The following is a 252987-nucleotide window of genomic DNA, read 5'->3' on the forward strand; positions in this document are numbered from 1 at the left end:
GGGGAGGCCTCTTCTGGAGTACTGTGTCCAGTTCTGGTCGCTCCATTATAGGAAGAATATTATTCAGCATAAGAAGGTTTAGAAAGGATTTACCAGGATGTTACTGGGACTGGAGGGTTTGAGTTAGAAGGAGAGGCTGGATAGGTTGGACCGTTCTCATTAGAGTATAGGAGGTTAAGGAGTGATCTTTTAGAGGTCTATAAAATCATGATGTGAATGGCAGGTTTCTATTTCCCAGGGTAGGTGATTTCAAGACTAGGGGTCATACTTTTAAGGTGAGAGGAGAAAGATTTTAAAAAGACATGAGGGGCAATTTTCCTACTGAGAGTGGTTAGTGTGTGGAACGAACTTCCTCCATGAACCTTGTTTGCCACTTCTTCAAAAAAACTCAATCAAGTTTCTGAGACATGATTTCCCACACACAAAGCCATGTTGACTATCCCTAATCAGTCCGAGCCTTTTCAAATACATGTAAATTCTATCTCTCAGAATCCCCTCCAATAACTTACCCACCACTGAGGTCATGCTCACCACTCTAAAGTTCTCTGGCTTTTCCTTACAACCTTTCTTAAATAATGGCACCACATTAACCAACCTCCAGCCTTCTGGTACCTCATCCATGGCTCTCAGCCATACAAATATCTCAGCAAGGGGCCCAGCAGTCACTTCCCTAGCTTCCCACAAAGTTCTGAGACACATCTGATCAGGTCCCGAGGATTTATCCACCTTTATTCATTTTAAGATGTCCAGCACTTCCTCTTCTGTAATATGGACACTTTTCAAGATATCACTATATATTTCTCCAAGTTCTCAAGATTCTATCTATCTCAATCTTAAATATTCAAAAGGATTCTGACCCACAGCTCTCTGTGGAAAGGAATTCCAAAGACTCATAACCCTCTGAGAGAAGAAATTCGTCTTCATCTCAGTCTTAAATTGGTGACCCATTATTCTGAGACTATGCCCTCTGGTCCTAGACTTTCCAATGAGGCAAATCATCCTATCTAAAACACATCAAAAATACTCTCTCTTTGACTTTTGCTGTTCACAATTACGCATACCTGGAAACTGTGGTGCCACTCAATTAACCACAACTTTGAGTGTGCCAATAGCAGAGGTGGGACCACATTTCATGCTGTGAAATTGTCCACCTACTACTTCCAAAGCAACTTCTATTTTCAAAGTCCCTTCGAGTAGGTGACAAAGGTGGGTGTAGAGCAGTGGATATTGTTTACATGAATTGTAGTAAGGCTTTCGATAAGGTCCCTCATGGTAGGCTCATCCAGAAGATTAAGATGCATGGGATCCATGATGACTTAGCCACGTGGATTCAAAATTGGATTGCCATTGAATACAGAGATTCGTGATGGAAGGGTGTTTTTCAGGCTAAAGGTCCTGGACTAGTGGTGTTCTGTAGCAATCCGTACTGGGACCTCTGTTGTTGGTGTTATATATATAAATGACTTGGATAAAAATATAAATGAGTAGGTGAGTGAGCTTGCAGGTATTACAAAGGTTGGTGGAGTTGTGCATAGTGTAGAAGGTTGTGAAAGGATATAGCAGGATATAGATCTCTTGCAGATATGGGCAGAGAATTGGCAGGTGGAGTTAATCTGGGTAAGTGTCAGGTGCTGCACTTAAGGAGATCAGCTATTAAGGAAGGTATGCAGTCAATGGCAGGACCCTGAGTAGCATTGTACAAAAGGATCTTGGAGTTCAAGTGCATATCTCCCTGGAAGTGGCCACGCAAGTCGATAGGATGGTAAAGAAGGCATATGGTATGCTTGCCTTTATTGGTCATGGAATTGGATGTTATGTTGAGGTTTATCAGACTTTGGTTAGGTCATGCTTAGAGTATTATGTTCATTTATGGTCGCTACATTACAGGAAGGATGTAGAGGCTTTGGAGAGAGTGCAGAAGAGGTTTACCAGGATGCTGCCTGGATTAGAGGGTATGAGCTATAACAAGAGGCTAGAAAAACTCAGGTTGTTTTCTCTGGAGTGGCAGAAGCTGAGAGGAGACTTGATCGAAGTCTGTAAAGTTATGTGATGCACAGATTGGGTTGATGGTGAGAATCTTTTTCCCAGAGTTGAAATGTCTAATACTAGGGGGCATGCTTTTAAGGTGAAAAGGTCAAAAGAGACATGAGGGACAAGCTTTTTACACAGAGGGTGTTAGGAGTCTGGAACACGCTGCCAGGGGTGGTGGTGGAGTCAAAGACAATAGGGGCATTTAAGGGACTTTTAGATAAGCTCATGAATATGCAAGAAATGTAGGGATATGGACCAAGACAGGCAGAAGGGATTAGTTTAATTTGGTGTCATGTTTGGCACAACATTGTGGGCCGAGGAGCCTGTCCTGTGCTGTATAGGTCTATGTTCTATGTTCTAAAGCAGAGGAGAGGACTGTCTCATGGCCTTATTTGACCACTTGTGGCACTATGGAAGACACGTCTAATGCCTTGCCAAGGGAAAGATGCGAGGAAACGTCAGGGCAAGGATCAGTCACATATCCTGGAATTCAAGTTGTCAGCAGACCTAATCCATTAGAACCAGTAAGCAGCACATTGTTATCAGTTGCACTATAAGAGAGTAGTAATTGACCTCTTAGGCCCAGTTACATTTTCAAAAATCCAAACTAGTGGTGTTTGATTATTGCAGTCATTCCTATAAGTAGCTTGTGATGAAATTTACAACAGCAGAGAAAATTATATCTTGATTGACTGAACTATTTACAATTAATGATTTACCAGTCATTCTGTAGTCACATGACTACACCTTCCAATCAGTTCCTCAACCTTAGCACATGGCATGATATGGATCATTACCCTGGGTCAGCTATGAACACACTGAACTTTTAATTGCAATATGTGTTTTTTTAAAAAAAAGGAGGTACAGCCAAAAGATGACTGCAGATGTAAATTCAGTGGCTCTCTGGAGAGGATAATGTCATAACTGAAGGCATTAAAAGAAGTTTCAATGGGAGAAAAGTACTCCAAACTGAACTGTAAGTTTTTGTGAGTATCTCAGACCGTGAACATAATGAGAGAAAATACAGAAATCTAGGCAAGAGATATGTTTGCAATTTCCACTTTCAAGAGAAGAGAAGGGAACTGTGTGTGCTCGTGGGCTGAGGTAGTCTGTAATAATCTGGGTTTGAGCACTAGCATGTTGCAAAAGTCACAGTCAAAAGAAATCTACTGGTCATCTCTGCATCGCTTCAAGCACTAAGTACTCAATTAGCAAACCCGTTCAAAAGGAAACTGGATAAAAGAACTTTGGCTAACCTGCAGAGCCAAGAAATTTGAAATCGACAGCTCAGCTATCAATGTTTCACCACCTACTCACCATGAACAACCCAGAGAATGACTTGTGTACCGATTGATTTTTTTTTGACTCACCTGTCATTTCTAATCTGGGTGTACGATGTGTTACGTCATTATTTTTTCTCATGTTTATTAACAAGTAAATCCCCATTTCCATTAACTGAAGAAAACTTGGTTAAAATATACATTCATTTGTTCTGGGGGCAAGGTATCCAAAAGGAAAGAAGCTTTTAAATTAAAATCAAAAGAACCGCTGATGCTGTAAATCAGAAACAAACATAGAAATTGCTGGTAAAGAACAGCACGTTTGGCAACATTTGTGAAGAAAAATCATTTAATAGAATTCTGAGGAAGGATCACTTGATCCAAAACTCTGATTTTTCTGCACAGATGCTGCCAGACCTGCAGAGATTTTCCAGTAATTTCTGTATCTTTTAAATTATCCTGGTTGCCACCAGTATTCCCACCAATTTTCTTCCCGATTGCATGAGGTTCTGAAGTTCATGCACAGCAATCAGGTCGGCACACTGACATCTTGGAGGGGGTACATTGGTTGCCACCAACTGAGGGAGGTTATGTCAGTGGAACAGTAGTTAGCACTGCTGCCTCACAGTGCCAGAGACCAGGGTTCAATTCCCGCCTCAGGTGACAGTCGGTGTGGAGTTTGCACATTCTCCCCGTGTCTGTTTGGATTTCCTCTAGGTGCTCCAGTTTACTCCCACAGTACAAAAATGTGCAGGTTAGGTGAATCGGCTATGCGTAGGTGTAGGGGTTGTGGGTCAGTGTGGACTTGTTGGGCCGAAGGGCCTGTTTCCACACTGTAAGTAATCTAATCCAATAGGTAAAGGGAGCCAGTTCATGTCTACTCACCTTGGAGTTTAACAGTTTGGATTATGTTGCTGTTTGATGCTATTAAACAAGGGTGTATGACGACTGCTACTCTTGTGATTTTGAAGTTCCTGTTTGCAATGTTTCCAAGTACATGAGAAAGCAATTAGATTTAATCATTGAAGAGAATTAAATTTTACACTGATCATGAGAACAAGTGATGCCACAGTCAAATGGTGAGAGAAATCAGTTCTTTAGATTATAATAGTTGAAGGAATGAAATAACAGTTCCAGATAATGGAATACAAAACAAATGACTGAAACTATTGATTTAGGATGCACTAATGTTATTCTTTGTAATTGACAAAATTTATTAACTCAGTGAGTTAGGAAATAATGATGTGTTAATTTTGTTGACAAAGGGCTATGTCTAAGATACATATACCAGCAGAAAATAACAAAGGGAATTTTGAATGGCATGTATCTTGTTTTATCTTTTGCTTCAAGCCTGTACTGCCACCTGCCTATTGAAATACAGGTCTGGAGTCTCTCTGAACTGTGGACATCTGCATGGGCATTGTCCCTGATGCTGTAAATAAGGTTGATTGCTTTGTTCTTGATGGTGTCAAGTGTTATGAGCTGTCCAGGGAAGTGAAGAGTATTCAGTTGCATTCCTGACTTGTGCCTGAAGAAGAGTTATATCTGATATGTCAACTTCTCCACCTCATGATGCTGTGTGGCTTGCTATGTTCTTCCAGCCTCTTGCTTATCTATTATTATAAATAGTAGGCAGGCTTTGGGGTGTCAGGAGGTGAGTTGCTTGCCATAGAATTCATGGCATCTCATCGTTTTTTGTAAAAGCAATATTTAAATACCAATCCAATTCAAGTTCTGGTCAATAGCAACAATCATGATGTTGATAGTACGAGATTCAGCAGTGATACTGCCATTGAAAATCAAGGGGGGATGGTTAGGTTCACTTTTAATGAAAATGATCTTCACCTGGTAGTTATATGGTTTGATTATTTCTTTACATAAGCACACAATAGGTTCTCAAATACAGCTGTAATACCTATTTCAACACATACTCATTCTGGACTGGTATCTTCTGTCTTTCAATGTAATAGTCATGGGATGAGTTATTTCATCATGATTTACACAAACTTTATGATACCAAATACTCATATTCAAATTTGGAGTGACGTGAAGAAAATTTGATTTAAATGTTAATGTTAGACTTTGAGAATTCATGTCATTGTTGGAAAGTTGTCATATAGGAAAATTACACAAATTCAAATGAAAAAGAAGAAAAATACACAAAACAAACTAAGATGTATGGAATGAGCTGCCCGAGGATGTGGTGGAGGCTGGTACAATTGCAACATTTAAGAGACATTTGGAAGGGTATATGAATAGGAAGGGTTTGGAGGGATATGGGCCGGGCGCTGGCAGGTGGGACTAGATTGGGTTGGGATATCTGGTCGGCATGGATGGGTTGGACCGAAGGGTCTGTTTCCATGCTAAACATCTCTATGACTCTATGACACGTTTTCAGTTTGGTAAAGGAGGCGTTCATAATGATAATCAAGTAGTGTTTGGACATTTGGGTTATTCTGCCTCAAATGTTGAATAATGACAAAGGTCAATTACCACACTTTTGGGAGTTAGCCAGCATGGCCAATTAAATGATGTAATTCCTGCAGCAAAACCTGCAACCTTGACTGTTGTCCTTTCAGCCAAATGTTACAGAAGGCATTCTAGGTTAGGATGAAAATTAAATCTAGGATGTCTGGTATGTTTAGACAACTGTGACTCTCTGTAACACTTCTGCATACAGGGCTCTTTGGAGAAGCTGAAAATATTTGTGCTATAGAGGAGGTTTCCTATAACATAGAACACAATATTCTGCAAATATCTGGAACACTGGCTTCTTTCATTGATTTTTTTTCACAGATGAAAGGGTTCATTCATTAAAGCCAATTATTTGATCATGGATGCCTTTTGTTAATTATCTTTGATCAATCTATGACTGACTTATTTTGTTTCTGCTTCTAGGAATTTTAAAATGAATCCAATTTTTCAGAGATGGTTGATGGATAATTAACACTTATGATTTGTTTGTGAAACTACTTTCTGATGAAAGATTTCATGCGGTTTGGGAATACAAGCTTTAAGATCGTAGCTGACCTTTGTAATGAGGTGAAGGCATGTCCTATGATGTGTTTCCATCCAATTTTACATATGGCTTCAGAGGATGTAATGTAATATGTCACGTAGCTCAAAGCATAATTACTTGTAATTTGTCACATTGAGGATATATGTGCTGGCATAGAAATAAGCCCAAGTAATGTGTTGTGTCTTTCATAGTATACCGCTGAATGATTTTGGAAAATAGACCTGAGGTTTCATGAGTTGATTACTTTAACTGGACCAGTTTTCAGTGAGATTTAAGCCAAAATAATTTTGCAACATGTCACTAAAAAAAACATAGTTGCTCAGATTCAACAGTATTTTGCAGTTGATGTCAACTAAAATATTTCTGGTGTTAGAATGAATGTTAGTTCTTCTGAGGTGACAAAGATAAAAGTCGTGTGGTGCACTTACATGTGCCTGAAACAACTTATATTAAGACACAGCACCTTGTTCTGTGCAGACGAAAGAGCATATGTATGCACTGTGAGTGTTTCAACTCAACAAAGTAGTGACAGCCAGTGGCTGGTTTATTTCTCAGGGCAATGTCCTGACTTATCAGCGTCAAGTTGCCTGGTTTAAAATGCAACAAAAGCCTGGTGGTTAACTATCAATCAATATTAATAGGTGCATTCTCCAGGGCAATGTCTTTATCAAGTACAGTGCACTAATTAGCCAACAAATTAGCATCGCCTTCTCATGCTGTATAAATGTTGGTTTTCACCTTGAATTTGTATTCTTGTGAAATATTCTGATGAACACAGGATGAATAGTTTCAACAAAATGTGTCTTTCTTCAGCAATACAAAATGAATACAGCTTTGAAAAAAAGATTATTTTGCTTTCTATCCCAAGTAAAATAACAAAATACCAACATCAAACAAACAGAGAGACAGGTATAAAATTTAAAGAAAGGAAAACATTTAGTATAAAAAAGGATATCAAGACTATGAAGTTTGAAATCTTTAGACTCCTTGGAAGTCATAGAGTCATAGAGATGTACAGCATGGAAAAAGACCCTTCGGTCCAACCCGTCCATGCCGACCAGATATCCCAACATAATCTAGTCCCACCTGCCAGCACCCGGCCCGTATCCCTCCAAACCCTTCCTATTCATATACCCATCCAAATGCCTCTTAAATGTTGCAATTGTACCAGCCTCCATCACTTCCACTGGCAGCCCATTCCATACACATACCACCCTCTTTGTGAAAAAGCTGTCCCTTAGGTCTCTTTTATATCTTTCCCCTCTCACCCTAAACCTATGCCCTCTAGTTCTGAACTGCCCAACCCCAGGGAAAAGACTTTGTCGATTTATCCTATCCATGCCCCTCTTGATTTTGTAAACATCTATAAGGTCATCCCTCAGCCTCTGACGCTCCAGGGAAAACAGCCCCAGCCTGTTCAGCTCAAATCCTCCAACCCTGGCAACATCCTTTTCTGAACCCTTTCAAGTTTCACAACATCTTTCTGATAGGAAGGAGACCAGAACTGCATGCAATATTCCAACAGTGGCCTAACCAATGTCCTGTACAGCTGCAACATGACCTCCCAATTCCTGTACACAATACTCTGATCAATAAAGGAAAGCATACCAAATGCCTTCTTTACTATCCTATCTACCTGCGACTTCACTTTCAAGGAGCTATGAACCTGCACTCCAAGGTCTCTTTGTTCAGCAACACTCCCTAGGACCTTGCCATTAAGTGTGTAAGTCCTGCTAAGATTTGCTTTCACAAAATGCAGCACCTCGCATTTATCTGAATTAAACTCCATCTACCACTTCTCAGCCCATTGGCCATCTGGTCAAGATCCTGTTGTAATCTGAGGTAACCTTCTTTGCTGTCCACTACATCTCCACTGTACCTCTTATGCTCGCCTCCAAATCATTTATGTAAATGACAAAACATATGGACCCAGCACCGATCCTTGTGGCACTCCACTGGTCACAGACCTCCAGTCTGAAAAACAACCCTCCACCACCACACCCTCCGTCTTCTACCTTTGAGTTAGTTCTGTATCCAAATGGCTAGTTCTCCCTGTATTCCGTGAGATCTAACCTTGCTAATCAGTCTCCCATGGGAACCTTGTCGAACACCTTACTGAAGTCCATATAGATCACATCTACTGCTCTGCCCTCATCAATGTACTTTGCTACTTCTTCAAAAAGCTCAATCAAGTTTGTGAGACATGATTTCCCACGCACAAAGCCATGTTAACTATCCATTATCAGTCCTTGCCTTTCCAAGTACATGTACATCCTGTCCCTCAGGATTCCCTCCAACAACCTGCTCACCACCAGTGTCAGGCTCACTGGTCTATAGTTCCCTGGCTTGTCCTTACCATCCTTCTTAAACAGTGGCACCACATTAGCCAAGCTCCAGTCTTCCTGCTCCTCACCTGTGACTATCAATGATACAAATATCTCAGCAAGAGGCCCAGCAATCACTTCTCTAGCTTCCCACAGAGTTCTCGGGTACACCTGATCAGGTCCTGGGGATTTATCCACCTTTATGCATTTCAAGACATCCAGCATTTCCTCCTCTGTAATATGGACATTTTGCAAGATGTCACCATCTATTTTCCTACATTCTATATACAGAGAACAAAGAACAAAGAACAAAGAAAATTTATAGCCCAGGAACAGGCCCTTTGGCCCTTCAAGCCTGAGTCGATCCAAATGTACTGTCTACACCTGTCGGTCAATTCCTAAGCATTTGTATCCCTCTGCTCCCCACCTAATCATGCATCTGTCCAGACACATCTTAAATGAATCTACCGTGCCTGCCTCGAACACCTCTCCTGGCAACGCATTCCAAATGTCCACCACCCTCTGTGTGAAGTACTTGCCGCGTGTATCCCCCTTAAACTTTCCACCTCTCACCTTGAAAGCATGACCTCTGGTTATTGAATCCTTCACCCTGGGAAAAAGCTTGTCTCTACACACCTTGTCTACCCTTTCATGATTTTATAAACCTCAATCAGGTCCATTCCTTTTTCACAGTAAATACTGATGCAAAATACTAATTTAGTATCTCCCCCATTTTCTGCAGCTCCACACAAAGGCCGCCTCACTGATCTTTGAAGGGCCAATACTCTCCCTAGTTACCATTCTGTCCATAATGTATTTGTAGTATCAGAGGAACCTTGATTATCCAGCATTTGATTATCTGAATATCGGACTTTCCGGCAAGATCGCAAGATCCCGATGCTTGGCTAAACTATATTATCCAGCAATTGGTTATCCGGAATTCAATTAACTGGACAAAATACTTCCTGGCCATGTCCCTCAGATAATCAAGATTCCTCTGAGTTAGGTGTAACCTGAGACATAATTGTTTAAAAGAATTGTCTAAGGAGCAAAATGTTCAGATATATTGAATGTTTTGTGAATGGGTGTTTCTCTACTTAGCTTTATCACCCAGCACTGTTTTTCTGAAAGGCTGAGAGAAACAGGTAAAGAGAGATATGGTGTTAGGACAGTTGCTTGGTGTTTGGGGGGTGGAGGTGGAGCAGGGTAGGATACAGCAAATCTTTGAGTTTTGTTCTTCAAAATCCACCATCATTCCTTCTGTTCTGCCCAAACATTTATGCATGAAATACTATTCATGTGTGCATTTTTGTGTCTGGCTTCATTTTATTTCCTAAACTGGATAATCTGCAGGTTATTTTCATCCTGATTATATGAAGCTTCAAGAAAGCTATAAATAAAACAGAAGATACAGATCTGAGTGACTGGTTTCAGTTATTTTGATGACATATAAATTTCAGTTCAAACAGGGTTTTGTTTATTGATGGCTCATAAACTACCTCCATCAATGGTCAGGTGATTACTGTGGCTATCTTAATCATTGTCTTTTCCTTTTCTAAAGGTATGTAATCCATAAAAGGTCACCAGGCCCATTATAAGTTGACTCTTCATATAAACCTTAATCAGTTGCACTTCTATATTCTTTCCCCATGAGTCCTTTTATTAGCACACTGAAATTTAACCTGTTTTCAGGAATAAAATCTTCCATTATCCCCACCATCAAAGTCTGTGAGTATGAGGTAGCTCAGAAAACACTACTTTCTCTCTCTGGTTGTTTAAAACAGTCAGTGGTCACTGTTACTTTGGATACAAACTCTGGACAACTATCCTGATTGACAGCTATACATGAGTATATGATAACCATATTTATTGCGATAGTCATAAGTCTTGCAGTTGAGTCCTTTGAGATACCAGGCCAACAAGTTTCCTTAAATGTCTAAGCTTCATACAATGGAAGCATTTGGGGTGAGTTTGGGAAAATCGGTTGGCATGGATAAGTTGAACCAAAGCATGTGTGTCTACGCCGTATGACTATGACTCTATGATATGTCTTCTTTTAATCAAACACAGAAAGTTCTGGAGGCACAGTGGCACAGTAGTTAGCACTGCTGCCTCACAGCGCCAGAGACCCAGGTTCAATTCCCACCTCAGGCGACTGACTGTGTGGAGTTTGTACATTCTCCCTGTGCCTGTGTGGGTTTCCTCCGGGTGCTCCGGTTTCCTCCCACAATCCAAAAATGTGCAGGTTAGGTGAATTGGCCATGCTAAATTGCCCGTAGTGTTAGGTGAAGGGGTAAATGTAGGGGAATAGGTCTGGGTGGGTTGCTCTTCAGAGGGTCGATGTGGACTTGTTGGGCCGAAGGGCCTGTTTCCACACTGTAAGTAACCTAATCTAATCATCAGGTCTGATAGCATCTGTTGGGAGATCACCTTCTGTCACCATCTATCACCATTGCTCCCACCTCCGACTACATATCACACTCCCAGTAACTTTCCCCCTAGCCTCACCCCGCCTCCACATTTATCCATCCACCCCCTCGGCTCACAAGCCTCATTCCGGAGGAAGGGCTTTTGCCCAAAATGTCGATTCTCCTGCTCCTCAGATGCTGCCTGACCTGCTGTGTTTTTCCATCACCACACTGTCGACTCTGTTAGGAGAAAGCAGAATTCATAGAATCATAAATTCTGTACATTCTGGAAGCAGGCCATTGAAGACCATCCCACCTGTAAATATACCCGAGCCCTAGCCCTGCATATCCCATGGCTAATCAGTCAATTTTGAATTATTGTCATGTGTACCTAACTCCAGTGAAAAGCTTTGTTTGTGAGCAGTACAGGCAGATCACACTAACTGAGGACATCCAGATCACAGGGTGAAAAAAACAGGACATGCATGAAGCAAGATCAACATTATTTGAAGTTAGAGAGTCCATTCGGCAGTTGAATAATGGCAGGGAAGAAGCTGTTCTTGAACCACTTGATGCTTCTGTATCTTCTGCCTGACAGAAGAGGTTGTAGGAGAGTTTATTAAGGTGGGAGGGATCTTTGATTTAGCAGCCTTTCCATGTCAATGAGAGGTGTAAATGGAGTCCATGGATGGAAGGTTGGCTTCCATGATGGTCTGGGCTGTGCGCACACAACCTTCTGCCATTTATTACGGTTCTGGGCAGAGCAGTTGCTGTTATGCACCAGGATAGTATGCTTTCTATGGTGGATCTGTAAAAATTGGTGAGGATCCTTATGGACATGCCAAATTTCCTAAACGCCTGAGGAAAAAGAGGCGTTGTTGTGCCTTCTTGACAGTTGCATCTATGTGGGAAGTCCAGGACAGATAGCCGGTTATCATAATTCAAACATGGGACCGCAGAATACTTCCTCCGCAGAATGACATCACCTCCCCAAACATAATTATGTGATGAAGCAAATTAGATAAAGATTCATTCACCAAGAACTCAACACTATCCATATTATTTACTATTCAGGCTGATGTTAGTCATTAATTATTCAACCGTAGTCTCAGGTTAAACCTTGCTGATCTTTGAGGGGCCCTATTTGTGGGCGGCACGGTGGCACAGTGGTTAGCACTGCTGCCTCACAGCGCCAAAGACCCGGGTTCAATTCCCGCCTCAGGCGACTGACTGTGTGGAGTTTGCACATTCTCCCCGTGTCTGCGCGGGTTTCCTCCGGGTGCTCCGGTTTCCTCCCACAGTCCAAAGATGTGCAGGTCAGGTAAATTGGCCATGCAAAATTGCCTGTAGTGTTAGGTAAGGGGTAGATATAGGGGTATGGGTGGGTTGCGCTTCGGCGGGGCGGTGTGGACTTGTTGGGCCGAAGGGCCTGTTTCCACACTGTAAGTAATCTAATCTAATCTAATCTAATCTAATCTAATCTAATCTAAACATAGAATATAGAACATTAGAGCGCAGTATAGGCCCTTTGGCCCTTGATGTTGCGCCGACCTGTGGAACCAATCTGAAGCCCATCTATTCTACACTATTCCATTCTCATCCATATGTTTATCCAATGACCATTTAAATGCTCTTAAAGTTGGCAAGTCTACTACAGTTGCAGGCAGTGCATTCCACACCCCTACTACTTACCGAGTAAAGAAACTACCTCTGACAACTGTCATATATTTATCACCTCTCAATTTAAACTTATGCCCCTTCTGCTAGCCATCACTATCCAAGGAAAAAGGCTCTCACTGTCCACCCTATCTAATCCTCTGATTATCTTGTATGACTCAATTAAGTCACCTCTCAATCTTCTTCTCTATAATGAAAACAGCCTCAAGTCCTTCAGCCTTTCCTCACAAGACCTTCCCTCCATACCAGGCAGCATCCTAGTAAATCTCTGAATCCTCTCCAAGATCTCCACATCCTTCCTACAATGTGGTGACCAGAACTGTATGCAATACTCCAAGTGTGGCCGCACCAGAGTTTTGTACAGCTGCAGCATGGCATCGTGGCTCTGAAACTCAATCCCTCGACTAATAAAAGCTAACAAACTTTATGCCTTCTTAACAACCCTATCAACATTGTTGGCAACTTTGAGGGATTTATGTACATGGATGCCGAGATCTCTCTGCTCTTCTACCCTATCAAGATTCTACCAATAGCCCAGTGCTCTTTATTCTTGTTTCTCCTTCCAAAGTGAATCACCTCACACTTTTCTGCATTAAGCTCCATTTGCCACCTCTCAGCCCAGGTCTGCAGCTTATCTATGTCCCTGTGTAACCTGCAATGTCCTTCAGCACTGTCCACAACTCCACTGACCTCAGTGTCATCCACAAATTTACTGACCCATCCTTCTACACCCTCATCTAGGTCATTTATAAAAATGACAAACAGTAGTGGCCCCAAAACAGATCCTTACAGTACACCACTAGTAACTCCAGGATGAATATTTCCCATCAAACACCACTCTTTGTCTTCTTTCAGCTAGCTAGTTCCTGATCCAAACCACTAAATCACCCTCAATCCCATGCCTTCGTATTTTGTGCAATAGCTGACCATAGACATGGTTATCAAATACCATACTCAAATCCACATACACCACATCAACTGCTTTACCCTCATCCACCTGTTTGGTCACCATCTCAAAGAACTCAATAAGGTTTGTGAGGCACAACTTATCCTTCATAAAACTGTTGACTATCCCTAATCAATTTATTCCTCTATAGATGATTATAAATCCTATCCCTTATAACCTTTTTCTAACACTTTGCCCATAACTGAAGTAACTCACTGGTCTGTAATTCCCAGGGTTGCATCTACTCCCCTTCTTGAACAAGGGGATAACATTTGTTATTCTCCAGTCTTCTGGCACTATTCCTGTAGACAATGATGACATAAAGATCAAAGCCATAGGCTCGGCAATCTCCTCCGTGACTTCCCAGAGAATCCTAGGAATAATCCCATCAAGCCCAGGTGATTTATCTATCTTCACACTTTCCAGAATTGCTAACACCTCCTCGAGAACCTCAATCCCTTCTAGTCTAGTAGCCTGTATCTCAGTATTCTCCTCGACAACATTATCTTTTTCTAGTGTGAATACTGACGAAAAATGTTCATTTAGCGCTTCCTCTATCTCGGACTCCCTGCACAGCTTCCCACTACAATTCTTGATTGGGCCTAATCTTACTCTACTCATTCTTTTATTCCTGACGTACCTGTAGAAAGCTTTAGAGTTTTTCTTGATCCTATCTACCAACGACTTCTCATGGCCCCTACTGGCTCTTCTTAGCTCTGTCTTTACATCTTTCCTGGCTAACCTGTAACTCTCAAGCATCCTAACTGAACCTTCACGTCTCATCCTAAGATAAGCCTTAACAAGAGATTCATCTTGTTTAGTAAACCATGACCCCCTACCCCCCACCCCACCTCGCTCGACCATTTCCTCCCTACCTGACAGGTACATACTCACCAAGGACACGCTGTAGCTGTTCCTTGAATAAGTTCCACATTTCAATTGCTCCCATCCCCTGCAGTTTCATTCCCCATCCTATGCATCCTAAATTTTCCTTAATCACATCACAGTTGCCTTTTCCTCAGCAATACATCTTGCCCTGTGCTATATACTTATCCTTTTCCATTGCTAAAGTCAACATAACCGAATTGTGGTCACGATCACCAAAGTGCACACCTACCTCCAAATCTAACATCTGGCCAGGTTCATTACCCAGTACCAAATCCAATGTGGCCTTGCCCCCTATTGGTTTCTCTAAATACTGTGTCAGGAAACCATCCTGCACACAATGGACAAAACTTGACCTATCTAACTCCTTGAACTATATTCAGTCAATATTTGGAAAATTAAAGTCCCCCATAACAACTACCCTATTACTCTCCCTCCTATCCAGAATTATTTTTGCTATCCTTTCCTCTGCTTCTCTGGAACTATTCGGAGGCCTATGGAAAACTCCAAACAAGGTCACCTCTCCTTTCCTGTTTCTAACCTCAGCCCATACTACCTCAGTAGGCAAGTCCTCAAATATCCTTTCTACTACCGTAATACTGTCCTTGTCTAACAATGCCACACCACCCTCTCTTTTATCACCTTCTCTGTTCTTACTAAAACATCTAAATTCCAGAACCTGCAATAACCATTCCTGTCCCTGTTCTACCCATGTCTTTGAAATGGCCACAACATTGAAGTCCCAAGTACAAACCCATACTGCAAGTCCATCCATCTTATTCCAAATGCTACTGGCATTGAAGTAGACACACTTTAAACCACCGTCCTGTTTGTTGGTGAACTCTTGTGACCTTGAAACCTTATTTCTGACCACACTACTCTCAATCTCCAGGACGCTGGAACTACAGTTTAAGTTCCCAGTCCCCTGCAAATTAGTTTAAACCCTCCCAAAGAGTATTGGCAAATTTCCCCCCCAGGGATGTTGGTACCCCACTAGTTCAGGTCTAGACCATCCTGTTTGTAGAGGTCCCACCTACCCCAGAAAGAGCCCCAATTATCCAGGAATCCAAAACCCTCTCTCCTGCACCATCCCTGTAGCCACGTGTTCAAATCCTCTGTCTCCCTATTCCTCTCCTCACTAGCACATGGCACGGGCAACAAACTAGAGATAACAGCTCTGTTTGTTCTCGCACTAACCTACACCCTAGCTCCCTGAATTTCTGCCTTAAATCCCCATCCTTTTCCTACCTATGTCATTGCTGCCTATGTGGACCATGACTTGGGCTGCTCCCCCTCCCCTTCAAGGATCCTGAAAACACAATCCAAGACATCATGAGGCCTGGCACCTGGGAAGCAACACACCAACCGTGAGTCTCTCTCATTCCCACACAGAACACCCTAGTTATTCCCCCTAAATACTGAGTTCCCAACGACTAATAATCTGCTCATCTCCCCCCTTCCCTTCTGATCAACAGGGACAGACTCTGTGCCAGAGACCTGTACCTCATTGCTTTCCCCTGGTAAGTCTCCCCCCCTCAATAATATCCAAAACAGTATACTTGTTATTGAGGGGAATGGCCACAGGGGATCACTGCCAGCTGGTTTCCTTTCCAACCCCTGACTGTAGCCCATCTGCCTTTTTCTTGTACCTGAGGTCTGACTACCTCCCTGTAACTCTGCTCAATAACCCCCTCCACCTTCGGAATGATCCAAAGTTCATCCGGCTCCAGCTCCAGTTCCCTAATGTGGTTTTCGAGGAGCTGGAGTTGAGTTCACTTCCCACAGATGCAGTCAACAGGGACACTAGTGGTGACTCGTACCTCCCACATTCTGCAGGAGGAACATTCAACTGCCCTAACCACCATCTCCACTGTACTAAATTCCCAGAGAGACTGTAGAAAAATAAAGAATATTTTTTAAAAACTAGTGACCTGACCAATCCGGCGCACAGAACTTTTTTTTTGGTTCGAGGAGGAGGATGGGTGGGAGACACTAAGTTTCCAGCAGGTCCCTGGTCCTCGCTGATGCTCCTCCCACTGCTGCTGCTCCTGGCAAAATGGTAATGATCACAAAACCATTGTTGGAAAATCAATCTGGTTCACTTCTGCCCTTTAGGAAAGACAGGTGCTATTTTTACCTAGTCTGGCCTACATGGGACTCCAGACCTGCAGCAATGTGGTTGATTCTTAACTGCTCTCTGAAATGGTCTAACAACAGACTCAGTCACAACAATTGCTAGAAAGACTCAAAATAAGAATGGGGCCAGATGGACCGCCTAGCATCAACTAAGGCACTCACAACAGCAACACAGCCCTGTTATCTCTGCACAGTCCTTCTTACATCTCGGGGTGAGTGGCAAATTTGGGACAGCTGCCTTACAGACTAGTCAAGCAACAGCCTAACATAGTTATACTCACAGAATCATACTTTGCAGACCATGTCCCAGACACCACAATCACCAACTCTGGATATGTCCTATCCCACCGCCAAGACAGACTCAGCTGAAGTGGTGCCATAGTGGTATACAGTCAGGAGGGAGTTGTCCTAGGAGTCCTCAATATTAACTGTGGACTCCTTGAAATCTCATGCCTTTGGGTTAAACATAGGCAACGAAACTGCCTGCTGATTACCAAGTACAACACCCACCACCTCAGCAGATTAATCAAGACCCTCCATGTTGAATACCACTTCAACAAAACACTGAGGGTACAGAATGTACTGGGGGAATTCAATGTCCACTATCAACAGTGGCTCAGCAGCAGCACTACTGATTGAGTTGGTCAAATCCTAAAGGACATAACTGCTAGACTGGGTCTGTGGCAGGTGGGGAAGGAACCAGGGTCAGGGAAAAACATACTTGACCTCATTCTCACCAATCTGCCTGCCACAGATGCATCTCTCCATGACAGTATCAGTAAAAGTGACCAATGCACAATCCTTGCGGAGATGAAGTCACATCTTGACATTAAGGACATCTTACATTGTGTTGTGTGACACTGTCATTGTGCTAAATGGGATAGACCTATTAACAGACCTAGCAACTCAAGACTGGGCATCCATGAGGTGCTGTAGACCATTGAATAATACTTCAGCACAATCTGCAACTTCTAGTCCTGGAATATCTCCCACTCAACCCCTACCATCAAGAGGGACAATTAGCCTGGTTCAATGAAGAGTGCAGGAGGGATGCCAACAGCAACATCAGGCATACCTAAAAATCAGGTGTCAATCTGGTGAAGCTACAAAGAAGGACAACTTGCATGCCAAGAGCATAAGCAACAAATGATAGACAGCTGTGATTGCACATCCATTGGATCAGATCTAAGCTCTGTAGTACTGCTGCAAGCAGTCATGAATGGTGGTGGAGAACTAAACAACTCACTGGGGGAGGAATCTCCACAAATATCCCCATCATCAATGATGGGAGAGCCCAGCACATCAGTGAAATCAGTAAGACTGAAGCAGTCCTACACACTGAAGCAGTCCATGTCCAAATACAGCAAGTCCTGAACAATAACCAGGCTTGGCTGTAAAGTAGCAAATAACATTCATGCTACAGAAGTGCCAGGCAATAACCATCTCCAAGAACACAGAATCTAACCATCATCCCTTAACATCAATTACATTGCTATCACTGAATTCCCCACTATTAACATCTTAGGAGCTACCATTGACCAGAAACTGAAATGAACTAGCCATACAAACACAGTGGCGACACAAGCAAGGTGATGCTCGGAATCTTGCAGCGAGTAACTCTCCTCCTAACTCCCCAAAGCTTGTCTACAAGGCAGAAGTCAGAAGTGAGATGGAATACTCTGCACTCGACTGGATGGTACAGCTCCAGCAACACTCAAGAAGCCTGACACCATCTGGGCAAAAAAAAGGTGGCCCAGCCAGCAACATCCATATTTCAAGAATGAACAAAAATAATGTTTAACTCTGGTCATTATTTAAAAACCTTTTATGTTGTTTTCTGACTCTGTTAATCGCTATATAAACTGTTTTCATGCTGCTGTAGGCTTTTTTTATGCATAACATAATACAAGTTCAAATGTTCCCACAGTAAACTTTCTCATGCAAAAACAAAAGTGCTGAAATATTCAGTAGTCAGTCAGCATCTGCGGAAAGAATCAATTCCTCCTTCACCTACTGAGTATGTCCAACATCTTACATTTTTATTAGCACCTGCATTGTTTTGCTTTTGTATAATTTCTGATACCACAGGTGTATTATTGAAAACTGATTGTTTGACAACTATCTGAATATTCAATTCTTCTATGCAGATTTTTGTTACTTCAGTCAAGCAATGATAAACCTTCTATAATTAAGATTAAAGCCAAGCAATAAGTAGAGCCAAATCAAATATTGGAAGTGTGTGCATGTAGATGTAAACACTGTGATGGCTCCAATTGCTGGTAAACATTGCTTCCTGAAGAAGGGCTTATGCCCGAAACATCGATTCTCCTGTTCCTTTGATGCTGCCTGACCTGCTGCGCTTTTCCAGCAACACATTTTTCAGCTCTGATCTCCAGCATCTGCAGTCCTCACTTTCTCCAAACATTGCTTGGGCAATGACATTCAATACCTTATACATGATGCTGACTGATGATATCTAGGGTGATATCTAAGATGATTTAGGTGATAACCTGACAGTTTGAATGGTGTAGCTCCTGGTAACACACACTCTTTTTAATCACTTTCCACTGAGCATCACTTTCAGATATATATTCAGTTCTTTTTGAAAGCTCCTATGGAATCTACCTCTCCCACTCTCCCAGGCCACATTCCAAATCCTCACAACTCTCTCAATGAAGACGTTTCTCCTTGTCTCACTGCTGGCTCTCTTGCTGATAATGTTGAAGTTCTGATCGCTAATTACTTACCTACCAACTGGTAAAAACAGAATACCCTTTTCACCCTGTCAACATTGTTCATTACTGTGAACACCTCAGTAAGGTCACCTCTTAATCTTCTCTGCTTCAAGGAGAATAACCCCAAATCCTCAAATCTTTCTTTGTATCTAAAATCCTTCATTTCTGGATTCTAGTAAATCTCCTTCCTTAAATAAGGTGCTCGGAACTGAACACAGTACACCAAATGCACTCTGACCAATGATGTGTAGAGGTATAGCATCACTTCTTCGCTTTTATATTCTATGCCTCTATTTATAAACACATGGTTCCTATAAGCCTTCTTAACAACTGTTTCAAATTGCCTGGCCACCTCCAGAAAACTATGCACATGAATTTTGAGGTCCCTCTACTCCTGTACTCCCCTCATAGATGATCCTTTCGTTTATCAGGACCTGCACATCTTCTCCACATATTCAGGATCGGGTCGAGGGGGATCAGGAAGGACTAAACAATAGGTGAAGATGGTGCCCAGAGAGAGAGAAAGATATTTGAGTAGATAAAGGAGTGAGTAACGTTCAGCCTGGAGAATGAATAGCTGCTCATAGCAACCCTTGTAATGTCAAGGCCTGGCATGTGGCGGTTGCGGTAAGGAAATGAGAGAAAGTGCTCAGGCCATAAAATTATTGACCTCGATATTAAGTCATGAAGGTTACAGGATACCTGAATGGAAATGTGGTGTTGTTCTTCCTGCTTACGCTGAGCTTCATTGGAGCACTGTGGCAAGCCTGAGACAGAGACTTTGAGCATGGAATATGGTGGTGTGTTGAAATGTCAGGCTCAGGATCATTTTTTCAGACAGAACCTAAGTGTTCTGTAAAGCAGTTGGCCAGTCAGCACTTCATTCCTGCAATGTAGAAGAAACCACATTGTGAGCAGCAAATACAGTAGACTAGATTGAGGAAAGAGTGTGGTGCTGGAAAAGCACAGCAGGTCAGGCAGCATCCAGAAGCAGGAGAATCGATGTTTTGGGCATAAGTCCTTCATCCTGATGAAGGGCTTATGCCAAAACATCAGTTCTCCTGCTCCTTGAATGTTGCCTGACCTGTTATACTTTTCCAGCACCACACTCTCAACTCTGATCTCCTGCATCTGCAGTCCTCACTTTCTCCTAGATTTGAGTAAAGTTGCAGGTAATCCCTACTTCATCTGGAAGGTATGTCTGAGGACTTGGACAATGAGGAGGGAGGAAGTAAACAGGTGTTACACCTCCTGTGATTGCAGGGAAAGGTGCCATAGAAATGTGGGGATGCATTGGGAATGGACGAGGAATGGACCAAGATGTTTCGGAGGAAATAGTACCTGTAGAAGGCTGACAAGGGAAGAAAATATGCGTCTGGTGAAGAAATCCCCAGAAATAGAAACAGAGATGTCGAGGAAGGGAAGGGAAGAGTCAGAGATGGACTAAGCGAAGGTGAGAGCAAGGTGGAAATTGGAAGAAAAATTGATTTAAATTATGAAGTTATATATGTACTTGCTTACATACTTACCTGATCCTCTCCCTTAATCTCCATCTTCACATTGGCAGGTCCCACATCATCTGATGATCCAAGAGTTTTGAAAGGCGTCTGAGTGACCCTGCAGCCTTGGGTGCCAATCTGTTGCCTCTAATTGGATGATGAGCCCATCTCTGTCTTTAAAATGCCTTCTGGTCAGTTCTGTGGAAATAGCACCGTGCATATCTAGAGCATACCAATCAGTGTGGGGACATGGAACTACTGGTCCTCACATCGAGCTCCTACCTTAGAATGAGAACTCAGTGTAGAAAACCATCAGATTCATCTCAATGCATCCATAGCGCTGTTTGACCTGAGGCCAGGATTTGATGTATCCAGATCCCAAAGATTGCGGATTGCATCAAGCAGCAGATCCATTTGACTGTTCAGCAATAAACAAGGTATTATTACAATAACGAATGTGCTTAACGATTACAAAACTCACAGTATTGATCTTCAATTGGATAGTTTTTGCTAAATAATCTTGAATAAGTAGAAAAGTACTCCAAATTAAGATTGTCAGTTGAGTTTGCAGTGTAATGAACTTGAGTATACTGGATGCCACATATGATAGTACACAGTGCCATGTTCTTTGCCGACATAAAGAATTCACGTGCAACAAATTAGGTGGCTGGTTTTACAAGGGTTGCATATTGTATTTTTTTAGAGATTGCTCTTCAATTCTGGTGTACTCCAGACAAATTCTGGAGGGTTGGCTACTCTGGATTAAGTGGGCAGACAAACTCTAGGTTGAATGTATTTATGACAATACTGTGCTGAGGTATCAGCTTAGATTTTGTACTCAAGCCTATAGAATACTCTGCAACCCACAAGTTATAAATGCCCTCCATTTTCGATACTAAATTTTCAAACTTTGAAAGAGAAAAGACTAATTAAGAAAGAGCACCATCTGCTGGATAAAGTTATATATGTAAGGAAATCAGAAATTGCTGGACAAACTCAGCAACTCAGTGAAAAGAAGGCTGCGTTAGCATTTCGATCCACTGACCCTTCTTCAAAACTGAATGTAACTGGAAAAATGTTGGTGTATATGTGTATAATTATATATACATATAGCTGAGGATAGGGGAGGGGGGAATCAGGAAGGAGTAAACAATAGGTGAAGATGGTGCCCAGAGAGAGAGAAAGATATTTGAGTAGATAAAGGAGTGGGTAACGTTCAGCCTGGAGAATGAATAGCTGCTCATAGCAACCCTTGTAATGTCAAGGCCTGGCATGTGGTGGTTATGGTAAGGACATAAGAGAAAGTGCTCAGGGCCTAAAATTATTGACCTCCATATTAGGGAGTGAAGGTTGCAGGATACCTGAATGAGATGTTGTTCTTCCAGCTTGCACTGAGCTTCATTGGAGCACTGTGCAAGCCTGAGACAGAGACTTTGAGCATGGAACATGGTGGTGTGTTGAAATGTCAGGCAATCAGAAGCTCAGGATCATTTTTTTCAGACAGAACCTAAGTGTTTCGTAAAGCAGTTGGCCAGTCTGCACTTCATTTCTGCAATGTAGAAGAGACCACATTGTGAGCAGCAAATACATTTGACTAGATTGAGTAAAGTGCAGGTAATCACTACTTCACCTGGAAGGTATGTCTCAGGCCTTGGATGGTGAGGATGGAGGAAGTAACGGGTGTTACACCTCCTGTGATTACAGGGGAAGGTGCCTTAAGGGTGTGGGGAGGCATTGGGAGTGGACGAGGAATGGAGCAAGATGTTTCACAGAGAACAGTACCTGTAGAAGGCTGACAAGGGAATGGAGTATGTGTCTGGGGTGATGAAATCCTGCTGGACATGAAGGGAATGGTGGATAATGATCCTTTAGATGTGGTGATTGGAGGTGAGGACAATGGGGACCCTGTCACAGTTGTGGGAGGGAAGAGAGGGGTAAGGTGTGAAGTGTAGGAGGTGGGTTGGACCCAGCTGAGGGCCCTATCAACAGCAGTGTTGGTGAATCATCAGTAGAGGAAGAAGGTGGACATTTCGGAGGTCCCCTTATCGAAGTTGGCATTATCAGAACAGATGCAACGGAGACAGAGGAACTAGGAAAATGGAATAGAATCCAAGCAGGGTGTGAGGATATATAGCAAAGGTAACTGTGGGAGTTGGAGGGTTTGTAGTAGATATTGATGGACAACTATCACCAGAAATAGAAACAGAGATGTCGAGGAAGAGAAGGGAGGAGCTAGAGATGGACTAAGCGAAGGTGAGAGCAAAGTGGAAATTGGAAGAAAAATTGATGTAAATTATGAAGTTATATATGTACTTGCTTTTTGCTGGTATTACTTTTGTGAATACAAATTGCTGAAAATATGATGTGATAATGCTCAGTACTTATGAGTGTTGGGTCCAATGGTCTAACTCCTAGACTATTAAAACTTAAGTCTTAGCAAAGATACAGGATGAGTTTGAATGAATTTGGATATAATAAGTATGGGACAGAAAAAGTTAGATTATGCGAGACCAAAAAGAGACATAAAGGAAATCTAAGATTTTTTTTAAAAACTCTGAGAATAAATTGTTACCCTCTGGAGTTTCAGCATCCAACCACCTTAGTAAGATAATGAACTGTGTCTTCGGAGTACGTCAGTTAGGGAACGAGCATTATTCATTTTGCCCATGAGAGGCAATAATTTCCACAACAGGCACAGATGAATAACTTTGGGTCTGAGGTTGGCTGATAAACTCGAGAGATGAATTACTACCTCCAGGAATAGAGCTCTTGTTTCATTAATTCTCTTTCTCAGCTGTCATGGATGAGTGTCGTGTCAGTAACATTCATATCAATAATGGCATGAAAGCTTTCTCTTCTCTTTTTTCAAGTCTCGTGGCACATAGGTAGATAAGGCACATGTTTATGCCTGTATCCATAGCTAGCTTTTTGTTGAACAGGTCAGTAAACTTCATCAGAGGAAATAGCTTATGGGGCTGAATCTTACATATTTTTGGACTAAGTGCAAGTTGTGTCGAGGTTTTGGAGGGACCCTCGTCATGACACCAACTGAGACTTCTTGCTGTATCTTACTAATTGCATTTCATTAACTCTGTGCCCATCCCCTACGGTGTTTTACACGTCCAATTCTGGCTCTATCACACCAAGTGATATTCTCAAATCAACTCACCACTCAGCAAATATCGACTTCAAGTACAGCATCCTTTGCCTACGGGCCATCTTTGAAAGGCTGCTGTGCCCTGTTGTCATTATTGACACCCTTACAACACCCTTATGATAGGCAGATATATCCCCAGAGCTGTAATTGCCCCACACCACTGACCAATTTCAGTGGCAGCTCCTAGACATAAATGACCAGTACCTTTGCAGCTCCCCAATTGACAAGATGAGGTTCCTCTAACTGGTGTTGCTGGTTCTATGGTATGATCCCCAGACTGCAGTCTGGCAGATCAGTAGGAGAGGTAGTGGCATTGTGGTATTGCCCTTGCACTAGTAATCCAGAGGAGAAAGTGAGGACTGCAGTTGCTGGAGATCAGAGTCGAGAGTGTGGTGCTGGAAAAGCACAGCAGGTCAGGCAGCATCCAAGGAGCAGGAGAATCGACGTTTCAGGCAAAAGCACATCATCAGGAATCCTGAGACCAGGTCAACGCTACCATAGCAGATGATGAAATTAAATTAATAAATCAGGATTTTTAAAAATTACAATAGTCTGATAGCAATCAGGAAACCATTGTCAATTTTGAGGAAAACCTGTTTAGTTCATTAATCTCCATTAGGGAAGGAAATCTTTCATCCTTACATGTTCTGGCCGACATGTGACTCCAGACCCATGACAATGTGGTTGACTCTTAACTGCCCTCTGAAATGGCCTGGCCAGAAACTCAGTTCAACAGCAATTAGGGATGGGCAATAACTTCTGGCCTCACTGGTGGTGCCAAATCCCCTTAAAATATAAAGGAAAACAAAAATCAAGTTTGTTTCCAACTTGCACCCTTCTCTCATTATCACCTCATCCATTTTTGACCCTTTGCCTATTTTCCTTGCCTTCTCTATCTCCATTTTTGAGAATAGGTTGGCTCCCAATATCCATTACAAACACACTAACTTCCACAGTGACCTTGACTACATTTCCTCACACATTACCTTTTATAAAGAGCTTCATTCCATTCTCTCAGTTTCTCCACAACTGTTTTGAATTGAATTGAATCGAATTGAATCAAATTGAATTGAATTTATTGTCACGTACTGAGGCACAGTTAAAAGTTTTGTCTTGTGAGCAATTCAGGCAGATCACAGAGTTAAATAGCATAGATAAGTAAATAATAGGTAAACAGTGGCAAAACAAAAACAGCTGAATGTTAAGAGTTTGTGAGTCCATTCAGTATTCTAACAACAATAGGGTAAAAGCTGTTTCAAAACCGCCTGGTGTGTGTGTGTGTGTGTGTGTGTGTGTGTGTGTGTGTGTGTGTGTGTGTTCAAGCTTCTGTACCTTCTCCCTGATGGTAAAGGTTGTAGAAAACCATTGCCAGGGTGATGAAGGGCTTTTACCCAAAATGTCTATTTTCCTGCTCCTCGGATGCTGCCTGACCTGCTGTGCTTTTCCAGCACCACTTTGATCTAAACAGTGGCTGCAACAGCAAGTCAGAGACTAGGAATACTGCAGCAAGTAACTCACCTCCTATCCCTAAAGCCTGTCCATCATCTACAACGCATAAGTCAGGCATGATGGACTCCTCCCAATTTGCCTGGATGAGTGCAACTCCAACAACACTCAAGAAGCTTGACACCATCCAGGGGAAAGCAGTCCACTTGTTTGGCACCACGTCCACAGCATTCACTCTCTCCGCCATCGAAGCTCAATGGCAGCAGTGTGTACTACCCACAAGTTGCACTGCACAAGTTCACTAAAAAAATCCTTCGACAACCTCATCCAAACCCACAACCACTTCCATCTAGAAGGACAAGGGCTTCTCCTTCAAGCCAGTCACTGCCCTAATTTGGAAATATATTGCAGTTCCTTCACTGTCACTGGAATTCCCTCCCTAAGGATATTGTGGGTGTTAACCTACAGCGCATGGATTGCAGTGGTTCAAGAAGGCAGCTCACTGCCACCTTCTCATGGGCAACTGAGTAATAAATGCTGGCTAGCCAGCATAGCCCACATCCCACAAATCAATAAAACAAAATTCCATTGCAAGGCTGGAGTAATATCATCTCATTCTCTATTTATGCATTTTTAAGTCTTCTGGACTCAGTATCAAATTCATCAACGGCTTCAAACCATGAACTCTTTATTCCCATATTTCCCTTGCCTCCCCCCTCCCCACCCCACCCCTACCCCCCACCACCTCAATTGTCTGGTTTTCCTTGGTTTTGCTTTCAGCTGATTTGATCTATATTCTGCACTAATGTTGACTAAAACCCCTGAATAGATTTCTCTGGAGTAACGTATGTAGTTTTGGTCTCCCTCCCTAAAAAAAAGGATATACTTGTCATATAGAGAGTGCAGCAGAGGATCACTAGCTGATACCAGGAATGTCAGAAATGCTGTATGATGAGATATTAATTTGAATGGGCCTGTATTTACTAGAGTTAAGAACAATGAACGGGAATCGAATTGAAACATATACATCTGTAACTGGGCTAGATAGACTAACTATAGGGATGATGGCTTGCCTGGTTAGGGAGTCTCAGGATACAGAGTAGACCATGAGGACAGATATTTCTTCACTCAAAGAGTGGTCAAACGGTGGTATGTGCTACCAGAGAAAGCTACGAAGGCTGGGTCGCTGAGCATATTCATGGAAGAGTATTATAAATTTTTAGATATTTAAATTGTCAAGTGGTATGGGGAGGATGTGGAATAATGCACTGAGGTAGAGGATCAGCCATAATCATATTGGATGGTGCGGCAGGCCCAAATGGCCTACATCTGCTCCAAATTTCCATGTTTCTGTGCTTCTAAAATCATTACCACTTCTTTGTCCTTTTCTTCTGTGACATTTATAATTTCTAATGTCTGTCAACCTTCAACCTTCAACCTTTCCCTGACCTTCCCTTCAGTCCCACCTATTCCCACCCATCTCTCTCTAATTTGTAAACCTATCACAAAGCCACTTCTCTCTTCAGTTCTGAAGCCTGGATGATATCATCAGATTGGAGACTCAGGTACTATGAATACTCAGTGGTTGCCAGATATGCATTCCATCTAATATTAATTACAATGACTGACATAGGGTCCTCTCCCATAATCAAGAATGTGGGTGACCGCAGATAGCATCATTTTTTGGGGAACCACACACCTATAAGTTCAGGACTATAGCCAAGGAGTTCCAGATGAAAGTCAGGAACGCTGAGGCTAAAGGCAAGAAATAGGAGAGGAGCTGGTCATTGGAATGTTCAAATCATCCACCATTTACACACACCTTATGGAAAAGATAGCAGAATCTGTGAAGCTTCTACACATTTCAGGAGAGAAAGGTTTATCCTATGCCTGGGCTTCTTAAAGGAATGCTATTACGCTTAATAGAAAACATTAGAGAAATTCAGCAGGACAGAAAAGCAGATTTAACATTGAGACTAAGGACTCTTGGACACAAAATTTAATGGTTTCCTTCTCTGCAAATGCTGCCAGACCTGCTGAGTTTCTTCAGCATTTCATTTTTATTTCAGATTTCCAGCATCCACAGTAGTTTGCTTTTATTTGAACTTTAACATTTAAGGCCGTTAGATCAGAATGGGCCCTCACATGTTCACTTTCCTTCATTGAGCAATACTATTGAGAAAACAGATGCATAACTCATAGCCCATTGTACATTAAATGCTCTCAAAGTCGATGTAGAGGGACAGCAAGTTGTAGGCATGGTGAAGAGACTGTAATGGAGAAATGTGCATAAAGAGTATTGTCATGTCAACTTTGTAGTCCCCACAAGGGAGTGCACACTCTTAAATGACTCATACGTATTTGGTACAAGGACAAATTTAAAGAGAAGAGCCTGATTTGTGATGTAGTGGATCTGCTGTTTTACTGCTAAATTGGTCTAGTGCAAGGTTTGCACAGGCATAGGCTTTCACAGAGCTATGGTCATTGGGTCCAAATTTGAAAGTAGAATTGAAAATTTTATTGAATAAAGTAATGAACACTGAAAAGTAAATCAATTACAATGGTGGAATATGTCAATCAGGTCCTGTAAATAGTACACACCAGCTTTATTTGTGGAGGCAGTGTTTTGTAGATGGTGGATAGGATTTGAGGAGGTGAGTTACTGACCACAGTATTCCTAGCATCTGACCTGCTGTTGTAACCACTGTATTTATGTACTTAGTCCAGTTGAGTTTTTGGTCAACAGCAGTCTCCCGAATGTTGGTATTGGAGGTTTCTGTGATAGTAATGCCATTGAATGTCAAGGGATGATGGTTAGATTATCTCTTACTGGTGATGGTCGTTGTCTGGCATTTGGGTGATGAAAATGTTATTTGCTACTTGTCAGTCCAATCCTGGATATTGTCCAGATCTTCTCCCATTCGAACATGGTCTGCTTCAATATCTGAGGAGTCATAAATGGTGTTGAACATTGTGCAATTATTGGTGAACATCCCCAATAATGACTTTACGATAAAGGGAAGGTCATTAATGAAGCAGCTGAAGACGGTTGGGCCTAAGACACCACCCTAAGGAATTCCTGCAGAGATGTTCTGGAGCTGAGATAATTGACCTCTAATAATCACGATATTCCTGTCATTCCTACATGACAGTTATGACTCCAATCAGCAGAGAGTTTCCCCCTGATTCCTATTGATTCCGGTTTTGCTAGGGCTCCTTGATGCCACGCTCAGTCAAATGCAGCCTCTATATCGGCTGTCACTGTCATCTCATCTCTGGAATTCAGGTCTTTTGTCCAGGTTATAACCAAGGCTGTAATGAAGTCAAGAGTTGAGTGGCCCTAATAAGGCCAATGTATCATTTGCCTCCTTAATTGCTTCATTGTTAAGTGCATGTTAACTTACAATGATTCATAATCAAGGACACATAATCCCTTTGAAGTTTAACATTTTCCAGCCTCTCATAATTTAAGAAACAATCGTATTTCTGTTTTTCATTTCAAAGTGGATAACCTCACATTTTGCCATATTGTATTCCATCTACTAAACATTTGCCCATTCACTTAGCCTCTCGAAATCCTCTTGAAGTGTCTTTGCATCCTATCCACAATTCCCACTCTCACATAGTTTTGTGTCATGTGCAAACTTGGAAATATTACATTAAACCCCTTTTCCAGATCTTTGATATAGATTGTAAATAGTTGGAATTCAAACATTATCTCATTAATCACAGCCTGCTTTACAATTACCCATGTTTGTCCTATTCACTGAGTTACTGTTAACCACTGTATTTCAATCTTACTAATTCTACTATTCTCCTGTGTAGGATCGTGTTGAAAGCCTTCTGAGAATCTAAATGTAACATGTTTACTAACTCCTCCTTATCTATTCTTCTAGTTACATCCTTTCCAAGCTCCAAACATGATTCATCTAAAATGATTCCCTTTCATAAATCCACATTGACTTTGCCCTATTATTATTTTCTCACTATACTTTATTGCCTGATTTAGTACATATTCTATCCATTGTTGTACCCTATTTTCTCTCTCACTCCTTTCTTAGAGAACGGGGCGACAGTTGCCAGTGCCAGTCTCCTGGAATAATTCCAAAGTCTGTCGAACTTTGAAAGGTGAACACATACACTACCTTAATAAAAGCAAAATAGTATGGATACCAGAAGTCTAAAACATAGAAAATGCTCGAGAAACTCAGTAGGTTGGGCAGTATCTATGTAGAGAGAAACAGAGTTAATGTTTGAAGTCCAATATGACCTCCAATATGGAGGGGTTCTTCCTCCAAATAAAAGTCAAATCAGACTCCAAGTATTAACTTAGTTTTGCTCTTCCCATATGCTTGCAGATCTGCTGGGTTTCTCCAGCATTTTGTGTTTATTTCATCTACTCTCTTACCTCTTTCAATACTGTCAGTTTTATTTATTGATTCATTTTTGCGGGATGTAGGCATCACTGGCTGCTCAGCATGTTACTGCCCGTCCCTAGTTGCCCTTGAGAAGGTGGTGGTGAGCTGCCTTTTTGAACCGCTGCACTCCACCTGCTGTGGATTAACCTTCAATGCTGTTAGGAAAGGAATTCCAGGATTTTGACCCAGTGACAGTGAAGGAAAATATTTCCAAATTAGGATGATGAATGGCTTGGAGGGGAACTTGAAGGTGGTGGTGTTCCCATATATCTAGATGGAAGTGGTCATGGTTTTGGAAGGCACTGTCTGAGGATCTTTAATGAATTTCTGCAGTGCATCTTGTAGATTGCATACACTTTTGTCACTGAGCATCTGTGGTAGAGGGAATGGATGCCAATGGATGTGATGCCAATCAAATGGGCTACTTTGTCCTGAAAAGTGTCAAGCTTCTTGAGTGTTGTTGGGGCTGCACACATCCAAGTGAATGGGAAGTATTCCATCATGCTCCCGACTTGTGCCTTGTAGATAGTGGACAGACTTTGGGGAGTCAGGACGTGAGTACTCACTGCTGTATTCCTAGTCTCTGAAGTGCTTTTGTAGCCATTACGTTTATGTGGTGAGTCCAGCTGAGATTCTGATCAATGATAACTCTCAGGATGTTGATAGTAGGGGATTCAGTGATGATAATACTATTGAATAGGTTCTTGTTGTCTAGAGGAATTAAGGGCTACGGGGAGAACGCTGGCAAGTGGAGCTGAAATGCGCATCAGCCATGATTGAATGGCGGAGTGGACTCGATGGGCCGAATGGCTTTACTTCCACTCCTATGTCTTATGGTCTTATGGTCTTATGGAATGTCAAGGGGCAGTGGTTAACTTGTCTCTTGCTGGTGACGGTCATAGCCTGGAATTTGTGTGGCGCAAGTGTTGTTTGCCACTTGTCAGCTCAAGCCTCAATATTGTCCAGATCTTGTTGCATTTGGACATGGACTGCTTCAGCGTCAGGAGTCATGAATGGTACTGAACATTGTGCAATCATCAGCAATCAATCCCACTTCTGACCATACGATGGAGGGAAGGTCATTGATGAAGCAGCTGAAGAAGGTTGGGTCTGGAATACTATCCTGAGGAACTCCTGCAGAGACTGACTGACTTCCAACAACCACAACCATGTTCCTATGTGTCAGGTATGACTCTAACCACTGGAGAGTTTACCCCCTGAAACCACTGATTCCAGTTTTACTGAGGCTCCTTGATGCCACATTCAGTCGAATGCAGCCTGAATATTAAGGGCTATCACTCTCATCTCACCTCTGGAATTCAGCTCTTTTGTCCATGTTTGAAGCAACGTTGTAATAAGGTCAGGGAGCTGAGTGGTCCTGGCAGATCCCAATCTGGGCATGAGTGATCAGGTGCTGCTTGATAGCATAGTGATGACACCTTTCATCACTTCACTAATGATCGAAAGTAGACAGATGGGTCGGTAACTGGTCAGGTTGGATTTGTCCTGCTTTTTATGTACAGGACATACCTGGGCAATTTGCCACATTGTTGGATAGATGCCAGTGTTGTAACTGTACAGGAACAGATTGGTTACGGGGAGCGGCAAGTTCTGGAGCACACGTCTTCAGCAGTTTTGGCAGATTATTGTCACGGCCTTTATACTACCCAGTGCCTCCAACCATTCTTGATACCACGTATTGTGTTTATAATTGAACTTAACAACAGCAAAATAAACATATCCCAGTATTCAGCATACAGTTAAAAAGTTCACGTCGTGTGGGAATTCTGAGGCTAAACAAATCAAATGAGTTGGTGGATTGTGGCTTACAATAAATGGAGCATCTACCCCTATGAAATGCAACATATTCTATCATAGAGTCATAGAGATGGTAAGAGACTCACAGCACAGAAACAGGCCCTTTGCCAGCAATTGGCTCATATCCCTCTAAATCCTTCCTATTCATATATCCATCTAGATGCCTTTTAAATGTTGTAATTGTACCAGCTTCCACCACTTTCTCTGGCAGCTCATCCCATTCATGCACCAACCTCTATGTGGAAACATTGCCCCTTAGGCCACATTTAAACCTTTCCCCTCTCACCCTAAACCTATGCTCACTACTTCTGGATTCCCCCAACCCAGATAAAAGATCTTGTCTATTTATCCTATCCATGCCTCTCGTGATTTTATAAACTTCTATAAGGTCGCGTTTCAGCCTCTGACCGTCCAGGGAAAACAGCCCCAGCCTATTCAGCCTCTCCCTATAGCTCAAACTCTCCAACCCTGGCAACATCCTTGTAAATCTTTTCTGAATCTTTTCAAGTTTCACAACATCCTTCCTATAGGACGGAGACCAAAATTACACACAATATTCCAAAAGTGGCCTAACCAATGTCCTGTACCGCCACAACATGACCTCCCAACTCCTATACTCAATACTCTGACCAATAAAGGGAAGTATACTAAATGCCTTCTTCACTACCCTATCTACCTGCGACTGAACTTTCAAGGAACTATGAAACTGCACCCAAAGGTCTCTTTGTTCAGCAACAATTGCTGCCATATAAGCCAAGAAATTATTATTTTCATAACTATTGTTTGTGACTTTTAATGATTATACTGTAAACTCTTTGATGTACAAATTAACTTCTCTCCAGTGCAAAATGGCCAACATTATAATAATCAAGTCTTAGCTGAAATAATCAGGTTGGGCACCTCTTTAGTACTAAACAGCCTCCTGAGGTTTTGAAGTAGCATATATAAGCACAGCACAGCTGTTTTCTAAGCAATTTTCATTCAGGTATGAATAGCAAATGTCAATGAAGTCCCAGTCCACTTATCTGTATTAAGTAATGGTTGAAGAAATTAAGATCTCTGGCTATAAGGACACAACAGCTCTTCAGCCACAGAAAGAAACCACTGAATGAATCAATCCTGTGTCACAAAAAATTAAAAGAATGTCTGGAAGATAACTAATTTTAAATACACTATCTAAGATAAATCAGGGATATTAATATACATGACAATCACAAATGTTCATTAAAAAAGTATTTGTTAAATTTCTTGGAGGCTATATTCAACAGAATCTAAAAAGGGGCATACGAATTGAGACATGTGATTAATTGTGTGGATTATGATGAAGCAAAGCTCATCCATGCCACATTTGTTCTACTGTTGTTTTGTAAATTTTGTATGGCTGATACCAGTTAATGCTACTTAAGTACTTCTTAAACAGGAGGTATATTGTGACTGGACAAAGCGCTAGCAATTGGAAGCTAATTTGATCTGTAAAGCATTAAATAATGGAAATACATGAGGGAAAGTGGACTTCAATGTCTTTGGATGCTTCAGCTACTTCACCAAGGTTTCTAGTAATATGTACAAGAGACATCCAGTATCCATAAGGGGTCTTCAAAAATGCTCAGAAAGAAAAGAAGTTTGCAGAATACCTGGAGGCAACTTTCAAGTGCCTGGATGTAGTTGCACAAGAAGCTCAATGACCTCACAGAAGTGGTCAAGTGGAGATAATGCATCTCCAAATGCTAAGTTCTACCACCTGCACTAAACTACCAGGCTTAGACAATGCTGTAGGGGATGGATTATAATTGTTAATGATAGTCAACAGCTGCATGACCTTGAATAAGTCCTGTGATGGGTGACTCACATTCCTGAATGGTCCGAAGATGGCACAAAAACTTGTTTTGCTGTACATGCAGCTTGTTACACTGTACAATACGGAGAGCTTAATTCTGAATCATTGGACTTTCCCTCAGAGTGAGATCGTAAACTGTGCCAGGAATGAACCTAAGCCTCCAGACCAGCCCAAAATTGAGGATTCTCTGATGGCAGAAGGGCATGAGACTTACTGTTTTTCTGCTTTCTTTTTCATCTTTAAATTTACTTAATAAATATTCATATTTAAGTAAACTTATGTTGTTGAGTCTTCTCTAAACTACATTCAATCAAATCCAAAGAACTATTTGGGTACACTTTGTGCTTTGATATTTTTAATGATAAGAATGGGATTCAGGAACATGTTTAAGAGAAGGGAAAAACACTGAACTAAAAGTGTGCAATTGTGCACTTTTGTCCCTTGGAGCTCAAGATCTGGAGATGCTTTGAAATCAGTTTGCATTTTAGGAATCCATGGTGATTTAAAAGTGTGGTGTGTGCCTGTTTCAGTGTGGGACATGTATGGTTAATGTAATGTCCTTTTATGAAACCATCAGTGGTTGTGTAAAGCAAAAGATGAAATGTTGATTCAAAAATTTTAATTCCAGAAATTACCATGTTTGGAATTTCTTTTTTGGCCAGAGTGAACTTCCAAATATTATTTTAACACACGAGTGAATCTTTAATTCCAGATGATAAGATTGGCTCATTATAAATGTACTTTGGTGTAAAATTGTCCAAGTGATAGGGACATTGCAATGTTGAAAATGCAACTCTCTGTGGACAAGGAATTTAGAATAGGCAAAGTTAACAAAAGACGTGTGCTTTTCTTAAAGTATAACATATTAATTTCTTCACAGGAGGAGGAGAGACTGGCGACATCATTAAGTGCAAGAGTTTATGTTCCACCCCCTTTTTTTGAATTCGTCTTAGATTAACACGAATTAACCCATTCTGCTTGATGTGAAATGGACGGAGTTTGTTCGTTTTCTTTTAGAAATTGGAGAAACTGAATGCTGAACCTGTTTGCAGACTTTCAACATTGCAACACAGTGATGGATGAGGCACCTCAACTCATCAAAACATTCATCAATAACACATCTCAATAGTTGGAGAACTACTGCGAAAACATTAACTGTATTGAGAATCAGGTATCTCAAAACCAGAGTCGTGGTACACTTAAGCATATCATGACAAAAAATTATATTAAGACTTGAACATTTAAAGAGATTCTGGGAAATAATAAAGTACATGCACACCATCTCAGTGGTTTCAATGCATTAAAATGGTTAGTGACTTTTGAGGGAGTAAGTAGAATATTGAATCTGGACAAATTTACATAGAGATAGATCAAATATCTAGAATGAGTTATCAGATAACTTTAAAAAATATGGATCACCTTAGAGGAAGAACACACAAAGTATGTTTTGCCTGAATCAAACAGAAATGTTTGATTTCTGTTTTAAAATATTATAAAAATATGTTCCATGGACTAGAAATCTCTCCAGAGCTTCGGAATTAGTAGGTGGTAATAGTTCAATTGCAAAATTGGCTGAGATTATGTAATTGAGGGTGGAGACTGGTGGCAGAAGACAAAAAAAATTAAGGTTAAAATGCATTTTAGTGGAAAGGGAGTTTAGATGACAACACTAAACTAATAGCTTTTCTCTTGGTGATGTTTACGTCCTTGTCTTTCCTTTTAAGAGAACTGAATCTGATGATCGAGCCACGACGCAGGCATTAGGGCCATACGTGGAGAGATAAGTAAAACCTCATACATTATTTGATAATATCATATGGGGGTCAAGAATGCGGTCTTGGGATACCGATATAAGTGTGCAAAAGTGAATGTTACCTTGGAGGTAACAAACATGAGGAAATACATGTTTAAAAAATGCACCGAAGAACGGGTCTCAGCGATGTACACTTAGATCGTGAAAGGATCAATGTGACCTTGAACAGCACAAAAAACAGTTTAAACAATAAGATGCTGACACATAATCCATAGAATACTGACTTGAAAACGATGAAAATGCTATTAGTGAAAAGTATGTAAAAAGAATTACAATCAAAATAAAAATTGTGATTGGCTATTATGTCAAAATGTTACAGAAATGAAAGAATATGGATTCTGGGAAGTGTAATAGTAGACTGAGTGAAAGGTCCCATTGAATGACATACGTTACCCCATCTTGAGCAGTTGTATACACTCCTGTGTTTAATCCAGTAGATGAAATTGTAATGTGTTGGAACAGCGTACGTGAAAGAAGACTGAGCTAAGACTCAGATGGTGTGTACTAAGAGAACCTCGGGGAAAATAAAAAGTGGGAAACAGAAACTAAAGATAAAGCCTGATGAACGTTAGAGTTGTAAAGTTTGATACCATTTTTATTGTAGCTCAAAGGAGGTACTTGCATATGGAGGTAGTTAATGACTCAGGTTATTGACTCAGTGTTCTTGTTTTTGGAGACAGTGTACAGTCATGGCAGCGCAGGCGGTGGAATGTTCCTCCTGCAGGATGTTTGAGGTAGGGGTGACCACCGATACTCCTGCCGACTTCGTGTGCAGGAAATGCAGTCAGATCCTGATCCTCACCGAACGAGTTAGGGAACTGGAACTGGAGCTGGATGAGCTGAGGATTATTCGAGAGGCTGAGAGGGTGATCGATAGAAGCTACAGGGACATAGTTACGCCAGAGAACAGAGGTAGCTGGGTAACAGTTAGAGGTGGGAAGGGGAAGAAGCAGGCAGTGCAGGGTTCCCCTGTGGTCGTTCCCCTAAAAAATAAGTATGCAGCTTTGGAAACTGTTGGGGGGGACAGCCTTGCAGGTGTAAGCTGCAGTGAAGGGGTCTGTGGCTCTGAGATTCAGAAGGGAAAGGGGGAGAAGAGGAGAGCGCTAGTTATAGGGGACTCTCTAGTTAGAGGGACGGACAGGCGGTTCTGTGGACATGGGCGAGACTCTCGGATGGTTTGTTGCCTCCCAGGTGCTAGGGTCCGAGACGTCTCGGACCATGTCTTCAGAATCCTTAAGGGGGAGGGTGTGCAGCCAGAAGTCGTGGTACACATTGGCACCAACGACATAGGTAGGAAGAGGGGTGGGGAGGTCATTCAAGAGCTCAAGGAGTTAGGCTGGAAGCTAAAAGCTAGGACAGACAGAGTCGTCATCTCTGGGTTGTTGCCGGTGCCACGTGACAGAGAGGCAAAGAATAGGGAGAGAGTGCAGTTGAACACTTGGCTGCAAGGATGGAGTAGGAGGGAGGGCTTCAGATATTTGGACAATTGGACTGCATTCTGGGGAAGGTGGGACCTGTATAAACAGGACGGGTTGCACCTGAACCAGAAGGGCACCAATATCCTGGGGGGTAGGTTTGCTAGCACTCTTCGGGGGGGTTTAAACTAATTTGGCAGGGGGATGGGATCTGGACTTGTAGTCCAGCAAGTAAGCTAGCTGTGTGTCAGGATGTCCAAGACTGTAGGGAGGCTGTGGAGAAGGTAGCACTGACAGGGACTACTTGCTTACACAGAGATGGGCTCAAGTGCGTATACTTCAATGCAAGGAGTATCAGAAATAAGGTGGGTGAACTTAAGGCGTGGATCGGTACCTGGGACTACGATGTTGTGGCCATCACGGAAACATGGATAGATGAGGGACAGGAATGGCTGTTGGAGGTTCCTGGTTACAGATGTTTCAGTAAGATTAGGGAGGGTGGTAAAAAAGGAGGGGGGGTGGCATTGCTAATTAGAAATGGTATAACGGCTGCAGAAAGGAAGTTTGAGGGGGATCTGCCTCTGGAGGTAGTATGGGCTGAAGTCAGAAATAGGAAAGGTGCCGTCACCTTGTTGGGTGTTTATTATAGGCCCCCCAATAGCAGCAGAGATGTGGAGAAACAGATTGGGAAACAGATTTTGGAAAGGTGCAGAAGCCACAGGGTCGTAGTCATGGGCGACTTCAACTTCCCAAATATTGATTGGAAGCTCTTTAGATCAAGTAGATTGGATGGGGCGGTGTTTGTGCAGTGTGTCCAGGAAGCTTTTCTAACGCAGTATGTAGATTGTCCAACCAGAGGGGAGGCCATATTGGATTTGGTACTCGGTAACGAACCGGGACAAGTGGTGGGCTTGTTAGTGGGTGAACATTTTGGTGATGGCGACCACAATTCTGTGACTTTCACCTTGGTTATGGAGAGAGATAGGTGCGCACAACAAGGAAGTTTTTACAATTGGGGGAAGGGAAATTACGATGCTGTAAGACAGGATTTGAGGAGCATACGTTGGGAGCATAGGCTGTCAGGGAAGGATGTGGTGGAAATGTGGGACTTTTTCAAGGAGCAGATACGACGTGTCCTTGATATGTATGTACCGATCAGGCAGGAAAGAAATGGTCGTGTGAGGGAGCCTTGGTTGACGAGGGAGGTTGAATGTCTAGTAAAGAGGAAGAAGGAGGCTTACATAAGATTGAGGAAACAAGGTTCAGACAGAGCAGTGGAGGGATACAGGATAGCCAGAAGGGACCTGAAGAAAGGGATTAGGAGAGCTAAGAGAGGGCATGAAAAATCCTTGGCGGATAGGATCAAGGATAACCCCAAGGCATTCTATGCGTATGTGAGAAACCTGAGAATGACGAGAACGAGGGTAGGTCCGATCAAGGACAGTGGTGGGAGACTGTGTATTGAGTCGGAAGAGATAGGAGAGGTCTTGAACAAGTACTTCTCTTCAGTATTTACGAACGAGAGGGACCGTATTGTTGAAGAGGAGAGTGTGAAACGGACTGATAAGCTAGAAGAGATACCTGTTAGGAAGGACGATGTGTTGGACATTTTGAACAACTTGAGGATAGACAAGTCCCCCGGGCCTGACGGGATATATCCTAGGATTATGTGGGAAGCAAGAGAGGAAATTGCAGTACCGTTGGCAATGATCTTCTCGTCTTCACTGGCAACTGGGGTGGTACCAGGGGACTGGAGAGTAGCGAATGTTGTGCCCCTGTTCAAAAAAGGGAATAGGGATAACCCCGGGAATTACAGGCCAGTTAGTCTTACTTCTGTGGCAGGCAAAGTAATGGAAAGGGTACTGAGGGATAGGATTTACGAGTATCTGGAAAGACACTGCTTGATTAGGGACAGCCAGCACGGATTTGTGAAGGGTAGGTCTTGCCTTACAAGTCTTATTGAATTCTTCGAGGAGGTGACCAAGCATGTGGATGAGGGTAGAGCAGTGGATGTAGTGTACATGGATTTTAGTAAGGCATTTGATAAGGTTCCCCATGGTAGGCTTATGCGGAAAGTCAGGAGGCATGGGATAGAGGGAAATTTGGCCAATTGGATAGAAAACTGGCTAACCGGTCGAAGTCAGAGAGTGGTGGTAGATGGTAAATATTCAGCATGGAGTCCAGTTACAAGTGGAGTTCCGCAGGGATCAGTTCTGGGTCCTCTGCTGTTTGTAATTTTTATTAATGACTTAGATGAGGGAGTCGAAGGGTGGGTCAGTAAATTTGCAGATGATACAAAGATAGGTGGAGTTGTGGACAGTGAGGAGGGCTGTTGTCGGCTGCAGAGGGACTTAGATATGATGCAGAGCTGGGCTGAGGAGTGGCAGATGGAGTTCAACCCTGCCAAGTGTGAGGTTGTCCATTTTGGAAGAACAAATAAGAATGCGGAATACAGGGTTAATGGTAGGGTTCTTGGTCAGGTGGAGGAACAGAGGGATCTTGGGGTCTATGTACATAGATCTTTGAAGGTTGCCACTCAGGTGGATAGAGTTTGTAAGAAGGCCTATGGAGTATTATCGTTCATTAGCAGAGGGATTGAATTCAAGAGTCGTGAGGTGATGTTGCAGCTGTACAGGACTTTGGTTAGGCCACATTTGGAGTACTGTGTGCAGTTCTGGTCGCCTCACTTTAGGAAAGATGTGGAAGCTTTGGAGAGGGTGCAGAGAAGATTTACCAGGATGTTGCCTGGAATGGAGAGTAGGTCGTACGAGGATAGGTTGAGAGTTCTCGGCCTTTTCTCGTTGGAACGACGAAGGATGAGGGGTGACTTGATAGAGGTTTATAAGATGATCAGAGGAATAGATAGACAGTCAGAAACTTTTTCCCCGGGTACAACAGAGTGTTACAAGGGGACATAAATTTAAGGTGAAGGGTGGAAGGTATAGGGGAGATGTCAGGGGTGGGTTCTTTACCCAGAGAGTGGTGGGGGCATGGAATGCGCTGCCCGAGGGAGTGGTAGAGTCAGATTCATTGGCGACCTTTAAGCGGCATTTGGATAGGTACATGGATGGGTGCTTAATCTAGGATAGAAGTTCGGCACAACATCGTGGGCCGAAGGGCCTGTTCTGTGCTGTATTGTTCTATGTTCTATGTTCTATGTTCTAACTCTCAATGATACAATCATTCATAAAATTGGCAAAGAAGGAAACATTGAAGAAGTATCCTCAAGACGGATACAGATGAAGAAAGCTGGAGAAATTTTGAGTCCATGTGTAATGTCATTTTACTGTTATTGGGTGAGGTGATCTGTGGATAGGGAACTGAAGGATAAAAAAATACAAATTAAGGAACTTGAATCTGGAATATACTGCATTTTACAGAAAATTACATAAATAGATTAACTGAAAAGATGTAAGTGATATTCTGGTCACATCAGTCAGATGGTAGCAGTAATTAACATTAAAGCGCACAAAACAGAATGGAATCGACTAACAGCCAGCTGGTCTGGCTCTCTCTCTCTTTCTGGCACTCCTTCTCTCTTCTCTCTCCCTCTTGCAAGTTCTAAAGGCCCTCACCACGTGATCACCAACAAGCAGCAGGAATGAGATCCTCGACTTCACGACGGTAGCTGGAATAGATTAATGTGACATGGTTGCGTGGCAACTGTAATTAACAATATTACTGAAAGTAGCATATGCATGAACCCCCTAATTCTCTGTGAGCTCCTCTTGATTTTGATCCCATCAGAGGCAGAGGCACATGACGAAACAGGAACTTAATGTTGACATGACTTGCTAATTCTATCACAGCCTTGGCTGTCGATCACTGGAGGGAGATATTTAAGGTGATTCCTGATGAAGGGCTTTTGCCCGAAACGTCGATTTCGCTGCTCGTTGGATGCTGCCTGAACTGCTGTGCTCTTCCAGCACCACTCATCCAGAAGGAGATATTTAAGGGTTGGTCCCCGAAGGCCACTGCAATCATTAACTTGATGATACACCCTATTGTTTTTTTGTGTATTAATGATGGTTATTTTCATTGTAGTTTTAATTTTTTGGTGTAGGTTACAGACACTTATAACAGGTTTTCGCGCGGCTATAGCTGATTTGCATCTGCACCTGCAATTGTAACATGCACTGTCAAATATCGTCGGGGTGGATTGTATAGGATGGGTTACAATTGTTAATCATATTCGATAGCTCCAAGACCTTGAACAAGTCCTGTGATGGGTGACTCACATTGCTGAACGTGCCGAATATGGCACAATCAACTTGTTTGTCTGTACTTGTGGCTCGTTACACTGTACGAGAGAGAGAGAGTGCTTCGTTCTGAATCATTGGACTTCCACTGAGACCGGGATTGTGAATGGTGCCAGGCGCGAACCTTAGCCTCCAGACCAGTCATCGATCGAGGAGTTCCTGATGGGCAGAAGGGCGTGAGACTTATTGTTGTTTTTCCTTTCTTTATCATCTTTTTATTTACTTAAACGTTAAAGTAAATTTATGTTCTCAAGTCTTCTCTTAATTACATTTAACCAAATCCAAAGAACCATTTAGTTACGTTTTATGATCCAAGACAAATGCTCAAATCACTATATTGCTAACATTCAACGACCAATACTCTTCAACAAGCAGATCCAATACTTGACATTCATACGCTCCACAACACCCTCACACTCTTGTTATTGTTTTACCCCTGCACCCATATCTCACAGCTTGTATAAACTGCCAGCTGTTCAACCATGATAGCTACAGCACCCAAACAGATTGATTAACGTTCATTGACACATTTCCTTCTTTCTGTCTGGGTAAAACAGTGCACAATTGGAGTGAACAACAGGAACTAACCAGAGGGAATCAAGCACACTCCACATTGCAGAAAATGTTCACTGCTAATGAGAAAGCTATTGCATAGGCTCTTGTCAGCAGGCAAGCTGAAGACATCAAGATGACAATATCCTTATATCCCACCTTGCTCTCATCTCATGCTTTCTTCTGATTTACCTCCAGCAGATGATTTAACAATACATTTCACACTTTTTCTCTTCGTCATTGCATAACTACACAACAACCTTACACTTTCTTCTTTCAGGAATAAAGAAATACAAATCTGACAGATGACCAACACCAAGAAGACACGGATGATGAGGACAGACTATCATTTAATTTCACATTTGTAGCTCAGATCACATATAATTTAAAGGATAGTACAGGATGGAATGAGTACATGGTGAAATACCAGACATGAGCATCTAGTAATCAGTATGGGAAAAACAAAGTAAGCATTCTGCTCAGAGCTGCTTTGTTGGGGTAGCCTACAGAAGAACACTGATGCTTGGGTTTAGGAAGACTGCGAGGAAGTATGTGGTCAATGTTAAGTAGAAATCCATCATCAATCTGACACACAATATGCAGGCATACATTTCTGCATGGATGTGGTGGCAAATTCATTGACATATTTGTGGACCTAATCATAATGGAGGTTTCTAGCAAGTGATGTCTCAGCTGCAACTGCCATGCAAGAAACTCAAAGAACTTTAGACTGCTACCATGAAAAGCTCACCTGAAGACAATAGTTATGTCGCTGAACCAGTAATACAGATGCTAGGCTATTGTTTCTGGGAGATGGGTTCAAATTCCACCACAAAAATTAATGCAATCTAAATTTAACTAATGAAATCTGGAGTTGAAAGTGAGATTCAGTAATGGAAAACATGACAAGTATTGTCAATTGTTGTAGAAAGGAATTTGACTCTCTAACAGAAACTGCCATCCTTACTTGGTGAGGCCTAAATCTGGCAGCACCATGTGGCTGACCTTTAATTAATAGTTAACAATTTTTAACTACCATCTGAAATGATAGTCATGTCTTCAGTTGCCCAGTCACCAAATTGCAAAAACCTCTCTCTTTATCCACTTTCTTTCTTTAAGAAGCTTCTTAACACATACTTCTTTAAGCAAATATTTAGTCATCTGACCCAATTTCTCCTGATGCAGCTCAGTCTTATACCCTGTTTTATATTACTCCTGTGAAGCATCTTTTGATGTTTAGTTACATAAAAGGTGCTTTATAAGTTCTTGTAGTTAAGATGCAACACTATGATAAAAGGGGAATTGGGTTTGTGGTTACTGGTATCACATTCAGATGACAAAGAGATTGTCGAGGTAGTGTCCTCACTGCCTGTTGTATAATTGTTGGCAGATGAGGTTGTCCAGCATTCAGCAGATAATTATGAATCTTGATATTCACTCTACCACTTTTATTCCTCCAAAATAGTCCAGGTAGTAGATTATCATTTCAACAGACCAGTATTCTGATCAATTAGATTCTCTGTCATAGCAATGATTTCATTATATCCTGTGCATGAGTTAGGCACTGCATTAGGTTGTCACATTCCCAAAGGATTGCCTTTATTGTCAATAATATTACATAGGTTTGCTTTATTGGCCCATATATAGCTGGAATAGCTGACTGCTGCAGAATGAAAGCATCCTATCTGCTGCCAGGATACCAAGCACTGACCTGCATGATTCTTTATGTTTGGCTACACATCAGTTGATGCTGAGGAAATGGTATCTTTTGGTTCCAGCATAGTACAGAGTTAAAAAGCAATGCCTGGAAAACAAAATATGTGCAGTCTATACTTCGGAGAAGCCTGCAATTCTCGTGAAGCTGGGTGCTTACTCTCTGTTTCTTTCTGGCAAGAAATAATGAAATGTGGTTAGCTCTCAGTTCGATTGTTAGTGACCTCACCTGTGCAACAGTACACTGCAAACTATAAGATGCAAATATCTCCAGCTCTAGCTTGGAAGAAGCTAGACTTATCAAAGTTCATTGTCACAGTTGCCTTTGCACCATAGGCAATGCAATAACTTCCTGCTTAGAATTTGCATAAAATGCTGCAGCAGGTAGCAGATTTCAGTGAGATCATCCTTACTTAGGTTCAGACATTGCACATGTTAATCCACATGTTTTAGGTAGGATAATTTCTCTTCCTTTCAGGCATTAGGGAATGCAAGCTTCAATAATTCAAGAGATACCCACACACCTGCCCTTTGTTTCTATCTCAACTCTTGTTGGGTAATTACTATCCCTTCTGACCTTAAATGCTGGAATGCTGTACAGAAGGTCTAAGTTTTATCCCTCTGTGCTCCCATCTCAATGCATTTTGAACATGATATGGCATTGAACTCCTCTGTCACTTTTACCTCTTTTCCAATTTCATTGGACAAAAGTTCTCCCCCCATCCCACAGATTCCTTCACCTACCTTCAATATTCTCCCTCCACCTGAACCCTCCCCCCTGGCCTTTTACCTGCACTCATCTGTCCATTCAGAACTGTTGGTCTCTGTGGGTTCCATCTCGGTCTATCCTTTCACATCTTTTTCCCCTCCATCCCGTCTTCAGCATATATCCCATCTATTATAGTCATAGAATCAGAGAGTCATACAGCGTGGAACTAGACCCTTCAGTCCAACCAGTCCATGCCAAACATGTTCTCAAACTAAACTAGTCCCCGCTGCCTGCCCTTGGCCCATATCCCTCAAACATTTCTTATACATGAAAGTATCCAAATGTCTTTTAAACTTGTATCCACCACTTTCTCTTGCAGTTCATTCCACACATGAACCATGCTTTGTGTAAAAGAAGGAGAAAATGTGGACTGCAGATGCTGGAGATCAGAGCTGAAAATGTGTTGCTGGAAAAGCGCAGCAGGTCAGGCAGCATCCAAGGAACAGGAGAATCGACGTTTCAGGCATCAGCCCTTCTTCAGGAATGAGGAAAGTGTGTCCAGCAGGCTAGGATAAAAGGTAGGCAGGAGGGACTTGGGGGAGGAGCGTTGGGAATGCAATAGGTGGAGGGAGGTCAAGGTGAGGGTTATAGGCCGGAGTGGGGTGGGGGTGGAGAGGTCAGGAAGAAGATTGCAGGTTGGGAAGGCGGTGCTGAGTTCGAGGGATTTGACTGAGACAAGGTGGGGGGAGGGGAAATTAGGAAACTGGAGAAATCTGAGTTCATCCCTTGTGGTTGGAGGGTTCCCAGGTGGAAGATAAGGTGCTCTTCCTCCAACTGTCGTGTTGCCATGGTCTGGCGATGGAGGAGTCCAAGGACCTGCATGTCCTTGGTGGAGTGGGAGGGGGAGTTGAAGTGTTGGGTTGGTTGGTCCGGGTGTCCCAGAGGTGTTCTCTGAAACGTTCCGCAAGTAGGTGGCCTGTCTCCCCAATATAGAGTTCTTGGACTAAGGGGGACATCCACCACCTCCAACCTCATAGTCCCACAGCCCCGCACCACCCGTTTCTACCTCCTGCCCAAAATCCACAAACCTGACTGCCCCGGCCGACCCATTGTCTCAGCCTGCCCTGCCCCACCGAACTCATCTCTGCATACCGCGGCACGGTCCTGTCCCCCTTCGTCCAAGAACTCCCCACCTACGTTCGGGACACCACCCACACCCTCCACCTCCTCCATGATTTTCGCTTCCCCGGTCCCCAACGCCTTATCTTCATCATGGACATCCAGTCCTTGTACACCTCCATCCCCCATCACGAAGGACTTAAAGCCCTCCGCTTCTTCCTTTCCCGCCATACCAACCAGTACCCTTCCACTGACACCCTCCTTCAACTGACTGAACTGGTCCTCACCCTGAACAACTTCTCTTTCCAATCCTCCCACTTCCTCCAAACCAAAGGAGTAGCCATGGGCACCCGCATGGGCCCTAGCTATGCCTGCCTCTTCGTAGGACATGTGGAACAGTCCATCTTCTGCAGCTACACTGGCCCCACCCCCCACCTTTTCCTCCGCTACATCGATGACTGTATCGGTGCTGCCTCGTGCTCCCACGAGGAGGTTGAACAGTTCATCCACTTTACCAACACTTTCCACCCCGACCTCAAATTCACCTGGACCGTCTCAGACTCCTCCCTCCCCTTCCTAGATCTTTCCATTTCCATCTCGGGTGACCGAATCGACACAGACATTTACTATAAACCGACCGACTCCCACAGCTACCTAGACTACACCTCCTCCCACCCTGCCCCCTGTAAAAACGCCATCCCATATTCCCAATTCCTTCGTCTCCACCGCATCTGCTCCCAGGAGGACCAGTTCCAAAACCGTACAACCCAGATGGCCTCCTTCTTCAAGGACCGCAATTTCCCCCCAGACGTAGTCGACGATTCCCTCCACCGCATCTCCTCCACTTCCCGCTTGTCCGCCCTTGAGCCCCGCCCCTCCAACCGCCACCAGGACAGAACCCCACTGGTCCTCACCTACCACCCCACCAACCTCCATGTCCAGCGTATCATCCGCCGTCATTTCTGCCACCTCCAAATGGACCCCATCACCAGGGACATATTTCCCTCCCCTCCCCTATCAGCGTTCCGAAAAGACCACTCCCTCCGTGACTGCCTCGTCAGGTCCACACCCCCCACCAACCCAACCTCCACTCCCGGCACCTTCCCCTGCAACTGCAAGAAATGCAAAACTTGCGCCCACACCACCCCCCTTACTTCCCTCCAAGGCCCCAAGGGACACTTCCATATCTGCCACAAATTCACCTGCACCTCCACAATAGATGCAATATCATCTATTGCATCCGCTGCACCCGATGTGGCCTCCTCTATATTGGGGAGACAGGCCACCTACTTGCGGAACGTTTTAGAGAACACCTCTGGGACACCCAGACCAACCAACCCAACCACCCCGTAGCCCAACACTTCAACTCCCCCTCCCACTCCACCAAGGACATGCAGGTCCTTGGACTCCTCCATCGTCAGACCATGGCAACACGACGGTTGGAGGAAGAGCGCCTTATCTTCCACCTGGGAACCCTCCAACCACAAGGGATGAACTCAGATTTCTCCAGTTTCCTCATTTCCCCACCCCCCACCTTGTCTCAGTCAAATCCCTCGAACTCAGCACCGCCTTCCTAACCTGCAATCTTCTTCCTGACCTCTCCGCCCCCACCCCACTCCGGCCTATCACCCTGACCTTGACCTCCCTCCACCTATCGCATTCCCAACGCCCCTCCCCCAAGTCCCTCCTCCCTACCGTTTATCTTAGCCTGCTGGACACACTTTCCTCATTTCTGAAGAAGGGCTGATGCCCGAAACATTGATTCTCCTGCTCCTTAGATGCTGCCTGACCTGCGCTTTTCCAGCAACACATTTTCAGCTCTGTATAAAAGAAGTTGGCCCTCATGTCCTTTTTACAAGATGATCAGAGGATTAGATAGTGTAGACAGTGAAAGTCTTTTCCCTAGGATGATGACATCAGCTTATAGAAGGGGGCATAGCTATAAACTGAGGGGTGATAGATTTAAGACAGATGTCAGAGGCAGGTTTTTTACTCAGAGCATGGTAAGGGGGTGGAATGCCCTGACTGCCAATGTAGTTAACTCAGCCACATTAGGGAGATTTAAACAATCCTTGGATAAGCACATGGATAATGATGGAATAGTGTAGGAGCATGGGCTTGGATTAGTTCACAGGTTGGTGCAACATCGAAGACTAAAGGGCCTGTTCTGTGCTGTATTGTGTGATGTTCTATGCTTCAAAACCTTTTCCTCTCGCATTGAAAATGTCACTGAATTTTGAACCCCCCCACCTTTGCAATGCAAATTATCTGTGTCCCTCATGATTTTATAAACCTCAATAAGGTCACCCCTCAACCTCCTACTCTCCAGTGAGAAAAGTCCCAGCCTATCCCTCCATTCCCAGCAACATCCTGGTCAATCTTTTCTGAGCCCTCTCCAGGTTAATAATATCCTTCCTGTACCAGTGTGACCAGAACTGCTGTCTCAACTCATATACCAAAGGTCTGAGCAAGGAAGGCAAGTGCATTAAATGCTTTCTTAACAACCCTGCTGAGTTTTTACAGCAGTTTCAGTTTTTTGCAGGCAGCTATCACCTGTTAAGTACCCTTCTCCACAATCTCTTCCTTCCTCTTTGAGCGGTTTGTCCTGCACTGTAGAGTCTCTGACCATGCTCACAGTGATAATGAATAGCCAAGTTATTAGCTACTAGGGCATCCATGTAAAATAGAAAATGCACAGAAGCCTTGAAATGAAGATCCGTAGGCATTTGACGACTACTCCATGTGGACTTTGACTATTTGAAACAACTACACAAAGCATCCATCACTTGTGAAATTAAAACAACAGCCAAAAGCAGTCAAATGTAAATAATCTATAAGCAGTTATGATCTCTTTTAGTAGACAGGGGGATGAGTGTGGATGGATGTGGCATTTTCTTGCTGCTAGATACATGTTACACACTAATGGACAGAATTACCTTCCTGCCTGCAATCTTCCAGTTCGCTGCACACATGCTAACATCTTCATTAAAATGGTGTGCAGTGTGACTCATCACAAAGAATTTATGTTCATCATAGATTCATTTCAGACCACAAATAGCACCCTGAAGTGCCCAAATTTCATGCTTTTTATCCTGAGTTGATTATTCATGAAACATAATGTAAAGAAGCTAACAGTTCAGGCCAAATAACACAACCAGAGATTAAATAATTTTGTGCTAGGGATCTGTGAGAAGTTACATATAGAAAACACATCACACTGAAGTGAATGGATATATTATCACACAAAGACTTTGCAAATCTTTGAAGAATTCCAAAAGGCTGTTTGAAAGGTAACCCAACAAGATAATTTGAGTTTGAAGATGAAAGAGGTCTGTATTTTTATAACGTCTTTTATAACATCAGAGTATCTCAAAGGCTTTTAGAACCAAACATGCACTTGCAAAGTGTGATTACCACTGTAATGTAAGAACCATGATAGGCAATTTGCATAAATCAAGGTCCCAAAAAACAAATGAATAAATGATAAGCTATTTTACATCTAACTTCAAAGTTCACTCATAAATCATTTTCTTCCATGGATATAGCTGACTCAGAGCTGGGATTCTCTTGACTGACAGCTTTTGTGGATCTCTGTCACTGGCTATGTGTGCAGCTTAGTAGCCAAACAAGCACTCACTCCTCATATTAAACATTACTGAAGCGCATGAGCAGAGTGGTGTCCAACTCTGCATCTACAGTATAGGCAGCTGGGAAGATCACATGGTCATTACAACTGTTAAGCAAATAAGGGGTTGCCTAGAGTGACAAAATTTTGAGATGGCAAAAAAACTGCTTTCTTCTCCAATTGAAAATTCAGTATCTGGAGAAGCACTAGAAGCAGCAAAGAAGAGATCTGTGATTAGAGGAGGTGTAACAGCAAGCATGGGAGAGACAGAATCTGTGATTGAAAGAGTTGCTCTCATCTCCTACATTGAATGCTATTCCAATTCCAAGTCTGACCAGTCCCAAGAGATTTGCAGCATATCCTCTCCCACTGCTAAGCTACCAATGGTGAAGGCTGAAGTAAGGACTTCGCTGTTCCGCTCTGAGATCCAGTTGCTGAGGAACCTTGCCTCTGCTGTGCAACAGGCTTGCTGTCAACAACCATGAGAAAGTTCTGGTGTCGAGGATCACCAGGTCCTCACTCTTGGATTGGGCTGCCTCGTCAATGTTGAAGCAACTCTGCAGTGCTTGGGAGTACCTGTATCGCACCTCCACTTGAACAGCATTTTGAATTATCAACTACTGTGTAAGTTATTTGTGACTTGGGTCATTATTCTCAATAATATTTAGATCACAGCTTCGTCTCTTCTTCCCTATTCTGTCAATAATGCTAAAACATTTATGCGTAGTGTTGACATCGGTAGATTGGATTGGAGTCTCCAGAAATTGAAGATCAATCTCCTGGACATTGCTATGTGCAACTCCTGAAAGAAAATCACAGAGACATCTGCTTATTTGTAATTTTTCTTGAAATGTTCATTTTACTAGATATAAAGAACATTGAAAATGAGAAAGAAAGGCTTTCAAGCATCCTCGGATGGTTAATGAGCCTTCTTGTCTTTTAATGGACACAGGAAGCAAGTGTGCTGCATTTTAAGATAATGATGGACAGACAGTAGGGGAAGAGCATAGAATGAAAATCTGCAGGTTAAATTGACAGGGAGAAAGTGAGGACTGCAGATGCTGGAGAGCATAGTCAAAACGTGTGGTGCTGGAAAAGCACAGCAGGTCAGGCAGCATCCAAAGAGCAGGAGAGGCAACGTTTCAGGCATAAGGCCTTCATCAGGAATGTTGGGCGGGAAATGGGGGCTGAGAGATAAATAGGAAGGGGGTGTGTGGCTGGGGGCAAGGTAGCTTGGAAGGCGATAGGTAGATGCAAGTGGGGGGAGATGGTGATAGGTCAGAGCGGAGGATGGAGTGCTTTGGTGGGAATGAAGATAGACAGGTGGGACAGTTCAAGAGGGAAGTGCCGAGTTGGAGGGTAGGATCTGGGTTGAGGTGGGGGCAGGGGGAGATAAGAAAACTGGTGAAATTGACACTGATACTGTGTAGTTGGAGAATCCCAAGGCAGAAGATAAGGTGTTCTTCCTCCAGGTGTAGGGTAACTAGGATTTGGTGGTGGAGGAGGCCCAGGACTTGCATGTCCTTGGCGAGGTGGGAGGGGGAGTTGAACTGGTCAGCCATAGGGCAGTGGGGTTGTTTGGTGCGTATGTCCCAGAGATGTTCCCTGAAATGTTCCACAAGTTGGCACCCTGTCTCCCCAATGTAGAGAAGACCACATGGAGAGCAACAGACACAGTGGATGATGTATTTGGATGTCCAGGAAAATCTCTGCCCAATGTGGAAGGATCCTTTACGGTCTTGGATGGAGGTGAGGGGGTTAGGTGTGGACACAGGCTTTGTGGTGGCAAGGTGCCAGGAGTAGAGGGTGGGTTGGTGGGGGAGCACGGACTTAATGAGGGAATCATGGAGGGAATGATCTCTGTTGAATGCTGATAAGGATGGGGAGGAAAATATATCTCTAGTGGTGGGGTCTGACTGTAGGTGGTGGAAATGGCGGAGAATGATGTGTTGTATGTGGAGATTGTTGGGGTGGAAGGTGAGGACTTGGGGGGTTCCATCCTTGTTTCAGTTGGAGGAGTGGGATTCAAGGGCAGAGGTGTGGGAAGTGGAGGAGATGCACTGGAGGGCATTGTTGACCACGTAGGAGGGGAAATTGCAGTTGTTGAAGGAGCAGGCCATCTAGGATGTTCTGGAGTGGAATTGCTCGTCCTGGGAGCAGATATGGCAGAGGAGAGGAATTGGGAATAAGGGATAGTGTCTTTACAGGAGCAGGGGTGGGAGCAGGCGTAGTCCAGGTACTTGTGGGAGTCTATAGGTTTGAAGTAGATATCAGTGTTGAGCCAGTCACCAGAAATGGAGATGGAGAGGTTCAGGAAGGAGAGAGAGGTGTCCAAGAGATGATCCAGGTGAACTTGAGGTCAGGGTGGAAGGTGTGCGTGAAGTTGATGAACTGTTCCACCTCCTCATTGGAGCACAAGTTGGTGCCAATACAGTCATCAATGTAAAGGAGGAAAAGGTGGAGAATGGTGCCGGCGTAACTACGGAAGATGGACTGTTCCACATGTCTGACGAAGAGGCAGGCATAACTGGGGCCCATGTGGATGCCCATGGCTACGCCTTTGGTCTGAAGGAAGTGGGAGGATACAAATGAGAAGTTGTTGAAGGTGAGGTTAAATTGACAACCTTATTTATGAGAGAGTAAAATTAAAGCCATTATCCATAATGGTGTATTAAGACTGCAACAAACACAGAAAATGCTGGAGAAGCTCAACAGGTCTGGCAGCATCTTTGGTGAAAGAAACAGAGTTAAAATTTCAAGTCCCATATCAAAATACTTTTGATAGAGGCTCAGATCTGTTGAGTTGCTCCAACATTTTCTGTGCCTGTTTCAGATTTCCAGCATCCATAGTATTTTGCTTTTAATTGTATTAAAACTGCATTTACAGTCTACTGTTTCCAGCTGAGAGGATCTTTATACTGGGATTTAGCAGTACCAGCATAAAATAAAAGTGCCTTGAAAATGAACTTAATTTGAAATGAAGTTTAATAACTTATTTCATTAATATTGCCTGTTCTCTATCCATTGCATTGCTGGTCAGTGTGTGGCTTGTTTCATAGAATCCTTCCAGAGAAAGACATTGTTTTTAAATGCAAATACAGTATGTTTTTTTATGTTAGTAAAGGAATTTCATATTTCTCCATGTGTATGTGTGCTTGTTTGTTAATGCTAGGTCTCTCGTAAGTAAACAGACAGGCCATGTGGAATCATGGGGCCTAGTAACTAAGGCTGCAGGTTTGCCTTGTGTGCCTAAGGTACTTGCACCAGATCTGAGAAGACTGGCAAATCATTCTGATATTTTTTGGAAACCAAAGTGAGATTGAAGCACTATATATGAATTGCAGAGTACTGCTATTTCAGGGCTCAGGATACTATTGAACCACAAAACATGGAATACATAATAAGTACAGATGAGAGTGGGAGCAAGAGGCAAAATTCTAAATGGAATGATGGGCTTTAAAATAAACAAATATTGTACTTACTCAAAGGCATCAAGTATTAGTGCCTGACGCATCAATCTTCCCTGTTGGACTGTTGTTCTTTCAACTGATTCTTCATCATCACTGTCAGACTCTTGGTCTACCATAGATTCTTCATTCTGTTCTTCCTCCATTGTGAGGCCTCTTTGGAGAGCAAAATTGTGCAAAATACAACAGGCAATGATCATTCTTGAGACCTTGTGGGGACTGTACTGTAAGGCACCCCTTGAACGATCTAGGCATCGAAAGCGCTGCTTCAGAATCCCAATTGTACGTTCAACAGTAATCCTGGTTTTTGAATGTGCTTCATTGTACCTATGCTCTGCTTCTGTTCTTGGATGTCTCAAAGGGGTCATCAGCCAAGGTTGGACCGGGTATTCTTTGTCACCCAGCAGCCAACCTTCCAGGCTTCCTTCTCCTTCAAATAATGCTGGCACTGAGGATTGTCTTAAAATAAATGCACTATGTAAGCTTCCTGGGAAGTGGGCATTAACTTGCATAATTCTGTGCTGATGATCACTAACCAACTGCACATTAATGGAGTAAAAGCCTTTATGATTCATATAGGCCATTGCATCATGCACAGGTGCCCGAATAGCAACACACATACAATCAATGACACCCTGTACTCTTGGAAAGCCAGCAACCCTGTAGAAATGTGTTGCCCTTTGCTGTTGATGTTGTTCATCTATAGGAAAAGAAATGAAATTCTCAGCCCTGGAGAATAACGCATGTGTAACTTCTGTGATGGATCTGTGTACAGCAAACTGACTGACACTGCAAATGTTACCAGTGCTTGCCTGAAATGACCCGACAGCATAGAAGTTCAGGGCTGTAGTGACTTTCACAGCCACTGGCAGTGCTGTACTGATAGTAGATTGAGTTTGCAGATCCTCATTCAATAGATGACATAATTCTGTCACAGCCTCCCGGCTAAGCCTGAGCTGCTGAAGACACTGTTCCTCAGTCATTCCCAAGTAGCTTTGCCTGGGACGATACACCCGGTGTGTTGGGTATCGGCGGGATCTAACTGTTCGTCGTCTGTGCCATCTTACATCACGAGCTGCCCTCTCTTGTTCTTCCTGGTCCTCCTCTACCAAGTGCAATGCAAGCGAAGCACTAAATCCAATTCCCATTGTCTTCAAAACAAAGGGTTCTCTCTGAACTTTCACTGATCAATTCCAACTGAAGAGTTAGTGGCAATAGCTAATACTACACTAGCCATAAATTATCATTCCGAAAACACAGCTTATGCAAAATAGCCACATGGAAAATGATACTGTTTTGAATTTAAACAACAATTATGGCAGTATTAACAAGTTCAATAAGATCATGAAAACAACTCAATAATATAATACCAATTGAAACATCCCTGCCAGGAATAATCTTTTAGCACATCCTTTTGCCAGGGAAGATATAACATAACTCCTTCTTGCTACCAACACTTCAATAGAGCGACCAGTAGGGTCAACAATAATCTGCAGGCTATAATATTATTGTAATTTGCAATGTTAATGTTTCTTTATACATTTATAATTAAATTCTTGTATGTCTAATTCTGTACGGAAATTTCTAATAGGAGACATCAATAAAGCTTGAAATTGAACCTTGACTTTTCAAAACTTTGGCAGATCTACAAATCTACTATTTTACAGTCCTATCCAATTAATTTTGGTGCACTTATGTATTGGCCATAACTGTGTGAATATTTGAATTTGCAAAATGCCACTTCACGTGAGATCAACTTATATTGTCATTATTTTCTAAAAAAGTACTTAAATGCTATTGAGTTCCATCCCAGGTCAGTAAGATGAGAAATGCAGTTAACTCCACTTTGAAAGGGCTTTATTCCTTGTCGATTATGCATCCAGGTAATCAGGGTACTTAAATAGTGCCAGATCTCTCCAAAGAACCAAAGGGATGATCCTGAGTACAGCACTCCAAAACATCTTGCTTCAACCAGATGGGGTCTATACTTCATTTGAATTCAGGAATCCATATTGGATATTGATACCATATATCATACAGGCTGCCATTGATGTTACTGGTAATCCTGTCAGAAGAGTAAAACAAGACAAATGAAGAGGGAACTGAATATAGCACATATCTCTATTACACTGTGGTAACTCAATATTATTACAATGATGTGGCTCTTCCTTGCCTTGTCTGTAATTACAAGGCTGAAATAAAATCTTTTAAAGAGTTTCCTTCTCATTAAGAAGGTCTCAGCCAGTCCACAATCAACAATCTGCTCTGAAAACAGCTGTGAAAATTTAACCCTTGCTGCTCAGTAGGTCCACATTATTCTAAAATAATTAACAACATTCTAAATAAAATTATCCACAACATTCTAAAGAAAAATAAATAAGTAAATTGCCCACTTTTCAAAAGTTAATGGCTCCTTTAAAATGTTCCACGATACTGATTTGCATCCTTGCTCAAACCTAATCTGGGGCGAACGTGAGGCCGCAGATGCAGGAGATTAGAGTCGAGAGTGTGGTGCTGGAAAAGCACAGCAGGTCAGGCAGCATGTGAGGAGCAGGAAAATTGACATTTAGGGCAAAAGCCTTCCTGATGAAGGGCCTTTGCCCAAAATGTTGATTTTCCATGCTCCTCGGATGCTGCCTGACCTGTTGTGCTTTTCCATCACCACAAACCTGAGCCAAACCCTACCTATTTAAAAGGCTTTGTTGGAATTCGTTCATTTGTCTTCAAAAGATATTGTTCACACACAGACTAAAAAGCAAGTTTGAAAACATTATCTTACAAACCTTCAGTAGTGACAAAGTACAGAGTTCCCAGCTGGTCTGGAGTCAATCAATTAGTCCAATGAGTGCTCAGATTATTTGACCAGATTGAAAATTAGCCTAAAATTCAACTCTAGTGGAAAAAATGAAAACAATCTTAATTGTTCCTTACATTGAATCCAACAGGTGTGTATTAATCTGCATCAGACTGATTAGCTTTGGTGATTTATGAATTGAAAATTGTCTTCAGGCCATTCCCAACCCATTGCTGGAACAAGTTCATCAAAAAGCTTAAAGGCTATTACTTAAAGACAAGCTGATTTCCCACTCATCTACCTTCAAACAGATTTCAAAAAATTTGGCATGTTCAGCAGATATCAGGATACTGACATGTCAATCAAGAGTACTATTTGCAAAGCACACACAATCTGATTCTTGCACCTATGATGATTAAAAATCAAAACTCTTGGTGACTGAATTAAATATCACATTGAAACGTGATACACTTTATACTTAAATGCAGACAATTAATCAGTGCAATGTTGACTATGAACCTTTTTATTTTGTCAGTTTGAATTTATATATTCCAAAAACCCTACAAATATCACTCAGGAGTTAGTGCCAGAGGAGGACAAAGGCCCTTCAGAGCAGGTTGCTAGTTCAGCTTCTATTGTTACTCATTAGGAACAAAAGCACAAGCAATTCTCATGCTGCTCAGAAGGCTGAGAGCTGAGAAATGTAAATCAAAGTTCTGAAGTATTGCAAATTACCTCTAAAGCTGTGAAAGCATATTTTCAGAATAAATCATTTGAGCAAAAGCCTTTCACCTGGGCAAAATAACAACTGTCAAATCTTAGAAGGCTTTCCAGGTTAAACCAACAAGCGAGGATAGGACAGATAGAGAATAATTTGGAAAATGTGTGGTCATACACTTTGGTAGAACATTAAAAAAATGTGATACTAGTGATAAACTATATGATGTTGTGGCCATAACGGAGACGTGGGTTTCACAGGGGCAGGAATGGTTACTTGATGTCCCAGGGTTTAGAACATTTAAAAAGAACAGGGAGGGTGGAAAAAGAGGAGGGGGTGTAGCATTGCTAATCAGAGAGTGCATCACAGCTAGGAACAGAAAGGGAACAGCCACCTCACTGGGGGTTTTCTAGAGACCTCCTAATAACAGAAGAGAGATTGAAGAACTCATAGGCCAGCAGATTTTGGAAAAGTGCAGATGTAGCAGGGTTTTTGTTATGGGTGATTTCAACTTTCCCAATATCGAATGGAATCTCCTTAATGCAGATGCTTTGGATGAAGCCATTTTTGTCAGGTGTGTTCAGGAGGGTTTCCTTACTCAGTATGTAGATAGGCCGATGACGGGAGAGGCCATTTTGGATTTGGTGCTCGGCAATGAGGCATGACAGGTGTCAGATCTCACGGTGGGAGAACACTTTGGTGACAGCGATCACAACTGCCTCACATTTACCATAGCCTTGAAGAGGGCAAGGAGCAGTTACCAAGGGAAGATATTTAATTCGGGAAAAGGAAATTATGACGCTGTCAGACAGTAGTTGGGAAGTACAGACTGGGAGCAATTGTTCCACAGAAAGGGCACAACAGACATCTGGAGACTATTTGAGGTACAGTTGTTGCAAGTGATGCACAAATTTGTTCCTCCGAAACAGGTAAGAAAGGGTAAGATTAATGAGCCTTGGATGCCGAGAACAGAGGAGCTTCTCGTCAAAAGGAAGAAGGCAGTTTATGTAAGGTGGAGGAAGCAAGGATCTAGCACCATTTTAGAGGATTACAGGCTTGATAGAAAGGAGCTCAGAAATGGACTGAGGAGAGCCAGGAGGGGACATGAAAAAGGCTGGGCAAGAAGGATTAGGGAGAACCCAAATGCATTTTACTCATATGTGAGGAATAAGAGAATGATCAGGGAGAAGGTAGGGGCGATCAGGGATAGTGGAGGGAACTTGTGCATGAAGTCGGAGCAGATAGGGGAAACCCTAAATGAGTTTTTTGCTTCCGTTTTCACTAAGGAAAGGGACTTTGTTGTGAATGAAAACTTTGAGGAGCTGGGATACAGGCTTGACCACATCAAGATTGATGAAGTTGATGTGCTGGAAATTTTGGAAAATTTTAAGATTGGTAAGTCCCCAGGGCCAGACCAGATTTATCCTAGGCTGCTCAGGGAAGCAAGAAAGGAGGTTGCTAAGCCACTGGCAAAGATCTTTGCCTCCTCATTTTTCATGAGAGTCATACCAGGGGTTTGGAATGTTGATCCTCTTTTCAAGAAGGTTAATAGGGAAATCCCTGGCAATTACAGACCAGTCAGTCTTACATTTGTGGTCAGCAAAATTTTGGAAAAAGTTCTGAGGAATAGGATTTATGACTATTTGATCATAACGTGATTAAAGACAGTCAGCATGGCTTTGTGAGGGGCAGGTCATGCCTCACAAATCTTATTGAGTTCTTTGAGGAGGTGAAAAGACAAGTTGACGAAGGTCGTGCAGTGGATGTGGTGTATATGGACTTCAGCAAGGCATTTGATAAGGTTCCCCATGGTAGGCTCATTCATAAAGTCAGGAAGTATGGGATACAGGAAGATTTGGCTATCTGGATTCAGAATTGGTTGGCTGATAGAAGGCAGAGAGTGGTTGTAGATGGAAAGTATTCTTCCTGAAGGTTAGAGTTGAGTGGGGTCCTGCAGAGCTCTATTCTTGTGCCTCTGCTCTTTGTAGTTTTTATAAATGACTTGGATGAGGAGGTTGAGGGGTGGGTTAGTAAATTTGCAGATGACACAAAGGTTGGAGGTGCCGTTGATTGTATTGAGGCTTATTGCAGGCTGCAGCGTGACATAGACAGGATGCAGGGCTGGACTAAGAAATGGCAGATGGAGGTCAACCTGGATAAATGCGAAGTGATGCATTTTGGAAGGTCGAACCCGAATGCTGAATATAGGATTAATGACATGATTCTTGTCAGCGTGGAGGAACAGAGGGATCTTGATGTTCAAGTACATAGATCCCTCAAAGTTGCCACCCAAATGGATAGGATTGTTAAGAAAGCATATGGTGTTTTGGCTTTCATGAATAGGGGGATCGAGTTAAAGAGCTGAGAGATTTTGCTACAGCTCTACAAAGGATGCTTGCCTTATGTCGAGAGGTTGACTAAGTTCAGACTTTTCTTTCTGGAGAGAAGGAGGAGGAGAGGTGAACTGATCAAGGTAAACAAGATAATAAGAGGCATGGATAGAGTCAATAGCCAGAGGCTTTTCCCCAGAGCAGGATTGACTGGCACGAGGGGTCATAATTTTAAGATATTAGGAGGAAGGTATAGAGGGGATGTCAGAGGAAGGTTCTTTATGCAGAGAGTTGTGAATACTTGGAATGCATTGCCAGCAGTGGTGGTGAAAGCAGAGTTATTAGGGACATTTAAGCGACTGCTGGACATGCACATGGATAGCAGTGAATAGAAGGGTGTGTAGGTTAGGTTTTTTATTTTACATTAGGATTAATTCTTGGCACAACATTGTGGGCCAAAGGGCCTGTTCTGTGCTGTACCTTTCTATGTTCTATGTTCTATAATTTGTTGGTGTGCATAGGATTTTGATGTTCTTGTATGTGAAACACAGAACGTTAATGAACAGGTACAGCAATCAATTAGGAAAGAAAATGGCATGTTAACTTTGAAAGCCTTAGAGAAGGTGCAAGACAGATTGACTGGATTGGTTCCTGGGGCCAGAGGATTAAACAGAGAAAAAAACAGCATGATCTTCAGTGTAAATCTTTAATAAGACAACTTACTGGATGCCTTTTGGAAATCTATATACACTGTATACTATTATATCTACTGGTTATCCTTTTTGCTTGTTACACTCTGAAACAATGATAATAAATTTGTCAAACACAATTTTCTTCTAAACACCAAGTTGACTCTTTTTGACTGTGTTTTGATTTTCTAAACATCCTGGGTACACATAATGGGCTCTAGCATTTTCCCAATGACAGATGTTAGCCCAACTGGCCTACAATTTCCTGCTTTTTATCTCACATCATTCTTAAATACTGGTTATATTTGTCATCTTTGAAGCTATTGAGACCTTCCCAGAATCAAGAAAGGTTTGGAAGATTACATTCCAATTTACCCACTATTTCTGTCGGTTTTCAGAGCTGTGGACTTATCAGCCTTACAGCCTATTGGTTTCGAGTGTGAGCAAATGCTTTAAGATCTTCCCTCCCTTTGGTCCACTACTTTTCTCCCATTACTGAGATGGATTTTGAGTCGTCTAATATGAGAAAAAATACAAAGTACTTGCTCAAAGTCTTTGCTATTTCTTTGCTTCCAAGTCTCACTATTATTTTCTTATTTATGTATCTATAGAAGGTTTTAATGTCTACTTTTAGAATTCTTGCTAATTTTCTAGCATTCTTCAATTTTTCCATCTTTTGTTTTAGTCACTCTCTATTTCTTTATAAAACTTTTCCAAGTTTCTTCCCTCCTATTAACCTTTGTAGAATTGTTCATCTTTTCTTTCAATTGGATATCATCCTTCACATAATTAGTTAGATAGTGTATGCTTCTTTTTCAGTCTTTCTTTCTCAACAGAATATATCTTTGTTGAGAGATATGAAATATTTCCTTAACTGTTTGCCATTGCTTCTCTACCATTCTTACCTTTTAATCTATTACTGATTAAAATCTACTTCAATATCTCTGTTTTCATGGCCTTATAATTGCCTAATAATCAGGAGGTAAGTGATTTATTTTGTAGAGAAACAAGTCACTCAAGGAGACAAAGTCTGAAGAGTAGTAGTGCAGTTTAACAATCAGGGCAGAAGAAAAGACTGATGAGTGGTTTACCATCAGTAAAAGAAAGCTCCAAAGCAGACCATGGAAGACAACTTGTTGCAATCCATGTTAATAAATAGTGTGCTCTGTTAGCAGTTTATTTAAAGATCTCCTGAACCGACAGAACTCACCAAGATATCAGCAAGCAAATGCAGAAATTTGTCAGAAAGAAACTAAGTATAGTTGTGCCAGCTGAAGTAGAAACTTTAAAATGCAAACAGTGCAGCTCTTCATTGGTGTTGGACTATTTGCAAGGTTATTGTTAAGAATAAAAGAGCCAAGTCTTTATTTCTGGTATTTATAATAAATTTTTTCAACTAGTTTTTAGATGGTATGGGGCAGTTAATATTTTTCTTTCCCTTTATAATAAACATTGATGTTCCTTGTTCGAATTATACTTGCCACCTTTTTAAATTGTAAATCTGACATATGGGAAGGTTTTAGAAAAGAGAACCAAGAACCTAATAAGAAAAAGAAGAATAGAATATGAATGTAATTTTACAAAAACATAACAATGGACTGTAAAAGCTTCTATAGTTATACAAAGAAGATATGGCTGGCTAAGATAAATTTGGGCCCATTAAATACAGAGGTCAGCAGAATTTATAATTGGGAACAGAGGATTGACAAAGAAGCAAATTGATTACTTTGTATCTGTTTCATTGAGGAAGATACAAAATCTCAAAGAATTAGAGATCCAAATAACTAGGGAATATGAAGAATTGAAGGAAATCAGTGTTTTTAAGAAGGTTGTAATGGGAAATACATGGGGCTGGAAGTTGCTAAGTTCCTGGGACCTGACGTCTACTTCCTAGAATATTGAGGAATAGCTATAGAAACAGTCTATGCATTAGGTAATCATCCGTCAAAATTCCATAGAATTTGCAATAATTCATGCAGATTGGAATGTTGCAAATGTTACCCCACTATTAAAGAATGTAGCAGGAAAATAAAAGGAATAACAAATCCTTTAGCCTTAAATCAATATTAGGAAAATTGCTAAAATCTATCATAAAGGGCATGATAAATGAACATTTGGACAAAAACATCTGATTGTGCATAGTCAGCATGGATTTGTGAATGAAAAATTGTGTTTGACAAACTTGAAGTGTTTTTGAGCGTTTTTCAAACAAAGTTGTTAAAGGAGAGTTGATAGATGCAGAATACTTGAATGTTCAGAAGGCTTCTGAAAATGACCCCCACAGAACGTCTGTTAGCAAAGTTACAAAGCACATGGTATAGAACGTAATGTACTGACATGGATTAATGATTGGCTAACTGGAAACCAAAAGTATAAATAAATAAATAAGTCATTCTCACATTGGCAACTGTGATCACTGCAGGGATCAGTATGTGGGCCCCAAATGTCCATAATACATAATAATTATTTGAACATGGAGAACAAATATAATTTTCCAAATTTGCAGATGACACAAAGCTAAATGGGAACATATGTTGTGAGAAATATGTAAAACATTTTCAGGAAAATATTGACAGGCTTAGTAATTGGTCAAAAACATGGTAGTTGGAATATAATGTGGCAAAATGTTAGGTTCACCACATTGGTAGGAAGGCCAAATGTTCAGAGTATTTGAGAGTTATCATGAAGTTGCAGGTGTGTACTGTACCTTTAAGAGAAAGTGAATGCTGTTTTGTACAGAGAGCTTACAAGCACCTGTCACATGACTAACTAGCAGTCTCAGAATGTATTGGAAAATTGAAAATATGTAACATTTGGCTATGAAACAAATTGCTGAGTTGGTTGCTATTTTGGCAACAATTCGAATTTAACCAATCAGTTTAAATTATGTCTCAGGATACTAAAACTCAATCGCTTTTGAATTTATGGTTTTGCCAACATCGAACCAATGAGATGATCCAATGTTGGGGGATAAAAGAGGCAGGCAGTTTGAAAGTTAGATGGAAACTGACTGCCATCAAGATCAAATTGCCATTGAGAATAACTGCCATAGAGAAAGACTGCAATTCAAAACACTCTCTGTCAAAGATACCTTTTTCATATGAAACACTTGTGCAATAAAAGACAGGAGACGACCCAGGGAGATCCTAAACCAAAAGGAGAATGACACCGGAGATGACAGCCGCTGTGAAATTAAGTTGATGCAATTTTAATACGGGTTTTTATTGGAATAGTAAATTGTTATAGAGTTGGAGACAGATAACAAGCAGTTAAGAGAAAAGGGGGGCTTAGAGTTGTGAATAGTTGTTGGTTAATGTTCACTTTTACAGTTAAGGAAAAATTGATATTATTTTTCTTTAAATAGTGGAATTTGAGAGTTCTCTGTCACTCATGCTTTAACAGATTACGAGGCGAGGTGAGCTTTTCTGGTTGTTTGGTTTAATTAGCAGAAGGTTTCACTGTCGTGTTGTTACAGAGTTGATTGATTGATTGATTGATTGATTGATTTGATTTATTGCCACATGTACCTACGTACAGTGAAAAACTTTGTTTGCAAGCAGTACATGCAGATCAATGTAAGCAAGGACATACTGACGATAGGATGCTTGGACAGAGTGAGACGTACAGATTACATTGCACAGGAGGTGCGCAAAGCAAGAGCAACATAAATAAGATCAACATTCTTTGAAGTTAGAGAGTCCATTCATCAATCTAATAATAGCAGGGAAGAAGCTACTCTTGAATCTCAGTGTATGTGTTAAAGCTTCTGTACCTTCTACCTGACAGAATAGGTTGTAAGAGAGCATTACCAGGGTGGGAGGGGTATTTGATGAAGTTGGCAGCCTTTCCACAGCAACAAGAAATGTAAATGGAGTCCATAGATGGAAGGTTGGCTTCCATAATAGTCTGGGCTATACGCACAACCTTCTGCAGTTTCCTATGGTCCTGGGCAGAGCAGTTGCCGTACCAGCCTGTTATGCACCCAGACAGTATGCTTTCTGTGGTGCATCTGTAAAAGTTGGTGACGGTCCCTATGGACATGCCAAATCTCCTAAATCGCCTGAAAAAGATAAGGTGTTATCGTGCCTTCTTGATCGTCACATCTACGTGGGAAATCCAGGACAAGTTGTTGGTTATTGTCGCTCCCAAGAACTTGACGCTCTCAAACCTCTCAAACTTTGGCTCTGTTGATGTAGTTGGGGATGTGTTCTCCTCCTTTCTTTCTGAAGTCAATGATCAGTTCTTTTGCTTTGCCAACATTGAGAGAGATGCTGTTATTATTGCACCATAATGCCAAGCCCTCTATCTCGTTTCTGTATTCTGACTCATCATTGTTTGATATCTATCCTACCATAGTGTCGTTAGCAAACATGTAGAAGGCATTCATTCTGTTGGAAAGGTTGGAAAGTGTCATTGTGCAAAGGATTTGGATGTCTTTTTTAATAAGTCACCAAGGCCAATATACAAGCGCAACAAGCTATTAGGAAGACTCATGAAATATAAACATTTGTTGCAAGGGGATTTAATTGAAGGAGTAGAGAAGTCTTGGCTGAATTGTACAGGAGCTTGATTAGACCAAAACTGGAGTACTGTGTGTAGTTCTGGTCTCCTTATCTCAGGAAAGATATTATCATTATCGAGGGAATACAACAATAGAGGTTCACCAGACACCTTCCTGGGATGGGAAGAATGGTATGAGGTGAGACTGGGCAAACTGGGTCGGTATTGTTTCAAAGAATGAGAGGTGATTTCATTGAACACTTCAGAATACTTTGAGATAGACAGAGTGGATGAAGGTAACATGTTTCTCTAGATGGGAATCAAGAATGAGGGGCCACAACCTCAAAATAGAGGGCATAACCTTTAGGATCATGATAAGGAGAAATATTTTACTCAGAGTATAGTGAATCTTTGGAATTCTACAAACCAGAGGGGTGTGGAGGCTCAGTCTTTGAGTATATATATAGAGGCTTGCAGATTTTTGATTGTGGGGCTAGTGCAGGTGAAAAGCACTGAGGTATATTGCCAGTCATGATTGTAATAAATGGTAGAGCAGGCTCAATAAGCTGAATTCCTACTCCAGTTTCTATGTTCCTATGTTCAGAGACTGACCTCAACAGTATCAAACTACTCAAAAAGAATTTTTGTCCATTAAGCCAGGTTTCACTCTGAGATCTGACTTCTCAAGCATTACCATCAGCTGGGATTATAACAACTATGCTATCAAATCATGTGTCTCATTATAAATGCAATATAAACATGCACACACAAAAAAACTTTAATTCCATGTTTTTACAATTTTTCCCTACTCTGACATCTATATCCCTACTCTGCAGTATTGCCATGTCCTTTCTCTTTAACTTTCCAAATCTCTCCTCAAAAGAACACTCCTATCCTCTTCCCCCTTTATTATTTACTCTAAAGGCCTCTCCTTAGCTCAGATATAAAACTTGCCAGGACACTAGTCCCAGCATGGCTCAGGTGACAGCTTTCCTAATGGTTTAGTTCCTTCTTTCCACAGTGCTAGTGCCAGTGTCAGTGTCCCATGAATTAAAACCCATTTCTCCATCATCAAATTAGGGGCTCGTGTTCTCAACTCTAAGATCTAATTGTACTACCCTTACAACAAATTTTTACTCTCCCTACTTTAATGGCCTCTTACCACATGGTGCCATAGACAGCTTGCTCAAAATCCCAGCAGTCCCTCTTCCTGTCCATACTAGCTGCAAAAATGTCAAATCTGTCAGACAATTGCAGGGGTTGGGATTCCTCCATTGCTACCTTCTGTATTCTCATTCCTGCCTTAAATGGTTACACCATTCTGTCTCTGACTGTAAATCAAATCTGAATCACCTAGCCTGAGAAGTGTAACTACCACAATGTATGAGGAACATTCCCTTTTGCTGATGCATCACTATGTCTAAAGCTTGGACTCCAGCTCATCAATTTGAAAGGGAAGATCCTCAAGCTGCGGACACTTACTGTTAATGCAGTAATCATGGATCACATCAGAATCCATCACTATCAATACACTACAGCTGCAACACATCATCTTCCCTGCTCTCCTTATTTTGTTTTCATCTAATGAATTAGGTTTTAAGTTTAGAATGTCACTTGACAATTATCTCTAGCTATGTTATGGTATCTATTATTACTTTTGCTCTAAATTTAGTATGATCCTTAAATCTCCCACACCTAACTAATGTCTCTGGGCTTTGGGTCTCACAGCTCACTAGCTTCAGACTGGCACCTCCTCCCCCTTTTACTAAAAAGGAATAGTCCATAAGGGAGGAAGTACTATTCTGACATTTTAGTAACAGCACAATGGTGTTGTGAGATGTCAATAAATAACACCGTTGAAACTGTATGAACAGTTGTTAATTGTTTTGTTTCTAACCTATGTCAGATAATTTGACAATCAGAGCAATCCAGCAGAAAGGTTTTTAAGTGCTCACTAACATAAAACAGGCTTTAGCTGTCAAAGTTTAAACAGCAGGATATTTAAAAATCTTTCAGATTGCCCATGATCTTGTTGCTTGATGGAACAGCTCAAGGGGGGCTGATTTGCTCTTAATCTGTGTATGTGAAAGCTATTACCAGTGTTATCTGCTCTACAAGAGTATTTAAATCCGCTACTTCAATTTGTGACTACCAAACTGTGACACTTGCAAAAGCCAAAGTAATATCAGTTTGAATTCAATAAAGCTCAAATGGCACTCCTGAATTTAATTTTCTCTCCTGTGTTAACCACATCCCATCCCCTTTACTCCAACAGCAAAAATTGAATCTGTCAGAAATGAGGGTGGGCTTGTGCATGTGGGTCTCACCTTCTATTTTTAAGTGAACATAAAGTCTTCTTCACTCCATATAAATCCAGAGTTTAAAGAAAAATGGCAGAATTTTCTGGGAGCAGAAGCAAGACGGATGGTGGGTAGGTGAACATGATTTAATAGTAGTCGAAAAAACAGATCCTTACAATCAGGATAAACCTGATGCTCATTGCATAAAGTTTAGTCTTATTTACTACTCCTCAGATACTGAAACAGTTCATATCCAATTGCAGCAAGACATGGTCCATATGGAAGTTTGGGTTGATAAGTGGAAAGTAACATTTGCGCCACACAAGTGCCAGGCAATGACAATTTCCAAAAAGAGAGAATCTAACCATCGACATTCAATGGCATTTTCATCACTGAATCTTCCACCATTAACATCCTAGTGGCTAGCATTGATAAAACAAAAACTGAGCTGGAGTAGCCTTATAAATTCTGTGGCCACAAGAGCTGGTGAGAAGCTAGGAATCCTGCCATGGGAAACTCAATTCCTGACTCTATAAAGGATTCCATCTACAAAGCAGAGTCAGGAATGTGATAGAATATTCCCCACATGCCTGGATGAGTGTAGCTCCAACAACACTCAAGAAGCTTAACACTGTTCAAGATAAAGCAGCTCACCTGCATGACACCACATCCACAAATATTCACTCCCTCTATCACTGATGTTCAGTAGCAGCAGTACCTACCATCTAAAAGGAGTACTGTAGAAGTTAATCTGGGCTCCTCACATTGCACCTTTGCAACACAACCACCTGCAAGTTCTCTTCCAAGCTACTCACCATCCTGACTTGGAAATATATCGCCGTCTCTTCAATATTGCTGTGTCACAATCCTGGAGCTATCTCCATAACAGCATTATAGGTGTAGCTACATCAAGTGGGCTGCAGCTATTCAAGAAGGTAGATCACCATCACCTTCTCAAGGACAATTAAGGATGGGCAACAAATGTTGTCTGAGCCAGATAAGTCCATCTCTACTGAATGAATGAAAAGAACGTCTGCCAATATCTCTTCCTTCACCATGACTGCCATATAATGTGATAATGAGAATTCAGGTTGATTCCTAAATCAACCATAATATTTCACAGATACGCAATATCATTGTCATCAACTACAGCCATTTTAGATCCATCATGTAATATTACAAATAACGAGGCCTAGCAAGCATAGCAACATAGAAAATAGGAGTAGGAGTAAGAGTAGGCCATTTGGCACCTTGAGCCCACTCCATCATTCAATGTGATCATACAACTCAAAAGCCTCTTCCTGCTTTCTTCCCATACCCTTTTTGGTCCCTTTAGCCCCAAGAATTATACCTAGCTCCTTCTTGAAAACATTCAATGTTTTGGCCTCAACTGTTTTCTGTGGCAGAGAACTCCTCAGGTTCACTGCTCTCTGAGTGAAGAAATGTCTCCTCATCTCGGTCCTAAATGGCCTATGCCATATCTTTAGATTGTGGCCTTTGGTTCTAGACTTCCCAGAGACAAGAATCTCCTTCCTGTATTTACCCTATCTAATCCTGTTAGAATTTTATAGATTTGTTTCATAGGCTATATAGTAGTTAAATAATGGAAAGAAGCTTAAAAGTCAAAGCTTTTATTAGAGTCTTTTGTTTCCTTTAAAGAGGGAAAGAAAAACTTCTCTGTTATGATGCTACCTCTTAAGATAGGACATTTACAAGTGAAATTCAGCTGCAACTGAAATTTCACTGCAAGTTATTGCTGACAGGGCCTTGAGCACATGGATGACCTATTGTTCCACAGTTAAGTAAGTGCTTCCTCCACATCCACCTACAATTGTTTCTGATACGGACACCAATCCTCTGCTTCAACAGTCACGCTTTCTGACAAAATTGTTACTGATCAAAGAAAAGTATTCCTTCTACTTCTCTGACTAAGTACATCTGAGTATTGCAGTTCCCACTGATACGCCTACTTTTGATATTTCCTGAGCCTATGAGCTGCCAATGTGCTCGAATGACTCATCAATTTGTCAAGAAAGAATACAGTGGTTTTCAGTTTGACTTTTGAAGCATTTGCTAAACATCTTGCTGAATCAAGCATAATAGAAAGTTGAAAAAAAGTAAAAGCATCACTTACTACAAGGCCAGTTATAACTTGTGATGAGAGAGTGGATATGCAAATATTGCTGAGATTTAAGGGCTATATAGCTGATGACACCTTTATGAGATCTTCAGATTAATGCAGAAGTAAAATGCATCACCGCCAATACGTCCTCCAGTTCCATGGTAGAAGAGACTGCAAAGCCATAGAGATGTACAGCATGGAAACAGACCCTTCGATCTAACTCGTCCATGCCAACCAGATATCCCAACTCAATCTAGTCCCACCTGCCAGCACCTGGCCCATATCCCTCTAAATCCTTCCTCTTCATATACCCATCCAGATGCCTTTTAAATGTTGTAATCATATTAGCCTCCACTATAGATCTCTTTGGAATGAAGTTTTGATGCCTGGACCATTTCAGCTGAGAATGGATATGCTGCATCATTGTGGCATGTCAATACAAATTGAACCAACAAAAGAAAGATGTGGTGGATGTAGTGGAAATGGAGAAGCCACCTCCTGAGGATGAAGATAACAATCAGATCAAGAATTTGATCAGCACAGGCATTCAAGAGGCCCTGAAAAAGGAGCAAAGGACTTCTGGGAAGGTGAGTCCAACTGTTTAAAACACGGGGCCTCCATTTGCCAAGAGGTTTGAGGGAGGAGCAAAGGATTTCTGGGAAGTTTTTAAGTGGATGATACCGTAGGGTCTCCCTCCCCCTACCTCCTCTAACTCTACTAAGAGTCTGTAAACTCAGTACGTTTTCAGGTTTCTCTTTTTTTTTCTTTCTCTTCCTTTGTTTAGTCCGTGTGGGCTTTCAGAGTAGCGGGATATGGATGTGAGGCCAGTTGTATGTTCCTCCTACAGAATGTGGCAGGTGAGAGACACTTCACATGTCTCTGCCGACTACCTCTGCGGGAAGTGCACCCAACTCCAGTTCCTCGAAAACCGAGTCAGGGAACTGGAGCTGGACCTGGATGAACTATGGATCATTCGGGAGGCTGAGGGGGAAATTGAGAGGATGTACAGGGAGGTGGTCACTCCCCAGACACAGGATAAGGGCAGCTGGGTTATAGTTAGGGGGAGGAAAGGGAACCGACGTTCAGAGCAGGGATTCCATGTGGCCGTTCCCCTCAGCAATAAGTATACTGTTTTGGATACTAGTGGTGGGGACAGACTACCAGGGGAAAGCCATAGTTGTCAGATGTAGTGAATCTATCGGAAAGGTTTCTCACACGATGAAACAAAGGGATCAGTTAAAAAGTGTCTGCTTTAACGCAATGAGTGTCAGAAACAAGAGTGACAAACTTAGAGCATGGATCAGTACTTGGGGCTACGATGTGGTGGCCATAACAGAGACGTGGGTTTGACAGGAGCAGGAATGGTTGCCTGATGTTCCAGGGCTTAGAACGTTTAGAAAGAACAGGGAGGGTGGAAAAAGAGGAGGGGATGTAGCATTGCTAATCAGAGAGTGCAGAAACGAAGGTTGTTGAGGAAGGCTTGTCTACTGAGTCAGTATGGGTGGAAGTTAGGAACAGCAAGGGAGCAGCCACCTCATTGGGGGTTTTCTACAGACCCCCTAATAGCAGTAGAGAGATTAAAGAACTCATAGGCCGGCAGATTCTGGAAAAATGCAGATGTAACAGGGTTGTTGTTATGGGTGATTTCAACTTTCCCAATATTGACTGGAACCTCCTAAGTGCAGATGGTTTGGATGGTGCCGTTTGTGTCAGGTGTGTTCAGGAGGGTTTCCTTACTCCGTATGTGGACAGGCTGACGAGGGGAGAGGCCATTTTGGATTTGGTGCTCGGCAATGAGCCAGGACAGGTGTCAGATCTCGCAATGGGAGAACACTTTGGTGACAGTGATCACAACTGCCTCACATTTATCATAGCCTTGGAGATGGCAAGGAGCAGTTACCAAGAGAAGATATTTAATTGGAGAAAAGGAAATTATGATGCTATCAGACAGGAGTTGGGAAGTACAGACTGGGAGCAATTGTTCCACAGAAAGGGCACAGCAGACACGTGGAGACTATTTAAGGAGCAGTTGTTGCGAGTGATGCACATATTTGTTCCTCTGAGACAGGTAAGAAGGGGTAAGATTAAGGAACCTTGGATGAGAAGATCAGAGGAGCTTCTCATCAAAATGAAGAAGGCAGCTTACATAAGGTGGAAGAAGCAAGGATCTACCACAGTTTTAGAGGATTACAGGTTTGCTAGAAAGGAACTCAGAAATGGACTGAGGAGATCCATGAGGGAGCACGAAAAAGGCTGGGCAAGATGGATTAGGGAGAACCCAAATGCATTTTACTCATACGAGAGGAATAAGAGAATGATCATGGAGAAGGTAGGGCCAGTCAGGGATAGTGGAGGGAACTTGTGCATGGAGTCTGAGCAGATAGGGGAAGCCCTAAATGAGTTTTTTGCTTCCGTTTTCACTAAGGAAAGAGACTTTGTTGTGAATGAAAACTTTGAGGAGCTGGGATACAGGCTTGACCAGATTAAGATTGATGAAGTTGATGTGCTGGAAATTTTGGAAAACGTTAAGATTGATAAGTCCCTCGGGCCAGACCTGATTTACCCAAGGTTGCTCCGGGAAGCAAGAAAGGAGGTTGCTAAGCCACTGGTGAAGATCTTTGCCTTCTCACTCTCCACAGGAATTGTACCGGAGGATTGGAGGGAGGCAAGTGTTGTTCTTCTTTTCAAGAAGGGCAAAAGGGAAATCCCTGGCAATTACAGACCAGTCAGTTTTACGTCTGTGGTCAGAAAAGTTTTGGAAAGAATTCTGAGGAATAGGATTTATGACTATTTGGAAAAGCATAGTGTGATTAAAGGCAGTCAGCATGGCTTTGTGAGGGGCAGGCCATGCCTCACAAACCTTATTGAGTTCTTTGAGGAGGTGACAAGACAGGTCGACAAAGGTCGAGTGGTGTATATGGACTTCAGCAAGGCATTTGATAAGGTTCCCCATGGTAGGCTCATTCATAAAGTCAGGAAGTATGGGATACAGGGAGATTTGGCAATCTGGATTCAGAATTGGTTGGTTGACAGAAGGCAGAGAGTGGTTGTAGATGGAACGTATTCTGCCTGGAGGTCAGTGAGGGTGGGGTCCCGCAGGGCTCTGTTGTAGAGTCACAGACTCATATAGATGTACAGCATGGAAACAAACCCTTCGGTCCAACCCGTCCATGCCGACCAGATATCCAAACCGAATCTAGTCCCACCTGCCAGCACCCAGCCAATATCCCTCCAAACCCTTCCTATTCATATACCCATCCAAATGCCTCTTAAATGTTGCAATTGTACCAATCTCCACCACTTCCTCTGGCAGCTCATTCCATACACGTACCAATCTCTGTGTGAAAATGTTGCCCCGTAGGTCACTTTTATATCTTTCCCCTCTCACCCTAAACCTATGCACTCTACTTCTGGACACCCCGACCCCAGGGAAAAGACTTTGCTTATTTACCCTATCTATGCCCCTCATAATTTTGTAAACTGCAAAAGGTCACCCCTCAGCCTCCGGCGCTCCAGGGAAAACAGCCCCAGCCTGTTCAGCATCTCCCTATAGCTCAAATCCTCCAACCCTGGCAACATCCTTGGAAACCTTTTCTGAATCCTTTCACGTTTCACAACATCTTTCTGATAGGAAGGAGACCAGAATTGCACGCAATATTCCAACAGTGGCCTAACCAATGCCCTGTACAGCCGCAACATGACCTCCCAACTCCTGTACTCAATACTCTGACCAATAAAGGAAAGTGTACCAATCGCCTTCCTCACTATCCTATCTACCTGCAACTCCACTTTCAAGGAGCTATGAACCTGCACTCCAAGGTCCCTTTGTTCAGCAACATTCCCTAGGACCTTACCATTAAGTGTATAAGTCCTGCTAAGATTTGCTTTCCCAAAATGCAGCACCTCGCATTTATCGGAATTAAACTCCATCTGTCACTTCTCAGCCCATTGGCCCATCTGGTTCAAGATCCTGTTGTAATCTGAGGTAATCCTCTTCGTTGTCCACTACACCTCCAATTTTGGTGTTATCTGCAAACTTACTAACTGTACCTTTTATGCTCGCATCCAAATCATTTATGTAAATGATGAAAAGTAGAGGACCCAGCACCGATCCTTGTGGCACTCCACTGGTCACAGGCCTCCAGTCTGAAAAACAACCCTCCACCACCACCATCTGTCTTCTACCTTTGAGCCAGTTCTGTATCCAAATGGCTAGTTCTCCCTGTATTTCATGAGATCTAACCTTGCTAATCAGTCTCCCATGGGGAACCTTGTTGAAAGCTTTACTGAAGTCTCTATAGATCTACTGCTCTGCCCTCATCAATCCTCTTTGTTACTTCCTCAAAAAACTCAATCAAGTTTGTGAGACTTGATTTCCCACGCAAAAAACCATGTTAACTATCCTTAATCAGTCCTTGCCTTTCCGAATACATGTACATCCTGTCCCTCAGGATTCCCTCCAACAACTTGCCCATCACCAAGGTCAGGCTCACTGGTCTGTAGTTCCCTGGCTTGTCTTTACCACCCTTCTTAAACAGTGGCACCATTTTTGCCAACCTCCAGTCTTCCTGAACCTCATCTGTGACGATTGACAATACAAATATCTCAGCAAAAGGCCCAGCAATCACTCCTCTAGCTTCCCACAGAGTTCTAGGGTACACCTGATCAAGTCCTGGGGATTTATCCACCTTTAACCATTTCAAGACATCCAGCACTTCCTCCTCTGTAATATGGACATTTTGCAAGATGTCACCATCTATTTCCCTACAGTCTATATCTTCCATATCCTTTTCCACAGTAAATACTGATGCAAAATACTCATTTAATATCTCCCCCATTTTCTCCAGCTCCACTCAAAGACCACCTTGCTGATCTTTGAGGGGCCCTATTTGTGGGCGGCACGGTGGCACAGTGGTTAGCACTGCTGCCTCACAGCGCCGGAGACCCGGGTTCAATTCCCGCCTCAGGCGACTGACTGTGTGGAGTTTGCACGTTCTCCCCGTGTCTGCGTGGGTTTCCTCCGGGTGCTCCGGTTTCCTCCCACAATCCAAAAATGTGCAGGTCAGGTGAATTGGCTATGCTAAATTGCCCGTAGTGTTAGGTAAGGGGTACATGTAGGGGTATGGGTGGGTTGCGCTTCGGCGGGGCGGTGTGGACTTGTTGGGCCAAAGGGCCTGTTTCCACACTGTAAGTAATCTAATCTAATCTATTCTCTCCCTAGTTACCCTTTTGCCCTTAATATATTTATAAAAACTCTTTGGATTCTCCTTAATTCTATTTGCCAAAGCTATCTCATGTCCCCTTTTTGTGCTCTTGATTTCCCTCTTAAGTATACTCCTACTGCCGTTCTACTTTTCTTAGGATTCACTCGATCTATCCTGTCTCTATCTGACATATGCTTCCTTCTTTTTCTTAACCAAACCCTCAATTTCTTAGTCATCCAGCATTCCCTATACCTACCAGCCTTCCCTTTCACCCTAACAGGAATACACTTTCTCTGGATTCTCATTACCTCATTTCGGAAGGCTTCCCATTTTTCAACCGTCCATTTATCTGCGAACATCTGCCCCCAATCAGCTTTTGAAAGTTCTTGCCTGATACTATCAAAATTGGACTTTCTCCAATTTAGAACTTCAACTTTTAGATCCGGTCTATCCTTTTCCATCATTATTTTAAATCTAGTAGAATTATGGTCGGTGGCCCCAAAGTGCTCCCCCACTGACATCTCAGTCACGTGCCCTGCCTTATTTCCCAAGAGTAAGTCAAGTTTTGCACCTTCTCTAGTAGGTACATCCACATACTGAATCAAAAAATTGTCTTGTATACACTTAACAAATTCCTCTCCATCTAAACCTTTAACACTATGGCAGTCCCAGTCTATGTTTAGAAAGTTAAAATCCCCTACCATAACTACCCTATTATTCTTACAGATAGCTGAGATCTCCTTACAAGTTTGTTTCTCAATTTCCCTCTGTCTATTCGGGGTCTATAATACAATCCCAATAAGGTTATCATCCCTTTCTTATTTCTCAGTTCCACCCAAATAACTTCCCTGGATGTATTTCCCGGAATATCCTCCCTCAGCACAGCTGTAATGCTATGCCTTATCAAAAATGCCACTCCCCCTCCTCTCTTGCCTCCCTTTCTATCCTTCCTGTAGCATTTGTATCCTGGAACATTAAGCTGCCAGTCCTGCCCATCCCTGAGCCATGTTTCCGTAATTGCTATGATATCCCAGTCCCATGTTCCTAACCATGCCCTGTGTTCACCTGCCTTCCCTGTTAGGCCCCTTGCATTGAAATAAATGCAGTTTAATTTATTAGTCCTACCTTGTCACTGCCTGCCCTGACTGTTTGACTTGCTTCTGTTCTCAGCTGTACCAGTCTCAGATCGATCTCTTTCCTCACTATCTCCCTGGGTCCACCCCCACCCCCACCCCCACCCCCACCCCCACCTTACTAGTTTAAATTTCCCTGCCAGTGTATTAGTCCCCTTCCCATTTAGGTGCAATCCGTCCTTCTTGTACAGGTCACTTCTACCCCAAAAGACATTCCAATGATTCAAAAATATGAATCCTTCTCCCATACACCAGCTCCTCAGCCATGCATTCTTCTGCTCTATCCTCCTATTCCTGCCCTCACTAGCTCGTAGCACCGGGAGTAATCCAGATATTACTACTCTTGAGAACCTCCTTTTTAAATTTCTGCCTAACTCTCTGTAATCTCCCTTCAGAATCTCAACCTTTTCCCTTCCTATGTCATTGGTTCCAATGTGGACAATGACCTCATGCTGGCCCCTCTCCCCCATGAGAACATTCTGCACACTCTCTGAGACATCCTTGATCCTGGCACCAGGGAAGCACAACACACCATTGTGCTTTTTTGCTGCTGGCCACAGAAACGTCTGTCTGTACCTCTGACTACACAGTCCCCTAACACAATTGATCTCTTGGAACCCAACATAACTCTCATTGCATTCGAGCCAGTCTCAATATCAGAAACTTGGCTGTTTGTGCTATGTTTCCCTGAGAATCCATCACCCCCTACATTTTCCAAAACAGCATACCTGTTTGAAATGGGTATAGCCACAAAACACTCCTGCACTAGCTGCCTACCTCTCTTACCTTTCCTGGAGTTAACCCATCTATGTGACTGTATCCGAAACTTCTCCCCCCATCCTATAACTGCCATCCATCACATACTGTAGCTGTTGCAAATTCCTCATTGCTTCTAACTGTCTGTCCAACCGATCCATTTGATCTGATAAGATTCGCAGCCAGCAGCATTTATGGCAGATATAATCCGCAGTAACCCTCTTTAAACTCTCTTTAAACTCCCACATCTAACAAGAAGTACTTATCACTCTATTAAAGGCCATTTTTTGCTCTTTCACAATCTACAGACCCAGAAAATAACACCATCTTATTCCTCTGCAAATACTGCCCCAGGTTAAATTAATAGTTATGGGTTATATTTTAAGTTTAATCAAGAGGCATATCTCCAAAAACATATGATCAAGAAAGAACCTACTCTACTCACTACTGCAGATTCTCTGTAGGCCACACTTAAAACAATGCTGAACTTATCTGATTCTGTGCTGTCAACTTTGCCCAACAGTTCAGTTGTGAATTTCACTGATCATTTTCCCAGATGCACTCCGATGTCCAGCGATACACGAATTCACACAGCAAAGGCAGTAACTGTGCAGGTTTTATCTCTCTCTCCTGCAACGACCTCACCATGTGCTTCCTTTGTCTGTTCTTCTCCCTTTTAAAACTGCTGTTGTTTTGACATTTTTTTTCCAAAGTTCCAAAACAATGCAACAGCATATAAAACAGTAATTTCTGCTCCGGCAATTCGAGGAAATCACCTCCAGCACCTAAAATATCTCAAAAAAGGAGCAGCTGCAACAGCCAGAAATTTTTCCCGTCCTCCATCTTGGATTATCCAGAATCTCTGTTGGGCCTCTGCTCTTTGTAGTTTTCATTAATGACTTGGATGAGGAGGTTGAGGGGTGGGTTAGTAAATTTGCAGATGACACAGAGGTTGGAGGTGCCGTTGATACTATCAAGGGCTATTGCAGGCTGCAGCACAACATAGACAGGATGCAGGGCTGGGCTGAGAAATGGCAGATGGAGTTCAACCTAGATAAATGCAAAGTGATGCATTTTGGAAGGTTGAACGTGAATGCTGAATATAGGATTAAAGATAGGATTCTTGGCAGTGTGGAGGAACAGAGGGATCTGGGTGTGCAAGTACATAGATCCCTCAAAGCTACCACACAAGTGGATAGGGTTGTTAAGAAAGCATATGGTGTTTTGGCTTTCATTAACAGGGGGATCGAGTTTAAGAGCCACGTGGTTTTGCTACAGCTCTACAAGTGAGACCACACTTGGAATATTGTGTCCAGTTCTGGTCGCCCTACTATCGGAAATATACAGATGCTTTGGAGAGGGTGCAAAGAAGGTTTACCAGGATGATGCCTGGACTGGAGGGCTTGCATTATGAAGAAAGGTTGAATAAATTCAGACTTTTCTCTCTGGAGAGAAGGAGGACAAGAGGAGACCTGATCGAGGTATACAAGAAAATGAAATAGATAGAGTCAATAGCCAGAGACTTTTCCCCAGGGCAGGATTGACTGGTACGAGGAGTCAAAGTTTGAAGATATTAAGAGAAAGGTATAGAGGAGACGTCAGAGGTAGGTTCTTTACACAGAGTTGTGAATGCATGGAATACATTGCCAGCTGTGGTGGTGAAAGCAGAGTCATTAGGGACATTTAAGTGACTGCTGGAAATGCACATGGATAGCAGTGAGTTGAGGGGTGAGTAGGTTAAGTTATTATATTTTACATTAGGATTAAACCTCAGCACAACATTGTGGGCCTCAGGCCCTGTTCTGTGCTGTACTTTTCTATGTTCTATGCTCTATGTTCTATGAAAAGCAGTGTATTGTCAAGCATGAGAAGCAGAGAGAGAACTTAATTAAAAATTGCTAAGTTTTGTCTTTATTTAGTTGTTTAACATTCTGTAGCTTATATAGTAAGCTTCCTGCTTAGTGCAGAGAACATGTGGAATTTTTTATTTTTACAGTTCTTTATGTTGCTGAATACATCTGATATTATGATATGAATACAAGTTATTCATCTCTGACATGGGTATGTCTTAACCAGGCCCAGCAGTAACAAAGACACAAAGATGCAGCAAATATTTTGACAGGGCAAGTGCATATTAGCAGAACAGCTAAATTATTTACAATTATAGGTCACTCGTACCATCAATGTGACATAAGTAAGGTTTTGGATTAGTGGTGCTGGAAAAGCACAGCAGTTCAGGCAGCATCCGAGGAGCAGGAAAATCGACGTTTCGGGCAAAAGCCCTTCATCAGGAATACAGGCAGAGAGCCTGACGGTTGAAGAGATAAGTGAGAGGAGGATGGGGGTGGGAAGAAAGTAGCATAGAGTACAATAGGTGAGTGGGGGAGGGGATGAAGGTGATAGGACAGGGAGGAGGGTGGAGTGGATAGGTGGAAAAGAAGATAGGCAGATAGGACAAGTCATGGTGACAGTGCTGAGCTGGAAGTTTGGAATTGGGGTGAGTTGGGGGAAGGGGAAATGAGGAAACTGTTGAAGTCCACATTGATGCCCTGAGGTTGAAATGATCCGAGGCAGAAGATGAGGCGTTCTTCCTCAAAGCGTCGGGTGGTGAGGGAGTGGCGGTGAAGGAGGCCCAGGACCTGCATGTCCTCGGCAGAGTGGGAGGGGGAGTTGAAATGTTGAAACAGGGCGGTGTGGTTGATTGGTGCGGGTGTCCCAGAGATGTTCCCTAAAGCATTCTGCGAGGAGGCGACCAGTCTCCCCAATGTAGAGGAGACCGCATCGGGAGCAACGGGTCCAATAAATGGTGGATGTGCAGGTAAAACTTTGATGGATGTGAAAGGCTCCTTTACGGCCTTGGATGGAGGTGAGGGAGGAGGTGTGGGTGCAGGTTTTGCAATTCCTGCGGTGGCAGGGAAAGGTGCCAGGATGGGAGAGTGGGTTGTAGTGGGGGGGGGGGCGTGGACCTGACCAGGTAGTCACGGAGGGAATGGTCTTTGCGGAAGGCGGAAAGGAGTGGGGAGGGAAATATATCCCTGGTGGTGGGGTCCGTTTGGAGATGTCAGAAATGTTGGCAGATGATTTGGTTTATGCGAAGGTTGGTAGGATGGAAGGTGAGCACCAGGGGCGTTCTGTCCTTGTTACGGTTGGAGGGGTGGGGTCTGAGGGCGGAGGTACGGGATGTGGACGAGATGTGTTGGAGGGCATCTTTAACCATGTGGGAAGGGAAATTGCAGTCTCTAAAGAAGGAAGCCATCTGGTGTGCTTTGTGGTGGAACTGGTCCTCCTGGGAGCAGATATAGCAGAGGTGGAGAAATTGGGAATACATTTTTGCAGGAGGTAGGGTGGGAAGAGGTGTAATCCAGGTAGCTGTGGGAGTCGGTGGGTTTGTAAAAAATGTCGGTATCAAGTCGGTCGTCATTAATGGAGATGGAGAGGTCCAGGAAGGGGAGTGAGGTATCAGAGATGGTCCAGGCAAATTTAAGGTCAGGGTGGAATGTGTTGGTGAAGTTGATGAATTGCTCAACCTCCTCACGGGAGCACGAGATGGTGCCAATGCAGTCATCAATGTAGCGGAGGAAAAGATGGGGAGTGGTGCCTGTGTAATTACAGAAGATGGACTGTTTTACGTAGCCAACAAAGAGACAGGCATAGCTGTGGCCCATACAGGTGCCCATGGCTACCCCTTTGGTCAGGAGGAAGTGGGAGGATTCGAAGGAGAAATTTTTAAGGGGGAGGACCAATTCGGCCAAACGAATGAGAGTATTGGTGCAAGGGTACTGTTGGGGACGTCAGGAGAGTAAGAAATGGAGGGCTTGGAGGCCTGATCATGGTGGATGGAGGTGTAGATGGATATCCATGGTGAAGATGAGGCGTTGGAGGCTGGGGAAACGGAAGTCTTGGAGGAGATGGAGGGCGTGGTTGGTGTCTCAAACGTATGTAGGGGGGTTCCTGGACTAGGGGGGAATAGGACAGTGTCGAGGTGGGTAGAAATGAGTTCAGAGGGGCAGGAGCATGCTGAGACAATGGGTCGGCCAGGGTGGTCAGGCTTGGGGATCTTGGGAAGGAGGTAGAACCGGGCAGTGCGAGGTTCCCGGACCACGAGGTAGGAAGCTGTGGGTGGCAGATCTCCTGAGGTGAAGAGGTTCTGTATGGTCTGGGAGATGATGGTTTGGTGATGGGGGGTGGGGTCATGGTCGAGGGAGAGGTAGGAAGAGGTTTCCTCGAATTGGCGTCTGGCTTCAGCGGTGTAGAGGTCAGTGCGCCAGACTACCACTGCGCCCCCTTTATCTGCTGGCATGATGGTGAGGTTGGGATTGGAGCAGAGAGTTTGGAGGACTGCGCATTGTGAGGGTGAGAGGTTGGAGTGGGGGAGGGGGGTAGACAGGTTGAGGCGGGTAATGTCCCGGTGGCAGTTGGAAATGAAGAGGTCGAGGGCGGGTAATAGGCCAATACGGGGTGCCCAAGTGGATGGAGTGTGTTGGAGGCAAGTGAAGGGGTCCTCTGAAGGGGGGGCGGGAGTCCTGATTGTGAAAGTAAGCTCGGAGGCGGAGGCAGAGGCGGAGGAAGAAGTGTTCGGCCTCACAGCGTGTATTAAATTCATTGATGTATGGGCAGAGGGGAATGAAGGTGAGACCTTTGCTGAGGCCTGATCGTTCATCCTCAGTGAGGGGGAGGTCTCCTTTGCTGAGGACTGATCGTTCCCAGACGCCAACTCAAGGACACCTCTTCCTACTACCCCCTCGACCATGACCCCACCCCCCCATCACCAAACCACCATTTCCGACACCATACAGAACCTCATCACCTCAGGAGATCTCCCACCCACAGCTTCCAACCTCATAGTCCAGGAACCTCGCACTGCCCGGTTCTACCTCCTTCCCAAGATCCCCAAGCCTGACCACCCTGGCCGACCCATTGTCTCAGCATGCTCCTGCCCCAGTGAACTCATCTCTACCTGCCTCGACACTGTCCTATCCCCCGCCTAGTCCAGGAACTCCCCACATACATTCGAGACACCACCCATGCCCTCCACCTCCTCCAAGACTTCCGTTTCCCCGGATCCAACACCTCAGCTTCACCATGGATATCCAATCCCTCTACACCTCCATCTGCCATGACCAGGGCCTCCAAGCCCTCCGTTTCTTCCTCTCCTGACATCCCCAACCGTACCCTTCCACCAACACTCTCATTCGTTTGGCCGAACTGGTCCTCACCCTTAACAATTTCTCTTGCGAATCCTCCCACTTCCTCCTGACCAAAGGGGTAGCCATGGGCACCCGTATGGGCCCCAGCTATGCCTGTCACTTTGTTGGCTACGTAGAACAGTCCATCTTCCGTAATTACACCAGCACCACTCCCTATCTCTTCCTCCACTACATTGATGACTGCATTGGCGCCACCGTGCTCCCGCGAGGAGGTTGAGCAATTCATCAACTTCACCAATACATTCCAACCTGACCTTAAGTTTACCTGGACCATCTCTGACACTTCCATCCCCTTCCTGGACCTCTCCATCTCCATTAATGACGACCGACTTGACACCAACATTTTTTTATAAACCCACCGACTCCCACAGCTACCTGGATTACACCTCTTCCCAGCCTACCTCCTGCAAAAATGCTATCCCATATTCCCAATTCCTCGGCCTCCGCCGTATCTGCTCTCACCAGGACCAGTTGCAATACAGAACACACCAGATGGCCTCCTTCTTCAGAGACTGCAATTTCCCTTCCCACATGGTTAAAGATGCCCTCCAACTCATCTCATCCACATCCCACACCTCTGCCCTCAGACCCCACCCCTCCAACCGTAACCAGGACAGAACGCCCTGGTGCTCACCTTCCACCCTACCAACCTTCGCATAAACCTCAGGTGACTCTCTGTGTGGAGTTTGTATATTCTCCCCATGTCTACATAGGTTTCCTCCAGGTGCTCCGGTTTCCTCCCACAATCCAAAAAATGCAGGTTAGGTGAATTGGCGAGGCTAAATTGCCCGTAGTGTTAGTTTGAAAGGGTAAATGTAGGGGAATAGGTCTGGGTGGATTGTGCTTCGGTGGGTCGGTGTGGACTTGTTGGGCCGAAGGGCCTGTTTCCACACTGGAAGTAATCTAATCTAATCAAATCATTTGCCGACATTTCCGTCACCCCCACCACCAGGGATATATTTCCCTCCCCACCCCTTTCCACCTTCCGCAAAGACCGTTCCCTCCGTGACTACCTGGTCAGATCCATGCCCCCCAACAACCCACCCTCCCGTCCTGGCACCTTGCTCTGCCACCGCAGGAATTGCAAAACCTGCACCCACACCTCCTCCCTCACCTCCATCCAAGGCCCTAAAGGAGCCTTCCACATCCATCAAAGTTTTACCTGCACATCCACCAATATCATTTATTGTATCCATTGCTCCCGATGCGGTCTCCTCTACATTGGGGAGACTGGTCGCCTCCTTGCAGAGCGCTTTCGGGAACATCTCCGGGACACCCGCACCAATCAACCACACGGCCCCGTGGCCTAACATTTCAACTCCCCCTCCCACTCTGCCGAGGACATGGAGGTCCTGGGCCTCCTTCACTGCTGCCCCTCACCACCCGATGCCTGGAGGAAGAACGCCTCATCTTCTGCCTCAGAACACTTCAACCCCAGGGCATTAATGTGGACTTCAACAGTTTCCTCATTTCCCCTTCCCCCACCTCACCCCAGTTCCAAACTCAGCACTGTCACCATGACTTGTCCTATCTGCCTATCTTCTTTTCCACCTATCGACTCCACCCTCCTCCCTGACCTATCACCTTCATCCCCTCCCTCACTTACCTATTGTACTCTATGCTACTTTCTCCCCACCCCCCAGCCTCCTCTCATTTATCTCTCCACCCTTCAGGCTCTCTGCCTGTATTCCTGATGAAGGGCTTTTGCCTGAAACGTCGATTTTCCTGCTCCTCGGATGCTGCCTGAACTGCTGTGCTTTTCCAGCATCACTCTACTCCAGAATCTGGTTTCCAGCATCTGCAGTCTTTGTTTTTACCCATAAGTAAGGTTTTGTCTTCCTCTCCTACTGGGTCCAAGTGCATTTGGGACAGAGGGAGTCTGATCTGTCGCTACCCCTGTTGGCCTGGAAGATTTGGGTAGTCATCTCGAAGGTATTTAGTTCTGAGTAACATAGGTGGACTCCTCCTTGCTCCAATTCAGTTTGTTGACTGCTTCTGTGATGGACCTGCCTGCTGCTCCTGTGCCTGTTGTGCATTTTTACAAAATAATTCATGCTGAGACCATGGGATCGCCTTCTGACTAGTTGCGAGCAAGCACCTGCTCTGTAGTATTCTTCTGAGTGCCACAAGCCTGCAGCATTTCTTGCTTGACCAGCTGCAGAGATATATCAGTGATGTGCTCCTGAGTTAATCTAGGACGAGTACCCACCGAGGGGAAAGTCTCTGAGCTGGGTGGAGGCTGTAGGTGAAAGTATGTGTCGGTGTATCTTTTCAGGCTTTTAGTGGCATCCTCCTTAAAGCATTGGTGATGGCCTCTTTGACACAGAGGGTACTGCTTGTGCATGCATGGGGAGGAAATTAGTTGTGTAAAACAGATAAAGGCTTGTGTGGTTTAAAAATGAGTTAAAAGTATTAGAACTGGGAGTGCAGTGCAACACAACATAATGAAGCTTACTGGACTAATTGCCCACTGATGCTTCCCCATCTCCACACGGATAGTCATGCCTTTCTGAGACTAGCTTAACTATTTCTTTTTATGTAGCGTGAGAAAGCTTTATTCTACAATCCACCCCCTTGCTGGTCTTGGTCTTCTCTGCATGTTTCTGAGACAGTTTTCCCTGCAATATGACAAATGAAGGGGTTGAGGGTGATGATTGGAAGAACAATTAGTGGTGTTGCAGGAATAGGAGAAGTGGCCAGATGTATCCAATTGTGAGTAGCAAGCACAGCTGGCAGGAAGTGTCAGTCGTTTGAAGGATGAGGCGGGAGGGAGCCATTGAAAGAACAGCCAGCAATAGTGAGAATTGTAGTCCACAAGCCTTAGTGAAAGGTGTGCGCAATGGCAAAGTCGGAGCGAGATGGCCCTGTGAATGTGATATAGCACAGAGAAGGCATTTCCCCTTGCAGAGCATAGAAGATTATTTATCTTCTTCCAGAACTTCTTTTGAAAAATGTTTTGCCTGAGCCACAGTATGAACCTGGGATACTACCTCAGCCAGACTAGCTGGGTTTGGTAAGGTGGCCTCATTTGCTGGTCTGCAGGGAAAAAAAAATCACTGCTTTCCTCTCCACCATTCCATCCAGCAGCAGCTCCAGGTCTAAGGTGGTAAAATGGGGTTCCCAGTTTCCTATTCCAGGCTATATCCTTGGTGATGACAGTTGAGCATCTCAGTGTGTACAGCAGCTCCTGGAGCCCAGTTTCTGGGGCAGTGTGCAGCTGGGTTTTAAATCTGGCACCAGTGGAAAGGCCCAGTAGCGGTGAGCACTTTCACCTCTCCAGCTGGGGAGGGCAGAATACCACTCAGGTACATAATTAATGAGGAATGCAGAATAATGGAGAGCAGGAGATTGTGTGAGAAAAATTGCCGTGAGCTATGGCGCACTTGGTGCCATGAATTTCACTCAACAAAACGTTGACTTGAAATGGGAAAATTCAGCACAATGAGTTTCAAAATGATATTGAAATTCAGAATTGTATCATAAAACTCAATAGTCATGTAAATCAATATACTTTCCTTGACCTTATAGTGGTCAAGTATGCTGATTTTCTGTCACAGATACTAGAATATGACTCTGCCACAGATTTTCTGCCCCATGATGCAGAAAGGCAAATCAAAGATTTCCAGTGATACTTGTTTGTGAGCAGTAGCTTGGTAGCTCAAGTTAAGCACAGAGAAAGGATTACGTTCAGGCATCTGATGTAATGCTACAGCATGGACCTGGTTACATCTGTGTTCTATGTCTAGTTCTAGTTGCTGCAAAGATGGAATGAGATCTGCAAATAAGAGCTGTTACCTCTCATCAGCCATTTTGAATACACTATTACCATTTAAATACAAGAAGTATGTAGACTTGCCATAAAGGTGCTGGGAGCATTCAGAATAACAGATATTAATGCATATTATTCTATACACAGTCGTAGGCCAATCAGATATTTATGAACTAAAAGCCCTGATGACTGGGATAAAGTATAGGTCTGAATGGCCATAAATAATTTGATGATGTCCCAAACTATATAATTTCATGCCACCTCTGTTCTAGTGAAAAGGATTCCAAGAAACTCTCAAAACACTTTACAAGCAAACCTATGAAAACAAATAGGTGGCCAGAGTAGAATCATACCTTAGCCTAAATCTGCTTCTTTGATATTGATACACAAATGTAGTTATGACTGTACACTCAGTACAGTTTTGATCTCAACAAATAGCATTAACTTTTAAAGACATTGAAACTTCCAGTCATTAACTGAAATAAATATTCAAGATTTTATGTTTTAAATAAAACTTTTACTGTTGCTGTATTAACAAAGTACAAGTAACTTTACTATATATATTTTCTAAGCAGTTAGATTTTAAACCAAAGTCTCAATGGACCACTTACTACGTTTTTTTTGTTTCCACCCAAGAGTCTCTTCACTTCTCCTATGGCCAAACTAAGGTGTGCCACAACTCTTAAGAATCACCTTGATTCTGTTGAATATTTCTGCGATAGAGGTACAAAAGTTCTCGGGGCCTTCCATTAATATTTAGAAAGGCAACATTTCAATTTTCTTTAGGCACATAAGTTCTGTGCACAGCCCAGCTCAAACATGGGTTTCACTGGCTCCTTGCTTAGTGATCTAAAGCTCCAGACAGCTTTTTATATGTTAACAGAAACACAGACATGTTATGGCTTAAAAGTAGGCTATTCAGGCCATCGTGTCTGCACCAACACTTGATTACTGACAATCTCCTGTTTTACCCCAAATCTTTGCATATTGTTTCCATCCAAACACTCATCCAAACCCACCTTGAATGTCTCAATAGGATCTGCATTCACCACACTTTCAGATAATGCATTCCAAACCCTAGCTACTTGCTGAGTGAAAATGTTTTTTTTCTCATATCACATGTACATCTTTTGCAAATCACTTTAAATCAATGTCCTTTTGTTCTTTTTCTTTTCATGAGTGGGAATAGTTTCTATCCACTCTATCCAGCGCGCTCATAAATTGTGAAAACTTCAAAATTTCCTCTTTGTTTTCTTCATTCTAGTCAGAAAACTCCCAACTGTGTCAACCTATCTCATAACTAAAGTTTCTCATCCTGAAACCATTCTTGTAAATCTGTTTTGCACTCTCTCCATGTTTTCAGATCCTCCAATAATTTGGCGGCCAGAAACAAACACAATACTCTAGATGAGGTCTGATAAGTATCTTACACAAATTCAATATCACCTCCTTGCTCTTGTATTCCATGTCCATATTAATAAATATGAGGAAAATGTATGCTTTATTAACTGCTCTCTAAATATGCCCTGCCAACTTCAATTATCTGTTCACATATGCATCAAGGTCCTTCTGCTCCTGGACCTTCATTAGGTGTGCACTCACTGTTTTATGTTGTCTCCCTACAAAAGTACATCATCCCGCTAAACCCAGATCTATTAATATATATCAGGAAAAGCCAGGGTCCTAAAACTGACCCCTGAGGAATGCCACTACAAACCTTACTCCAGCTCAAAGCATATCCATTGCCCATTATTTACAGTCCTTTTTATCCACTGTCTATAAGTTTCCTTAAATATATGTTGTGTTGCACTGTGTCAAACACCTCTGGAAGTCATGGAATCGCAGAACTGCAATGATACAGGAGAAGGCCATTCGACCCATCATGTTTGCATTGGTTCTTATGTAATATATAATTCTATTAAAATCCTAAACTAAACTTGTCCTTGAACCTTACCAAAATACATCAGATGAGCTGCACCTCCCCGATGAAGATCTATGATACAGCTCACTTATTTGAGTTTATCAATTTTGGCCTGATGCTCACTTAAGTCCAGGAAAGTGGAGTGAAGGTGAGGAAAAGGTGGAGAGAGGGATTAAATGTGTGCTGGCAGGTATTCTATACAACCAGGAGAAGCATTCCTAGTTTACAGAGATTTTGAATATTTTTGAACCTTTTGTGAAAAGCAATGAGCTTTATGTTACTCACGATGGGGAGAAACAATTTTCCAGTAAGATCAGAAATCAGTACTGGAGCTCTATTTCAATATTGAAATCACACCTGCGCTCATTTCAGCTAACTAATAGAGCTACTTATAAAGTGGCTGGCCAATTTAGCATTGGCTGGAATGTGCATGCATATGGGATTTATTCTGCACATTTCCAACAACAGTACCTTTACAAGGAGCTCTGTGCCAAGTAAGTAATGTTCCTGGAAGAGACCTTGGTTTAGAAAACCACTTCTCAAAGACTCTGCCCACTACTTTATTTATATAAACTTCAATCTGTTTATTTACAGCTTCCAAAAAAATCTGAGTTCTCATGTACAAACCCAGAGATTGATCAATTAACAGAGACATTTGTTGTTTGATAGATTATCTGTCAATGGCAAGTGAAGACGTTTTACTGAAATGAGTGGAAGAATTTTATTGTCTGTCTCTATAACCTGGCAAACATGGCTCAGTCTCAAACTAACCTATGAGGCAGCACAGTGGCTCAGTGGTTAGCACTGCTGCCTCACAGCGCCAGAGACCTGGGTTTGATTCCCGCCTCAGGTGACTGTCTGTGGAGTTTGCACATTCTCGCTGTATCTACTTGGGTTTCCTCCGGGTGCTCCAGTTTCCTCCCACAATCCAAAGATGTGCAAGTTAGGTGAACTGGCCATGCTAAATTGCCCATAGCATTCAGAGGTAAATGTAGAATAATAGGGTAAGGGAATGGGTCACTCTTTGGAGAGTTGGTGTGGATTTATTGGGCCAAATGGCCTGTTTCTACACTGTTGGGGTAAATAGATCCTTGTGTGTCCTTATAGTCTCGATATACCCTAGCTTGCATCCTTGTGTCTCACACTGTCACAGCATTTGAATGTTTGCAAAGATTCTGGAACAGGAAAGAATTTAACTTTATAAGCATGGTTTCTCCAAATTTGTATCTGCATTCTTTATTAAAGATGTCATTTTAGAAATGTTACAAGTGCACAATGACAATAAATATTTTCCTTATATTCCTCATAAGACTGTCACCACCTGTAATCTGAAGCCTATGGTATGGACTGAGGTTTGAGAATCTATAAAGAAGTTTATAGGATGAGGCAAGTTGTGTTGTATTTTAATAAGTATTTTTGTTTATGTCATAAATATTGATAACTAAATGTAACGATGCATATTTTTCTGTGTTTACTTTATAATAATAGTCAGTGGAAGCTTAGAGAATACTTTTTCAAACTGTTATAGGTAAATATCCTAACAGTATTGTAACACACAATGTCATGACAAATCAATTGCTCATTCTTTCAAGGTTGCAGCCTATTTTTAGTATTTTATTTATTACTTCACTTCTTCCTCAAACAAATGAGAGCTGAACTCTTGACCAAGTTATCATATTAGTACTAGCTGTCTTTCACAAGCTCTGAAAGAAGCATATAACACAAAATACTGATAACGTAAACACTACTCCTGACACTTAAATGCACAAATTTTCTGTATACCCAAGGTGCATTGCCAGTGTGCACATGCTCAGTTTGGATATGAAAACCGTTGTTCACAATTAGATGCTTCTATTTTTCTTAAGGTAACACTGCTGCTGCTGCTCTAATCTGCATCTTTTTCAAGAAGCAGATTATCAGTGACTTTCTTATTCTGAACCGATTGTTGAACATTCTTACCAACATCACTAGAAGGAGCACCTGGGTGTCGTTCAGTCCAGATATTGTGTAGATTTATTCAGTCAGCTCAGCCATTCCCATCAGCAGCAGCTGCCTGTGGAAAACAACTTGTTTCAGAGATAGATGTACAGCAGCACTGTTACTCTCCTCAATAACATGTGGCCGTAAAGTGATTTATTCCTGAACATTTTGTCTAACGACAGCTGTTATTTTATTTACTGCAATCTCATTTCTCTGCTGGAAGCACTAGAGATTGCATTTTCTCGCTCCAGTTTCAAATAATGAGATAGAAAATGGATTTTAGTTCTTCGCCTGTTTTTGACCAGCACAAAGGTATGATTATTTTTGATCTGAATTAAAATAATAATAGTATTAATAATCTTGTTCAGATTTCTACTGAGATATGTTTCAAAACCATCTATGCTCTTCAATAAAAGTAAATAGATTAGCAAGCTGCACCTTTAAAATATTATTTATGTTATTTTGTACATCATTTCTGACTTTTTAAAAATGGAAATATCAGTTTTTTTTGTTTGATATGTTAAATATGAACCTCAAATTCTGGGAGTGAGCATTCTAATGATAGCCTGTACATTATAAGTAACAGGAAAAGCTACTTTTGGCAATTAAACAAAAGTAAATGCTTTAATTGCAATCCAGTTCCTGACTGTATTGTCCATCTCATCTTTTTTCAAATTCATTCAAGGGGTGAGAGCATCGCTGGCTAGGCCAGAGTTTATTGCCCATCCCTAATTGTCCAGAGGTCAAATGTTAAGAGTCAACATCATTGCTGTGGGCCTGGAGTCACATGTGGATGAGACCAAATAAGGATGACAGTTTCCTCCCCTAAGGGCATTAGAGAACCAGATTTTTTTCCCCCAAGAATCAACAATGGATTCATGCTCACCATTAGACTCTTCATTCCAGATTTTTATTGAATTCAAACTCCAACCATCTACTATGGTGGGATTTGAATATGGGTCCCCAACACATTACTTGATTAATATCCAGTTAGGCCAAATGTTACGGTCTTGAAGATGACATGACAGAATCATGACTTAATCATGCATTTCATTATAAACATTATCAAATTTAGTGAACTGACCCACTTTAGAAAACCAGACTGATAATTAGTAATCTGGGGTGTGGAACACTAAAAATGCCATTTGATATTTAGTAACAGTGTTATTCTACATTGTCTGTAATAGGTGGAAAATAGGTTTATATATTTTCTTATCAATGTTAAAAAAGTGAACAATTAGCATATGTTCTAATTAGTTATGCACCTATGGTGGAAATGCATTCAGAATGACACCAAAATGACAAATGGTACAGATTTTTTTCAAATGTGTTACAATACTATGAATGTTGTAGTTCTATACACTTATTTTGTGCCTTTACATAAAGAGTTGCTAATAATTTTTAGTGCACATTGACATCATTGTCACTTTAAGCCTATTATTACTAGAAAACACATACTTTCTAATTAGGTCCTCAATGTTAGTATTAAACATTTCCACAGTAGCTTTTGTTATGAGCCAGGTATGTATCATTTACAGCCCTTTAAATATAATCTACAAAATAGGGCACAAAATATAATCTACCAAATCTAGAATTTGAATTTGCATCAGAAGTGAACACCCAATACTTCATTTATTCTATTCTATCTCACTTCGAATGTACCATACATTCCTCAAATTGATGTTAAATATTGTAGCTCCAAATAGTACGTATGGTGTGGTTCCATTTATAGACATTCGCATATTAGCTTTATTATGATCTAAATATGAAATCATATGTTACGCTAGCAGGAACATGACTCCAAGTTTTCTTGATATATACAGGCATATTGGAATTCATTGTGAGAAATTTAATGAAAAAAATGTTTGTTTGAAGCTATCTATAAAAGTAAAAGGGCTTGCTAAGTGTCTTTATGAACATAAGGCTAAGTCATTTTATTTTGTGAAATAGCAGTTGCTAAAGGGGAGAGAAACTTTAATCACCCATGTCTCAGAGCTGAAATGATCATGTAGGGGCAAATGAACCATACAGTTCACACATCATCATTAATTTGTAAATATATTTGTGGGGGTCCTTCAAAAATTTATTTTGAACTCCACACTATTTCCTGCTTCTATCACAGCCTGTTCTGTTGTTCAAACTCCCAGGCCTTTAAATCTATTCTCTGCTGATTTAAATCTATTCTGCTCAATCAGCGAGGGTGGAGAAAAAAAAAAGAGTAGAAACCATTGTTACTACCTGGAATAGTAGATTGTTTTGGCAGACAAGAATGAGGTCCTTTATGTAGTTCTGCCAGTTCTAGCAAGAAATGACTAAACTAACCATATGGCATATCCTGATGAAGGGCTTTTGCCTGAAACGTCGATTTTCCTGCTCCTTGGATGCTTTTCCAACCCACTCTAATCTTGACTCTGATCTCCAGCATCTGCAGTCCTCACTTTCACCAATATGGCATATCCACTTAAATCTAAGTTTCTTGAACTTAAGGGAGATGAAGATTGTCCCAAGAAAACAGAATGTTGAGAGACAATTAGTTTTAAAGGAGATTAAAGCATTAATCATGGAGAAGGGGTTACACTGAAGCAGACTGATACTGACCAAACACAATATGGTTGAGATTTTTAAGATTATTTTTCCAAAGCAGACATAGAGACTTTGGAGTCGAGAGTGTGGTGGTGCTGGAAAAGCACAGCAGGTCATGCAGCATCCGAGGAGCAGGAAAATCGATGTTTCGGCCTGGAGCCCTTCATCAGGAATGAAGTGGGGAGCCTTGGGGCTGGAGAGATAAATGGGAGGGAGTTGGGGAGAAGGTAGCTAAGAGTACAATAGGTGGATGGAGGTGGGGGTAAAGGTGATAGGTGGAGAGTGGAGCGGATAAGTAGGAAGATTAACAGGTGGGATAGTCATGAAGAAGTTCTCCTCCACTCTCTACAAACTTCCCACCTAACCGGTCCACCCTTCCCTCCAACCTATCACCTTTACCCCCATGTCCATTCACCTATTGCACTCTCAGCAACCTTCTCCCCAGCCCCATCCTCCCTCCCATTTATCTCTCCACCCCTAGACTCCCAGCCTCATTCCCTGATGAATAGCTTCAGCCCGAAACGTCGATTTTCCTTCTCCTCGAATGCTGCCTGACCTGCTGTGCTTTTCCAGCAACACACTCTCGACCCTGATTTCCAGCATCTGCAGACCTCACTTTCTCCATAGAGACTTTGGAGACAGGTTCATAGCTTCTTGAAAGTGGAGTCACAGGTGGACAGGGCAGTAAAGAAGGCATTTGGTGTGCTCATCTTTATTGGTCAGTGCATTGCATATAGGAGTTGGGATGTCATGCTGTGGCTGTACAGGACATTGGTGAGCCCATTTTTAGAATATTTCTTTCAATTCTCGTCTCCCTGCCACAGGAAAGATGTTGTTAATCTTGAAAGAGTTCAGAAAAGAGATACAGGATGTTGGAGGGTTTGAGCTATAGGGAGAGTCTAAGTAAGCTAAGGCTATTTTCACTGAAGCATCAGAGGCTGAGGGGTGACCTTATAGAAGTTTATAAAATCATGAGGGGCATGGATAGGGTAAACAGCCAAGGTCTTTTCCCCAAGGTAGGGGAGTCCAAAATGAGAGGGTACATGCTTAAGGTGAGAGGGGAAAGATTTAAAACGAACCTAAGTGGCAACTGTTTCATACAGAGTTGGTGAATGTATGAAATGAACTGCTAGAGGAAGTGATAGAGGCTAGTAGAATTACAACGTTTAAAAGGCAGCTGGATGGGTACATGAATAGGAAGGGTTTAAAGGGATATGGATCAAATTCGGGTAAATGAGATTAGCTTAAATTAGGATAGCTGGTCGGCATAGACAAGTTGGACCTGAGGGTCTGTTTCCTTGCTGTATACATCTAATACTCTATAGAGCTATTGGATTGGGGGAATGTGATCAGCAATGGCCTTGCCTGTGATTGACATGATGGGATAGCAAGGCAAAGGAGGTAGCATGATCATCTCCAATTTTAAGATAATATTTTAATTTTTTCATCAAATCCCTTATGCCTTATCCCTGAAAAAAAGCCTTCTGAATTTCATACATAAAACAGTTTACACTTAGAATGCAACTTTAATAAAATAATAAAATGTTCTAAGGTGCTTCATGGGAAGATGATCAGACAACTGACAATGTCAAAGAAAGTAGTATGAGGAAAAGTGAACAATAGGGGCAGTCTAAAGAAGGTAAATGGCAGAACAGGTTAAGGATGAAATTCCAGAATTTGGAGTCTAATTGATTTGAAGGCATGCAATATATTGGAGTAAAGGAGGTAGAAGATTCAGCAAATGCAATATTTGAAGCAACACTGAGCTCTGAAGACAATAAGATTTAAACTGCTTGCAAAGGTGGATAGAGATATAGCCAAGAAGAGATTTGAACATTAAGGTGACAATTTTAAAATTGCAGTTTTGAGAAATAGCGAATCGATGTGAATTTGCGAGCACTGGTGACCAATGGACTGCAGTTAGTGGAAATTAGCACAATGAGAGCTGAAGGCCATGCATGAATTGGGGGGCGGTGGGTGGGGAGGGGTTGGAGGTCCGGTCATATTTTTAGGAGATAAAACCATCAATGCTTACAGCATCAGTGGGGAGCATTTTGCACACAGTGATTATAACTCCATTACATTCAAAATTGTTATAGAAATGGACAAAGACAGGTCTAAAATCAAATTTCTAAACTGGGAGAAGGCCAATTTTAATAAGATCAGGAATAATTTAGCTAGATTGGACTGGGAAAGTATCCTAATGCTTCACTTAATTAAAGGGTCTTTATCTGTGCTGTAAACATCTATAACTCTATAATGGGTTTAGGAGATGTTGTAAGAGAAATGGCAGTGAAGTAGAATTGGATGTGGTCAGAGTACGTATGGAAGTTGATGTCATTTCCTTGAAATGATAACATTGAAACAGATAAGAAATAGAAGGGGGTAAAGGATGGATGCTTAGCAAACTCCAAAGATGAGGGTACTGGTTCAGAGTCTATATGACTGTCTTGGAGAAACTATGCTGGTGGATATTGAATTCTGTATAGATCTCATCTGATGTACTAATAGACATGTCGAATTCCAGAATGAAATCTAGGTTAACGTGATGGTCATTCTCTAAAACATATGCACCCAAAGCTACACGTTTTTGTGAAAAATAAAACAAATTTTTATTACACAAAATTAAACTTAAACTAAAGCCACCCAAGGTGCCTAAATGCAGAACACAGTTTTAAAGATGTTAAAACACATAGCAAAAAAAAGTCTCATCTATTTCCCAGCACTATCACTGAACAGCAGTTCAAATCGAGAGAACTTAAGAAATAGGAGCAGAAGTACATGCCTCAAGGCTGCCTTCCCATTCAACAAGATCGAGGCCGACCTGCCCCAGGTCTCAAATGCTCTTTTTTGCCAGCTCAACATAGCTGTCAACTCCCCAATATTTCAAAAATCTATCTACCTCCTCTGAAAATACTTGGTGGTCCAGCCTCCACAACTCTCTGGATTAGAGAACTCCAAACACTCACTATCTTCCAGAAGAAATTCAGTTTTAAATAAATGCCCTTTTCTTCTGTAACTATATCCTTAAGTTTGAGATTCCTCCACTAGTGAAAACATCTTCCCAACATATACTCTTTCAAGTCCCCTTGGAAGTTTTTATGATTCAATAAAGTTTTCCTTCATTCTTCTAAACTCTAATGAATAAAGACCGAACTTGTTTAGCTGTTCTTGTTAAGTCAACCTCTTCATCCTAGGAATCAGCCTACTGAATCTCTTCTGAACAGCTTTCAATGCCAGTATATCCCTTTTTACATATAGGGATGGCACGATAGCTCAGTAGTTGGCACTGCTACCTCACAGCACTAGGGTTTGATTCCCACCTCGGGTAACTGTCTGTGTGAATTTTGCACATTCTCCCCATGTCTGCATGAATTTCCTCTGGGTGTTCCGTTTCCTCCCACAATCCAAAGATGTGCAGGTCAGGTGAATTGGCCATGTTAAATTGACCATGATGTTAGGTGTACTAGTCAAGGGAAAATGTTGAGGAATGGTTCTGGGTGGGTTACTCTTCAGAGGGTCAGTGTGGACTTGTTAGGCCAAATGCCCTGTTCCCAGATGGTAGGGAATCTAATCTAAAACTGCACCCCAGCTGTGTTCTCACCAATAACATGAGCAGTCACAACAAAATGTCCCTGTTTTTAAACTCCAACTCCCTAGCATTAAAGGCCAAACTTTAATTTGCTTTCATAATTATTTGCTGCATCTGCATGCTAATTTCTTGCTTCATGCACAAGAACACACTGGTTCCTCTGCTTGCGCTTTTGCTTAAATGGAGCTTTACTTAAATGGAATCTCTATCTGTCTACCTTCTGATTCTTCCTACCAATGTGCATGACTTCTCACATTACATTAAAATCCATCAGACAGGTTTTTGCCCACTTACTCAACCTATTTATAGCCTCTTGTAATGTCCTTATGTCCTAATTACAAGATGCCCTCCCACCAATTTTTGTATCATCAAGCAAATTTGGATAAGTTATACTTGTCCCCTTCTCCAAGTAATTTGTAGAGATAATTTTGGTGATAATAAAGACAATTTTGGTAAAGAATGATACATATCCAATTCTTTCAATGTAGTTATCTTAGAACAGGATAGGAGTGTACTTTATGATAATCAGTATAGAATTTTTGCAAGCCATCTGGTACAATCATGATAAGTGAACTCCAGCTCCTATGACTCAGTTCAATAATATCATTGTCCATCGTGGAATTAATATCTTCCATTACTTGAGTCAATTTCTCTAGACTGAGACTTTGAGGATGTTGTTTTATAGGTAATGCATTCCCTACATTATCCTCATGAAAAGGCTGCTCTTTCCTTAAGGGGAGACAACTTGTGGTATATTTAATCTAAGGGGCACCATGCTTCAGATGAGGAGATGAACTCAAGAAGATAGGAACTTCATGGTGACCACAGCCGATGTGGGAATTAAAACCCACACTGTTGAAATCACTCTGTATTGCAAACCAGCCATCAGCTAACTATGCTAACTGACTCTTACCTGGATGATAAAATATCACACTATCTTTTCAAGCACTCTTTCATTATCCAATCTAATTTTTAAATTTGCAATTTCAGATCCATTCTCTATTTGTTCTGATACTTTTGTTGCCCACTCTATTTCTTTCAATTAGTGGAATACTGAGGTATTGGTTCGGATTTAATTTCTCAGTAGGAAAATTGGTCAGACTTTGGCCAAAGAGGGAAGTTAGAGTTGAATGACAGAGAATTTACTCAATTTTTATTGGCCCAACATTTAATTTGACCATTTTTTTATTATACACATGGCCATAAAAAATCTTTGCCACTTCCTTTTAAGTTGATTTGTAAATTTCTTTCCACAGGACAAATGAAGTGGTGGTTAAATTTCCAAGAGCGAACAGAAATCCTAAACAGTGACATTCAGGAAAGAAAATGTCATAATTTTGGCCATTTGACAACAATTAAAAAGCTATAGATCTATTCCCCTTTATTCATAAATTATGCTGCAAAGTCAGGGACAAACCCAGCTCTATCTGACTGGTTTGTCCATTATAATTTAGTGGCCATTGGGCCATTAATTTGCTCAGAGTAAGAATTTGTCCTCTTCAGTAAAATAGCTAGCAGTTCTTCAATCTCAGCAGCACCACTTTAAGAAATGGCCACTGCTAGAACTAATGGCAGCTCCCAAAGAAAGGTTAACCGTGGTTTCACTTAAGATTCACAGCAGGCCCCAACAAGGGGTATGGAGAATGTGAGTTTGTCATGGCAAGGGAGACACAAAAATAGGAGGGAATTATCCTTGATGGAGGCCTCCAATGGACATGGGGTGCAAGTAGGTAAAATCCAAGTGGAGACAGGGAGATGCCAGGCATGATTCTGCTATCGCCTGTTCAACTTTATTTATTAATCTCCGATGCACATCTGGTGAACCTGGCTTCATTTTTATTTTAGTCCCATTAACTTTCCTTTTGAAGAGATACCTGACATTCATCCAGTTATTCCCATTGTTAATTTATGTTTGCCTCTACAAAAACTAATACTCACTATTTCATTATAACTCTTCACAAGATAAGGTGACCCCTTTATTTTTTTATTGGCCCAACATCTAATTTAACCATTTTTTGTTATACACATGGCCATAAAAATCTTTGTCAGTTCCTTTTAAGTTGATTTGTAAATTTCTTTCCACAGGACAATTGAAGTGGTGGTTAAATTTGCAAGAGCAAACAGAAATCCTAAACAGTGACATTCAGGAAAGAAAATGTCATAATTTTGGCCATTTGATAACAATTAAAAAGCTACAGATCTATTCTAGAGGTCAGTAGTGGGCAGCACAGTGCAACAACTAAGACAGAATTGGATGATGGATGTGACAGTATGGTTGCAGATGAGATACAGTGGAAGAACAAGCAAAGTATAGGATACCATGGCAGCTGATCTCCTGATAGTAGTAGCTACAATTATCAGCAGCAGCAATCTTGTTTCAGATAACATCTCTGTCTATCTAAACTTTATTTTTCTCCTCTTTCTCCATCTTTCATATTTCTCATATAATTAAAAACAATTTGATTTAAAATAATTAAGGGTAAAAAAGATTTTTTTATTAGATTACTTATAGGCCCAACAAGTCCACACTGACCCGCCACCCACCCAGACCCATTCCCCTAATGGGCAATTTAGCATGGCCAATTCACCTGACCTGCACATATTTGGACTGTGGGAGGAAACCGGAGCACCCGGAGGAAACCCACGCAGACTGGGGGAGAATGTGCAAACTCCATGCAGTCAGTCGCCTGAAGCAGGAATTGAACCCAGGTCTCTGGCGCCGTAAGGCAGCAGTGCTAACCACTGTGCTACCGTGCCGGCCACGGTACTGCCTCACAGCACCAGAGACCCGGGTTCAATTCCCACCTCAGGCGACTCTCTGTGAGGAGTTTGCACATTCTCCCTGAGTCTGTGTGGGTTTCCTCCGGGTGCTCCGGTTTCCTGCCACAATCCAAAAATGTGCAGGTTAGGTGGATTGGCCTGGCTAAATTGCCCATAGTGTTAGGTAAAAGGGTAAATGTAGGGGAATGGGTCTTGGTGGGTGCGCTTTGGCGGGTCGGTGTGGATTTGTTGGGCCGAAGGGCCTGTTTCCACACTGTAAGTAATCTAATCTAAGTAATCTAATCTAAAGATAACAGAAATGTATACCTCTGGGAATCTGAAAATTATCAAAAAAGATTTAGCTTGAATTATGGGAGATTTAAGTCAAGGCAGTGAAAATCAAATTTATAAAGACAAGAAAGTTTGTAATTGATGACATGTTTTCATGAAAATGAATTTGAAAATGCTAAGTTAATAATTGTTAGACATTTTAATTAAATTGAAATTGAAATTTAATGAAGGATGGCACTTTGTAAAATATCAGCTCATGGAATCAAGATACTGTTACTAATTCAACACCCTCACAAGGACAAAATCCAGTAATCTGGTCTGCAACAATTTTGACAAAGTTTATGGTTGGGGACCATTCTAAACATGAATCATCATAAGTTCATTAGATTTGACATTAGGGTAGAAATAAAACATAAGAAAAAAAGAATATTTTGTACTTGCCTGGTGTGGGTGACAGCTATTTGCTTATATAACTGACTAAACTTAAGACTTTCGTACAAAGACTGTAATTAAACTTTATACAAGAAAGTTAGGATAAAGACAAGAGGCAGCAACTAAAAAAAAGTCTAAGACCATAAGGGTCAGTGGTTTACAACCTTCAAACAGATATGGAAATGAATATTTAGAGAGCCCAGCAGAGGAAGAGCAAATTAAAAGAGAGATATTTTTATTAAATATATAATATTGCATATTTAGTGTGGAATGTTCAGGGAGTTTCTAACAGGAATTTTGAGGGAACCTGGGACAGCCATTCAATTAGAAAATTAATTGAAAAATTGAAGTAGTGGACTGAGGGCTGAATCTTATCAGAAATTGGCTAAATATCATTTTTGGTGAGAGTCTTTGAGGGATTCTCTCCATGGGAGAAAATGGGTTTTCTTGCACTATTTCCCCAATTTACCTCATGCCCTATGCACCATGTTCCCATGGCATCCTGGTTGTTGTATTCTCCTATTCACTGTAGGTAAAAGTACTCACCACTCCTGAGACATCCCAAGGTCCCTGGACTTGGACAATATTTAAAAGGCAGTCACATATAGTCAAGTGCTTGCAGTCTGGAACTGTCCTGCACGTTTATTTTATTTGCCTTGGACACAGCAGAAGATGAAATTGGTGCCCAACTTTGAGACAGAGACAAGGAGGTCCTATGGACAGGATCATGCAGAGGAACATTATCCTCTTTCCCAATCCCAGGACCAACAAACTCCTTGCCAGCCTGGTCCAAGGTTAGTCCCCAGGTCAAAGCAATGTTGTCAGTCTGGAGAAATGCGCAGAAATGTTAGAAAAATATCAATGACCATCACCACATCATGGGGGTAAGTGCCACTATGTTCCCTCTGCTACCTCACACTCATTCTATCTCTGCTACTGTTCCCATATTCCATTAAGTCTATTGTGTTATCAATTTCAATATTGCATGCAACATCTTCCCTCAATTGTTCTCACCCACTTCAACATTCCAGATACTAACGCTGTATCCCCTCTACCCTGCCTACAGAGTCACTTGGGACACCTCATCACCCTTCTCCACATACACCTGCACTAACAGCCATGCCAGTCACTCTCATCTCACTCTATCCCTGCCTTTCTCTCAATCCTGGAGAGAATGGTCCACAACAGGGCAGAAAGAGCCAGAACTGGAGGTGGGATGCTTGATATTTGGTACCTCAGCCTCAATGAGAAAGGATTGTGGAAAGACCAAATACATTCCCACAGTAATGCAGAAACATCCATGTCCTGGCAATGAAAAATGAAGCATTGATCATTGTTGTGCTTCTACCACTGCATATGCGCTCTTCATATGCTGACTTTCTACCACTTGTCCTTGACATATTCTCTCTTTCTGCAGTCTCCATGCCGGCAGCAGAATTTCAGTGTTTATGAGGCCTTCCCCACAAGATATCTCCTCCTCCACCTATGAGGATGTGGGCACAGATGTCTCTGAGGACTCACTGGTGAGGCTGCCTCCTCCACCCTCCATCAGCTCAGATACTGACATTCCAGTCAGTGTTTTTTTCCTAGATTAGAGTCAGGATCATCTGTCATGACATCTCTTCAGGTATTTGAGGAAGAACTGTCCTGGCACTTGGAGGACTGCTGGAGAACAGGCATCTGCTAAGCCCCAGACCAGAGAGCACCAAATGCATAAGGAGGCACAGAAGCAGTGGGCAGAATTGTTGGATGCACTGGACAATCTCATGCAAAGTTTGCAGGAAGCACCAACACTATTAACACCATACCGTCTCTAGCATGTGAACATCTGGCATGTGAGCATTTCTTTGGATAGAGTGGCAATTATCATGGACAACAGGTTGGGGCACTGCTGGGTCTACACACAAACTTACGCTCCTATGCTCCAAGCAGTGGTGTCCTGCAACAATGGCCAGGTTGACAGGACGAGGGATCTTGACCTCACTCCAAGTTCTTCCTCACAAGAAGGCAAAGTGGTGCCAGGAGATCTCCATCCAGAGGACGAACCACATACAGGCCACCCTGTTAGATGTCATGGAATACAGGGAGAGCTAGCCATTTGGATACAGAACTGGCTCGAATGCAGAAGACCGGGGGTGGTAGTGGAGGGTTATTTTTCAGACTGGAGGCCTGTGACCAGTGGAGTGTCACAAGAGCCGGTGCTTGATCCACTACTTTTTGTCTTTGATATAAATGATTTGGATGTGAATGTAGGAGATACCGTTAATAAGTTTGCAGGTGACACCAAAATTGGAGGTGTAGGGGACAGCGAAGAAGCTTATGTCAGAGTATAATGGGATCTTGTTCAGGTGGGACAATGCACTGAGGAGTGGCAGATAGAGTTTAGCTTAGATAAGTGTGAGGTGCTGCATTTTAGAAAAGCAAATCAGAGCAGGACTTATACACTTAATGATAAGGTCCTAGGGAATGTTGCTGAACAAAAAGTCCTTGGAGTACAGGTTCATTGTTCCTTTAAAGTACAGTCGCAGGTAGATAGGATAGTGAAGAAAGCATTTGGTATGCTCTCCTTTATTGGTCAGGGCATTGAATATAGGAGTTGGGAGGTCATGTTGCAGCTGTACAGGCCATTGGTTTGGTTACTTTTGGAAGATTACATGCAATTCTGGTCTCATTCCTATCGGAAGGATGTTGTGAAACTTGAAAGGGTTCAGAAAAGATTTACAAGGATATTAGATGAGATTACTTATAGTGTGGAAACAGGCCCTTCGGCCCAACAAGTCCACACCAACCCATCGAAGCTCAACCCACACAGACCCATTCCCCTACATTTACCCCTTCACCTAACACTACGGGCAATTTAGCATGGCCAATTCACCTAACCTGCACATTTTTGGACTGTGGGAGGAAACCGGAGCACCCAGAGGAAACCCATGCTGACATGAGGAGAATGTGATATTAACAGGGTTGGAGAGGCTGAATAGGCTAGGACTGTTTTCCCTGGAATGTCAGAGGCTGAGGGATGACCATCTAGAGATTGCAAAATCATGAGGGACATGGATAGGATAAATAGACAAGGTCTTTTCCCTGGGTTGGGGAAATCCAGAACTAGAGTCAGAGGTTTAGGGTGAGAGCGGAAAAATTTAAAAGGAACCTAAGGAGAGGGTGAGGGAGAGGGAGAGGGTGGTGTGTGTATGGACTGAGCTGCCAGAGGAAGTGGTGGATGCTGGTACAATTACAACATTTAAAAGGCATCTGGATGGATATATGAATAGGAAGGGTTCAGAAGGATATGAGCCAAGTTCTGGCAAATGGGACTAGATTAGGTTGGGATATCTGGTCGCATGGACAATTCGGACCGAAGGGTCTGTTTTCATGCTGTACATCTCTAAGTCTCTATGACTCTCGGATGTCACTTCTCAGGGCACTGCAAAGGTGGTTATGCCTTCTACCTCCATCCTGCCTGCCAATATCAACCCTGTGAGAGTTCAAACTGAGGAGGGTACACCTGCCTTTGTGGAGCTTTGTGGCTAGAAGGGCCAGACATGCAGAAGGTGTTCTGTCTAGAGTCACCTTGCCAAGATTTCAGGGCTGCCACTGTAGGGCAGCCTCCATCCAAACCATGGCATGGAGGTGCCAGTGTTGGACTGGGGTGAACAAAGTTAAAAATCATACAACATCAGGTGATAGTCCAACAGATTTATTTTGAAGTACTAGCTTTCAGAGCGCTGCTCCTTCATCAGGTAGCTCGTCCATTTTCCACAGAGTAGTCCATGGTAAGTCTGATAGTGGAATGAAATTTGTTGATATCACTGTGCAGTTATTTCAAAGACTCCTTGCCATGGGTTCAGAGGGAAAAGAAATGTCATCAATATACCTGGTGCGCAGCGTTGGCTGGAGGTCCTCTGCAGCAAACAAGTCTTGTTTGAACATGTTGGCATTTTGGGGTGCAAATTTGGTCTCCATAGTTGTTCAGTGTGTTACGATGAAGAACTGGTTATCAAAAGTGAAGACGTTGTGGTTGAGGATGAAGTGAATGAGTTGTAGGATGGTGCCTAGAGATTGGCAGTTGTTGGTATTAAGTTCTGAGGCTGTTGCAGTGATGCTGTTGTCTTGGGGATGCTGGTGTAGAATGCCGAAACATCCATTCTGACAAGGAATGTTCTTGGTTCAACTGGTGTTTGGGTGGTGAGTTTCTGTAAGAAATCTGTAGTGTCGCAACAGAAGCTGGGGACAACAGGTTTTAAAATGCCCTTGACATAGCCAGAGAGGTTCTCACACAGGGTCCCATTGCTTATACAATGGGATGTCTCAGAAAGCTTATACTTCCAAATAAACCTATTGGACTACAACCTGGTGATGTGTGATTTTTAACCTTGTCAGTCTAAACCAACTGCAGACCTGATGACTGCACTGAGACATAGTGGGAGGGAAAGAAAGAAGATTAAGGGCACATAGATGGCATAAGTAACACCTCATTGTAAATACATTATCACATTCCTCAATATATGTTCACGTCATCCTCAGCTGTATGAACAAATGTCTGCCTAGTTGAAACTACAAGACTGAAGGTGCAAAGTTCAGTCATTCTTAGGGCTACACAAGGTTGTATGATCCAAGGTGTGGAGTGAGCAGCTCCCATAGCATGTGTTGGCTCGGAATTTGTAAGTTCCCTGCCACTTTGGAAATTAGGGTCAAGCTCTCCATACATCAATACATTGCTTGTGCATCACAGGCATCAGTGGTACTGACTTCTGATGCTGCAGGATGAGGCCAGGATTTGGACCTCACACAGTAGGTTAATATCTCAGGTTCACATGAAGTTTGTAGTGCTCACAGGTGTCCTTCAGTTATACGGTGTATAGCTGTTGCCCTTTGAAGGGTCTCAAATCCTTTAAAAGTAAAGTTCCCTCCATCAGAAAATGAAACAAATCCCATCCAATCCATGTGTGGTCACAACCATTTTCAGTTCCACTGCATACTTGTTATTTGTAAGATGATGATAGAAGCAGCGGTTGCTCTTCACAAATTGAGTCTCAGTCTTAGCCTCTTGATGAACTCCAACATGTGCAGATTCCTTTCACGGTAAGCCTCCCTACCACCTGCATTTCCTATGAAATTTCCCACCCAAATGATTGACCCAAGTCATCTTCCCACTTCACTGTCCTCCCAGACCCAGTCATACCTGCCAGATATAACAGTCCACTGTTACACCTCTCACCTCACCCATTGAACCAGGGCATTGTTGACTGTCACGTATTCTCTTTTCCCATCTCCTCCCGCACTCTTTTGTGACCGTTACCCTTCCATACTCAATATTCTACACCCTATACATATTTAGTTGCCATCAATTCGCAATTGTTTTGATATCTACATCCCAGCATATCACCTCCAATCCCCACAATCAAGCTCCCCATTTCATCACACAGTAGTGACTCCTGATTAATCCCTTGTCCCTTGACCTTTGGTGGATGGACCATAGATCAACCTTGTCAAACCCCGTCCCTGACCCATATGGACAACCCTGACTGATGGCTGAGCAGATCACTGACTGATATCTACACAGCTCCGGGACTAATTTCCTGACACTCCCCTACCTGATTGAACTAGGCCCACAGGGCTGACCAGGGGCTCTGCATTCCTCCAGTGGAAAATTTAGCATATCTAAGCACAAGCCCAAGCCCCTCAAATGAGATGTTGGTACCTGGTGTCCAAAATGGAGGTCCAGGGTTGGGGTGTGGGGTTGGGAGATTGCAAACAGGGAGCTGCAGCTGCTAGGTATTCATTCTGGCTTTCATGTTAAGAATGATTGGGTCTAGTTCTATCATGATGTGTAGGAAAATGGGAATGTGCATATTAATAATATGTGATGAGATGCTAATACATGCAAATAGGCCTCTCAGTACTCACTAATGTAATTCTCATCTTGCTGTACAACACAGAGTCATAGAGATGTACAGCATGGAAATAGACCCTTCCATCCAACTCATCAATGCTGACCAGATATCCTAAATTAATCTAGTCCCATTTGCCAGCACTTAACTCATATCTCTCTAAACCCTTCCTTTTCATATACCCATCCAGATGTCTTTTAAGTGTTATATTTTTGTATCCGCCTTCACCACTTCCTCTGGCAGTTCATTCCATACGCACACCACTCTTTGCGAGAAGAAGTTGCCCTTTAGATCCTTTTCAAATCTTTCCCCTCTCACCCTAAACCTATGCCCTCTAGTCCTGGACTCCCCCACCCCAGGGAAAAGACCTTGTCTATTTCCTCCATCTAAGACCCTCATGATTTTATAAATCTCTAGATGGTCACCCCTCATCTTCCAATGCTCCAAGGAAAACAGCCCCAGCCCATTAAGCCTCTCCCTATAGCTCAAGCTCTTTAACCATGGCAACATGTTGTAAATCTTTTCTGAACCCTTTCAAGTTTTACAACATTCTTCCAACAGGAGGGAGACCAGAATTGCACACAATATTCCAAATGTGGCTTAACCAGTATCCAGTACAGCCACATCATGACCTCCCAACCCCTACCCACAATGCACTGATCAATAAAGGAAAGCATACCAAATGCCTTTTTCACTAGCCTATCTACCTGCGACTGTATTTTCAAGGAACTATGAACCTGCACTCCAAGGTCTCTTTCTTCAGCAACACTGCCCAGGACCTTACCATAAGTCCTGCCCTCATTTGCCTTTCCAAAAGGCAGCACCTCACATTTATCTAAATTAAATTCCATCTGCCACTCCTCGGTCCATTGGCCCATCTGTGACCCAGACCCAGGGGCTGCACAGGAAGCAACACTGGAAGATTTTTATCCAAAGTGGAAATATCATCCTTGAATCAAAATTAGCCAAAGTGCCCAATCAGATAAAGACCTACAACTCCTTGACATGACTGAATAGCTATTCTCCTGTATTCTCACATGGAAAGCAGTTGCAAGATGGAACATATTTTAAGATAGCATCTTAAAAAATCCAATCTCAACATATGGGAAGCAACAGCAAAAAAAAATGCTGACTGTCATTGGAGTCAAGTGGTCCATTTAATTACCTACAAGAAACCTCCGACTGAGGAGATTCTGAATATATTTAGAACTGTTGAAAGTAAAGCCCAACAGACTGATAGACAATGCACCAATGACTTCTGGTTACAACTTTACAACTTTGCTCGAAAATCCAGTTGACATTTTTCACAGGGAATTCTAGGGACATGTAGGAAGGGATCATAAAGATTACAGGTCAATCAGATAAAAAAAACAGCTCTATTGAAAGCAAAGGTAAGGATGACATCTCTGACCGCAATAGACACCTGAAGAGATGATTGGAACTTTTGCCTTGAGTTGTAATGCAGGGACTGGAACATTACCTGGATTTCTGGATTAATAGAGCAGTGATAATACCACTAGGCTATTGCCTCCCTTTAAAACAGCTTGTAATCCTCAGAAGGAAGCTCCGGAAGCTCTGGACACTGTAGTGTGCCTGTCTGTCATGGCAGGGCGGGATACTGAATCCACAGGAGAGAAGCTTTGATTGTGATGGGCAAAAAGTACTAAAGTTATCAAACAAAGGAAGACCCATGTAACATTTGCATGAACTTCTCTGTCTCTGCTTGAGGGAGGGGGCAGTAAAAGATTGTAATTATCAGTTGCTTTTTGGGTTAATTACTAATGCATTTCTAATGATTCTTATTACAATTACAAAAAAGTATTCAGTGGTTTGGAGATTTGCTTAAAGTTGTTGAGGTCTACAAAGATTACAGGATTCAAAGACTGATTATAGATTTGAGCCCCCTGACCCTACTTAATGCTGATCTATACCTCAATTCCATTTTTCCACCTGAGTTTCCTATCCCTTTATATTCTTACTTAACAAAGCTTTAATTGCCCTAGCGTTCAGTCTTTAGAAGTAAAAGATCCTGGATTTCAAATACCTTTTGTATAATTTTATTTTCTAGTACTGTATTATAATATTTAATTACTACAGGCTGAAATTTTGGTCATTCTGATGTTATAACAGGCAGATTTTGAACCCATTCTAGTGATTGACAAATAGAGAGAATTGATGCCATAAGCCACTAAAATGAATTAAAATTGATTAGCATATTTATCAGGATTAATTTAAAAGGGAACTATGTATTGAAATATGTGATGATAGACACATCATAAGGAAATATTCTGGTAACTTTAGAGTTAAATTTAATACTCAATGATAAATTACAAATATTAGGTACAGACAGAACAATGTGGAAAATTACAATCCTCATGGTTCAGTGATTTGTCATGAATAAGTAAAAGTTGGGATTTCTGTAAAACTTGCTTCAAAAATGCCATTTACTTACTGCCTCTTGATTTGTGGTCTGTTACAAAGGTGACTCTGCAGAAGAAATCGATCTCACTGTTGTTTATCAGGCAGCATCCAATGGGGATGTCAACACCCTGACTGCAGTGATTCGTGAGGATCCTTCAATATTGGAATGTTGTGATAGCGAGGGTAAATGTGTTATCATTACTCCATCCATATATAAATTTCGACTAGATTTTATAATAATTGAAAATACAAGTTCCACACAAACAACGTTTACATTTTTTACATTTGTTCAATGGTCAACAGAGTAACTGAGGTGTGGTCCCTGGTTAGGTTCCAGGTCGGCACTGAAGTAGTTGATGTTACCCAGGGTAATGATTGGGTGCCATAACTGGCCTCAATAATTATTGGTTGTATGAAAAAACATAGATGGTAATATGGATCCCTTCTCCTTATTGCTATTCCTTGAGGTTAGGATCAGATTCAACTACAGTGTTCACTACAGTTGAATAGCCTTCAAATATTCACTGCCTGAACACAGAAAAAGGGTTTTGTTGAGTGCCCGAGGTTTACTGGAACCCGTAACATTGTAGTCCAGGAAGAAAATTAAGGCAATATCTTTAAGTCACCACTTTAAGCAATCACTGATTTTTAAAAAATAATGTCCATGTCTTGCTCATAAAGTTAATTCATGTTCTACTTCATAAATTGCAACTTGTATTTATACCTTTGACATCTTCACACTGAATACTAATTACTACAGAAGGGTCTAACAGGATAGTTAAAGAACAATTAAAGGTCTGGTCCTCCTAATATTTTCATCCAGTTTTCATTGAGGATATTTGTTTTTATTCATTCACAAGATGTGAATGTCACTATCTGGACCAGCATTTATTACCCATCCCTAACAGAGCGCAGTTAAGAGTCAACCACATTGGTGTGGTTCTGGAGTCACATGTAGTCCACACTGGGTGAGGGGGCAGTTGCCTTCCCTAAAGGACGTTAATGAACCAGGTTTCTTTTTCTGGCAATCAGCAGTGGGTTTCATAGTCATGATTTAGACTCTTAATATCAGATTTGTTTGATTTCAAATTCCACCATCTACCATAGCAAGGTTTGATTTTGGGTCCCTAGAACATTACCTGGATTTCTGGATTAATAGAGCAGTGACAATACCACTAGGCCATTGCCTCCCCTTAAAACCGCTTTTAAACAAGTTGTAATTTCAGTAGCTCAGTACCTATCCAGAATCATAAAACCCCCACAGTGCAGAATTAAGCATTCAGCCAATCGAGTCTGCACTGACCCTCCAAAAAGCATCCCACCCGCAAACCCCACCATCCTTCCCCGTTACCCTGCATGGGGATTTTACCATCACTAATCCACCTAAATTAAATGTAAGTTAAAATAAAATTATTTCATTCTTTAGGTATGATAAAGTTGAGCTAACTGTAGAAAATATGGAATTCTTAACAGAAAAGTGAAGACTAAATATAATTAAAATCAATGTTACTGATATAATTTACTGCCACTTTCTGTTTTGCACCAACCAGAAAGTAATGAGTCAATTTAATCATAGAAACACTATTGCAAAGAGTGCATTTTGATGAAGCAGTATTAAGAAACCTTCCAGTGAATAACAGGTCTACAATATAGCTGTATGGGTAAATTGAAGACATTTGGAAACACCATATTAAATTATAGATAATTGAGTTGTAAATTTAAATTAACATTGTAAATGGAAAAAAAGGAGTTAATTCTTCAAAAAATATTTCAGGATCAACTCCGTTGATGCACGCAATATCCGGTCGCCAGCTTGATACAGTGAAGCTGCTCCTTAAGATGGGGGCTTCCATCAACACAGAAGATGCCTGTGGAAGAACTCCACTATCTCTGGCTACCTACTTGGTATCGATTTCCTGTCATTTTATTATCTTAATCCCAGTTTGCAACAAGTATTTCCATTGCAGATCTTGGTGATTAAAGCTAGCAGGAATTTTAAAATGTGTCATATATATCTTTGTATTTGTAAATTTATAAATAATTGACCAAATTTTGCTGGAGCAGTAGGCTCCTTTTTTTTTGACTTATCCATGCATGTTTACAATTTTTCCAACATTGTTGCTTGATGTGCTAACTGCTCAGTATGGAGGGCCACAGGACAACTGGGAGTTTAGTGCAAAGGGAATAAGAAGGGTGCTGCTGATTTACATAATTACAGGCCCAGTTGAGAGTCATATTATAGTGGCAAAATGGTAAAGGCAATGTTGAGACAACACCCTGCAACATGGAAATATTCCCAGCTCTGGGGAGGCAGTCTCCCTGCTGCACTATAGTGATATTGCTCCATAGGCCAAAGGCAGGACCAAGATCAGGGAAGGCAGCTCCCACAAATCCAAGATGTGCCTGGAAAGATGGGGCCTTCAATTCTATGATTTGTCCTTTGTTTCAACTTACCTGTGGGCATTTTTGGGCTCCCTACTGCAGAATGACTGTCCTGATTGTACTGGGAGCATCAGGAACTGGTGTGTTATCCTTAATTGAATGATGGGCCCATTGATGACCAATCAGGAGGCTATCTTTGATAAAACTGAGCAGGCTTGGCAGCTGCCAATTGTGGGATCAGGATCTGCTTTTTCTGAGATTAGGATCCCAATACACCCTTGTAAAACTCAGTTCAGTGTTTGCTATCTGGTTGAGAGGTTGATTGGCTCAGGCAAGTTCAATCAGAAAATAATTTGTAATTGCATCAATATCACTGAAGTCATAGGGAGGCAACAGCAATGACTGTCTTCATGAAGCTACCAGTGGAATTATAAATCATCCAATAATTTATGGCAGTTCACACTCCATGGGGTATATTTTCTTAGTACAATTTTCCAGATTTGAAGCAAAATTGATATATTCTTCATATCTACAAAATCTTATTTGCTGTTGTGAAAACTGTGTGCTATTCTTCTCAATTACTTTCATTATGAATTTGTACGCCCAGGTTTACAATGTAAGTAGCTTTATAAATATTCAGCTTTTCACAATAGGCAGACTATTCACAGTGCTCCAGGTGTTCATGTTTGCAAAATTCTGAACACAGTGTCCAATGTTGATGGGGTTTCCATAATTGGAAAACACTTACCAAACAATCCCAATTGTGCCATGAGTTATATTGACAATGAATTTAAAGATTTTCATCAGTCTCACAATATGGCTCAGGTAAGTTACATCTGTTCATGCATAGGTAAAGGGAAAGAACATGTCTACAGATTAAGCATTTTTAAACTAAACCAAAGCTTAGGATAACCATCCACTCATGCATTCCTCATGGCAACGTCTTCACCAATTAGTAATGATTTGCCTGATTTGAATTTAAACAGGAACTTGTCTGTTAACTGCACATTAGTGCATTTTTGTGGCAATACTTTGAACAATTAGTTCCCAGTGGACTCCAATCCACAGCATTTTCTCATAAAAGATAAATTATTGTTCAGTTTGAGCTTTGGTATTCATGCAATTCTTTCCTGATAGTGCAACATCTCTCCTTTCCAGAAATACTGAAGTTCTGTACTCTGTATTGTTATGGACTAGGCCAGAACACTCAAAACAATTTTAAGCAGGCAGCCCAGACCATAACTTTGCAATTTGTATCAGTAAGCGTATAGTGAAAATTACCCAGAAGTAAGTTAGCTAGGTTGACTACCAGATTTTAAAACAGACAAAACTTTATTCACAAAATTACACAATGAAACACAAAGAACAGAATAAAGAACCCCTACAGAACTCAGTCCATCTAAACTAGACTTAATTACATTGTTCCGAATATACACAACTGTCCCAATCAGCAAACCTCTTAAATACAGTAATAATGAAACAAAGGCTTGCAGGTTGAAGTCAGAAGGGCAGAAGGAGAGAGGGTTTAGCAGCCTTTCTTCACACAGTCCACAGCTGAACTCCCTAACTAGTTCTGGACTGAACTGCTCAACTTAACTTCAGTTTCCAGGACTGGCCACTTCCATTTCATTATACAGGTTACTTCTAAAAACATATAAGCTCTGGCCTAAAGTCACATCTGTTTATGTATAAACAAAAAGGCCTCTCAGTAACACTTTCGTCTCGGTACCAAACTCAGCCATTTCGGAGCCCGGAGTGTTTTATGACTCCCCTGAAAACAACCAAGGACACAGTATCCTTGAGAAAAAGAACAGCTTTTAGAAAAAAAGGACCAGCTTTGTGACTCCTCCCCCCTTAAAATGAAGAACCATGAATATCAAAAGATGGCTTCATTTTTAAAACCTTTCAAAATCAAACTGGTAATTCATCTAAAACACACATATACAGTATACTAACTATACACATGCAAACATGCACAACAACATGCGAATTCAGGCCGTGGCACACTCGCTACCAAACACCTTTGTATCTCATTCAAGTCTCAATAACACATCGGCAATTAGGTTTCCTGGACCTACCACATGCACAATTGTCAAATTGAATGGCTGCAACAACAAGCTCCATCTAAACAGTCTGGCATTTTTGTCCATAAATATTTCCATAAATGTCAGTGTGTTATGACCAGTGTATACGATTGTCTCAGATGCATTGATGGTAATGAAGACACTGAAATGTTGTGATACCAACACCAAGCTCAAAAGTCTCTTTCTCCACCGTTGAATATTTCTGTTGATAAATGTTCAACTTCCTGGAAAAATACCTGATGGATCTTTCTATTCTCTCATCATCCTCCTGCAGGAGCACCGCACTGACACCCAAATCACTGGCATTGATAGCCACCTTGAAAAGTTTTGTGTAATCAGGTCTAGCCAATACTGGGACAGTGGTTAACACAGTTTTTAGGCTGTCAAATGCCTTTTGACAGTCCGCTGTCCACTGAAACTTCTTGCCCTTTTTTTAACAATTTGGTGAGTGGAGCAGCCACACTGCTAAAATTCGGCACAAACTTTCAGTAAAATCCACTCAATCCCAGGAACCATAGTACTGCTCTTTTCTTCAACGGTGTGAGAAATTCCCCAATTACTTTCATTTTCGCATCCCGTAGGGCTATTTGTCTGTATCCAATAACATGGTCGAGGAGGGTGACTTTGGCTTTGACAAATTCACTTTTAGCTCGGTTTATCATCAAGCCTGCCTTCCGAAGTCGATTGAACAAGTCCAATAAATGCTGTAAATATTCCTTCCATGAGTGACTAAATATCACCAGGTCATCAATGTAAACAACAAAGTTGGGTAATCCAACAACAACCTTATTAGTCAGTCTCTGAAATGTGGCTGGAGAATTTTTCATACCAAATGGCTTGACTTTGAATTGATTTGGTGATACAAAAGCTGAAATTGCCTTTGCTCTTTCTGACAGAGGTACTTGCCAGTAGCCCCTGAGCAAGTCCCACTTAGAAATGCAAGTTGCTTGTCCCGCCTTTTCGACATAGTCCTCCAACCACAGAATTGGATATACATCGGTCTTTGTAATGGCATTGACTTTGCAATAGACCACAAATAACGTTGGGTACCATCTGGCTTTGATACCATGACTATGGGCGAGCTCCTGTCACTGTAACTCAATTCAATTATGCCATCTTGGAGCATGCATTCTATCTTCTAAACCTATGCCAACTTTAGAGGGTTATGCCTATAAGGATATTACTTAATCAGAACAGCATCTCCTATGTCGACATCATGCACAATTAGATTAGTACTTCCCAGTTTATTTCCGCATATCTCCTTTTGTGATAGTAATAACTATTTCAGGTCATTTTGATTTTCTTGTGGAAGGTTACTCAATAACTTATCCCAAGTTTTGACAACTTTCTCATTGTCCAATTTGATTTGATGAATGTCCAATTCAGAATCCTCTGAACTTGGTTCTTCCTTCTGTGCTGTAATCACCAACACCTTCTCTTCTTGCTTTCCTCCCCTATCAAAATACCTTTTGAGCATATTCACATGACATATTCTGTGAGATTTCTTCCTGTCTGGAGTCATTATCAAGTAGTTCACCTCACTCAATTTCTTCTCGATTTGATTCGGTCTACTAAACATTGCTTTTAAAGGTTCATCTATTATTGGAAGTAACATGAATACTTTATCCCCAATTGCAAAATTGCGAATTTGTGATTTCTTATCCACTTCCTCTTCCGTTGTATGCTGTGATACGTGTAAATGCTGTCTAGCCAACTCCCCAGCTCTATTTTATCATTCTCTGAAATTTGACACCTAGTCCAAATAGGTGGTCTCTGAATTCTGACTTATTAATTTCTCCTTAATCAATTTTAACAATCCTCTTACTTCATGCCCAAAAATTAATTCAAATGGACTGAATTTGGTCGATTCATTTGGTGCATCTCTCATCACAGAAAGTACAAATGGAACTCCCTTATCCCAATCATCTGGATAATTCTGACCATAAGCCCTCAACATGGTCTTTAGTGTTTGATGCCACCTTTCCAGCCCTCCCTGTGATTCTGGATGGTACACGTAGATTTGAATTGTTTTATTCCCAAGTTATCCATAACCTTCTTGAATAGATTAAACGTGAAGTTTGACCCTTGATCGGATTGGACTTTTATTGATAGTTTATATCTAGTGAAAAATTTGAGTAATTCTTCTACAATCCTTTTTGCTGTGATATTACATAGTGGTACTGACCCTGGAAATCTAGTCGACACATCAATTATTCTTAATAAATACTCTTTTCCACTTTTAATTTGAGGTAGGGGACCAACGCAATCAATCAAGACTCTTGTGAAAGATTCCTCAAATGCTAAAATAGGTATTAAAGGTGGTTTTATTATTGCCTGTGGTTTTCCGATGAGTTGACATATATGACAGGTATGGCAAAACTCAACTACATCCTTGTGTAGTCCAGATCAGTAAAAATACCTTTATATTTTAGCCTGTGTTTCCTCATTCCTAAATGACCTCCAAGTGGTAGCTCATGCGCCACTCGCAGAACCTCCTTTCTGAACCTTACTGACAAAACAATCTGATGAGCTTCTGCCCATTTCTCATCTGCTTGAATGTGTGATGGTCTCCATTTCCTCATTAAGACATCATTTGTTAAGTAATAACACACAGGGATGCATTCACTCTCCTTCTCTATATATGCCTTTGATACAACTGTTTTATATTTTTATCTTTCTGCTGCAACTCAATAAGCTTAGCAGAGCTAAAGATACTTGCATGTTTACCTATTTGATCCTGCTCTGCCACACTTATCTGATCAAAAAAGTCCCTGATAAAGCTATGTCTGCTTCCTTATCTGTGCTTTTTGATCTGTTCTGCTTCAGCTTCTGTGATCTTGTTACTGCACAAACAAGGAAAATTCCTGAATAAATGTCCTACATTTCTTCAGTTGCTTGAATCCCCATTGGCTTTTCAACCAGAGTAGGCAGCACACCTACCGGTGAATTAGCTACATCATTTGCAAGAACAATTTGTATTCCTGGAGCTGAAAGTTTGTCCAGTACTCCTACACAAATTCTCCACTCTTCTCCAGATGCTCCAGCCTCACTTTACATAATTGAGCGCTTTTTGTCTCACCATGAATTCCTGTTACCAGTACCTTTTCTGGCAATAGTCCCTCAGGAGTACATATCTCCTCATCCTTCAGCAGCGCAGACTGAGAGTCCCCTAATATTGTAACTCTTTACCTGATAGTTCTGGCCTATATGAATAAACTTTACCCTTATATGTACATTTTTTAAGCAGATCTAGCACTTCCTCCTGAACCAACCTCTGATCATCTTGTACATTCTGAGGTGGTTGTCTAACTTCCCTTGTGCTTTTTGTTATTACTCCAACAAAACTCCCAGGCTTGTCCTGTTTTCCAACCTCTGGCTTTCTCCTAGCCCACCAACACTGTGACTTCATGTGGCCCACTTTATTACAATGAAAACACCAGAGCTTCTTAATTTCTTTGTCCCCTTCAAAGGTTTCCTTTTTACCCTGTGGTAAGTTCGCCTTACAATCTTCACTGAGATCTACCTTTTCCTTTCTATGTGAGGATTTCTGTTTGCTCCAATTTCTATCCCTCATGAACTGAAATTGATTCTGGAAGCCAAACCGTGTTTTATGGACCAGCTCATAATCATCAGCCACTTCAGCTGCTAACCTCGCTGTTTTAACTCTCTGCTCTTCCACATGAGTTCACGCAGTGAATTATTGAATTCCTCCAAAATAATTACCTCTCTAAGGGCATCTATTTGGTTTGCTCTATTTTTAAAGCTCTTATCCATCTATCAAAATTACTCTGTTTGATCTTTCCAAACCAATACAGGTTTGAACAGGGTCCTTCTTAGAATACTGAAATGTTGTCAAGAGATTTCTGGTACAAACTCATATGCACTTAAAGTGGCTTCTTTCACCTCCTCAAACTCCCCAAATACCTCCTCTGATAGTAATGCAAAGACCTCACTAGCCCCACCTACAAGTTTTGTTTGGATCAACAAAACCCACATGTCACTGGTCACTGCATCTGTTTAGTCTCTTTTTCAGATGAAATGAACAAGGCTTCCACATCCTCCTCATCAAATTTAGACAATGCTTGAACATACTTAAACAGTTTCCCATCAGACTTTCGCCTACCATGGGATTGCTCATCCCCGCTCTCTTCCTCACTAGACTTGCCTTCAGCCTTCATCTCCATCCCTTTAAGTTGGCTTTCCTTTTTAAGTGTCAGTTTCTGAAGTTCAAACTCTTTTTTTCTTTCTCTTCTGCTAAAGCCCTTCATTCTTTTTCTTTCTCTTCTGCTTTTAACCGTAACTCATTTCTGCCTCCCTTTCCTTCTTACCTCTCACCTCCAACTCAAGCTGCTTCAATTGCAATTGAATTCTTGCCATCTCTATAGATTCTGATGGTTTCCCCAGCAAGTTTAAATACTGAGCTACTGCTGTAATTATCTGTCCTTTCCTCACAGAAGCAGGCAGGTCCAATTAGCTTGTCTGCTAATTCCTGCAGCTTGGTCTTATTCACTTCTTGCAAAACTTTCTAAGTCACTGCATTCACTTCCAGAAAACATTTGGTGACTTAAAGAGCCATTACTTTCCTAAGCTTTGCCTACCCAACTAAGCCAACACCCAAAATAAAGACAGTTGCACCAACCAATCGCTGTTTAAAATCCCACAGAGTCCCCAATCTGTTATGGACTAGGCCAGACCACTCAAAACATTTTTAAGCAAGCAGCCCAGACCATAACTTTACAATTTGTTTTGGTACGTGTACAGTGAAAATTACCCACAGTAAGTTAGCAAGGTTGACTACCAGGTTTTAAAACAGACAAAAGCTTATTCACAAAATTACACACTGAAACATAAAGAACAGAATAAAGAACCCTGCAGAACTCAGTCTATTCAAACTAGACTTAATTACATTGTTCCGAATATACACAACTGTCCCAATAAGCAAACCCCTTTAACACAGTAAAAATGAAACAAAGGCTGACAGGTTGAAGTCAGAAGGGCAGAAGGAGAGAGGGTTTAGCAGCCTTTCTTCACACAGTCCCACAGCTGAACTCCCTAACTAGTTCTGGACTGATCTGCACAGCTTAACTTCAGTTTCCAGGGCTGGCCACTCCCTTTTCATTATACAGGTTACTTCTAAAAACATAAAAGCTTTGGCGTAAAGTCGCATCTGTTTATGTATAAACAAAAAGGCCTCTCAATACCCTTTTATCCCTGTAGCAAACCCAGCCATTTCAGAGCCCGGAGCGTTTTATGACACCTTTGAAAAAAATCAAGGACACAGTATCCTTGAGAAAAGGAACACCTTTTAGAAAAAAAGGACCAGACTTTGTGAAAGCATAATAATATGTTTTACTATTTCAATATAAAATTAATATAGTATTAAAGACAAAATTTATGATTTTAAGATAGGAACAAAGTTATGTCTTTGTATCCTGGTATAATGATTCACAGTGCTATAAGCCCGTTTCACTTTCTCCCATAAAGGCAAACTTGGCAAAGATTGGTGAGCTGATAATTGAGTCAGCATAGCCACAATTAGACCACATAAGGGTAATCAACTTGTAGTAAGTAGGATCATATTATATGGGCAACCTGCAAAGTGATTACTGGCAGGTATGCTTGCAGCCTGATAGGGTGAATCCCACATAACTGGGCAGTCAATGCCCAGAGACCTGGTAATGGTAAGGGCTGCCCATGGGCAAAGATCTCAGCCTATCGTTAAACCCACTTCCACCTCTCAATTGGATCGCTGCAAGTGGCATCAGCAAGCCAGCTTGCCTAACTTATCTCCAGCAATGATTCCACAGCCTCAGCCTACTGCAGCAGTTTTGGACAGCCACCAGTCTCTGGTAGGCCAATAGTTCTCAGACAGGAAACTCCCTGAGAATCCTTATATCAACGGGTAGGTAATTGGCATTAAGCTGGGTCAGGGGCTTGGAATGGCCAAATTGATTTGACACTGGCATTCCAGCAAGCATTAAAATCTGTCCTTGTGTTCATACAATGGAAGATCCAAAAATCATAAGGATATAACATCTGATTAGAATGCAATGAACTTTAGATTCAGGTCAATTGTAGAACATGTATCAAATAGCTGGATGCAGTGGTATTGTCTCTATTTCTACACCAGGAGGCCTATCTGTTCCAGAGATGTGTCAAAGTCTCAACAGGTTCATTAAAAATATCTAGATTAAATTGCTGAAATACAGTTCTCTAGTTTCGTTTTACTTGATTTATGCTGAACAGTTACAAACTGCTCTGGCATGTAATTCTAGCAAGCAGATTTTCCACTTTGGTAATCTGAAAATCTGACAGTCTCAACTTTGGGTCAAAATAGATGGGTGGTAATAACAGGGTGGCACATGTTGGGCACCCTATGAGGAGGAAACATCATGTGAAACTTAAAAGCTACCCATAAGAGAACTAGTCTCTGTTTGGGACTATGTTAAATCTGCAAGTAATTCTTACAGGAGGCTTCCTTTTATATTAACACTCCAAGTAGCAGGCTCTTATCATAACCCGGAATTGGTGTTTTGGGCCTCAGTGCATTGTTTCACTGAACTGAGTGATGCTGCATTGTCAGCATTCAATCTGTTCATGGCTGAAGAGTTAGAATAGGACATCCAGCTGATAACATTTATCCCACTGGTCCTAAACCCAGAGCATTTCTTAACTTTACCCATCCTTGCCTCATAAGAAACTTCCTCCTGCCTGCAGGTGTGGCTGAGAACTGTCAAGATCAATTCTAAAAGGGCATATCTGCCTTAAAATGGGGTGTAACTAAGGTTCACTGTATTGGTTCTTGGTATCAAACCTGTTAGTCCAGTGTGGGTATTAGGTAGAACTGGCCGATTTCTCTGGAGTTTAAAAGATTGCAGCATATTCTCAGTGGGGGCAGATTCCTTATTTATATTTAATATTATGATAGATAGATAGATTCCTGATCATTAAGGGAATCAAGAGTTGTGGGAAAACACAGGAAAGTGGATATGAGGAATGTTGGATCATCTATCATCCTATTTGGGGTGGCACTTGGTTCAGTGGATATCCACCAGGTTCAATTCCACTCTCAGGCATTGTGGAGTTTGCACGTTCTCCCTGTGTCTGAGTGGATTTCCCCTGGGTGCTCCGGTTTCTTCCCACAATCCAAAGATGTGCAGGTTAGGTATACTGGCCATGCTAAATTGCCCATTGTATCTAGGGATGAGCAGGCTAGGCGGATTAGCCATGGGGAATGCAGAGTTACAGGGATATGATAGGGTCTGGTAGCGATGCCCTTTGGAGAGTAGTGTGGATTCAATGGGCTGAATGGCCTGCTTCCACACTGTAGGGATTCCATAAATAGTGAACAGGCTCAAGTGGCTAAATGGCCTAGTCCTGTTCCCATTTCTTATGGTTTTGATTAAAGATATAACTTACATTATAGACCATAGAACATTACAGCGCAGAACAGGCCCTTCGGCCCTCGATGTTGCGCTGCCCTGTCATACTAATCTGAAGCCCATCCCACCTACACTATTCCATGTACGTCCACATACCTATCCAATGACGACTTAAATGCACTTAAACTTGGCGAATCTACTACCGTTGCAGGCAAAGCATTCCATACCCTTACTACTCTCTGAGTAAAGAAACTACCTCTGATATCTGTCTTATACCTATCTCCTCTCACTTTAAAGTTGTGTCCATACTTGGAAAAAGGCTCTCCCTGTCCACCCTATCTAACCCTCTGATTATCTTGTATGTCTCTATTAAGTCACCTCTCAACCTTCTTCTCTCTAACGAGAACAGCCTCATGGCCCTCAGCCTTTCCTCATAAGACATTCCTTCCATACCAGGCAACATCCTAGTAAATCTCCTCTGCACCCTTTCCAAAGCTTCCACATCGTTCTTATAATGCAGTGACCAGAACTGTACATTCTGTCTAATATTTTTACATAACTGGATATGTAATCCAGAGGCCCAAAATGATGCATGCGAGATTTAAGTTCAAATCTCACCATAAATCTTAGAGAATTTAAATTCAGTTAATTAAGTAAATCTGAAATAAGAAACTAGCATCATTACTTGTAACTAAAAATACTCTGCTTTACTAGTGTTTGTCAGAAAAAGAAAATTTCTGTCTTTATTTGGACTAGCCTTCATGTGACCCAGACCTCATCACAGTGATTGGCTCTTAAATACCATCTGAAATACTCTAGCAAGCCATTCAGAAGATTAAAACTGCGACAAAATAGTATAAGAATAAAATGGATAGACCGCCAAGCATTGACTGAGAAACCAGATACAACAAAGCTAGCATCAGCCCAGACAAACATAAAAAATTATCCTAACAACTGGAGATCCTGCAAAAATTGGAAAAGTTGTCCCACAGCAACAGCCTGGCATTGTCATACTCACAGAATGATATCTGCATCATGACATCTGTGGTGTGATGCATGACAGAGCTTTACTAACAAGGTTACATTTTGAGTTAATGTGGGAACAAGCAGTCCCAGCAAAATTAAAGCCACTAAGAAACAGGAGAAATCCCCATACTGAGCACAAAGAAAGATGGTTATGATGTTAGAGGTGATCAAATCATTCCCAGGATATTGCTGCAGGAAATTCACAGGATGGTGTCTGAGAACCAAAAATCTTAAGCTTCCCTCAAGCTGAAGAGCTCAGTGTTCTGTTCCATTTACAATTCCTCAAACAATGAAGCAAATTGTATCCAGACGCAGCAAGATCTGGACAACATTTACACGTGGCTGATATTTAACAAGCTATATTTGTAGCATGTTACTGCTGGAAAATGAACATCTCCAACTAGAAAGAGTCAAGGAAGGCAATGACCTAGTGGTATTATCATTCGATTATTAATCTAGAAACCCAGCTAATATTCTGGGCACCATGTTTGAATCTGACTATGGCAGACAGTGGATTTTGAACTTAAAAAAAAATCTAGAATTAAGCATCTACTGATAACCATGAAACCAGTGTCGATTGTCAGAAAAACCCAACTCGTTCACTGATGTCCTTCAGGGAAGGAAATCTGCCATCCTCAACTAGCCTGACCTACATGTGACTCCAGACCCATAATGATGTGGTTAACTCTAAACTGTCCCCTGAAATGGCCTAGCAAGACATTCAGTTGTGTCTTTCACTATGAAGTCTCAACAAAGAAATGAAACTGGGCAGACCACCTCAAATTGACCTACTCATCAGAAAAGACAATGGCAGAAAGGCCCTGTTGACCCTGCAAACCTCTCCTTACTAACCTCGTGGGAGCTCATGCCATAAGTAAGAGAGCGGTCTCACAGACTAGACAAGCAACAGCCTAAAACAGTCATATTCACAGAATCATACTTTACAGACAATGTCCCAAATATGATCATCACCATCCCTGTCCCATTGAGGGGACGGTCACAGCAGAGGTGGCAGCACAGTGGTATACAGTTTGGAGGGAGTTGCGTTGAGAATCCTCAACAGTGACTCCAGGCCCCATGAAGTCTCAGCTTCAAGTTAAACATGGGCAAGGAAACCTCCTGCTGATTATCAAGTACCATCCTCCCTTGATGAATAAGTACTCGTCCATGTTAAACAACACTTGGAGGAAGCACTGAGGGTAGAAAGGATGAAAAATGTACTCTGGGTGGGGGAGCTTGGCAACAGCATTACTGATCAAACTGGTTGGTTCTTAAAGGACATAGCTGTTAGACCTGGTCTGCAGCAGGTGATGGGAGATCCAACAAGAAGGAAGCACATACATGACCTCATCCTTATCAATCTGCCTACTGGAGTTGCATCTTTCTATGGGAGTAAAGGTAAGAGTGACCACTTCAAGATCCCAGTGGAGATGAAGTCCTGCCTTCACATGGAGACTATCCTCCATGGTATTGTGTGGCACTGTCACTCTGCTAAATGGGACAACTTCAAATAGACTTGGCAACTCCAGACTAGGCACCCATGAGGTGCTGTATGCCATCACAGCAGTAGAATTATAGTCCAGCACAATCTGTAACCGCATGGACCAGCATATCCCCCACTCCAGTGGATCAACCCTGGTTCAATGGGGAGTGCAGGAGGGCATGTCAGGAGCAGCACCAGCTTACCTGAAAAATGAGGTGGTTAACCTGGTGAAGCCACTAAACAAAACTATTTGCATGCCAAAAAACAAAAGCAGTAAGTGATAAACAGAGCCAAGCAATCTGAAAACTAATGGATCAAACCTAAGCTCTGCAGTTCATCCACATCATTAGTAGTGGTGGACAAATAAACAACTACTGGAGGAAAACGATCCACAAATATCCCCATCCTAAATGATGGAAGAGCTGAACACATCAGTGCAAAAGATAAGGTTTCAAACTTCAGCCAGAAGAACCAGGTGGATGATTCACCTTCGCCTCCTTCAGTGGTCCCCAGCAGTACAAATACCAGTCTTCAATCAATTCGATTCACTCCACATGAAGTGGTTAGAGACACTGGACAGTACAAAAGCTATGAACCCTAACAACATTCTGCCAATAGCACTGAAGACTTAGGCTCCAGAACTTGCTGCTCCCCTATCCAAGCTCTTCCAGTACAGTTATAACATTGGTATCTACGAGACAATATGGCAGATTGTCCAGGTATGCCCACTATACAATAAACAGGTCAAATCCAACTCAAATAACACTCCTTCAGTTTGCTCTTGATCATCAGCAAAGTGATGGAGGGTGACATCAATAATGCTATCAAGCAGCACATGCCCATCAATAACCTACTCAGTGATGCCAAGTTTGGATTCTGCCAGGGCCACTCAGCTCCTGACCTCATCACGGCTTGGTTCAAACATGAACAAAAAACCTGAACTGCAGAAGTGAGGTCAGAGTGACAGCCCTTGATATCAAGGCAACATTCAAGGAAGTGTGGCATCCAGAAACCCCAGCAAAACTCAAATTAATGAGGATCAGGGCAAGCTGGCTCGTCATACCTGACACATAGGAAAATAATTGTAGCTGTTGAAGGTCAGTCATCTAACCCCAGGACATATCTGCAGGAGTTCATCAGGTCCTAGGCCCAACCATCTTCAGCTACTTCATCAATGACCATAAGGTCTAAAGTGGGAATATTCGCCAATGATTATGCAATGTTCAGCACCATTCACGACTCTGCAGATACTGAAGTGGTCCATGTTCAAATGCAACAAGTTCGGGACAATATCTTGGGCTGACAAGTGGCAAGTAACATTCAAACTACATAAATGACACGCAATGATCATCACCAATAACAGACAATCTAGCCACCACTCCTTTATATTCAATGGTGTTGCCACCACTGAATCTCCACTGTCAACATCCTGGAGATTATCATTGACCAGAAACTCAACTAGACTCGCCATATAAATACAGTGGCTAAAAGAATAGGTCAGAGATTAGAAATACGATGACACGTAACTCACTTCCTGACTCCCCAAAGCCTGTCCACCGTCTACAAGGCACAAGTCAAGAGTGAGATGTAATTATTCCCACTTGTCTGGAAGAGTGCAGCTCCAATGACACTCAAGAAGTTTGACATGATCCACGACAAAGCAGCCCACTTGTTTGACACTACACCTTCAAGCATCCACTCCCTCTACCACCAATGCTAGTAGCAGGAGTGTGTACCATCCACAAGGTGCACTGCAGAAATTCACCAAAGATTATCAGACAACATCTTCCAAACCCACAAACGCTTCCACCTAGAAGGACAAGGGCAGCAGGCACTTGGGAACATCACCACCTGCAAGTTCTCCTCCAAACTACTCACCATCCTGACTTGGAAATAGATCGGTGTTCCTTCACAATTGCTGGATCAAAATCCTGGAATTCCTTCCCTAAGGGCATTGGAGGTCAACCTAAAGCATGTGGACGTCAGCAGTTCAAGAAGGCAGCTCACCACCACCATCTCGAGGACAACTCAGAACGAGCAACAAATTCTGGCCAGTCAGCGACACCCACAACCCACAGTGAAACCCCCCCCCCCCCCCCCCCCTCCCCCTCCCCAACCCTTAATGTTCAACACTATTACCAACACTGAATCCCTGATCATCAACATTCTGGGTTTACCACTGACCATATGTTAACCGAACCAACCTATATAATATGGTGGTGAGAAGACCATGTTAGTGATTGAGAATGTTTGGAACAAATAACTCTCCTCCTAATTCTACAATGCTTTTCCACCATCTTCGGCACAAGTTAAATGTGTAATGGAAAGCTGGCTAGATGAATGCAGCTACTACAACATAGATGAAAATTGACATTATCTAAGACAAAGCAGTCCACCTGACTGTCATCCCATGAACCACATTAAATATTTTTTTTCTCCACTACCAGCACACTGTGCCAGTAATGTGTATCATATGTATGCCATAGATTAATGACTTGTATGAAAAGAGAAAGAGACTTTATACTGTAGAAAAAATTACTTACAATGCAAAGACAGGTGGAAAAAATATGTAGAGGAATATAATAACGTATTCAGTAGCTTGAGAAAAAATATTTACTGATAGAATGTAATGTGAGAAAATATGAAGTCCATCTTAGCAGGCGAAGTTCAAAACTGGAAAACTAGAGGTAACAGTTTTCCATTTAAGATGTAAATGAAGAATTTCTTCTCTCAGGGGGTCATTAAACTTTGGAACATTATTCCACAGACAGTAATCAATGCTTGGTCAATGATTACATGTATGGATGAGTTGGACAGATTTTAGATTGCTGTCACTCCCTAATCAATGGGATCAGGCAGGAAAGTGGAGTTTGACCACAAGTCATAATCTTATCAATTGGCAGAGGAAACGATATACAAAATGCACTCCAGAAGCCCACAAAGTATCTTTTGACTGTGCCTTCAAAATACATGATCTCTGCAGCCTAAGAAGACATAGTGTGCCATGCTTCTGCAGTCCATCTTCAAGTTCCCCTTCAGGTTATATACTATCCTGACTTGGAAATATATTGAAATTTCAATGAATAACTGTTGAACATTTAAATAGCCTTTTGGAGTACTGGTGAATGAAAGTGAGTCAGCTAAGTTGGCAAAGAGATGAGGGTGAAATAATTGAGGCAGAGTTTAAGGTTGGTAGGGTGGCAAGGTTGCAGGAAGTGTAAGGTGAATAGGATGGCAGGGATTTGGGTGGCAAGGTAGATAAGGAAGTGAATTAGGATCTAGTCAGATTCAGGTTGTTGGTTCAGGTCTGGAGAGGGGAAGTGAGGAAATGATGTCAGGTTGGGTCTGGTGGGGGATCAGGTATGATGGGAAGCATATTAGTTTGGGTCGAGGAAGGAAGGTGTGAGAACAGACAGGCAAGGAGATGTGTGTAGGGTCTAGAGTGAAGAGAGGGGCTCTTGGAAGTCAGATAAGTTAGATAGGAGATTAGTTTTATCATTAACCAAGAGCCTGAGCATGTTTTAATTGATTTAACTTTTCCTGGTGAATTATTTAGGTGAGTGAGTCAGATCCTATGAAGGCTCTGATTTGGAGTTGGTCTCAGAGGATTCCAAATGCTAGGTAATTGATCATTGGAAATTTTGACTTTGCTGGCAATTCCCACATAACTATCTGCATCAAGACTGCTACACATATGATTTAGAACTTGGAATGCCCAGCTCCAGTATATTCTTCAGCAATGATGAACTTCTTACCTTGGCCAATAAGTTCGGACAAAATTCATAGTTACTTGGAAAACTGATGTTTAATAAAGGGAATCTAGCACTTAGTTGTTAAGGAAAAGTCAAAGTGAATTAACTTGCTTGAGATTTTTGATAAGGTAACGGAGAGAGTTAATAAGAGTAATGTTGGTGATCTATTTACAGAATTAGGAAATGGTTACAGTTTAGAAGGAGGCCAACTTCACCAACACATTCCACCCTGACCTTAAATTTACCTGGACCATCTCTGACACCTTGCTCCCCTTCCTGGACCTCTCCATCTCCATTAATGACGACCGACTTGACACTGACATTTTTTACAAACCCACCGACTCCAACAGCTACCTGGATTACACAGCTTCCCACCCTATCTCTTGCAAAAATGCCATCCCGTATTCCCAATTTCTCCGCCTCTGCCGTATCTGCTCCCAGGAGGACCAGTTCCACCATAGAACACACCAGATGGCCTCCTTCTTTAGAGACCGCAACTTCCCTTCCCACGTGGTTAAAGATGCCCTCCAACGCATCTCGTCCACATCCCGCACCTCCGCCCTCAGGCCCCACCCCTCCAACCGTAATAAGGACAGAACGCCCCTGGTGCTCACCTTCCACCCTACAAACCTTTGCATAAACCCAATTCATCCACCGACATTTCCGCCACCTCCACAACCAGGGATATATTTCCCTCCCCACCCCTTTCCGCCTTCCGCAAAGACCGTTCCCTCCGTGACTACCTAGTCAGGTACACACCCCCCTACGACCCACCCTCCCATCCTGGCATTTTCCCCTGCCACCGCAGGAATTGCAAAACCTGCGCCCACACCTCCTCCCTCACCTCTATCCAAGGCCCTAAAGGAGCCTTCCACATCCATCAAAGTTTTACCTGCACATCCACCAATATCATTTATTGTATCTGTTGCTCCCGATGCGGTCTCCTCTACATTGGGGAGACTTGGGCGCCTCCTAGCAGAGTGCTTTAGGGAACATCTCCGAGACACCCGCACCAATCAACCACACCGCCTCGTGGCCCAACATTTCAACTCCCCCTCCCACTCTGCCGAGGACATGGAGGTCCTGGGCCTCCTTCACCACCGCTCCCTCATCACCAGACGCCTGGAGGAAGAACACCTCATCTTCCGCCTCGGAACACTTCAACCCCAGGACATCAATGTGGACTTCAACAGCTTCCTCATTTCCCCTTCCCCCACCTCATCCTAGTTTCAAACTTCCAGCTCAGCACTGTCTCCTTGACTTCTCCGGACTTGTCCGACCTGCTTATCTCCTTTTCCACCTATCCACTCCACCCTCTCCTCCTTGACCTATCACCTTCATCTCCTCCCCCACTCACCCATTGTACTCTATGCTACTCTCTCCCCACCCCCACCCTCCTCTAGCTTATCTCTCCACGCTTCAGGCTCACTGCCTTTATTCCTGATGAAGGGCCTTTGCCCGAAACGTCGATTTCGCTGCTCGTTGGATGCTGCCTGAACTGCTGTGCTCTTCCAGCACCACTAATCCAGCATTTAGCCTATCATGTCTATGCTGGCTCGCTATAGAAATAATTTACCTATGCCGCTCCTCTGTCTTCTTCCTGTAAGCCTGCAAAATTTTCATCCTGTTTCCTTTTGAAAGTCTAATTGACCATACCTCCATCATATTTTCAGGCAGTGAATTCCAGATCCTAATTATTTGTTGAATGAAAATACTCTCCATCACGTCAACATTTCTTCTTTTGGTGATTGTCTTCAACTAAATTGATCCCTTTCATTCTTGATGATACCAAAATGGGAACAATTTATCATCATCTATGCTGTCTCAAGTCCTTGTGATTTTGAATTTGATTTCATTCCATGATATTCTGCCTGAAGGCAGTTTCCAGGCTTGGACAAAATCTGTCAAGAAAAACAGCTCAGGATAATTTTGAATACCTCTATCAAATCTTCTTTCCAAGGAAAAAAGTCCCAACTTCTATATTTACATGACTTCCAAATGGCATTTAATAATGGCATCAAGGAAAAGGAAATTGAATTGGTTGAGCAACAGGAAAATCCAAGAGTGGTGAATGGATTTTTTCATACTGAAGAAAGATTCATAGTGTAGTTTTCCAGGAATTGGTATTCGAACCCCTGCTTTTCCTGATATACAACCATGATCTAGATATTGGTGTACAGGGGGAAAAAAAAATGAAGATGATATAGATCTTGGAATTATTGTGAATCACAAAGAAGATAGTGAAGAGTTGCAAAAGAACATTGATAGGTTGATTCGATAAGAAGACCAATGGAAGAAGAAATGTAACACAGAGAGATGTGAAGTGATTCATTTTGGTAGACTGAATTAATGGACCAAACATCCCAGTCTCCATTTCATTAGTTATCTCACCAGTGGAGATTAAAAGACAGGATTTTGAGTTTTGAGCTCTGAGTCAGCAATAGTTGACGGGGAGCTCAGACTGAGTGCTAACACATGCAAGGCAACTCGAAGTCTTTAATTTTGTTTTACTGGCACATGTGGCTTAATGGATAGAGTTTTGAGGCCTTATTGCTGCTGCAACAAGTCCTGTGAAAAGATAGCTTTTGTTTCATGAAAAAGGAAATTAAACAATGTCCACCATGTTGAACTCCTCCACTTCTGCTCCGAAGCTAAACACTGACTACCACAGCAGTTGAAGCTAACTTCCTCAACTCAGCTCAGCAACTGAAGCTGTGGGGTTACATGAACTCTGAGGTATTAAAATGGAGTCACATGGGAAAATGTTTGGGAGGCACTACATTAAAACATAGTCTAATACACAGATAATTGCATAATTGACTCCAAAATCAACAACCAGCTACCTGACTAAACACCCTTTCTAACCAAATACATCTCAATAATTGAAATTAATAGGGGAAACTAAATTGACAAATACTTTCATTTTCAGGGTTGGCTAGATGGCTGTGTAACTCTCCTCCGTAATGGTGCCAAGCAAAATATCCCAGATAAAAATGGAAGACTACCCCTTCATGCAGCTACTGCTGAAGACAATGTCAGGTAAAGATATCTTTTCTGTTTAAAAACAAAATGAGATGGATATTTCATATGACATTCTTTATTATTTTAACTTACTTCTAATTTCGATGTTTCTTTTAGTCAAATGTCAGATGTGGTAGCATTCTGGGTAGTATTCTGGGCTAGCCTAGAGCCAAAAGCTAATTTTCTGTCAATTGCACTGAATCAAACCACACCTGGTATAATGGCAATTCAATTAATAAATGGATTAAATAAATAAATTTGTAATTAAAAGCCAGTGAAATGGTAACTATGAAACCTCTTTCAATTGTCATAAAAAACAATCTCGTTCATGAGCGTCTTTTAGTGCCAGTCAGGCCAATGTGAGAGTCCAGACCCAAAACAACGTGCTTGATTTTTACATAGATTCTCAACTGGCCTAGCAAGCCACTCAGTTGTATCAAAACGCTACAGTCATGTACATACAAACAAACGAGTCATGTCTGTTACTTTTCAGTCTGAGTTTTGGAAAATTAATACACTTCTACTATTTCATTAGCTAATTGTTTCAACATGAATTATAGAGTCATAGAGATGTATAGCATGGAAACAGACCCTTCGGTCCAACCTGTCCATGCCAACCAGATATTCCAACCCGAATTCTATTAGGACCTGGAGACTTATCAGCACATTGCTCCAAACGTTTGCTCAGTTTGGGGAATCAGCCTGGCCAGGTGATCACAGTTTCAGTGAGGGAGCAGTTTGGGAACAGCAATCATAATTCCATAAGGGATTAAACCAGACAGACACTCAGCTTCGACCAAGGCATCAAAAGCGGAAATCCCAGTCCTGTCAACTCTATTGGGAAACTTGGCCCATAGACAAGATGGCCAAAAGCCATCTTAGTACCTAGTCATTCTCAAGTAATAATAGCTTACTGATAATGTCCAAAAAAACCACCATCAGCTTCCCTGGTACATTCTGTCAGACAGCAGGACAGAACAACCAAAGGTGGTGAAACAGTGGTGCAAGCAGAGAAAGTTTCCCTGAAAATATTCAGCAGTCTTCAGCATCTTACATTCTCAAGTCAAACATAGGCGAGGAAACCTTCTGGTGATGAACATCAACCCATCTGATGAATTAGTACTCCTCCACATTGACCACCAATTGGAAATAGCACTGAGCTTGACAAGGGCATTGGATATACTCTCAGTGGGACTTCAATGACCATCACTGAGTGACTCAGTAGCACCACTACTGACTGGACTAGCTGAGTCCTAAAGGACCTAGTTGTTAGTCTGGGTCCAAGAAAGGTGGTGAGGGAACCAACAAGGGGGTGAAACTCATTGCACTTCATCCTCACCAATCTACCTGTGATGTGTCTGTCCATGACAATACTGGTAGGAGTGACCATTGCTCAGTTCTTCTGGAGACAAAATCCCATATTCAATTTGAGGGTTCCCTCCAAAATGGTGTATAATACTATCACTGTGCTAGACAGGGTAGATTGCAATCAAATCTTCCAACTGAAAACTGAACTGCATGGGGTACTGTGGTCTACAAGCAGCACAAGTAGAATTCAACGAGAATCCATAAGCTCATGGCTTGATATATCTTCCACTCTACCATTACCATCCATTTAACCCTGCCTCAATGAACGTGCAGCACAGCATGCCAGGAACAGCATCAGGCATACATTTCAACCTGGTGAAACCACAATACAGGATAACTTGCATGCCAAACTGTAGAAGCAGCTTGCACATGACAAGATTAAGAAATCCCACACATTAATGCGTTTCCTTAAATAAGAAACAATATTTTAAATATTGTCTCACAATGTCCTGTAAAACTGAAGCACAATTTGCTTATTTTTATGTTTAATTCTTCTTGTAATAAAGAGTAGCATTCCATTAGCCTTCTTAATGCTGTACCTGCACACAAGTATTTTATGAGTTAGGCATAAGAAACCTGGAGTCCTCTGCCCCTCAGAACTCTGCAGTGGTTTTCTATTTAAATAATATTTTTGTTTTTTATTTTTCCTGTCAAAACGAACAACTTCACATTATACTCCGTCTGCCAGATCTTTGCAAACTGATTTGCATTGATGCAAACTGATATAGAGATAGGTTAAGTTGTCTTCACAACACACTTTCTGACCCATGTTTGTGGCACCATGCCTTTGCTCTCCTCAACTAAATCACTGAAATAAATTGTAAAAAATTTCCAATTTTCTGCCTCCCTCCCATCTTAAAAGCACGAGTCATGTCTGTTACTTTTCAGTCTGATGGAACATTTCCAGAATTTGATGAGGTTTGGAAAATTAATACACTTCTACTATTTCATTAGCTAATTGTTTCAACATGAATTATAGAGTCATAGAGATGTATAGCATGGAAACAGACCCTTCGGTCCAACCTGTCCATGCCAACCAGATATCCCAACCCGAATTCTATCAGGACCCGGAGACTTATCAACACATTGCTCCAAACGTTTGCTCAGTTTGGGGAATCAGCCTGGCCAGGTGATCACAGTTTCAGTGAGGGAGCAGTTTGGGAACAGCAATCATAATTCCATAAGTTTTAAGGTTGTTATGGATAAGGAAAAGACAGGTACTCAGAAGGAAGTGCTAAATTGGGGGGAGGACAATTATAACAGTATTCGGCAGGAACTGGACAAATTAGATTGGGAGTGACTGTTTGAGGGTAAATCCACATCTAAAATGTGGGAACCCCTTTTAAAGGCCAGATGATCATAGTTCAGGACCAGCATGATAGTGTGAGGTTGAAAGATAAGGATGACAAGTTTTGAATACCTTGGATGATAAGAGATATATTGAATGTTTAGTCAAAAGGAAAAAGGAAGCATATGTAAGGTTTAGAAAACTGAAATCAAACGAGGCCCTTGGGGAATATAAAGGAAACAGAAAAGAAATTAAACAAATAAGGAGGGCCTTAAGAGGAGAATCTCAAGGTTTTATATATGTATAGGGCAACAGGACAACTAGAGAAATGATGGGTCTATTTAAGAACAAAGGTGGGAATTCATGCATGGAGCCAGAGGAAGTGGGGGAGGACCTTAATGTACACTTGGCATCCGTATTCAACAAGGGTGGCACGGTGGAACAGTGGTTAGCACTGCTGCCTCACAGCGGCAGAGACCCGGGTTCAATTCCTGACTCAGGCGACTGACTGTGTGGAGTTTGCACATTCTCCCTGTGTCTGCGTGGGTTTCTTCCAGGTGCTCCGGTTTCCTCCCACAGTCCAAAGATGTGCAGGTCAGGTGAATTGGCCATGCTAAATTGCCCGTAGTGTTAGGTAAAAGGGGTAAATGTAGGGGAATGGGTGGGTTGCGTTTCGGCGGGTCGTTGTGGACTTGTTGGGCCGAAAGGCCTGTTTCCACGCTGTAAGTAATCTAAAAAAAATGGAGAAGGCCATGGATGATGGTAAGGTAAGGGATGAGGGTGTTGATATTCTGGGGTATGTCGATACTATGGAGGAGGTGGTGTTGGGTGTCTTGGAAAAATACTAAGGTTGGTAAGTCCCCAGGGCCTGATGGGATTTATCCCAGAATACTGAGGAAGCAGGGGAGGAGATTATAGGGGTCTTGACAGAGATCTTTGTATCCCCCTTATCCTCCAGAGACTGGAGTATAGCCAATGTTGTCCCTTTGTTTAAGAGGGGCAACAGGGAGAATCCAGGGAATTATAGACCAATGAGCCTCATATCAGTGGTAGGGAAATTATTGGAAAAGATTCTTGGGACAGGATGTACTGGCATTTGGAAAAGAATGGACTTATTAAAGATAGTCCACATGGCTTTATGTGGGGGAGGTCTTGTATCACAAATGTAATTGATATTTTGGAGAAAATGATGAAGATGATTGACAAAGGTAGGGCAGTAGATGTTGTCTGCATGACTTTACTAATGACCTTGTGAAGCTACAACACATTTTAACTTGCAAACACATGAATTAGGAATATGGTAAACCATTCAACCCCTTCAGCCTGAGCTATCAAGGCAATTGGATTGCTCCTTCTGGCTGACTGTTAGTTACTGTTTTTAAAAATTGTGGTAAGCCCATTTGTATTGGGAGTTGAGTCTTTGATACTCTTTTCCCATGAAAAGTGTTGGAAGTAAAGTCCTTGAATGCTTTCAAGGAAGTTACAAATCACAACACCAGGTTATAGTCCAACAGGTTTAATTAGAAGCACTAGCTTTCGGAGCGCTGCTCCTTCATCAGGTGGTTGAAGAAGGAGCGGTGCTCCAAAAGCTAGTGCTTCCAATTAAACCTGTTGGACTATAACCTGGTTGTGTAATTTTTAACTTTGTACACCCCAGTCCAACACCGGCATCTCCAAATCATGACAGTTTTCAAGAAAGAGGTAGAATAATTAGTGGTAAACAAAAGGTTGAACTGTTACTGAGGTAGATGATAATGTGGATTTGAGGCTACAAACGGATCAGCCATGATTTTACTAAATAGTGGAGCAAATTTAAGAAGCTGAATGGCCTACTTCTCCTAATTAAGTCGTGTCTTGCAAACTTAGTTGAGCTTTTTTTGAGGACATGACCAAAAAAATTGATATTGCCTACATGGGCTTTAGTAAAGCCTTTGATGAGGTTCTAAATAGACGACTGATTAGTAAAATTTGATCATGTAGGATTCAGGGAGAGATTGCCAATTGTATATAACATTGGCTTGGTGGTAGGAGTCAGAGGGTGGTATGGAGAGTAGTTTTTTTGGACCGGACACCTGTGACTAGTGGTGTTCTGTAGGATTGGCGCTGGGCCCAGTGTTGTTTGTATACATGATTTGAATGAGAATTTAGGAGGCATGGTTAATAAGTTTATAGATGACACCAAAATTAATGGTAAAGTGGACAGTTTGTCCAGGTTGGGCTCCATCTGCCACTCCTTGGCACATTGGTGTGGTTGGTCGGGTTTTCTTTGTAATCTTGTAGAAGGTTATCTAGGATTGTGGAGAGATCTCAATCAGTTGGGGATTGGGGGATGGAATTTAATTTGGATAAATATGAGTTATTGCATTTTGGTCAAACAAGGGCAGTTTTGAGAAAGGGTCATTCACCCTGAAATGTTAATGTTAATTTCACTCCATAAGTGCTGCCAAACCTGCTGTGTGTTTTCCAGCAATTTCTATTTTTGTTTAAGGGCAGGACATATACAGTTAATAGTAGAGCCCTGTGTAGTGTTGGCAAACAGAGAGACCTAGGTGTTCAGTTACATAGTTCTTTGAAAGTTGCATCACAGGGTGGTTAAGGTGTTTAGCACACTTGCTTTCATTATTCAGACCATTGAGTATTGGAATTGGGAAGTCATGTTGAGGTTGTATAGGCAACCTTTGGAGAGGCAACTTTTGGAGTACTCTGTGCAGTTCTGGTCTTCCTGCTATAGGAAGGATATTATTAAATTGGAGAGGGTTCAGAATAGAATTAGCAGGATGTTGTTGGGACTGAAGGGTTTGATTTATAAGGAGAGGCTGGATAGGTTAGGACCTTTTTCATTGGAGTGTAGTTGGTAAGGGCTGACCTTATAGAGGTTTATAAAATCAGGAAGGGCATAGACAAGGTGAATAGCAAAGGTGAGGTGAGGGAGCTCAAAACTAGGAGGCATATTCTTAATGTGAGAGAAGACAGATTTAAAAGGGACCTTCAGGGTAACTTTTTCACACAGTGGTTCATATGTGGAATGAACTGCCAGAGGAAGTGGTACATGCAGGTACACTTCCCACATTTTATAGACATTTGGATAGATGCATAAATAGCCAAGGTTTAGAGGGATATGAGCCAAATGCAAGAAACTGGAACTGGTTTATTTTGAGAAGCTTGGTTAGTGTGAATGAGTTGGAACAAGGGCTCTGTTTCCATGCTGTATGACTCTTTTTGAGAAGGTCCCTCAACGTAGACTGGTCCAGAAGATTAAACCATACGTGATCGATGGTGAGTTGCAAAGTTGAATACAAAATTAGCTTTAGTAAGAGGTTAGTTTTGGATGGATGTACTTCTGATTGGAGCTGTATGACAAGTGGTGTTTTGAGAGAATCAGAGCTAGAACCTCTGTTCTTTGCAATACATATAAATGATTTGGATGAAAATGCTAGTGGTCTAATTTGAAAGTTTGCAGATGACATGAAAATGGATGGAGCTGTGGACAGTGAGGAAGGTTATCAAAGAGGAAGGTTATCAAAGAATAACCACCTGAAAAGTTGGGCAGAGAAATGGTAGATGGAATTTAATCTGGACAAATGGGAAGTCAAATACAAAAGGAAAGGTCTCTTAGGAACATTGATATACAGAGGGACCTTGCAATACAAGTCCATAGCTCCCCGAAAGTGACAATATAAGTGGACAAGGTGGGAAAGAAGGCATTGGAATGCTTGCCTTCACCAGTTGTGGCACTCAGTATAAAAGTTGGCAAGTCTTGTCGCTGCTGTTTTAGACTGTAGTTAGGCCATATTTGGAGTATTGTTTGCAGTTCTAGCCGCGACACTACTGGAAGGATGTGGCGGCTTTGAAGGGGTACAAAAGCAATTTACCAGGATGTTGCCTGGATTGGAGTGTATTAGCTATAAGGAGAGATTGCACAAATTTGTATGGTTTTTGCCAGAGCATCAAAGACTGAGGGGAAACCTGATAGAATTACATAAAATTATGTAAAATTATGTTTTTTTTTCATAGATAGAGTGGTTAGTTGGAGTCTTTTTCTCAGGGTAGAAGTTCAAGTTAATAGGGGAAAAGTTTAAACAAGATGCGCAAGGAAAGTTTTTTACACAGTGTGGAAAGTGCCTGTAATGCTCTGCCAGTGTAAGTGGTAGAAATAGATATGATGGCAACATTTAAGAGGCATTTAGATAGACACATGAACAGGCAGGGAACAGTGAAGTACTGATCATGTGCAGGCAGATGGTATTAGTTTAAAATGGCAACATGGTTGGCATAGCCATGGTGTTCTGTGTTCTATCTTCTTTTGATTCTTTCCTTAATTCTTTAGTTAACCACAGATGTAGGGCCAATTATGAAATTGTTCTTTCCATCAGGATTATACATATTCTGAGTATACTGAAAGCATATCTTTAAATATTTACCATTGCTTTTCTAATGGTCTATCTCCTAGTCTAATATCCCAGTTTACTTTAGCTAGCTCAGCTTTCATGCTCACATAGTTACCATTATGCAAGTACAAAATATTTGTCTTAGACCGACTCTACTCCCTTTCAAACTGGATATAAAATACAATTATATTATAATCATTGATACCTAGGCGAAGCAGTTAATCAATGCTGTCACTTTACACAATACAATGTCTTATACAGTCTGCATTCTGGTTCCAGAATATGCAACAATAAACCACCTTAAAAACTATCTATGAACTCCTCATCGAGGCTCTTACTGCCACTATGATTTTCCCAGCCAATGTTTCTGCTTGTATACTTCTTACTATATCACAGTTACAGTTCAAAGGTACGTTTATCTCTTCTACTAATGACTTCTTTCCCCTAATATTCATCATCTCCACCCATACCAATTCTACATCCTAATCTCCTCTAAGACCATAAGAATTAGGAATAGGAAAAGGCCATTCGCCCCCTGAAGCCTGCTCCGTCATTCAATAGGATCATGTCTGATCCGACACACCTTACTTCCACTTGCCTGCATTTTCCCCTTAACCCTTGATTTTCATCCTGATCAAGAATCTATCTATCTCAGCCTTAAATATACACAAGGACAATTGCCCACACATTTGTCTGTGGTAAGGAGTTCCAAAAGCTCTTTACCTTCTAAGAGAAGAAGTTCCTTATCATTTCAGTCTTAAATTAGTACCGCTTTATTCTGAGACGATGGTCTATGATCCTAGATTCTCCCATGAGGGGAAACATCCACTCAGCATTTATCATGTAAAGCCACTTAAGAATCTGATACAGTCAGTTCTGCTATAATGCAGTAGTTTTATTCTTGTGCCATCATGTATTATAAGAAAATCACATAATAGCAGCACTATTTAAATTAATGGGGCTGGAATCATGTTATAACCAATGCACGTTTTAAAAGTTTGCACTATAAAAAGTGTCTACAACTCGTCTATCACATAATAGCAAATTTGCATCAGTGAAATGCGTGTTATAGCAGAATGACCTGTATAAATCAATGAGATGACTCTCTTCTCCTAAACTCCAGTGAGTAGAGTCCCAAACTGTTTAGCCCCTTCTCATACTATAATCACTCCAGACGAGTGAACCTTCTCAAAACTGCCTTCAATGAAATGCTACCTTTCCTTTAAGGGGACCACAGTACTCCAGATGTGGTCTCACCACTATTGTGTACAGTTGCAATAAGATTTCCTTGCTTCAACATTCTAACCTCTTTGAAATAAGGGCCAACATTCGATTAGCCATCCTGATTACCTGCTGCATCTAGTGCTAGCTTTCTGTGTTTCAAAACATGTGTTTTGTACAGAACAAAGAACAATACAGCACAGCAACAGGCCTTTCAGCCCTCCAAGCCTGTGCCAACATATTTTTCCCTTCCACAATAAAACTGTCTTAACTTACAGGGTCCATAACTCTCTATTCCCTTCCTATTCATGTATTCATCCAGGTACCTCTTGTATGCTGTTATTATGTCTGCTTCTACTACCTCCTCTGGCAGCGCAGTCCAGGCACTCACCATCCTTCGTGTGAAGAACTTGCCTCACACATCTCTTTCAAACTGCCTCCCCTGCACCTTGAACCAGTGTCCCCTAGTAATTGACCCCTCCACCCTTGGAAAAAGCCTTGCATTTTATATGCTATCCATGCCATTCACAATCTTATAAACTGCTATCAGGTCACCCCTCAACCTCCTGCGTTCCAGTGAAAACAAACCCACTCTATCCAACCTTTCTTCATAGCTAAAATACCCCATACCAGGCAAATTCCTGGTAAACCTTATTTGTACCCTCTCCAAAGCATCCATATCCTTCTGGTAGTATGGTGACCAGAACTGTGTGCAATATTCCAATTGCAGCCTAACTAAAGTTCAATAAAGCTGCAGCATAACTTGTCTATCCTTATGCACAATGCCCCTTCCAATGAAGACAGGCATGCCATAGGTCTTTTATACCTGCACTGCCACCTTCTGTGGACTGGCACACCCAAATCCCTCTGCATATCAATACTCCTAAGGAGTATTGTATAATTTCCACCAGTACTTCTAAAATGTATCACGTCACATTTGTCTGGATTAAACTCCATCTGCCATTTTACTGCCCATGCCTCCAAGTGATCTGTATCCTACTATGTCCTCTGACAATCCTCCTTACTATCCACAATCCCAAACTCCTCCTATCATCTGCCAGCTTACTAATTAGACCAGCTATATTTTCCTCCAAATTACGTAGACCATGAATAGCAGAGGTCCCAGCATTGATCCGTGTGGAACACCACTAGTCATAAACCTCCATTCCAAAAAGACCATAAGACATAGGAGCCAAAATTAGGCTATTCAGCCCATCGAGTCTGCTCCACTATTCAATCATGACTGATACATTTCTCAACCCCATTCTCCGGATTTCTCCCCGTAACCCTTGGTCCCCTTGATACTCAGTACTTATCTATCTCAGTCTTAAATATATGCAACGACCTGGCTTCCACAGCCTTCTGAGGCAATGAATTCCATAGATTCACCACTCTCTGGCTGAAGACATTTCTTCCACCGCATCCTCCACCGCTACCCTCTGTCTCCTTTGACTAGCCAGTTCTGTATCCATCTTGCCAGCTCACCATCCCATACCATGTGATTGCACCGTTTGTATCAGTGTGCCATGAGGGACCTTGTCAAAGGCTTTACTGAAGTCCACAGATACAACATCAATTGCTTTTCCCTCAACGATCATCTTTGTCACCTGCCCAAAAAACTCAATCAAGTTACTGAGGCAAGTTACAGTTTCCTTAACACTGTCATGAGACCCACAGGCCTGTAATCTCCAGGATTATCCCTGTTACCCTTTTTAAACAATAGATAAGATTGGCTATTTTCCAGTCCTTTAGAACCACATCTGTGACCAAAAAGGATACAAAGATGTCTGTCAATACTCCAGCAATTTATTCTTTTGTTTCCCTCAATATTCTGGGATAAATCCCATCAGGACCCGGAGAATTACCTACCTTAATACTTTTTAGGACACACAACACCTCTTCCTTTCAGTAGCAACTTGGCTTAGAGATCTCACTTCACTGAGATCATACTCCACCAAGCCCTTTTCTTTGGTGAATACTGACACAAAATATCTGTTTAGGACCTCACCAACCTCTTCTAGCTTCACACATAGATTCCCTCCTTTGTCCTTGAGTGGACTGACCCTTTCCCTGGCTACCCTATTGCTTTTTATGTATGCATGAAAAGCCTTGGGTTTCTCCTTAATCCTGTCTGCTAACAGGATTATTCTGTCTAATTCTTTGTTTAAGTTATTTCCTATTTTCCCTTTATACTTTAAGGGCTTTGTCAGTTCCCATCCTCCTATACCATTAAGTATGCTTCCTTTCTCTTTTTGACCAAGATCATAACATTCCTAGTCATCCAAGGTTCATGTAGCATGCCATACCTATCCTTCATTCTCGCAGGAACATGCCACTCCTGAACTCTTATCAACAGCTGTTTGGAATACTCCCACATGTCCAATGTGGTTTTACCCTCAAACATCCACCTCCAATCAACATTCTCCCGTTCCTGCCTAATATTGTTATAGCTCACCTTCCTACAATTTAACACCTTCACCCGAGGATTGCTGTTATCAATATCTGTGAGTACCTGAAAACTCACGATATTATGGTTACTACTCCCAAAATGCTCCACCACTGAAACTTCATTCACCTGGTTTGGCTCATTTCCTAAAATCAGGTGCAGTATAACCCCTTCCCTGGTTGGACTGTTTACATCTGCATAAAGAAACCCTCCTGTATGGTCCTTACAAATTCTGCCCCATCCAAGCCTCTAGCACAAAGTGAGTCCCAGTCAATATAGGGGAAGTTAAAATAACCCAGCACAACAAACTTACTGTTTTTACATCTTCCCAAAATCTGTCGACATATTCTCTCCTTTGTCTTTTGCTGGCTGTCGGGAGGGCCTGTGGTATATCCTCAGCATTGTGATTTCACCTTTTCTATTCCTGAGTTCTACCCATATTGCATCACTGCACAAGTCCTCTGATGTATCCTCCCTCAACATAGCTGTGAGGTAGTCCTTTACCAGTAACACAATTCCCCCATCCCTTTTACATCCCTTTCCATCACACTTGAAACATTTAAATCCTGAGGCATTCAGCTGACAGTCCTGTCCCTCTTTCAGCCAAGTCTCCGTAATCACAAAAATGTCATAGTTCCAAGTACAAACTAATTACTTACTAAGAAGTACCCAAAGTCCCTTGTCTTGCAGCTTTATGCAGTTTTTCTCCATTTAAATAATACTCTTATAATTCTTATGCTCCCTTTTCCAATGTGAACACAACTTGCATTTTTCCATTTGCCAACTGATCGCTGAGGAATCCCACTTGTCACAGTTCACCAACCTGGAAAAAAACCCTTATCCCCACTCACTGTTTCCTACCCATTAGTCAATTCAAGATGGCAGCAGATGATAGTTCCTGTGCCGGGGCTTCTCTGCTCCGACCACTTTTCTTCTGTTTTTCTCTTTTCTTGTTATTTTTAATTTACTCATTTTCTTACTTCTCTTTACTTACCATTGGTGGCAGTGAGGAATCCAAGCGCAGTCTCAAGTGAGCCCAGCGCAGACTTGAGTGAGTTCAGCATGGACCTTGTGGCAGTGCCAATTAGGCCCATGCAGACCTTATGGCGGCAGCATGTGAGTCCCGATTTTCTTTTCTGGGCAATCTCAGACCTGGCATCAGAATTAGCGGCCGCAACATCACAGGAGGTGATGTAGGCCTAGTGGCAAAAGATAGAGCCTGAGGTTTGGCAATTTCATTGTTGGTTGAGTCCAGTGATGGTGGTGGCGAAATAGTGGTGAAATAGCATCACATTGACATCAACGAGGTGGGTCCAGTGGCGAGGGATGTGCCTCTGACATTGGTGGGTCTGATGTAGGCAGCTGTGGCATCTTTCAATGTATTACACAGGGAGTTACAATGGCCATGCTCTGGCAAGGCTAGACAGCTTTAGGTTGCATAAATGTAATCAGCAAAAAATCATTTGTTTGCATAGCCTCTTGCTTCAGTGATGCCTTCTTATTTGCAGTCAAAAGTATTACTAGAAGCCTGCAATACAGATGCAAGGTAGGTAACTTTCAAAGTATATTTCTGAATGTTTGTTTTAGATTTTAAAAATAAGTTTTTTTTCCACTGAAAAGATTAAATATTTACCTTGTATCAACTAACTACATATGAACAGATGGATGTAACCAGTGGGCTCACCTTCTGACGCAAATCATAATGTTTGAACAAATAAATCATTTATAATTTGCTAAGACTTTTTTTCCCCCATGTTGGAAGAAACCACTCAATTAATTGGTTACTTTAAGTGGATTTTGAAGCAGCTGCTTTTATATTGACATTTTACAATCAAAAGTTTGCACATATTTTTAAAAACAGGGTGTCACCCAATCAGGGAAGATAAGATAATTAATTTTTCTCTCAGAGAATAATAAGTCATTGGAAATGTTTTTTTTCTCAAAAGGTGGTGAAATCAGATTCTTCCAATATTTTTAAGGCAGATGTGGATAGATTCTTGATAAGCTAAGGTGTGAAAAGTTAATTGGGGGCAAATGTGAATGTGAAGTTGTCAGATCAGCTATGTTTGCTGATGTAGTCAGATCAGCTATGATCTAATGAAATGGCCTCCTTCTGTTCTGATTGTGTATATATAAAATCTGAGTATATTCCATTCACAATCCAATGTTCATGAAAGTTGGAGGACATTCAGTGACAGTTCTATAAACCAATATTAGTGTCTGTATAAATGCATCCTACAAAGAAAGATGACCATAACAACAATTACTTGCACTTAAAATGCAGTAGTTTTTGACTGAGAAGCAAATGTACACCAAAGTCTTGCTACCAAAAGAGAAAATGCTGGAAAATCTCAGCAGGTCTGGCAGCATCTGTAAGGAGAGAAAAGAGGTGACGTTTCGAAACATCAGCTCTTTTCTCTCCTTACAGATGCTGCCAGACCTGCTGAGATTTTCCAGCATTTTCTCTTTTGGTTTCAGTTTCCAGCATCCGCAGTACCAAAGTCTTTGCTTTTTTTGGGGGGGTCAATTTCTAAGGAGCCAAAGAAATTGCATCATCCTGATCCATCACTCAGCTAATTCACAGCAAATCTTTATGTGCTTGTAGAGAACCCAAAACAATGTTGCACATTACAAAGGACTGCCCTCTACAGATTAAAGCTAACAAATCACCTTAAAGTCAGCAAAAGGGAAGACTATTGTTTGACTTCAGGTATTTGCTTTCTGAAAGTAAAATAAATTGCAAATCTGAAATTCTGTTGCCCAACCCTCAATATCTAATAAAAGAGGTGCGAAACCTTTACTCCTAAATTAGTTCTGAACAGCTTACTGGTGACACAATCCTTGTTTGTTGAGTTTATACTGCAATATCAGAAAAATGTTAACTTCAAGAGCAAACATAAACAGACATAAAGGGCTGGAATTTCCACTGGAGTTTATACTGCAGTTACAGTCAGTTAGGTACGCAAGGCAGGCTCTCACCTGTAAAGCGATGACCTAGCGGTATTATTACTGGATACTTAACCTAGGGATAGTGGTTCAAATCCCACCACGGCAGATGATGGAATTTGAATTCATTTAATATCTGGATAAACGAGTCTATTGATGGCCAATTGTCAGGAAAAACCCATCTGGTTTCCTAATGTCCTTTAGGGAAGGAAACTGCCATCCTCACCTGGCCTATGTGTGACCCCAGACCCACAGCAATATGGTGGACTCTCAAGTGCCCTCTGGGCAATAAATGCTGCCTAGCCACTGACACCCTCATCCTGTGAATGGATAAAGAAAAAAAAAGCAACAAAAGAGGCATCTTGCCTCAACTGAATCAGAAAATCCAGTGATGCTATAGATTTTATTCTAAGAGTAAATATTGCTACTGCATATGAATTTGAGAAGTATTGAAAAATAGTTCCGCTTTTTCCTACTCTTCTTCTCATTTCTTGAGCAGGTATAATCATCTTTGTTACAGTCTTGCAGTGGGTCAGTAGTACTAAAAAATCAATCACTTTTCTATGACAGACATCAACATGTTATCAATTAAAAATTTAGACTTTAAAGCAGAAGTAAGCTAAATTCTGCTTTCAGAGCTTACAAAGTCATTTGGAACAATTAAATAAAGATCATTACCAAAAATATATTGATTTACGTTAAATACCTCAATCAGGTACCTGCAAGTATTAATTGCTGAACATTTACAATATTGATTTTACAACCGCTGAAAAATAGACAATCAGAGGCCAGAATCATGTTTCAGATCAGCACAATAGTTTTCTATCAGCAGAAGGGCTGGTTAGTTTGTAGAAATTGTAAGACTATGAGTTTGTAGGAGTCTCCTGATTGCTAGAACTGAAAGCTGTTTTCATGCCTTAAGAGCTGTAAAATAGTAGTCCTAAACCGTTTCAGGAGGGGAGGTAGATAGAACAATTTGAGTAAAAAATTAAAGAGTTAAGACAGAAATGATGCTTCATTGGGATTGAGCACCTGTAAAAGGTACTGCTAGGGAAAGGTTGAACTTTTGTTGTTTTGCTGTTTATGCTAAGATGTTTCACAATTATCTTAATTTTTTTTCTTTTGTATAATTAACTTGTATTTTGTCGTTAAAAGAACAATGGCAAACTTGTATGAATACAGTCAAAACTACCATGGTAACCAAATTGCAAAAGTAAAACATACGATCTATCAAGCTGGTTTTCACTCTGAAATTTAACATGCATTTTGGAAAAGCAAATCAGAGCAGGACTTATACACTGAATGATAAGGTTATAGGGAGTGTTGCTTGGTGTGCAGGTTCATAGTTCCTTGAAAGTAGAGTTGCAGGTAGATAGGATTGTGAAGAAGACATTCAATATGCTTTCCTTTATTGGTTAGAGCATTAAGTGTATGACTTGGGAGGTCATGTTGTGGCTATAGAGGCCATTGGTTAGGTCACTTTTGGAATATTGCATGCAATTCTGGTCTCCTTCCTACGTCAAACACTTCTGCCGCCTCTTCTCCAAGCTTACTTTTACAATCAGAATTCCCGCCCACCTTCCGAGGACCCCTTCGCCCACCTCCAACACACTCCATCCACCTGGACACCCTGTGCTGGCCTATTACCCGCCCTCGACCTCTTCATTTCCAACTGCCGCCGGGACACTAACCGCCTCAATCTGTCTACCCCTCTCCCCCACTCCAACCTCTCACCCTAACAATGCAATGCCCTCCACTCCCTCTGCTCCAATCCCGACCTCACCATAAAGCCAGCAGATAAAGGGGGTGCAGTGGTAGTCTAGTGCACTGACGTCTACACTGCTGAAGCCAGACGCCAACTCAAGGCCACCTCCTCCTACCACCCCCTCGACCATGACCCCACACCCCCCATCACCAAACTATCATCTCCCAGAACATACAGAACTTCATCACCTCAGGAGATCTCCCACCCACAGCTTCCAACCTCATAGTCCGGGAACCCCGCACTGCCCAGTTCTACCACCTTCCCAAGATCCACAAGCCTGACCAACCTGGCCGACCCATTGTCTCAGCTTGCTCCTGCCCCACTGAACTCCTCTCTACCTACCTCGACACTATCACCCCTAGTCCAGGAACTCCCCAGATACGTTTCAGACACCAACCATGCCCTCCACCTCCTCCAAGACTTCCGGTTCCCTGGCCCCCAATGCTTCATCTTCACCATGGATATCCAATCCCTCTACACCTCCATCCGCCATGGCCAGGGATCCAAGCCCTTCATTTCTTCCTCTCCCAACGTCCCCAATGGTACCCTTCCACCGACACTCTCAATTGTTTGGCTGAACTGGTCCTCACCCTTCACAATTTCTCCTTCGAATCCTTCCACATCCTCCAGACCAAAGGGGTAGCCATGGGCACATGTATGGGTCCCAGCTATACCTGTCTCTTTGTTGGCTACGTAGAACAGTCCATCTTCCGTAATTACACCAGCACCACTCCCCACCTCTTCCTTCGCTACATTGATGACCACCTCGTGCTCCCCAAGGAGGTTGAGCAATTCATCAACTTCACCAACACATTCCACCCTGAACCTAAATTTACCTGGACCATCTCTGACACCTCCCTCCCCTTCCTGGACCTCTCCATCTCCATTAATGACGACCGACTTGACACCGACAGTTTTTACAAACCCACCGACTCCCACAGCTACTCTTCCCACCCTACCTCCTGCAAAAATGTCATCCTATATTCCCAATTCCTCCGCCTCCGCCATATCTAATCCCAGGAGGACCAGTTCCACCACAGAACACACCAGATGGCCTCCATCTTTAGAGACCACAATTTCCCTTCCCACATGGTTAAAGATGCCCTCCAACGCATCGCATCCACATCCCGCACCTCCGCCCTCAGACCCCACCCCTCCAACCGTAACAAGGATAGAACCCCCCTGGTACTCACCTTCCACCCTACCAACCTTCGTATAAACCAAATCATCCGCCGACATTTCCGCCACCTCCAAATGGACCCCACCACCAGGGATATATTTCCCTCCCCACCCCTTTCCGCCTTCCGCAAAGACCGTTCCCTCCGTGACTACCTGGTCAGGACCACAGACCCTCAACAACCCAACCTCCCGTCCTGGCACCTTCCCCTGCCACCGCAGGAACTGTAAAACCTGCGCCCACACCTCCCCCCTCACCTCCATCTAAGGCCCTAAAGGAGCCTTCCACATCCAATAAAGTTTTACCTGCACATCCACCAATATCATTTATTGTATCCGTTGCTCCCGATGGCGGTCTCTTCTACATTGGGGAGACTGGATGCCTCCTAGCAGAGCGCTTTAGGGAACATCTCTGGCACCAATCAACCACACCGCCCTGTGGCCCAACATTTCAATTCCCCCTCCCCCTCAGCCGAGGACATGGAAGTCTTGGGCCTCCTTCACTGCTGCTCCCTCACCACCCGACACCTGGAGGAAGAATGCCTCATCTTCCGCCTTGGAACACTTCAACCCCAGGGCATCAATGTGGACGTCATCAGTTTCCTCATTTCCCCTTCCCCCACCTCACCCTCGTTCCAAACTTCCAGCTCAACACCATCCTCATGACCTGTCCTACCGGCCATCTTCTTTTCCATCTGTCCACTCCCCACCCTCCTCTCTGACCTATCACCTTCATCCCACCCCCATCCACCCATTGTACTCTTTGTTACCTTCCCCCACCCTCCTCCCTGACCTATCACCCTCATCCCCACCCCCACTCATCTATTGTACTCTATGCTACTTTCTCCCCACCCCCACCCTCCTCTCATTTATCTCTCCACCCTTCAGGCACTCTGCCTGTATTCCTGATGAAGGGCTTTTGCCCGAAACGTTGATTTTCCTGCTCCTTGGATGCTGCCTGAACAGCTGTGCCTATCCAGCACCACTCTACTCCAGTATCAGAAGGATATTGTGAAACCTGAAAGGGCTCAGAAATGATTTACAAGGATGCTGCCAGGGTTGGAGGATATGAGCTATAGGGAGAGGCTGCATAGGCTGGGACTGTTCTCCCTGGAGTGTCGGAGCCTGAGGGGTGACCTTATAAAGGTTTATAAAATCACGAGGGGCATGGATCAGATAAATAGACAAGGACTTTTCCCGGGGATGGAGGAGTCCAGAACTAGACAGAATAAGTTAAAGGTGAAAGAGGAAAATATAAAAGTGACCTAAGGGGCAACTTTTGCATGCAGAGAGTGGTGTGTGTATGGAATGAGATGCCAGAGGAAGTGGTGGAGGCTGATATTACAGCATTTAAAAGGCATCTGGATTGGGTATATGAATAGGAAAGGTTTAGAGGGATAATGGCCAAATGCTGGCAAATGGGACCAGGTGAGGTTAGGCTATCTGGTCGGCATGGACAAATTGGACCAAAGGGTCTGTTTCCATCTCCATGACTCTATGTCCAGTGTTACTGTCAATTGCGCTCATAGCACAGCCAGATTCTATGCTGTGGCTAAAGCCAAGGGCATTTCTACTGCTAGATTTAGTGGTAGGATGCAATGAAAAGCAGATACAGAAGATAAAAGTCTCATCCAAACTGTGCATTTACTTAAATAAGAGACCATTCTGATATATAGGCCTTGAAATTCAGTAGTAACTGGCCAGCAAAACCAAGGAATATAGACCATGTGAATTGCATATTGCTGCAAGTTCCTGGAATAATTTATAAGTTTTTGCCATTAGCTTTATAAAAATGGGTGCTTAATGTTCCATATGTTTTACTGAAATGCTTCAATTTTATATTAATTGGCCATTAAACTTGCAACAGAAAGTTTGTAGCAATTATTAAAACAAGTCCTTTTTCACAATATGATCAATTGTTAATGATATCCATTTCCCTTGCCCACACAGTAAATGATTATATATGGTCTCCATTCTTCAGGTTATGAAATCCTTTGAGACATCTTTAACATGATTATTTTTAACTTTCTTTACTTAAATTTTGTTCTATTATGCTTAATAAAACATTTCCTTCCCAGTTTTTCTTTTCCTACTGAATGAAGTTTAATTCGCCCTCCAATGTAATCTTCCCTGTTTACTCTAAACCTTGTAAAATTATTAAACTCTGCTATTGTTTATGAAATGTTTTCCTCATTATGCAGTGATCAGCAAATTGCCATTCTGGTAATAGTGCTGAAGACTTGTGCTCTAGAACCTGCCACTCCCCTAGCTAATCTGTTCCAATACAGTTACAACGCTGGCATCTACCTGACAAAGTGGGAAAATTACCCAGGTATGTCCTGTACACAAGAAGCAGTACAGATCCAACCCGGTCAATTACCACCCCATCAGTCTACTCTCGATCATCAGTAAAGTGATGGAAGGTGTCATCAACAGTGATATCAAGCAGCACCTGCTTAGCAATAACCTTCTCAGTCACACCCAGGTTGGGTTCCTCTAGGGTCACTCAGCTCATGACCATTACAGCCTTGGTTCAAACATTGACAAAACAGCTGAATTCCAGAGGTGAGGTGAGAGTGATAGCTCTTAACATCAAGGCTGTATTTGATCAAGTGTGGCATCAAGAAGTCTTACAAAACTGAAGTCAAAGGGTATCAGGGACAAACTCTCAATTAATGGAGTCATACCTAATGCACAGGAAGATGATCGTGGTTGTTGGACATCAGTCATCTCACCTTCAGGACATCACTGCAGCAACTTCTCAGGATATTGTCCTAGGCCTAACCATTTTCAGTTGCTTCATAAATGACCTTCCCTCCATCATAAGGTCAGAAAGTGGAAATGTTCACAATGATTGCACAATGTACTGCATCATTCGTGACTCCTCAGATACTGAAGAAGTTCATGTTCAAATGCAATTAGATTGGGACAATATCCAGGCCTGTGCTGACAAGTGGCAAATAACATTCATGCCATACAAATGCCAGGCTATGACCATCACCAGTAGACAATCTAACCACTGCCTCTTGACATTCAATGGACATTCAATTCCCCACTATCAACACCCTGAGGGTTATCATTGACCAGAAAATCACCTGAGCTCACCACATAAAGACAGGGGCTACAAGAGCAGGTCAGAGGCTAGGCATACTGCAGCGAGTAACTCAGCTCCTGACTCCCCAATGCCTATCCAACACCTATAAGGCACAAGTCAGCAGTGTGATGAAATACTCCCCACTAGCATGGATGAGTGCAGCTCCAACAATACTCAAGAAACTTGATACCATCCATGACAAAGCAGCTCACTTGATTGGCACAAGCATCCACTCACTCCACCACTGACGCTCAGTAGCAGCACTTGTATACTATCTATAAGATATACTGCAGAAATTCACCAAAGGTCCGCAGACAGTACCTTCCAAACCCATGACCACTTCCATCTAGAAGGACAAGGGCAGTAGATATATGGGAACACTATTACCTTCATGTTCCCCTCCAAGCTACTCACCACCCTGAATTGGAAATGTAAGGCCGTTCAATCAGTATTGCTGGGTCAAAATCCTGGAATTCCCTCCCTAATGGCGTTGGGATCAATCCACAGCAGTTGGACTGCAGCAGTTCAAGAAAGCAGCTCACCACCATCTCCTCAAGGGCAACTAGGGACGGGCAATAACATGCTGACCAGCCAATGATGCCCACATCCCACAAATGAAGAAATTTTAAAAATCAGCCTGCATGCCCAGTAATACTGGACTTTTTTTTTCAAGTCAAACTATCCAATTGTAAACCCAGCAAATAGGAATCATGAAATGCCCAGCTGGGGTAAAATATAGCATTTGGTTTTCATACATGAGGTTAAAAAAGATGACAATGCTGTATGTTGCTAATTGGAAAAGGGTACAGAAGAATTTACAAGGATGTTGCCGCGTCTGCAGGGTTTGAGTTATAAGAAGAGACTGGATAGGCTGGGACGTTTTCCCCTGGAGTATCAGGGCTGATGGGTGACTGCGGTGATTGTAATGAGGTCAGCCAGGTGGATGTTATAGAATATGAGTTCCCTGATTAGGGCTGTTAAGAATAGGAGTTTCAGACATCCTGATCACTCTGAGGGAGCTACAGCAGTGTCAAGGACTCCCCACGTGTAAATAAAGCGTGACTTGGTGATGGGATACTGGCCTCTGTGGAGTTATTAAGTGACTTTACAGATATTTATAAATTATGAATGGCATAGATAAGGTGAATATCCCAGGATCTTTTTCTAAGGATAGGGGAATCTAAAACTAGAAGGTATAGGTTTAAGGTGAGAGGCAAATGATTTAAAAGGACCTGAGATGCAGCTATTTCACACAGAAGGTGTGCGTATATGGTATAAGCTGCCAGAGGAAGAGGTAGAGGAGGGTACAATTACAACACTTAAAAGACATTTGGATAGGTACATGAGTAGAAAAGGTTTAGAGGTATATGCTCCTCGGATGCCACCTGACCTGCTGTGCTTTTCCAGCACCACTCTAATCTAAACTCTGGTTTCCAGAATCTGCAGTCCTCACCTTTGCCTTAGAGGTATATGGGCCAACACAGGCAAATGGGACTAGTTCAATTTAGGATACTTGTTAGACATGGACAAGCTGAACCGAAGGGCCTGTTTCTGTACTGTATGGCTCTATAACCAATGTATTTATGAAGAAGATGCAAGTTATCCTCTGAGTATAAAGATTCATGAATTAATATAGATACTTCTGCTGTTAACAATTGATTATAGTATTGCTATGTTAAAAACTTCCTTTCTTTTCTAGACTGTTGGCTATACTGTTGCAGCAAACAACAATGTGTGAGATAAATCATCAAGACAATGAGGTATACAAAAAAGTGTTTTTTTTTAATCTGTTGACTACATCATTCAAATAAACATTTAAGATCCGGTAATCCTGTTCTAGATCTTATTAACAATTCTAGAGCCATAACCTCTATCAGGGTTTTCGAATCTCCTTCTGTAATTTGGAAGTTTCCATGCTGTACATCTCTATGACTCTATCATTGAGAAAAGACATAACTGACCAATCGCTCTCATAAACTCATGCAGGAGGTTAAGAGATCCCACTGAAATTCAATTTACATTTTTCACATGATATGTTGCTGTGTGTAAATTTCCATGAGATAGTAAGAAAATAAAGTACAGGATCGTGAGATTAATATATTAATTAATTTAGTCAGTGCCAGAATTTAAAAATATACAACATTGTTCACTATCACAAATATCCAAATATCAGACCATCTCACCATTTTCCTACTCTTATTACAAATACGATCCTCTCTTCAACCTCTCTTCAACCTTCCTTTCCTTCTCAAAGTACTAGAACATAGAACACGGAACAATACTGCGCAGAACAGGCCCTTCGGCCCTCGATGCTGCGCCGACCTGTGAACTATTCTCAGCTCGTCCTCCTACACTATCCCAAAATCATCCATGTGCTTATCTAAGGATTGTTTAAATCTCCCTAATGTGGCTCAGTTGGCTACATTAGCAGGTAGGGCATTCCAAGCCCTTACCACTCTCGATGTAAAGAACCTCCCTCTGTCATCTGTCTTTGTAGTTATGCCCTCTCGTACAAGCTGAAGTCATCATCCTGGGAAAACGTCTTTCACTGTCTACCCTATCTAATCCTCTGATCATCTTGTATGTTTCTATCAAATCCCCCCTTAGCCTTCTTCTTTCCAATGAGAACAGACCCAAGTCTCTCACCCTTTCCTCATAAGACCTTCCCTCCAGACCAGGCAACATCCTGGTAAATCTCCTCTGCACCTTTTCCAAAGCTTCCACATCATTCTTGTAATGGGGTGACCAGAACTGTACACAATATTCCAAGTGTGGCCGCACCAGCATTTTGTATAGCTGCAGGATGTTATTGCGGTTCTGGAACTCAATCCCTCTACCAATGAAACCTAACAAACCGTATGCCTTCTTAACAGCACCATCCACCTGGGTGGCAACTTTCAGAGATCTATGCACATGGACTCCAAGATCCCTCTGCACATCCATACTACCAAGAATCTTTCCATTGACCCAGTACTCTGCCTTCCTGGTATTCTTTCCAAAGTGCATTACCTCACATTTAGCTGCATGGAAATCCATTTGCCACCTCTTAGCCCAATTCTGCAGTTTATCCAAGTCCCCCTGCAACCTGTAAAGTTCTTCCAAACTGTCCACTACTCCACCGACATTCGTGTCATCTGCAAATTTACTAATCCATCCACCTGTGCCTGCGTGTAAGTCATTTATAAAAGTGACAAACAGCAGTGGTCCCAAAACAGATCTTTGTGGCACACCACTAGTAATTGGACTCCAGACTGAATATTTTCCATCAACCACCACTCGTCGCCTTCTTTCAGAAAGCCAGTTTCTAATCCAAACTACTAAATCACCCTCAATTCCATGCCTCTGCATTTTCTCCATCAGCATACCATGTGGAACAATAGACAATAGGTGTAGGAGTAGGCCATTCTGCCCTTCGAGCCTGCACCGCCATTCAATATGATCATGGCTGATCATCCTTAATCAGTATCCTGTTCCTGCCTTATCTTCATAACCCTTGAGAGCTCTATCCAACTCTTTCTTAAATGAATCCAGAGACTGGGCCTCCACTGCCCTCTGGGGCAGAGCATTCCACACAGCTACCACTCTCTGGGTGACGAAGTTTCTCCTCATCTCTGTCCGAAATGGTCTACCCCGTATTTTTAAGCTGTGTCCTCTGGTTCGGCACTCACCCATCAGCGGAAACATGTTTCCTGCCCCCAGAGTGTCCAATCCTTTAATAATCTTATATGTCTAATCAGATCCCCTCTCAGTCTTCTAAACTCAAGGGTATACAAGCCCAGTCACTCCAGTCTTTCAGCGTAAGGTAGTCCCGCCACTCCAGGAATTGACCTCATGAACCTACAATGCACTCCCTCAATAGCCAGAATGTCTTTCCTCAAATTTGGAGACCAGAACTGCACACAGTATTCCAGGTGTAGTGCCACCAGGGCCCTATACAGCTGCAGAAGGACCTCTTTGCTTCTATACTCAAGCCCTCTTGTTATGAAGGCCGCCCTTCTTCACTACCTGCTGTCCCTGCATGCTTACCTTCATTGACTGGTGTACAAGAACACCCAGATCTCTTTGTATTGCCCCTCTACCTAAATTGATTGCATTTAGGTATTAATCTGCCTTCCTGTTCTTGCCATCAAAGTGGATAACCATACATTTATCCACATTAAATTGCATCTGCCATGCATCTGACCACTCACCTAACCTGTCCAGGTCACCCCGTAATCTCCTAACATCCTCCTCACATTTCACCCTGCCACCCAGCTTAGTATCATCAGCAAATTTGCTAATGTTATTACTAATACCATCTTCTATATCATTAACATATATTGTAAAAAGCTGCGGTCCCAGCACTGATCCCTGCGGTACCCCACTGGTCACTGCCTGCCATTCCGAAATGGAGCCGTTTATCACTACTCTTTGTTTCCTATCAAAGGCTTTACTAAAGTCCATGTATACCACGTCAACTGCCCTACCCTCATCTACATGCTTGGTCACCTTCTCAAAAAACTCAATGAGGTTTGTGAGACACGACCTGCCCTTGACAAAACCATGTTGACTATCTGAAATCAAATTATTACTTGCTAGATAATTATAAATCTTATCTCTTATAATCCTTTCCAAAAACTTTTCTACAACAGAAGTAAGGCTCACTGGTCTATAATTACCTGGGTCATCTCTGCTTGAATGTGTTGTCACCTCACAAATCATAGAATTGTAATGGTGCAGAAGGAAGCCGTTTGGCTCACCATGCCTGCACTAATTCTGTTACCTAATGCCAATCTCATGCCTTTTCCCCATGTTTCTGGACACTATTTCTATCAAAGAATCATCCAATGCCCTCTTGAATGCCTCAACTAACTTGCCTCCACCACATTTCCAGGCAGTATATTCCATACCTTGACTACTCAAAGTGCGAAATCATTCTTTCTCGCATAACCTTTGCTTTGTTTGTACATGACTTCAAATCCATGTCCTCTAGTTTTTTTTATTTTATGAGTGGGAATAGATTCTCTCTATCTAATCTATTCAGCCTGCTCATGATTTTTAAAACCTCTATCAAATATCCTCTCTGCCTTCTTCTCTCTGTGGAGAACAGTCACAACTTCTTCAATCTATCCTCAGATCTGAAGTTTTTCATTCCTGGAATTATTACTCTGCACTCTCTCCAGTATGATTTTAACTTTCCCATAATATGGTGCACACAGTCTCACACACAATACTCCAACAAAGTTCACAACAAGTGAACAAGTTCAACATCACCTCCCTGTTCTTGCACATTAGTTTTTGAGATTTTTTTGTGAGGTGGGCAGTCATTGGAGCTCTCTGAAGCTGACCAGCTGCAGCCTGGCAGAAACAAGGGCAACATTGCTGAAGTATTTCTTCAATTTTACAGAAAAAAAAGTGAAAGTTTAGTCATGAAACTACTGAGCAGCAAAGAAACTTTTACAGCCAACTTTTCCCTATTCTATTCTGCATCCTATCTATTTGCCCTGGCTAATTTGAAGATGAACATCTTCCCATTTAGCTCAGACGCGATAGAAGATGAAACAATGGATTAATTATGCCTGCTAATTTCCACAGCCAATGAGAAATATGAGAAATTTTTGAAAACTTCTTAAGCTTCATTTTCAAGTTCATTTTACCAATAGACCCTGTTATTATGTAAAAATTATGTGACAGCTGTAAGCCAATCATTACTTACTTCATTATGGGACATATTCAAAAGGAAAATAAAATTTCAAATCTGTTAGCCCCATGGGTTTTAACATTTGGTTCTTTATCCTTTAGGGTATGACCCCATTGCATTGGGCTGCTTTTCACAACCGGCCACAGCATGTCCAGGCTTTACTACAGAAAGGAGCTGACCCAACATTGGTTGACAAAGACTTTAAAACGGCGCTTCATTGGGCAGTGCAGGTAAAATTATTTTCTAATTCAAATTCAGTTATTTAAAAATAGCTGGGATAAATAAACTGCATGATATGGAACCAAACCATAAAGACCCGGATGATCTTGGTTCAATTTCTGATATGTTCTTAGCTGCTGTTGGTGACATATAGTTGTGACATTGCAATTTCCTCATGGCTAGGGAAGGCAAAGAAATAGATCAGCAGAAGTTTCTTCTCTTGGCTAAAATGTAAAAAAGGTGAGGCTATACTGCCTTGGGTGGTGAAGAAGTTAAATTACATCATGTTGATTGAGGGCTTGGTGAGAATTAGAGCATAGAATTGTACTTACAATATTGTCAGAACCAAGAATCATAAGGAAATTGATAAATATGTTATCAACCTCAATAAATCACTGTCAACAATTGCAAAATGATTTCATAAAAGACATTTCCTTTGTAACGAGTAAACTGTCCACAATTATATTTTTGTAATACAATGACAAAAGTCTTCACTTTTATACAAAGCCAATTTAATGAATTTGGTCAAGACAATTTTTTATAATAATAGGTATTACAAGTAACCCCAGATGCATTTAGTTCATTATTTATTATCCAGAATACATTCCGGTGAGTGCCTCCTCTTCTGTGAGAGTTCTATAAATTGATTAAATTGTACAAGTTTTCAAAAACCATAGCCCAGAAATTACTGAGTTAGACTGGTTTTTGGCTTCACTGCCAAAGCAGTATTCAGGTGTTTCCCATTGCCTTTACAGTTTGGCAGATTGGACGGCCTATCCCTAATCTGAGGGATAGTATCTCCTTTGAAAAAAAATGTCTGATTTTCATCATATTGACGATTGAATAAAGGTCAGGTGGATTCCATAAAGTGTGTCTAATTTCCCCCTCCAGACCATTAGACTCATAGAATCGTACAGCGTGGAAACAGACCCTTTGGTCCAACTCGTCCATGATGACCGTGTTTCCCAAACTAAATTAATCCTACTTGCCTGCATTTGGCTCATATCTGCCTAAATCAAGGTGACCGGTGGTGAAAACAGGAGCAGGAAGCCCGGGGCGGCCAGCAGTGAGGCCAAAGCAGGCAGCTCAGGGTGGCAGCAAAAGCAGGAGCAAGCAGCTCAAGGTGGCAGTGAGAGTGGGACCAGGCTGCAATGTGGTGAGAGCAAGCAGTGCAGGATGGCAGCTTAGGCAACACTGAGCCCACAGTGGGGGGACGTTCACTCCTTGAGATGAGTGCGAGTCCAACACGTTTAGGCGCTTATAGGCTATGGTGTTGAACTGTTAACTGTGATTCTTTGTTTTTCTACTTTTTAGCAAGAAGCACTGTAATATTTAACCTTTTAACTTAGTTTTCTTTATTTTCTGCTTTGTCGCTAAGATTCTGGGTCTAGGTACCTTTGTTCCTAAGATGGCACCATAAGTGGTGACTTGTAAACTTTTCACTGTACTCATGTGAATACATGTGACAATAAACCTAATTCATTCAATTCAAATCTTTCCTATTCATGTACTATCCAAATGTCTTTTAAATGCTGTAATTGTACCTGCCTCTACCACTTCCTCTGGTACTTCATTCCACATATATGTGAAATAGTTGCCTTTTTGGTCCCTTTTAAATCCTTCTCCTCTCACCTTCAAAATATGCCCCCCAATTTTGAACACCCCTACCCTAGGGAAAAAAAATTGGCCATTCACCTTATCAATGCCTATCATGATTTCATAAACCACCTACACTCCATGAAAGAAGTCCCAGCCTATCCAGTCTCCCCCTATAACTCAAACCCTCCAGTCACGGCAACATCCAGGGAAAATACTTTCTGAACCCTCTCCAATTTCATGATATTTTTCCTATAGCAGGGCGATCAGAACTGTACACAGTACTCCAAAAGCAGCCTCACCAATGTCCTGTACAACCTTAACATGACACACCAACTCCTATACTCAATGGTCTGAACAATGAAGGCAAGCATGATAAATGTTGTCTTAACCATCCTGTCTACTTACGATGCAACTTTTAAAGAACTATGCACCTGAACCCCTAGGGCTCTCTGTTCAACACACTCCTCAGGGCCCTACCATTAACTGTATAAACTCTGCCCTTGTTTGTCTTGTGAAAATGCAATACTTCACAGTTATCCAAATTAAACTCCATCTGTCACTCCTCAGTCTTTTGGCACAATTGTTCAAGATCCTTTTGTAATCTTAATAACCTTCTTCACTGTAGACCATACCACCAACATTGGTGTCATCCACAAACTTCCTAAATATGCCTCCTAAATTCTCATCCAAATTGTTCATATCAATGACAAACAAAAGTGGATGCAGCATCGATCCCTGAAGCTCTCTACAAGCATCTCAGGGAGTCCCTCTTCCACTGCAACTCCCAGGTCATTTCCTCTGCCCTGAAGCTCTTACTCTATGCTACTTTCTCCCCACCCCCACCCTCCTCTAGCTTATCTCTCCACGCTTCAGGCTCACTGCCTTTATTCCTGATGAAGGGCTTTTGCCCGAAACGTCGATTTCGAAGCTACTTGGATGCTGCCTGAACTGCTGTGCTCTTCCAGCATCACTAATCCAGAATCTGGTTTCCAACATCTGCAGTCTTTGTTTTTACCACCCTGAAGAGCCCTGTTGATCACAGGTCTCTAGTCCAAAAATGAATCCTCCAACATCACCCTCTGTCTCCTAACATCGTCAATTTTGTATCCAACTGGCAAGCCCTCCTGAATCCTACATAATCTAATTTAAATTAATTAGTCTACAATGCAGAACCTTGTCAGAGGGTTTAATGAAGACCATATCAAAAAAGTCTACTGCTCTACCCTCATTATGTCCTTAAAAAACTTAGTGAATGGCAATACCCTATCAATGCCATGCCCCCGCACCACTCCCCAGAAAAGACCTTGTCTATTTATCCTATCCATGACCCCTCCCGTGAGGGGGCATAAACCCCTATAAGATCACCCCTCAGCTTCCGACACTCCAAGGAAAACACCCCTTCCTATTCAGTCTCTCCCTATAGCTCAAACCCTCCAACCCTGGCAAAATCCTTGCACATGTTTTCTGAACCCTTTTGAGTTTCACAACATCTCTCCTGTATGAGGGAGACCAGAATTGTACACAATATTCCAAAGGTGGCCTAAACAGGCGCAACATGACTTCCCAACTCCTCAATGCTCAGGAAAGCACTCCAAACACCTTTTTCATTATCCCATCTACCTATGACTCTACTTTCAAGGAACTATGAACCTGCACTCCAAGGTCTGTTTGTTCAGCAACATTCCCCAGGACCTTACCATTAAGTGTATGAGTCTGATTACAATATAGTGGATAAAGAAGCCAGGAAGGCCAGGTTCAGGTTCCACCTGCTCCTGGAGTGTGTAATAACATTTCTGATCATGTTGCTTAGAAAATATTATGGTGGATAATGGGCTACAATGCATAACAGCTATTGGGTAGGAAATTTGCCAGCAATTTAATGGCTTAATAATGCAGCTATCTTGAAATAATGAACGTTGTTTTAAATATTTGCAGATAAGCTAACAGGCCTTTTGAATTACATCAGATGTGTGCTGCACTCACTGCATTTTATTACTTGTCAGTGTTGCTGTAGCATCCCATGTCCAGCTCAAAGACAGCATCGTTATAGCATCAGAGCATTGCACATTGCCATCATTCTGGATTAGTGGTGCTGGAAGAGCACAGCAGTTCAGGCAGCATCCAAGGATCAGCGAAATCGACGTTTCGGGCAAAAGTCTTTCATCAGGAATAAAGGCAGAGAGCCTGAAGCGTGGAGAGATAAGCTAGAGGAGGGTGGGGGGTGATCATTGCCAATTCATGCAGTATTTTATTAAACCCTTTATTTGTACTTCTTTCTAGAGTGGAAATAGAGCCATGACTTCTCTCATTCTGGATCATCACCTGAGCCCATCTATAATAAACTATGATGATGAAAATGGGAAGACAAGTGTGCATATAGCAGCAGCAGCTGGACACAGTGACATCATCTATGATCTGGCAAGAATTCCAGAATGCAACTTGCAATCACTTGATGTCGATGACAGGTAATACCACCCATACCTACTCCAAACTGATACAGTATCTTTCATTCCAGTTTTAAATATATTTAATTTGAGACAAAAAGATAAGTCTCTTGCCAATAAAATATTCATTAATCTACAATTGTGACATTCAAACTCAAACTGCCTGCAGTAAAAACACTTTACAAGGACCTTTAATGAAGTTAGATCATGTAGGATTCAGGAGGGCTTGCCAGTTGGATACAAAATTGACAATGGTAGGAGACAGAGGGTGATGTTGGAGGATTCATTTTTGGACTAGAGACCTGTGATCAATAGGGTTCTTCAGGGATCGGTGCTGCATCCACTTTTGTTCGTCATTTATATGGACAATTTGGATGAGAATTTAGGAGGCATATTTAGGAAGTTTGTGGATGACACCAATATTGGTGGTATGGTCTACAGTGAAGAAGGTTATTAAGATTACAAAAAGACCTTGAATAATTGTGCCAGGTTGGAGGGCTTGAGCTTTAGGGAGAGGCTAAATTAGCTGGGGGTATTTTTCCTGGAGCGTTGGAGACTGAGGGGTGACCTTACAGAGGTTTATAAAATCATGAGGGGCATGAATAGGGTAAGTAGCCAAGGTCTTTGCCCCGGGGCAGGGAAGTCCAAATCTGGAGGACATAGATTTGAAGTGAGAGGGGAAAGATTTAAAAGGGGCCTTAAACTTGTCTTCTGCACATTCAAGTCTTGATCATTGATTTGGATTAAGGAAAACAGTGGGCTTCATATTTCTTTGACAGGCCTTCTTTTATCTATTTATCCACGGGTTATGTGTATCCTTGGTAAGGCAACATTATTGGCCATCCTGAGGAAAATTGAGAATGAATCACATTGCTGTGGGTCTGGAGTCATGAGAACAAGCAATGGTGGTAGCTTTCATTTCCTAAAGGACATTGGTGAACCAGATGTATTTTATAACAATCAGACATGGTTGCCATTAGGTTAGCTTATTTTGCTACAGATTTTTATTCAATTCAAATTTCACCATCTGCCATGATTGGATTCAAACCATCATGTCCCAAAACATTACTAGTTCAGTGGCATTACCACTACATCACCACCTCTTTGAAAGCCTGTCACATTTCACTTTATCAAATGCTTTTGGAAGTCCATGTTCATCATTTCAATTAACCTCATCAACCTTGTCTGCTACTTGATCAAAAACATAAATTAAACAAAATTGGTCCTCAGTTGTTAATTCTAAAACTGAGAGAGATAATCTTTTGTCAAGCAAAGGTAATGAGGGATATGGGCCAAAGGGAGGTGTGCGGAGTTAGGCCAGTGATCAGCCATGATCTCACTGATTGGTGGAATAGGCTTATGGGGCTGAATGGCCTATTCATGTTCCTATGTCCTATGAATCTGTGTAGGCTTACTTCAATTAATACATATCTGTACAAAGACCTTACTTTGTTCCAGAATTATCATGTTGAAATTATTTTGCTGAGGTTAAAATGACTGGCCTTTAGTTGTTCAGTATATTTGAAGAAGGATGTAACATTTGCAATTCTCAAGACCTTTGCCGCAAAATCTATATCAAAGTGGATTTGTAAAATTATGGCTAATGCCACCACAGTTTCCAATATTCTGTCTATATCCTCAACGAAAATGGTTAATTGTAAATTAACCATTTGTTAATTGGCAACAGACCAGTTGGCCCAACAAGTCCATGCCGACCCTCCAAACAGTATCCCACCCAGGCCCATTCTCCTACCCTATTACTTTACATTTCCCCAGACTAATGCTCCTAACCTACACATCCGTAAACACTGTGGGCAATTTAGCACAGCTAATTCACTAAATTATGGTAACTTCTCAAATACAATCAGTATTTCTAATATTTGGTCCTTATCAATTTTTAGTCCATCTGGAATCTCAACTGCCTCCACTTTCAAGCATCTTTGAAAATACAGATATAAAGTAGTCTCTTAATATTTTGGTTATGTCCTTTTTGTGTTAGTTCTCTTTTTTTAAATTCATTTGTAGGAGGTGAGCACTGCTGGTTTGCTGGCATTTTTATTGCCAGTTCCTAATTGCCCTTGCAAAGGTGGTGATGACCTGCCTTATTAAACCACTGCAGTCCAGCTGCTGTGGGTTGACTCACAATGCCCTTGGGGATGGAATCCCAGGATTTTGGTGCAGCAACACTGAAAGAAAGTGATATATTTCTGAGTCAGAATGATAAATGGCTTGATAGGGAATTTGAAGGTGGTGGTGTTCCCATGTACCTGCTGTCCTTGTCTTTCTAGATGGAAGTGGTTGTGGGTTGTGTGTGCAGACCTTTGGTGAATTTCTGCAGTACATGTGGTCAAAATTACACACTGCTGTTATTGAGCTTCTGTGATGGAGAGGTGGGTGCTTGTAAATGTGGTACCATTCAAGGGAGCAGCTTTGTCGTGGATGGTGACAAGCTTCCTAGATATTGCTGGAGCTGCACTCATCCAGGCAAGTGTGGAGTATTCCACTCACATTCATGACTTGTGCCTTGTAGATAGTGGATAGGCTTTGGGAAATCAGGAGATAGTACTCACTGCAGTATTCCTTGCCTCTGATCTGTTTGTGTAGCCACCATGTTTATGTTGCAAGTTCAGCTGAATTTCTGGTAAATGATAACCTCCAGGATGTTGACAGTGGGGGATTCAGTGATGGTAACATCACTGAGTGTCAGGGGCAATGATTAGATTCAATCTTATTGGCGATAGCCATTGCCTGGAATTTGTGTCACATGAATGTTGCTTGCCATTTGTCATTCCAAGCCTGGATATTGTCCAGATCTCACTGCACTTGAATTTGGACTGCTTCAGTATCTGAATGGTGCTGAACATTGTGCAATCATCAGTGAACATCCCCACTTCTGACCTTATGATGGAGGGAAGGCAGATGGTTGTGCTTAGGGCACTACCTTGAGGAACACCACAGAGGTGTTAGAGTTGAAATAACTGACGTCCAACAACCACAACCATCTTGAGGTTAGGTCAATTGTCCATGCTAAATTGCTCATAGTGTTCAGGGATGTGTAAGTTAGGTGCATTAGTCAGGGGAAATGTGGAGTAATAAGGTAGGGGAATGGGTCTGGGTGTGATACTCTTCAGAGGGTCAGTGTGAACTTGTTGTGAACTTGTGTAACTAAGGAAAACCCTAAGGCAATCTACACTTATGTGAGGAACAAGAGGCTGATCAGGGAGAGTGGAGGGAATTTTCACCTGGAATTAGAGGAGGTAGGAGAGTTCCTTAATAAATATTTTGCTTCTGTATTCACTACTGAGAGGGATCTTGATATTTTTGAGGACAGTGTGAAACAGGCTGCTAAGCTTAAACAGGTTGATATTAAGCAGGTGGATGTGCTGAAAATTTTGAAAAACATAAGAATAGATAAATCCCTTGGGCCAGACGGGATATATCCTAGGTTACTACAGAAAGCGAGGGAAGAGCTTGCTGCGCCTTTGACGATGATCTTGCATCCTCACTGTCCACTGGATTAGTGCCAGATGATTGGAGGGTGGCAAATGTTTATCGCTTGTTCAAGAAAGGAAATAGGGATAATCCTGGGAATTATAGACCAGTCAGTCTCACACCTATGGTGGGCAAAGTATTGAGAGGATTCTGAGAGACAGGATTTATGATGACTTGGAAACCCATAGTGTGATTAGAGATAGTCAGCATGGTTTTGTGAGGGGCAGGTCATGCCTCACAAGACTTATTCAATTCTTTGAGGATGTGACAAAACACACTGATGAAGGTAGAGCTGTGGATGTGACGCACATGCATTTTAGCAAGGTGTTTGATAAGTTTCCCCATGGTAGGCTCATTCAGGAAGTAAGGAGGCATGGGATACAGGGAAATTTGATTGGCTGGATACAGAATTGGCTGGCCTATAGAGCACAGGGGGTAGTGGTAAATGGAAAGTATTCAGCCTGGAACTTGGTGACCAGTGGTGTTCTGCAGAGATCTGTTCTGGGACCTCTGCTCTTTGTGATTTTTATAAATGACTTGGATGAGGAAGTGGAAGGGTGGGTTAGTAAGTTTGCCGATTACACAAAGGTTAGTGGAGTTGTGGATAGTGTGGAGGGCTGTTGTAGGTTGCAACGGGACATTAACAGGTTGCAAAACTGGGCTGATGAGTAGCAGATGGAATTGAACCTGAAAAAATATGAATTGATTCACTTTGGAAGGTCAAATTTGAATGCAGAATACAAGGTGAAAGGCAGGATTCTAGGCAGTATGCAGGAACAGAAGGATCTTGGGGTCCATGTCCATAGATCCATCAAAGTTGCCACCCATGTTGATGGGGTTGTTAAGAAAGCTTATGGCGTGTTGGTTTTCATTAGCAGGGGGAATGAGTTTACAAGCGTGAGGTTATGCTGCGGCTCTATAGTCCCCTGTTCAGTTATCATTATAGGAAAGATGTGGAAACTTTAGAAAGAGTGCAGAGAAGATTTACCAGGATGCTGCCTGGACTGGAGGGCATGTCTTGTGAAGAAAGTTTGAGGGAGATGGGCTTTTCTCATTGGAACGAAGAAGGATGAGAGGTGACTTGATAGAGGTGTAAAAGATGATAAGAGGTATAGATAGAGTGGATAGCCAGAGACCTTTTTTTCCCATGGCAGAAACGTGTATCTCCTCACAAGCTAGAACAAACCTTTTTGTGAAAGCTTTATTTCTCACTTTAATTTTTCCAGGAACCTTTCTCCAATTAACTTTTCTATTGTGTGAACTGAAGTAGCTGATAATTAGTTGTTACAGTGTGATGCTAACACCAGTAAAGTATTTACTGGTTATGTTTAAATGTGACAATATTTTAATTTGTTCATTTTTTAAACTAGGACACCTCTTCACTGGGCTGCTGCAGCAGGGAAAGCGGATTGTGTACAATCTTTGATGCAGCTGGGGGTGGACAGCAGTCCAAGGGACATCAATGAAAACACTCCTCTGACATATGCAATGTACTGTGGACACACAGCATGTATCAAACTGTTCTCACAGGAAAACAGGTAGGTTCCACATAAACCTATCAATTATTTATGGAAAACGAATGTTGGATAAATAATAACAACTTAAACTACAACTTGTGTTCGACTTAGAACTTTAATACATTTTTTACGCCTACAATGCCCAAAGATTCTAGTATTAGTTAATTGAACAAATTTATAAAGTATTTAAAGTGCAATTATTAGCACCAAATATTCAGAGTAATTTGCCACTCCACCTTAGCAATGATACTTAACCTATTTTTCACATGAGCCAGTTGTTATGGTACAAATTAGCATGATGGCTTTATCGTATACATTTTAGCTGCAAGGAACTTGATTGAGTCATTCTTGACCATTGCAGATGTCCATAAACAACCATTTTGAGAACAGCTTATGACAGCACATGTGGATTTTTTAAAAATATGTACTGGCTTTGTTTAAATGTGACAATTTTTTTTTGCTCGGACACCTCTTCACTGGGCTGCTGGAACAGGGAAAGCAGATTGTGTACAATCTTTGACGTAGCTGGGGATGGATTTTTTTTAAAATAGGGAAATAAACATTTTTAACCTACAATCGCTATAGTAAAAGCAAATTAAATTGCTTGACACGTTACGTGTTATTTCCAATTCCTAGCCTGAATTACAAACAAATGAGAAATATTGGTTGGAGAATGTTGTGATTTGTCAAATGGAACATTAAGCCATTATTCATCTGCAAAGAAGCCTATGGCATTATTTAATGAAAAGGACAGGAATATGTTTCATATTTCAGCTGACATTCTTCCCTCAATCAACACCACCAAACACAGATTAATTGAACTCAGATGCAGATTACCAATCAAAGGCAAGCTATTCAAAGCTGAATTTGGTTCACAGAATCATTGAATAATAATAGTACATGTCCATGCTGATTCAGTATAAAAACAATCCAATTGCCACCACCTCCCTGCCTTTTCCCATAGTCATGCATGTTTTTCCTCTTTAGAAAATGATTCAATTGTCTTTTTAATGCTTCACTGAACCTGCCTCCACTACATACTCAGGGAAGTGCTTTACAGATGTTGCATGAAAAGATTCCTTGTCATATCACCATTGCTTCCATTGCCAGTCAAATGATATCTGTGCCCCACTATTCTCGATTCTTCCACAAATGGAACAGATTATTTTTGTCCACTCTGTCCAGACTCCTTATGATATTCTGCATTTCTGATTTCCACTACCCTTTTACAAATTTCTCCACAAAATTTGCAAGTAGAATAGTTCCAGCTTCTACAAAATTACTTAAAGTTCCTCATTCCTATACCATTCTTGAGGATCTTTTCGGCAGCCTTCCTAATGTCTTCACATCCTCCCTAAAGTGTTTTACTCAGAACTCAGTTTTTTTTGTTCATATGATGTGGGTATCAATGGCTAGATCAGCATTTATTGCCCATCTTTAATTGCCCTCAAGAATCTGACAGGAAGTGTTTTCTTGAAACGGTGCTGTCCATGTGGTGCACGTACATTCACTGTGCTGTTAGGAAGGGGGTGCTAGATTTTTAACTCTGCGACAGTGAAGGAATGGTATATAGTTCCAAGTCAGGTGGCGTGGGGTTTCGACAGGAACCTGCAGGTAATGATGCTTCCATGCACACGAAGCCCTTGTCTTTTTGGGAGGTAGGGTTTGCAGTTCAAATGTAGGTGACAAATGAGCCAATGTGAGTTGCTGCAGTCCGTCTTGTAGATGGTATACTCTGCTGTCATTGTGTGTTAGTAGTGGAGGAAATGAACACTGAAGGTGGTACCAATTAATTGGGTTGCTTTCTCCTGGATGGTGTCAAGCTTCTTGAGTACAGTTGGAGCTGCACTCATTCAAATATGTAGGAAATATTCCATCAAGCCCAGACTAACGGCTTATTGATAGTGGACAGGCTCTGGGGAGTCAAGTGAGGTACTCACTCCAGAAATCATAGTCTCTGTCTAACCTTGAGGCGTCAAAATTTATACGACTGGTCTAGGTCAATATCTGATCAATGATAGTCCCCAGGAGGTTGGTAGTAGAGATTCAGTAATGGTAATGCCATTGAATTACAAGGGGTTATAGTTGAATACTCTCTTGTTTGAGATAGCCATTGTCTGTCATGTTATATAGCCCAAATGTTATTTGTCAATATAGCCCAAATGTTATTTGTCACTAAATAACCAATCACTGAATATTGTCCAGTTATGGCTGTAAATAAATGCAGGCTGATTTACTATCTGAGGAGTTATGACCAATGCTGAACACTGTGCAATCAACAGCAAAGAACCCAATTCTGACCTTTTGATAGAAGGTGGGGTGATTGAGGAAGTGGTGGTCTTGGACAATACCTTGAGGAATGTTTGAAAAATAATACCTCAAAGTTAAGATGATTGACCTCCAACAACATTTGTCCTTTGTACAATGTATGACTCCATCCAGAGGAGAGAGTTCCTCTTTAATCCAACTGACTCCGATTTTGCGAGGGCATCTTGACTCAGTCAAATTCTGCCTTCATGTCAAAGGCAGCCTCTCTCACCTCTTTCAACACATTTGTTTACTTTTGGATAAAGACTGTGATGAGTTCAAGGCCTGAGTGGCCCAAATTGAGTGTCAGTGAGCAGTTTGTTGCCACTTGATATTGTTGTCAATGGCTTCTTCCATTATCGATAGTGAACAATAAATTGGTGGGACAGAAATTGGTCAGATTACTCCTGCTTTTTGCAAACAGGATATATCTGGGCACTTTTCACATTAGCAGGTAGATACCAATGTTGTAACTGTACATAAACAGCTTGGCTCGTGGTATAATAATTCTGGACGATAATTTATTTTTGTCATATCCCGTGCCTTCAGTCACAGAGTCAAAGAGTCATACAGCATAGAAACAAAACCTTCAGTCCAATGTGTCATGCTGACTAAATTTCCGAAACCAAATTAGTTCTATATGCCTACATTTGACCCATATCCCTCTCAAACTTTCCTATTCATGTACCTCTCCAAACGTCTTTTAAATGTTGCAATTGTACCCACCTCTACCACTTCCCCAGGCTGTTCATTCCATAGATGTGTGAAAAGGTTGTCCCTCAAGTCCCTTTTAAATCTTTCTCCTCACAACTAAAAATTATTCTGTCTAGTTTTGATCTCCATTACTATAGGGAAAAATACCTTTGCTTAAACCTTATCTATGCCCCTTGTGATTCTTTAAATCCTCCAGTCCCAATAACATCCCGGTAAATATTTTCTGACCCCTCTCCAATTTAATAAAATCCTTCCTAAAACTGTACACAGTACTCCAACAGTGGCCTTACCAATACCCTGTACAACCGCAACATGACATCCCAATTCCTATATTCAATGGTCTGAGCAATGAAGGCAAGTGTACCAAATGCCTTCTTTACCACCCTGCCTACCTGTAACACAACTTTCAAGGAATTATGTACCTCAACCCCTAGGTCTCTCTATTTAACAACCCTCCCCAGGGCCCTATCATTAAGTGTTTAGGTGCTGCCCTTATTTGGTGATTTCTGATATTGCATGGGATTAGATGAATCAACTGAAGACTGTGATGCTGGGGCTTCAGGAGGAGGTCAAAATGGATCATGCACTCAGCACTTCTGGCTGAAGATGGAAGCAAATGCCACATCTTTGTCTTTTGCACTGCGGTGCTGGGCTCTCTCTGTGTTAAGGATGGGGATATCCGTACAGCTTCCGCTTCTTGTTAATTGTTTATTTGTTTGTCACAGTTCATGACTGAATGTGGCAAACTGCAATGCTTAGATCTAATCTGTTAGTTGTGGGATTTCTTAGCCCTTGAAATTGCATGTTGTTTCCACTGTTCAGCTTATAAAACCTTCATTTATGAATTTACTTTTGCTTAATTTATCTTTTTCTTTCTGTGATCCAAAATTAGGAGTTATAAAGACAATGTAGTCATTAATAAATCTAATAGAAAACAATACAGAGTTAGTATAAGTTCCCTGCCATAGTATTCTGTGCATTTTTTAATACATTCCAGGTAATAGATGCCTTACTAACCCCACTATCAACCTATCCTGTCACTTTCAATGAGTTCTGGACATATGCATCCAGGTCTTTCTCCTCTGGAACATCCTTAGGAATCACACTTTAATTTATGCCAATTTTCCTTATTCCTCCTATCAAAATGAATCACTTCATACTTCTTGATATTAAATTTCACTTATATCATTTCCATCAATCTAACGGTGTCCTTTTGAAATTCTACACTATCCTCTTCACAGTTCAAAATAGTTCCAAGTTTTGAGTCATGCACAAATTTCCCTGTACACCAGCATCTAGGTCATTAAAATCTGTTAGGAAGAGCAGAGATCCTGACGCTGACCTTAAGGAATAAGCCTTTCTCCAGCCAGAAAACTAATCATAATCCATGTGGACTCATACTTCAATAATTATTTTGGAAAAATAGAAGTTGTAGAAAACAAAATTCCCTATGGAACATCAATAGCAACAATAACACTTGACTTGAAATTTAGCATCTGCCAGAATTTACTTGTATTAAATTATTGTACTTGTATTAAATGAAAGTGCTGTAAAGCAATAATAAACAACTAAAAAATACTGGAATTAAACACTGGGCTTCCAAGCTGGAAATCGGAGTTGGATTCAGCTTTAAGTAACAATCAGTCAAGCTACTTGTCAGGAATTCTCTTCAGAGAATACCTCAGAATTGCAAAGTCCCTTATCTTATCTGGTAGATGAGTTGATATGAGACCTATAATACCACACATGATGCACATTCAATCAATAGATTAAAAAATCATGGCAGATAGCTTTAACCCAAACTGAAAAGCAACAATATGGAAATAGGTAGACAATATAGATGGGCACATTGATTTGAGTAGATTAGATTCCCTACAGTATGGAAACAGGCCCTTAGGCCCAACAAGTCCACACCGACCCTCCGAAGAGTAACCCACCCAGACCCATTCCCCTACCCTATATTTATCCATGACTAATGCACCTACTACTATGGTCAATTTAGCACAGCCAAAACTCCCAACAGCCCATCTGTGGATTGTGGGAGAATGGTATCTAATAATATACCTATAAATAACGAATATAAGATGAATATTTGACTTTTATGAAGAAAAACGTACAGCTCTTAATAATCATAAATAACAGGCTATTAAAATAAAGAACTAGAAACAGTTATAAATCTATACAACATAATTGACATCTTTGGTTCATTGACAAATCTATGAAGTACTTTTAAAATGACAAATAAATGTAACATATAAAACAATGTATATTTTACACTTTAAATATTAACCATTTGTGAAAATCTTGACCAATGTCAGTAAGTTGGGCTTGAATTTAATTTTTTTTAAAATACAGACCTGAGCCTGTTCGACAGCAATCTTCTCAAAGCAACAAGAAGAAAGAGGGGCGCTTCAGTGTATTGAACCAGCTATTCTCCTGTAAAAAGAAACGGGATGAGCAAAACCGTACTCTGAAAGATAAAAGCAAGGATACATGTCGAAGAGATGAGACTTCTGAAGTTGATGATATTATAACAACGTTTGATTCTATCATGGATTCCAATAATAGTGAAGCATTGGAGGAACAGACAGAGGAATGCAGACTTACAGAAACATCTGCAGAGCTAGCAACTTGGAAACAACAGTCATCAGACAGAAGGCAAAAAGTTTATAAAAGCCTACCCCCAATACGGACACAAAGTCTCCCACCACTAACTCTTAGCAATTCTTTGTTTATAAATTCTCCTTGTATGGTTCAGAATGCAGACAGTAAGTCTAGTCCACACCACTTAGCGCACCGGTCTCAAAAAAGCCGCAGTGAACATGACTTGTTTGAGAACAGGACTAGCTCTCAGAAACTTTTGGATAATCCATGGGCCAAAGACACAAATCACATTTTGCCTCATAAATCATGGACTACTCCATCAAAGCTGCTGGAGGTTTTCCTGCAGGAAAGAGCCAAACATTTGGAACTCTCACAACATACTACTCTTCCCTGCTTACAGAACAACCTTCAAGGTAACTTTCAAAATGTTCAAAACAGACATCAAAGTTTTATTACTATTGGATATAAGTTAAAGGGCACTGAATTGGGCACAGAGATTGTAATGCGTATGAACTTTAGTTCTGTTGACTGAAGCACGTGCAGCAAGTCAAATTAAAGTTTCCTATTTACAGGAAGGTTTACATATATCAGATATTTCATGACAACCAAATGTCTCAAAACACTTTGCAGTCAATAAGGCATTTTTAAAGTGCAATCACTGCACATACAGAAAACATGGCAACATACCACATCAACAATGTGATAATGACAAGGTTATGTGATGTTGATTGAGGAATAAATTTTGAGAAAACTCTTACCCTTCTTGAATTAAAGCTATTGGTTCATTTAACTGGAGACCACATTTAGAACCTCAATTTAATGTCTCATTTAAAAGATAGGATCTTTCATAATGCAGTACTCCCTCAGTACTGGAAAGGAATGTCGATGTAAATTCTTGTGCTTAAATACTGGAGTGGGCTCAGAACCCATAACCTTCTGACTCAGGCAAGAGTGTTACCAACTGAGCTACATAATTTTAATTATTTCAATACACAAACAAACGATTTAGGAGCAGGAGTCACTTACCTATTGAGTCAGGTCCACCATTTAATAAGATCATGACTAATCTTGTTATTCCAAATGCCCACCTACCTCTGATAATCTTTCACCACCTTCCTTATTAATTATATCTACCTCTGCCTTAAAAATATACAAGGACTCTACTATCACTGTCTTTGAAAAAACACAGTTTAAATACTCTCAAACCTCGGTGTAACCAGAAGTGAGTACATGTGAAAGTTTGATAAGTGAGGGCTCTTGGTAAAGTGGAGGACAAGTGTTATTCTTTTATTCTTCAGTCTTCTCTTCCTAGCTTCTTTCACAGATCAGAGGGGAGTACACCATAGCAAATAAGACTAAGTAAGTTCAAGTTTAAGTCATGGCAGATGAGGTCAGCTAAATGAAATGTGAGGCCTTACATATGTGAGAAATCATGGAATTTACTAGTGTCCTAGATGACCACACATGCAGGAAGTGCTTCCAGCTGAAAACTCTGCATTTCAGAGCTTTAGAAGAAGCTGGAGTCACTGTGACCCATTCACGAGGCTCAGAGATACACAGATAGTACATTTATAATGGTGGCTACAATGCAGCTTAAGAGATTGGAGGAAAGAAAGTCATGGGTAACCACCAGTCAAAGAGAATCAGACAAGTAGTGCAGGAGCCTTCTGGTACTTTTCTCTCAATTCAGTTTTCCATTTCAGAAGCTGATGGGGGTGCTGGTTCCTCAAGGAAGTGCAGACAGAGTCAAGCTTCTGAAACCACAAGTGGCTTGAATACACAGGAGGGAAGGAAGATGAAAGCAGGAGCAATAGTAATCAGGGAATTCATTAATTAGGGGAGCAAACAGAATTTTCTGCAGCTGCAGATATGACTGCAGGATGGTGTGCTGCCTCCTTGATGCCAGGATCAGGGATGTCACTGAGCAGCTGCAGAGTATCTTGAAGGGGAACTGAGGTCTTGTTACACATTGTTACCAAACATATAGGTAAAATGAGGAATGAGGTCTTACATCAAGAATTTAGGTATCTAGACAAAAGACCAGGTCCTCAAAGATTGTAATTTCTGTATTATTACCTGTGCAGTGTGCTAGAGAGTATGGAAATAGGAGAATAGATGAATGTGTGGCTCAAAATTGGCACTGCAGGGAGGGTTTTAGATTTCTGGATCACTGTGACCATTTCTGAGGAAGGTGGGATCTATATAAGCGGGGAGAACATTTTTATGGGTGGGTTTGATAATGCTGTTGGAAGAATTCAAACTAGCTTGGCAGCGGGAGAGTGACACAGTATATTTTAGTAAGGGAGCCAAAGCAGAGGGAATTCAACCATATTGAGTTTCAAAAGAGTAAGGCAGGATGGCTTCTACTTTAACACTAGGACTATTATAGGGATTAGAGGGAAGAAGGTCATGGATCAAGGCAGTCAAGGCACTGAAACGACTGTATCAAGGGCATGATGAGTTGCAATGTTTTTGCCATCACAAGACATGTTTGAGAAAGGGGCAGGGCTTCAGGATCTTTGGGCAGGACAGAAGTTTGTGGCATTGTATTATTAATTACAGAGTCAGTTACTGTAGTAATGAAGTATGATATCTTGGACATGTCTTCAATGAGGCTTTGTGGATGGAGCTTAGAAATAAAAAGGGGATAAAACATTGGGAGTATTACTGGCACCCAAGCACTAAAGGAAATAATTATAGTGTAAAGATTTGAGAGGGGAAAGATATGTTGAAATGAATTCAGGAGAGATTTTTATATGAATATGTAGAAGGCCCAATAAAGGACAGTGCAGTGCTGGACCTATTTCTGGGGAATCAACCCCAACAGATGTTTGATGTGGCGATCGGAGAGCATTTTAGTGTTAGCGACATTAACACCATACTTTTTAAGTTCTTTATGGAAAAGGAAAAGATGGTCTGCAAAAATGTGTTTTGGATTGGAGAAAGGTATTCTTTATTAATATAAGACAGGATCTGGCCAAATTAGACTGGGAATAGCTACTTCAGAGGTAAATCTACAGCAGAACAATGAGTGTTGTTCAAAATTAAATTGGCAACATATTCCCATGGGGGTGAAATGATGGAGCAACAAACCCATGGATCTCAGGATATCTAGGAATAATCAAGACTAGATAAGAAGGAAAAGAGATACTTTTAACAGTATAATCGGAGAAAATCAACGGAAAGTCCAGGGGGGATTTTAAGAAAACAATTTATGAGATCAAAGAGGGGTCACAAAAAATACTGGCAGGCAAAATTAGGGAATATCCCAAGATATTCTATAAAAATAACAAGCAGAAGAGGATAAACAGGGCAAGAGTGGGGCCCATTAGGGACCAATAGGATAAGCTGTGTGAGGACCCAGAGGGCTTCACATCTGTCTTCACTGTGGAGAAGAAGGATGTAGGCACAGATATTGGGAAGAGGGACTGAGAGATTCTTGAGTAGTTTGACATAGACAATGAGGTGATATTGAAGGTTTTCCTCAACACTTGCCTTCCCAGCTACTTTTGTGTCATTCTCAAATGTGACTATTGTATGTTCACTTTACGCTTCCAAATCACAAATATATACTGCAAGCACTGATCCCAGTGGCACACCACTAGTTACAGGTTGCCATCCTAAAAATGCCCCCTGCCTCTTATCCCAATTCTGTTTTCTATTAATTATCCAATCCTTGATCCATGGTGATAAACCACCTCCAACACCATGGGTTCTGATCTTATTAATAAGCTTAATGTGCGGTACCTTCTCAAACTTTTTCTGAGAATCCAAATATGTTACATCCACTGTTTCCTCTTTATCCTCTCCATTCCCTCTTCAAAAGAATTATAATGCATTTTTCAGGCATGATGTCCTCTTCAAGAAGTCATGCTGACTGCTTGATCATATTCTGCATTTCTAAATGCTCTGCATACTGGCAATGGCATCAACACACCAATTGGCATGTGCAGACCCTCAGAGAAGCAGCCTGGCTGCAGAACTTAGAGGGAATATGTGTTACTTCCTCAAAGGATTCCAATAAATTGGTTAAACATGACTCCCATTTCACACAACAATGCTCAATATGCTTGATTCACTTTTACATCTTTTATGCCTTTACATTTAAGATTTCTCTGTGACAGACATTAAGCTAAGTCAGTCTCTCTCTTTCAAAGAAGTTACATTTGTTATTTTCCATTCTCGTGGGACCTTCCCCACACTTAAGGGAGTTTGGAAAATTCAAGCTATCTCATAAGCCACTTCACAGCCTTGCGTGAAGACTTGGAAACATGTCAACTCACAGCTCCCGACAACTTGATTCAGTAGTCCTTTCCCACTGACTAAGTTTCTTCAGTTTTACCTCGATTCCAGTTACTGATTGACAGCTATGTCTGGGATGTTACTTGTATCCTCAATTGTGAAGACTGTTACAATTTAATTCCATTGAGTTAATTGGTTGTTGCATTAAGAGACTGGCCATTTAAGATATGCCCACTCCTTGGTTTTGATGATGATGACATTACAAAATTGAGACCACCCACACCAACAGTTCACTTTTACACTCTTTGTATAAATCTACCTTTGTAGCTCAAGATCCCTCCAAGTAGAAAGACAACTTACATACTGTAGGTGTTCCAAACTTTACTCAAAAGAGTAAGCTTGAAGAAGGAGGAAAGAAAAGAAGTCTGGGAGATACATTTAGGAAGGGAAATCCAAAACACAGGGGCATGGCTGCAAATATAGACAGATTAAAACAGGAATGCCCAAGAGGCCGGATTTGGCTGAATACAGATACCTTGAAGTGTTCTTGGTTCAATGCTTAATGTTTCAAGTTTACTGAATAAAAATGTTGGTTTAAGAAACGGATGAACAGAGATAGAGGATATAGCATTGAACCATAGACTCAAAGAGAAGTACAAGACGGAAACAGACCCTTCAGTCCAATTTATCCATGCCGACCAAATATCCTAAATTCATCTAGTTCCATTTGCCAGGACTTGGTCCATATGCCCTACATCCTTCCTATTCATATATCCATCCAGATGCCTTTTAAATGTTGCTATTGTGCTAGTGTCTATCATAGTCCAAGGTAGAAAAATAATAAAGAAATACAAAGACTTACAGCCCAGAGGAGGCTCATGGTGTCCATGACATCTGCAAATGAGCTTCAATCTAATCACACCTTACACCTCTTTACAGCACCTCAAGTGAATAACCAAGTTGTTTATAAATGTAATAAGTGTTTCTGCCTCTACCACCACTTTAATTTCTAGACAGTTGGCATCTTGTAGGTGAAAATAATTCTCAACAATTCCCCTGTGATCCTACTGCTAGTATCTTTAAATCTACACACCCAATTATAGAATTTTTATCTGCTAATGGAAATAGTTCTTCCTATGCAAGGGTCCTCATTCATGTAATGATATTGAGAATACATAGTTTTATATATCCTTGCTACTCACTTTATATTTCTTTGTAGGAATAAATATGCAGCAGGAATCCCTTGAGAAAATAAAACTAAAAGATTCAACTCCAGCACGGTCCTTCCTTGCTCCAATTACTGATTATTGCACTCGTAAATGTAAGTGAACATTTTAAAAGATGTTGCTGAAAATCATCTTGGTAAAGTCTGATCATAGTTGATAACTTCTGAATCACTTTTATTTACGTAGTTGAGTTTAAATGTCTCTGTTTAATAATTCCAAAATAAAATTTGCATGTCAATACTGAAGAATAATATATTTTCCTATTTCAACCACTTGCCTGTCTGACCTAAACATCTATTGCCCTTCATTAAGCCTCCCTCCAGACTGTCCTCATCAATTCTGTATATTACTGTGCATTTACTACTTCTTCAAGATGATTGTGAGTGGTATTCTGATATTTATCATTTGCTTACAGAAAAATCAAATTCAAGTTTATGACTCTGGTGTCATATTTACATGTCATCACTAAAACCAACTATTTCTATCACCATAACATTGTCTGACTTCATCTTAGGTCTAGGTGATTCTGCTGTTGAAATCCTTAGCTCTACTTATATATCTCTCAACTTGATTAATCCAATGCACTCCTGGCTGACCTGCCATTTGCTACTCTCCATTGACTTGAGAATATCCATACCTTCACTGTCTGTGGCCTTAACTAATCTTTTATAACTGCAACCACCACCTCCCCCATCGCATCACTCCTGCCCTCAATAACTCTCAAATAAAAATGTGTTGAACTCAGCCTCAGATACATTCAACAACACTGCCTCACTGTTTGCTGGGAAATAGCATTTAAAGTACTAACCAGTCCCAAGGAAAAGAAATTCTTCCTTAACTCTGAAGTAAATAAGAGATCCTTTTAATGCTGTTTCCGGCGTGCCAGAATAGATGACTACCATCACTGATGTTACTGATATGCGCTTGGAAGCAGAAGTCTGCATTCACTCAGTCAATAGGCACATGCATAGTGCCATTGATGGTTCAGCATGCAAGGAATGTAAACATCACAGTCACAGTCTCTGTGTACAGTTCTGGTCTCTGCTTGCCACCAGCTGCGTGTACTCCAATCACCATTTGGCCCAGCAGTTTCTCACTGCCTCTCAGCACTATGCTCACCACCCTGCACGCTAACTGGTCACTCTGCTCCTGGTTCCTCATTGGCCCCCTCCCACTCGCCATACGAATTGGGCAGAGAGTGGGACAGAAGTTGTGGGGATAGTTTAGGTCATGAGTGGGGCAATGTGATGCTTCAATTGAATTGTCTTAAAAATCTGGCATAAAACAGTTTTATTGATCCTATCCTTTGATACAAGCCATAACCTGCAGCGTTTCTAGCAGTGACATCACAACATTGTGACCGCTTGCGTAGTGAGCCTGTCCCTTGCCAGCAAACACAACCTATTTATAAACTCTACTCCTAGACTGAGATTCTCCCATAACAAGAAATATTATCTCAACATCTAGTGTCAATTCCTCTCAAAATCTTTTCATTTTCATCCTTCTAAACTCCAGTAAACGTCGGCACAACCTGTTTAATCAACCTCTTATAACAATTCCCTCATCCTCGGAATTAGCCTAGTAAACTGTCTCTAAATTGCTTCCAAAGGATGTTGTCTCTCCTTTTTCCAAGGTGGAGTTTCACTATTGACCCATGTAGTTGTAGCACAATTTCTGGATTCTATACTCCACTGTCCTTGCAATATATGCCAATATTCCATTTACTCCTCCTTACTGACTTGACTTGATTCATATTCAATGTCACCCAAATTCCTCAACATTCTGTCATATCTCTACAATGAAATAATTTTCTGCTTTCCTATTCTTCCTGCTAAATGGCAGAATCTCACAATTTCTCACATTATGCTCCATCTGCAGATTTTTGCACACATTCTGAATCTATCTGTATCCCTCTGCATGTTCGTTGCATCTTTCTCATAACTTGGTTCTTAATTATTTTCATATTGTCTGCAAATCTGGTTACAATTTGGCAAATTTGGTTACTTCATCCAAAACATAGATTATAAGTAGTTGACACCCAAGCACAGATCCCGGTGGGTCTCCACAAATTACATTTCACCATCCTAAAAATTGCTAATTTATCTTAGCACAGTTTCTTCTGGTTTAGTCAATCATCTTCCCACACTAATATATCACCAATAACACCATAGACTCTTAGCTTTTGTAAATGTGAATACACTATATTTACTGGTTTCCATTTATCCACCATGTTTGTTCAGATCTTGTGTTTCTAGGGCAAGTGATGTTTAAGCTGTCACTTTCTTGAAATTATTACAATAATACAGCAGACATAGTATTCTTTAACAACATTGGCAATTTAAAATAAAATTATGTTTAAAAATTAAATCCTTTCTCTTAACTGTAGGTAGTGTGTCATCTGACAGCATGTCACAGAATGTGAAAAAAATGAGATCTCTTCCTCAGACTTCTGTAAGGACTACTGCAGTGAATCTCCCACCAGCACTCCCATCTATGCCACAAAGGGAGGGGATTGGTCAAATTCACACACTTCTCTCAAATATGACAGGTGACACCCTGAGATCCAATCGTGTACTCCCTGCTATCCCATCTGAGAAGAAAGGTATGCATTCAAAAGATTTGTCCAAGTGTGTCATTGAATCTCAACACAATAGCCAATAAATTGAGGAATGTATATTTTTAAAACATCTCCCCATTTTTACAGTGATTTATGAAATGAAGTAACTATTCAGAAACTTCTTTAATTCATAACTTTTAACTTTAAATAAGACACTGAATTTTTTAATAATTTTATATCTGTGAGCTTTGTTAAAAATGCAAGAAACGGATGCTTCATTTGCATGACCAATGTAATCAGTATTTGTGCTATATGTAGCTTAAACTATCACTTTTCTCTGTACCCAATTATTAGACACTAGTGTTTCTAAACTTGGGAAGAACTTGTTTGAATCTGCAGTTCAATGATTGATTTTATTTTTGTTTAAATGTTGAACAGTGGAATTTTTAGTTTAAATGTTGAACAGTGGAATTTTTAAAATGCTAGAAATATCTGATCAAGAAAAATGTGTTGACAGCTACATCAAATGATAACTCCGATCTCACCTTCACTTGGTCCATTGAGGTGCGGACGCAGAGGGATAAAACTTTGCTGACCTTTGCTGAGTACAGAGATGTACTCAGATGTATTGAGATTAACTCAGCAATCTGTAATTTTAATATGCTCCCAGTGGGATTCTCATTTGCACCCAAAGACCACTTTGGAACGGAGTGAAGACAAATGATAACTGGAGGCCTTGCGTAATGACAACAGCACAGCAGTGTACACAGCAAAACAGGAGAACCAAATCAGTACAAAGTAAGAATTTAAAAGCCCTTCTGCCCAAAGTAGCAATATTGGATGCAAAGAAAACATTTCCAACACCCCAGTCATCCTGGATCCACCCGATATTGGCAATGGTCCACTACAAACTTTCCCTCAATTCTCTAGAATAATTGCCACTTCAACATTGCATCAGAGAGCAACTAATAGACATAAGTCAGTGCAACAATCAGTATCAGTATCAATCAGTATCAATTGTGATGCAAGAGAGATGAATGAATAACATTATCAGAAAAAAAAATTAAAAGGAGCATTGAAATTAGAATTTTTTTGACAAATAAAAATACTTACAATAATTTTTCATAGCAACCAACTAAATTGAGTTTCTTTATGCCATGGCTCTCCAAACCTGCTACTTTTATGCCTAGCTCCTGGCAATGCTCCCAAATTTCTCAAAATCTCTAGTACTTAACTGTTTTGATATGTTGAAATGGTCCAACAAATTTGACACTACTTATGTCATGATCAGTGAAATTCCTCTCTGCATTATTTTAATTTTAGGGATTTTTTCAATATTTTCTGACCAGCCTGATCAGAGACATTTATGAGAAAACCCTAGAGCAGGTGAGGCTTGAAACCCAGGCCTACTGGATCAGTGTTAGGGACACTGTCCCTGTACCACAGGAATCCTTCAGAGACTTTGCAAAAATATCAAAACAGAGAAAATCCACCTGGACAGGCTTGCTAATTTGTTAAAAACACTGTGGAATAGAATTTTTACCTTGATGTACAAAGTTAATGTGCACATCAGCTACAGAGTCTAGTCTTTGTTTGGTCATGCATCATATACATTGGACTGTTTGTCAGTGATTGTCAGATTACAATAAATACTTCCCAAAAGAATGAGGATGTTCTTGTTAATTTTTTTCTTGAATTGTTACATTTGTGATGCTTTGTGATATCAATTCCTAAAGACAATCACAATATTACATGCAGTAGGAGGCCATTTGGCACATTGTGGTTGTGCCAGCTCTTTAAACAAGCATCATTGCCTAGTACCATGCTCCTGCTTTTTCCCCATCCCTGGCACTTAATTTTTCCTAGATAATCATCCTGATATCCTCTTGACTGTCTCAATTAATCCAACCTCCAAGATACTTCCAGACAGTGCTTTCCATACCCTAACTATTTGTTGGGTGAAAGTGTTTTTCCGAACTCCACCCTTGATTTGTACATCATCTTCAGCTTCTTTAATCATTAGATTAGATTATATTAGATTACTTACAGTGTGGAAACAGGCCCTTCGGCCCAACAAGTCCACACCGCCCTGCCGAAGCGCAACCCACCCATACCCCTACATATACCCCTTACCTAACACTGCGGGCAATTTACCATGGCCAATTCACCTGACCTGCACATCTTTGGACTGTGGGAGGAAACCGGAGCACCCGGAGGAAACCCACGCAGACACGGGGAGAATGTGCAAACTCCACACAGTCAGTCGCCTGAGGCGGGAATTGAACCCGGGTCTCTGGCGCTGTGAGGCAGCAGTGCTAACCACTGTACCACCGTGCCGTCCACAATCTTCATAACAAAAGTTCCTCATCCTTGGAACCATTCTTGTAAACTATTTCTGCCCACTCTCCAATGCATTCATATTCTTCCTTTTAATGTGACACTCACAACTGTACACAGTCAGTTGGTGGGCCAAACAGCCTATTTCCATGCTGTATGACTCTCTGACAATACTCCAGCTGACAACTAACAAGTGCCTTTTATAAGTTGAATACTGCCTCTTTGCTTTTCTACTCTGTGTCCCTACTAATAAAGCCAAGGATACTTTATGTGCTCTTTACCTGTCCTGCCACTTACAATTATCTGTGCACATATTCACCCAGTTTCCTCTGCTCCTGCACTTACTTTAGAATTGTACCCACTATTTTATTGTGTTTCAAAGCTCTTCTGACAAAAAAGGTGGATGTTTTATTGAAACTCATCTGCCCACTCTTTTGGAGTTCTACACATTCCATCTCAGTCGTCCCAATTTTCTGTCATCTGCCAACTTTGAAATTGCCGTATGCGCTGAAATTTGAACACACACTGCTCCTTTATGTCCCTGTAACCATTCTGGATATGGTTAAACAAGCATCAGACAGACACTATAAACTTTAAGTGTGACCTTGGTCAGTGAGTACTGCTTCTCATAGCTCACTGCAGCATCCATAGGAAAGAGCAAAAGCCCTTGGTGCAATCTGACAAATCTCCTCACCTTAGCGCCTGGGTTGTAGAGTATATTCAAGGCTGAGAGAGACAGATTCTTAATAGTAATGGATCAAGGATTTTGGGGAAAAGGCAGATTAGTGGAGTTGAGGATTATCAGATCAGCAACAAACTCATTGAAGGTGGAGTAGATACAATGACCCAACTGATTTGCTTCTGCTCCTATATCTTATGGTCTTATGTACCTACCATCTCTAATTGGTTTGGGAGTCTGGAAGTGAGATAATAATTGGTTTAAGATGATAACAAGCAACTGCCAGGCATGCTGTGTGGAAAAACCAAAAGAACTGCAGATGCTGTAAATCAGAAACAAAAGCATAAGTTCCTGGAAAAGCTCAGCAGGTCTGGCAGCATCTGTGAAGAGAAATCGGAGTTAACGTTTCAGGGCTAAGGAAGGGTCACTGGACCTGAAACGTTAACTCTGATTTCTCTTCACAGATGCTGCCAGACCTGCTGAGCTTTTCCAGCAACCTCTCTTTTTGATACTGTGCAGAGGGATGATACCAAAACTGAAAACAGTCCTACCATTCCAGCAGCAACTGACATGATAAGATTCTATCCATGAGTTTTCCAGCAGGAACAACTACATAGTACACAAGTGTGGGAGCACCAGTTGATTTTCTTCTCTCCATTTTTCACCCAAGGAGTCATACAAAGATGGAAATTCAAAGCAGGAGTAGGTTATTTGGCCCATCAAGCCCGTTCTACCATTCATTCTCACGGCTGATTGTCCAACTCAGTAGCCTGTTCCCACATTCCCCCATATCCTTTAATACCTTTAGCCTTGAGAGATATAAACAACTACTTATAACTGAGATTAATTACCTATGTTCCAATAAAAATGCAACACATACTAAAAATCCTCAGCATTGTTTCTGGGGTAACTGCTTGAGCTGTTAAAATACTCCAAAAAGTATGATGCAGAAAGTTTTCAGTATTTTTACTATTACATTCCATTTCTTGTAATTGCTTCCCAAATTAGATCAAATAACTGAGCACAGATTTGAAATTGAACAATGTGTCTTCCCTATCTGCATTAGTTAGTTCTCTCCTAAGTGGTATATTTACGACCTGGTTGAAAATCTCTTTTTTAGCATCTAAAATTTCATCCCCTGTTAGCCCCATAAAATTTCAAATATATCAGAAGATGTACAGAATGGCCTTTGTTGGATTTTGTGTGTTCGCTGCCTTCACAACCAGTGGGAGTGTAAATTTCAGTCAGTCTTTCTCTCACTTTTAAAAAACTTTTCGTTGGGAACAATCATGGATCTGGCTAAATTCACGTGCAAGATTGTTTTATTTAACTATCAAATACTCTGTTGAATTTAGAAAAAATTATGTTAAGAAAATCAGTATTTTTTAATCAACTAAGTTTGAAGAGGAGCAATTGATCAAATGATTTTTCATACATGCTCCCTGGCCACCATCTTCCTCAATGCTATGTCCTCGCAAGTTGCTGTTGGCAAACCACCAGCATTACCACATTATCGCACCTGCTTTGATCCAACTCACAATCACTTTACCCCTTCAATACTTTACTTTGGAGCTTAGGGATACACGTGGCTTGCATGATTTTGCCTGGTCACAGCTTAGCCTGTTTTCTTAATATTCACTATCACTAACACTAATACATGGATCTAACTGCTAAACTCTGAATACTCCAGATTGCTTTCCTGGCATACCTGGATTTCCTGGAAAATCCTGGAATTCCCTCTCTTACTGCATGTGAGTATACCTACAACACATGGACTGCAGGAATTAAGAAGATAGCTCACCACTACTTTTTCAAGGCAACTAGGGACAGCAGTAAATGCTTATCCAGCCAGTGATGCCCAGGTCCAAAGAGTGGGAAAAATACTCACTGACTTCAACATAGATTTACAGGCTGCCAGCCTTTGCGCTGCTCACATTGTTCTCTTAGTGCGCAGTCTTTAGTGTTCTGTTACAGGCTGCCATACTCTGTGGTTTGCATTGCTTTATAGCACAGAGTAGGCAACTCATCATATTGGGGAGCATTGAACATTCAAGGAGCACAGTCATTTCTGGGTTTGGTCTGTAATGGTAAGGAGGCTTTATCTGTGGCAGGCTGTGGCCTCCTGGCGAAAGTAGGCAACTCAAGATTGGGGGTGAACTCGATTGAACTGGATCACTGAGTGAACAATGACAGTGACATGAGGCAACAAGAATCAGTAAGCAATAGTTCTGAGAGCTCTGGAAGGACCATTCACACAAGTCACAGTAACACTGAACTCTACATGCGGAGGGTGTGGGGCCAACAAGGATTTGAGAGTTTCCAAAGTTATGGATTCTGGGGTAACTGGAAACAGTATTAGTTGTACAAAAGGGACTCAACAGTAACCTGGGGGAGTGGGTAACTGAAAGGTCATTGTGGCCATAGGGACAGCGATACAAAGGGAGCCTGAACACTAGGAGAGATGTTCATGCAATGGAGCCAGCAACTTATGTACATTGAATTAAATTTTGAACCTTCCCATATCAGCTCAAAAGTCAACTGTACAATAACTACACAATGACTGACACCACATGCAAAATGGGTGGAGTAAGTTACTGCTTATTTTCTTCAGAAACAAAGGAAAACTTCTAAAATGCGAGGCTCCAAAAGGAACAATTGCAGTAATTATCACTCCAATGATTCAATGACGACACCCTTCCAGCTTCAAATTTCGCTTCAGTGGTATATCATTCATTGTCCAAGAACGCACATTAGGAATTGTGGCGTCAATCAATCATGACCATTACGTTAGATGCACTAACTGTCTCCTTATCAATTCAGCTAAGTAAAAGAAAGGAATCAGGCAAAAGACTTGTTGGCATGACTTATCTCCCAGCCCTCTTAATACCATAAGATATGGAGGACAAGTAGGCCACTTGGCCAAATAAGACTGTTCTGCTATTCATTGAGATCGTGATCTGATAATCCTCAATTTCATTTTCCTGCCTTTTCTGCATTCTCCATGATTTTGCTACTGATCCAAAATCTGTCTATCTCAGCCTTGAATTAACCTAATGAACAGCAAACAAAAGGTTGGTCTTGTAAAGGAAGGTTTTGTGAACCAAAGACATGAGCAAAAACAGAGCAAAACCAGGTAAGAATTACAGGATTTAGGACATTTATTTATGTAGCAGATTTAATTTAATAAAATAATAATAATGGAGCATTTAAAATTGGGAATGCACAAGAGCCAAGAGGCTTGTAGTGTTGAAGGAGATTACAGAGACAAAGAAGGGCAAAGTCATGGAGAGATCTGAAAACAAGAATGGAAGTGTTAAAATCAGAGCATTGTTGGGCTTGGAACAAATGTAAGTCAGTGAATGCAGGAGTAATCAGTGAATGGGACTTGGTATAATTTAGGATATGGCTTTACAGAATTTAGAATGAATTAATAAGTTTTCAGTGGCTGGAAGATGGGAAATAGAGAGCAATAGGTAATTTTAGAAAGGGAGTAGATATATAGTTGGAAGTTTATCTCAGGGTCAAACAGAAAGCCAATTTTGCCAAGACTCTATTTCAGCCCAGAAAGTGACAAGGGAGAAGGCTAAAGTCATTAGTCAAGGAACAAGATTTGTGGCAAGGACAAAAGATAATTGTCTTAGTCTTCTCAATATTTAATTGGATGAAAATTCTGCTCATCAAGCATGGATGACAGACAGTTTAGACAAATCAGAGACAGTGCAGAAATTGGGTGAAATGCTGGTGAGGAAGAGACATTTGGAATCTGACATTATGCTTCCAGATGATGTCACTAAGATGCAGTGCATGAATTACAAATAAGTGAGAGCTGAAGATCGGTCCTTAGGGATTCTGAAACATATTACAGACATTCATTAGCTCAGTTGGCTGGATGGCTGATTTGCAATATAGAGTTACACCAACAGCATGGGTTCATCCTGTACCAGCTGAAGTTACCTTGAACTTCTTTCCTTCTTAATATCTCTCCTTGTCTGAGGGGTGGTGACCCATAGGCTAAACCACCACAAGTCATCTCTCTCTGTCTCTCTCTAATGAGAGAACAGCCCTATGTTCTGGTATGACTATGGCAGCTTTACCTTACCTTTATAGAAGCTCTTCAATCCTACAGTCAGCAGAAGACTGCAATTCATGTACTATTTTACCCAGCAGGTGTCACTCATATTTCTTAGTTTGGTTGAGCTTTGTTCACTGATATGATATTGTTATTTATGTAAGCAACATATGTTTCGTTTTAATGTTCGCTTTGTTGTATAAAAAAGTTAGTACACGAAGGGATTTGGTTATTTCAGTTGGGTGGATAGCTGGTTTGTGATGCAGAGTGATGCCAACAATGTGGGCCCAATTCCACACTAGCTAAAGTTACCGCGGAGGACTCTCCTTTCAACCTCTCCCTTCACCCGAGGCATGTTGACCCTCAAGTTAAATCATCATCAATTGTCTCTCTTTAATCAGAGCACAGCTGTATGATCTGGTAAGACTGTGGTGATTTTAGTCCTTGGAAAGGGATAACTGACATCACAAGGTAAGCTCCCAACCATCAGCTCCCAGAAAGCATTAACCAGTTCTAAGTTCAAGAAGTTCCAAGTTGCACTGTTCAGTGCTAGGTTCCATATAGCTAAGCTGTAATATATATCTAGCTTGGGGTTCTCATAATGCTTTCAAGTGACTCATATGCAATGTAGCTAATTATAAAGCACTATGTAAAGATCTACTATGTTCAACAAGACCAAGTCTCTCTCCTGCCAAAGTATTTGTATGAGTATTCTTTACACTTTTAATCAGTAACAAACCAATATTAATAAGAAAGTTTGGTGCCACTGAATTTACCCAAAGCATTTCAGATGGTACCTGTGGACAACAAGATAACATATACCATGGTGAAAGGAATGTGGATGTCAGCCCCTCAGTCTCAGCCCTGAAGAAATCCTCAGCTCTACAAAGCCACAGCCATCAAAGGATAAGAAAGAAAAAACTAAAAATACAAAATGTATCCATTTTAGAGCACTTTTAAAAACCTAATTCTTTTTCAGCAGAAGTGGGAAGATAATTTAAACTTGGACAGTTCTTCAGCGTTAAATAACAAAACTCAAAGAAAATTTTAGAAAAAAAAAGTTAAAAACTTTCATGAAACCACAAAGCTCGGTAATGATAGGGCTTTATTTGCAATTTGTCTTCATTATCCAGCAGCTGTAAATGAAGTAAATAGTCAAAAATAAAACTTTAAAATTTTGCTGTAGAAGGCATCATTTAATACTAAGTGATTCTACAATTTAAAACGCTGAACAGCAAAACCAGCTACATCTATAAACAACTTTAAACATTTCTTCAACAGTTTGCAAGTAAATTACTTAATTAAGAGAAGTTATAGCAGTTAAATACAGTGACAATGGAGAAAGATATTCTAATTCCAAGTAGATTTTAGATCAATTTACTTTTGAAATGAAACTGGACTATATGAAAGAGACAATTCATGAAATACATTTACTTCAGAATTCCATAAGAAACCCAGAGAAGAACAAGTCCATACATTTCTTTACTCTGCAGATCATGTTTTAAAACAGAATGTCTGAGAAGAAATGGACACCTGACTTAACAATTTTAACAAAATGTAACAAATACATTATATTAAGAACCAATCAAATAATTGGGAGAGAGCAAGATTATAATAGAAGAATACAGCTTCAAGAAGAACCTATTGACAACATCGTTAATGATCTTTTAACATTATCACAATTTTATGATTATTGCCATTTACAACCAGAACAGAGGCATGGGATTGAGGGCGATTTAACAGTTTGGATCAGAAATTGGCTAGCTGAAAGAAGGTGGTAGTTGATGGGAAATGTTCATCCTGGAGTTCGCTTACTAGTGGTGTCCCACAAGGATCTGTTTTGTGGCCACTGCTGTTTGTCATTTTATAAATGACCTGGATGAGGGCATAGAAGGATGGGTTAGTAAATTTGCAGACGACACTAAGGTCGGTACAGTGTAGATAGTGCCGAAGGATGTTGCAGGTTACAGAGGGACATAGATAAGCTGCAGAGCTGGGCTGAGAGGTGGCAAATGGAATTTGATGCAGGAAAGTGTGAGGTGATTCATTTTGGAAGGAGTAACAGGAATGCAGAGTACTGGGTGAATCGTAAGATTCTTAGTAGTGTAGGTGGGCATAGAGATCTCGGTGACCATGTACGTAGATCCCTCAAAGTTGCCACCCAGGTTGACAAGGTTATCAAGAAGGTGTGTTAACTTTATTAGTAGAGGGATCAAGTTTCGGAACCACGGGGTCATGCTGCAGCTGTACAAAACTTTGATGCGGCCTCACTTGGAGTATTGCATGCAGTTCTGGTCACCACATTGTAGGAAAGATGTGGAACCTTTGGAAACGGTTCAGAGGAGATTTATTAGGATATTGCCTGGTATGTAAGGAAAGTCTTACAAAGAAAGGTTGTGAGACTTAAGGTTGTTATCATTAGAGAGAAGAAGGTTGAGAGGTGACTTAATTGAGACATACAAGATAATCAGAGGGTTAGATAATCAGTGAGAGCCCTTTTCCTCAGATGGTGATGGCTAGCATGAGGGGGCATAGCTTCAAATTGAGGTGTGATAGATATAGGACAGATGTCAGAGATAGTTTCTTTACACAGAGAGTAGTTGGGGCATGGAATGCACTGCCTGCAACAGTTGTAGATTTGCCAACTTTACTGACAATTAAGTGGTCAATGGATAGGCAAATGGATTAGTGTAGATTAGATGGGCTTCAGACTGGTTTCACAGTGTGGCACAACATCAAGGGCCGAAGGGCTGTACTGTGCTATAATACTCTATATTTTATGTTATCAGAATTTATGATAAGTTCCTGTCAGATATGTTACAATCAGAAGAAAATCTCACACTGGAAATAGCAATGGTGATAGAAACTGAAATCCCACAAAAAGTAAAGTCACTATAGTCCTACCCGACCTCAGACCTACCCTCTCACTAGAGAGAGAGAGAAAAAGAGAGAGAGAGAGATGACTGTGGTGGTTTAACCTAAGCATCAACATACCTTAAGCAAGGGTAGAGGTTGAGATGGAGAGTCCTTAATGGTACCGTCAGCGAATGAGGGAAATGGACTCAGGCTGTTGCATCACTCTGCATTACAAACCAGCCATAGAGCCAACAGAGCTAAATCCAACAACTACACAAGAGAAGGGTGGGAACATGACATCGAACTTGACACAGAGGTGCATACACTATATTATCTGTGATTACCCTTTGGTTGAAGAGAATGGAAGTATAACTTCCTGAAAGACTACCGCACGGTGCAGGCAGAACGTGACTCAAAGTCAATGAATGCTGACAGTAGTCTTAAAATACAGAGACAAACGTGATGTGAAATTGATGCAGAGGTCGTTCTGGTATAACTTGTGCTTCATTAACATGAATTGGCAATAATGCGATTGACAAATTTTGGCCTCTGTTTGGGTAGAGCAAACTCTCTATTGAACAGTATCGCGATTTTCTATCGCGATCTTGTACAGCATGATTTTCTATAGCAGTTTTCCAAAGCATGATTTTCTATAGTGTAAAGTTGCAGGGGAATGCAACTATCCCGTTATAGCAGAATGACCTGACATTTTTCACTGCTATACAGACGCTAGAAATAATGTGGTTAGTAACTCACCTCCTTGCTACCCAAAGTGTGTCCATGTTCTATAAGGCATAAATCAGGAAGGTGATGAAATACTCTCCACATGCCTGGATGAATGCAGCTCCAACAACACTCAAGAAGCCTAATACCATTCAGCACAAAGCAGCCCACTTGATTGGCACCACATCGACAAGCATCCATTCCCTCCACCACTGATGCTCAGTAGTAGCAGTGCATACTATCTACAAGATGCACTGCATAAATTCACCAAAGTTCCTCAGACAGCACTTTCCAAACCAACAAACATGTCCATCTAAAAGGACAAGGGCAGCAGATACATGGGATTACCACCATCTTCAAGTTTCAAGTCCCTCACCATATTGACTTAAAAATAGAGAGGAACCTTGATTATCCGAATATCAATTTTCCGAAGGGGATCTCAAGGTCCTGATAGAAACATTACATCAAAAAGCTGTTTCAACCCTGATCGCGTCTTTTGTTTACAGGTACAATGATTGAAAACGAACTCAGTTCACTGAAATGCTGTAGAGAACAGTCCTGGACAGTCCAGGCAGCGTCTCTAAATGACTGAACTCCCGCCCTCTCTCTCTCTCTCCCCCGCCACACTTTCCCTGGAGTTCTACACAGGGGTGTACCCTAAACCCCCCTTCGCCAGATAATTTCTCCAACATTGTCCTGTATAGGGCAAAGGTGGAACCTGTCAAAATGTTGCAGTAAAAATTTGTGTGTGTGTATGTGTGCTATTTGGAGACTTACCCCACAAAAGGCAGCAGTATTCTTACTATTTGTGTCCAGTCCAGCTGCCCTGTGGGGGCGGACGGGAGGTGGGTCAGCCTGGGGTGCGGACAGGGCACAAGCAGGGTTGGGGTGGATGAGAAGGTGGGGGTGGGGGCGGGCAGGGGTTGGGGGCAGGTTTGGGGAGGGTGGGGCTGATGGAAGTGTGCTGCTGCCTAGTCTCTGAATGGGAGCAGACTTCACAGAAAACTCCAAGCCCCAGAAGAAATCAATTAACCAAATAATCAATTATCCGAATTAACTAGTGCCTGTCCATCTCATTCGGATAATCAAGGTTCCTCCATACATTGTTGCTCCTTCACTTCCTTCATGTCAACATGCTAGAATTCCCTAATGGTATTGTGGGTCAACCCACTGCAGGTGGACTGAAGCAGTTCAAGAAGACAGCTCAGTAGCGTCTTCTCCACAGCAATCAGGAATGGGGAATAAATGCTGGCTAGTCAGCGACAATCACAATCCACAAATGATTTTTTTTTAAATGAAGGTTGAGATGACAAAATTAAGAGAGATAATCAAAATTTGCACAGAGGAAGGACTTAGGCAAACAGTGCGAAGGATAAGTGTGAGTACATAGAGAGAAACAAGAAGGCAAGGAAAGGACAGAAGCAGTTATGAATACAGCTCAGAGATGGTGAGAGATGAAGAGGAAATCAAACCACAAAAACACACGGATAAATACTGTAACCACGCATGCTGTCAGCGATTGTTTTCGATCATTAAAAACCATAGTTACCATAACATGAGTGTGCACTAAAGAGAGGGAGCTCGGGAAATACAAATTTAAAATTATTTGAATTAAGATTTTGCTTTCATAAATTTAAGAATGTCTACTTCTACTTAAGGCTATTTGAGAAATTAATTCAAATGACTTTTTTAGACTTTTATACTTTGAAAATTCAATGTCTTGGATAACTTGGGATCCTTTCAATGTTCGTTGACAAAGTCAATAACCTACAAATTTGAGAGTGCCTTTATAGGTCAATTTCATTTAGATATCACTGATTAATTTCAAGACAAATGTGCAGGATAACAAAGATTTAACTACATTGTTATGTAACTTCCTTTTGGAGAATATTGTGGTCAGTTATTAGGAAATAGTTGTTATTAATGTGTAATAAATATTCAAGTCATTCGCTGTAAATATTGATATTGTACAAAACAATTTTCTGATTAATATTTTCTTGTTTTGTTTCAACAGCCTAATAAAGTAGCAATAATGACTATTTATATATTTTAATATGATTAGTTTTGAATTTTTTGATTTTTAACTAATGTATGTGGGTTTCGTTTGTGCCTATGAAATGTAATGATTTAATGATTAACATTTAGGTATTACTGTAGCCATGGTAATTTCTTTTAAGAAAAACAATCTGAGGGAGATAGTCCTTAGAGGGCGATGGAAATTTGTTTACATTAGGAGAGTTTTTATGAGTGAACAAAGTAAACAGTTGTTTTTCAATTTAGGTCAGAAATTGACTTCTGTTCATTTTGAATACAGGAAACCAATAACTTTAAAAAAGCTGTTTGGTTTCAATTTGGCAGTTTACAGAGGTCTTGGCTAGAGCTGGAGTGGAAAACAGCTCTACTGATAAATCCCTTCAGTTTAAGGAGTTTAGTTTTAAAGTTAAAGACCAGAGCATTTAATTAAAACTCTGAAGGAATTATTAGAATTAAGAAAAATTAAGTTCAATTGAATGAAGATTCACGGAAGAAAATGGCAGTGAACTTGCAGATGATGGTGTTCTCAAACATATGCTGCCCTTTTCCTTCTAAGTGGTACAGATTGTGAGTTTGGAAGGTGCTGTTAAAGGAGCCTTAGTGAGCTACAGCTGTGTATACTGTATACCTTCATGCCACTGTGCATTTGTGTTGAAGTCAGCGAATGTTGACAGTGACGCATAGGATGCAAATCAAACAGGCTACTTTGACTGAGGTAGTATCAATTTTCTTGAGTGTTGTTGGAGATGCACACATCCAGGCATAGGGGTATAATTCCACCACACTCTGGTATAGCTCAAATCAGCAGAGAGTTTGCCCCCAGTACCCATTCATTTCAGTTTTGTGAGGGCTCTTTGATGTCATATTTGGTCAAATGCAGCCTTTATGTCAAGAACTATCACTCTCACGTCACCTCTGTAATTCAACTGTTTTTCCCATGTTTGAACCAAGGCTGTAATGAGGGGAGCTGTTTGGCCTGGCAGAACCCAAACTGAGTTTCACTGAGCAGATTATTGCTCAACAGGTGCTACTTGTTAGCACTGTTGATGACACCTTCCATCATTTTACTGATGAGCGACAGGAGATTGATGGGGCAGTAATTGGCTGGGTTGGATTTGCCCTGCTTTTTATGTACAGTAATACCTGGGCAATTTTCTACACTGTCAAATAGATAATAGTGTTATAACTGTATGGGAACAGCTTGGCTGGGGAGGTGGCACATTCTGGAGCACACATTTTCAGGACTGTTGCTGGGATGTTGTCACGGCCCATAGCCTTTGCAGTATCCGGTATCTCCAACCATTTCTTGACATCAAATGGAGTGAATTGAGTTCACTGAAGCCTGGTATCTGTAATGCTGGGGGGCTACTGGAGGAGGCCGAGTTGGATCATCCAGTCAGCACTTCTAGGTAAAGATTGTTGCCGATGCTTTCAGTCTTATCTTTTGCACCATGTGCTGGGCTCTTCAATCATTAAGGATGGGGATATTTGTGAAGCCTCTTCCTCTAGTGAGTTGTTTATTTGTCCACCACCATTCACAACTGGAAGTGGCAGGGCTGCAGAGCTTAGATCTGATCTGTTGGTTGTGGGATCACTTAGATCTGTCTATCACTTGCTGCTTGTGCTGTTTGGCATGCAAGTAGTCATGTATTGTAGCTTCACTAGGTTGACACCTAATCTTCAGGTATGCTTGCTGCTGCTCCTAGCATGTCCTCCTATACTCTCCATTGAACCATGGTTGTTCATGAATGGGGGTTATACTAAGCCACGAGGTTACATATTGTGCTGGAATATAATTCTGCTGCTGTTAATGGCCCACAGTGTCTCATGGATGACCAGTCTTGAGTTTTTGTTCTGTTTAAAGTCTGTCCTATTTAGCACAGTGATAACGCCACACAATACGATGGAGGTTATTCTCAATATCAAGGCAGGATTTCATCTCTACAAGGATTGCACAATCGTTGTTCTTACTGACACTGGTCATGAACATCTGCAGCCAGTAAATTGGTAAGGACGAGATCAATTATGTTTTTCCCTCATGTTGGTTCCCTTACTATCTCCTGCAGACCCATGCCCTTTAGGACCCAACCAGTTTGATTAGTAGTACTGCTACCAAGCCACTCTTGGAGGTGGACAATGAAATCCTCACCTAGGAAATATTCTTTGCCCTTGCCATTCTCAATGCTTTCTCCAAGTGTTTTTCAACATGGAGTGGTACTGATTCATTAACTGAGGGAAGACTGGATGTTTTCCTAGCTAGTGTTTAACTTGAAGCCATGGGGCCCAGAGTCAGTGTTGAGGACTCCAAGGGCAATTCCCTCCCAATTGTTTATCACTGTGCTGCAACCTCTGCTGGGTCTTTCCTCTCAGTAGAACAGGACATATCCAGGGATGCTGATGATGATGGTGGTGGTGGTGTCTAGAAAATTCTCTGTCAGATATGATTCTGTGAGTATGACTATGTCAGGCTGCTACTTCTCCAGCCTGTGAGATAGCTCTTCTAATTTTGGCATTAGGCCCAGATGTTAGTAATGATGACTTTGCAGGGTTGACAGAGCTGTTTCCAATGTTGTCTTTTCCGGTGCCAAGGTCGATGACAGGTGGTCCATATGGTTTCATTGCTTAGAAACTTTGTAGCAATTGTTACAACTGAATATTTTGCCAAGCTAATTCAGAGGGCAGTTGCGAGTGAACCACATTGCTGTGGGTCTGAAGTCATATATCCGAATTAATGTCCGGTCATTAATCTGACAGACATTAATGAAAAGATGGGTTTTTCCTGACAATCAACAATGGTTTTGTGATCATCAGTAGATTCTTAGTTCCAGATTTGTTTTATTGAATTCAAATTCCACCATCTGCCATGACAGGATTCGAACCCAGGTTCCCAGAATATTAACATTCAATGTGTCTAAACAGCTCTCTCCCTCCTGTCTCTTCCTCTCACTGTATATCCATTCATTACATTCACACTTCTTACATGCTATAAAGACATTGGCCTGGATCGAATGGGGTGCCATGGCTCTTGCACCCACCCCCAGCTAAAAGGTCAGGGGTGGAGCCTGCCCTCACACTGAATGACTGCCCCTGCTATTCCATAAGCTAAACCTTCATTTCACTTTAACTATAACGATCCACAACACTGAGTACCACTCACGATTGAAACTGTCAAATTTTATTTCATTCAAATCAATTAGCTGGCAGAGGTAGCAGCACTGAATGAAATGTGGGTCTGAAGAGAGGTGTGCAAGGAGATTGGGGGAAATGAAGTGCAGAGCAGTGGATAATAGTCCACTATTTTTAAATGCAACCAAAAGAAAGAGTGTTCCCCCCTCAGACTGCACATAAAAGAATCTAATATGTTTTCACTTCATGAAAATAATCCACAAAGAATTTTATAAAGATGTGCTCATCCCTGTATAAGGTTATTAGTTAAGCAGTAGGCTTTTTCATTCATCTGGGCTGGTTCAAACTAAGAGTTAATAGATAAAAATCATCCACAACATCAAGATACTGAATTTCCTCCAAACGAGATATGAAGATTTGCACATTCGAAACAAAAATTACTCTGATGAGGAAAATAGATATTGGTTTCCTGGCCTTCCTCATTTCTACTCCCATTATGTAGTCAATTTGTGCACAACGTTTTGAAAAGGCAGCTCAGCAGCAGACTGGAAACAATCCTTGGCTTTTTCTTTATATTCTCGAGCAACTACCTTGAATTCTTAGCAATACTGAATTGTGACTCAAGACAGCCGGAAATGCTTTCTACTCAAATTTTCCCACTGCAAAAACTTCTGAGACAATTTAAATACTAATAATATACTTAACACGAACTGTATTCACATCTGGTCTCAAAATAGCTGGATCTCGGTTCCCTGATTTTAAGTCATGTTTGTGCACTGTATCTAAATTGAATAGCTATTTTTGATAAAATTGATTTTCTATATATTTATTAGTATTGTGTTGTCAGTGTAAGTAAAATACTAAATTCTATTCTTGCTCCTTCTTGTTGTGCTAGAATTAACATTCATCACTCAATCTTTTTCTTCACTCATTGTTCCTAAATGATCAAAACAGCTCACCTACTCTGCTCCTTGCCTTATCATATGTTATATCGTAATTTTTTATTTGTTCATTTTGGAATGAAGATGTTGTTGACAATGTCAGCATCTGTTGTGCAGAATGCAGTTAAATATCAACCACATTGCTGTGGGTCTGAAGTCACACACAAGACAGATCAAGTAAACATAGCAGATTCCTTTCCTAAAGGATACTAGTGAATGAAATCATTTTACATTCATTGACAGTGGTTACAGGTTTCTTCAGGCTAACCTTTTAACTAAGAGTTTTATTGAATTCAGATCTCACCATCTACCAAATGAGATTTGAATGCATGTCACCAGAACATTTTACTCGTCTACTAGTTCAGTGACATTTCCACTACACTACTGTCTGCCTCCCTGACCCTGTCAATGACATGAGTTAGCATCCAAAATGAAATAATCCATTATCATTGTAAAAAATTATTTTATCCAACTCCAGCCCACTAAGCACCCTCAGGGAAGAACGTGGGATGGACAGTTCAGGCTACTCAGCTAATGTCACCAGTATACTACAAACAAAGTAAGGACAAAAGAAACTATACTTTTTAAATCCCATGTGTAGGGCCATTAAATCACTTTTTTTTATTACTTCAGTTTCTTACCAGTTCTTTAAAACCTTAGTGGTGTTACGCAATGTATTTAACCTCTTCACATTAACACGATTTAATCTCAGGGTGAAAATAGAAAATGAAGAATTAAGCAATCTATAAGAGACCTAGTTTTGAGTTCTAAAGCTTCACTAACATGGGCCAAAACTTAATTCCATTCTTAGCTGATGATGATGTTGACCCTGTCAGCGGGCAGAAGTCCAACTTTAGAAAAGGATGAAGTTATTGCCACGGACCAAAATTATCAGTATGAGAGGTAAGAATGCAGAGAGGGATAGATTAGTATATTCTGTTATAGAATTGTAGCTGACTTACCCAAAACCACCACCCAGCATGCCACATTATCTTGAAAAGGATTCTTACCTGTTGGTCTCCTCTCGTCAACAGCAGCCAAGAACAACAAAATAAAAGTAAACCTCATCTCGAAACAAAATTAAAGCTGCTAGAACCCTCTGACCCTTCTTTCCAGCATCTGCAATTCTTTGCTTAGTCTTTTCTAGAAATTTACTGGAAAATCAAAGGAGAGCACAGCCAGAATACTTTGTACAACCAATGGTCCAATTCAATGCTGTTATAGAATGCTGCTTTGTCTCATGGCTCTGCAACCATCATGCAGCCAAAATAAGGCAGTAATGATAGTGTCAGGGATGCACAAATCCATGCCAACAGGGTTTCTCCCAGTGCTATTCCACATTGCTGTGCCTGCAATTCACCACAGCAATTGTTCAGTAACATTTTCTGTTCAGCATTCCAGGTGGCCAGAAAACGAACAAACTAAACATTCTTTATGTATACTTCCTAAAACATGAAAAGTGGCAACATTATACTAAGGTAAATAGAAATCTGGATCCCTCCCTAAAAGGCTGTGGATACTTTGTCTCACAAAGCTTTGCTGATTTACATTCTTAATTTACTCTGGAATTTCTGACATTTACACTATTTTTCAATCAAAACATACTGGTAAGAAATAAAGCAATAAATTTGATATTTGCATAGATCATTTTTATTTGAAATCATTTATTGTGCGAAACACTTTGAAATGTTTTTGATACAAAACATAAATGGCAAAATGTAAATTGCAAGTCTCTATGTTTTGATATTACCTAATCCATTAGTTTTGTTAAGTGCCATGAGGTTGATGTGGTTCTGAGATAACATGCTTTATGAAACAGATGTGAAACCAAGTCAATTAAACCTTGGTGACAGCTCTAAAACCTAAAAAAACCTATAGGGTATGGGAGGGTGAAGGTTAACTTGGTAATACATGTGCCATTCTCACATTCCGATCACTTAATCTGAACTATCAACATTCTTGCTCCCCTAACACTCCAACTCCCTCCTCCCCCCAGAATATTGCATTAATGCTGCCCCTTCCACACTTCACGTCAGCTCTGATGAAGAGTCATCTAGATTCACAACACTAGCTTGCTCTCTTTCCATGGATGCTGCCTGACTTGCTGTAATCGCCAGCATTTGTTGTTTTAAGTAATACACAAGTTTGGGCTAATAATTCAAAGAACCAATTTAAATCCCACCATGCTAGTTTTAGAACTTAAAATGAGTTTACTAACATAAATGAAAACTCAGTTTACTGACATTTATGAATAGGTGAGATATGTGGTTGAAAGAAAATGAGACAAGACAAGCATTTTATTAGGATTGTTGCCCTTGTGAAGGCAAAATGGACTGTTCAGGCTGAGAGGCTTACTTCCACATTGTATTTCCTGTATAACGTTACCAAAGGGAACTTAAGTCATCAATTGAAAGCAAACTAAAATTATGGCATATGTGAGTGTGCTTGCTTAAGGGAAAATGTGCGATATTGCCTTTCTAAATGAGTTGGTTGTCATTCTTGTAATATCATATGCTTTTATAGAGTTACAGAGTTACAGAGATATACAGCACATAAACAGATCTTTCAGTCCAACTCATTCATGCCAACCAGATATCCTAACCTAATCTAGTCCCATTTACCAGCACCCGGCCCATATCCCTCTAAACCCTTCCTATTCATATACCCATCCAGATGCCTTTTAAATGTTGCAATTGTGCTAGCTTCCACCACTTCCTCTGGCAGCTCATTCCATACACGTACCACCCTCTGCGTGAAAAGGTTGCCCCTTAAGTTCCTTTTATATCTTTCCCCTCTCACCCTAAACCTATGCTCTCTAGTTCTGGACTCCCCGATCCCAGGGAAAAGACTTTGCCTATTTATCCTATCCATGCCCCTCATAATTCTGTAAACATCTAAGGTCACCCCTCAGCCTCCGATGCTCCAGGGAAAACAGCCCCACCTTATTCAGCCTCTCCCTATAGCTCAAATCCACCAACCCTGGCAACATCCCTGTGAATTGTTTCTGAACCCTTTCAAGTTTCACAACATCTTTCCGATAGGAAGGAAACTAGAATTGCATGCAAAATTCCAAAAAATGGCCTAACCAATGTCCTGTACAGCCGTAACATGACCTCCCAACTCCTATATTCAATATTCTGACCAATAAAGGAAAGCATACCAAATGCCTTCTTCACTATCCTATCTACCTGCGACTGTATTTTTAAGGAACTATGAACCTGCAGTTCAAGGTCTCTGTTCAGCAATACTCCCTAGGACTTTACCATTAAATGTATAAGTCCTGCTAAGATTTGCTTTCCAAAACGTGGCACCTGACATTTATCTAAGTTAAACTCCATCTGCCACTCCGCAGCACATTGGCCCATTTGAACAAGATCCTGTGGTATTGTGAGGTAATCTTCTGCGCTGTCCACTTACACCTCCAATTTTGATGTCATCTGCAAACTTACTAACTATACTTCCTATGTTCACATCCAAATCACTTATATAAATGATAAAAAGCAGTGGACTCAGCACTGATCCTTGTGGCACTCCAATGGTCACAGGCCTCCAGTCTGAAAAGCAACACTCCACCTCCATCCTCTGTCCTTCAAGCCAGTTCTGTATCCAAATGCCTAGTTCTCCCTGAATTCCATGAAATCTAACTTGCTAACCAGTCTCCCATGGGGAACCTTGTCAAACACGTTACTGAAGTCCCATATAGATCACCTCCACCGCTGTGCCCTCATCAATCCTCCTTATTACTTCTTCAAAAAACTCAATCAAGTTTGTGAGACATGATTTCCCACACACAAAGTCATGTTGACTATCCATAATCAGTCCTTTCCCTTCCAAATACATGCAAATCCTGTTGCCCACCACCAGCGTCAGACTCGCCAGTCTATTGTTCCCTGGCTGTTCTGACCACTTTTCTTAAACAGTGGTACCATGTTTGCCAACCTCCAGTCTTTCGGCACCTCACCTGTGACTATCGATAATTTATCTTCTCAGCAAGGGGCCCAGCAATCACTTCCCTAGCTTCCCACAGAGTTCTGGGGTACACCAGATCAGTCCTGGGGATTTATCCACTTTTATGCATTTCAAGACATCCAGCACTTCCTCCTCTGTAATATGGATATTTTTCAAGATGTCACCATCTATTTCCCCACATTCTGTATCCTCCACGTCCTTCTCCACAGTAAACACTGATGCAAAATACTCGTTTAGTATCTCCTCCATCTCCTGCAGCTCCACACATAGGCCGCCTTGCTGATCTTTGAGGGGTACTATTCTCTTCCTAGTTACCCTTTTGTCCTTAATGTATTTGTAAAACCCTTTGGATTCTCCTTAACTCTATTTGCCAAAGCTATCTTTTTGCCCTCCTGATTTCCTTCTTAAGTACACTCCTACTGCCTTTATACTTTTCTGAGGATTCACTCAATCTTGTCTGTCTGTACCTGACATATGCTTCCTTCTTTTTCTTAACCAAACCCTCAATTTCTCTAGTCATCCACCATTCCCTATACCTACCAGCCTTTTCTTTCATCCTAACAGGAATATACTTTCTCTGGACTCTCGTTATCTCATTTTTGAAGGCTTCCCATTTTCAAGCCATCCCTTTACCTCTGAACATCTGCCCCCAATCAGCTTTTGAACCATCAAAATTAGCCTTCCTCCAATTTAGAACTTCAACTTTTAGATACAGTCTATCCTTTTCCATCACTATTTTAAAACTAATAGGATTATGGTTGCTGGCCCCAAAGTGCTCCCTCGCTGACACCTCAGTCACCTGCCCTGCCTTATTTCCCAAGAGAAGGTCAAGTTTTGCACCTTCTCTCGAATAGACATCCACGTACCGAATCAGAAAATTTTCTTGCACACACTTAATAAATTCCTCTCCATCTAAACCCTTAACATAATGGCAGTCCCAGTCTGTGTTCGGAAAGTTAAAGCCCTCTTCCATAACCACCAATTTATTCTTACAGATAACTGAAATCTCCTTACAAATTTGTTTCTTAATTTCCTGCTGATCATTAGGGGTCTATAATACAATCCCAATAAGGTAGAAAGTGAGGACTGCAGATGCTGGAGATCAGAGTCGAAAGTGTGGTGCTGGAAAAGCACAGCAGGTCAGGCAGCATCCAAGGAGAAGAGAATCGAGTTTCAGGCATAAGCCATTCATCAGGAATCCCAATAAGGTGCTCATCCCTTTTTTACTTCCAATTCAGTTTCATGGAAATGTTCATAGCAAAACATGTTGCCTTTAATATATCTCATTTCAAAGGAAATTAGCCAAGCTACTCTTTCAAGAGACTCATAGGTTTGCTCTATTTTTAATGCCCTTATCCACCCTGTCAAAATTACATTGTTTGATCATTTCAAACTCAATGTAGGTTTAACCAGGTCCCTTGTTAGATTCCTGAAACATTGTCTGTAGGCTTCTGGCACAAGCTCATATGCACTTAAAATGGCTTTCTTCACGTCCTCATATGCCCCAGACACCTCGTCTGACAGTGATGTGAATACCTCACTAGCTCTACCTCTGAGTTTTGTTTGAATCAACAAAACCCACATGGTCACTGGCCACTGCATCTATTTAGCCACCTTTTAAAATGAGATGAAAAAGGCTCCCAGATTCTTCTCATCAAAGTTCGGCAATGCTTGAATATTTTTAAACAGTTTCTCACCAGGTCTTTGGCTACCATGGGTTTGCTCACCCTTACTCAGCTTACCTGCAGCCTTCACCTCCATCCTTTTAAGCTGACTTTCCTGTCTAAGTGCCAATTTCTAATGTTCAAACTCCCTCTCTTTCTTCATTTCCTCTCTCTCCTTTTCTCTCTCTTCTTTCTCTCTTCTGTCTCTTTTCCTCTTTCCTCTGCTTTTAATTGTATTTCAAACTGTTGCATTTCTGTTGTCCTTTCCTTGTCTTTTGCCTCTAATTCAAGCTGCCTCATTTTCAATTCAATTTTAGCCATCTCTAAAGATTCTGGTGGTGCTTCCGTCAAATGTGAATGCTGAGCTATTGCTGTAATTACCTCTCCTTTCCTCACGGAAGGAGGCAGCTCCAACTTCAGCTTCTCAGCTAATTCCAGCAGCTTGGCCTTAATCACCTTTTGCAAAACTACCAAGGTCACTTCGTCCACCAGCTGAAAACTCTTGGTGACTGAAAGAACCATTAAGAAAGAACCATTGCTATCTCAAGCACTGTTTAAACCAACTGAATTCAACACCCAGAACAAAAGACACTAACACTTTCTATTCACTGCCTTCTAATCCAACAACCCGAATCCCAATTTGCAATGATAGAGCAAATTCCAGATAAGCCCCAATCTGTTATGGACCAGGCCAGACCCCTCAAAGCATTTCAAGAAAGTAGCCTAGACCCTAACTTTGCTAGTTGTTTTAAGCAGGTGTAACGCAGATATTCCATGAATAATGCAGCTGGTCAAACCATTTAATTTTAAACAAAACAGAACTTATTTACAAGATTACTGAATGAAACCTAAACAAAAGATAATGGAGGACAGAATAACTTAACCTATCCAAAAATCCCAATGGAATATCCCAACTTAATGATGCTGTTCCAAATACTTGCAACAATCCCCATAAACACTCCTTGGCACAAAAGGTAAAATCAAACACAGGGTATTAAAGGAGAGATGTCAGAGAGACAGGAGGATCAGCATGGACCTGCTTCTTTGAGCCCAGCAGCTTTTCCAACTGCCTCACTGCTCTCAGTGAATAGCCAGACCAAACCAGAAAAAGGCTAAGCTGGGAGAACTGGCCACTTTCCTTTCATTGTACAAGTGTTCTTTTTAAACTTGAAAGCCTTTTTCCCAAGACAATATATGTTCTCTATAGTCAAATTGGACCTAAAACCCTATAAACTTATGTTTTTCAGAGTCTATGTCTTTTACAACATCTCTGACAAAAAATGCCAAAGACATAACCTTGTTACATGAGCAGCATCATCATATCCCTAAACAAACTCCACATTTATGTCATGCATTTCCTTGAGAGTATCTCTTCCAAAATTTATGTTCCACAGTTCATGCCTAATTGCATTGTAATTCCCCCTCCCGCAATTAAATACATTCCCATAACGTTCACTCTTATCCCTCTCCATGACTACAGAAAGGGTCAGGAAGTTGTGATCACTATCACCAAAATGCTCACCCACCAAGAGATCTGACACCTGACCTCATAGAGTCATAGAGATGTACAGCATGGAAACAGACCCTTCGGTCTAACCCGTCCATGCCAACCAGATATCCCAACCCAATATAGTCCCACCTGCCAGAACCCGGCCCATATCCCTCCAAATCCTTCCTATTCATATACCAATCCAAATACCTCTTAAATGTTGCAATTGTACCAGCCTCCATCACTTCCTCTGGCAGCTCAATCCATATACATACCGGTAAAAACAATGACTGCAGATGCTGGAAACCAGATTCTGGATTAGTGGTGCTGGAAGAGCACAGCAGTTCAGGCAGCATCCAAGTAGCTTTGAAATCGACGTTTCGGGCAAAAGCCCTTCATCAGGAAGAAAGGCAGTGAGCCTGAAGTGTGGAGAGATAAGCTAGAGGGAGGGTGGGGGTGGGGAGAAGGCAGCATAGAGTACAATGGGTGAGTAGGGGAGGGGATGAAGGTGATAGGTCAAGGAGGAGAGGGTGGAGTGGATAGGTGGAAAAGGAGATAGGCAGGTAGGACAAGTCCGGACAAGTCATGGGGACAGTTACTGAGCTGGAAGTTTAGAACTAGGGTGAGGTGGGGGAAGGGGAAATGAGGAAACTGTTGAAGTCCACATTGATGCCTTGGGGTTGAAGTGTTCTGAGGCGGAAGATGAGGCCCTCTTTGTCTGTGCATATGGATACCAGGGATAGTTGGTCATGTCCTTTGGTGGTTAGTTGGTGCTCATGTATCTTGGTGGCTAGTTTCCTGCCCTTTTCTCCAATGTAATATTTGTTGCAGTCTTTGCAGGGTATTTTGCAAACAGTCTAACATTCGTTCTGCTGGCTGTGAGTACAGAGTCCTTCAAATTTATCAGTAGCTGTTTCAGTGTGACGGTGGGTTTGTGGGCTATCATGATGTCGGAGCAGTGTGGTCATCATCTCTGAGATGTCTTTGATGTATGGTAGGATGGCTAGACTCTCTGGGCATGTCTTCTTGTTTAGGTCTGTTTTGCAGGAATCGGCAGACTGTGCTAATCGGGTAACTGTTGTTCCTGAATACATTGTTAGGTGTTTTTCCTCCACTTCTCGTAGTTCCTTGGTGCTGCAGTGTGTTGTAGCTCGTTTAAATAATGTCCTGATGTAGCTCCGTTTGTGGGTGTTGGGATGCTCCTGTAGGTGAGTATCTCCTGTGGCTTTCCTGTAAATGCTGGTCTGTAGTCCTCCATTGGCTTTTCGTTCTATTGTGACATCCAAGAGGAAGAGTTGGTTGTTCTCTTCCTCTTTGATAAATTTTGTACCGGTAGGATGTGTTCATATGTTTGTAGATTTCTAGTTTGTTGTGTTTCATAATGACAAAGGTGTCATCCACATAGCGGATCCAAAGTTTAGGCTGGATTGTGGAAAGGTAAAAACAATGACTGCAGATGCTGGAAACCAGATCCTGGATTAGTGGTGCTGGAAGAGCACAGCAGTTCAGGCAGCATCCAAATAGCTTCGAAATAGACGTTTCAGGCAAAAGCCCTTCATCAGGAATAAAGGCAGTGAGCCTGAAGCGTGGAGAGATAAGCTAGAGGAGGGTGGGGGTGGGGAGAAAGTAGCATAGAGTACAATGGGTGAGTGGGGGAGGGGATGAAGGTGATAGGTCAAGGAGCAGAGGGTGGAGTGGATAGGTGGAAAAGGAGATAGGCAGGTAGGACAAGTCCGGGCAAATCAAGGGGACAGTTACTGAGCTGGAAATTTAGAACTAGGGTGAGGTGGGGGAAGGGGAAATGAGGAAACTGTTGAAGTCTACATTGATGCCCTGGGGTTGAAGTGTTCCGAGGCAGAAGATGAGGCGTTCTTCCTCCAGGCTTCTGGTGGTGAGGGAGCGACGGTGAAGGAGGCCCAGGACCTCCATGTCCTCAGTAGAGTGGGAGGGAGAGTTGAAATGTTGGGCCACGGGGCGGTTTGGTTGATTGGTGCGGGTGTCTCGGAGATGTTCCCTAAAGCGCTCTGCTAGGAGGCGCCCAGTCTCCCCAATGTAGAGGAGACCGCATCGGGAGCAACAGATACAATAAATGATATTAGTGGATGTGCAAGTAAAGCTTTGATGGATGTGGAAGGCTCCTTTAGGGCCTTGGATAGAGGTGAGGGAGGAGGTGTGGGCACAGGTTGGATCGTGGAAAGGTCTGTTCATGCTAATGCCTCCACAACCGCTTCTGCTATAAGTCCTGATGTTGGTGATCCCATAGGCGTCCCGTTGATTTATTTGTAGATCTTGTCATTGAAGGTAATACATAAACAATATCCTTACTGGCATGAATTGGAAGAGAACAACAACCGACTCCCCTTCTTGGATGTCACAATAGAATGAAAAGCCAATGGAGAACTGCAGACCAGCATGTACAGAAAAGCTACATACACTGACCAGAAACTCAATTACAGGAGCAACCATCCCAACACCCACAAATTGAGCTGTATCAGGACATTATTAAAACAAGCCACAACACACTGCAGCATCCAAGAATGACAGGAAGCCAAGGAGAAACACCTATACAACATATTCAGGAACAACCGTTACAAGTGCGGTCTGCCAATTCCAGCATAACAAACCAAATACTCCCAGAGAGTCTAGCCACCCGACCATAAATCAAAAACATTTCAGAGATGACAACTCCAGCCCCTAGGCTTCATGGTAGCTCACAAACCTGCCATCACACTGAAACAGGTACTGATTAATTTAAAGGACCCCGTAAACACAGCCAACAGAATGAACATTATATACAAAATACCCTGCAACAAACATTACACTGGAGAGAAGGGCAGGAAACTAGCCACTAAGGTACATGAGTGCCAACTAGCCACCAAAGGACATGACCAACCATCACTGGTATCTGTGTGCACAGATGAAGAGGGACACTAGCTCAATGGGGTCAATACAGCAATCCTGGGACAGGCTAAACAAAGACACAAGTGGGAATTTCTAGAGGCCTGATCAGAACTCCATTAACAAACATACAAATTTGGAACCCATCTACCAACCTCTCAGGAAGAGAACTGAACATGATATCATCTACCACAACAAACCAAGACAAATAAGTAGCAAATTGGACAGAACACGAATGCTTCACCAGAGGCTCACTGATGATGTTACCTAGCATGGTGACAATACATCTGAGAACAAACCCACTGGCTCAGCAAACAAACCTGCAACCTGATCCACAACCTGAGCTACAATTTTTCTCCAAAATGTCACTAACAATAGATTACAGATCATTGAACAAGGCTTTCCTGATAACAGCCCTCATTGTAGCAACTAGCCCAGAGACAAGACTTGAGCAAAATGAGAATGCACAGTGGTTCACGATTTTGGACATAAGTAACAGGTTTTGTTCAATCCCACTGGAGTGAGGATACCAGTATAATTTTGCATTTACTTTCTAAGGCCAGCAATATACATGGACCGCCCTACTTCTGGATTAGTGGTGCTGGAAGAGCACAGCAGTTCAGGCAGCATCCGAGGAACAGTAAAATCGAGGTTTTGGGCAAAAGCCTTTCATCTGGAATAAATGCAGAGAGCCTGAAGCGTAGAGAGATAAGCTAGAGGAGGGTGGGCATGGGGAGCAAGTAGCATAGAGTATAATAGGTGAGTAGGGGAGGGGATGAAGGTGATAGGTCGGGAGCAGGGGGAGAGTGGAGTGGATAGGTGGAAAAGGAGATAGGCAGGTAGTACAAGTCATGGGGACAGTGCTGAGCTGGAAGTTTGGAACTAGGGTGAGGTGGGGGAAGGGGAAATGAGGAAACTGTTGAAGTCCACATTGATGCCCTAGAGTTGAAGTGTTCCAAGGCGGAAGATGAGGTGTTCTTTCTCCAGGCATCCGGTGGTGAGGGAGCGGTGGTGAAGGAGGCCCAGGACCTCCATGTCCTCGGCTGAGTGGGAGGGGGAGTTGAAATGTTGGGCCACAGGACGGTGTGGTTGATTGGTGCAGGTGTCCCAGAGATGTTCCCTAAAGTGCTCTGCTAGGAGGCGTCCAGTCTCCCCAATGTAGAGGAGACCGCATCGGGAGCAACGGATACAATAAAGGATATTAGTGGATGTGCAGGTAAAACTTTGATGGATGTGGAAGGCTCCTTTAGGGCCTTGGATGGAGGTGAGGGAGGAGGTCTGGCCACAGGTTTTGCAGTTCCTGCGGTGGCAGTGGAAGGTGCCAGGACGGGAGGGTGGGTTGTAGGGGGGCGTGGGCCTGACCAGGTAGTCACGGAGGGAACGGTCTTTGAGAAGGCAGAAAGGGGTGGGGAGGGAAACATATCCCTGGTAGTGGGGTCCGTTTGGAGATGACGGAAATGTTGGCGGATGATTTGGTTTTTGCAAAGGTTGGTAGGGTGGAAGGTGAGCATCAGGGGTGTTCTGTCCTTGATACGGTTGGAGGAGGAGGGTCTGAGGGTGGAGGTGCGGAATGTGGACGAGATGCGTTGAAGGGCATCTTTAACCATGTGGAAAGGGAAATTGCGGTCTCTAAAGAAGGAGGCCATCTGGTGTGTTCTGTGGTGGAATTGGTCCTCCTGGGAGCAGATACGGCGGAGGCGGAGGAATTGGGAATACGAGATGGCATTTTTGTAGGAGGTAGGGTGGGAACATATCTAATCCAGTTAGCTGTGGGAGTCAGTAAGTTTGTAAAAAATGTCAGTGTCAAGTCGGTCATCATTAATGGAAATGGAGAGATCCAGGAAGGGGAGGGAGGTGTCAGAGATGGTCCAGGTAAATTTAAGGTCAGGGTGGAATGTGTTGGTGAAGTTGATGAATTGCTCAACCTCCTCGCGGGAGCACGAGGTGGCGCCAATGCAGTCATCAATGTAGCAGAGGAAGAGGTGGGGAGTGGTGCCGGTGTAATTACGGAAGATCAACTGTTCTACGTAGCCAACAAAGAGACAGGCATAGCTGGGGTCCATACATGTGCTCATGGCTACCCCTTTGGTCTGGAGGAAGTGGGAGGATTTGAAGGAGAAATTGTTAAGGGTGAGGACCAGTTCAGCCAAACGAATGAGAGTGTTGGTGGAAGGGTACTGTTGGGGACGTCGGGCGAGGAAAAAAATGGAGGGCTTAGAGGCCCTGGTCATGGCAGATGGAGGTGTAGAGGGATTGGATATCCATGGTGAAGATGAAGCGTTGGGGGCCAGGGAAACGGAAGTCTTGGAGGAGATGGAGGGCGTGGGTGGTGTCTCGAACGTATGTGGGGAGTTCCTAGACTAGGGGGGATAGGACAGTGTCGAGGTAGGTAGAGGTGAGTTCACTGGGGCAGGAGCATGCTGAGACAATGGGTCCACCAGGGTGGTAAGGCTTGTGGATCTTGGGAAGGAGGTAGAACCGGGCAGTGCGGGGTTCCCAGACTATGAGGTTGGAAGCTGTGTGTAGGAGATCTCCTGAGGTGATGAGGTTCTGTATGGTCTGGGAGATTATGGTTTGGTGATGGGGGGTGGGGTCATGGTCAAGGGGGCGGTAGGAAGAGGTGTCCTCGAGTTGGCGTTTGGCTTCAGCGGTGTAGAGGTCAGTGTGCCAGACTACCACTGCGCCCCCTTTATCTGCTGGCTTGATGGTGACGTTGAGATTGGAGCAGAGGGATTGGAGGGCTGCGCGTTGTGAGGGTGAGAGGTTGGAGTGGGGGAGGGAGGTAGACAGGTTGAGGCGGTTAATGTCCCAGCAGCAGTTGGAAATGAAGAGGTCGAGGGCAGGTAATAGGCCAGTGCGGGGTGTCCAGGTGGATGCAGTGTGTTGGAGGTGGGCGAAGGGGTCCTCGGAAGGTGGGCGGGAGTCCTGATTGTAAAAGTAAGCTCGGAGGCGGAGGCGGCGGAAGAATTGTTCGATGTCACGGCGTGTATTAAATTCATTGATGGGTGGACGGAGGGGGATGAAGGTGAGTCCTTTGCTGAGGACTGATCGTTCATCCTCAGTGAGGGGAAGGTCTGGAGGGATGGTGAAAACTCAGCAGGGCTGGGAGCTGGAATCTGGTGTGGGTGTGGAGCTAGGAGTGGGGCGGAGCCAGTAACTGGAGTGGATGTGAAGGTGGGGGGAATGGGGGTGGAGTCATGAGCAGGGGTGGTGTTCCCCTCAGGGTTCTGGGGGCCGGGAAAGGTGACAGTGGGATCTGTGGGGGGCGTGTCAGCAGAATGCAGGTGAGTGGTGTTGGTGAGGGCAGAAATGGTGGCAGACACGGCAGTAGGGGTGCCGGACATCACTGAGTGTGTGACATCAGCGATGATGTGAGGGGCAAAAGTGATGTCACATGTGATGCATGAGGAATTGTGAGAGGCGGAAGTGGTTATGAGAGTGGCCATGATGTGGGGCGGAAGTGACATCATCAATCAGCGTGGGGGTGGCAGCTGCACCAGCCGCATGGCTAATGGCGTCCGAGCAGTTCCATAGGCCGGGGGAATCTTCTGGAATGTTTGAGGAGCGCTGGTTATGGAGGTGGGTAGATAAAAGTTTGTTGTACAGTTTTTGTAGGGATTTCATAACTCCCCATCCATATTTCACCAACGTCTAAGAGAAGGGTTAAAAGGATTCTGAAAACCTGAATGTCTGGTGCATTATGTAGATGACCTGCTTCTACAAACCTAAACTAAAAAGGAGCATTATGAGCTGCAAAGTGAGTTGCTTCGGCTGTTGCATGAGTTAGGCCTGCAAGTAAACCCCCCCAAAAAAAGTGCAGGTGATGAAGCAGGAAGTTACTTACCTGGGAATGATTCTGTCACCAGGGAAAAGAGAAATTGACAAACAGAGAGTAGAGGCAGTCAGCAGACTCCCAGTTCCGTGGGATGGTCAAATGGTTAAGATTCTTCCTGGGCTCAGTGGGATACTACATCGATGGATTCGTGACAAAAGCTACCCCATTGATGGAGTTACTAAAAATGAATGCAGCCATGGAGTAGAAAACGGAACACAGGGAGGCCATAGCAACTCTAAAGCAAGCACGAGCTGCCACACCTGCTCTGAAAATGCCAAACCTGACTGAGCCGTTTTCATCGGAGGTGGTCACCACACTCACAACCCTCTGACAGTTCTGTTACAGAAGGTGCATGGAAAGTTAAGACCAGTAGCATACGCCTGGCACATGTTCTCACTGCAGAGCAGGGGTACACAGTATGTGAAAAGCATCTGCAAGCTGTCTTTTGGGAAGTCCAGTATTTTACCTACATAGAGGGGTTGAACCCACACAATATTAACAGAACAAACCACCATACAGCTATTATTTGACAGAAGAATTAAAGATGGCTCAGTTCGTCAAAATAGAATTGCTAGATGGAGACTGTTGCTACAGGGAAGGGATATCACTATGAAAGCCACCACTATGTTAGCAGACAACTTAGCATATCAAGGAAGAAAAGACAAATGTCAATTGATGTTAGCAAGAGGTCCCAAGGGTCTATTTGTATCAAAAAAAAGGACAAGTTAGATGGAGCCTGGAAGCAGGGAGGCAAAGGAAAATTCAAAATTTTTGTGCATGGTTCCTTATCAGTACAGGAAGGAGAAAGAAAAACTGGATGTAGTATATATATAGAACATAGAACATTACAGCACAGTACAGGCCCTTCAGCCCTGTTGTGCCAGTCTTTTATCCTACTCTCAAGATCAGACTAACCTACATACCCCTCATTGTACTATCATTCATGTGCCTATCCAAGAGTCTCTTAAATGTCCCTAATGTATCTGACTCTACTACCACTGCTGGCAGTGCATTCCACACACCCACCACTCTCTGTATAAAGAACCTACCTCTGACATCTCCCCTAAATCTTCCCCCTATTATCTTAAAATTATGCCTCCTCGTCAGGCATTTCTGCCATGGGAAAATGTCTCTGACTATCCACTCTATTTATGCTCTCAACATCTTGTACACCTTCTATCAAGTTACCTCTCAATCTTCTTTGTTCCAATGAGAAAAGTCCTTGCTCCCTCAAACTTTCTTCATAAGGCATGCCCTCCAGTCCAGGCAGCATCCTGATAAATCTCTGTACTCTCTCTAAAGCTTCCACATCTTGCCTATAATGAGGCGACCAGAACTGAACACAATGTTCCAAGTGTGGTCTAACCAGGGCTCTATAGAGCTGCATAACCTCTATAGAGCATAACCTCACAGCTCTTAAACTCAATACCCCTGCTAATGAAAGCCAAAACACCATATGCCTTCTTAACAACCCTATCAACGTGGATGGCAACTTTGAGGGATTTATGGACATGGATCCCAAGATCCCTCTGTTCCTTCACAGTGCTAAGAATCCTGCCTTTACCATGTCCTCTGCATTCAAACTCGACCTTCCAAAATGAATCACTTCACTTTTTTCCAGGTTAAGCTCCATCTGCCACTCATCAGCCCAGTTCTACATCTTGTCAATGTCCCGTTGCAACCTACAACAGCCCTCCACACTATCTACAACTCCACCAGCCTTCTTGTCATCGGCAAACTTACTAACCCATCCTTCCACTTCCTCATCTAAGATATACATGGAAGATGAGAACGGACAGGAAAGATATAGCATGGCTCTGAAATTACCCAGAACAATGAACATGCAGGCAGCAAAGTTAGCCACTGTCATATATGTGGTTGACCACCCTGATCAGTTATATGCTCTGATAGCATGTATGTCTGTAATAGCCTAATAGAATATTTGCTCGAATGGAAGGCAAGAGGATTTGTCTCAATGGATGGAAAGCCCTTTTCATCAACTCCACTGTTATGATACATCATTAAAGAAGCGCAGAGGAAAGAATATGGGGTCACGAAGGTAAAAGCTCATTTAAAACTGTTTCCATGTTAAGAAATGGACCCTCTGCCATACTACACCAGTAGAGGGCCTTGGACTAATTTACAAATAGACTATGTAGGACGCCAACCCCCCCACTCCAGGAGTATACAAGTACATTCTGGTAATAGTAGATACCTTCACTAAATGGGTGGAAGCTTATCCATCACAGCCAGAAATACTGCAAAAATTTTATTGGAACAGGTACTCACTCATTGGGATATGGAAGCAGACATTTAATTGCCCAAGTAATGCAAAATGTAATGACCCTTTTGTGATCAGACAAAGAATCCATATACCTTATAGACCACAGGCGAGTGGAATTGTGGAAAGGAAGAATCGGACACTGAAAAACATGATAGTCAAAATGGTGCAACAGCACGAGACAACCTGCAGGTTGTCTGCCCGATGTGCTGATGATAATTAGGAATAGTATTTCTTCATCCACAGGTCTCACCCCTTATAAGCTCATGATAGGAACAGACATGACAGGAATGGAGGGGTTGGTAGTGTTAGACTTGTCTGAGCCCAAGATCGACAATATTATATTGGAAAAATAGATACAACAGTTTGTGGAAACAGGAAAGGAGGCAAATTATGTCACTGTTCGCCAACAGGGGAAAAAGAAACAGCAAAGCAAAACTTATTTCGATGCAAAAGCCAGCCAGATGGAGTTGAATCCTGGACAAAGATAATGATTAGAATATACCAGTCCACTTCAATCTTGAGTCCAAAGTTCGCAGATCCCTATGAGATAGTAGATAGAGCTAGCCCATCGGAAAACAAGGTATTGATGGCACCAGATAAGACTGGCTGGTATCACATTATTCAGTTAACGTTAGTAGGTGAGAAACAGAGCAACTACCATTGGCATGTGATACTCGATGCTAACAATGCTCTGAGTTCCTATGGTCAGGGGAATCAAGAGCAGGACCAGCTGCAGATATCCACGGAGATAACTGAAAGATGACCTGATATTGGCCAACTACATACAGAGGGTAACCAGGGAAAACACCAAAAGAAGAAGAAAAGGCATAGAGGAAGCAAATGGGTTAAGTAAAATGCATGGTTAGAATACAGAACAAATTGGGAACAGGGAATACACAATTTGGCTCAGTTTATGGAGATCCTAGACTTAAAATAATGCAAGGATAAGCCTGCAAATAAGAGCAGAAATTATACTTACATGCTACAGATCCTAGAATAAGAGGAGTAATGCATTTTGTTGCAATTGGATTGACAACGTTTTGCATTGCGATTGAACTGGCTTTGGAGCCACCAAGACAGGTGAATGTGCCTTGCACAGCATCAACACTGGAAGACTATCCTGTGACCAAGAACAACTCTGCACTGCAGTGCAAGATAATACAAACTAACAAAGGACATAAAGAGGACTTAAATTTGTATTACACAGGACTGGGTGGGTTAGCAGGCACAGGAAAGACATTGGATGTATCAGAAGGAACAGGAGTACAATTTTCATGCAATAGAGTTCTGGAGGTGACATTGGCAGTAATGACAGAAGGAAAAATCACTAGACAATTTATGGGTCCATTCATTGAGCAACTATTGGGAAATGACGGTCGAGGTAAAATTATGATTCACTGGGACCACAATTATGTGAACATAGATTGGGATAGTAACACATACCAAAGATATATTGACTGGGGTGACCTTTCCAGGTAATTTAGAAAAATTGGTTGGATCATCATCAATTGTACAAAGGATGATATGGAACATCATTCTGTTTTTCTCAGGGGGTGGTAGATAGAGGTTTTTGTCAGGGGCCAGGGCCCTTCATAATTTTTAGGACCCATAGGAAGCCTACCATTCCAAAATCACACCTCCACCCCACTCCCACCCCCTGTGATTAAAACCACAACAGAACCTAGATATAGCAAATCTCAATACAAGATGAAAGGTATAGGTTTAGTGGTAGAAGAGACAGGAGAATCCATCACTTTGGTACCAGGATATCGTCTTGTGCAGATAGTTTTCAATCTAACTGAAACGGCTGCTCCAGATTGGTGTCAATCCACAATGAAACAATTATTTGTCCAGCTTCTTAAAGAAGAGTTGAGCAGGAATGAGTTTAAGTCCAACCTAGGTAGGAAAAAAGGTTTGTATTGAAGTTAGCAAGGACATGATATGCATCAGGACTGTCAACACCTTGGGCATAGCGAGTTTTGAGAAGATTTGTCGCTCAGGTTGAGGTTCTGGATGTAGGTTTGCTCACTGAGCTGGAAGGCTAATTTCTAGACATTTCTTTCCCTACTAGGTAACATCTTCAGTGGGCCTCAGGTGAAACACTGTACATGATTCCTGCTTTCTATTTATATGTTTGGGCTTCTTTGGGTTGGTGTTGTCATTTCCTGTCCTTTTTCTCAGGGGGTGGTAGATGGGGACTAACTCGATGTGTTTGTTGATGAAGTTCCAGTTGGAATGCCATGCTTCTTGGAATTCTCAGAATGTTCTGCTGTTTGCACCCCACTTTGGCTAGTGGGGTGCAAAGGGAAGGTTTGTATTTACTAGCCACCAGGATACATGATCATCAACTAGCCACAAAACGACATGACCCTCCCTCATTAGTATCCTTATATACAGATGAGGAAGGACACCACTTCGACTGGGACAAGACATCCATTCTAGGACAAGCCAAACAGAGACATGTACGAGAATTCCTAGAAGCATGGCATTCCAACCGGAACTCTATCAACAAACACATCAAGTTAGTCCCCATCTACCATCCCCTAAGAAAAAGAAAAGGAAATGACATCACCACAGGAAATGACAATACAAACCGAAAGAAACCCAAACATATAAATAGAAAGCAGGAATCATGTACAGTGCTTCACCTGAGGCCCACTGAAGATGTTACCTAGTAGGGTGATGAAACATCTGGAAATTAACCTTCCAGCTCAGCGAGCAAATTTACATCTAGAACCTTGGACATAGTAGAGTTTGAAAGTCAGATATGATCTCTCCAGCAGAAAATGCAGGTCATTACTGGGGAAGGTTACTTAGACTAGATACAGACTGACCAAATAGGCCAGGATGTGCCACAAGTTACCTTGGACACAGTAACATTTCTAAACCTTTACAGGATATAACAAATTAGAATACTGATTGTATGGCCAATACTTCTGAGGAGGCCCTAACACCAAGGTGTGTGCTATATATATATATGTTGACTAGGATTGGTATTAATTTGTTACAGCTTCATGCACACCAAGTTCCAGTCTGGGTGTCAGATGAACAATTAACAAATGGGTCAGAGAAGAGCAACCCCTATGTCACTTCAGAAGGTTGACCTTAACTAATAGGGTGTTAGGTACCTATGACAAGGATAAAGGGAAATACTATGTTGGGGCAGTGTTTCATATTCCCCACCATGGGAACAATCTGAGCTACCCTCTAAAGAGAGTCAATAATATGGGCAAGTATCATAAGATTACTTGGATATCTTTAGCAATCCACCATCTCTTGCCAATGGATAATGCTGAGAAAGGGGTAGATTTATCCAAATGCCACCAAGGTGGGGGACCTGTCCTGAAGAGATTATAAGGCAGAAACTTACAGAATGTAGTTTCAGTACTTATGAAGATTGTTCATTGTCCATTCTGCCTGTTAACAACCAGCTTTTTCTACAATATGCTCTTATGGGGCAAACATATTAGATAGCCATGACAGCTAAGAATTGTACCAAAGGATGGAGACAGTGCCTTGTGGAAGGACACAATGTAGCCATTAACGCTGGCGAAGATCTTTGCTTCCTCACTCTCCACCGGAGTCGTACTGGAGGATTGGAAGGAAGCGAATGTTATTCCTCTTTTCAAGAAGGGTAATAGGGAAACCCCTGGCAATTACAAACCAGTCTTACACCTGTGGTCAGCAAGGTTTAGATTAGATTAGATAAGATTCCCTACAGTGTGAAAACAGGCATTTCAGCCCAACATGTCCACACCGACCCTCCAAAGAGAAATCCACCCAGACTCATTTCCCTACATTTACCCCTGACTAATGCTCCTCACACTATGGGCGATTTAACTTAGCCAATTTGCCTAACGTGCACATCTTTTGGACTGTGGAAGTAAACCAGAGCGCCCGGAGGAAACCACGCAGACACGGGGAGAATGTGAAAACCCCAGACAGACAGTCACCCAAGGCCAGAATCGACCCGGGTCCCTGGCACTGTGAGGGATAGGATTTATGACTATTTGGAAAAGCATACTGACTGATTAAAGGCAGGCAGTATGGCTTTATGAGGGGCAGGTCATGCCTCACAAATCTTATTGAGGTATTTGAGGAGGTAACGAGACAAGTCAATGAAGGTCGAGCAATGGATGTGGTGTATATGGAGGCATTTGATAAGGTTCCCCATGGTAGGCTCATTCATAAAGTCAGGAAGTATGGGATACAGGAAGATTTGGCTATCTGGATTCAGAATTGATTGGCTGACAGAAGGTACAGAGTGGCTGTAGATGGAAAGTATTCTGCCCGTAGGTCAGTGGTGTCCCACAGGGCTCAGTTCTTGGGCCTCCGCTCTTTGTAGTTTTTATAAATGACTTGGATGAGGAGGTTGAGGAGTGGGTTAGTAAATTTGCAGATGACACAAAGGTAGGAGGTGCCGTTGATAGTATCGAGGGCTATTGTAGGCTGCAACACGACCTAGACAGGATGCAGAGCTGGGTTGAGAAAGGGCAATTGGAATTCAACGTGGATAAATGCGAAGTGATGCATTTTGGTAGGTGAATATAGGATTAAAGACAGGATTTTTGGCAGTGTGGAGGAACAGGGGAATTTTGGTATTCAAGTACACAGATCCCTCAAAGTTGCCACCCAAGTGGATAGGGTTGTTAAGAAAGCATATGGTGTTTGGACTTTCATTAACAGGGAGATCGAGTTTAAGAGCTGCGAGGTTTTGCCACAGCGCTACAAGTCCCTGGTGAGACCACACTTGGAATATTGTGTCCAGTTCTGGTCGCCCTAATATAGGAAAGATACAGAGGCTTTGCAGAGGGTGCAAAGAAGGTTTATCTTCCAGGATGGTGTCTGGACTGGAGGGCTTGTCTTATGAAAGAAGGTTGACTAAGCTCGGACTTTTCTCTCTGGAGAGAAGGGGGAAGAAAGATGACCTGACCGAGGTATATAAGGCTATGAGAGGCATAGATAGAGTCAATCGCCAGAGATGTTTTCCCCAGGGCAGGATTGACTGGCACGATGGGTCATATCTCCTAAGATATTAGGAGAAAGGTATAGAGGGGATGTCAGAGGAAGGTTCTTTATGCAGAGAGTTGTGAATGCATGGAATGCGTTGCTAGCGGTGGTGGTGGTCATTAGGTATATTTAAACAACTGCTGGACATGTGATGGATAGCAGTGAATTGAGGGGTGTGTAGATGAATTTATTTTATTTTACATTAGGATTAATCCTCGGCACAACTTCGTGGACCAAAGGGACTGTTCTGTGCTGTACTTCTCTATGTTCTAATAACGTAACTCTGACTTGATTATTAGTGAGAAAGTTCTGCCTCAGCCAATAACTAGGATGGCGGTAAAAGAAAACCTTATGATCCAACGTATTGACACAGAACGAGAAGTACAAAGGTATGTTGCCACTGAGCTACCACTCATTCCACACCTGACAGCAGATTAGGCATGTATAGAAGTAGAGGCAGAAAAGATAATCCATCAATGGACTAAACACATTAGAATCATTGGAACTCATGCAGATAAAGCAATGGAGTTACTGCAGGACCCCGCATTGTGGAATGGGTTTTGGATTTGGGGAACCAATGTTCAAATACATCCATGGGTCAGAATTCTGTCGCATGTTGCTGTGTCATGATTCACTGTATCTCAATTATACTCAATGCATGTCATTTTAGAAGGTGGAAAAATGAAATTGTACAAAGATTGGAAGTAGAGTCTATAATGAAACAGAAGTAACGTTATGGAAACACTGTGTGAATTAAAATATGTGCACGGTTTTGATAGTCACTTTTTTTCTATATGCACGTTTTTATATATTATGTATATTTTTTATATACATGTACACTTCTATACTTGTTCTATTATAACAATATAGCATTGTAGATGTGATACACCCATTGGGGAATACTAACAATCCTAGGAGTGGTTGACACAAACAGACAGACAATGATCCTAAGGGGAGATGTCAGCCAAGCTGCTACACAGAGACAGAGAGGGAGAGACAGGGGTACCAGTTGGCAACATACTCCTGAAAATGAGATGTTAGCCAGAGAGCCAGAGGTACCAGTTGCTGACAGGGACTAGGAATGCTCAGTGTAAAAAACACTGCTGACATGCAGGGGTAAGCAGCTGAGAATGATTTGAGGCCATTGATACTGGCCCCGAGCTGATCAGGAGCAGTTGGTACCAACTATTTTCTGCAAAAAAAGTAAGAAAAATGAGGTAATGCAGAAGCCTTGTTTGGACGAGGAGCAATGAAGTAATGCTAACTAGGTCTCCAGTCCAGAACCAATAAGGTAAAGACATGCAATAAGCGGATGAGCCTGAACAATGGAAAAATGACACCATGACTCAAGAGAGATAAGGGAAAGGATACAGGCAGCGAAAACTCCAGAGACTAACCATCACAGAGTTGGACTCTACGTCAAGGATGTCGTGACATCAAGAGAGAGACAGAGAGCTGCATCTGGCCAGGGTCAGCCCTCATCTGGTATTAGCTTTTACATGCTGTGACTATTCAGGGAGTGTCAGAAGACTCTAATGAGTATATAAATATGTTCTAGTTCAGTTTTGGGGGGAATATATAAGCTTTAGTTTGTAATGAAACATATAAGAAATACATATATTGTTTAATACATTAATAAAGTAACTTGTAAAGTTACAAGAATTGACTCCTTTCCTCTCTGTACACGCCAGCCACTGTAGCTGGCGATTACTTGCTCAAATAGGCATCAACACTATCAAGCCAGGTTTCATACTGGAATCTGACTTTCCCAGTAGCACCATCAGCTGGGATCATACCACCTTTCACAAGACTGTGTTGATAGTGCCTGATTACATTATTATTTTCTAAAATTCCTCCCACTACCTCTTTCATAATATATTCCATGATCTTCCAACTGACAAGTATTAAGCCAAGCAACATATACCTTCATACTTTTGATCTCCCTGGTGTCTTAAACAAAGACATTAAATCGATGATTTTCCAATCTGCTGGCACCTTAGAGACATAATCATATACAAAATGGAAACAGGCCCTTTGGCCCAACTAGTACATGCCAGCCAGATTTCCTATACTGAACAAATCCAATTTGCCTGCATTTAGCCTATATCCTTCTAAACCTTTCCTATCCATGTACATGTCCAACTGTCTTTTAAATGTTCTAATTATATTTGCCTCTACTATTTCCTCTGGCAGCTCATTCCATATACATATATATGTGTGAAAAAGATGCCCCTCAGGTTCCTTTTAAATCTCTCCCCTCTCGCCTTAAACCTATGCCCTCTTGCTTTGGATTCCCCGCCCTTGGCTATTCACCTTATTTGTGTCCCTTGTGATTTTGTAAACCTTTGTAATGATGATGCTCATTTAATAAGATATACTTTTTTGGCTTTTTTTTTCAGATAGGTCATAAAAGACAGACTCCAAAATGTCTAAGTTTGAAGGGTATTAGGGCCAGTTTGATTATAGCTAACAGATACTACATCAGACAACCAGTTTTTACGTTTAAAAAAAACACTTGCGTAATGAAAGGGGAGTGGCCAGTTCTCCCAGCTTGGATTTTCTCTGCTTCAGTCTGGCTATTCACTGAAAGAAGTCAGGAGGTTTGAAGCTGCTGGACCCAAAGAAGTAGGTCCATGGTGATCTCTCTCTGACATCTCTCCTGTAAAACCCTGTGTTTGATTTTACCTTTTGTGCCAAAGGTAATGGGGATTGTTGCAAGTGGTGGAACAGCATTATTAAGTTGGGGTGATCTGTTGGGTTTTCAGATAGGTTGTTGTTCTATATTATGTTTCATTCGGTAATCTGATAAATAAATGCTGTTTTCTTTAAACTAAGTGGTTTGACCAGCTGCATCACTCCTGGAATATCTACGTTACACCTGCTTAAAACAACTGCAAAGTTAGGGCCTTGAAAGGCTTTGAGGGCGGCTGTCCTGGTCCATAACACCTTTACAAGATCACCCCTCAGCCTCCTACGCTCCAGGACAAAAATGTTCCAACCTATCCAGTTTCTCTTTAAAACTCAAAAGTTCCAGTCTTGGTAACAACCCTGTAAATCTTTTTTGCACCCTTTCCAGTTTAATAACATCCTTCCTGTAGCAGGGTGACCAGGGTACTCCAAATGTGGCCTTACCAATGTCTTGTACAGCTGTAACATGATGTCCCAATTCCTGTACTTAATATCCTGATCAATGAAGGCAAGTGTGCCAAATGCCTTCTTCACCACCCTGTCTGCCTGTAACGCCTCTTTTAAGGAACTATGTACCTGCACTCCTAGATCTCTCTGTTCAACAACATTCACAAGGACCCTAATCCTGCCCAACTTTGTGTTACCAAAGTGCAACATTTCACATTTATCTGCATTAAACTCCATCTAACATTCCTCGGCCCACTGGTCCAGTTGATCAAGAACATATTGTACTCTTAGTTAACCTTCTTCACTGTTAAAAATCACACAACACCAGGTTATAGTCTAACAGCTTTAGTTGGAAGCACTAGCCTTCAGAGCACTGCTCCTTCATCACTTTCTATTATACCACCAATTTGGGTGTCATCCGCAAACTTACTTATCATGCCTCCTATATTCTCACCCTAATCATTTATATAAATGACAAACAACAGCGGACCCAGTACCGATCCTTATAGCACACTGCTGGTCACATGCTTCCAGTCTGAAAAACACTGCCCTTCCATGATTTTGTACACAGTTTGCTAGATCTCCCCAGATCACATGTGATCTAAGCTTACCAACTAGTCTACCATGCAGTACCTTGTCAAAGACCATGCTGAAGTCCATGTAGGCAACATCTACTGCACTGCAGTCATTTATCTTCTTGTTAAATCTTAATAAAATTTGTGAGACACAATTTCCCACGAACAAAGACATGATGACTATCATTAATCAATCATTGCCTTTCCAAATGCATGTAAATCCTGTCTCTTAGAATCCCCTCCAACAACTTACCAACATTCACTCACCTGCCTGTAGTTCTCTGGCCTTTATATGCAGCCTTTCTTAAATAATGGCACAACATTAGCCAACCTCCAGTCTTTCAGCACTTCACCCATGGCTGTTGATAGCTCTGCTAGGGGTCCAGCAAAATTGTTCCCTAGCTTCCCACAATGTCCTGGGATACATGATCATGTCCCAGGGATTTATCTACCTTTATGCATTTTAAGAGCTCCAGCTCTGTAGTGTGGACTCTTTTCAAGACATCACTGTTTACTTCCCTGAGTTCCCTAGCTTCCATGTTTTTTCTCCAAAATAAATACTGGCTCAAAATATTCATTTAGGATCTTACCCATCCCTTGTGATTCCACACGTAGACAACTTTGTTGACCTTTAAGGGGCTCTATTCTTGCTCTATTTACTCTTTTGCCCTTAATGTACTTGTAGAATATCTTTAAAATCTCCTTTACCCCACCTGCCAAATCTTATGTCCCCTTTTTACCCTCCTTATTTCCGTATTCTGACATACCCTATACTCCTCAAGGGATCTAGACTTGATTTAGCTGCTTATACCTGGCTTTTGCCTCCTTTTTCTAGACCAGAGCCTCAATATCTCTAGTCTTCTAGTGTTCCCATTTCTGACAGCCTTGCCCTTCACTCTAATAGGAAAATGCTGTCCCTGAACTCCAGTTATCTCACTTTTGAAAGCTTCCCACTTACCAGGTGTCTCTTTACCTGTGAACAGAGTCCCCCAAACAATTTTTGAAAGTTCCTTTTTTATACCATCAAAATTGACCCTGCCCCAATTTATAATTTGTGGATCAGATCAATTCTTTTCCATAACCATTTTAATAGTCCCAAAGTGCTCTCTCACTAACATCTCAGTCACTTCTGCTCTGCCTTATTTTCCAAGAGAACGTTAAGTTTTGCCCCTTCCATAATAGGACCACCATTTACTTCTTTCTATAACATTGTGGCTGCTATAGCCAATGCCTTATCCTTTGAAAAGTGCTCTTTTGAAAATGTTCAAAATATATGTATGTCCAGATGGTTATAAGTTTTCTTTTCAGATAATTCTTTGAGTGAACACTTACTTGCTGGGACATTTTAGGATGAACCACACTATGGGTCAAAGTCAAATGTAAACTCAATGGGATAAAGCTAATAGGTCATTGTTTCAAAAGAATGTCAGCGGACCTAAATATTTTAAACACAACTCAGCAACTTATGGTTAATTTTTCAAGGTGCCAGTGATCCATTAACCATTGAATTTGGAAATTTGCCACTGTGACACTTCAATTCACAACTGTTGAAACCTAGTCTAACAAAACCATAATACTATAATTTTCATTTACAACTCACAGGCCAATTCAAAAGTTGCCATTGCTGAGGCCATGTTAGATCATTTAAAGAAACAGAAGAGAAGAAAAATAATAAGACAATGTGAAGTAGGAACAAGATTGATGGGTAGTAAAGAAAAGTATTGTCTCATCTAATATTAGATTACTTACAGTGTGGAAACAGGCCCTTCGGCCCAACAAGTCCACACCGACACGCCGAAGCGCAACCCACCCATACCCCTACATTTACCCCTTACCTAACACTATGGGCAATTTAGCATGATCAATTCACCTGACCTGCACATCTTTGGACTGTGGGAGGAAACTGGAGCACCCAGAGGAATATACAGGACTAAAAGTCAAGGTCTATTTCATTTGTTACATTAGTTCAAAATAGAGCGAAAGTAAGCTTGTGGGGAATATAAGAACTGACTGTAGACATTTCTATAGGTGTGTAAAGAGAAAAAGATTGGTGAAAGTTACGTTAGATCTTTTACAGTCAGAAACAGGGGAATTCATAATGATTATAAAGAAATGGCTGACAAAGTAAATGCATACTTTGCCTCTGTCTTTACAATATTTTTCAGACTCTGGAACAGTCCCTACAGATTGGAGGGTAACTAATATGACCTCACTATTTTAAAAGAGAGGTAGAGAGAAAACAGGAAATTATACAACAGTGAGTCTGACATCAGTACTGGAGAAAATGCCAGAGTCCATTATCAAGGATTCTATGGGAGATGATTTGGAGATGCCGTTCTTGGACTGGGGTACAAAGTTAAAAATCACACAACACCAGGTTATAGTCCAACAGGTTTAATTGGAAGCAGTAGCTTTCAGAGCGCCGCTCCTTCATCAGGTGGTTGGCAACCACCTGATGAAGGAGTGGCGCTCCAAAAGCTGCTGCTTCCAATTAAACCTGTTGGACTATAACCTGGTGTTGTGTGATTTTTAACTCTATGGCAGAGCACTTAGTAGACATTTGTAGAATCAGACAGAGTCAACACAGATTTACAAAAAGGGAAATCATGTTTGACAAATCTACTGAAATTCTTCAAGAATCCAAGAAATAACCAGTAGAGTGGGGGAACCAGAGGATGTGGCAGGCAGGAAACAAACGTTGGTCATTTTCTGAATGTGAGGCAGTGATTAGTGCATTATCACAGGGATCAATCCTGGGACCCCAGCTATTCAAAATGTATGTTAATGATTTAGATCTACTTGTAATATCTCAAAGTCTGCAGATGAGACAAAGCTAGGAGGAAAGCTAGGAGTCGTTAGGAGAATGCAAAGATGCTGCAGTGTGACTTGGACAAACTGAATGAAAGGGCAAATGCATGGCAGATGCATTATAATGTGGATAAATGTGAAGTTATCCAAATTGGTAGCAAAAATAGATCGGCAGGTTATTTTAATGGCTGTAAACATAGAGAGGGGAATGATCGATGAGACCTGGGTGTCCTTTTGTACCAGTTGCTGAAGTGTGCAGTAAAGAAGGGAAACTGTACACTGGCCTTCTTAGTGAGAGATTTGAGTACAGGAACAAGAATATCCTGCTGCAATTATACAGGGCATTGGTGAGGCCACATTTGGAATATTGTATGCAGTTTTGGTCACCTTATCTGAAAAAATATGTTCTTACTATAGATGGAGCGTAGCAAAGGTTTACCAAATTGATTCCTGAGATGGCAGGATGATGTATGAAAAGAGACTGAGTTAGTTAGGATTGCATTCACTGGAGTTTAGAAGAATGAGGAGGGGAGCTCTCATAGAAACCTATAAAATTTGCGCAGGATGAAGTTAGATGCAGGAAGAATATATGCAATGGTGAGGGAGTTCAAAAGCAAGAGTCATAGTTTAAGGAAAAGGGATAAACCTTTTAAGACTGAGATGAGAAGAAATGTCTTTACCCAAAGAATGGATTAGTGGTGCTGGAAGAGCATAGCAGTTCAGGCAGCATCCAATGAGCAGCAAAATCTTTACCCAAAGAATGATGAGCCTGTGGAATTCACTACTACAGAAAGTGGTTGAGGCGAAAACATTGTGTGTTTTCAAGTAGGAAGTAAATATAGCCCTTGTGGTCAAAGGGATAAAGAGATATGGTGGCGGGCAGGATTAGGATAATGAGCTCAGTTATCATACTGAAGTGTTAAATGGCCTTTTCTGCTCCCATCATTGTATGTTTCTATGTTATAGGCTGTCTTGTCCATAATGAGAGAAAGGGAGGGACTCTCTCATTCCTGATGAAGGGCTTTTGCCCGAAACGTCACTTTTCCTGCTCCTTGAATGCTGCCTAACTTGCTGTGCTTTTCCCGCACCATTCTAATCTTGCCAGGGTTTTGTGGCATGACCTTCTTGGTTAGTTCTCCAGGAACAGAATTTCTCACCATTCCAGTCACCAGGAGCTCTAGATCCCTGCCAGAGAATCGTAATGCCACATGCCTTTGCGCCACCACGTTCAGATTCTGTCTGTGAACAAGCAAAGCAGCATCTGAATGGCAGTCCACATCATGGTGCTAAGCAGCCTTTTAAAGATGGTGCTAAAGCAAGGGTTGCCAGTCTTTCAGTAAATATCTGCTGGCTGGTGAGTTGTTACAGGAATGGCACGTGGTAAGATAGCGCCAAAATCAGACATGAGCGACGCCATAGGGGCATGGTACATAATTAATGCAGCATGTTTGTTATGATGCAGTGAAAGAACTTGCTAGCCTACGGCAGAAAACCTTCGAAAACCATCACTGCAAGTTAAACTTAGCCAAAAAAACTTAAGATTCAGCTGAGGATATGAGGACCCTAAACTGATTGTGATCATTTGTGTCTCTCATGTAAAAGCACTATTTAAAACCACCAAGCCTGGACATAATTGGTTCTGAAATTGGCATTGCTAAAATGACTTGGTTCAAAAGCAGGTGCTGCCTTTGTGATAATATCAACATTCTAGTAATCCAGCCCAGGTAATATTCTGGGGACAAGCTGATGGTGGAAGTTGGATTCAATAAAAATCAGAAGCTAAATGTCTCATCATGACAATGAAACCATTACCAATTTTTATAAAAGCCCATCTGGTTCACAAGTGTCCTTTAGTGAAGAGAACTGTTGTCCTTACCTGGTCTGGTCTATGGATTATTCCAGAACCACATTAACTTGGCTGACTCTTAAGTCAAACTGAAACACCCTAGCAAGGCATTCGGTTGTATCAAAAGGAATGAAACCAGACAAACAGGTAGGTGGCATGATGGCTCAGTAGTTACCCCTGCTGTCCCACAGCACCTTCGACCTGGGTTCAATTCCACTTTTGGGCAACTGTCTGTGTGGGGTTTGCACATTCTCCCTGTGTCTTCATGGGTTTCCTCCCACAGTCCAAAGATTTGAGTCTAGGAGTTGGGAAATCATGATGAGGTTTTACAGGATATTTGTGAGGTCTCTTCTGTGTCCAGTTCTGGTCACCCAGTTATATCAAGGATATTATTAAGCTGGAGAAGGTTCAGAAGAGATTGACCAGGATTTCACCAGGTGTGGAAGATCTCAGTTATAAATATAGGTTTAGAGGTGACCTTATAGAAGATTTTTAAAATCATGATGAGTATAGATGGGGTTAATAGTAGGAGTGTTGGCTGGGGGATTTCAAGATTAAGGGATTTCAACACAGTTTTAAGGTGAGAGGAAAGATTGTTTAATAAAATGAGAGGCAAATGTTTTACACAGAATGTGGTTTGCAGGTGGAACGAACTTCCTGAGGAAGTGATGGATGTGGGCATAATTTCAACATTTAAAAGACATATGGATATGTACATAAATAGGAAAAGCTTGGAGGTATATGGGCCAGGTGGGACTAGTTTAGTTTGGGATTATGCTCCACGTGGACTGGTGGGACCAAAGGCTCTGTTTCCATGCTGTATGATTCTATGACTCTAAGTGCAGCTTAGGTGGATTGGCCACACTATATTGTCCATAGTGTGCAGCGATGAGCAGGCTAGGTGGATTAACCATGGGAAATGCAGGGATAGGGTAAGAGGATGGGTCTGGGTGGGATGCTCTTCAGACAATCGTCAAATGGCCCGCTTCCATATTGCAGGGATTCTATGAATGTATGACCACCCTACATAAAATAAGGCACTAGCAAACACAACCCTGTTAACCCTGAAAAGTCATAAAGATCTTCAGTACAAAAAGTAATTTGGCCAGTCAAAAACAACCACCTAACTATTCCAATCCCATTTTCCAGCACTTGGTCCACAGCCTTGCATACCTTTGCATCACAAAGTTGATTGAGCTTTTTTTGATAAAGGAGCCAAAAAGAATGATGAGGGCAAAACAGTGGATGTTGTTTTCTTGGACTTTAGTAAGTCTTTTATAAAGTTCCACATGATATAGATCATATGGGATTCAGGGTGAGCTCGCCAATTGGATACAAAATAGACTTTACGGTAGGAGACAGTGGGTGGCGGTAGAAGTTGTTTCTCAGTCTAAAGGCTTGTGACCAATAATCAGTAGTGGGTCCACTTTTTTCTATGATTTATTTAAATGATGCAGATGAGAATATAAGTGGCATGGTTAGTAAGTTTTCAGATGACACGAAATTGGTGGTACAGTGAACAGTAAAGAAGGTTACCTAAGATTACAAACACATCTTTATTAATTGGGTCAATGGGATGAGGAGTGGCAGATGGAGTTTAATTTGGATAAATGTGAGGTATTGCCTTTTGGCAAAACAATGAGGGGAGGAGTTATACAATTAATGGGTAAGGGGCTGGGTAGTATTGTTGAACGGTTCAGGTACATTATTCTTTAAAATTTGAATCACATATAGATAGGGTGGTTAAAAAAACATTTAGTACACTTGCCTTCATTGATTAGATATTTGAGTATAGGAGTTGGCGAGGCCTCTTCTGGAGTATTGGCCACCTTGTTATGGAAGGATATTATTAAATTGGAGATGCTTCAGGGAAGATTTACCAGGCCATTGCCAGGAATGGAGGGTTTGAGCTATAAAGATAGGCTGGGACTTTTTTCACTGGCGTGTAGGAGATTGAGGGATGACTTTACAGGGGTTTATAAAATCATGAGGAGCATCAATAAACTGAATAGCAAACGTTTTTTTCTATAATGTGTGGAAATTTAAAACCTGTGTGGAATGAACTGCCAGAGGATGTGGTGTTATGTAGGTACAGTTACAACACTTAAAAGACATTTGGATAAATACCTGAATAGGAAAGCTTGGGAAGGATATGGGTCAACTGCAGGAGGTAGGACTAGTTTAGTTTGAGAACATGGTTGGCATGGACTAGTTGGTCTGAAGGGTCTGTTTCCATGCTGTATGACTCTATGATTCTAGCTGAATACTTAGAATCACAGATTCTCAAATGTTATGAGGGTTTCTGTCTCTATCACCCTCAGAGGCAGTGAGTTCCAGATTACAACCCTTTCAGTCAAAAAGCTTTTCCTCACATCTCCTCTGAACATTCTGCCTTGCACTTTAAATTCTATGCCCCACTAGTCATTGATCCCTCCATCAAGGAGAAAAGTTCCTTCTTGTCTACCCATCTATGTCACTCATAATTTTATACATCTCAATCATGTCCTCTCTCAATCTCCTCTGCTCTAAGGAAAGCAACCACAATCTCTAAGTTCTCCTTCCTAATATCTGAGGCCAGTGCCAAAATTGGGAGGGCTATCTCACAAACTAGTAAAGTAGCCGTCTGACATAGTCATACTCAGAGAATCATACCTTGCACAAAATATCCCAGAAAGCACTAACTCCATTCTTAACGACTGGCAACACAGACCCAGTAGAGGTGGTTCATAGTGATTTAGGGGGAGAGAGTTGCCCTAGGAGTCTCATTGCATCAGGTAGGCAAGGAAACATCTTGCAGATGACTACATACTACACCCCAATTGGTCCTATTGCTTGCCTCCTCAGCTGATGAATCAACACTCTTTCAGGTTAAATAGAAAATGGAAGAAGCACTGAAGGTGACAAGGCAAGGGTGTAGAATGTAATCTAGATTAGTGACTTCAATATCCATCACCAAGTGGTTCAACAGCACCACTACTGACTAAGCTGGCTGAGTCCTTAAAAAACAAAGCTTTGGACTGGTTCTGCAGCAGGTTGCAAGGGAACTAAAGAGATGGAAAAATATACTTGACCTCATCAAAGAATAAAGAACTGTATAGCACAAGAACCGGGCTGACACTCTCTACACTGTATGCATCCCTCTATTCCCTGCTTATTCACATATCTGTTAAACAACTCCTCAGTGGGCCATTACAGGCACTTACCACAATTGGTGTAAAACACCTGCCTCTTAAACTTACTTGTTTTTACCTTAAACCTAGTCCCCTAGTAATTGACATTTTCTACCCTGGGAAAAAGACTCTGACTATCCATTCTATCTATGCCTGTCATAATTCTGTAAACTTCTATCAGGTTGCCTCTCATCCTTCAATCTTCAAATGTAAACAAACCAAGTTGTCTAATCTCTCCTCATAGCTAATACCCTCTAAACGAAGCAACATCCTGATAAACCATTTCTGTGCTTTCTCCATAACCTCCATATCCTTGTGGTATTGTGGCGACCAGAACTGAACACAATTGTTCAATTGTAGTCTAACTAAAGTTCTATACAGTTGTAATATGACTTGCCATTTTCCATTTTCTATGCCCCAATCAATTAAGGCAGGCATGCCATATGCCTTCAAGACCACCTTATCCATTTGCGTTGCCACTTTCAGGGAACAGTGGACCTGTATGCCTAAAACCTCTTTATGCCAATGCTTCTAAGGGTTTTGTACATTTCCCTTTTGCATAAGACCTTCTAAAATGCGCCACCACGCATTTGTCAGATTAAATTCCATCTGTCATTTCTCCACCCAAGTCTCCAGCTAATCTAAATCCTGTTGTATTCTTTGGCAATCGTTCTCACTATCCACAGCTCCCCAAATCATTGTGTTATCCACAAGCTTACTAATCAAGCCAACTACATTCTCTTCCAAACAATTTCTACATATTACAACCAACAGAGATCCCTGCAGAATACTACTGGTCACAAATCTCCTGTCTGAAAAACTCCCTAAAAACCAATACTTTCTTTCTTCTCTGACGAAGTCAGTGCTGTATCCATCTTTCCAGCTCACTGTGGATCCCATGTGACTTCAGAAACAAAAGCAGAAATTGCTGGAAAAACTCAGCAGGTCTGGCAGCATCAGTGAAGAGAAACCAGAGTTAGTGTTTCGGGTCCAGTGACCCTTCCTCAGAACACCATGTGACTTCACCTTTTGTATCAGCCTGCCATGAGGAATCTTGTAAAAGGTCTTGTTAAAGTCCATACAGATATCTACCTTACTGCCCTCACCAATCATCTTTGTCACTTCCTCAAATAACTTAATCAAGTTTGTAAGACATGACCTCCCCCACATGAAGCCACACTGCCTATTGCTAATAAGTCCATAGTATTCCAAATGTGAGTAAATCCTATCCCTAAACATCTTCTCCAATAATTTCCCTACTACTGACATAAGACTCACTGGCCTGTAGTTTCCCAGGTTGTCCCTGTTCCACTTCTTAAGCAAAGAAACACCTTTAGCTATTCTTCAGTCTCTGGGACCTCTCCTGAGACTAAAGAGGATATAAAGCTTTCATACAAAACCCCAGCAATTTCCTCACCTTCATCTTTCTGGAATAGATCCCATCAAGTTCTGGGGACTTGTCTACCTCAATGCTTTTCAAAATACATAACACCTCCTCTATTTTTACATTGAAATGCCTTAGAATATCAACATCCCCCTCCTGAGACACAGCATTCACTTTAGGACCTCAGCAGCTTCCTCGGGCTTCACGCCAATTCCCTCATTTGTCCTTCATTAAACCTATCCTTTTCCCTAGCTACTCTTTTGATTCTTAAATGTGCATAAAATGCCTTGGGATTTTCCTTAATCCTGTTTGCCAAAGACATTTCATGGTCCCTTTTAGCCCTTTTAATTCATTGTTTGAATACTTTCCTGCTATCTTTATATTCTACAAGAGCTCTGTCTATCCTCAGTTCCCTAAATCTTATGCATGCTTCCTTTTTCTTTTTAACTAAGTTCTCAATTTTTCTTGTTATCCAAAGTTTCTGAATTTTCCTATCCTATCCTTCACTTTCACAGGAATATGCCAGTCCTGAATTCTGATCAACTGACCTTTAAAAGATTCCCAAATGCCAGCTGGATTTACCATCCCAGTTGCTCCCTCTCCATTTCCAGCAACCAACTCAACATCTACTTCAAAACCACTGACTCCCACAGCTAGCTAGACTACTCCTCCTCCCACTCCACCACCTGTACTCCCAATTCCTCCACCTCCACTGTATCTGTTCCCAGGAGGAGCAATTCCACTCTAGAACATCCCAAAAAGCGTCCTACTTTAGGACTGCAATTTCCCCTCCCATGTGGTCAACAATGCCCTCCAGCACATCTCCTCCACTTCCGGCACATGGCATATGGCATCATATGGCACCCTTGAACCCTACCCCTCCAACCACAACAAGGACAGAACCCCCCGCCCCGGTCCTCACCTTCCACCCAACCAATCTCTAGATACAATGCATCATCTTCCACCATTTCTACCATCTACAGTCAGATCCCAGCATCAAAGACATATTTCCCTCCCTACTCAATCAGCATTCCACAGAGACCACTCCCTCGGCAACTCCCTCATTAGATCCATGACCCCTAAAAACCCACCCTCCACTCCCAGCACCTTCCCTTGCCACCACAAGAGGTGTAAAACCTGCCTCCAAGGGCACAAAAATCCTTCCACATCTGGCAGAGATTTTCCTGCATATCCAAACACTTCATCTACTGTGTACTTTGCTCTTGATGAGGTCTCCTCTACATTTGGGAGACAGGATGTTAACTCATGGAACATTTCAGAGAACATCCCTGGGACACATGCACCAAACAACCCCACTGCCCTGTGGCCGACCACTTCAACTCCCCCTCCCACCCTGCCAAGGACATGCAAGTCCTGGGCCTCCTCCACTGTGAAATCCTAGCCACCCAATGCCTGGAGTAAGAATGCCTCATCTTCACCTTAGGATCCTTCAATCATATGGCATCAACGTCAATTTCACCAGTTTCCTTGTCTCCCACCTCCACGTCATTCCAGAGACAAGCCTCCAACTCAGCACCACCCTCTTGAACTGTCCCACCTGTCCCTCTTCCTTCCCACCTATCCAGTCCACCTTCCATTCTACCTATCACCATCACCCCCCACCTGCATCTATTTATCACCTTCCAAGCTACTTTCCCCCCAGCCCCACACCCGCTCCTATCTATCTCTCAGCCCCTTTCCCCCCACCACATTCCTGATGAAGGACTTATGCCAAAATCATCGATTCTCCTCAAGATGCTGCTTGACTTGCTGTGCTTTTCCAGCACCACACGTTTTGACTCTGATCTCCAGCATCTGCAGTCCTCATTTTCTCCTAATATTGTAGTGGTAAGCCTTCCCAAAGATTACCCTTCTCTTTATCTATAAGCAACTTAAAACTTACAGAATTATGGTCATTGTTCCTGAAATGCTTCCCCACTGAAACTTCAATCTTAGTAAAGTTGGGTCACATAAGATTCAGGGGGAGCTTGCCAGTTGGATACATAATTGGTTTAATGGCAGGAGACAGAGAGTAATGGTGGAGGGCTGCTTTTTAAACTGGAGGCCTGTGACAAGCAGTGTTCCATAGGTATTGGTTCTCGGTCTTCTTTTGTTTGTCGTTTGTATGAATGATTTAGATGACAATATGGAAGGCATGGTTAGTAAGTTTGCAGATGACACCAAAATTGGTGGCATAGTAGACAGTGAAGAAGGCTTTATAAGATTACAAAAGGATCTTAATCGATCAGTCAATGGACTGAAAAATGGCAGATGGAGTTCAATCTGGATAAATGCAAGAAATGTATTTTGGTACAACAAACAAAGGTAGGGTTTACAGAATTAATCGTAAGGCCTTGAATGGTATTGTACAACATAGGGACCTAGAGGTTCAGGTACATAATTCTTTGAAGTTTGCATTACATATAGGCAGGACAGTTAAAAAGGCATTTGGTACGCTTGCCTTCATTACTCAGTCCTTTGGGTATAAGAGTTGGGACATTATGTTGAGGTTGTCCAGGGCACTGGTGAGGCCTTTTCTGGAATACTGTGCTTAGTTATAGGAAGGGTATTATCAAGCTGGAGGGGGTTCAGAAGAGATTTACAAGGATGTTGCCAGGTAGGGAATGTTTGAATTATAAAGAAAGGTTGGGTAGGTTAGGACTTTTGAGCCTGAGAGATCACCTGATAGAAGTTTATAAAATAATGAGAGATATAGATAGAGTTGATGGTAGTTGTCTTTTCCCTAAGATGAGGAGTTTCAAGACAAGGGGGCACATTTTTAAGGTAAAGGAGAGAGAGGTTTTAAAAAAAGACATGAGGCAATTTTTTTACACAGAGGGTGATTTGCTTGTGGAATGAACTTCCTGAGGAAGTGATGGGTGCAGGTCTAATTACAACGTTTAAAAGACATTTGGATAGAGACATGAATAGAAGAGATTTGGAAGGATATGAGCTAGGAACAGGCAGTTTCATTTAGTTTGGGATTATGTTTCGCATGGACTTGCTGGACCAAAGGGTCAATATCCGTGTTTATGACTCTATGGCTATGACTATGACTCTATGAGCTGGCCTGGCTCATTCCCCAATACCAGGTCATGGCACATTTCCTAGTCGGACTGTTCACATATTCTTTCAAAAAACCATCCTGGACACACAACAAATTCCCCCCATCCAAGTCCCAGTCAATATAGCAGAAGTTAAAATTACCCATCACAACAACCCTTATGTTTTTATATTTTTCTCTCAGAGGCCATACGTTTTATGTGAGAGGGGAAAGATTTCAAATGGGACCACAGGGGTAACTGTTTCACATGGAAGGTGGTGGGTGTCTGGAATAAGCTGACAGAGGAAATGGTGAAGGCTCTTACAATTATAATGTAAAAGAATAGGTAACTGAAAAGGAAGGATCTAGAGAGACATGGTCCAAATGCTGGTAAATGGGACTATGTCAGTTTAGGATATCTGGTCGGCATGGACAAATTGGACTGAAGAGTCTATTTCCATGCTGTATAACTCTATGACTTTACATCTGTTCCATTGGATATTGGAAGACCTGTAGTACCAATCCATCAAAGTGACTGCACCCTTCCTATCCCTGAACTCTACTCATGTGGCCTCACTTGGATGAGATCTTCAAGCTGTCCTCCCTCAGCACAGCTGGATATTTTCACTTATCAGTAACAAAATCTTAACCAATCCTCAACAATTTATCTGCTGCAAATCTACTGGTCCATGAAAGAGTTGGGAAGAATGACACTCGCACAATTCTTGTGGAGACTAAGTCTTGTCTTCACATTGAGAATACCTTCCATAGTGTTGTGTGTGATGGCAGCAGCAGGCTAGGTAGAAAGTGTTTGAGCTCCTAACCCCATTTTCTTCTGCTCACCAGGCCTGGCGAAACCTTTTTTTTATTTTTTCATTTATTTATGTTATACAACAGAATTCATTTTGCCTCCATTTAATGGCTTTGGTGGAGGAAGAATGGTTCGGGAGACTGTTGCAGCAATGAAGGTTGTGCAGTCCAATCCTTGTGGCTTCTGTAGCATTTTCCAGCTCAGGAGTCCAACGGTAGTCTGCTTCAGCAGCAACTTCGGCAACAACGTGGGTCCTTGAGGCGGCTTCTGCAGCATCTTTGGCTGTACAGTGGTCCAGCCTGGAATTCCAATAGTCCAAGATTCAGTGGCTTTGACGTCAGCTTTCTGCAATGGTGGAGAATGCAGTTCCTGTCTTTTCATAGAACATGGAACATTACAGCACAATACAGGCCCTTCAGCATTCAATGTTGCGCTAACCTGCGAAACCAATCTGAAGCCCATCTAACCTACACTATTCCATTTTCATCCATATGTCTATTCAATGACCATTTAAATGCCATTAACGTTGGTGAGTCTACTACTGTTTCAGGCAGGCCATTCCACCCCCTACTACTCTCTGAGTAAAGAAACTACCTCTGCCATCTGTCCTATATCTATCACCCCTCAATTTAAAGCTATGTCCCCTCGTGCTAGCCATCACCATCCAAGGAAAAGAGCTTTCACTGTCCACCCTATCTAATCCTCTAATCATTCTCTATGCCTCTATTAAGTCACCTCTCAACCTTCTTCTCTCTCACAAAAACAGCTTCAAGTCCCTCAGCCTTTCATCGTAAGACCTTCCCTCCATACTAGGCAACAGCCGAGTAAATCTCCTCTGAACCCTCCTTCCTATAATGCGGTGATCGGAACTGAATGCAATATTCCAAGTGCAGCCGCACCAGAGTTTTGTACAGCTGCAGCATGTCCTCCGAAACTCAATCCCTCTACCAATAAAAGCTAACACACATCATTTTCCTTGTTTTTGTGAACCCATGAGCCATGAACCAAACATAGAAGGACTTTTTCTTAATTATTTCTGCCATTAATATAGGCACGGGAGTATGGTGACTTCAATCAGATCTAGCAACTCCAGACTGGCATCCATGAGGCACTCTGAGTCCATGAGCTGCAGCCAAATTGAACTCCAACACAGCCTGCAATCTTATTGTCCAGCATATTTCCACTGTGTCGTTACCATCAAGACAGGGAATCAACCCTTGTTCAGTGACGAATGCAAGGGTGCATGTCAGAAGCAACACCAGGTTTAATAGAAAATAAGCTGCCAGTCCAAAGAAGGTACAAAACAGGTGTATTTTCATTCCAGATAGCACAGTCAATGATTGACAGAACTAAGCATTTCAGATATAAGCAACAGATTTCATATAAGCTCTGCAGTACTGCCACATTGGTGGTGGAAAACTGGAGGAGCAAGGGGCTTCACAAACATCCCTATCCTGAGTAATCAGGAATCCTGCACATCACTGCAAAACATAAGGCTCAAGCATTTGCAAAAATCTTCAGCCAAAAGAGTCAAATGGATGGTCCATCTCAAATTCCTCCAAAGGTCCTCAGCATCACAGTATTTAGCCAATTTGATTGTGCTGTCAAGAAGTGGATAGAGGCACTAGATATTGAAGATGCGTGGTCCAGAACTTTCAGTTTCCCTAGCCAATCCTGTATTCTAATACAACACTGGCATCTACCTGACAATGTGGGAAATTGCCCAGGTATATCCTGTACTCAAAGAACAGGACAAATCCAACCCAGCCAGTTACCACCGTATCAGTCTAGCCTCGATCATCAATAAATAGAAGCTGTCGCCAAAAGTTCTACCAAGCAGCATTTGTAACCTGCTCAATGACACTAGTTTGTGCTTCTTCAGGGCCACCGTTCCTGACCTGAGATGATGTGGAAATGACGGCCTTCTAGCAAAAATTGAGTCAATGAAATCAAGGGAAAAATATCCTGCTGGTTGAAATCATATCTGGCAAGATGGTTGTGGTTGTTGGAAATTAGTCATTTCAGCTTCAGGACATCTCTGGACGAGTTTCTCATGTAGTGTCCTTGGACCAACCATCTTCAGCTGCTCCAACAATCAATTTTCCTCCTTCATAAGGTCAGAAGTGGGAATGTTCACTGATGATTGCAGAATGTTCAGCACCATTTGCAACTCCTCAGATATTGAAGCAGTTCATGACAAAATGCAGCAAGGCCTGGACCATATCCAGATTCCTGGTAAAAGGCTTATGCCTGAAACATCGATTCTCCTGCTCCTTGGATGCTGCCTGACTGGCAGTGCATTTTCAGTACCACACTCTCGACCCCAATATCCAGGTTTGAATTGACAAGTAGCATGTAACATTTATACCACACAAGTTCCAGGCAATGACACCCTCTAATAAGAGACAATCTAACCATTACCCCAAGATATTCAATGGCATTACTATCACTGAATCCCCCATGATCAACATATTCAAGATTACCATTGGGCAGAAACTGAACTGGACTAGCCATCTAACTGCTATGGCTACAAGAGAAGGTCAGAATATAGGAATCCTGCAGCAGGTAACTCACCTCCTGACTTCTAATACCTGTCCAGCATACAAGAGTGTGATGGAATTAACTATGCTTGCCAATGCAGTTCGAACAACACTCAAGAAACTTGACACCATCAAGGAGAAAGGAGCATATTTGAATGACACTACATCTACAAATATTCACTCCCTCTCTCACTCTCAGTCAGCAGCTGTAGTGTCTATCAGCTACAAGATGTTCGATAGAAAGTCACTCAGGTTCCTGAGGCAACAGCTCTAATGTGTTCCAGCTACAATATGCTCAGTAGAAATGTACTAGGGTTCCTTACACAGCACTTTCCAAACCCAAAAATATTGCCCACTAGAAAGAGAAAGCTACCAGATTCATGGGAAAAGCACAACCTACAAGTTCCCTTCTAAGTTACTCACCATACCGACTTGGAAATATATCCGTGGCCCTTCATTGTCACTGGGTCAAAATCCGAAAATTAATTCTCTGACACGATTGTGTGTCTGCCTATTCCAAATGGATAGCTGCATTTCAAAAATGCATCTCACCATTACCTTAAAAAAATCTAGAAATGGGCAATAAGTGCTAATCCAGCTAGCAATGGACAAATTCCATGAAATAATTAAAAAATGAAATTTGCAATAAAGTGGATGATCGAAGGACATAATAGAGGTAAATGGATATGATCTAACTGCCATTGTTTGACCAGGAATGGGCCCTTAATATTTGAAGATATTTGATGGTTAGGAAGGACAGACAAGAAGGAAACGGAAATGGAGCTGCAGTGATAATAAGGAATGGGATCAGTATATTAAGAATGTCGGAACTCAGATCAAAAGAACAATGTGTGGAATCTATTGGGTGCAAGTAAGAAAAGCAAGGAGCAGCATTTGTTTTATTTTTCCTTTGTACTAGACAGCCATCCCTTTTTAAAGTTTTCTCTGCTGTTTGTGTGCGTGTTTGATATTGTATTTTATTACTTTTCTTGTTAGTAAGTAATAAATGTCCTCTTCATTCAAAAAACCCATGTACTGGCTTGTTAATTTAATCTAGTGATTTACATTATAATTGAAAAATGATATATTTGTGATGTGAAGAATTCAACTTATTTGTTGTGACTAACCAAAGGGTTTTAAGTGAATCAATTCACCCTTCCTCACCTGGCCATAACCAGGGCTGTGGACATGGGAACACATCAGGATCCAATAACCCAGACCCAGGGGTCTTGGAGTCTGCCTTGCTTGGGTTGAGAGCTGAGAATAGGCCCATGATTTATTTTTCAAGAAAAATTTATTCAGAATGTCTGACATTTTTTATCCAGATTTTTGGTGAGTTAGGCCAAATTGGAAGCACTTTAAAAATGGTGGGCAGAATTTCCGTTCCCAGTTTGGGTGTTCTTGCCATTGCAGAATAAGGCTGTCCTCCCACAAACAGCACTCCCAATCTTACCAGTAATCCACCCAACCTCACCCCCACATTTTGTGTCAGTGAATCTGTCAAGTGTATGTTGTTCATAATTTCTTTCATAAGACTTGTGAACAATAGTTTGAACATCAGAGCTTATCACAGTTAAGTTTAAATAGAGTTTACCTATGACCCTTCAAAAGCCCTACCCGCAAAGCTCTCCTGCATACTTGCTCATACAGTATGCTGTGTTCCTCATTATTTGCTGCAACCATCAAGCTCCAAGTTGAACAGTCACTTAAGGACTCTGGCGTCTCCCTATGAATAACATAATTTGCCCATCACAGCTGGTTTTAAATGATCAATGTCTTGATAATGGATAGGTTGATTGAGAAGAGGATGTTGCTGTTTGGCCAGTTTCCTTTAGGATCTTGTAAAAAGGAACAGCTGGTGGTATTTCCCTTGTGCAATATCCAGTGAGACATCTGTTTTGGATCATCCAAGTCTTCAAAATATGCCGGAGCATAAGGACCAACGCTGTCTGGTAAACTATGATCTTACTCTTGGGTTTGAGACCCTGGTGTTCACAGGTTGAGTTGGTTCTTTGGAGGGCATTATGTATTTTGTCATTTCTTTGCTTGGGTCCTTTTCAATTGCCCACTTCTGAAACGGCTGAGAAATCCCTTCCCAGATTGCACTTTCAAATTTACCCATTGAGAAGCACTAAAGATATGAGCTTCATTCATGAAACATTCAACAAAAAGTCAAGAGGTAGCAGAAAACATTACTTGTCAAATTCACAAAAGCCTTTTACTCTGTCACTATGAAAGCATACCAGGGATTCTCCTCAAATTTGGCCGAGCTCCAACAATTGCCACTACTCACAAAGTGACATGCAACAGACAGGAAACTGTTTAACATACACACCCAAAAACTAAACCACTCCAACCTCAGCTTCAGTATGCAGACAGTATTTGTGTGCATATTCATGCAGTTGATGATGGTCCAGGAAACTATTGACCAGTCGCACATGGTAAGGTAGCTATTGGAGAAAATTCTTAGGGATAGGATTTACACATATTTTGAAAAGAATGGCCTAATTAGGGACAGTCAGCATGGTTTTGTCAGGGTTGTGCAGGGCAAGTCATGTCTTAGTAACTTGATTGAATTTTTCAAGGAATTGACAAAGGTGATCGATGACGGTAGATCATTGGATGTTGTTCACGTGGATTTTAATAAGGCTTTCGACAAGTTCCCTCATGGTAGGCTCACCCAGAAGATTAAGATACATGGAATCCATGGTGACTTGGCCACAAAGATTCAGAACTGGCTTTCCCATATAAGGCAGAGGGTAGTGGTGGAACAGTGTTTTTCAGGCTGGAGATCCGTGAATGGTGGTGCTCATAGGGATCCATACTGGGACCTCTGCTGTTTGTGATATATATAAATGACTTGGATGAAAATGTAGATGGGGGTTAGTAATTTTGCAAATGTTACAAAGATTGGTGGAATTGTGAATAGTGTAGAAGATTTCAAAGAATAGAGCCAGATATAGATCAGTCGCAGATATGGGTGGAGAAATGGCAGATGGAGTTTAATCCAGTTAAGTGTGAGTTGCTGAGATCAAACGTTAAGGAAAAGTATACAGTTCATGGCAGGACCAGAACAGGGCTGATGTTCAGAGAGATCTTGGGGTTCAAGTCCAAAGCTCCCTGAAATTGAGTACAGAAGTCAGGATGTCATGTTGCAGCTTTATAAGACTTTAGTTAGATCACACTTGCATTCAATTCTGGTTACCACTTACAGGCTTTGGAGAGGGTGCAAAAGACGTTTATCAGGATGCTGCCTGGATTAGAGAGTTTGAGCTATAAGGAGGCTAGAAAAACTCAGGTTGTTTTCTCTGTAGTGGTGGAGGTTGAGGGAAGACTTGATAGAGGTCTATAAAATTATGAGATGTATAGTTAGGGTTGATAGTCAGCATCTTTTTCCCAGAGTTGAAATGTCTAAAACTAGGCAGCATCATAGGTGAAAGGGGGAAAGGTCAAAGAAGATGTGAAGGACATGACTTTAACACAGACAGTGGTAGTCGTCTGTAACGTGCTGCCAGGGATGTTGGAGGCAGATACGATAGGGGCATTTATGAGACTTTTAGATAAGCACATGAATATGCAAGGAATGGAGGGATATGGACCAAGGGCATGGAGAAGGGATTATTTAAATTTGGCATGATGTTAAGCACAACATCATGGGCCAAAGTGTCTGTTCCTGTGCTGTATTGTTCTATGTTGTATAGGACATCATTCCAAGGGATAGCTGTAGAGATGTCCTGGGGCATAGCATATGAGAAAATTCATTTTCTCATAGAGTTTTACAGGCCTGAAGGAGGCCATTTAGCCCATCATGTCTGCATAAAACTGCCTATTTAGTCCTATTCTCTAGCCCTATCTCCGTAGTACTCTAAATCCATCACTTTCAAATATATATCCAGTTCTCTTTTGAAACCTCTTATACAATCCACCTCCACCACTCTCCTAGGCAGCGCATTCCAAATCCCAACAGCTCTCCAAGTAAAGAGGTTTCTCCTCATCTCACTCCTAGCATTCTTGCTGACAATCTTGAAATGACCCTGAGTTACAGACATACCAACTAGTAGAAACAGAATATCCTTCTTTACCCTGTCAAAATTGATCATAATTTTGAACAGTTCAATAAGGTCACCTTTTAATCTTCTCTGCTCCAAGGTAAATATGCCCAACTTTTCTAAACTTTCCTTGGGTCCAAAATTCCTCATACCTGGTACCATTCTAGGAAACTTCCTTTGCACTCTCTCTGGGGCTTAAATATCCTTCCTTAAATAAGGTGCCCAGAACAGAACACAAGACTCCAAATATGATTTGACCAATAATTTGAGCAAGTGCAGCAACATTTCCTTGCTTTTATACTGTATGGCTCTATTTATAAATCCAGGGATTTTATAAGTCTTGTTAACAACTGCTTCAACTTATCTGGCCACCTTCAGAGAATCATGCACTTGAACTTTCAGGTCCCACTGCTTCTGTACCACCTCAAAATTGTCACTTTGAAGTTGTTTGGCGTTATCCTCATAATTCAGTGTTCTCCCTAGCTTAGTATCATCTGTAAATTTAGAGATTTTGCCCTCAACACCCATCCCCAAATTGTTTATATAAATCTGAAAAAGAAAGGATCCCAACACCAATCCCTGCAGAACAACACCACTTTCAAGTTGTCTGCAGTGTGAGAAATGCTGATCTATTCTTATCCTCTGTTCCCTGTTTTTTTAGCCAACTTCTAACCCATGCTGCCAAGGATTCATCAATCCCAAACATTTCTAATTTTCTTATCAACCTGCCATTAGGCACCTTATCAAAAGCTTTCTGAAAATTTAGATATATAACATCCACAGCACTACCGTAATCTACTGTCTGTGTTACCTTTGTCAAAGAACTCAATTAAATTTGTCAGACATGACCTGCCCTTGACAAAACCATGCTGACTGTCTGGTAGTTAGTTATTTTTCTCTAGGTGTATACTTATATTATCTCATGCATGGCCTCCATCAGATTTCCCACTATTGATGTCAAGATGGGAGATCTATAATTTCATATGTTATCCTTTGTCCCTTTTTTGAACAACAGCACCACTTTTGCAATCCTCCAGTCTGCTGGAACTAATCCAATGTTCAGAGACACCTGAAAGATTTATTTCAACGGTTCTGCAATTTGCTCCCTCAGCAATTTAGGACGCATCACACTCAAGCCTGGCGACTTTTCTACCTGGAGTGCTGCCAGCCTTTTTAGCATCTCTTTTTTGCTATCATAGGAAAACACAGATCCTCTTCCAACCACTCCCACAGTAAACTATCTCCCTCATCTATTAACATTGATGGTGAGATCCTGGAAAACGAGGACTAATTTCTTTATCTTGGGAGCCTCGTCTCAAAGAAGAGGTAAGCTATGAAATGAATTTATATAGATCATTTAACATGACAAACAACTGTGTCAGCTGTGGATGAGTTGGTGGCATGTTTTTTTAATGCCTTAAGATTCCAGGTTTATACTCCAGAGCTTGGATAAAAAAGCAAGCATTTGGGAGTGTTGCACTATTGAAACTGGCATCTCTCAGATGAGATATTAAACTGAGGCCCCATCTATTTATAAAAATCCAGTAACAATACTTCTAATAAAACACAGATGACTTATACCCAGTGTCCTGCCAAATCAATATTACAAAAACAGATTATCTGATCATAATCACTTGCTGTTTGTGGGAGCTGGCTGTGCATATATTGGCATCCTGTTTCCTATATCTCAAGAGTGACTGCACGTCAAAAGTACTTCACTGGTTACAAATTAACACCCGCTGATCATCATGCGAGAAAGAGCGGGAGCAGCAGGGGGAAGTGACGACGACCAGAGGGGCAGCCGGGACCCGAAAGCTGGTGTAGCACAAGCTTACCTGGGTAGGTTTTTTTCCCTATAAAAGCGCGCAGGAGAGGAACCCGAGGCACTACAGAGGTAGTACCTCCCACCCGCCCTCCTCCTCTAACCTAATAATAAGACCCGTTGTGGTAAGTAGGTAAGTGCTGCATTATGTTTGTTCTGTTCTTTAGACCTAGTTTGTTTTTTTTAAAAGGTTACTTTTAGAGGGATGGCAGTGAAGGCAGTGCAATGTTCCTCTTGCAACATGTTTGAGGTGAGGGATGCCATGGACGTCCCTGCTGATTACACTTGCAGGAAGTGCACCCATCTCCAGCTCCTCCAAGACCGTGTTAGGGAAATGGAGCTGGAGTTGGATGAACTTAGGATCATTCGGGAGGCAGAGGGGGGTCATAGGTCGGAGCTTTAGGGAAGTAGTAACTCCAAAGATTGCAGACAGATGGGTGACAGTGAGGGGGACTGGGAGGAAGCAGCCAGTGCAGGGACCCCCCGCGGCCATTCCCCTCAAGAACAAATATACCGTTTTGGATACTTGTGGGGGGATGACTTACCAGGGGTAAGCAATGGGATTCAGGCCTCTGACACGGAGCCTGTCCCCGCTACTCAGAAGGGAAGGGTGGAGAAGAACAGAGCAATAGTTATTGGGGACTCGATAGTTCGGGGCACAGATAGGCGGTTTTGTGGGGGCGAGAGAGACTCACGTTTGGTATGTTGCCTCCCAGATGCATGGGTATGTGACGTCTCTGATCGTGTTTTCCGGGTCCTTAAGGGGGAGGGGGAGCAGCCCGAAGTCGTGGTCCACATTGGCACCAACTACATGGGTAAGAGGAGGGCTGAGGATGTTAGGCAGGCTTTCAGGGAGCTAGGTTGGAAGCTCAGAGCTAGAACGAGCAGAGTTGTTGTCTCTGGTTTGTTACCCGTGCCACGTGATAGAGAGTTGAGGAATAGGGAGAGAGAACAGTTAAATACGTGGCTACAGGGATGGTGCAGGAGGGAGGGATTCCGGTTTCTGGATAACTGGGGTTCTTTCTGGGGAAGGTGGGACCTCTATAAACAGGATGGTCTACACCCGAACCTGAGGGGCACCAGTATCCTTGGGGGGAGGTTTGCTAGTGTTCTTGGGGAGGGTTTAAACTAACTCTGCAGGGGCATGGGAACCTAGACTGTAACTTTAGGGTGCAGGACCTGGAGTGTAGGGAGGTTAGGAACATGGCATCAATCTCAAAGGAGGCTGCCTGTAAACAGGAAAGTGGCTTGAAGTGTGTATATTTCAATGCAAGAAGTATACGAAATAAGGTAGGTGAACTTGCAGCGTGGGTTGGTACCTGGGATTTCGATGTTGTGGCTATTACGGAGACATGGGTAGAACAGGGACAGGATTGGCTGTTGCAGGTTCCAGGGTTTAAATGTTTTAGTAGGGTCAGAGGTGGGGGTAAAAGAGGGAGAGGTGTGGCATTGCTTGTCAAAGATAGTATTACAGCAGTGGAAAGGACGATGGATGAAGACTCGCCATCTGAGGTAGTTTGGGCTGAGGTTAGGAATAGGAAAGGTGAGGTCACCCTGTTAGGAGTTTTCTACAGGCCTCCTAATAGTCCTAGAGACATAGAAGAAAGGATTGCGAGGATGATTCAGGAGAAGAGCGAAAGTAATAGGGTGGTTGTTATGGGGGACTTTAACTTTCCTGATATTGACTGGGAAAGCTATAGCTCGAGTTCATTAGATGAGTCGGTGTTTGTCCAATGTGTGCAGGAGGGTTTCCTGACACAATATGTAGACAGGCCAACAAGAGGTGAGGCCATACTGGATTTAGTTCTGGGTAACGAACCAGGCCAGGTGTTAGAATTGGAGGTAGGTGAGCACATTGGGGACAGTGACCACAATTCGGTGACTTTTACTCTAGTGATGGAGAGGGATAAGTGTGCACTGCATGGCAAGAGTTATAGCTGGGGGCAGGGAAATTATGATGCGGTGAGGCACGACTTAGGATGCGTGGCTTGGAAAAGTAGGCTTCAAGGCAAGGGCGCAATTGATATGTGGAGCTTGTTCAAGGAGCAACTATTGAGTGTCCTTGATAAATATGTACCTGTCAGGCAGGGAGGAAAGGGTCGTGTGAGGGAGCCATGGTTTAATAAGGAATTGGAATCCCTTGTTAAGAGGGTGGCCTATGTAAAGATGAGGCGTGAAGGTTCAATTGGGGCGACTGAGAGTTATAAAGTAGACAGGAAGGATCTGAAGAGAGAGCTAAGAGCAGCAAGGAAGGGACATGAAAAGTCCTTAGTTGGTAGGATTAGGGAAAACCCAAAGGCTTTCTATAGGTATGTCAGGAATAAAAGAATGACGAGGGTAGGAATAGGTCCAGTCAAGGATTGTAGTGGGAAGTTGCGTGTGGAGGCTGAAGAGATTGGGGAGACGAATACTTTTCGTCAGTATTCACTCAGGAACAGGACATTGTTGCCGATGTGAATACTGAGTCACAATTAATTAGAATGGACGGCTTTGAGGTATGTAGGGAAGAGGTGTTGGAAATTCTGGAAAGGGTGAAAATAGAGAAGTCCCCTGGGCCTGATGGCATTTATCCTAGGATTCTCTGGGAAGCAAGGGAGGAGAATGCAGAGCCATTGGCCTTGATTTTTATGTCCTCGTTGTCTACAGGAATAGTGCCAGAAGACTGGAGGATAGCAAATGTGGTTCCCTTGTTCAAGAAGGGGAGTAGGGATAACCCTAGTAACTATAGGCCGATGAGTCTCACTTCTGTTGTGGGCAAAGTCTTAGAGAGAATTGTAAGGGATAGGATTTATGAACATCTGGATAGGAATAATGTGATCAAGGATAGTCAGCATGGTTTTGTGAAGGGCAGGTCATGCCTCACAAACCTTATTGAATTCTTTGAGAAGGTGACTAAGGAGGTGGACGAGGGTAAAGCAGTAGATGTGGTGTATATGGATTTTAGTAAGACGTTTGATAAGGTTCCCCATGGTAGGCTACTGCAAAAAATACAGAGGTATGGCATTGAGGGTGAGTTGGAGGTTTGTATTAGGAATTGGCTGGCTGGAAGAAGACAGAAGGTAGTAGTTGATGGTAAAGGTTCATCTTGGAGTGCAGTTACTAGCGGTGTTCCACAAGGATCTGTTTTGGGACCATTGCTGTTTGTCATTTTTATAAATGACCTGGAGGAGGGGCTAGAAGGTTGGGTGAGCAAGTTTGCAGATGATACGAAAGTCGGTGGAGTTGTTGACAGTGAGGAAGGATGTAGCAGGTTACAGCGGGATATAGCTAAGCTGCAGAGCTGGGCAGAAAGGTGGCAAATGGAGTTCAATGTGGGTAAGTGTGAGGTGATTCACTTTGGTATGAGTAACAAAAAGATGGTGTATAGGGCTACTGGTCGGATACTTGGTAGTGTGGATGAGCAGAGGGATCTTGGTGTCCATGTACACAGATCCCTGAAAGTTGCCACCCAGGTAAATAGTGCGGTGAAAAAGGCATATGGTGTACTGGCTTTTATTGGTAGAGGAATTGAGTTCCGGAGTCCTGAGGTCATGTTGCAGTTGTATAAGACTCTGGTGCGGCCGCATCCGGAGTATTATGTGCAGTTTTGGTCGCCATACTATAGGAAGAATGTGGAGGTATTGGAACGGGTGCAGAAGAGGTTTACCAGGATGTTGCCTGGTATGGTAGGAAGATTGTATGAGGAAAGGCTGAGGCACTTGGGGCTGTTTTCATTGGAGAAAAGAAGGTTTGGGGTGATTTGATAGAGGTGTACAAGATGATTAGGGGTTTTGATAGGGTTGACCATGAGAACCTTTTTCCACATATGGAGTCAGCTATTACGAGGGGGCATAGTTTTAAATTAAGGGGTGGTAGGTATAGGACAGATGTTAGGGGTAGATTCTTTACTCAGCGAGTCATGAGTTCATGGAATGCCCTGCCAGTAGCAGTGGAGGACTCTCCCTCTTTATGGGCATTTAACCGGGCATTGGATAGGCATATGGAGGATAGTGGGCTAGTATAGGTTAGGTGGGCTTGGATCGGCGCAACATCAAGGGCCAAAGGGCCTGTACTGCGCTGTATTGTTCTATGTTCTATGATTGTGAAAAGTGCTATAGAAATGCAATACTTTTTAAAAATTATTCAAATTGCCTCACAGAACTAGTATCAAACAAACTTTGACACATTGTTACATGAGGAAACATTATGCCAGGTGATCAAAAATCCAGTCAAAGACGTAGATTTTAAGAGGTGTTTCTAAAGCTGAAGGAGACATAGGGAAACTCAGGGTCAAAATTCCAGGGTTTGGGGCCAAAACAACTATATGACTACCAATAGCAGAAATTTAATATTAAAGCTGTGCAAAATAACAGAATTGGAGGAGTGAAATATTTTTGGATGGTTATACGGCTGGAGAAGGTGAAAGAGATAGGGAGGGTCAAGGTCATGAAAACAAATGGAATATAAATGTTTGACAATAGAATAAAAAAGTAGGAAGCAGAGACATTCATGTGGGGTATAATACATGATCAGCTTGGTGGGGGGGGGGGGCATAAGATGGGGAGTAAGTTTTGGAAAGCAGGGGAGTAGGAAGGGGTGTGTCTCTAATGACCTAAAAGCAATCCTGGAAAATAGCACCTCCTCCTTCCTTCCCACCCCTTTAAAACTTTTTGTTAAATTAGTAAACAAAGAGGTGGCTGGAAGAAGGCATGCCAGGCAGCATCAGGAAGTGGAGATGATTGTGTTTTCTGTACTAACTATTCTTCAGGACTGATGAAATTGAGAATTTTTTTAATTGAGCTGTCTACTCCCACCACAGTGGTCCGTGCTAACCATATAATGGCAATGGCAGCAAATCACTGGGACCAGTTAAACTTTTAACAAGCTCAATTGACATTTAAATATGCGATTACGTATTGTGGGTGGGCTGTCAATTTCAGCACCCATCCACTTTCCATATTATGGGGGTGAGATGGGGTTTGCATGGGACAGTGTTGGGCTGGATGTCTGCTCTACATTTTGTTTTAACCAATCTGTCCAGGCATGCATGACACACCTCTGGAGCGGGAGGGACTTGAATCCCAGCCTTCTGCCTCAGAGAAAGGAACACTACCACAGTGCCACGAATGTCCTGGACGCCCACTCTATTTTGGATGGTTTCTCTTTTCACCTCAATTCTCACCAAAAACACACGGTGGGATTAGAACTTGTGAAATGCATCTCAGAATTTGTATTTGTTAAAACTCAAACTACACTACCAACAGAAATTCGTTAGAAGAAATTAGTTACTCAGCATTCCTCCAATAACGCCCTTCAAACACGGTAAAGGAGAAATAATACAATCTTTGTTGCTTGGACAGGTTCCTTCGAAGAAGGCATTGAAACTAGTCATTGCCATTTCACAAATATTTCTCACAACTGACAGGTCGGACATTCACAGAATTGTTGAAGTGTGGTCCACCGTGTCTGTATGGGCTATTTTGAGTATAATCACACAGAGTCATAGAGATGTACAGCATGGAAACAGACCCTTTGGTCCAACTTGTCCACGCCAACCAGATATCCCAACCCAATCTAGTCCCATCTGCCAGCACCCGGTCCATATCCCTCTAAACCCTTCCTATTCATATTCGCATCCAAATATCGCTTAAATGTTGCAATTGTACCAGCCTCCACCACATCCTCTGGCAGCTCATTCCATACACGTACCACCCTCTGCGTGAAAAAGTTGCCCTTATATCTTTCCCCTCTCACCCTAAACCTATGCCCTCTAGTTCTGGACTCCCCAACCCCAGGGAAAAGACTTTGTCTATTTATCCTATCCATGCCCCTCATAATTTTGTAAACCTCTATAAGGTCACCCCTCAGCCTCCAACGCTCCAGGGAAAACAGCCCCAGCCTGTTCAACCTCTCCCTATAGCTCAAATCCTCCAACCCTGGCAACATCCTTGTAAATCTTTTCCGGACCCTTTCAAGTTTCACAACATCTTTCCGATAGGAAGGAGACCAGAATTGCACGCAATATTCCAACAGTGGTCTAACCAATGTCCTGTACAGCCGCAACATGACCTCCCAACTCCTGTACTTGATACTCTGACCAATAAAGGAAAGCATACCAAAAGCCTTCCTCACTATTCTATCTACCTGCGACTCCACTTTCAAGGAGCTAAGAACCTGCACTCCAAGGTCTCTTTGTTCAGCAACACTCACTAGGACCTTACCATTAAGTGTATAATTCATAGAGTCATAGAGATGTACAGCATGGAAACAGACCCTTCGGTCCTGCTAAGATTTGCTTTCCCAAAATGCAGCACTTCGCATTTATGGGCAAATAAACAGTTTAATAATCTATTGGTAGGACAAATTCTTTTCTGATCATCAGGTGGTGATGTATTCGCTTTTTAAAAATGTAAATATCCACATGGACTACAAGCGAAATTTTTCATTACGTTATCTTATTCCCTAAATTTACTACAGAATCTCTCATCAGTTGTATAATTAAACTATTCCGTGTGAAAATCTTAAACCCCCTGGTTTTTTTAAAAAACAAAGCTTGCATATTAGTATGTAAACGAGGGAAATTTATCACAGTCACTTTTTTTTAATGAATGATTTAATTGGTTTTCCGGTAATCGCAGAATTTTCCGTATCAGGTTTGAATGCCAAAGCTAGGGTTTAGACAAAAAGTGTATCGAATAACCTGTAAAATAAAGCGAGGTTTGATTCAACTTCAAACAACAACCTGTTTTTCGAGTCTTAACTCTTCCTCCCCTGCTACGAAGCCTACAGTTAAAAATGTTTAGCAAAATCAATAACTTTTCTGTAATTCACACGCCAACCCATGAACCATCTGATGATGACTCAGTTTACTGGAAGGCCACATTTCAAGGGTCCCTACCCGGAACTGCTTGTTCATTCTGGCGTGAAGCGTCTGCTATCTTTACGACTCCTCCTCCCTAATCTTTCCTGTTAAAAAAAATCAAAGTGTACAGTGAAACAAGTTCTCGGATGAAACATGTGTAAGGCAATGTTTCCTTAACCATTTCGTAAAGATAAAACATTCGACTTGAACGACAATTCCAACATTACAGTAACCCTCCTTTTACTCGTCACCCACAGAAACTATATTTAACAATTATGTAACTTTGGTAACTGTGGTTACATTTTCTTTTCCACATCTATTTTCATTTGTTGAGCGCCTACGCGCATGCATTGCTGATCGCAAAGCTACGAGAGTGGCGAGTTTGGGATCCTGCTGTGTAAGGAAAGAAACGAAAACCCTCTCCAGGAGGAATCCAGAACCAGGGGGCACATATCTAACGTCATTGGCAAAATAACTAATGATAGCATAAGAAAACGGTTTTGCTTTATGCAGTGAGTAGTCAAAATCCGGACTACACTACCTGAGAGGGTTGTACAGATTCAATTGTAATTTTCAATACGAACTTGGTTAAGTGCCTGAACGTTAAAAAAAATGACCAGGGTTATCGGCAAGACGTGCAACTGGGACGCATTGGATTTCTTGCAGCAAGCCAGCATAGGTTTAATAGGCCAAGTGGCTTCCTTTAGTGTTGTATATATTGTATGGTTCTATTAATCTATGATTAGAAATTTTAAAATGTTAAAAGTATTTGAAGTAATAAGTTAATTATTATTATTGCTGTGTTACCAAAGGGAGTGCAGGAGCAGAGGAACCTGGGGGTGTGAGCACAGATCATTTTAGGTGGCAAGAAACAAGGAGAAAACGGTTAATAAATCATACTGTTTTCTGACTAGTGGTGTAATAAATCATACAGTTTTATGAATAGTACAAGAACAAGGAGATGATCCTGAACTTGAACAAGATACTCAGCTAAGTGTATTTTGCACTGTTGTGAGTGCCGCACCATAAGAATGACTGAAGAGAGTGCAGAAGCACTTGGCAAGAATGAGAAATTTCAGTTATGAGAATAGATTGAAGAAGTTGGGACTGTTCTCCTTCGAAAGTAGGCCGAGAGGAGGTTAGCTGGAGGTTTTCAAAACATCTTGTGGCCTGGTTATGGAGAAGCTGTTCCCACTTTTAAAACAAAAAACAAGGATGAGAGGCCAGAGATTAAAAGTGATGTGCAAAAGATTTATATGAGAAAGAAATATTTGCATACAGTGAGTAGTTGGGATATGGAATGCACTGCCTGAAAATGGGTTGAAGGCAGGTTCAATGAAGGCATTCAAGAGGGCATTGGATGATGATTTGTTTATAAATAGTTTTCAACAGTATGGGAGAAAGAAAGGAGAGTGTAATGAAGATTGTTTGAAGAGCTAGTGGGAATAATGAGCCAAATGGCCTCTAACTTGTGACAATTTTAGGAAAGGGTAACCCTAATCTTACAACAGTGTTCCCTAGTTCTGAACTCACCCAGAAGAGAAAATACCCACGTCCACCTTGTCAAGACCATTCAGCATCTTAGAAACTTCAAGCAAATCACCTCTCATTCTTCTGAAATTATTTTGAAAACAAACCATTTTCTAACCTTTCCTCATAAAACAACCCACCTATTCCAGGTGTCAATCAAGTAAACTTCCTTTGAACCACCTCCAACACACATTTTAAAAAATTAGCATATCAATATTATTTGTTTGCTGTGAATAATTCATTCATCAATGACTAAATGGTCGTATATGATTGTTCATAACTGAATGGAGCACATGTACCTATATCGTGTGAGCAAACACAGGTTTTCTACTTTAATGGTCACATATGACTATATGATTAAAACAATATCATCCCTTTGACTTTTAATGGTATTGCAGTCTTGACATCACTTTTGCTTCATTGTAAGTGAATCGAAATCCTGGAACCTACCTCCTTAACAACACTGTAGGTGTTAAATCACATGCACTATAGGCCATGAACTGCCATCTTCTGAAGGGCAATTAATGATCAGGAGCAAATGCTGGCTTTACCAGTAACATTCACATCTTAGGAATAAGAAACAAAAATGAAATAATCAAATCCCTCATTACCATTGACAAGAGGCCTAATAGGTTCAGTAATATAGATGCTGTGGCTACAAGAGCAGATCTTCTGAATTCTCAAAGACTCCATTATCTACAGGTATAAGTCAGGAGAACAATGGAATATTTCTCATTTACCTAGGTGAGTGCAGCTCCAATAAAACCAAAGAAGTTTAACATCATCAACATGCTCCATATCTGTTGTATCATTAAAAGTGGAATCAAGTAAGGATTATCTCTACAAGCTGACAAAAGAAAAAAAATGACAAAGTGGATGGCTTAGTCAACTGCAAAAATTGGAAGATGGATAATGTGGCATGTTATTACTTCGTGTCTATTTCATTTCGTCAATCTTTAATTCAGTCTTTGTCAATTAATAGTACCTAAAGTATAAAATAGAACAGAATCCTTATTATGTGGAAAAAGGTCATTCAGCCCAACAACTCTGCACTGACCCTCCAAAGAGCATCCCATCCAAACCCATCCCCTGTAAGCCTGCATTTACCATTGCTAATCCACCTTGCTGCACATCCTTAGACACCACGAACAATTTAGCACGGCCATTCCACCTAACCTGCACATCTTTGGAAACCAGGGCACTAGGCAGAAACTCAAACAGACACGGGGACAACGTGTAAACTCCACACAGACAGTCACTCAAGGCTTAAATCAAACCCAGGTCCCACGGTGTTAACCACTAAGCCACCATGCCACCTGTATTCCCTTAGAAGACCAGCATTTGTTGCTCATTCCTAATTGCTCTCAAGAAGGTATTGGTGAACCATTGCAGCCATTGTATGAGTTTTACTGCGCTTTATGGTTTTATTAATGCAGGCTTTTTTGGCTGGGCCAGTATTATTGCACAGCCTTTGTTACCCTTGAGAAGTTGGTGGTGAACTGCCTTCTTGAATTATGGAAGTCCATTTGGTGTAGGTACACCAGCAATGCTGTAGGCATTCCAGGACTTTGACTCAGTGACACTGAAGAAACAGCAATATACTTTGATATATTGGCGAGTGGCTTAGAGGGAAACTTGCAGGTAGTGGTGTTCCCATGTATCTGTTGCCCTTGTCCTTCTCTATGGTAATGGTTGGGAGTTTGTGACTTTCTATAGTGCATCTTCTCACTGATACACACTGCTGCCACTGTACATCGTGGTTGGATGAAATGTTTATGCACGTAATGACAGTCAAGTGGGCTGTTTTATCCTCAACCCTGTCATGTTTCTTGATTGTTACTGAAGCACTCATTTGGACAATGGGAGTATTCAAGCACACTCCTAATTTGTGTCTTCTTGATGGTTGATGGGCTTTGGGAGTCAGGAGGTAAATTACTTGCAGAATTCCTGGCCTGTGGCCTGATCTTGAAACCATTATATTTATATAGAAACTTATAATTTAGAGCAGGAATAGGCCATTTGACTCTTTGAGCCTGCTCAGCCATTCAACACAGTATGATTATTGACAATAGGGCAACATGTGCCTCAGTGGTTAACACTGCTGCCTCATAGCGGCAGGGACTTGGGTTTGATTCCAGAATTGGGTGACTGTATGTGGAGTTTATATGTTCTCCCCATGTCAGCGTGGGTTTCTGTCGAGTGCTGCAGTTTCCTCTCAAGCTCATAAGATGTGCAGGTTAGATGAATTGGCCATGCTAAATTGTCCATGGTGTCCAGACTATGTGCACTAACCATTATACAAGTAGGTTTGCGGTGATAGGGTAAGAGATTGGGTTTGGATGTGATGCTCTTTGGAGGGTCAGTGTAGACTCGATGAGTTGAATGGCCACTTACCCACTGCAGAGATTCCATAATTAAGGCTGATTACGATTAACTCAGTACTCTGTATCTGATTTCTCCCCATAAGGCTTTGCCCACATAACTTGTCAGAATCACACTGAAGCTTCTCTGCAGCTTCCTCTCAGTGTCTCCTCTCATCCAGCTTTGTGTCATCTGCAAACTTAAAGATACAAGCAGACAAGGGTGGGGGTGGCGCAATGGTACTTTGGTGCAGCAACTTGTACACCACTGAAACCAGGTGCCAACTCATAGACACCTCCTCCTACTGCCTCCTCGACCATGACCTCACCTCCCATCACGAAACTATCATCTCCCAGACCACGCACAACCTCATCACCTCAGGGGATCTCCTATCCACAATGTCCAACCTCATAGTCATGGAACCTTGCACTGCCTGGTTCTACCTCTTAGTCAAAATTCACAAACCTGATTGCCCTGGTCGACCCATCGTCTCTGCCTGCTCCTGCCCCACTGAACTTCTCTCCGCATACCTTGACACCATCCTATCCCCCTTGGTCCAGGAACTCCCCAAATACATTCCGAACACCATGCATACCCTCCACCTCCTCCACAACTTTCAGTTCCCCGGCCTCCAATGCCCCATCTTCACCATGGACATCCAATCCCCTGTACATGTCCACCTGCCATGATGAAGGCATCCAAGCTCTCCATTTCTTCTTTTCCCACCAATCCAACCAGTACCCCTCCACCAACACATTCATTCAATTGGCTGAACTAGTCCTCACCCTCAATAACTTCTCCTTCAAATCCTCCCACTTACTTCAGACCAAAGGGGTGTCCATGGACACCCCCATGGGCCCCCGCTATGCCTGTCACTTCATTGGGTATGTGGAACAGTTCATCTTCCGTAGTTACACCAGCACCATTCCCCACCTTTTCCATCGCTACATTGATGGCTCTGCTGTTTTCCAATTGTCTTTTGATAACATCCCCATTTTGTGTTCTGCTACTTATCTCCTGACCCACGTGTTCTAACCAACAGTGTCATGTCCTTTTGAAGATCTAAACATATTCCACCTACTACAGAGGAACTTTGATTATCCAAAGGACATGAGTGGGGAGTATTTTGTTCAGATAATCGAATGCAAGGTAATCGAATTCCAGATAACATAGGTTACTGAGCACTGTGACCTTGCAATCTTGCCAGATAATCCGATGTTCAGATAATCAAATGCCAAATAATTGCAGTTTTTCTGTATATGACTCTTATCTGCCCTTTCTATTATTCTTCAAAAATTTCAGTAGGATTGGTCAAGTGTGATATCTCCTTTTGGAGTTTATGCTGACTTCCCTTTCTGACATTTGTAGGTCCTGATTCCATTCTCTTTCCTACAGTAAAGGTTAAATAAATTGGTCTTTAATTTCATTAACTTCTTCTATCTCCCTTTTCAACTATAGAAATAACATCACCTGATTGTTATGATTCCCCCTTTCTGTTGTAAGCGTGTATACCAGCCTCTACTACCTCTTCCATAACTTTGTTTAATATGGTGAACCTTCACAGGTCGATAAGAGGTTACATCTCAGGGGTTCTCATGGTGCAGTTCTTGGTAGTCTGTAAGTTAACTCTTTCAGACCAGGGCTCATGTTGATGTATCTGCTGTGCTTCCCCATCCAAGACTTGTATCTCCCTCCCTGGTCATGGAGCTCAGAACTGAACCCAGTTCCTACCTCTATTGTAGAGACCCTTCCTCTAATGTAGGGACCCTACCTTTAATGTAGAGACCCTACCTCTGATATCAAGTATCTAATGGATAAGAGATGTCATTCTCAATTGAAACGATTGCATGGCATTGGTTAGGCTACTTTTGGAATATTGCATGCAATTCTGGTCTCCTTCCTATCGAAAAGATGTTGTGAAACTTGAAAGAGTTCAGAAAAGATTTACAAGGATGTTGCCAGGGTTGGAGGATTTGAGCTATAGGGAGAGGTTGAATAGGCTGCGGCTGTTTTCCGTGGAGCATCAGAGGCTGAGGGGTGACCTTATAGGGGTTTATAAAATCATAGGGGACATGGATAGGGTAAATAGACAAAGTCTTTTCTCTGGGGTGGGGAGTTCAGAACTAGAGGGAATAGGTTTAGGGTGAGAGGGAAAAGATATAAAAGGGACTTGAGGGGCTACGTTCTCACACAGAGAGTGGTACGTGTATGGAATGAACTGCCGGAGGAAGTGGTGGAGGCTAGTATAACTGCAACATTTAAAAGGCATCTGGATGGGTATATGAACAGGAAGGGTTTAGAAGGTGGGACTGGACTGGGTTGGGATATCTGGTCAGCATGGACGAGTTGGACCAAAGGGTCTAATACCGTGCTGTACATCTGTATGACTCTATGACTGTATCAGTGCCACCTCGTGCTCCCACGAGGAGGTTGAACAGTTCATCAACTTCACGAACACCTTCCACCCTGATCTCAAGTTCACCTGCACCATCTCAGACACCTTCCTCCCCTTCTTGGAACCTCTCCATCTCCATTTCCGGCGATCAACTCACCACAGACATCTACTCCAAACCCACCAACTCTCACAGCTACCTGAACTACACCTCATCCCACTCCCCATCCTGTGAAAATGCTATCCCTTACTCCCAATTCCTCTGTCTCCGCCGCATCTGCTCCCAGGAGGACCAATTCCACTCCAGAACATCCCAGATGGCCTCCAAGGACCACAATGTACCCTTCCACATGGTCTACAATGCCCTCCAGCGCTTCTCCTCCACTTCCTGCACCTCCGCCCTTGAACCCCACCCCTTCAACTGCAACAAGGATAAAACCCAACTTCCTTCCCACCAATCTCCAGATATAACGCATCATTCTCCATCATTTCCGCCACCTACAGTCAGACCCCACCACCAGAGACATGTTTCCCTTGCCACCCCATCAGCATTCCACAGAGACCACTCCCTCCATGACTCATTGTTAGATCCACGCCGCCCCCCCCACCAACCCACCCTCCATTCCTGACACCTTCCCTTGCCATTGCAAGAGGTGTAGAATCTGCGCCCACACCTCCCCCCTCACCTCCATCCAAGGCCCCAAAGGATCCTTTCACATCCAGCAGAGATTTTCCTGCATATCCAAGGATCTCGTCTACTGCGTCTGTTGCTCTCGATGTGGTCTCCTCTACATTGGGGAGACAGGATGCCAACTCGCATGTTTCTGAGAACATCTCTGGGACACATGCACCAAACAAACCCATCGACCTGTGGCCAACCACTTCAACACCCCTGCCACTCCGCTAGGGACATGCACGTCATGTGCCTCCTCCACCGCCAATCCAAGCCACCCGGTGCCAAGAGAAAGAATGCCTCATCTTCAGCCTTGGGACCCTCCAACCACACCGGATCAATGTTGAATTCATCAGTTTCCTCATCTCTATCCCCCCCAACTTATTCCAGATCCAATCCGCCAACTTGACACTGCCCCCTTGAAATGTCCCACCTGTCCATTGTCCTTCCCACCTATCCACTACATCCACCTTTCTGACCTACACCACCAACCCCCAACTTCATCCACCTATCACCTTTCAAGCTACCATTCCCCCAGCTCCACAGCCCTCCTATTTATCTCTCAGCCCCCTTGGGCACAATTACCACCCACTCTCCCAACGCCCCCATCCCCAAATTCCTGATGAAGGGCTTATGGCCGACACGTCAACCCTTCTGTTCATTGGATGCTGTGCTTTTCCAGCGCCAAACGTTTTGACTCTGATCTCCAGCATCTGCAGCCCTCACTTTCTCCTAACTGGGTCAGTGTCATGTATTACTCACGTATATATAAATAAAGGGTGACTTTGTGACAGGAGAAATTCCACACCTTTGTGGAATTATTTCAAAGGGACTAACGTTGCATCTTGGAAAATCCACCAAAGGCGCGATGGCGCTACAAGATCTGATTAATTCCCCACTCTTCAAACTTTTTTTAATTGCCGGAATGCGTGGTTTGCATCTTTTCCATCCCCTCGTCAGACATCACGGAGGTGGTAATTAAAAAAAGC

General features: G+C 41.9%; 1 protein-coding gene and 1 long non-coding RNA gene across 2 annotated transcripts; one reads left to right on the plus strand and one right to left on the minus strand.

Annotated features, from left to right (window-relative positions):
- Positions 1 to 53710: 53710 nt before the first annotated feature.
- LOC140477443 (uncharacterized) lies at positions 53711 to 166895 on the minus strand. The gene is made up of 3 exons (XR_011960731.1): positions 166833 to 166895; positions 87691 to 87784; positions 53711 to 54353 (listed from the first exon to the last, which is right to left on the minus strand). It is a non-coding gene; the product is annotated as an uncharacterized lncRNA (long non-coding RNA).
- Positions 87561 to 176756, plus strand: ankrd55 (ankyrin repeat domain 55). The gene is made up of 12 exons (XM_072571358.1): positions 87561 to 88023; positions 105742 to 105864; positions 107456 to 107586; positions 126720 to 126829; positions 148203 to 148263; positions 152285 to 152413; positions 156282 to 156466; positions 161308 to 161475; positions 166831 to 167492; positions 172541 to 172642; positions 174934 to 175149; positions 175622 to 176756. The coding sequence occupies exons 1-12, from the start codon at positions 87984 to 87986 to the stop codon at positions 175816 to 175818; spliced, it is 2124 nt and encodes a 707-aa protein (XP_072427459.1). The 5' UTR covers positions 87561 to 87983; the 3' UTR covers positions 175819 to 176756.
- The last annotated feature ends 76231 nt before the right edge of the window (positions 176757 to 252987 follow it).

This window comes from Chiloscyllium punctatum, chromosome 1, assembly GCF_047496795.1.
Source record: "Chiloscyllium punctatum isolate Juve2018m chromosome 1, sChiPun1.3, whole genome shotgun sequence".
In the NCBI taxonomy this organism is placed as follows: Eukaryota; Metazoa; Chordata; class Chondrichthyes; order Orectolobiformes; family Hemiscylliidae; genus Chiloscyllium; species Chiloscyllium punctatum.

Bases quoted from the DNA above. Each gene is read 5' to 3' on its own strand.
- ankrd55 (XM_072571358.1), top strand. From the start codon at position 87,984: ATGGATTTTAGTTCTTCGCCTGTTTTTGACCAGCACAAAG. The intron at 105,865-107,455 runs GTAAATGTGTTA...AAAATATTTCAG, and splicing joins GGAATGTTGTGATAGCGAGG to GATCAACTCCGTTGATGCAC. The intron at 172,643-174,933 runs GTAAGTGAACAT...TCTTAACTGTAG, and splicing joins TGATTATTGCACTCGTAAAT to GTAGTGTGTCATCTGACAGC.